The sequence below is a fragment of the Lytechinus pictus genome, chromosome 6, assembly GCF_037042905.1.
Source record: "Lytechinus pictus isolate F3 Inbred chromosome 6, Lp3.0, whole genome shotgun sequence".
NCBI classification, from domain to species: domain Eukaryota; kingdom Metazoa; phylum Echinodermata; class Echinoidea; order Temnopleuroida; family Toxopneustidae; genus Lytechinus; species Lytechinus pictus.
Window position 1 is genome coordinate 6,990,687 of NC_087250.1, and position 288,358 is coordinate 7,279,044.

The following is a 288,358-nucleotide window of genomic DNA, read 5'->3' on the forward strand; positions in this document are numbered from 1 at the left end:
TACTATGATATTATTGTTGTTGATGTTGTTTTTGTTGTTGTTATTATCATTATCATTATTGTTAATTAACATTACTATTTATTATTATCATTATTATTACGACTTGAGGTTTAATCCTATAAAATTTTCTTCACAGCCTAAGTCGGTGTTTTGTATACTGATTGTGTGTTTTCCTGAATAAATTGAACAATGAACTTATATACTCGACTCACATTTCAAGTCTTATATTGCTACATAAAAATTGTTGTGAATTCAATAAAAATGGTAAATAAAAATAAGATTGTGATGAGTGAAGATACTTTGTACAAAATTTTACTTAATGGTGGTCTTGTGTGAACACAGCTTTCAAGTACATCAGTTTTACATTCCTCATAAAAGCCACTCATGTTGAGACTTGATCATATAACTGTTATTAGACTCCCTCCCTGGGAATGACTAATTCTCTTACACTGGGTCTTGGGGCATATTTGTCCTGAAAATGGCGCCAAAGCCCTGGAAGACAAAAGGAGCCCAAAAATTAAAACTGGGTCGAAGTAAACTCTAAACAATGCAACGAATTCTGGTTGAATGAACTTGAAAGGCACACCAAGAAAAAAAATTGTCACTGCCTCCTCTGGACTCTTTTGCATAAGACTTCCACAGATCAAATTTTGTCATACATCACCATAAAAATCCGGATTCTTTTGGGCTCAGGAACAATCATCTGCAATTGTAGATCTATGCATATTCAATAACTGAAAAATCTTGTCATTTTCAAAAAAGTGGTATCTGTGAGAACTGGTAGTACTTTGGGACTTACATGATATTTTGATCTGATTGTAAGGATGGAAGTATGGAGGTACATGAACATGTATTCCAATTGAAATCAGACATGGAATATTAAAAGGAACAAAAATGAGCTGAAAAATAAAATCATTTTCAATGTTGCTGAGTTGCTGTTGAAACAAGCTTGGTTATTTGTCATTGAAATTCCATTATCAGCCATTTGACTCGTCATAACATGGATCCAATTTTCATGATGTATTAACTTTTTTTTTTCAATATGAAACTGGATAGAAAATTAAGAATGAACATTTGCCACTTTGATGAGAAAAACATATATTTAAAAGTCTTCACCTAATGCTCTCTGTTTTAGTTTAATCTGTCGATATGCATAGACATCAGGGGGGCATTTCACAAAACAAATAGTCATTTTCACTGACATTTGTTACAAGCTTTCCTTGCATCTGATTGGCTCAGAGCAAATTTGTCAGTGGATAATCACTGAAAAGAAAATTCATGAAACACTACCCTGATGTCATCTCCAGACCTGACAACCTTCTACAACAACAACAAAGTATTCTTAGAAGGAAAAAAAGTATTTTTTGACAAAAATAGAGTATTTTCAAAAATTTGTCTTGAGCAAACGAACAATCGCCAGCCTGTTGTAGTGAGATCGGTGACAGAACATGTGAAATGACTCTACAGTTTGAAAACTTGATAATTCACCCTTTTAAACATGAGCTCGTAGGCAAGAACTTACTTGTTCCTTTCATGCAACAAGTTACTGGCCCGACAGTGATTTTTACCAGTCTAGGACTGTCGGACCGGCGCTAGTGTCACGCGCTGTGTATGATACATACTCCCTGATCGGAAATCTTTTTAAAACGTAACAAATCATACAAAAAAGTATCGGTGTATTCATATCAATAAAGAGGAACAAATACTCTAAAAAGGGAACGGTTGGCATGTCTGCATCTGTCTGACTCAAAATCAAGATTTGATCTGTAAACATTAGATAAGTAGATCCTCTTCTAAAGAATTTAATCTCTTGTTTCTGTTTGCAGAACAAGAGATAATCTATCGATACTGTACTTTGGGAAATAGGGAGTTTTGCAATTATAAGAACATTGATCTACAAATCAAAAAAAGGAAAAAAGATGACTTTTGAAATTATATAGTCTTGTTAACAAAACCATTTTTAAAATCTTGATGAGTATTACCCGGTATTCATTGTAGGTGTCTGCAGTTTAGAATACACATCTAGTTCAATATTATGGTTCATAAAAAAGAGGGAATTAACATTTAAACGGGACTTTTCATGAGTAAATCTATCATTGAAGACATTCCTCCTTATAGAAGATAAATTACGGCTGGCTCATTAAACGAGCTTTCTTTTCTTCGCACTATTAATTTCTTCTTTCAAACCATCTAAAGTGCATGTAGGCACTTGATAGTATCATTTTCATAATACCAGAATAGTTATTGTGCATTTCCTTTTTGGCGAGTTGATAAGAAAATAGCACGTAGTCAACATTCACGCGTTTTAATTAGCACAGCCTCTGTAGAAACATGATTGTGTTTATTTCTTTATCTTCAAAATGGTTTTAAAATTAAAGTTAACAAAATGATACCAAGTCTTGAAAACACATTAACAGGTAAACTGCCGATTTGTCTATTGCCAACTCGTCTGCTCATTAAAAGGTATACCTTCATTTAGTCTAATGCCATTCTGTCCATCAATAATTCATCTAACAACCATTCCAATAACCATTTGGTCCAATAATCACTTTGTCTAATCACCAGTTCATCCATGACCATTTCTTCTAATAACCAGTTGGTCTTTTCTTTTCATTCATTTCACCCAATTAACACTTATCCAATTAGACCAAATGGTTCATGGACTAAATGGATATTGGACCAACTGGTTATTAGACGAAAAGGTGAGTGGATGAAATGGCAATTAGACCAAGTGGATAGTGAACGAATTGATAATAGACCAAATTATAGTAGACGAGTTGGTAATTAGACGAATTGGCATTAGACCAATTGGAAATAAACCTGTGTACTAGGCTTGCTATGATATATGTGTGCAGGTACACCTATGATTTTATACACATCATGTTCATGTAGCTGTCTTATCTGGCAAGGTTTGGCACATGTATACTTTTTATTTCAAATGGAACCACTATCTTGTCCAGTTCAAGATGAATTCGATAGGATGGTTTATAGTTCATTAGTTTGTACACTGATCATTGAATATGATTCCATATAATATAACCCAGTTTCTTGATACACTGGAGAATCCTTAGGAAAATATTCAATATCAATAACTGACACTTGAGAGATTAGCTGAATTACAATGTTACTCTATAATTAGCAGAGAATATAAGCCATTTGTTTGTAGTTGTGAATCCTCCACAACCCTAAAGAATACATCTTACACTAGACCCCTCTTCCCTATATATGGTTACTACTTTACCCAAATATCCGACCTTTCACTATTACAACTGGGCACCAGACGGCAAAGGGAACTAGGTCAGATTGTAGTACAAAAACAGTGTATATTTGAAATGGGGAGGATTTAGCCTACAACACACATTTTATTACTTACATTAAAAACGCGTCATTGTATCAGATTTCTGACCTTTGACCTTCATGCTCGTCCGAGGAGGCGGTTCCAAGGCCTCGTCTTTGCCATCCAAGGATACATTCCCAGTGCTTCCATGGCCGGAATTCAGCGATGACTGCGACTTGCCACGTAGGACCCTGGGAGGTGCAGAAGGTCTGGATGGCTTGTGGCTCTGAGCGGGGGATTCCCCGTCGCTGTTTGGCATGGTGTCCAGCGGGGGTGGGCGTGGCGGCTTGGTACCAGTTGGTGTCCCCGGGGTGTCGGGTTGATCAACACTCTTTTGCCTGTCTCTGGGTTTCTTGGCGGACTTGTCAATGGTGCTGTAGACCGGTTCTGCGGTAGGAGGTGGTGGCGGCTTCTGATCGGGGCGTGGGCTTGCCACTGGCACGTTTGTCATCGATTCCGTAGGCAAGGGTTTGATGTCGATGGACTCGTAATCGAGAGAATGATCATCCTCCTTGTGATCGTTATACTCCTCAGCTGTTGGGAAATTATCATCATACGATGGAACCTTCTGACTTTGTGAGAATTCTTTAGATACCTTCTTGTCTTTGACCTTTGCGTATGCAACGTCAACCGCAACATGGGTTGGTTCGTCGCTAGAAGAACCGAGTCTAAGGTACCCATCCTCATCCACAGTGAGCTTGCTCAAAGAGCTTTTGGGAAGCACTACATCCTGAACAAACCTCCGCTGCCTAATAAATTCATCAAAACACCCAGTCACAAGGACTTCATATGCGCTGTTCTGTCTCGTGTATACAAGTGCATGAATGAATTCGGGAAAGGAATACCTTGTGATGCACAGGTCTATGAAATTCTTATTGCTGGGGTCCCTGCTTTGCAGTAGTTTTTTATAGTCCTTTCCCTCGGTCTCTTCTGCAGCGTTGTCCTTGTCCTTGGACTTTATCCACAGCGAGCAGACTTTACATGCAATGTCTTCGCGGATCTGCATTGTCATCACACTATCGCTTGTCAACTCGAAGACACTGACACGTGAAACACCGTTCTCATCATTCTGCGGGTTCTCTGCTATGATGTTGTGTAGGGTTTCAATGTTCATGGTATACACATGGATCGGTGCTGCTTTCAAAGGCATCAGGGCATATACCTTGGTGCCTTTCTTTAGCGTCTTGTATTTTATATCGATAAGATCGATACCAACGGCCTTTAGTGTCTGGGGATCCAAACCTCCCTCGCACCCTTTGATGAAGTCCTGAAAATGCAAGGCCTTTCTGCTGTTGAGTTCCTCGAGAATTTTCTTAAAGTCTTCGGCTGCCATTGTGACGACCTCAACTGACCCACTGATGGTATCTGTCAATAAATGGAAAGTTGACATAAAACAAATGAAGTTGGCCAAGAAGGACCAGGGGAGGATTTGCAGCAAGAGCTGTATCACAGTCATTTCCATAGGGTTCATTTTCATGAGAAAGAACTTAGAGTCACAGATTGATGATAGAATCATAGATATTTTGAAAAGTAAAGAATCGATGACATTAAAGGGATGGTCCGGGCTGAATATATTTTTATCTCAATGTATAGAGTAAAATTCATAGAGCAAAATGCAGAAAATTTCATCAAAATTTTGAAGTTTATCTTGTGAAAACAGTCATAAGCACATCATCATGAATATTCATTAGGTAGGCTGATGTCATATAATAAACTTTCCCTTTTCTTATCTTATTTATACATGAAATCATAATTGTTTAATTTGTTCATACTGTACATGTGTAAATAATCTGTCTCCATTATGATGAAATAAATTGCATCAATAAATGACTGATGCAAGTTATCAGGTGTCAATCGAATTGTTTTAGTTCTTGGTAGAAAAAATTTGAATAAACCTAATTTCATATAATAAAATTTTAAGAACAAGTACCAGTAGGGATATGACATGATCAGCCCACTTAATGAATATTCATGAAGACATGCCTAGAACTGTTTAACCGGAATAATGCAAATCTTAAAAATTCAATAACTTTGTTATTTGTTATCCGATTTTGATCAAATTTTCAGCATTTTGTTCTGTGAATTTCATTCTATTTTATTGAGATTAAATATTTCCAGCCTTTTGTTTTACTTTAACAACTTAAATCATAGATTAGGAGTAAAATCAGAGACATTTCCTTGGGAGCCTTCATCATGTTTTTTTTTTAAATAAAGCCTCCATTTCTAGATTGCAAAATTTTGCCCCCAAGTCATTGAAACATGATAAATGACCATGGACCCAGACAGCCCGTCGACTCCAAGACGGCCTGGGGCCCCGTTTCATGAAAATTTATTATTAACAAATTTGCAAGAACACTGGCCTTATCATCAGTAGAGGCGCACGGCCAATATGGGAGACTCTCTCCAATGTGGGAGACAATCTCCCACATTGGAGACTTGCTTTGCAAAAGGACAAAAGAAACAACACCAACAAAAGCATGATTTTTTCCACCCAAAATTTTGTCTCACTGAGGTCAGAAGCCCATTTGTTTTGTGTGTGATTGACAACAAAAATCCTTAAATCAAAACAAAAGTAGATGGTGAATTTTTAAAGTAGACGGTGAAAAGGGGTAATTTTTCATGAGAAATCTGCTTATCACATTTTTATTTGCCGCCAAGGTAATCCTTTTGCAGCAAATGTAAACAAAGGAAATTGGTCTCCAAAACTGGAGACTGTCTCTGAAATTGGATACCCAAATTCTTTACAAAAGTCTCTGATATTGGAGATAATCTCGGTATAATCTCCCACATTGGAGACAGTCTCCAATATTGGCCGTGCGCCTCTACTGATCATGAAATTAGTCACCTCTCTTCTCGTGTGTGCACTCGTTGTGTACAAAGTCAATGGGAGTTGAAAGAAGTCACCAGCGCTGACGAAATAAACGGCAGTGAATGGACTGTTTACTTCAACCAGGATAATGCCATATACACTAACAGTTTTAAGCTACTGAAATTATTTGATTTGATTGGCTGATAGAGTGAACTTGTTACAGAATTTGTGCAATTGTTGTTAAATTGGAACAAGTCGCTATGAAACGGGACCCAGACCATGGTCATGGTTATGGAGCCGAGCCCAGTGTAATAACAAGGCAACTTCTCAGTCTTGGAGTTGGACTGAAATTTAGGGGGTGTGCAAGAACTGAACTATCAAGACAAGACTTAGATCTAGTTAGATTATATTTGGACTCAGGTAGGGGCATCACAAAGCAAAGCTTTTTTGTCATTCAGCTATCTTAAGAGTATAGATCAAGTAGCTAGAAATATAGACCAAAAGCTTCCCCTGAACTCTGTTGGCTCCACTCACCAATTACAGAGACCGAAGTTCTAACTCAATCTGTAGAGGGACTCAATGGCCATATGTTTGTAGGCCTATAATAAGTTCGGATAAACCAGGGAGTGGGAGACTTTGCGCGACAGCCGAAGTCACTGTTTTTTTCCTATTGTGCATTTCAGGCCATAACGGAATAATAATCTTGATTTTGGGTCCAGTTCTTTTTGATATATATTTTCATGAAATAAAGAAAAAAATTGATGAGCCCCGTCGGGGGATCATTTTGCACAATCACGAGCCGTCGACTACGTCTACGAGGAGAAATAAACATTAAAAATGTTTAAAAACTCCTCGAAACAAACGGCTGCCAGCTGTCTACTAGAAATATAGATTAACACAGTTTGATTTTTGTACTTGATTTGGGCATTGCCCGTATAGTAGCAACAGGACAGTACAGTCTACGGAAACCCTCATGCATGTCCACTCACACGTATTGCGAGGTTAGTATTAGTATATGTCCGCCGAAACTCTGCCGGTCAAGTTGATCTCTCACCCCGAGTCACACTAAAAATACTAGTAGTAAAGGAAGCAAGTGCAATTGCAAAGTGGCCAGAATATTACGCCACGATTGCAATTAGCAGATACACACGGTGGCCGGAGGTGATCATTCGACGCGAAGATCATTACCGTACTACTGTCAAACTTTCACTGAATTAAAGTAGAAATTCACTCACCAAATTAATTCCCGGGATAAATTCTCAGTGGCCAGATAGGTTTTCTAAGTTACTCGTCCAACGGTACGTGTCCTTGGCAATGCGCTAGTTGAGTTCTCTGTTTGCGGAAGTAGATTGCGAGATAAATCCAACGTGGGCATCCCCCACATGCACAGTGCGTGTGATATATGTGTACAAATTCACATACATGTTGCATGTTGTTGTATGTGATCAAAGGTGGTGCGATGATTTGATATGCCACGCCCCCTTTTCTTTGTAATGTGTGTAATGTATAACTTCTCTGGATGGGGCGGCGGTGATGGAGGGGGGGGGGGGAACGGAACGGGGTTGAACCCATATAGACCAAATAAGTCTCTCCCTACCAAACGTGCAAATCTGTATTCAAAAGACACAAACTTGTTTTATTTGAAAGAAGATCTATAAGATAGATCTAGACCCATGGCCCTTGCATGTACTCTTTCCCAAAAGGGACAATAAAAATTCCAGAAGATTTCTAATATTTTTTTGTAGGCCGTTACTTGTTTCAGTAAATCTACCCCCCCCCCTTTTTTTTTCCTCGATCCCCTTCTCATTAATAGTCTGTGGCTGCCTTTATTCTGAAGTCGGACCATATCACTCTCTTGAAATTATAGGAAACCAACAGTTTCAAGATTGCATTTACAGTACACATTACATATTTCCTATCTTTAATACATTGACCGTTTCCTATCTTACATTGACCCTTTCCTCATGGTTTAATAATGGAGGGAACGTACCATTTGAGTAATTATTCCCAGACAGTTATGAATCATGTTCGAGTGTCAAATTAGCTGACAAATCAAACTTTTACATTTACAGATACCTGACAGTCACAAATTGGCTTTCCATAGATAAACAGCAACTGCAGACCAGAGTTTGAATTAAACCAGAGTTCAAAATACAGGCCTTAGACCAAACCCAAACAATTATCCTGCATCGACCATGCTCAAAAGGTTCAAAGTGAAAACGTATGTAGTATACTTTTGGTTTGCCAGCTGCACCTTTTTTTTGTCAGTACTTGTGCACCAGACACAAGAGGGCAGTGGAAATACAATAGGCTGTTTTGGAGGCTTTGAATCAGAGTACATATCTTGGACTTGTGTTTTTTCAGAGTCTTGCCTCAATTTTTAATCTTAAAAAAATTCTTTGAAAATCATTCTAGGCAAGACTCGAACTTCAATCCATGAACTCGACTGCATGCAACATTGGCTTACCGATTGAGTCACACAAATCGAGCTGCTCGATGGATCGGATATCGTGTCACCATTGAATATTCGTGTGGCGTAGGCTGATTAAATAAATACTATTATTTCATCATTCCCAGTTACCACAGCGTTCTTGCGCCAAGTGCACAAGTAGTCAAGTACTGACAAATAAAAATAATAATAAATCCTATTATTTCATCATTCCCAGTTCCCACAGCGTTCTTGCGCCAAGTGCACAAGTAGTCGAGTACCGACAAATAAAAAAAAGGCCTGGCTGGTTGGTCAGGATGATTTCATACAATACTTCTCCCCTAGACCCATTCTCCTCAGAAGTGGAACTTGGGGCAATAAACCATTGCACTTGGCATAGATTATTCTTGTATCAAACCTACACAAAGGACGGCCTCCTTCCCCATGACTTCTCATATTTTTCAACTTAAAACTAAATATTCTGAAGTCAGGTTTCATTTAACCTTTGGTATAAAATTGTGGTTTAACTATGGAGAGCCAATAGTTGCATACATCCTCAACAGTAGAGTTTCAATGTATTAGATAATTTGAATGTCATATCAGTCGTAACTGTTTGTGAAAGATACATAAAGCAGTTGTCTTCACCATCAAAGAATTAGGAAAGTGCACAGTAAACAAAAACCTGTGTAAATAAACTTTGGACATATTTGGCTTCCCATGATTTTAGAACAGAGTTAAGTTAAACCCGACTTCAGAATATATAATAAACCACCACGAACTGAACGAGTCTGGTTTAAACGTGTTGTTTTTTATTATACCATAATACACCTGGCAAAGTAGCTTAATCAAGTAACACATAAACCATATACAGCAACAAAAAAACATGATTCTATTATGAACTACAATTACAATGTACATACATATATATGGGACTACCACGGTCTACGTAGACATGCTAGTCTAAAAACTACTCACATATTGCCCACAAAAAAAATGAGAAATAAAGAGAATGAGATAGTATTTACAGGATTATAAATACGTTAAAATTCAAATGAAATGAACACATTGACATATTTGGAGAGTAAAAAAATGTCAAAATAAACAAGCATTTGAACATGTACTGATCAGTGTATTATAGGATGTCAGGGGAGAATTTTGTATAACAGAAAGTGATTTTCACTATTTGTTATAAGCTATTGAAATCCTTGCATATGATTGGATAAGAGCAAAATTGTTTTCTCAAAGTGAACAAAGTCTCATTCCCGATAGACCTTGAAGAAAGCATCACAATATAAAAAAGAGGAATACATACTTCACTTTCTTCACTTTTCTGGGATAGACATGAATAGAAATAACTTTTTTAACATCATGAAATCAGGGGGGGTGTTTCACAAAAATTTTAATTGGACTGAAATTGAAAATCACAAATTAATCCATTTGGTGTAAAATGCATCACCGCACAAGTCAGATCATGGTCAAAGGACGCACTACAGAGCACTTTAATCAATGAGTACATTCTGTTTCTGTTTATGGTAACTCCCATAAGAACTCGACAGGACAGTGTTTTGCTGGTAAACGCCAAGCCGGTATATAACCAATTACCTAAGAAAAATTTTACGTCTAGGTTAATCAGTCATAGTGGCTGACCTTATAGACAGATATTACTCTTGGGCCTTTTTATCAAAGTGGAGACAATGGCAGAGTAGGGATTCGAACTCACATCCTTGCGATTATGAGTCCAATGCTCTAACCACTGGACCATACAAACCACGTTGTGTGTGCGTTAGAACATAAAGCATGAATCTTAGATTGATTCTTTGTGAACCTCCCCCAAGCATTTAATTTTCTACCAAAAAATTATAAACGACAACAAAAGGGAATACCCGGGATGTCAGCTTTCTTAATTCAGGGGTCTGTTTCACAAAATTATTTACTCTACAAACAATTGCTACATGAAGAGTCATAAGAAATATACCAATATGTTTCATGAAAGTTGGACTGTGTTTTGAAAAAATGAATTTTTCATTAAAGCATTGTTAAAAGTAAGGATTTTATTGTTTAATAGCTCATAATGACTATTTCCATGTCCCCCACAAGCATTGTTCATCTTTTTAAAGATACCAATGTTCATCTAGATTCATTATACTCAGACTTTTAGAGGGGACGCAATTTAAAACAATTGAGAATAACAATCTGCATGCCATACTTTTCTCAGGGAGCATTCACAATCCTACGTAATACATGTTTGTCTACCTTAATATATATTCCAATGACAGCCTGGGGAGCATTTCAATCCACAAGTTGTCAGATCTGGGCCCCATCTTTAAGAGTTACGATTGATCCAATCAGTCTCAACTCGATGGAAATCCATCAGTGTCATAATTTTTTCTGCAGAAAATTTGCAAAATGTACTTTGTAAACAAAGGAGAACGCACCAAATTGTCAAGAAATCAATGAATTTATGGACATACATTCATATCTAGATATTCTTTTGAACAAACATGCATGTTATATGTAGACTTTGATGGCTTTCCATAGTTGCGATTGATCGGATCAACCGCAACTCTTTGTAAGATGGGCCCCTGACATCTTTCCCTGATTCTGATTGGCTGAGAGGCACTGTTCCTATGGTAACTGTTGGACAAAATGGGACTTGTCGGCATGTGCTTTCATGAAACGCCCCCCCCCCCCTGATCTTCAAAGTATACTGAAATATACACTCTCAAAAACACTTTGGTCATTTGAACCATGCAGAAGTCAACTATGCACATTCGGCGCATGTTTTGAAACTCAAAGCAAGGATTATAAGATACCGCTAAGCAGAAAATCATTTTTATGTAGACAAATGCAATCCTCAGCTTCGTGGACACTTGGCCTTGCAAGATCACAAGTTTCTTGCAGTGCCCCATAAGGATCTATCTATATGAAGATAGAAAATTGATGTCCTGTACTGTGTATGCTTTTCATATCACAGTTTCTTAACCCCAGACTATCCTTAACCCCTACTATCTTTTTTTTTTTTAGGGGGGGGGGTTCAGCCTGTCTTTCTCAATGCCTTAATCCAGGACTGCAAAGCTCATGAATATTGATGATTTTGCCACACAGCACGCAATTAACGTGAAATTTTGACTTCTGTGATTGGCTAAAGCTTAGTCCCGCTTCTCCTATGAAGCCAGGTTTGGTTTCAGACTACTGCTCTTAGCACCGTAAATGCCCGGCTAGCAAGGCAATAAGCCAGCTATCCCTGTTTTTGAGCTGAACCGGGTAGTACATACTATTTACTGTGCTAGCCCACTTTGTACAATGTAGTCTAAAACCATAATAGATCACCGAAGTTACGAACCAGGCCAATAATACATTGACTTCAATGTGGCTAAGTATGTATTCATGAGGTAATTAATATCTAAGGCCCCCATGGACCGATTCTCACCAAATTTTGGAAGTGGGGGTTTTATAAAAAATGCTGAAATGCAAAATAAGTTTTTTGTGACGTCATCACTTCGGTACTCTATAGGCTAAGCTTACACATGGAATATTTGTGGGACTAAGCTTCCCCTCTTAGCCTCACCTATTTCCTGGGATTAGGGAAATGTAGTCTGAAAAGCGTAACAGAGTACCATCATCAAAAACATTCCGTTCACATTATGATTAAGTGGATCTATCAAGCATTCGAATGAACACAACCCAATTATATTTTCTTGAACCAAGTACTATGGCAATGTGAACTAGCTTAATGATGCCGAAAACGGTTTATGCATAGCCCATCAATGATTTCAACATCTATTAATTCTGGTCAACAGGTGAGACAAATATACATATACAGAATATTTGAATACAGAATACATTTAAAAATAAACAAAGAAATTTTTAAAATCCATACTTTTGATCCATTTCCATGAGAAAATCAACACTCAAATATAACAAGAATATTCCATCAATCATAAAGGATTGTATTGGATAGTACTACGGTATTGACGAAGATAAAACAAGCAAAAAAGTGTCGTACAAGGAATGTTTACACTGTTGCTTCAAGAATAGAAAACAGGAATATTTCAAAAGAACACAGGTCCATCCACAGGAAAACTCAATAAACCATGTTCAGTGTTCTGTAGAAGAACGTATCACTATTAGTCACAGAATAATATTTGGATGATTAATTGTACACATATGTACGATCATTCACCAAGCCTTGTGCTAACTGGCCCTGGTTGGGAGATTGAACAATGGAAAATGTACGATTATATATATTTTGGATTCACCCAAATATTCACATTTAAATTCTACTGTGCATTGAGTCACATGCACAGCAGACACAGATATGCATGGTGTGGGACTGAACACAAATCTTCAGCCCTAATATTTCAGCTGTATTTTGTCACCTAGAACTGGAGGACATCAAAAGGGCAATTCTTTACTGCAGCATTTACCCCATAAAATATACCTGTTTTACAAACTGAAAAGAATATTCAAGCTCACAATATTTTTTTATTTTTTAAGGGGGGGGGGGGATTTCCCTTAACAAGGCTTCTATAAATTTTTGGTCCAGCATTAAGTGAGTGAGACCCCTGCCATTTTTTTTTGTCCAATAGTAAAACTAATAAAGGACAATGATTTAATTTGAGCCCGTTAACGAAGATTAACCATCAATAGATTGTCTCAAATACACACTCTAAAAAAACAGAAGAAAATTGCATTTGCAAGAGAAGCTTAAAAACATATCAGCCAAATACCTAACATTTATCACTGTGAAATATTGATTTTGCTCATAATTAGGATAGAAACACTTTTTTTTCAGAAAAATGTGTAAAAAAAGTCATAAGAAATTGAGAATTCATAAAACACAGAGCTCTGAAAAGTCAAAATTCACAAATTTGCATTCTCTTGATTCATGTGAAAAGCTGAAGCAGAGGTTTCATTATTAGAATAATTATAATTGCTTATAAAATACACAGCGTCCCACAAAAAAGGAACCTGTTTTCAGAGATAAATTTCATGATTATTAAATATTTTTTTTACTATAAGACCCCATCACACTTATTCGGAATTAGCAGGAATCGAGCAGAAGCTGGAACGAAAAAAATATTCAAAAAATCTAGAAATTTTTGGAACTTATGAATTCACCAAACTGGAGATGTAATTCAGTAAATTTATCAGGTGAATCATCATACACTATTCAAAATGAACCGCAATGGAATCAGATTGATAATTCGTGCTACATTCTTGGACATTCTAGGCGCATTCTAAATATTCTGACTGCATTTGAAATATTTTTGTCAAATGTTTCTTTTGGCCGTCCCGAAGGTTTTGGTCATGTTCAAAACATTCAAGGGTTATTTTCGAACGGTGTTCGAAGTAGATTTAAATGACCAACTGGTGGTCAAATAGTCCTTTCATTCCGGCCAATTCTGCTTGATTCGAAATAAGTGTGATGGGGGCTATAAATCTGATACTTATGGTAAGAGTGGGATCTCATCTTCAAATTGAGACCAACAGCTTAGCAAGTCATTCACCCATGGCAGGTTACAAACAATAAATATTAAGGCCTATCAGAAACGATTTGCGCAGGAATTCACATAAGAATCTGAATAGACTTTCATTTCAGGGATCAGCGAGAGAAACTTCACAAAGAATACAAAAGAAATGCTGATGAGTCAATCGTCGAATAAGCACGGTTGTCGTACCACAAACCAATCTTGTCCAATTTGTCTGCGCAACCTCGTTTTGACATTAAAATTTCAGACTCGTCTTGCTCATTAATGCGTGAAGTGTTTGTCTCAAATTAGGTATCCAAATAAATAGGAATAATTGAATTATATGATGATATAAATGCAACATCATGATTAATTTGCCTTTGAAGAAAAAAGATGTGGGAAATCCGGTTTCCTTTTTTCTGGGACGCACTGTATTGCGCTGATCACTTGCTCATTAAAAGTCTCTACAGGCTCTACAATAATGCAGTATACTTACCTTGGCATTAGCAGAGCAGTTGGTACCCACATCTGCAGTGGCGGACTGTGACCCGGAGGAGATAATGCATTGGAGGGGCGCATCTTTGTTCTCAAACAATACAGTGCCCCTCCAATCATCAATTCTTCCGGGTCACGTTCCGCCACTGCACATCTGTGCTTTTAAAAAATAACTTCTGCCAGGCCCCTATTTACTTCACCTGGCTTTAGTGCCGCAAAATGTGAATGAATTCTTGATGAAGGATGATGCCATGGCTGGGATTTGAACCCACATCTCTCTGAGTAAAAGAGAGTCAGAACCATAAAACCACAACGCTCCCACTATAACATGAATTGTACTGGAGAACCGCTATCATTTAAACATTGAGAGCTCTGGGGGGCATTTCATGAAAATTTTTGTCAATTTTTTTACTGAAAGATGTTACAAGCTACTGAAAATCCTTACATCCGATTGGCCAAGAGCAAAGTAGTCGATGAAAATCAATGACAAAACTTTTCATGAAAAGTTCCCCCGAACTGCAAGTTGGTCCATGGACATAAAATAGGCATAAGTAACCTTGTTATAAAAAACATTTTCAAGAATACCTCTTCAATTGAATTAAAACATTTTTAAACAATTCACAACTATTTTGTAATGAACAAATGAGGAACTTTTTTGAAGGACAAATAAACTTCAAGACCATGTTTATAAAAAAAACGACAAGCACAGTGTAAACATCCCTTTTAAACACATTTTCTACAACAGTCAAAACAGCCTTCTTATGTACTTATGTAACACATATAACATATTTACAGGATTCTCTTTCTCTATACACGATTAGCCATTTTCACAAAATGTATTTACATTGGCATTTTACGATAACGTAGGGCATGATCAAAGTCAATGCAATCTTGTCATTTTTTACAGGTAAATTCACAGAGTAAAATCAAATCATTACAAATTGAATGCAAAAAGTAGACATTATTCAAAATAATTTGACACACAGAATTCTTTGTACTCCACTAGCAGATTTGTCCATTATTCGCTATATTGCATCACATACATGTACAACAGAAATGGCTTCTGCATCTGCATGGGTTGCTTTTTCTCCAACACACGTATACGCGGCAAAGCGCTAAACGCAGTCGCGCACCTTACACCTCAGTCACATTTGCTCTACAGCGGCCGTACGGCGAGTCGAAATCAGCCGTTTCATTCCTTTATATTCAAACCAGGTACTTGTTGGCCACTACAAAAAATGTTAGCACTGCTGTTTTTGACTTGCCGTACGGCTGCCGTAGAGCAAATGTAATTGAGGTATTACTTACATTACAGGCAAGATACGAGATAGGTCCCAATGTAATGTAACACATAAACACATTTTTTTTCTTAAAAAAAAAATAACATCCAACACAAAAAGAACAAATGAATAAATTTAGACTAATTTCTCAAGAGGTAGGGAGTTCACAATACTTTCCTATACGGGATACATATACACAATATAATACATTACTCGTCGTACATGATTTTGCTTTTGGCTCTGTAACACAAAAGGCTTGGGACTGATTGCAAATTTGAAAGAGGAATTCTCATTGGATACTGATCAAATGTTATCACAAAATGTGTATGAAGCAATGAACTTAATTGGCCATCATGAATTTGAGTTTGAGGGCAAACCATTACGTAACCTTGCCTGGTTTTTTAGATAGCAGCATGTATGAATACAACTGATAAGCCCACAAGTTCACAGAGGATACAAATCTGTTCATCGCATTTTCTAACCTTTGTTTAGGATTTCTGGGAGCATTCTTCGACATCACACAATGATGTAAAATCTGTCAGCTTTCCTTGGTTTTGATTGGTGGAGAGCAGATGTGTCAGATGTGTAACTATGGTAACTGTAGGATAATAACACCTCTCACGCAATAGTCACCAGGACACCATTTTATGATTGGATGAAGGCGGCTCAACTATGGATGGCCAGCAATGCCAAGTATATGAGAGCATAGTAATCAAAAGGTGATACAGACTGAAGACGTATGCTTCCTCGATTAACTAGATTGATTTTACATTACGAGGAGTGTGCGATTGATTTGTAGATTGAAATCATGGTGTTGCTGGCTTTCAATGGGTGGGACTGAATGGAGTCAATACACTGCTTAGCCCATGATTGGGCACAATAGGAACTCACTTCCTGGTACAAGGGTTTCTGGGAAACTGCACCGAGGTCAGGACAACAGAGATGACAATGGGTTTTACAACAAAGAACTTGCATGAACTTGAAGACATGGTAGTAGGTTTCTTCTGAAAGAAGTGTGAATGCTGCTTCACCTATGACAGTAGGTGAAAGGCTATATGACTGTAACGGGTGCAGCCTAACGGTTCCGGTATATGAAACACCTTGCCTGGGTTCGGTGACAAGGTAGTTCCCAACAGTGTCTTGGATGCTGCTGTTTCTGGTGGCACAAGACTAGTTGTCAGGCCAGGAGTTGCGTAGTACAATCTACTCTCAATGAAACAATATTACAAACGATCTTGCCGGATTTTGTAACCAGGTAACTCCTGACGAAGTCTTTGATGTTGCTATTTCCGATGGCACAAGACCAGTCCTCTGGACAAAAGCTGCAGAATGGAACCTACTCTCAACGTAAAAGTGCTTTTTACAAAAGACTTTGCCTAGATTTTACGCCAAGGTAGTTCCTATTCGTGTCTCGGATGCCTCTCTGTTTCCGATAGCACAAGACTTGTAATCTGGCCATGAGCTACACAGATATGAACCTAAAAATGAGAGAAAAAATGGTGCTATTACAAAAGACCTTGCATGGATTTGATGACAAGGTAATTCCTAATAAGTCTTTCGCATTGCTGTTCCCGATGGCACAAGACGAGGCGTCTGGACAAAAGCTGCAGATGAAACCTACTCTCAACGGAAAAGTGCTTTCTACAAAAGACCTTGCCTGGATTTGGTGACAAGGTAATTCCTAATGAAGTCCTTGACGTTGCTCCACGTCCGATGTCCCAGGACAGGCTGCCGCGCCAGAAGCTGTTGAATGGGACCCTTGCCAGGGAGTTTGTTCTGCAGGATCTCATGTTGGAACATCTCAAAGACTGCCGCCTTCTCGTCGGGTGTCCAGGGGCGCTTCTGAGGCTTCTTGCGAGGGCTGTCAGATGACGAGGAGGACTTCGCCCGACTCTTCTTTGAACCTGGTTGGAAAAAGAATGAAACGGATGTTAAAGTTTTGATCATCGACTCAAATTTACCTCTTGGCAGAGTGCTTGAATTCCATCCCACAATGCATTGCCTTTAAGAACTATGAAGGTAAAGTCCCCAGTTTCTGTGATACTGAACACAGAAAAATCCCACTGAATTTCTAAGAACATGGAATTAACACAATTTCAAGGAAAATGCCTTCTATCCGGCCAAAATAGTTAAATTTGGAAATTCACATTTAAAAAAGGTTGCAGTTTTTATTTGCATACTGTAATATGTAAAATTATCTAAACCTCCAATTTCTATATTTGTAACAGCTTTATCATTATTTGTATTTGTCACTTAAGAAAAAAAATTATGTACAGGAAAACTGGGGGCTTTCCTACCTACCAACCCTGACTGCCGAGAAAATTACTAAGCAATCCCCAGATACAGACGCATTCTTACATTTCATTCAATACAACATTAAAAATATAACAAAAATAGGGAAACATGGGTTAAAATTGCAATTTTCTTTTCCCTGAAATAGGAATGATCCAATTGGAAAACTTCGCAGACATGGGCTATAGTATGGTAAAGTCCCCAAAGTCTGTTTAGTGCCCCTAGTCTGCGTATGCGCCATTCTTATAAAAGACACACAACAACTAAACTCGACACCTGCAACACATAGACAGATAATCAATAAAAAAATCTGACTCAAAATGGTGCGGAAAAAAAAAATCGAATTTGTGACGACCTCAAAATGCAGCCTTTTCTCGTCAAAATCTCAGACTTTGGAGTAAAGCGAATGGGTGCGCAGACATGGGGCACGGTTTTTTTTCTTCAATTTGAAGATGACTGGCCGAGGCTTTTTTACAAGAAAATATTATGCCTTTCAAATTATCATGAGATGTTTGGCACACTTACTCATAAGATTATAAAGAACATATCGAGTGATTTTTTTTGTGTAATACAAATACTCGTGTTTCATCTGAATCTAAATTCTTAGGTGTGCAGACAGGCCCCCCCCCCCCCCCCCACCATCCCCTTCATACATAAAGTCAGCTACTCTCCGCTGGCTACCGCTGTAATCTCTGAACATAAAAGATTTTCAGTTTGTTAAACGTCTGTACCGTATCAATAGTTCAAATTACTCTTGTCAGTCTACAATACACTAAATAACTGGCTCTAGAGTACTTGAATAACTGTGCAACTTAGCATAATAATACTAATAACAATATAAATAGACATTTATATAGCACCATCTATCTAGAAATATTCTATTCAGTAGAGAACTGTGGTCAGTCTCCAAATAGTGAGAATATGTTTGGTCACATGATGCTACAGGAAAACATTTTTTTTTTTTCCCCCAAATAATAATAATAATAATTAGACTTATATCGTGCCAAATCCACTCTGTAGAGAGCTCAAGGCTCTTTTTAGGTAATTATAATAAAGGAAATTAAGAAGAATTGAAGAGAAATGTGTTAAGGTATTGTTTGAAAGTTTCTGAGGTCAAGCACTGTTTAATGTTTCCAGGGAGGCTATTCCATAACTTGTAGGATGAGTGAACAAATGATCTTTTACCCAGGTTTTGGAAACTTTGGGGGTAACGAGAGAATTGGAAGAGGAACGTAAGGATCTTGAAGGGGTATAACTTTTGATCAGTGAAATGAGGTACACTGGGAGAAGATGGGAATGATCTACTATAATTGGAAAACTTTGCAGATATGGGCTAGCCAGAGTCACCTCCTCTGGCTAGCAAGAAGCGGATACAGACCTGCCAACCTCTGGGAATGAAAAACTGTATTCTGTGATAAAAAACCCTGTATTTTTCCCCAAAAAAGTTTATTTCATAATAAAATGCGTGGCGCACTCGCTCATGCAAGCTAAAATGCGCACTGCTCTTGCGAATGAAAAAAAACCAACATTGAAACATGTATGTATCTCACCCTGGCTTTAGCGAAACGATTGAAAAAAAAAACAAGCTACTTGAAATTACATTGATCTAATTACCATATTTGTGTAAGTTTTATGAAATAGAGACATATAGAGATGATTTTCCTCAATAAATTACGATTTTGTAAAAAAATATTTAAAAATATATATATATTTTTACAAAAACATATTTTTTAAAAGAGAAAACGTACTGACGAATTTTGGTTGCAAAAACGTACTGGTTGGCAGGTCTGCCGATAGACTCACCTTTACTCTGTTTGGTGGAGTTAGATGAAGCTGAGGATGATTTATGCTTCTTCTTATGAGATTTCTTCTGTGACGACGACGATCGTCTCCTACTGCTGCTGCTGCTGCTCTGGACTGGTGAGATTCCAACCTGTGTCTCCAGGATCCCATCCTCCATGAAGTTATACTCAACTGTGATCTCTGGACATAAAAATACAATCAATAATGAAATCAACTAGATGAACACATTCATATAAAACTGTATTCTCTGGAGAAAAAAATCAATTATGAAAATGACTTCAACCGGATGCACACATTGACATATACATGTGTACTAAACTGTATTTTCTGGAAATAAAAAAAAATCATGAAATGAAATCAACCAGATCTGTGATCTCTGAACATAGAAAACAATCAATTATAAAAATGACTTCAACCAGATGAATGTATTTACATATTTTTTACTTAATTGTATTCTCTGGAGATGAACACAATCTAGATATGAAATCAACCAGATGAAAACATTCACATATTTCTGCTTAACTGTATTCCCTGGAAATAATAACCAATCACTAAATCACTAATGAAATCAAATCAATCAGATCAGTACATTAAAATATATTATGCTTCACAGTAATATCTAGAAATGGGTAAATGAAACCTTTTCATAACATCAGGGTCTCAACAGAAATCTCTGGAAATAAAAAAAAAAGGAATATGAAATGAAATGAACCAGATGAATGCATTCACAAGTGTCTTATACTCCACTCTAAAGTTGTTCATATCGTCAGGACCATGGAAGAAAAAACAAATCGATTATTATTAAAATCATATGAACCAGATGATTAGTAACAAGTCCCTCAAGGCCTGGCTTTGCCTAAAAAAAAATAATATGACCTTTGACTAGTCTAAGGTAGCTCTTATAGAAAAAGCAGGGGCGAGACTAGGAGATATTGCAGAAATAATAAGATAATCTATTTTTCATGTCAAATGATGATAATGATGATCCACGGCATTTATATTCCGCCATATTTCTGTTATAAATATTCATAGGCGCAAATCATTTCAATAATCTTGTAATCCTCATGTCCAAACTCTGATAGTCTAGCCACATCCTTGATTTTGTGGGCTTGTGCACAACACTTTATCTCATGCTCTACAGCAATCTCTGGAAAAAAAAAAATGTTGTAACATCTAAACCATGTAAAATGGGGGGATGAATCATTTTGCGGGTACTTATACCCACATAAAAAAAAATTTCCAATTACTTTTGAGAGAGATTTTTACACATGATCGTACAGGTGCATCATTTCTCTTGAAATCCATTGACCTACAAAACACAAAAACTTCAAAAAGTGGGGCACACTTTTCCTCACTGTAGTGCATTCCGCATACAACGTTGATGTCACGTCATATACATTGACAAATAATAAATCTTGAATCTTTTCACAGTGAATCAATATTTTGGGGGTGGAATAATTGGCACACCCTTATTGCACTGGCAAATCAGAAACATCTTGTTTAGACTGCATTATACAGCAGTTTGATAGAGTGTATCTGCGGTCTTACCCTCATCTCTGAATAGGGGGATGTCATCTAGTGACTGGGCAACGAGTCTAGTCCGGTCTCCATTCTCTATTGATATCAGCACCTTGCAAAGTTTGATCACCTGTACCACGAAACAAAAAGAAAAAATGTAAAGCGGAGATAAGAAAAGAAGATACGGAGCAGAGACGACGTAAAGGAAAATTACAAATAGGAGGAAGTAAACAAAGAGATAAGGAAGGGGAGATGGTACTGTATATTCAGAGGAGCCAGAAAATAAAACGGGGGAAAAAGAGCATGAAGAGAGAGAGACAGAGGGTGACAATAAGAGACGGAACAACAAAGATGTGATTAGAAAGAGTAAATGAGAAGAAAAACTAGCACATCACTGATGTGGAGCTCATCCGGCATCTCGCAAAGAAATTTAACACAATTTTTAATTTCAGCCCAGTTGACACTGTAGTGAATTATATCGTTGACATAAATTAAGGAAACAGAATAGAAATTGATGAATGACAGAGAAGAAGCATTTTTGTGATTTAAGAATAAATTTTGTATAGACAAGCATAAATAATGTTCTAGTCATTTCTAAATTCTGTGTAGAACCTTGGTGGACCTCATGTACATGTAGCTCTCAGATGGAACAAAAAAAATCAAAATCTGTCAAAAAATAAATTAGAAGCATTTTAAAAAAAATACTAGAGATGAAGACGGGGGAAGATGGCAAGGAGTTCAGGAGGGAGAGAGAGAGGACAGAGGGTGACAATAAGAAGAGATGGAATAACAAGCATGTGATTAGAAAAGTAAAGAAGAAAAGACAAGATGAGAAAGAGGAGCATTTAGTTGTAACCCTAGATCAGAATGACTTGTAATAAAATTAAAAACTTTATCTAATACCGTGTGTTTACACGCTGCTTCAGAATTGAGAGCCGATGCAAAATCAGCCTTTTTTATGCATGTAAATGCGATCAACTTGCATCGGCTCTCGGTGCAGACACGGCAATTTTGCACCACCAAAACAGTTAGATCAGAACCGCGAGCCGTTGCAGACAGTAATTTTTCTATGTGTAAACACGAAGCTGAGTCTGCACCGGCAATAGCTGATTGCTCACCTCTTCGCTTATTATGACGTCAATGTGAATGGCGTAAAATATGCGCAGATAGAATCCACTGATTTGTGTTTTTGCCCCATGAGCAGATTCTACCCTGCGAGCTGGGACAGCGTGTAAAATGTTGTTTTTTCCAAAACACAGAATATCATCTCTAGTATTTCTTACCTGCTTCTTGTCTTCTTTCTCACTGACCTTTACCAAGAGACCTCAGTAAAGGCCATGATAAGTGCATTTTTTAAATTTTAAAAACCATTTATACGCAAAACATGTGGATTACTGTAGTGTAAAGAACACCCATCAATTTTAGATCAACGCTCTGTAACATAAAGCTTGCAATCAATCGCTGAATGCTATAAATGACCAATCAAGATCATCAATGTAAGCACATTTTCTTTTGAACACTGACCAGGATCCAATCAGAATGGATCTTTCATAATTTGCAATCCATTGCAATTCTTACATTACAGGATCTAGATTGGTGACACTGGGGGTGAGAACTCACCTGCAGCATAGCATCGGGACCAATCATAAGCATAGCATGCTAATGACCCAACGTTCTCGCTACCACGCGTCACGGTTGGCGGGCGCCGCCAAGCCTGAAAATTTTCAGGGCAAATCCGCCAACCCTGAACTTCACCGACAACCGTGGCCGACAACTGTAAAGCAGGCCTAGATCTACACAAAAACTGAATAATATATAAAAAATAATCTGCTTTTCAGATCCTAAAATAAACTTGTCGATTATTTCGTCCACGATTTCTTCCCGGGATTTCTTTGACTCACTCACTACTACTAGTGCGCTATATACGATACGACCTCGACTCGAGGCCCAATCTCTTTTGTGGGAAGCGCGAAGATGTTTACCTCGCATTTGCGTATCGCATTGCTCACATTATTTACGTCTTTAAAATGGTAGTAAATACGCTCAAAAACAAGTGAGGGGAGAGGGGTATCGTGGGTTATTACTGGCTTGGGCAATGTAATTTAGATTATTACGAATTTCAGTTGATATTGTCACTTATTATGTCAAAAATAAAGTGTGTCAAAATTACTATCAAAATTCGATCGAAATATAGTTTCATCTCGTCCCAGGCCCCAGCCTTTATAGCTACATCTACATGAATTCATTGAATGCATTTCTGATGACACTGCCGTAGAGCGAATTGAGAAAAACTATTCAAAGATCACGTTAATAATGACAAAGCCAATGGAATGGATTGATATAATGTCCAACTCATTTACTTACATCAAAATGATTTATTCACATTTAAATTCCGATTTTACTCCATTATTTCCAAAGTCTCTACGTGGATCTTTTGAAACTGTTGATTAATTTCGCGACGGTGTGTCTACCAAGTTCTGTGCCACTGCACTCGCGCTCGCAACGGTCACATTCATAATACAAATCGCACATGGCATCAAAATCCTTGATCCAGGGATCCGATAGTCTTCCAAAATAAGATGGGATCCAAAACTAATTTAATTTGATTTTTTTCATATATTCATTGAATCTGTTATAATTTCATAATTAATAATCTTTATTAATATTATTCACACTTTTTATCATATTACGACTCATTTTTTAATGTGAGTTATACATATGTACAGTGTATTTTCATTTCATTGTTCTTTATTACTCTTTGCCTGCCAATTAAAATAATGAGCGCACCTGTCGCGGGCCTGAGAAATGTTTTTAGTCATCACAGTGAATGCTTTATGAATTTGTTGTACAATTGCTTAACTACGATTTAAAACAAAATATCATTTGAAATTAATTTGTGTAAAGGAAAAAAGGAGAATGGGGGGTGGCCGTGGGCAATGTAGATGAAAATGATGGGATGTTTGTGACTTTGTGGGGAGGCGATTAAGTTCGTAGCGAATGAAATTAATATTCATTTATGGATGTGTCTACTGTGATTGTGGCTGCATAATCTTTATGGCGATTGAAAAATCCACCTTGGGTCGGGAGAGGTACGTGATTCAATAGATTTCGATAGAAGTACACATTCAACAAAGTGGAATTGGCAATTCATTCACAGATATTCGTTTCAAGTACGAATTATTGAAGTTGATATGTGTGAAAGTTTTTGAGATATCGGATATGTATATCGTTTTTTCACGCCCACAACCACAATGAGTTGCTAGTATAATTTGAATATCGTTGGATGAATTTTTCAAGTTCACTTATGTCTTTATGTTTCATATCGGAATTGTGCTTTTAATATATAAGTTATATCTTGGCAACGTCGTTAGCCTAATTATACTGCGAGTGGATGATATTTATGAAATGAGTTGGAATGTGAACGAGACGCCCCAAAGCCGATGGCACGTGATCTAATTAGTATTCACTTTCTGGGTCGAGCCAATCATTGTGCTTGAAAACGGGTTTCCCCGAATTCCCGCCCTTGGAATGTGTCCCACGTGTGTGACCTGTTAACCTGTTGTTTGAGTGCGAATCAGCTGATTTCTTGACCTCAAAAACTCTTCATGGTGTTTACGCTGCATGGATGGGGGCTATAAAATTAAGAAGATCTTTCTCTTTTATTCATTTTTAATAAACTGTTCGTGATTTTCAAACTACACCTATAGTGATATTGTGATGCAATTTATTGAATCACGTACCTCGATCATCCCACTCATGGTGCAAGAAAATATTTTTTAAATTCACCAAAATATACATGTAAGAAAGATTATTCGGCCGTCATCATCGGTAGAAGTATAGACAAGTCTATAAAAATGTATTCGCTTCGAATATTGACTTCTTCACCAATCCCACACACAAGATCTCAACATCCCCTTGTCATTGTCCACGCCACGACCCCTCCCCTATCGCTCTCTCCCTTCGACCATCCTACAACCCCACCCCTCTTCCTCTCTTTCACACACGCTGTATTTGTAGGCCTACATAATGTATTATGTAAAAATAGAAATCTTATTTCCTGTCAATTAACCTATACTTTCAAAACATTTTAAATCGCAGTTAAGAAAAACAAATTCGTAATATTAGAGTATAATGAATGACTAAAAATATTTCTCATGCTCGTGATGAGCACAGCACATTCATTATTTTATAGGTGAGTAACGAACAATACAAAGGAACACAGCAATAATTGACAGTGATAAAAGAATCTCGATTGGAAATTATTAGTATAAACATCATCAACAGAAGTCTTATGAGAGTTATAGTTTCAGTGAGTATCGAATAAACCAAACAAAAAACCAAGCAAATTGTATAAGTTGGGGACCCCGTCTCATGAATACCGATGCCCATTATTTGGAAGCCTCGGAAGAAAACCTCGGTCACATTTGCTCTACGGCGAGTCGAAAACAGCCGTTTTATTCATTTGTATTCAAACCACGGTAACCACCTATATTCAGCTGGTACAAAAAATGTTAAAACGGCTGTTTTCGACTCGCCGTACGGCCGCCGTAGAACAAATGTGACCGAGGTATAAAGTCGAAACAATCTTTGGATTTAGTAAGGGCGTGACGCAGCGCAAGCTCAAAGGGCTTCGCATGCGGTCCGTAGATGCAGTCGGTCATTGACATAAGAAACAACACGCATTCACAAAATTAATCGCACTTTCTAAGGATGTAGCGATATCGATCTGAACATTGGAAAGTATGGAGTTAATTTATCGATGTAAATAGTCTATAAACTGTAAGTATAAAATGAGATTGACTTCAATTTTTAAGTTATCAGTAATTGCCTTTCTGCTTCAATCGCAATTTGCGCAACCGTTACGGCTGTGTGGCCGGAGAGGCATTAAATAGACATAAAATGTGGTGCATTTAGCAGCAATCTAAGCTCGTCGATATTGATATTTTCGATAGCTACCGCGCTTTGCGAGGGAGGGGGGACACCCCCCTCCCGAACCCTCCCCCCGTGCGTGCTTCGCACGCACCGAGGCCGCTGCGCGGCTTGCGTCGCTTCGCGCCGCCAAGCGTCAGAGTGAACCTGGCGAGAACGTTGTAATGACCAATCAACATCATCGTTGCATGCACATTCTTTTTAAACACTGACCAGGATCCAATCAGAATGGATCTTTCATAATTTACAATCCATTGCAATTCTTATCTTACAAGGTCTAGATTGGTGACACAGGGGGTGAGAACTCACCTGCAGCATAGCATCGGGACCAACCATAAGCATAGCATGCTAATGACCAATCAACATCATCGTTGCATGCACATTTTTTTTAAACACTGACCAGGATCCAATCAGAATGGATCTTTTATAATTTGCAATCCATTGCAATTCTTACATTGGTGACACAGGGGGTGAGAACTCACCTGCAGCATAGCATCAGGACCGTGTATCCTGACGTCATGTCCCGTCAGTCGAGCCACAATGCACAACTCATTGTCCTTCAGATTCAAGATCTGACTTAGTGTAGCAATGTGGTTCTTCAGCTGCTTGCACTGAAGGTTCTCCGGACTGCTGGCCCCGCACTCAAAGGCAAACCGCTGCAGACACTCCAGACCTCTTACCGTGTTGGACACCCGAGAATCGGGCTGAATCATCGGGAAGAGGTACTCATTGGTATCCGGGATGCCTACATCGTGGCGCTTCGCGACCAGGATATCGATCCAGAGCTTGATCTCGTCGGTCAGGAGTACAGGTACGACCTTGCCTTTCTTTCCGATGACCTCGATGCGCGTGAGCTTCTTGCAAAGTTCCTTCTCGAAGAGACTCATGGCGTCGTAGACGACGTGAACGTCCGGGTGAAGCGGTTGGTGCTTGCGCGCATAGTCACTGAGCTTCATTTTGGCGATGCTTCCAAGCCGCCGTCGGTTAAAGAGTATGACTTGTGTGAGGGCAATCTCGCTGAGATTGAGCCATGCATCATAGATATCTTCATTGGTGTGAAGCATTCGCATTTGTTCATGAGCTATCCTCTTGAGGTACGATGTCAGGCAAGCTACATCCTGCGCTAGCGATAACCACTTAGGGTTCCCTCGACCTTCGTCTAAAATGCTTCCAAAGTGCGGCAAGGTGGTTTCTTCATGGAACTGGAATTCGAGCATGTCATGGAATTCTGAAGCCCGCTTGTAAGCGAGTGTGTCCCCAAGGGTCGACGCCTTGGCCTGTAAGATGTATGTGCATTTCTTGAGCGAGTACCCAACATTGGTGTTAAGACTCGGCGAGGAGTTGTTGTATCTCCGATGGTTAAACCCTGCTAAGCGCCTCGCAGCAATCACAACATTTTGAAACTTGGCAGGGTCAATGAAGGTGTGTAACGTCGCTAGAGGATCTCCACTCACAAACCTGAGCTCTAACAACAGTCTACCCAACTCACGGAGTCTTAGCTTTATAGAGACCGCCTCCTCGCGATCATGATTCAACTTCAGACACTCTTTCTGCGCAATCTCCAATATGAGCGGATCGTAACTGATACAGTGCGACACGTCATCCATTTTGTTGATTCCGAGCACGTCCCCGCGTAACTCCTCCAACGTGCACTCCCGGTGCGCGACGGAAAGCACGCCCTCATCAGACGAAACTGATCCTTTTTGTTTGGTCTTTTCGCGAAGTCCATTAAGAGGGCACTCGTGCTTCCAGAGATCCCGCTTGACATAGTATGCATAGCAGTAGGAGCATGGAATGTATTCGCGAGGGTCTGCTCCCAACGTCGGTCGTTTCTTCACGATCAGACTTCCCTTGCCTTTCTGTAGGACGTGCATGTTGTGTCTATGATTACCTGCAAATGAAGAGGAAAAAAAAACATAGCTAAAGGATCATCACCTCAAACACATAGGTGTAACAAAGTCAATTCAAGACTAGACATGATAGATCTGGGGCCCGTTTCATTAAGGACTTGCAACTGTTGTAATGTTGCCACTATGTCAACTACCATGGTAACAGGGCTCAGCAGACAATCAGAATCAAGGTTGCCATGGTAGTTGCCATAATGGCAAAGTTACAACAGTTGTAACTCTTTATGAAATGGGTCCCTAAAGTGGCCTAGTTACAATGGTCACAGTTCGTGAAGGTGCCCTAGCAAAGTGGTCTAAGGCGCCTGACTAGACATTTGCAAGTCCTGGGGGGCGTTTCATGAAAGGACTTGTCGGACGTTTTATCCGACAAGTCCCATTTTATCCGACAGTTACCATAGTAACAGTACCTCTCAGCCAATCAACATCAGAGAAAGATGTCAGATCTGACAACTTGTCGGATGAAAATGTTGATGAAACACTCCCCTGGGCTCGATCCCCGGCCACGGCACCTATGCCCGTGAGCAAGGCATCTAATCAACAATGCTCTTTTCTCCTAAAATCAAATAAATGGAACTGATACACGCATTCTTGATGATTGCTTTTAAAAAATTCAAAATCAATAACATTACAATGGCCATAAAATAAACATTTTGTCTATATTATATTACCCATATCAGACATCTGAGCTGGCCATTTATCAAAACGTGTTGCCCTAGATTTTAAGAATATCGGAAGGAAATCGGAATAGGCATATTATTTGTATTTTGCTTGGTACCTACGCGCATACCGACTATTTCCCATCAAACTCACCGAGATTTCTTAACTTTGCCAGCTTGGCATCCTTGAGAATGGGATCTTTCTCATGCACAAAGTCAATGACTGCCGCCTCTGTGTAGTGGAGTTTGACCAGATGGCGCGGGATCTTGGAGACGGATTTCTCACAGTACAGGCAGAAATATTTCTTGTCAAACTTTCTCCTCCCGTCCTCGTAGTTGTTCGTTGACATGACGATAACGTTCTGAAGATCTGGGATCGGACATGGGGGCAAAGGAAGAAAGAAGAAATAAAAAACTTGACATTGACGTTTCGGAGCAAGTAATAAATAAATCCTCAAAAATCATTCCTTTAAGTTATCATTCAGTAACGAGACACCTCCATATTTCACTACTTGGTCATCTAAAAAAAAAAAATCTATATATTGATGTTGATCCTAAATATCATGCAATGTTTTGCAGTGTAACCAGAGTCAATTATGCAATCAATCCAAAACAAAGTTCTACTATGATTGCTATGCTTTTTGTCACAGGTACCAAGTTATACTCACTGTTTTTAGATTTAGGAATGATGACGGCTTCATGATCGTCGTCCAGAGAATTCTCATCTACCGCCTTCACCGTATTGTTAGCCTGTGCCTAAAAACAAATATTTTACAGATAAATAACAATTGGAGTACTGTAATGATCTTAAAGGTGACAGAAAGTAGTTGCAGCAAACAATAATTTCATGAGAATGTCTTTAAAATCAAGGTTTAAATGCTACCATATTATCATAGATCTAGTGTATTTTGAGTGTATTAATATTGTTTGGAAAAATACCCGACATATTAAGGAATTCCGTGCTTATTTTGCTCATTTCTCAGCAATTACACATTTTTTTACAGAGCCATTTGGCACCTACTTTTCATTCATACATACAAACACTTGGGTGGTCACTTTATTGGATTCTGTTTCGAACTCATTTTGAGATCATTACCACAACTGGTATTTATCTTTAAACAGAATCCAATAAAAAAACAACCTAAGTATTTGTAATTAGAAATGGAAATACGTGCCAAATCACTCTCATAAAAAAAGAGAATTTTATTTCTAAAACGTTCCACGTTGCTCTTTGATGTAATACCTTGATCAGATAAAATGACTTGGGCATAACAAACTTCTGTTTCTTTAATGAAATGCTCAAATTTAGACAATTTACCAAGCGAAGATGTTTTCACTAGTTGCTTTTCACATTTTCTAACCAATCCAGCAAGAACTTATTTTTTCACTAGACTCAGAAGAGGTATATAACCGCAACTATGGAAAGCCAGCAATGTCAACATTTAAATGCATGTTTGTTCAAAAATGTTTTCCAGACAGGATATCGTCGTCTTGACAATTCAGCGTGCTTCTCCTCATTTACATAAAGGACATTGTGCAAATTTCCTGAAGAAAAAATAATGACATTGTTGGATTTCCATACAGTTAAGGTTGATCGGATCAATCGTACATGTAGCTCTTTGTAAGACGAGGCCCAGATCTTCTCTGTTCATTATCAAGATTAACAATCCCTGCACCCCTCCTCACCTGTAGATAAGCAGTCTCGTATACCAGAGGATCGATCGTAACGGTCGTGGTCCCTCCTATGTTGTTCCTGGCCGTGTTGACCCACTGGACATCGGCCATTACCTGGGCAGTTGCTTGCTTGACCGGTTGCTGCTGCTGATACCCGGTGGTCACTGCTTGGTAGAAGACCTGCGGCTGGACCTGGGCTTGGGTCTGGATTTGGACCTACATGTGATTTTGATGGTCAATTAAGAATTAGGATAATATTATTTAACTAGTTATCTATAACAACAGGGGTGTGAGTGGTCACAAATATAAAGATCTGAAAAAAGCTGAAGAGTATTGAGGAAGTTTGAAATAGATAGAGCTCCCATCCTTTTTGTACCGAGAAGAGCCAAAAATAGGCTGAAATTAAACTGAAAATAAAAATAAAATAATCTGAAATCAGCTAAAAATCTGAACTCTCACACCCCTGAACAAATATTAAATTCTCAGATGAATATGCTTATAACCAATCTAATTCATTTTATATCATTACAAGGGATTTGTCTATAATTTGCACATTCCCTAGTAGAATGCAAACCAGAAAGAGAAGAAAAGAAAAGATTGAGAAGTAGGCAAGATGAAAGGCTCGAGTAGAAGGCTGGCTTGAGTTGGAGAGTGGAGGTGTAGAGCACGGGTGGATGAGAAGACTTGGCATTTCTGGCAGGTTGACTGTCCGTCTTCAGAAGATTGATACATAGTATGTCAGGCAAAGTAAGTCAAGTTTGAGCATGCTCAATGTCTAAAATTTCTTCAGCCACTGGCTTTATATGTGCCACCCATTGCCCCAACTATTATGATGTAAGTTCGAGTTTTGGTAAAGATATTCGATTCTGAAAGGAAATAGTTGATGCAATCCTGAAATGTTCATAAGCCAGAATGCTTATTTAGAAGAACAAGGTTTGATTAAAATCACTTAGGCTTGCTTAGAATTACATTCATTTCATGACCACATACTTTTACTGATGTAGCTAACACAAGAATCAACAGGTGGGACCACACTATAAACGGACAGGCATTTTTCCATAGTTTTTCTGATCTTCATTTGAGCACTACTCAGTAATTATACATTTTCCCAAATTATTGTTCGGCAGATATCATTTATGATCCTGTGAAAGTTTTGTTCATTTCTGTGAACATGTAATTTTCTGTCGTTCCCCATACATGTACCAGAGTTGATCTTTGACCTCTCACCTGTTGTATCGGAGTTTGCTGTTGAAGAGTTCCATTATTATCCCAGACGCCGCCTTCAGATTCTTCTTTGATAATGATAGCATCTACTAGTCCCAAGCAAGGGACATTGGCACCTGTACTTGCAGCTTCTGGGAGTGACTTTGCCTCGGCTTGCACAGCGGACTGCTCCATGTCCTGTTTTGATTGGATACAACGAAATGAAGGAGAATACAATCATGTATCCAATCAAAAATGCAATCATACATGTACATGCCATCAAATACTAGTTGACAGCCAAAGACAGGAAAAACCTGCTCCTGTACTCAAAGCATTAAGGGTGACTTTGCCTTGGGTGTGCACAGCAAACTGCTGTGTCCTGGTAGGGGACATTTCATGCAATCATACATGAAATCAAACACGTAATCAAACATGCCATCAAATACAAGTTCACAGTCTAAGACATGGAATACTTCTTTATCCCTGTACTTCCAGGCCAGCTTCTGAAAGTGACTTTGACTCGGCTGGCACAGTGGACTGCTCCATGTCCTGTGTAAAAGAAACATACAATCATAAATGCAATTAAAAAAAATAAAAGTTCACAGTCCAAGACAGGAAACACTTGCTCTTGTATTTGCAGCTTGTGGACGTTTTTTGCCTTGACAGCAAACCGCTCTGTGACAAAAACAATTGTGAACATTTAAATGTAATCATTAAATGCAATCAAAGAAACATGCAATTATGATTTGATGTTCCTCAACAAAAAATACTTAATTTCATATAAAATAAGGTGAAAACCTTTTAGGCAATCAAATATAAGCAATGGACCTAGAAATCTAAGAGGGCAAAATTCAAATCAAGCAATTCAATCCAGTTTCCATTAAGCTTAAGACCAAGCTGGAAAATAACAAACATTTGGAAATTTACTGTACTTGTAAATCATGCAGCTTAGGAACTGCAAATTAATCCTCCTGGTATGATAGATAAAAATTTATTTATGTATCAACAATAAAACACGCAATCATCATACCCAAAGGTCAGAAACACTTGTCACTGCATAATTTGCATCATAACAACAAACTGCTTTATACCGCCATCTATTACACTGTAGATCTATAAAGAAATTATATCTCATTAATTAATGCATAATACTTAATAGATCATTCATTCGATCAATCAAAGATGCCATCCACAGACAATTCAATCCAAAATGCATTCATTCATTCATTCAGGCAATCATTTAAGCAAGCATGCAATTGCAAATTTGCAATCAAACTGAATTAAGTAAATTCAGGCAAGGAACACTGATATCTTAGGGAGTGATACATACAGTACGTGCAATCAAAATTAAGTTCAAGTTCAAGTTCAATTCATTTCCAAATACAATCAACAGCACTGGCGGATCCAGGGGGGGCACAGCCAGCCCGTGCCCCCCTCCTTTTTGAGAAACAAAATTTAAATTTGTAATGTAAAATGCCGTTGAAACAGAAGTGTGCCCCCCCCCCCTTTGAAAATGAAGACTTTCTTTTTTTTCTTTTTTTTTTGCTTGTTAAATTTTTCCTCGGAAATATGTACCCCCCCCCCCTTTTGAAAAATCCTGGATCCGCCCCTGGAACAGAGCAATGCAATCAAACATACAATTAAACAAACGTATGCAATCAAAAGTTAATTCATTTTAAAGTCCCAGGCACAAAACACTTGCCCCTGTACTTGCAGCTTTAGGAAGTTGCTTAGTCTTGGTTTGTACAGCAGACTGCTCCATGTCCTAACAAAGATAGTGAAGGCCATAAATGTGCAAGTTTTTGGAAACCTTGACATTTCTACATATGTAGTTATCCAAGAGTACCGTAAGTAACGGTGTATTAACCGCACCTTTTTCTCGGCGGGACAGAATCAAAAGTCGGGGGTGCGGTTTATACACGGTGACAGGTCTGAGCCAAGCCAATCTCAGCCCGATACCACTACCAGTTTTCAACTCGCGTCGGGTGGCCGAGCGTAGCCGCTTGGGGCAATCCCGTTTAGAGGGGTATGAGCCGCGGGTATAAAAGGGAAGCAACTATGACTACCGGTATCTGCCGTAAATGTCCCTCAAAGTTATATCACGGTAACAAACGCACCTACCTTCATGAAACTGACTTTTTTTAATGGTGTGACTCTGTCTTTGTTGTCATTTTTTAGTCATCGCGGCAAAGTTCAGACGCCAATCGATCGCACAGCGCGGTGCAGCTAGCCGAATAAGACATGCATGTGTAATGTTTATCGCAACGTCAACGTAAGCTGGCGCTTTACCTTTCCGTGGAAGTTATTTTGTTTGACAAATTATTGGTATTATTTGACAATTAATTTCTTTCATTTGCCTTTCCTTCATTTCTCTCTATCATCCATCATCTCAAAATCAATCTTCAATCCCCATCTTCACTCCTTCCGACTTTTTATTTTTAATTATTATTCACTTTATTCCCGCCCAGAGCTCCCATTGAAAATACGGTATACCGGTACTAGCATTTTTTTTCCTATTTTGCTGTCTGTAAGATACCGCCACACACGTACTGAGAACTACCAGTAGTGGTTCAAAGCAGACAAGAAAAACACCTGAACAAAATCGCAAATTTCTCGTATCTTGAACCTTCCCGTATTCCCTTGTCTAAAATTCATGTCAAGACATTGAATGCTAGACAGAATTCTGAAAGCAAAAGTGGGGCTGTGATGCAGGAAATATGATATGAACGATCTTCTCGTATGGGTGAGCCCCCATGTTGATGCTGGTATCGGTACTTGCAATGAACACCAGTACCATATGTGTGTGTGTGAGGTGACTCGCAGTGTGGAAGTGGCCAATAATATCGGCAACTTGCAGATAAGTGACGAAGCGCTGATTTCCCATCATTTTTTACCAGTAATTCTTCGATATTTTTTGGTTCTTGACTCTTTTTTTTTTTTTTTTTTTTTCCATCCGAAAATGGGGGGTGCGGTTAATACACCGTTACTTACGGTATGTATACTGCACTACCAGTCATAAGTCTTTAAATCACTATTGCACTATGAAAGCAGAAAACAACAGGTTCAGTGAAGATGAGTGAACCGATTCTATGTGGTTTATTTCCAATTCGTCTCATGCCAATTCTTCCCATTGCCAACTCGTATACATGTACTATCATTTGGTCCGCTCACCACATGGTCTACTTTCATTTAGTCTAATGCCATTCCGTCTAATAACCAGTTGGTCCAAGAGCCATTTACTCCATATACCATTTGGTCTAATTTGACTAAGTGTTAAATTGTGCAAAATGAATGAAAATGAAATGGATATTAGACCAACTGGTTATGAGACGAAATGGTCATAGACGAAATGGTGATTAGACAAAGTGATGATTGGACCAACTAGTTGGTACATGTAGACGAAATGCTGATGGACGGAATGGCATTAAAATGAAAGTAGACAATGAGGTGATTGGACGAGCTGGCAGTAGACGAATTGGCAATTTACCTTCTACAGTATGTAATGGCAAGATTAAAAGAATATCTTTGCCTCTGCAATTGTTGTGTAAGGAGTCATTGCACTGTATTCCCATTGATTTTTTGTTGCTGTGGACAGTAAAAACTATATGAATTCATTAGTTCTACACTGCACTCACTTTACAAGGCATGGGTTCAAACTTCAAAACCCACTCTTCTTCGTTGATTCTTTATCTGTTAAAACATGTATGAATTCATAACAGTATCATACATTCTGTTGGAAATCAGGCCAATTATTAAAGGGGAATGAAACCTTTGGAACAAGTAGGCTTGTGTCAAAACAGAAAAATAAAAGAATAAGAACAAAGAAAGTTTGAGAAAAATCGGACAAATAATGAGAAAGTTATGAGCATTTGAATATTGCAATCGCTATAAATGCCCAGATCCTCCTATTGGCAATGCGACAAGGATGTATGATGTCACATGTGAACAACTTTCCCTTTGATGGACTATAAAATACCCCCAAAATTTCTCTTTTTGCTTTTTCTTATGGTGAAACAAACTCTTTATCCATGATGTATTCTTTAAAAATCTGTATTGTATTACATGCCCTCCTGTTGAAAGAACACATGGATCTATCCCTTCTTTCTGGACCCTGAAACTTCATTTTCAGTTGATGTCACTTTAGATCAACTAACATAAATGTCTACAAAATATTAAAAACTCGGGCAAAACAAATATTATCATTCCATTAATAGACCTAAACTTACAATTATTTTGTGCTGATGGATAAGACAAGGATAAAGGATCTCTGAATCATTGATATTGAACTATTTATTCCTTTGGGGTCCTTTTCTCTATTTGAAAAAAAAAATTGTATCACTCAATAAACAATCAAGACAGAATCACAATACAATGAGGCTATAAATGAATTTTTGCTTTACTCATTAAAATGCATACATTACAAATCCATCTTAAAGGTGATACCATTTCTTTTTAAGTCGAGAAAAGGCCTCCAAAGGTATAAATCAGGTCAATATTGAGTGGTACAAAACAAAAGTTTTGGTTGATTTTGGGAATGACGATAATTGATTTGCCCGAATTTCACACTGTGTTCCGACATGCAGAAATTCCAAACATTAATTTTAGTCGATCTAGTGTGACATCAACTGAAAACAATGTTTCAGGGTCAAGAAAGAAGGGAATATTCTTCATTTTCTTGACAGTTTCCACGGCCAAGTAAATAAAACTATTTCAAAGAAATGTGGAAAACTGATGGCCATTTCACAGATGAAAAAATGTGAAATTTCATCAACTGTGGGGTATTTTTTTTCTATTATTAAATAATCCCCTCAAACAGTTGTCAAAATAGGAAACCTTTATTCTTTTATTAATGGTCATTTGAACAGCGTTTTCACATTTTGACTCAGCCCTAGTCTTGTTTTAAAAATTCTCAACATTATCTTATTTACAATCAGACCTCAGCAGTCAACAGGCATTCGGGATAGCAGCTTGGAATCGAAACAAAATCAAAATTTGACAAAATGCAAATTCCCTTCAGCTTCAAAATCAAATAGCCTACAGACGCACTTGCTCACTGCAACCATCCTGCCTGTGGGGAATCTACAGGTAGGACAATGGTACTGTATGCCAATGCAGTACACAGCACACGCTTTTAAAAAAATCATTAAAATATTACTTTTATGACTTTATGACAAAGAAATACTACTTTCTATACAGTTGCAATTTATTTTTCATTGGCATTTTGGGAATAATTTTTGTATTCACCAGAACGCTCAAAAACTTAAAATTTGGGCATATTTTTGCATACGCCCTCTTTAAGTGGAAAGTAAAATGGCAAAAAAAAATTCATTTTTCAATCTCTATTTTTAATTAAGAAAAAAATAATTCAAAGAATCTAATTCATTTAGGAGCAAAGTTATATAATGAATAGCTGTAATACTAATAATATGGAAACTGAGTGTCAAAAAATCAAGCATTTGTCCCAAAGTCCCCAAAGAAAAAGATAAAATTAGTCAAACATTGCCAACCTTATTTTGCCACACATGGAGTAGTAACAGAGAACAAGGTTATCATATAGATCTAACCTTCATGACCTTGTTCATTGAATGAGTGTATAGACGTAGACTTCTAAATTGATTTTACCAAAAAAAAAATGCTCATCCCTTATCCCTTTCACTTCCTGTCCTCATCGTGAAATAAGTCGCCTCTCTCTTCTCGCATGTGCCATCAGCCTCGCATTGTGTAGATCTACAAGAGTAAGGCGTAAGTCCACAACAAAGTCTAATACCCCTTTCATAAACCCATCCTCCAATTATCCGCCTAAGAGTAATGCGGATAATTCAATAAAAATTGCATTCACAAACTCCGAAAATAATCCGCACTATTTTTTACGAGCGCCCGACCTGAAAAAGGCGGATAATTGTCACCTGTACACATCCCCCTCCCATGGGGTTGTGTTGGAAAAGGGTGACCTTGTGACCGCACCATGGCGATTATCCGCATTACTTTGGAAATGCGTTTATTAGGGTGTCTGGAGAAAAAAAATATTTTTCTTATTTCAAGGAAATATCGCATTTTCTTTGTGAATTTGAAGAGAAAAAACCTTCAGACTGACAGAAATATAATATTTTTTGAAAAAATCCAATTATTGGCTGCAAAAAAGAAGAATGAAATTAGGTCAATTTTCAGCATTTTCCTGCCATAGACTGTGTAGTTAAGAAATGGACACACACAAATCCTAATTTTTAGCTTCCGAGAGCTGTCATAAATTTATTATTAATGCCAAAAACTTGTCCATAAAGTGTCTAATAGGAATTTTTATGCTCTTTCCGATGGTATGATTTTTATAAAGATTTGGAAACCAGATCACAATGAAAAATTGCGACAAAAGTTAAAAAATTTGTGCAAAACAGAAATTTCATTTTCCCATAGAAAACGTATTGGGGAAATAACAATCTCAACACACACACAAATAAGGGTTTGCAATTTATCTCTAAATCCTTATTTCAAATAATCCTATAAACTTGTCCTTACTGTCAAAAGAAGCCCCTTAATTTTCTCTTTCCATACATGCCAAACAAAAGTTAATAATCCATTCAGATCACATTTTTTAGCAGCCTGAATTTCCCGAAAAAAGTGTGCCATATTTTCCCCAAAATCAGCCTGTTTTATGCTGACACTTTTCAGTGTGGCTTCAGACACCCTACGTTTATAAAGTCAAAATCTGGTCCCGATGCCGCTATTATGCGGATAATTGCAGCATCGAAATAATGCGGATAACTCTGGTCCCGCTCCGATTTTACGACCAAATTATGCGGATATTATCCGCATAATGGGGTCTATGAAAGGGGTATAATTTACAGGCCTAACGACATTAGACCCAAAGTTACCGAACGTTACAAATGTGTCACCAGCTAGCAGTAGCAGCACTGCAAATTAAAATTAAAAACGGCAGTGAACACGGTGAAAAATGGACTGGCGACTTATTTCATGATAATGCCCACTTCCTTTACTAAGGACAAGGAAAGTGGGACATTAATTAAATATAAGTGTGTATTTTAAATTCCAAATGGCAAGGTCTTGATTTAGGTCAATCTTGTTCAGTTTCTCATTCAGTCCCACGCACTCAAATTCAAGCGTCACCTTCACAATGAAAGCAATTTGCCCTTGCACCTGCACAATGCGCGCACGTATTGACCGACGCATGCATGCTGAACTGTCAGATGTCCACACTCACATCACGATCTTAATGCGATCCAACACCACAAAATATTCAGATCACCTCATTTAAAAATCTTGTAATGTTAGTTGAACTGGTAACAGGCAAAATATACAAATACTATCAAGATTCAGGAATAAAAATGAGAATATTTACCGTCATCTACTCGTGTACGGAACAAAGCATTCGGCTGCCGTCTTCAATTATTATTTTTCTTGGTAGGTCTGCTGCCCTCTACGAAATGTTATAACGGTGTACACAAAATTGAAGATTGACAAAGAATTATAAAAGAAAAAACTATGTGAATTAAAAATGCCCATTACAAAAATACAGCATCAACAAAATCGATTTGACAGTTAGTGACGAAAAGTGAAAAGAAAAAAGAGACTAAAAAGAGAGTCAGGAAGAAGATAATAAAAAAGTGTATGTCGTGTAACTGTAAATTAATTCAATAGAAAAAAAATTTGCTTTTATTTCATCTTCCACAGATGCAGTGGAGTAGATGGATGGAACATTCTTTATACGTATTTATAAGAAAGAGTAATTAAATTAAGGCATATGGATCAAATATTAGCATTGATATTAACCTGTGTGCTAAAATAATTCTTTTTGATAAAATTTTAATCCTAATGATAATAATTATCAAATTATCATCGATCTAAAGTTGAGTGCTAAAATTATTTTTAATAATGTATTTTTAGACAACTGTCACAAAAAAGAGCGTTTGTGATTTTTAGCATAATGTTTATCCCAATAAATGGGCAAATATTTGGCCCTGCTTCCATTCTGGTCCCAAATTCACCCTCAAACTACAGGGCCCTGTAAAAAAATTATCGGGGAGACAGGGCAACTGGTGGGGGACATGGTTTGATAATCAAACTCTAAAGACATTGATATCAAAATCAATTTCCAGGTATAGGCCCTATTGTTTATCACAAAATTATAAATTTCCATCTTTTCCAAAAAGGCGTGCAGTGGCGTAAATGAGCAAAAAAAATGAGGGGGCCCGACATGACTGAAACAGAATATCTCTAAGGCCATGAGAAAGCGAAGCGCGCTAGCAAAATTTAGAAATAATGAAATACACAGTATAAATGCTATTTATTTTGTAGTATACAAAGTGCCAAAACACTTAAGTCTTTAATATCTCAAGCAACAAAGTTTAAAGTTCGAGCTCAAAGTATTTATAGCTCAATAAATATAATAAAATTCACTGATCAAAATGCCGAAAATTTCATCAAAATCGGATAACAAATAACAAAGTTATTGAATTTTAAAGTTTAGCAATAAGTGTAAAAACAGTCGTCATGAATAATTACTATAAGTGGGCTTATGATGTCACATCTCCACTTGTTCTTTTGTATTTTATTATATGAAATTAGGTTTATTCATATTTTTTCCTCCAAGAACTAGAAAAATTTGATTGACAACTGATTTAGTGCATTAGATATTTATTGCTGCAACTTATTTCATTGTAAGGGAGACATATCATTCACACAAGTATGAAATAATGAAAAAAATATGATTTTATCTAATAACATAAGAAAACGAAAAGTGGAGCTGCAACTTATTTCATTATAAGGGAGACATATTATTCACACAAGTATGAAATAATGAAAAAAATATGATTTTATCTAATAACAAAAGAAAACGGAAAGTGGAGATGTGACATCATCAGCCCACCTAATGAATATTCATGACGACTGTTTTCACAAAATATTGCTAAACTTTAAACTTCAATAACTTTATTATTTGTCATCCAATTTTGGTGAAATTTTTGTCATTTTGCTCAGTGTATTCTACTCCATGTATTAAGATATAAATATTTTCAGCCCGGACTTTTGACTCTCGAATAATCTAAAAAAATCAAACATGGCTGTTTTTAGTAAAGAACGATATACAGGTTGTATATATTTTTTAACAGTGTTTTCACAAATAATAATGTGACAGACTTTAATAGTGCATGACATGATATTCAGAAAATGATATCACGGTTCGTCGTTTTCTTGTTTCTCATATTGCTCAGTTCACTGTTAATACTCCCATACAGTTTAAGTACACCAGTGCTAAATTAGGACTTAGGCCAATAGCTATAAATCTCGGTATACTGTTAACAAAATTAGTCTTAAGCCCCCATCACACTTATTCGGAATCAGCAGGAATCAAGTAGAAGCTGGAACGAAAAAATAATTCAAAAAATCAAGAATTTGGGGGGAGGAACTTATGAATACACCAAACTGGAGTTGAAATTCAGTAAATTGACCAGGTGAATCATCATACACTAGTCAAAATGAACCGCAATGGAGTCAGATTGATATTTCATGCTACATGAATCTTGGACATTCAAGGCGCATTCTAAATACTCTGACTGCATTCTGAGTGCATTCGAAATATTTTTGTCATTTCTTTTGGCCGTCCCGAAGGTTTTGGTCATGTTCAAAACATTCGAGGGGTATTTTCGAATGGTGTTCGAAGTAGATTTAAATGACCAACTGGTGGTCGAACAATAGTTCTTTCATTCTGGCCAATTCTGCTTGATTCGGAATAAGTGTGATGGGGGCTTTAGATAATTTGTTCCACTCTCAATTTTATTCTTTATATCGTAATTCAATTAAAAAATCCGACTAGCATCTTAATAAAGTTTTTTTTTTATGTAACTCCCTGAAACATCTAACTTTGGATTTTTTAATAGTCCAGTGGGGCCTGTTTTCTGAACATTTATTCCGTTTTAAAAACAAAATTGAGCAACATGCATACTATTTCATGGCCCCTGTAGCACCCCCAAGATTTTCCTGGGGGTGTATGTATTATTCTCCATAGGCAGCACCCCCCAGGATTTTGGTATGTGTGACGAAATGGAGAAATGAAACGAAAATGATTTTCATTTTGTAGCGAAACCTCTTTTTTTTTTTTTTTTTTTTTTGGGGGGGGGGGGCTTGTAAAATGATTGACATTATAGCACCCCCTGTAAAACAATAATGTTCCCAAAGCATTGTACACTACTTTACTCCAATATTTAAACAAAATTTTCTAAAAATCAACAACAATGATAAACTTTTTATATTTTATACAGCATGTAGGCTATTCAGTAAACCAAAATCGTTTTGACTGTGGGATGGAGGCAAATAAATAATTGGCACAGAAATAAAGAAAAATCACCCTCTCCGTGAAATGCGGAACTTCCTGGTATTTATTTGAAAGAAGAAAAAAAAGTTTTGTACCCTTATTGATTTGTGTTTCCATGTTCGACTATGGCAACACTCGCTGCATACATGGCCATACTTTTTTAATTCATTTATTTTATAACGATGAGGAAAGACAATAAAGTAAGTTTATATAGAAAGCAAAATTTATGTTGGCTTATATTCAGTCAGAGATTGGGGAGAGATCGAATTATTAAAGAAAAATCTTAAGCTTTATTTTCACATTTTCTTTGTTTACTTTCAATTTCTTTTCCACCTCTCCCCCCTCCATTAATTTGAGGCGCCCCCGGGGCCGCTTTGCTATACTAGTTAGCCGATCATTACAACTCACTCGGTGCCTTTTCAAATATCTTTAAACTCATTAAAATCGGATCATGAGAAAGTTATGACATTTTTTTTAGTTTTGCTTATTTTCACAAAACAGTTTTATGCATGAGCACAATCAATCAATAACTGAGCAAGATGATGTCACATAAAGGGTCTACTCACTATTTCTTTTGTATTTATTTCGTTTTACTTTACATAAAACTTTTGATTTTTGGAGATATGAAAATATCGAAATTCTTCGAGTCTCACAAGCTGCTATTGCTTCAAGCACCTCGATATGTGCTTAATCTTACTTATGATAGCTGGCCCCTGTATTTTACCGAACTCACTACTGTATATCACATCTTATGCATGGTTTAATTATCAGTCTTTTCTGTATTATTTACAATGTATCTCTTCAATTGTCACATTTAAATTGTATTCATTTATATATGTTTGGTATTATGTGAACATGTTAATATATCATTGATTTATGAATAAAATGCAGAAACTCCTGCAAAAAACAAACAAACAAACAAAAAACCAATGCAAGTGTCACATCATTTCAGCCGGGCATTTCAGGGGGGGGGGGGATTTTTTTTTTTTACATTATATGAGGAAAAAATCCAACAATCCATAGGCCTAAAAAATGTAATAAAAATAGTGAGAGTCGGATCAGTTTCCTTAGTTATAGTATCCAAGACGTGCATAGGCCCATACATATTTTGTGAAAGTAAGCGAAATTTAATAATATCATAGCTTTCTCATTTTACTTCCGATTAGATGAAAAAAATTTCACTATTATGTTTTTTTTTTACCTAGTTTATTCAAATCGACCTCCATTTCAGTAAGATAAGAGTGAGATTTTCGATGAGATACTAATTTTAATCGAAGAGATATGATGAATTAATAGTCCCGCCAGTAGTATAGTAGTCAGTTACGTATTATTTTGGTTTTTTTTTAAGAAAATCACTGGACTAGAAACAATACAACAAGTTCAAGAATGTGAATAACGAATAAAATTATATTACGAAAATAAAATGAGAATAGCCCTGTGGTGAGTCCAGGGGTGGGGTGCACAATGGACGTCTATATTCTTACAAAATTCATTTCTTTTTAATTGTCACCTTTTTCAATAAAAAGATCATAACTTTTTTCTTACTAGGCATTATCAATGTTATTTCGAGCGCCACCATGGTCGATAAGCTGCTTATTCAAAATGGCGACGCCCACAGCCCACCGGAAGCCGTCAATCTTGTCCATTATCAAAGGCGTTTCTGCCTTTGTAATGTACAGATTTCCATTTCTTTCTGCATTAGCACTAGCAATGCTTTGTTCTGAAAGGGAGCAAGAGCACAGGTATGTTTTAATGACAAATTAAAGCAGCATAGTTGATGAATAGTTCACGTCTGTTAGTGTTATTCCTGACCTTAGCCCCTTAGCCTTAGCCCCACATGCTTGATTTCGTGTCTTGACCAACAAGGTTGTGGAAATTACAGTTCGACTAGTCTAGGAAACGCTTGTTCATTGCCACCATCCTGCCTTTTGGGAATCTCCGAATCTACATGTAGATCTATGGTCATGATCTAGAATTGCATCGGTCCAGGCGGTTGATAGGGCGTACAATCCAATAGAGCTCCCTATTTTCCTCACTTTTTCTCATATTTTCATTTTCTTTTCGCAATTAGGCCTATATGATTTTATTTGCTCATAGTTTATTTTGCTTTCATTTGGATCCATGAACTTACTCTTTTTGTTGGATATTCACATCACCATTTTCATTCACAAAATACGCGGGAAGCTCAGTCAGATTCTACACTGTCCCACCTGTGGATATCCATGTCAGCTCTGTTCACATCTAGGCCTACTGCCCCTGCATGGTAACGCCGGTCGCCCAAGCCAAGGCTAGCAAAGGCCAAAGCATCGGTCAGCATTGACACATACACTGGGCCTTTTTACAAGCTCATTTGCAGTTGGACTTGGAGGCATCATCATACTATGGTCTTCTCTCTATCCTGAGCTGATGGTATTGTATAGAATTTGCGTAATAATTGTGTTGTTACATCAGTCATCAGTCCTGTACTGTACAGTGCATGCAATTGTGTCAGTGAGTCAGCTATAATTTCTACTGTTACTACCTGTCTGTCAGTGTCAATGTTTTGACTCTGTTAAATTGTATGTAACTATAAAGTAAGACAGAATTACTACTGTGCTGTTAATGTTAGCTGTACCCTACCTGTGATCCTGTGTCTGTATTTGGAGCCCCTTGATCGATGTAGTGACTCTGTTTGTGAAGTAAAAAGCATCAATGACCTTTTGTACCCCTGCATGCTACATGTTCTTCCCTGCTTCGTCACCCTGTGCACTGTGATGTATATCTACATGTAATGTTAATGTTATTATTGTGACACTGTGTGCTACCGGATCAGAGTATTAAATTTTATAAACTGTGCTACATGTATATAGACATCTTCCTATATTATTTATTCTGTGGAGCCCTTCAATCCCTTGTTGCCTGCTACATGTCTTTCCGTACATGTCGTCTCCCTGTGAATGTGATGTACATGTGAAGTCCAGTAGTACCTGTTGTGTGATACTGAAACTAATAACTGATGAACTGCTAGATCAATGTCATTCAGTATCTCTGTCTTTCGCCCGTCTATGCCAGAATTTTTTTGTGCAGCAGAAGCAAATTTCAGACTGACATAGACTGTGTATTAACTTTTCTTCACTTCAGTACTATAGCTGCTTTTTTGTGTGCAACAGGACATCAGTAACCTGGGAGTTACTACTCACACTACCTCTCATTTCATTCCTTACAAGCACTAGCCAGTTATTACCTGTCATTCATTTGCCTGAGCTACTTGTAGGTGTGCATCTGTGTATCAATAAACCAGGAAATCTCGGACCTTTATTTACGTAAGCTATATCCACATACGTACATGTAAAGCAGATGCTTTGAGGTCACCATTGTCAGAGGCTCCGAGATAAACATTCTGTGTGCTACTGTATACATCTCGAGTATACTTTTATAAATAATCATGGCTTCACTAACAAGTACTATTTCTGCCTGCTCATCCCCATGTCTGGATTCAACTGTGGGTGTGAGTGAAGATGTTGCGACTACTCGAAATTACTCTCTCAATGAGACAAAAGCCATCAGGAAAAAGATGGATTCATGTCATAAGGAAACAATATTCCAACTTAAAGACAATGGAAAACAGTTAGTTGTCACATGTAGCACAGCAATGTATGAAGCTCTTAAACTTTGTATGTTCACTTATTTTAAGGATCTAGAAGGCAGAAATACACAAATAGCAGTTGAGATAAAAGATATCAAAGACAAGAAAGGCTTTCAAGTGGAGCACACTATTCGCATCACTAATCGGCTTGCTAGAACAGGAAACCCTGGTCTGCGCACCAAGTATGTGATCAACCTTTATAATACTTCAAGTCGTATCCTTGCTAATGGAGGTTGCCTTAGTCTATTTCTCAAAGACCATCTCCCTCATATCCTGAAGGAGATTGCTGATAAGGGCAACCGCTCTATTTCTGAGGAGAACGCACATCTTCATGAACTTCTTCAAAAGGCAGTTGCTTCCTCAGGACATAGTGAGTCAAAGATTCCACTGAGGGCAATATCGGCTTCTTCGTCAAAAAGTAGGGTGTCCTCCAATAGTGCTGGGATAGATGTTACAAAGACAAAGGAAAGGAACCCAGATGAGACAAGAGCGTCCACTTTAGATGTTGAAGAGGAATGTCCTTGCTTGGAAGATGACCGTAAGCTTCTCTGTCCGGCCTGCCTGACACATTCCTGCCTAGATACTATTGAGTGTGAACTCTGTAACTCCTGGTATCATTTCCAATGTTCACATCTCTCTGAAACTGAGTTAGCCAAGCATTCTGCCAACAAATCATTATCCTATGTCTGTTCAGCTTGCTCTAATCTGGACCAAAATCCTACTCTTGGAAAGGTATCCCGGAGCTCCTCACCTCCTCCTGTTGTACATGTATGTGACTCTCCAAGTGGGAACTCTGACAATGTCAGCTCTGTTATTAATATAAGTGATTCGGTCTCTAATTCCAAGGAGTCCACTTTTCAAGATAGCAGTGCCACTGTGTGTCAGTCACCCAAAGACCCAAAGGTAACAATTATGCAGGTTTTAAGGACTTTGGAAGAAGCTTCTACTCCTGGAACATGTAAGTCCTGTATTGTTGGACCTTCCTCAACCTTGGGTAGCCTGTCTGAGCATAAGTCCACACAAACAACCTCAAACATAATGGAAAGATCCCCTAGACTACATGTAGCTGATGCGTTTACGCAGGTACATGTATCTTCAAATTTAAAGGATAGGTGTGTACTGGTGGATGCATCCACTCAGTCTTCTTCTCCTCCCCCTGCCTGTAGAGTGTGCCCTAAACTGGAAGGTATTGCCAACAACCGGCAACAAGAAATTAAGGTGATTCGAACTGTCAATGAGAACTTGCAGAAAGATAATGAAGCTTTGTTGAGCTCTGTTAAGTTTTTAAAGAAGGAGCTAGCTCAGGCAGAGGATAATCTAACCACAGTTAGGCGTCAGCTGAGTCAGCTCAGTGAAGGTAATCGGGCTCTTATCCATAGTAATCAGCAACTGAGACTTACCTCAGAATCTCTTCAATGTCGTTGTGACCATCTGACTGCTTTGTGCCTTAACAATGGCCTTGAGGTACTTGGTGAAGAACAGACTACAGCAGATCCGTATGTAAAGAAGACTTACGACAAATACTCAGTTCCCACTACCACAAGTAATAGGTTTGGAGCCCTCTGGGATGAAGCTTCTGATCTCTCTGGTGATGACTGTAATGCGGAGCCGACTCAGACGAGGAGCCAAAGAACTGGTGCAAAACGAAGGCGTAGAAAATCCCATGAAGGGGGTTACCCCTCTCCGCCACAACCAACAAGGAAGTGTACTACACCAAAGAACCAAAGAACTCGGTTGAATACTCCAAGACCCACAGGTTCAGGAGCCCATTTAAGAGTTACACCTCCATCTAGACCTGGTCATCACAACCCCCAGAACAACAGAAACAGGACCTCGCATTCGTTAAGACCAGAAATATCAAGATCACAACCCTCATTCGCATCACAGCAGCCCTCACCTCCAACCCAGACCAACAGGAACAGGACGTCACATACAGTACAGGAAAAAAGACCAGAGGTGCCAAGACCGCAACCCTCATTGGCACCAGAGCAGCCCTCACCTTCGACTATTTCACAGGAACACTACCCCCTCTACTCAACCGTGTTGAACAGGAACAAGGTATACTCTAATCACTCCATACCCACACAAAGGAGAGATAGCAGTGTAATTGGCAACAAGTTTTGTGCAGATGATAACTCAATGTCTCCTCCATCGAACCAGGTTTTTCGGCACGGTCGGAACACTCAAATAGCTGCACCGATAATTCTCCGAGCAGCGTCAGCTGCCCTAAATCTTGTCCTGTCAGACCCAACTATTCCACAAGTCAACAGCCTCCTTATACAGAGTCACCTACAGGTCATTCTACATCATGCCCTTCTTCTGAATCAAGAATCTCGCCCCACCAGTCTCACAACACCCCCCCAGCAGCCATCAACACAATCCCCTCCACGTATAAGAATTTTGTCGTTCAACATGAGAGGTTTTGAACCAAATAAGTTCTACCTTTTTAAACTATTAGAATCAGTTGATATTGTAGCAGTACAGGAGCATTGGCTGCAGAGCTTCTCAGAACACAAACTTACTGAGCTTAAAGACACCCATATTGTTTATGCCAAATCTTTTGATAACGGATTGTCCAGCCCATCACTCACTCGTCGTGGAAAAGGTGGTGTAGCCCTTTTCCTTCATCGCCGTTTTCAAGCAGCCTGTGCCATTGTAGATACCACATCCAACAGATTGCTGTGTGCACATATTTGTGATAAGGACTGTTCTGGGAGTTTACTATTTGTGAATGTATATATGCCCTCTGGAAGTAGTGCAGCTGACCATGCTGAATATGCTGATATCCTGACAGAAATTTCGTCCCTAATTGGTCAGTACCCTAGTGCTAAAGTAATACTTATGGGAGACTTTAATGCTGATATCACAGGACTGCCTTCTTCTTGGAACAGGAAAGCCCAACTATTGCAGCATTATCTCACAGAGAATAGTTTGGTTAGTATGATGACGATCTATCAAAATTCCAGTGATTACACCTACATGAGTGATGACGGATCAAAGAAATCCTACATTGACCACATCATTACTCACTCTGCTAATGTAGGCTCATTCTTCGAGTACATGGTGGTTCCTGAAGACCCTCTCAATACCTCAGATCACCTGCCAATACAAGCTTCATTCATGTCCCACTTGCACCCATGTAAGGAGGCGAGACAGGAGATTAACATGACAAACCACAAGTATAACCATATTCGTATTAAGTGGAACCAGGCCTCTTCGCAAGAGATTCAGGAGGTATACTCAACAGCTATTGACGACATCTGTGACCAGCTTTTGTCCAGCCTACCTGATGAAGCCTCCTTGACAGGAAAACATGCTGAGTACATGCTTAATACATTATCTCAAGCGATGTTGAATGTGAGCATGAGAAATCTGCCATATGCCTCTGGTAAGAAGCGTAAGCGTCAGAAACCTGAATGGAGCACATCAGTTGACTCAACATACAAGGCCATGAAACTCTCTTGGAAGAAGTGGAAGCTAGGTGGCAAAAATAGATCACAAGCAAACCCTTTGTGGATAAGATATAGATCGGACAAGGCAGCTTTTCGTAAGCAGCTCAGGAAACAAAGGCATAACCTAGAGAGCAGCCGGCTTCTACAAATTGAGAGAGCCAAGAAAGGGGACGACAGGCTGTTTTATAAGTTAATCAAGGAAAGAAGATCTCGTGCAGATGCCTCTCCTGTGGACACACTCATAGTCAATGGTAAGAGCTACACAGGAAAGGCTACCATTCAAGGTTTTGAAGAGTACTTCAAGATGCTATCCATGCCCAACCCTGGTAATAATTATCAATCAACCATTACTGATACAGTGGAGAAACTGGCTAATGTAATCAGTACATGTACTCCGAACCAAAGACCTTTCACAAGAACGGACTTAGATAAAGCCATAGGACAGCTTAAGAAGAACAAGGCTGCTGGAGCTGACCAGATATCGGCTGAGCATGTGCTCTTTGGTGGTGAAAAGGCAAGAAATCTTCTCTTAGTCATTATGAACACCTTTGTTGCTCACAGCTTCATTCCAGATGCCTTTAAATATGGAATAATTCTACCACTACACAAGGGGAATGGTAAACCTCTCACTGATCCCTCTTGTTACAGAGGAATAACCCTGTCATCTACTTTCTGCAAAGTATTGGAGTTGCTTATAAAACCCAAACTTCTAGAACAGCTTCATCAAAGAGGGATCCCTGATGAGCTACAGAGTGGTTTCCAAGAAGAGCACTCCTGTTCCTTAACAGCAGCCTCTCTCAACCTCATCATCGAAGCTAATACTAAAAATGGTAGAACAACGTATGCATCATTCCTCGACGCTGCCAAGGCATTTGACACAGTGTGGCACGATGGTCTTCTTTACAAGCTCTATCATGATGGGGTGACAGGTTATCTGTGGAACATCCTTTTTCAGCTGTATCAAGGTCTTCTTGGAGCTGTTGCATGGAAGGACAGACAGAGCAACTGGTTTCCTATCCGACAAGGTGTACGTCAAGGAGGAATCCTCTCTCCCCTTCTTTATTTGATCTACATCGATGGACTCATACAGAAGCTGAGGAAGAGTGGCATAGGCTGTAAAGTACTTTCCAGATACACAGGAACTCTTGTGCTTGCCGATGACGTAGTACTCCTCGCCAACCTCCCTGAAGATCTACAGCGTATGCTTGATATTGTCTTGGAGTACACCAAACAGTGGCACTACACCATCAATCCCTCCAAAAGTGCTGTAGTGATTTTCAACCTAGGACGTAACTCTGCAGATTTCCAATGGCACTTTGGTTCAGACATCATTCCTGTTCAGGCCTGCCATCCTCACCTTGGTGTCTTGCGCTCCTCTAATAAACTGAATCGCACCCATGAGATCTTTCAAAAGGGTAATAAGGCCCTGTACAGCTTGACAGGTACTGGTGCTTACCGGAGTGGTTTGTCCCCTGTCATTGTTTCCTCACTGTGGAAAACATTCTGTACGCCCAGAATGTTGTACGGAACTGAGGCTCTTAACCTACCGGATAGAGATAAGAGGGCCTTGGATGTGATGCAGAGCCACCTTTTCAAAAAGCTACTTGGTCTTCCAAGGACAACTGCACAGGAGGCTGTTCCTTTGCTTACAGGGATTCCCCTTCTATCTGACTCAATTAATCTCCTACATCTGCGTCTTTTGGGAAAGATTATCTCTCTACCTCAGGATAGAATTGAGCACAGGATCTTTTCGAGTGTTGTCTGCCAGGAGCCTACTATACCTACCATCAAAGTCCTCAAGGTTCTTCTAGAGAAGTACAATCTTCCATCTCTACCGGATCTCCTGCAGCAAGGTTGCTCGTATCTGACATGGAAGAAGAGAGTAACAAATGCAGTGGAAAGTAAAGTCCTTGCATCCCTCTCCGAAGAAACCTCCCTTAAGTCGTCCCTTCTTCTGTTCCATGATATTGACTTGGTGCTTCCCTATCATGTATTCCCGTCCGTCATTCACCCTGCACATCTCCGGATAGCCATCAATATGAAAGCTCAGCTTCTTACCAGCACCTATCTCACCCAAAGTCGACTGTGCAAGATCTCCAGACTAGTTTCCGACCCAAGTTGTCCTGCTTGCCATGCACCTGTGGAAACTGTCTTTCACTTTGTTAGTGAATGCATAGCCTATACCCATCTTAGAAATAATCTTCTGAATCATTTTCAAGAGGATGCCATTAAAGTGCTCTCAAGCTTTTCAAATACAGACTCCTATCTTCATGTTGCAAGAACCAGACTTATCCTCCTTGGTGTCATTGGCAATGTCTCGTATCAGTTTCCTGACTTTCATCCTGTTACTCTTCAATTTGTGTTTGATATACATTTCTCAAGACAGCGCCTTGTTGATCAAGCGGCTGCAAACAGTGACTAATAGCTCATTATTTTTACCATGCTGTACTGCAACTAAAGGCTTGCAGTTCTCCGGTGAACGGAGGAATTCAACACAGAAGAAGAAGAAGAAGATAGATCTATGCCAAGTGCGGCAGACAGCACCAGCATGACCAGGGTCCAGGCACGGCCAGATTTCACAAAATGAGATATGGATTAGGCCTATGGGACAATCGACAGAGCCTCAGACTGAGGCACTCCTAGTACCAATGAGGTCCAACATTACATGTATGGACCTCATAGGCGACATCAGTAGTATTTTTGGTTAGAAATCTCTGAGAACAGGATATTTATATATTATATCACAAGTGCAAGCTATATTCCTTTCTCTTATTTAAATTATAATTTTATAGTGTAAATGCATCGTTAGCAACAACAAAAAATGAAAGAAATGAAGGGGAACTTACATTTTCACGGCTTTTTCCTGATTTTCTGGGCAGCTGCTCTTCTCTTCTGACTCGCGATCGAAGCTGATATGAAGATCACGTGATTCGCGTTCTCGTCAGCTGATCGGTTGGTTATTCTTTTCGTCAGACGTTAATAATATATATTTTATAATGCTAGCATTCATCGCTAATTTAGGTGAAAGAGATTGAAGTTAAACAGCGCCAGGTCGGAATCATAATTATTTTGGAAGAGTGTATTTATACACTCGATCTCATACCTGACGTAGACGGCGCTATTCAACAAATGCACAATCTTCAATATAAAAAATAAAACAGAAAGAACGCCTTGAACACAGGCCAAAATGCCTAACGATTTCTCCGCGGCATTAACAACTATCGTAAAGGGCGCTCCATTTATCAATAAAGATGGATGCTAAGCTGTCTATGGCGACAAAATTTGCCGCAAATATTTACGAAGAATTGTGAGAAATGGTCTGAAAATGCAACAAAAGAACCGGTGAGTACCGATTAAACATTATCAATTTATTTAATAGAACATATTAAATGACTACAATGTAACAATTTCTAGATAATATTGCTTAGTTCTAAGCTAGGGCGGCCCAAATGCGCGTGAGTGGAGTCCCAGTTTATTAGCACGGGTAAGTATTGGGGTGTCGCCTAGAGTGGACTGAGGCTTAGATTTTTTAGAGATAATTTTAGTATACAAATAATGCATGCAGCCGAGTGCGTTAGTGGAAATGCAGAGCACGCGAGGTTTCTTTACTTAGATAGGTGCCGCACTGTGCACGAGCCGCTGGCACTCCTAGTACCAATGAGGTCCAACATTACATGTATGGACCTCATAGGCGACATCAGTAGTATTTTTGGTTAGAAATCTCTGAGAACAGGATATTTATATATTATATCACAAGTACAAGCTATATTCCTTTCTCTTATTTAAATTATAATTTTATAGTGTAAATGCATCATTAGCAACAACAAAAAATGAAAGAAATGAAGGGGAACTTACATTTTCACGGCTTTTTCCTGATTTTCTGGGCAGCTGCTCTTCTCTTCTGACTCGCGATCGAAGCTGATATGAAGATCACGTGATTCGCGTTCTCGTCAGCTGATCGGTTGGTTATTCTTTTCGTCAGACGTTAATAATATATATTTTATAATGCTAGCATTCATCGCTAATTTAGGTGAAAGAGATTGAAGTTAAACAGCGCCAGGTCGGAATCATAATTATTTTGGAAGAGTGTATTTATACACTCGATCTCATACCTGACGTAGACGGCGCTATTCAACAAATGCACAATCTTCAATGTAAAAAATAAAACAGAAAGAACGCCTTGAACACAGGCCAAAATGCCTAACGATTTCTCCGCGGCATTAACAACTATCGTAAAGGGCGCTCCATTTATCAATAAAGATGGATGCTAAGCTGTCTATGGCGACAAAATTTGCCGCAAATATTTACGAAGAATTGTGAGAAATGGTCTGAAAATGCAACAAAAGAACCGGTGAGTACCGATTAAACATTATCAATTTATTTAATAGAACATATTTAATGACTACAATGTAACAATTTCTAGATAATATTGCTTAGTTCTAAGCTAGGGCGGCCCAAATGCGCGTGAGTGGAGTCCCAGTTTATTAGCACGGGTAAGTATTGGGGTGTCGCCTAGAGTGGACTGAGGCTTAGATTTTTTAGAGATAATTTTAGTATACAAATAATGCATGCAGCCGAGTGCGTTAGTGGAAATGCAGAGCACGCGAGGTTTCTTTACTTAGATAGGTGCCGCACTGTGCACGAGCCGCTGGCACTCCTAGTACCAATGAGGTCCAACATTACATGTATGGACCTCATAGGCGACATCAGTAGTATTTTTGGTTAGAAATCTCTGAGAACAGGATATTTATATATTATATCACAAGTACAAGCTATATTCCTTTCTCTTATTTAAATTATAATTTTATAGTGTAAATGCATCATTAGCAACAACAAAAAATGAAAGAAATGAAGGGGAACTTACATTTTCACGGCTTTTTCCTGATTTTCTGGGCAGCTGCTCTTCTCTTCTGACTCGCGATCGAAGCTGATATGAAGATCACGTGATTCGCGTTCTCGTCAGCTGATCGGTTGGTTATTCTTTTCGTCAGACGTTAATAATATATATTTTATAATGCTAGCATTCATCGCTAATTTAGGTGAAAGAGATTGAAGTTAAACAGCGCCAGGTCGGAATCATAATTATTTTGGAAGAGTGTATTTATACACTCGATCTCATACCTGACGTAGACGGCGCTATTCAACAAATGCACAATCTTCAATATAAAAAATAAAACAGAAAGAACGCCTTGAACACAGGCCAAAATGCCTAACGATTTCTCCGCGGCATTAACAACTATCGTAAAGGGCGCTCCATTTATCAATAAAGATGGATGCTAAGCTGTCTATGGCGACAAAATTTGCCGCAAATATTTACGAAGAATTGTGAGAAATGGTCTGAAAATGCAACAAAAGAACCGGTGAGTACCGATTAAACATTTCAATTTATTTAATAGAACATATTAAATGACTACAATGTAACAATTTCTAGATAATATTGCTTAGTTCTAAGCTAGGGCGGCCCAAATGCGCGTGAGTGGAGTCCCAGTTTATTAGCACGGGTAAGTATTGGGGTGTCGCCTAGAGTGGCCGCTGGCGGCGAGTGCCCAGTGTGCACCATCTGAACTGAAGAAACCGAGCTTTCTCTGCATTTACTTTTACGCACGACAGAGCAAGTGCATTATTTGTTTTATAAAATAGCAACACAGAAACAAATTCTAGAAAAAATACAGTACAGTTTTGTTGGACTTCTCCCGGGACTTCTACCGCACTGGTTTGCTTGAGCGTGCAATGTCAATTTTCGTTGCGCACCTTTTGCACTGCCAGTGCCATGCAGTGCACCAAAAAAGTTGGATGTCGTGACGCGTATTGGCCAATCGCGATGCTTGAAATAATACACCTATTTTATAAAAGTTATTAAGTATGATTCACGAGTGGATCGACCAATCCAGGTCTGACTTAATAAAACAATCAACAAATAAGGCTACACAGTGTTAGATTTGCACAAAAAATACAAAGTAGAGGAAGGGAGGGTGAAGGAGAGAAAGAAAAGAGATGAATTGAGAGGAAAGAAAGAAGAAAATGAAGGGGAAAATGAAGTAAAGAAAATTAAGGAAACAAGAAAAAATAGAAAGAAAGTTAGAATAAGAGAAGGATGATAGAATTAAAAAGAATAAAAGAAAGAGAAAAGGTTTCCTTCATTTAAAAGGAAGAAAGGGAATTAATGTGTGAAAGAAAATAAAGGAAAGAAAGGAAAAAGGAGGAAGAAAGAATTAAAGAATGAAGGAAAGAAAATGTTTCCTTCATTCTTTGAAAGAAAGAAGAAAACAGGAAGGGAGGAAGGAAAGACGGGAAAGAAAGAAAGAATAAGGGGAAAGATTTGGAAGGAAAAAATGAAATCAAGAACGAAAGAAAGGATAAAATAAAATTGAGGGAAAAAAGAATTAAGGGATAAGAGAATGAAAAAAGAGAGAAAATAATGGAAGGGGAGAAAGATATAGAAAAAGGAGAGGAAGGCGGAGAAGGAAGCAAAGAAAAGTTTAAGGAAAGAAAGAATGAAGGAAATAAAAACAAGGAAATTCAAAAAAGAAGGAAAGAAAGAAAAAAACAAACAGAGAGAGAAAGGATCAGAAAAAGAATGATTGGAAATACAGATACAAACTGTAGATGGAACAAACAAATAAGGCAAGCAGGAAGGATAGAAGGATGAAGAAAGAAAGATAGAAAAGAAAGAAAAAAAAAGAATGAGGAAAAAGATCAAACTTACAAAGTTACAGCATACAAAAAAATTTAAATTATTTTAACAAAAATCTATCATGAGGTTGTTTTTTTTTAAATATATTTCAGAAATGAATAAAATTCAAAATTAAACATTGTCAAACTTCACAGCATCACACACAGGCATCTCTCATCCCATTACAAGTTTGCACCGATCACAACAAGACTCAAAACAAAAGCTGAAACAACTAGATCTAGTTATGAAAACCGAACAACTTTCTTCTCCGATTACATCACCCAATCAGTAATCTGAGAATCCATATAATTATAAAAATTTCCTGCTGATTTTGTGATTATTTTGATGGAAAACTGTTTATCATATGAGATTTTTTTCACCATTGAGAAAAAACTACTCCGATCCTACACGCCTAGCTATAGTCATGATTGTAGCCTGCCACTCACAGTCAGGAGGCCAGTTCGTTTGCATGTATTGGGAAGCAAGAAAATCACTGCAGAACTTGCAAAAGTTAACAGTTATTGATTTTATTGTTATCTCTGTTCGTCATCTGTTGGTTATTTGATGAAAATTCTTTACTTTTCCATGTATTACTTATACTTTGTTCAATATTCTGAAATACGGGACAGAATATGTCGCTCGCATTTATTGGCCAGGATATTGAAAATTCTAATCGGAAAGCCTTGATAAAACCCTAACTCAACGAACGTAGAGGGCAGCAACACACTGCTGCCAGTTTTTCCTCTCCGGCAGAAAATTTAAAAAAAAAAGGAATAAATCATCGTTAACGTATATTTTCGAAATTTTATTTGAAAAGGCGTTGTATCAAAAGAAAGATTAGAGTCGAACAAAAATAGTGGGCCATCGTTCAAGATAATATAATGTCATTTAGGCCTTTAAAAAGGTTAATTCTAGACAAAACACTATCGGCCCGAATTGGGAGAACTGATTACACATGAGGGCTCGTACTACCGTCGGTGAATGGGGATGATAGTAAAATGTCAGAAATTGTTAACTTAAATAAATCCCCCAAAACGACGGTTATTCCTGTCTAGGTTAGGCTATATTTTGGGTTACAAAAATAGTGATACTTTTTTGGGCTTAAGCCTACTTGCTCACTGCAACCATCCTGCCTGTGGGGAAACTACAGGTAGGACTATGGTATGCTAATGCTGTAGACAGCACACATTTTTTAAAAATCATTAAAATATCACTTTTATGATAAATAAATACTAATTTCCATACAGTTGCAATTTATTTGTCATTAGTAACTTGGAGTAATTTTTGTATTCACCAGAGCCCTCAAAAACTTGAATTTTGGAAATATTTTTGTCTACGTCCTCTATTGATGGAAAGTAGTAATTGCAAGAAAATTTTCATTTTTCAATCTCTATTTTTAATTAAGAAAAATAATTAAAAGAATGAAATTTACTTAAGAGCCAAGTTATATGATGAATAGCTGTAATGGAAACTGACAGTGTAAAAAAATCAAGCATTTTTCCCAAAGAAAAATAGGAAATAAACCAAACAGTGCCAACTTTATTTCGCCACACATGGAGTAGTAATTGAGAGAACAAGGTTATATCATAACCTTGTACATTGAATGAGTGCCTAAGCCTAGCTGCCGGCCAGCGGCTAGCCTACACTACACTACCTCAAGTGATGTTCGTGTAGGCTCCAATCCACTTCACTACCGCTACACCTACCCGAACATCAAGGTGATGAACTCGCTCTGATACTCTGAGTGACAAAGGTGGGATTTTATGGGGGGAGCTATAAAACTCATGCACCAACACGATGTTAAGAAGAATAAAAAACTTATCTTCCTACTTTTCATTCTAATTTCACTCCATATCCATCCTACGGTTAGTCTCAAAATGTGTGATTTAGAGCCAGTATCGGGTTCCTCACACGTATTAATTCACTGCCGATTCCACCATGGCTGGGAATCGAAACCATGTCCCCCTCATCGAAAGACGAGGGTCTTAATCACCAGACCATGATGCCCCACAAATGATACTTTATTGATACTCAAATGGCACTCAAACGACAGCTCTTCTCTACTTCATTATCTAGATCGGAAGGATTCCCGCTGGTTTACATTTACATTCACATCTTTGTCCTGTTCACGTCTGGGACGATGATGTCATTCGGGTCACAGAGGTCACTTTGGGCCATCGTCACGGCTGTTTCCATGGCAATCTTCACCACGATCACCCAGAGTCAGCAGCCAAAGACCAAGATGTGGCTCGTGGTAAGATCTTTCACTCATTTAACTTTTTGCCTGTTGGAACTGGGTATATTCCTTGTACAAAGTCTATGGAAATAACTGAATTCGTTAGTCAACAGGTTAACTTAAAGGTAAAAGACAGTAGTTGCAAGCAAACAATTATTTTGTGAGAAAGTCGTTTTAATCAAGGTTAATTGTCAAAATATTATCATACATCTAGATCTGGTACATTAATGTCAACTTATATTTGTAAAATCATGAATTCTTATCTCAAATTGATAACTCTGATGATCACTAACACAGAAAAGCATATGTGGGACAGTGTATTAATATTGCTTCGAAAAATACCTGACATTTGATGGAATTCCATGCTTATCTGGCACATATTTTTCAATTTTAAACATTTTGGTGGTAATTTCACTTGAATTTGTTCGAATTCATTTTGAGATCATTACTACAGCTGGTACTTATCTTTAACACATTTTCTACTGCAACAGGGTGAACTCTGTACAAATTCTATGGGAATTAGAGAATTCATTAGTCAAAAGGCTTAACACATTGGCCCGTATTCTGAACTTGGGTTTAAATTAAAATCGTGGTTTAAAGTTGTGGTTTAACTATGGATAGTCAATTGCAGCACAATTCTCTATTAATATGCATTCAATTCATTAGCTCACTCGACACTCAAATCATTCATAACTGCTGGGAATGATAACTGAAGTAGTTTTCTTCGTTATGAAAGCAGCTGGAAACGAAACAGTACACATATGAAATATACAATGTAAACAGAAGTTTTGAGTTTTTGGCTCCCCATGATTCTAGCAGAGAGTTAGACCGTGGTCTAAGTTAAACCAAACTTCAGATATGGGCCCCTGTGTATAAACATTATAATGATTTCAGATAATTATATACTTAATCACACATCGCAGACGGTCTCATCAGGCACGCAATGTCTGCTCAAAAGGGTTCACAGTGTGTTCATAGTGTGTTCAAAGTGTGTTCATAGTGTGTTCATAGTGTGTTCAAAGTGTGTTCAAAGTGTGTTCAAAGTGTGTTCATAGTGTGTTCATAGTGTGTTCATAGTGTGTTCATAGTGTGTTCAAAGTGTGTTCAAAGTGTGTTCAAAGTGTGTTCATAGTGTGTTCATAGTATGTTCATAGTGTGTTCAAAGTGTGTTCATAGTGTGTTCATAGTGTGTTCATAGTGTGTTCATAGTGTGTTCATAGTGTGTTCAAAGTGTGTTCAAAGTGTGTTCATAGTGTGTTCATAGTGTGTTCAAAGTGTGTTCATAGTGTGTTCACATAGCCTTCTGGCACTGAGTGGTTCCTGGGGAAAGACTGTCAGAAATCTGCAACAATGTCCATTTTGGCATCACTTGGGTACCTTTTACCATTTTAGTATCTTTTCATCATTTGAGAATCATTCTCTTTTTCCCTTCTATCCTCACCTCACCAGGCAAGGATCGCATCTCACGAACTGGGTAGTCCTTGTACAAAATCTGTGGAAATATTTGAATTCGGTAGTCAACAGGTTAACACATTGCCTACTGCAACAGGGTGAACTCTGTACAAAGTCTACGGGAATTAGATAATTCAAGAGTTAACAAGTCAACCTATTACCATCAGGAACTTGGTGGCTCTTGTTCAAAGCCTATGGGTTGTAGAGAATTCATTGTCAAAAGGTTGCCTTCTGGAACTGAGTAGTTCATGTGCAAAGACTGTCAGAAATATGCAACATTGTGAATTTTAGAATCATTTGGGTACCTTGTTCAGTACCATTTTAGTATATCTTCGTCATCGTTCGAGAATCATTCTCTCTTTCCCTTCTCTCCTCCCTCCAAACAACTTTTTATCTCACCAGGCACGGATCGCATCTCACGATATCGGAGTCATCGGAGTATTCCTCATCCTCGCCAGCCGCGTCGGAGAAGACCTCGGCAAGAAATACCGCCTCCACTTCCTCTTCCCCTACGGCAAGAACCTCATCTCCATCTTCTGCATCATCAACTCCGTCCAGCTCTACCGGACGCCCGAGGAACGCCGTGCCTTCCTCTCGACGCTCCCCCACGGCGAGACGGCCATGGTCCTCCTGGGCGTGGCCCTGCTCATGGGCGGGTTCCTCTTCTCCTCCGAGTTCCAGACTAAACGCATCAGTGCATTTTTAGCCGTCGCTCTGTTGTTTTTTATCCTGACCATAGAAGGTAACCTTCATTATTGGCACATGAAAGCGAGATTAGAATACTGGATGCAAATGAATATGGTTCTGAATAGTGTCACTGTTCTGTGTAGCTTGATCTTCATGGCAACATGATAGTAGTTTGATTCAGGGGACAGTTTCATTGAGCTCATTGTAAGTCATGCACAACTTTACATAAGAAACTAAATCTGTTTTGGCAAGTTTTTGTAGATATTTGGGAGAAAAGTCAACTTGAACAGTTTCACCAAAAATCAGCATTCTACTTGCTATTCAAAGTGAGTTAAAGAAAAACAAATGCATAACTGATTACTTAAATATTTCAGAAATCAATCTTTTCACTATACAGTCTTGTGGTGATCACATGATCTGAAGTTGAGATCAGGGGGGGGGGGGGCGTTTCATGAAAGGACTTGTCGGACGTTTTAGCCAATCAACATCAGAGAAAGATGTCAGATCTGACAACTTGTCGGATGAAAATGTTGATGAAACACTCCCCGGGGAGCGTTTCATCAACATTTTTGTCCGACAAGTTGTCAGATCTTACAATTTTCCCTGATTCTGATTGGGCGAGAGGTACTGTTACTATGGTAATTGTCGGATAAAACAGGACTTGTCGGATAAAATCCTTTCATGAAACGCTCCCCTGATAAGGTTGTAAAAGCCTGGTCTGAAATAAAGCAGAAAAAATAGGGTTAACCCTAATCAAATTTTGACAAATTCAAACCTTGGCTTCAGATGTTAAAATGTTAACTACACAAATTTTGATGTATAAACATTGGGTTTCAAGTTGAGTGGATTAGATTGAGATTCAAATTGAATTAAATTGAATTGAATTGGACTGACCTGAATTGAATTTATTAAGCTGAATTGAATTAACTTGAATTGAATTGAACTGTTCTGAATTGAATTGAATTTAACACCCCATAACAGGTTACCAGTTGTGTGTAAAATTATGCGTCACTTCCGACAGCTTTATGAAAAACCTCTCAGAATTATAAGCTTTACTTAAGCATTAATTATTTTGTGGCATGCCACTTAGGAATGCCTCTCTCTGCCCAGGTGAGAAATGGCTGACCAAAAAGAAGCAAGCATGGAAGTAGTTTGCTCTGAGTCATTCTGATGGTAACTGGTTTACATTGCTCCAAAGGGAGTGGAGAAAGTATTAAAGCAATAATCTTATAGGGGAAGGGAATTAAAGGGGAAGTTTATACCCTGATGAAAAGTTTGTTGTAAATATAGTGGAAAAAATGATTAAAAATATTGGTGAAGATTTGAGGAAAATCCACTATAGATTGAGAAAGCTATTAGAAGTTTAAGTTTAGGATTTGTGACATCATAAGTGAGCAGCTGCTACATTATGTAACATAAAATGCATAAATATCAATTTTAAAATGGTTCTTCTGTTTAGGAACGGGTGTGAAATGATTTGTCTATTACTGAAGGTACAGGAATAAACATTTTCAATTTTCTGAGAAAATGACATTTCATTGATTTTTTACCAGTATGATGTATAGAAAAGATGATTGCATAATATGACGTCACAAATCAAATAATTAGAATTCTGTAAGTTTTTTATTCTTTGATACATTTTACTCAAACCTTCACCATTGTTCTTTTAAATTAATTTTTTCTATTTTACTATCAAATTTTTGTCAGGGTAAACTTCCCCTTTAATAAATGTGACTCAACATTTTCCCTTATTACATTCTCCTAGTTACACAGTTGTATTCATATATTTGATAGATATACCTACATGTAATATACGGATTCATTTCATGTAAGGTTTTGAGTACGATCATGATTGCAAAAGTTATTATCAATTTACAAAATTTTGACTATTTTTCAATGACGTATGCAATTAAATCTGTTTAAATGTTAAATATCGGAGCACTGAAATGTTTTAATAAGAAAAGGTTTGACTTTAAAGAGGCTAATAACATGTTTTACATGATAATAAAACAAGGAATGGAATGGATGATGTGGGCTGAAAAAATGTTTGACTGGTGTATACAGTGTGTCTCAAAAAAAAATATATATATATATACGCTTTTGAAATGACTGCCAAGTAAACGGATAACACTATTGGGGGAAGGTATATGTAGAAATCCGATAACTTTTTGAGACACACTGTAGAGATACAGTGTCTCCCTTATGCATTTTTTGTCTCGCCTGAACAAAGTTTTTTTTGCTTGAACGAAGTTTGGTAGAGACCTAGTGATCATTTTTCCTGTTAGTCTTTTACAAAAATGTTAAGTTTTTGTTTAATTTACTCTGATTTCTTTATTACTTTATATGTTTGTCATTTTGCCTCCGACGAAGATTCTGCTAGGATCGAAAGCTTAGGCCCCTTTTGACTTTCTTCTTTATTACTGCATCAATTATGATCCCACTTGGTACAAATGATCTTTGGGTAACACCACATGTGTGTCAAGGAGGATGATGGGGTCAAAGGTCATCTAGGGGTGAAAAGGTCAAGTTTTTGTTAAACCTGCTTTCATTTCTTTATTTCCACATCAATTGTGTTTACACTTGGTACATGTGTGTTCACAAGGATCATTAGGTCAAAGGTCATCTAGGGGTCAAATGATCATATTGCATATTTTATTGATCAAGAAATCAGGCGAGACTTGTGGACGTGAACCATCTTGTCTTTATATTGAATGCTAGTATTCGTATACGGGATATAATTAGAAAGACAAATTAACAATTATTGTCAACTTGAGAAAGAAAAGCAGATTAATCTGAAAAATGAAGAAAAAAAATTATATTAAAAATTATAATGAACAAAAATCATGATCTTCTGTTTCATGTAATTATTTAGTGGAAAATATGATGTAAATTGCCACTTTATTTTCTGCATGGTCACATTTGAAATTAGACTATATGGCTTTAGACCAAAAAAGCGTATTCTTACTGTCGATATTTGAAGCTTTGAATTTGAATAAAACACAAGATACATGTCCAAGAGTTTCGTTAGCATCATTTTTAGGGAACCGCTTGGAAGTTTCACCAAGATTGCACAGTATACACATCTCATACTTCGGTGAACCCTGAACTTCAAACCTTATTTTCTCCTTATTTTTGAAGCTTTCACTGAATTTCTTCTGCATTCAATCAAGTATTTGTTTGGGTTATTGTTTATCAAGTTATAGATCATTCAAACCTTAAGATGTGCTTTCTCAAGCTTAATAAAAATGTCAACATTCATGTTGGGTGACCTATAGTATTGTTGGTCTGGGGGTGGCAGATAACATGGAAAATTGCCAGTTTGTCTACTACCAGCTCGTTCACTCACCACATGGTATAACCTTCATTTAGTCTAATGCCATTCCGTCCATCAACATTTCGTCTAACAACCATTTGTTCCAATAACCATTTGGTCCAATCATCACTTCATCTAATCGCCAGTTTGTCTATGACCATTTTGTCTCATAACCATTTGGTCTAATATTTGTTTTATTTTCATTCATTTTGCCCAATTAACACTTAGTCTTATTAGACCAAATGGTATATGGACTAAATGGCTATTGGACCAACTGGTTATTAGACGAAATGGTGTGTGGACGAAATGGCAGTGGCATTTAGACTATGTGGATATTAGACGAACTTATAGTTGACCAAATGATAGTGGACGAGTTGGCAATTGGACGAATTGGCATTGGACCAAATGAAAATAAACAATGAACATATTTGTATGTGAGGGATTATAAAGGCAAGCTTATAATTCAGTTTTTATCATACATATAACTTTTTTGTGTCGGTGCAAGAATGCCCTTAGCAAACATTTTCATGCACTGCTTTGGTGCAGAAACACCCTTACGCAATGCACTTATGCGCACTGCTAAGTGCGTTTTTGCACACACGCAATGCATGAAAGTGTTGTGTTATCGTGTTCTGGCATTGACACAGCATTTTGTTTTCATCTACATGTTAATGAAAAAATTTCAAAAGCCAAAGGAGAGATGAAATATGTACAATGTCATGTATGCCTTTTTATCAACCTAAAAAACTCTAAAACCAACAAAAAAATTAAAAGAAATGCTTTTGATATGTTATAATCGAAGATTTTGTGTAATTTCTATCATGCTGATAATAATAGAACACATAAGTCTATGTGATGAAATGAAGATGGTGTTTCCGGTCACTTTATATTTCACTTTTTAGAAGCACTACTGTTAATAATGATTTTCTGACGCAATTTGTTTTTTCTATATTCAGAAGAGAAAGTGCACCAAAAGTCTTGAGACCAAGAATTTGAAGGAAAAAACAGTTTCCCATTTGAAATTACAACAAATGGTGTCCCGTGACTGCGCAAAGCAGGGCACCCAATTCTTAGGTGCCTAAGGATGCAATACCCGAAATCTCAACATTTATCACCATTTTGAGTCAGATTTTTAAAACATCTGTCGCTATATTGAAAATGTAAATTTATTGGTTCGGTAGTTGGATTTCTTTTATTATATTAGAATTGGGCAGACACCGGTACACATATTTCAGACATAGGGCACCACATATATATATACAGGTGCAAGAACAATGTCACAAATACATGTATTGCATAGTTTACATGTATATCAAATTTGAAATATTGAGAGGTGACTGTTTTGAAAAATATATGGTGGATTTAGAACAAAAAAAAATAATCAATGATTCATCTGAATATAATAAATACTATAGATAATTGTATAGCTTATTGTCTTTTATCTGGTATAGTCTAGACAATTACTCATTCATGCACGAGTGAGTAAATTTATTTGAAGAAAAAAGACACTGAAATCATTTGGCAGATAGTACCTGAAAGAAAATCATGTCTATTAATTTCCTTGTCTGTTCCTGAAATGCGATTCCTCAATTATTCTCAAGAGTCGCGACTTCTAATCCTGCCACGGCCTACATGTACTTCTACGACGATACTCGGCAGGATCCATAAGTCAGGATGTAGTGCTAAGGAAATATCTTGGGTGCTCATCTGCAGTGCATACTTGTCGATGCTACCTTCATGAATGTTGTGTACATGCAGAATCCTATTTTGAAGTACCCTTTTATCATTTGTAACACAGAACAGAAACAGTTTATCAATGGACGGAAAATAATTTTTTTTAAACACACTACATTGCATAAAATACAAATATCTCTTTATAATACTTCGGCAAATATGCTTGGACGGAACAAGGAAGTCTTCTGTGTCACTGCAAAACTACAAAATGAATTTCATTCATATATACATGGCACATTTCTCATAAAGTCACTCTTACATCAGGGGCCCATTTCATAAAGAGGCACAACTGTTGTAACTTTGTCATTATGGCAACTTCCATAGAAGCCTTGATTATGATTGGCTGCTGAGCCCGGTTACCATGATTGATAATTCTGATGATCACTAACACGGAAAAGCATATGTGGGACGGTGTATTAATATTGCTTTGAAAAAATACCCGACATTTGATGGAATTCCGTGCTTATTTTGCTCATTTCTCAGCAATAGCGCATTTTCTTCCAGAGCTATTTGGCACATACTTTTTATTCATACATACAAATACTTTGAGGGTAATTTCATTGGATTCTGTTTGAACTCATTTTGAGATCGTTACCACAACTGGTATTTACCTTTAAGTTGAAATGCACACAAAGTTGGCAGCAAGGATAATTTGATAGAGAGCTAGGGGGAGGGGGCAAGTCATTTTTTCTCTCTTTCAATTGGATAGGGGTAATACAGACTTGGATGATCCCTATTTGTTACTCTTCTTTTTCTTCCTCTTTCTCTTCTTTTCCTGTCTTAATTTACAATCATTACTTGAAATACCACAGGGTAGTAATGTCCCCTGACCCCTGTAGTATCACCCGAATGAACTTGCATGTAATTTCATTAATAATAACAATGATAATTATAATAAACAGCTCTTGTACAGTTTGTCCCAGAAAAAAAGGAAACCGGGATTCCCACATCTTATTTCCTCAAAGGCAAACTCTCACTGACCCTGGAATGAGATGGATTCAGATAAGCATGTGAGTTTCTGCGCAAATCGTTTCTGATAGACCTCAATATTTATTGTCTGTAATCTGCCATGAATGATTTTCTGACGCAATTTGGTGGCAGCGGTGGGATTCGAACCCATGCCATCAAAATATATTTCGAGTGTTAGGACAGAGTCTTTGATTGAGACAAGGATATAATAAGCCAGTTCACGGCTAGCTCATGATCAACTTTTCTCAAATGACCTTTGTGATTTTTCATTAGGATAAGCACTATCATTTTCAAATGTAGATGTTGCGTAAGCTTTACCGGCAGAGTATTCAAATTCTAAGAACAAAAGGCATTGTATAGACCAGGTGACTTGAATAGTACATCAGGGATAAAGTTTGGAAATCTGTTTTATTGTCTGCCTTTGGCACATTTGACTATTGTTTAGGCTCCTGTCAAATACCAGTGATTATGAAGGCTCTATTTATTACTCTTCAGCTTGGATGTGATAAAATAGTTTGAAAGGAATACATGAATAATCATCAAATCACAAATGCCTATGACAGTGAATTTGAAAGCCACCTTCATGGTTTATCTCAAATGACCTTTTTCTGCTCGTGCGCAGTTTACAACCGTGAACAGGCTTATTCATTATTGTAACATATCACAGACACAGTTGACAAGTTGGACCTCGCAGCTCAGATTTTTTACAAGTCAAATCGATGTTAGCCGATGCCTTCAAATGACTCAAAGTCACACAAGACACTATTCAAGCGTTCATGTCCACTGAAATGGTTTTCATTTTAATACAAAATTGGAGGGAAAATATCTTGTTTTTTGTCTAATGAGATATTTAAATAGATTACAACTTTGGAAAGCACAAGTGATCTTGATTAAATATTCATATAATTACATGTACATCAAGTAATTGGTAAAAAATAAATAATTTCAGTTTTGACAAAATTATCTGTACAAATTGATAATATATAAATATACGTATGTATTTGAATTGATATAATTATAAAATGTAACACCACTGCAAATCAATTAATCTACTGAAGTTGATGAATTTTTACACAAATTAAAAACATGAAATGCTCATTATGTTTACAGAAAGACTTAGGGTTATGTTCAAATAATTGTATGTACTTAATAAATAATACATGTACATGATTGGAATATCTGCGCTCTGTTGGCTAAAACATCTGGACCTTGTTGCATAAAAGTTACCATTATGGTAACTTTGCAATCCAATGGTAACTACCATTGTAACGCTGATCAACAGCCAGTAAAAATCAAGGATTTCATGCAAGTTACCATTGGATAACTTTTATGCAACGGGGCCCTGATATAATAGAATACAAGCATCTGATTTTCATAATTTAATATCTCAATGATAAAACCAAAATATGTTCATAGCAACACTATTTACATGTGTCTTGACTTTCATGCATTATTTTACATCAATTGAAATTTTCAAGACCTGATGGAATTCAATGTAAAAAAATAGGTCTGCAATAGCCTCTCACCCTCTACAGATTCTACAATAATAGGGTTGATCACCATAACATTTTACACAAACATTAAAATGATGTGTAGCATTGGTTTGTATTTATCATATTCAGGGGCCAACAAACGGTTTTGGAAGTGGGGGTGCTGACCTTGCAAAATATCACAATCAGAAGGCCATTTTTGTCTCACCTGCATAGCAGAGTGAGACTATAGGCGCCGCTTTTCCGACGGCGGCGGCGACGGCGGCGTCAACACCAAATCTTAACCTGAGGTTAAGTTTTTGAAATGACAGCATAACTTAGAAAGTATATGGACCTAGTTCATGAAACTTGGCCATAAGGTTAATCAAGTATTACTGAACATCCTGCCTGAGTTTCATGTCACATGACCATGCAAGGTCAAAGGTCATTTAGGGTCAATGAACTTAGACCATGTTGGGGGAATCAACATCAAAATCTTAACCTAAGGTTAAGTTTTTGAAATGTCATAACTTAGAAAATATATGGACCTAGTTCATGAAACTTATACATAAGGTTAATCAAGTATCAATGAACATCCTGCTTGAGTTTCACATCACATGACCAAGGTCAAAGGTCATTTAGGGTCAATGAACTTTGGCCGAATTGGGGGTATCTGTTGAATTACCATCATAACTTTGAAAGTTTATGGATCTGATTCATGAAACTTGGACATAATAGTAATCAAGTATTACTGAACATCCTGTGCAAGTTTCAGGTCACATGATCAAGGTCAAAGGTCATTTAGGGTCAATGAACTTTGGCCAAATTGGGGTATTTGTTGAATTACAGCCATAAATTTGAAAGTGTGTTGGTCTAGTTCATAAAACTTGGACATAATAGTAATCAAGTATCACTGAACATCCTGTGCAAGTTTCAGGTCACATGATCAAGGTCAAAGGTCATGTTAAGGTCAAAGAACTTTGGCCACGTTGGGGGTATTTGTTGAATTGCCATCATATCTCTATAAGTGTATTGGTCTAGTTCATAAAACGTGGAAATAAGAGTAACCAAGTATCACTGAACATCTTGTGCGAGTTATAGTAGTTTTCAAAATCAGCACTGCTGCTATATTGAATCGCGTGATGCAGGTGAGACGGCCAGAGGCATTCCACTTGTTATGTTTTTGTATACAGTTTTTGAAAAGGGGGGGGGGGGCTGAAGCACACCCAGCCCCAGCAACCTCCCCCCCCCCCTTCCTTCACGGCCCCTGATATTAAACTATAAAATAAGATGGAAAGAGGGCAAAATGGAGAAATGCTGTGAAGGGGGCCCATTTTTTGCGCAGCTAAAATTCGACTGAAATATTTTTAAATTTTACAAAAGCTTCATTCAGAATTTTTATTTTTTCTATATTTAGAAGAGAAAGTGTGCCAAAAATCTTGTTTAAGTAAGAAGAATTTGATTGAAAAAAAAAAACAGTTTTCAATTTGTAATTACACAAAAAATGGTGGCCCATGACTGCGCACAACATTGTGCCTGATTCTTACGTGCCTCAGGATGAAATACCTCAAATCTTAACATTTTTCACCATTTTGACTAAGAATTTTTCAATATCTGTCTCTACATTGAAAATGAAAATTTGTTTGTTTGGTAGTTGGTTTCCTTTTCTTATATTAGAATTGGGCAGATACCAGTATACATATGTGCAGACATAATACTTATTGCATAGTTTATATCAAATTCGAAATATTGAGAAATCACTGTTTTGGGGAAATATATGGTGAAATAAAATAAACAAAAACGAGAATTATCAATGATTTATCTGAACCTACTCACAAATACTATAAATGACCTATTAATTTTAAAACTAAGAATAATGTCTTTTATCTGGCAGTCTAGACAATTCCTCATTCATGCACGAGTGAGTAAATTTATTTGAAGAAAAAAGACACACTGAAATCATTTGGCAGATAGTACCTGAAAGAAAATCATGTCTATTAATTTCCATGTCTGTTCCTGAAATGCGATTCCTCAATTATTCTCAAGAGTCGCGACTTCTAATCCTGCCACGGCCTACATGTACTTCTACGACGATACTCGGCAGGATCCATAAGTCAGGATGTAGGTGTCACGCGCGTAAAACATTCCCCATAGACTTGTGTGTTAAAATGGCACTTAAGAAAAATTCATAACAAATAAATGTGAAATTAGAGGGTCGAATGTTTACTACCTTTGGATAGGATATATATCTGACATTCCATATCTGACCAGAGAAGGGTATCGTAGCCAGCTCATTTTAAAAATAAATCGCCATTTATGAAGATAACTATGATGGGATCAAATTCATCAACTGAAACAGTAAAATAGCCCCAATTCTTCCGGCAGTCAAAAAATAGTTCCAAATCATTGATATATCTTCCCAATTTGGGCAAAGGAAGTTCAGTAGTTACCATTTCTAGAATCAGTGTTAGATTTTGAATCACATTCATACACTTTTGTCGAATCAGCAATATCAAATTTAAAAAATTCGAATGGGTTGGGTCGAACGAATATCTTTAGCCCTCCTGATGTAATTAGGCTCATGGCACCTGTAGTGCTAAGGAAATATCTTGGGTGCTCATCTGCAGTGCATACTTGTCGATGCTACCTTCATGAATGTTGTGTACATGCAGAATCATATTTTGAAGTACCCTTTTATCATTTGTAACATAGAACACAAACAGTTTATTAATGGACGGAAAATAATTTTTTTTAAACACACTACATTGCATAAAATACAAAAATCTCTTCATAATGCTTCGGCAAATACACTTGGACGGAATATGGAAGTCTTCTCTGTGTCACTGCAAAACTACTAAATGAATTTCATTCATATATACATGGCACATTTCTCATAAAGTCACTCTTACATCAGGGGCCCATTTCATAAAGAGGTACAACTGTTGTAACTTTGTCATAACGGCAACTTCCATAGAAGCCTTGATTATGATTGGCTGCTGAGCCCTGTTACCATGATTGATAATTCTGATGATCACTAACACGGAAAAGCATATGTGGGACGGTGTATTACTATTGCTTCGAAAAAATACCCGACATTTGATGGAATTCCTTTCTTATTTTGCTCATTTCTCAGCAATAGCGCATTTTCTTCCAGAGCTATTTGGCACATACTTTTATTCATACATACAAATACTTTGAGGGTAATTTCATTGGATTCTGTTTGAACTCATTTTGAAATCGTTACCACAACTGGTATTTATCTGCAGTAGTGGCAGCAAGGGTAATTCAATGGAGAGAGAGGGGGGTGGGAGGCAAGAAGACAACCGAAAGGTAAAGTCATTTTTTATTTTTCTTAATTGGATAAGGGTAATACAGACTTGGATGATCCCTGTTTGTTACTCTTCTTTTTCTTCCTCTTTCTCTTCTTTTCCTGTCTTTACAGTCATTACTTGAAATACCACAGGGTAGTAATGTCCCCTGACCCCTGTAGTATCACCCGAATGATCATTTAATTTTATTAATGATGAAAATAATGATAATTATAATAAACAGTTCTTGCACAGTGTGTCCCAGAAAAAAAGGAAACCGGGATTCCCACATCTTATTTCTTCAAAGGCAAACTCTCTCACTGACCCTGGAATGAGGTGGATTCAGATAAGCATGTGAGTTTCTGCGCAAATCGTTTCTGATAGACCTCAATATTAATTGTCTGTAATCTGCCATGAATGATTTGCAAAGCTGTTGGTCTCAAATTAAAGATGAGTTTCCACTCTTATCATAAGTATAAAATTCATAGAAAAACAGGTTTACTAAATTGTGAAATCAATCTCTGATCACGGGTTTCCTTTTTTGTGGGGCACACTGTATAGCGTATATCACATTATGATTATAATATCTCTATAGATGCGCTTCCAAAGGATTTGGATATTATAAACCTGGGGCCGTATTCTGAAAATTGTCTTAAGAGAAATATTCTTGTATCTTTAGAGTTACAATAAAATCGGTATTCTGAAAATTCTTGTATCTTTTCTAGTAAATTTTCTTGTAACTTTCGCTGAGCGCGTATGATGTCAGAGCTAGAATTATGTGTAGAGTTAAAAACGGCGCCTAAATATCCCTTTGCACAAGATAACATCGAGATAAAAGGTATTCTGAAAATTCTCTTATCTTTGCGTTCTGTTAACTTCCTTGCAAAATACAAGAAAATTTACAAGAGGTAGGGGGCTATTGTAACGTATTGTTGCATGCGATATTTGTCCGTCTGTAATAATCATTTCTTGCTGCATCCCGCAAGAACATCTTGTTTTACAAAAGGAGACATTCCAAAGACATTATAACGACGGATTGGTAGACTTAAATTGGTGTTCGAGACGATGAATCTTTTCAGAGAAAATATATCTTTGAGAAGAGCTACGTGTATTTTTAGCACAGAAGCGCACAAGCATAGGCGTCGGGGGCGCAAGGAAATTACGCATCATATCAACAATGCGCTTCATTATTTTTCAGAAGAGACGCTTCTATTGGTTGACCTAAGCATATAACGACAAGCTTAATGATTGGTTGATGATGAAATATTGGACGTGTCAGAGGTGAAATAGGGGACGTCCTTACAGAGATAAGTCAATTTTCAGAATACCAATTTAAGAGAATTTTAGTGAGCTGTTACATTGCTGACTTACAAGAAAAGTTACAAGAAAAGTTAAGACAATTTTCAGAATACCAATTCAAGAGAATTTTAGTGAGCTGTTATATTGCTGACTTACAAGAAAAGTTAAGACAATTTTCAGAATACCACCCCAGGTTGAAGCTTGGTGGCAGTGATTCCTTACAGCACACACATATTTCAAGGGTCTAATTTCTACCAGATACCCAGGGATACTGTACCTCACCTGGGTCAAGTGCAGCACAATAGGGATAAATTTATTGCTGAAGGAACCATTGAACTACGCCATGGCTGGGATTTGAACCCGCAACCCTCTGTTTCAAACTGAAGACTAATCCACTTGGCCAGAATGCTCCACATCAATATTACATTTTTATCATTATTAAGTTTGTCATAAGTTCAATATAAAGCAATAATGCTCAGTACAAAATGTCTGGGTTATCTTTGGCATACAAGACATTCCAGTTTGTAAAAATCATGTATATGTTTGTGTACATCATCTAAGAATAGAACAGACACCTGAAACCATTTCTTTGTCTAGATTTGGACGGTATAGCCTCAATGTACTTCAACAAGAAACATCAAAGCTCTTCTTTGTCTCAGAGTTCATTCAATATCTACAGTTCACATTCAATATAAATGTTTTATACATATCTTATCAAATAAGAAAGGTTTGGGCATTGCATTTAAAAATAAATAAAAAAAATATAAGTATTTTTCAGTCCCTCTGACAGCTTAGTACACTCGGTACAAATTATGGATCTATTTTCTTCATATTGCCTGTTCATTAATCCATACATGTACAAAGTCTTTTTGATCATGCATGCTTGAACTACTCAAGTCATTAAAAAAACTGAGCAATGAAAAGAAGTTCTCTCCTTTTTCGATAGGTACGATCGTATATCTGTATGTCTATTGACATTCCTCCTCCTTCTCGAGTCTGGATAGGTTACTTCAAAACTACCAGAATATAGTGTACTCTGTACAAATACTTGACCTAATCCATTTTTCAAACTGCCTTAGCAATTAAATGAGTTCACTCCACTTTCGATAGTATTGATCATAGTTCCGTATATCTATCAATACTTCTCTTTCGTTTTGAGTCTGCATAACTTCAAACCTACCTGCGTCCAGTTTACTTGGTATCAATGCTTGATCTACTGAAGTCATATAAAACACTGAGGAATGAAAACAGATCTCTCCACTTTCGATAGGTTTGATCATAATTCTGTATGTCTGTCAATACTTCTTCTTCTTTGTCTCGAGTCTAGACAGGTTATTCCCAACCTACCAACGTTAAATGTACTTGATACAAATCCTGTACTTGATCTAATCCATGTATAAAGCTGCTTGTGCATTAAGATGAGTTCTTTCAGCATTTGTTAGTTTTGATCATAATTCTATATGTCTATCGATACTCCTTCTTCTTGAGTCAGGGTAAGTCACCTCAAACCTTCCACTGTACAGCGTGCTTGATACAAATCCTGTACTTGATCTTATCAATGTATAAAACTGCTTGTGCATTAGTTAATTCAGCATTTATTAGCTTTGATCATAATTCTGTATGTCTATCAATACTCCTCCTTCTTCTCCTTCGTCTTGAGTCAGGGTAAGTCACTTCAAACCTTCCAGCGTCCAGCGTACTTGGTATAAACGTTGCGTCTCCCATAATCATTCCATGATTGTCGTACAGTGAATCATCAACCAGCATGGTGGATCCTACAAAACAATGAAAAGGTGAAATTTCATGATATAACCTGCAGATTTGCTATGAAATCATCTGAGGAAGTTGGGATGTACTCATGTGATGATTAACAACAACGAAATATAATGTTTAGTGTTTCATCATTTTCTTTATTTAAAATCACTTTAGTTAATTTAACACTAAGCCAACTTAGATCACACTTTTAAGGAGTGCCGTTTGCCACCTAGCTATGTCATCACCATTATCACCACCATCATTGTCATCACCAACATCATTGTCATCACCAACATCATCCTTATCATCTTCACCAACATCATCATCATAATCATTATCATCACCACCATCTCTATCTTTCTCATTACAACCATTATCAGCAACATCATAGTCATGCCATCATCATTATCATCATCATCCTAACCATAGTCATCCCCATCACCACCACCAACATTAACATCTTCATCATTACCACCACCCCCACCTTCGACATCATCATCACAATCATCATCATCACCACCACCACAATCATCGATCATCATCATTACCACCATCATCATCATCATTACCACCACCGACATCACCACCCCCGACTCATACTACTCACCATCACTCTCAGTGTCCATAGTATAATGACCATCCAGTAGTTTCTTGTGTTTCTGCCAGTCCAGACCAGCTAGCTGCATGTGCTCCTCAATCTCAGAGTCTAATAGAGCTAGCCCCCATATTCTAACCTCATCCATAGTTCCTTCAAACAGATTGCTGCTATTATCAGCTCCAAGATACAGATCCACATCAGAGTTCTAGACAACAACATAAAGATATCAAGGAAAAGGTGTTTGAAAATTTAGGATATCATGAAATTTGATCTGCCAATAATCTCTCCTGACAATAAAGGACAGCGATACATGTACAAGCATTTTATTAGGATTAGGTTAATCTGTTTTCTCTCCAAAAATTGACAACAAGAATTCATTCCCAGATTACATGGATTGAACAGATCGTCGCTTCATTTCATAACTTTTATTTTTCAGTTCATTACTCTTTTCTTTCAAGTCTTGCGCAACTCTCGAGACTAAATTTGTGACGTTTACTCATGCTGTTCTGAAAATATGCAATATTTTTTTAAGTGCTTTCCAAATGTTGTTTTCTAGCCAAAAAATCATATATCGATAATAGACGGTCCTTACTTTTAATGATTATTTTACTTATTCTGTTTTCCATTTCATTTATTCCATGTTTTTATGATTGAAATATTTCACCCTTGAAGCATTGATCTCAATACCAATGAAGACAGTTTATAAGATTGGATGTTTATAAGATTGGATTACAGTTTACAGATTACTAAATTTGTGAAGTTTACTCATGCTGTTCTGAAAATACGCAATATTTTGTAAGTGCTTTCCAAATGTTGTTTTCTGGCAAAAAAAAAAATATATCTATAACAGACAGTCCTTTCTTTTAATGATTAAAAGCAACTTATTCCATTTTTTATGATTGAAATATTTCACCCTTGACGCATTGGTTTATAAGATTGGATGTTCATTACATACCCACGTCAGACCAGGTACGCTAGTAGTATCATCCTCTAATGTTCCATTCACAAATAAGGACAAGATGCAATCTACATGAATCAATAGAAAAGCAGCTCTAGTCATTAGGGTCTAAATTTTATACAGTGAATATGCAATCAAGTCAATTCAAAATGCAATCAAAGTAAGTATAAGAAGATGCAATCAAATCAATTCCAAGAAAATGCAATCAATTCAATGAATTGAGAATGCAATCAAATCAATTCATTCAAAAGTAGTATCAAATCAATTCATTGAAAGTGATATCATATCAATTCCTTGAAGTTGCATTAATTAATTGAAAATGAAATGAAATGAATATATTTTAGATGCAATTAAATCAATTAATTGAAAATTGTATCAAATCAATTATTGAAAATTAACCCATCACTAAAAATGCAATCAAATTAATTCATTGAAAATGCAACACAATCAATTAATTGAACATGCAATCAAATCAATTCCATGGAAATACAATCAAAACTAATTGACAATCAAATCCACTGGAAATACATACACATATTAACCTGACATAAACTTTCCTGAAAACAAAACATTGTTTACTGAACATACTTCTGCACAACTTGATAGGATAATGAATGCCTTTTTTATTCAATATATCATTGTGGGGGTGTTGTTGCCCTCTAGAATAAACATTATGGCCAGTATTCTGAAGTCAGGTTTAACTTAGACCATGGTCTAACTCTGTACTAAAATTATGGAAAGCCAAAAGTGTCAAAATTTTTATTAATTTGTATGTTTCTTATACATGTATTTACTGTGCTCTTTCCTGATTCTTCAATTGTGAAGACAATCATATATTTATACTTCCTAGACAATTATTAATGATTTGAGAGCCAAATGGGCTTAAATATGATATCTCTACTGTTACTGATTTATGTAACAATTGGCTATCCATACTTAAACTACAACTTTAAACCTGAGTTTAAGTTAAACCCGACTTCAGAATACAGGCCTATACCTTGTGCATCTAGTCTGAGAGCTACATGGTTCCAGGCATCTTCTACAAGTGGACTGCTTGTAGCATTCACATAAAAGCTCCCATATTTCCCATAGACATAGCTGCAACAATAGAAAAGAATCCAAAATAAAACAAGAAATCGATAAAAGAATAAATGGTAGTCATCATCATTCTTTAAACCCTTGTCATCCTGTATTTCTTTTCCCCTCTATCATTCCTCTTATCATATAATTATCAAAACCAGGAACCTAAATTACAATGAACTGTGATTATTCTAATCATTCACAACTATGGAAAGCCAGCAATAAATTGTATAGTCAGGGCTTCACACCAACCTGCTCCTGTCGGACCAGTAGATATACCCAGTTTTTCAATGAGAATTAGAAAGACTATCATTCGCTGCCCAAAACACTGGTAGTAGGCCGGGAACCAAGATCCACCATCTCTAGTTATTACCAAGCTTCAAATGTAAACCTCTCATTATCATATTACCATTCTTCTATGACGAGAGACTATTATCAGCTGCCCAAAACAGCAGTAGCTTAGGACGAGGATACTCCGTCTCTAGGTAACACTATACTTCTAATGTAAATCTTATAAACTACCCATCTTCTATGATGAGAGAAAGACTATCATCAGCTGCCCCAAACCCGGTAGCATGGACCAAAGAGACCCTATCTCAAAGTAACACCAAACTTCTAATGTAAATCTAATCATCCTACCCATCTTCTATGATAAGAGAAAGACTATCATCAGCCGCTCCAAACACTGGTAGCGTGGAACTTAGAGATCCTGTCTCTAGGTAACACCAAGCTTCTAATGTAAAGCTCTCATCGATATCAAGCGACTGGATACCGGGTAGTATCACATAATCATCGTCCCCATCGAATTGGAGAGCTTGGTTTAATCTGATAAAGTAAGAAGAAAAATAAAATAATTATATTGCATAACAGTTTGTTTGAACTTTTATGGTATAAATGTCGGAGTTGGTTTCTAATCCAGACCCTTTGACGGGTTCAAATTGAAATGAATAGAGAAAGACACGGCAATTTCATACCATCAGTGCATTCAGTGATGCGATAACACATTACCTACTATATTTAATCGTTTCAAAAGTAGGTTTCGGTTTAAGAACTTAGGTTTTTAAACTCAAAGAACTCTAAGTTGAAAGACTATTCCTAAACGAATGCATATTCAAACTTGTAAATATATACCTTGTAACTTGTAAATGTCTTGACAAACTGCATAACTGAGATACCTCTACACAAAAACATGATTATCAAATGACCTCAACTGGTATAATACACGTGTATGGTTTAGGCCACAAGGGGACTGATGGCTTATCATCCTTTCCAAGGGACACTGATGTGCTAATTTTCAAATAGCACTTGATGCATAAAGACGAATCGTTCTACCATTGAATGAATGTACCTCTATACTAACTAGACATTTTAGAACACACATATGACCAAAACTGATTTAAGAGTTGAAATTCTTACCTATCAGCACATTCATATTTCATATGGGAGAAGGTGACATCGGGCTGGTCATAAACAAAGACACCAAGACGACCTCCGAGAAAGGTCGTGTCGTAAAGGTCACCAGAATCCGTCAAAGTTACATCTCCAGATTTGATTGTGACCCTGCAGAGATGGAGGAAAAAAATTATAGCTGTCACCAGGCTTGAAAGAAAAACTAGAATTAATGATTGTATTTGCCATTTTAGGCATGTCATCACTATCATCCCCATCAGGGCTATTCTACTCTTCCTCCTCCTCAACATCATCATTATTATCAGTTTCACCCTCATCCACCTCTTTCTCATCATCACTTTCAATATCATGATCATCACCATCATCATCATTAATATTACAATCATTATCATTATGAACCTCATCCCTCTCCTCCTCCTCATTGTAATCACCATCAATATCATCATCATCATCACCACAATCACCATCACCATCAACCATCATCACTATCATAATCACCATCATCATCATGGCTATCATCTTTATTATTATCACCATCATAATTATCACCCCACCATCAGCATTATCATTATTGTCATTATCATAATCATCATCATCATCACCACCATCATCATCATCATCACCATCGACACGACAACCACCACTACTATCACCAAAATCACAGTCATTCTTTCCATAACTTTCACCATCACAATCATCATCATTATTATTACCACCATCATAGTCACCATTATCTTCCTCCTCCTCCTCATCATCATCGTCATCATCACAACCATCACCATCATTATCATCTTCACCATCATCACCACCTCCATATTTTCATCATCATCACCTATGGCACCATGACCACCACCACTCTCACCAAAATCAGTCATTCTTTCCATAACTTTCACCACTACAATCGTCATCATCATCACCATCACTATCATCACCATCATCACTATAATTACTATCATCATCATCATCACCATTTTCATTGTTATTATTATCATCATCATTATCACCATCACCATCGCCATGATCGTCACCATCATCACTATTATCGCAAAAATTATCAACATTACCATCATCACCACAACCACCAACACTATCACCAAATCATCATTGTTTCCATAACTTTCACCATCACAATAATAATCATCATCACCACTACCATGACCATTATCAACATCATCATCACCATTGTCATTATCATCATCATCCTCCTCATTATCACCAATATCATCATCATCATCAAAACCATCAATAACACCATCTTTCTCTTCCCCCATCACCATCACAGTGCATACCTCATAATCCCAATAGATGGTCTATATGTTAGATCATACCTCATAATCCCAATAGAAGGCCTATACGTAAGTCTCCATAGATATGCTGTCCTGTGCTGCCACCCCTGCATCAGGGGGTCATGCCACATCAGTTCTACTTCATTTGATGTGGTGTACGAGTGCCACAGAGCGTTGGCTAACGTGGTCCCTGGGCCTGTTGTAGAGTGCACCTTCTGCATATCAATGAACACATTTCACAATAGGTGGTTTCAGACCGCCTCGAAGTTCGTCAGTTCCAGGTATTCTCCGATCGGGAAATTTACCCCGATCAGAAAATACCAGGTATTTTGGTAATGTGAAAGCAAACTACGCGTAATTTCCCCGAAAGAAAATACCCGCTAAATAGTAGGTACTTGGCGAAATTACGAGAACTTTCGCGGGGATTTTTCCAAGGTCGTAGGTATTTTGGCGATGTGAAAGCAAATTACGGGAACTTTTAGCCCAGCGTGTCGTTGTGTGCGGCGCCGTGGGTGGCTGCTGGGATAGGGATTTTGAATCTCGCGCCTTGCCTGCTTATCAGACCATACTGCGCATGCTCGTAACTTCAGGAACTTATCCCGAAGGGTCTGTTTCAGGGCGGTGTGAATGCAGGAATAATTAATGGGTATTTTTTCAGCCTAAAAAAGTTCTCGTAATTTAACGGGGATTCTTGTGATCGAGGCGGTTTGAAACCACCTAATGAGTGATTTCAAGCTCAGTGAAATATGAACCAGTAATCTTGCATATCACCAAGTTGCTGCAAGCCCTCAACCATTCATATTTGGTTTTTATTTATTTATTGTATTTATTCATTCAGTATAAAACAAAAATACAGGATAGAAAGGTCCAAGGACCAAAATGAACACGTTTACAGAAATTGCAACACAATAGTAAACAAAATGAACAGTAACAACCAATATAATTACATCCATACAAAAATATTCAAGGTTTATAATGATAATCATATCATTTCAAATACTAATTCCATTTATGTGATTTTCTTCATAATTCTATTTCAGGTAGATATATGTTTGTTGCATAACAATACTATAAAAATATAGGAAATTGCAATCAGTTCCTTCAGACGATTTCAATTCCTACATTACCATCAGATTAAATAAAAGTGTGAACACGACTTGCCTTGATCTGTAATCCCTTTAATCCAGCATATTGGGTATCCTTGTTCAAGTTGGTGTGTTTCCACATCGCTACATAGAACTTCCTATTGCTCTGATAGCCATAGACGAAGCCCATGTAGTTGCCCCCGTCGTCACCATTCACGTACATGGTGCAGCGGAAGTCTACCGGTCCTAAGGTATCATAGCCGATCAACATCACAGGGGAAGAGATGAAGGAGGAGTTGAAGAGGTGAACTTCTTTACCCTGAAGAAAAAAGGGGGGAGGGGTGTTAATAAAAATTTAAAAAAATTATATAATTTTTTCGTTTTTGTCTGAAAGAAAAGGTGGGAGCAGTACAAACAAAGAGTTTAATGCATCTCATACAAAATCCAGTGCTTAGAAACATTTATATCATCACCACCATCATCACCCTTAGTAGTACTATTTTTATCATTATCATTATCATTATTATTATTATTATTATTATTGTTATTATAGTCATTATTATTATGACTATTGATACTATTATTGTTATTATAGTCATTATTATCATCATTATTTTATCAGTATCATTATTGCTATTACTGTTATCATCATCATCATCATCATAATCATCTTTATGATTATTATTATTATCATTACCATCATAACTACTATCATTTTTTTAATCATTATCATTATGAATACCATTTATTCACAGTAAAGATAGCCCCTATACAAACAGTATGATTTCTGCTGTCTATACACTAACATCCATATATGGGTTCATACATGGGCGGAAATCCCAGGGGGGACAGGGGGGACGTGTCCCCCCTACTCAAAATAGTAGGGGGACACAATATCAAATGTCCCCCCTACTATTTGTGGTCTTTTATGATGGTAAGAAATACATCATTCAAAATCGAAATAAAACATGTATTTTAAAGACGAGATGACATTAATTATGGGATGATAACCTTTTTTTTCTGCTTGTCAAATTTTCCAGCCCCTTGTCCCCCCTACATGTACATTTTTGGAGAAATTTCCGCCCCTGGGTTCATATGTAAAAAAAAAAAGGTTGATCATATTACAGAATTTTCCAAAAGCGTTGATCTAGAATAACTTACTGAATCTGTCAAATACCATGATGGCGGATCGTCCACCGTCTCGAGATTCACCGACATAAATGGGTCAAAGTTCGTCACATGGTAGCGGTTACTCTTCGGACAATTATCATCATCGTCTGTCACACCGTCTCCATCGTAATCTGTCTCGCAAACATCTCCTATGAGGTTACCTAGAGCATGACATAAAAATAAACACATGGGACTGGTAAGGGGTCAAAGGTCATAGGAACATTAATTTTCAAGTTAGATAAAGGTGGCAAAGATTGTCACATGGTATCTGTTATTCCTAGGACAGTTTGGCACCTATCGCACTGTCTCCATCGTAGCTGTCTCTCCTTTGACATTATACCCAGAGCATTACATGATAATAAATACATTGGACTAGCAAGGGGTCAAAGGTCATAGGAACACTAATTTCAGGTAACTAATAGGGTGACATATCCCTCATTTCTCTCAAAGCATTATGAAACATAAGATTCGAAAACAGTGAAGTAGATTGGAGAAAGTGTGTTGGGCCTACATGTATATGCTAACTAGATAAAGAAGTGTAAAAATAGAAAGTGATGTAATACCATTGTCATCTGTCTGTCCAGCGTTAGGATATAGAGGGCAGTTGTCAGAGCTGTTTGGGACCCCATCACCGTCTTTATCATCATCACATTCATCACCTGAAAAAAAAATGTCGAAAAGAAAGGACTTACATTGGGTGACAAATTCATGAAAGTTATCCGCACTGACAAGTTGTAATTATCAAAGTTACTGTAGAAACAGTCAGCAACTAAAAACCAAGGAAAGTTGTCAGGGTGGTGGCGTTTCATAAAGCTGTTTGTAAATTAATGGACGACTTTAGGCACGACTGGAACATGATCTCAGGTCTTAAGTCAGCTACTTAGGGATATATCTTTTAGCACAAGACAGGGTCTCCAGTCGTGCGCAAGTCATTCGTGACTTCTATGAAACAGCCTCCTAGGGCCCGTTTCATAAAGGACTTGCAACTGTTGTAACTTTGTTATAATGGCAACTACCATGGTAACAGGGCTCAGCAACCAATCAGAATCAAGGTTTCCATGGTAGTTGCCATAATGGCAAAGTTATGATGGTGGTCCCAAGTCTGCGCATCTAACAATTTGAGTTAAGATTTAACATGAATTTCTTTTTATTTCACAAAATCTTTCAGTTAATAATGTTCCTTATATTACTATTATGAGTAAGTGTACCAAATATCTCCCAAAATTTGAAAGAAATTATAGTAATTTCTTCAAATAGTGATTAAATGCCCTACTGGTGAGTCCATAAATTTGATGTGTAGAAATATTTCAAGGAAAAGCCATATGCAACAGGGTCAATAAGGGGAAAACAGGAAGTACTCTGCGAAATTATGAATGAATTCAATATTAAATTTAAAACAACATCCTCTAACATGTGGACAAATTTTCAATTACGACTTTATATACTATTTTCATATCTAATGAAGATTTATGAGAACCTGTGTAAGAGGGCACTATCAATATTATAACATGGTTTTAATAGTGGCAGCGGTGGGATGTGCAATATGTCATAATATTAGTCAGCAAAATCCATTCTCATGTTCTTCCTAATACCCTATCAAAGCATTGTTTGTTTATTTATTTATTAATTTATCTAATTTCATTTGTTTATTTATTATTACTTAGACCAAATCGACAGTTTCTATCTATTTGGCCTCCTAACAGGCCAATTAGATAGAAACCTAATATGCAGCACTCTAATCTGAGATTAAGTATGACATTGGTTTTTAGTTTAACACATATATATAAGCCAGTTCACGGTTAGTTCATGGTCAACTTTTCTCAAATGACCTTTGTGATTTTTCATTAGGATAAGCACTATCATTTTCAAATGTAGATGTTGCGTAAGCTTTACCAGTAGAGTATTCAAATTCTAAGAACAAAAGGCATTGTATAGACCAGTGACTAGAATAGTACATCAGGGATAAAGTTTGGAAATCTGTTTTATTTTCTGCCTTTGGCACATTTGACTATTGTTTAGGCTACTGTCAAATACCAGTGATTATGAAGGCTCTATTTATTACTCTTCAGCTTGGATGTGATAAAATGAATATTTTGAAAGGAATACATGAATAATCATCAAATCACAAATGCCTTTGTCAGTGAATTTGAAAGCCACCTTCATGGTTTATCTCAAATGACCCTTTTCTGCTCGTGCGCAGTTTACAACCGTGAACAGGCTTATTCTAGCAGTATTTGAAGTATCTTTTTTTTTCTTTCCTTGATGGGATACATGTATTCATGTATGTAGAATTGATGATGAAAACAGTAATAAGTAAAAAAAGACAAGTCTACTGATCATTAAAAAACCTTTTAAAGAATGACAATTATCAAACACAACTCACCAACTCCATCACTATCCGTGTCTGTTTGATCAGCATTTGGTATAACCAAGCAGTTGTCAGCGATATCAATAATACCATCACCATCACTGTAAGATAAACATTACATTAAGAGAACATTCCAAAGTAGAGAATGAGAACAAAAAATCAGAACATCCTAGGGTACTGTAGCATCAAGATATGCCTGATTTTCATGATAGATTGTACATTATTGTCATGCAATAAATTGTAAAAAAAATGTTCTACGCTGAGTGCTAGGCTTTTTTGTACGGGGCCCCAGGATACAAGAACTGCGTCATTATCATTTTTATTATTATCTACCCATCTGAAGCAGATCTACAAGGGTGTTGAGCATTTGTTAAGAATTTGAAAAAGCATCTTACCGATCTATATTGGTGCCATCATAATCATCGCAAGTATCGCCATAGCCGTTTTGATCAGTATCGGTCTGCGCAGAGTTCGAGTTGTCAGGACAGTTGTCACACACATCACCTATCCCATCGCCATCCGTATCCGTCTGGTCTGTGCTATTGAACAGCGGACAGTTATCAGAGCTGTCAGCGATTCCTGGAGGTCAAAGGTCAAAGAATTAATAGGGTTAGATCTGTTGTATCAATCATCTACCATCTACTCTACTCTCGTGGTCTGATGGTTACGACTCAGTGACACGTCTTTCAATCAGATGGACGTGGGTTCGAATCCCAGCCATGGTGTGTTTTCCTTCAGCAAGAAATTTACCCACATTGTGCTGCACTCGACCCAGGTGAGGTGAATGGGTACCCGGTAGGATTTATTCCTTGAATGCTTTAGAGCCTATATGGCGGCTCAGCTACAGCTGGGGTAATAACAAGATACCAAGTATCAAGCGCAGTAGAGTATATGCAATTATAGTAGCTGCGCTATATAAATGGAACATATTATTATAATAATTATATTCAGTCTGGTTTGTGATATTGAACAGGTAATCATTATCGACACTGTCAGTTATTCCTGGGGAAAGGTCAAAGGTTATAGAATTAATATGGTTGTATCCATAATCATCAATCATCACAACTACTCTTTAACCCTTTGCGTGCGGGCCCGCGAAACCGGATACCTCTCCCTGCGGCAGAGCCCTTTTTGTACATTGCTGGTATTTGGATCTGTGGCAGTGTTTTCCTATATTACTAATTGCGCCAAACTGAAGTATTTTCTGGATTTTTAGTAAATGTAAAGATGAAAGATCAGACATTTTTCTTTCGAGAACTAAAGGTCTCGCTTCTCAAATCAACAGAATAGTTCAGAAATTTACGAGGAAAAAGTCCTGTTATTTTGTCAAATCTTTGCTTTTTCCCCAAGTCAATAGGCACTGTGTACAAAAATGCGTAAGGGCAATCAGCACGCGCGGACAAGTCGGGTTCGATCGATACCGCTGTGTTGTCTGCTCTGGTGCTTTTTTTAATTGCCTATTGTCACGCTACTCATGAATGGTCTCTTTACCCCCTTGTATACAGATCATTTGCAAAGTGTATAATTACGACGATAATCCGTTTTGGGTGAAATCACAGCATACCAAATACCTTTATTTTCCAGAATGAATAAAAAAGGGTGAATATTCCCTTGCAAGTACAATGATGATGCTGCGCAACGAAAGTCCGAAACTATTTTTGGCTTCTGGGCTTTAAGACGGTGGCCTCAATGTTTCACTAAAAATCGCTTTTGGTTTCTTCTTTTCATGAATTATAGTTTGTAATAAAAAAATTATTTTGTTCCTGAAGATTGCATACCAGTCTTCGATTTGTTTTCCTGTTGCAATTTCAAAGAGCGAAGGGGGTAAATTTGACTCAAATAGTGGATCTGAAATCATACCTCCCAACGCTCTCCTCGTCTTGTTCTACGTTTCATTTTTCTATCTCCCTTTTCCCTCCAAAATAACCATGCTACCGATTACTGTTCGTCACAATGAGAGAAAGTAAATTATTTTTATCTATTGAAATTGTAGCATCTAAATTAAATTTAATCTTTTTCAAATATTTGGGTGTTGATTCTCACCAGGGTTAGCGCTCCCCCCCCCCCCCAAAAAAAAAAAAGTCAACCTGTCTTTTTTTTTCTTTAAATGGATCCTTTTCTGCTACGCTGTTGACCAGAAAAACAAAAGAAAAAAAAGAAGAAAGAAACTGGCGAAAAAAATTAATAACATTTTTAGGGGGAGGGTTAGGTGTAAGATTGAGAGAGGTTTGTCGGGACACGTCAAACAAAACATGTTTTTTTTTTTAGGTGGATGCCTCAACGTAAATTCTTATTTTATTTCCTCAATTTCCGGCGAGGAAACTTTTAGTTCATTGTTAGTTTTAGCGTTTGAACTGATTATGCTTTTGTCGAATTTTCAATGCAAAAAAATTCACCTGGGAGAGAAAGAGAGAATGAGATGTAGAGCTTCCAAAACCTATCATGACAAATTCAATCTATAAAATGGCATGAGTTACAAAATTGAGGTGAGGGACTAGTATTCTATAATTCTTTATAAGTAAATATTCATGCAATAGCAAAAGCGCACATTATGGTTTACATTATACCTTTTTGGTCCATTTCCTCTTTTTTCCCTTCCATCCTTTCTGTCGTTTTATCATTCTCCTATACATGTATCTCGATTTGCATTTTCTATTCTTTTTTAAAATCTCACTTGCATCTTCTTCCATCCCTCTATGTATCATCACCCAGGGGAAATTGTATTTTTTTGTGAAGAAAGCACTGTCATGCTCAAGAAGAAAATGTTCTTGCCATGTCTTAAGCGCCTGCCATGTTTTGTCAATAAATGAGTAAACATTTACTTTTTTGAATGTTACTGTCCTAATATGAATAGCAGTAAGAGCTTTTTGTATTGCTAAATACGAGAAGCATTCAGTAGGTCATCCTGACGAAATATACTAATCTTCCTTTTATTCAGGGCGTTGGCTATTTGTCCCCTGCTCTTTTTATAAGGAATTTGTTGAGCGTCCGCCATGACTTTCTTTTTGTTTGGGGAGTGCCGAGACCAAGAACTGCATGGACGTTTTCATTTTCAAAAGAGCAGAGGATAAACGGTGTTCTAAATTCCTTTATTTTCTGTTTGTTTCCTTTGAAATAGAAGACAAAAATAAGAGCAATATCGGATGAGAGAACGAGAGAAAGTGGAGGGGGGGGGTTCAAAAATTAACCAGGGGCCCGTTTTATATAAAATTTGTTTACACATTTTCAATAACACTTGAAAGCTACTGAAATCCTTCTATTTGACTGGCGGATGGTAAATTTGTTTAAATTATTGCGCATTTGTCAATATAAAATGTACATGTATAATGTATTTATAAAACGGTGCCAATTAGGGATTTCCTCGTTTTCCCTTTCTCTGGTTTCTAACCTGTAACCGAATGTATTATCTACAGCTTTAATTCCCTTATATCTATCTTCTTTCTATATCCCCTCCCTTCTACACCTTTTTTTCTCTGAGTTCTTCTCATTTAAATTATATCTGTATCGTCTTCCTTCTTCCCGATTTGGATTACGAGGTATATACCCGCCCCCATCCCCCTCAATCCTTTCTGATTTTTTCTTCTCAGTACCTGTCATTTTACATTACATCTAACGTCTCCCCCCTCTCTTTCTCTCTTCATCGGAAAAGGTTCCGAGAGAATGCCTCGTTTTTGCCAACTTGTATCGGAGATGGTTGGATTTGTAGGCCTCTCGTTCTATTGCATCGTGGTTATCATGTCGAAAATTTATCATGTCATAAATTATATGTCTCATTTAATTTGATTTTCCACGCAGCTACTAGTATTATAATGATAAAATCATTTTGTTCCTGAAGTTTGCGCACCGGTATTCGATTTGTAATATCCTGAAATTATTTCAAATTGTTAAACGAATAAAAGTGACTAAAATTGTAAGTCTGAAATCATACCTCCCAACTCTCTTCTTGTCACTTTCTACGTTTCTTTCTTTATCTTACTATTCCCTCAAAAAGAGCCATGATAGCAATTACTGAAAGTAAGAGAAAGTAATTTTTTCTTGAATAAATTATAGCATCCGTAATCATGTTCTTTCGTTTTGTTCGATTATCTCCTTCGTTTTGTTATATTGTCTCCTTGATTTCACAGCCGAAAAAACAAAGTAATAAATAAATCATTAAAAAACATTCACAATAGTTAGAATTCATTTTTGTCTCTATCGTTTTAATCGTTCAATCTCATAGTACAGAGGCAACGGAGTTGGTAGGAAGTTTCAGTCCTCACCCCTTTCAGCAAACATGTACAAAAAATCCGAAGTCTATATAAATTTATGATTTTTTGGGCCGGTCCACTCCCTCCCACATTCAGCTCAACCCCTCCATTATCAAAAAACGCTCAGTGGCCCTTGTTTTATATTTTAAAAAATCAGATATTTTGGTTTTGATGCTAACCAGGGTAAGCGCCCCAAATGTTTTTTTGCAGTAACAGAAACAATTTGTTTTCCTCTATGAATCTTTTCTACCACGCTATTCGCCGGTAAAAAAAAAAAGAAGCAAGAAATTGGCGAAAAAGTAGGAAAATCAATAAAATTTGGGTCGGTATCAACATTTTTTTTTTTGGGGGGGGGGGTGTAGGTCACACATGAATAAAAGTTTGTAGGATTGAGAGGGTTCTATCGGGTGACACGCCAGACAAACAAATTATCATCCTGTATCATTCTATTTCCTCCATTTCGCGCGAGGAAACTTTTAGTTCATTATTGGTTTTATCATTTGAAGTGATTATATGTTTCCGGCAACTTTTCAATGCAAAAGTTTTCATCTGGGAGAGAAAAGGAAACAAGATGAAGAGCTTCTAAAACCTAACCTATTATAAATTCATTCTGTAAAATGACATGAATTAACAAATTGTGATTTTTTTTAGCCGCTTCACCCCCGTCCCACAGCTCAACCCCTGCACCATAAAAAACATTGCTGTCCCTGTATAACATCTTTTTCCAAATATTTTGGTTTAGATGCTAACCATGGTAAGCGCCCAAATGCAATTTTTTTTTTTGGTCGTGACGGGGAAAAAAAGTGGCCAGGACGGTCTTTATTCTTATCTTTTCTACCGCGTTACTCGCAATTAAAAACAGAAAATCGGAGAGAGGAGACAAGCAAGCAATTTTAGAGTGTAGGTCAGAACATTTCCATCTTGGGAGGGGGCAAGGTCAAACAAGAATAATGATAAAAAGTCATCAGTATGGCAAGGGTCTGGGGACCGAGTTGTGAAAAAAACAAACGTTGTGGGATTTTTTAAAAGTAATCTAACCAAAAAATAAAGTCATGTTGTTATTCGTTTAAGTAGATATTCACGGAATTTTAGCAAAAGCGCACTTGTCTATTCCCCCTTTTATCTCTGTCTCTCATTCTCTCTCGTTCTCCGTGACATCTGAACATATTTTTTCTATAAATTCCCTAAATGATTCTTCTTTCATCCTTATATGCATCATCACCCAGGGGTAGCCCTTATATGCAATATGAATCACTGACGGATGTCATAAGCATCTGCGTTGTCGGTAAATGAGACAATTTTTTTCTTTTTAGATACGGTTTGTTGGTCGAAAAAAAAGTATTCATAAAAGTTTTTGTATTGCTAAGTACGAAAAGCATTTAATGGGTCATCCTGCCGATAAATACTAATCTTCCTTTTGTTCGGGGCGTTGACCATCTGTATCCTGCTCTTTTCGGAAGGAATTTGATTGAGTGGCCGCCCAGACATTCTTTTGTTCGGGTAGTGCCGATATCATAACTACATGGACGTTTCCCTTTTGAAAAGAGCAGAAGATGAATGGTGTGCTTAACTGCTTTCTTTTCTTTTTTTTTCAGAATAGTAGACAAAAATAATAAGAAGGGGGATAATGGGGAGGGAAAAAGTTCAAAAGTGCACCGAGATCAGCTCAAAGTACTAAGACATTACAAGCTTTTTGTTTTTTTCTGAAAATACAATCGATCGATGAAACCAAGGAGATATCATTCTATCTAGAGTGATATCTCCTTGATGAAACAAATAAGACGAAAATGGTGAATCAACGCGTAGCTTATTACGTGACGATCTTGCAGAAAAGATAGCGTGTATCTATCAGAACAACGATATAGATCAAATCACGTGATCAGGCCTTGTGCGCGCGCGTACGTGCTCGTCACAAAATTTATCCTCCCCGTCAGACTCCAACGAGAAAATCGGGTAAAGTTGAAATGATTTCCTATTTTCGGGATTTTTCCCCACGTAGCTGTATATTTTTGTCAATCTATTATCGAAATAGGTTTATAAAGGAAATAGTGGCAGAGGTTTTAGTACATAACAATTACGAAAAAGCTGAAAAACTTCATTGAATTAAACCAAACATATCTCGGCTTCTGTAGAAGCCCGTCGTAGCTAAGTGAACGACTCGCTGGGCTTCTGTGGAAGCCCGTCGCACGCAAAGGGTTAATCATTATATTCAGTCTCGTGTGTGCTGTTAAACAGAGAATAGTTAGTAGCACTGTCAGAGATTCCTAGGGATAAAAAGTCAAAGGTCATAGAATTAATTGGGTTCCATCCATAATCATCAATCATCACACCTACTGTATAATGATAACAATAATAATGATATGTGAAGCTTTATATAGTGCTTATATTAAAACAAATCTCTAAGCACTTTACATAAATCAGGTAAGTATACTAATTATAATGACATAACGTTGAACAGGTAATCAGCATTGTCAGCAATTCCCGGAGGTCAAAGGTCAAAGAATTAATAGGGGGAAATCCATTGTATCAATCATCTACCATCTACTCTATAATCGTTGGATTCAGTCTGGATTGTGATATTGAACAGGTAATGGTTATAAGCACTGTCAGAGATTCCTAGGGATAAAAGGCCAAAGGTCATAGAATTAATTGGGTTACATCCATAATCATCAATTGTCACACCTATTGTATAATCATTAGATCCGCTTTGGTTTGTGATATTAAACAGGGAATAGTATTCAGCACTATCAGCGATTCCTGTGTGTCAAGGGTCAGGGATGAATTAATTACTAAAGGTCAGAGGTTAGGAGTTCTACTTATTTATCACCTATCAAAGCAATATCACAAATATTCTGTTCTGTGCTTTTAATCAGATGACGGTTATTGACAATGTCATAGATCCTTTATGTTTGGATTTGAAATCAATAAAAATAAACTTGAAACTTAGATTCTTGAAGTGAGATGAGAGCTCGAAAAGCTAATTAGGTTCATATAGTGGCGGATCCAGTGAGGACATCCTGCCTGTGCCCCCACCCCCTTTTGAGAGCCATAATAAAAAAAATTATTTAAATATGCCGTTCTTACACAAGAGTGTCCCCTTTGGGAAGTCACAGCATATATTCAAATGGGAAAATGTTGTTCACTAACAAGTGAGGACCTTCAATTTTAGGTTCATAGGTCACTTGTTTCAAACATCTCTCTATCAACATGCCATCTTATTCCGTTTGGTCTGTGCTATCGAATAACAAATGGATAATTTGAAATTCAGCTCATATAGTTAGCTAATTTTGTCATCCCACATATAAACCCAACATGTATTCTCTACCCCTCTAAAAAGAGATTCAGTCTTGTAAGAGCTATTGGAGAGAAAATAGAACATCAGAGTTAAGATATGTAAGAAACATGAAAATCAAAGGATTACTATAAAAAACTTACAGCCAAGGATTTGTTCTTGTACTAAAAATGATAATAATAATAATAATAGTGATATCTTATTGAGCGCACACACTGTCCAGAGACGCTCATGGCGCTAGCGCAGTAACAGTTCCTTTGGATACAAATATTTTATACACATATACATTATAAACAACTACAAATATATATATAAATAGAAATCTTAAATCACTATTAGTACCATCCTGCATCATCACCACTGAAATTCCCAGCTACATCCTGGTAAGAACGTAGAACATTCAGGGGTCCAACAAGCACTGCACACACTTATTATCCTTTAGACATGTATAAGCTGATTACACTGTGTAGCTTACAATCCTGGAAAGTGCATTGCACTGTGGACTATCTGGTATGAAAGTTCACTACACCGTGTACTATCGTGAGCATACAACTATTCCTCTTACCATCTCCATCGTCATCGTTATCACACTCATCTCCAACCCCGTCACCATCGGTATCAAACTGGTTGGGGTCAAAGGTCGAAGGGCAGACATCACAGGCATCACCATAACCATCTCCATCAGTATCGGCTTGATCTCGATTGGCTACGTACTGGCAATTATCCTGAAAAATGAAAATAAATCATCATTACAATCTTCATGCTCATACAGAGACTCTTGAAAAGGACAATAAATCATCATCACAAACTGTGTGTAAATACAGTGGAGCGTTGTGCCCAGTGGATTAGTATCCGGACTTTGAAACAGAGGGTCATGGGTTCAAAACCCAGCCATGGCGTAGTTTCCTTCATCAAGAAATTAATCCACATTGTGCTGCAATCAACCCAGGTCAGGTGAATGGGTACCTGGCAGGAATTTATTCCTTGAAATGCCAAGCGCGTAAAAGCTGCTTGAGCTACAGCCAGGGTAATAATATCCAAGTCCTTTGGAAGCGCATAGAGACATTATTCATAATGTTATATGCACTATACAAGAACTGACAATTATTATTACAGAGGCTCCTGAAAATTACAAATCAGCACAAGCTTCATGTTCATAACAGAGAATCCAAATTCAATCCAGCTGATTCAAGAGGATGCGAGGGAATTTCTTTAATTTTTCCCTTATGTGTGAACACAGCATACTTTGTTGGCTATTATGTATAAACAGGTTTAGCGTAATTTGCACTTCGGTTGGTGACAAAAATGCATGCTTATTCATGCTGATTACAGAGGATCCTATATAAACATGCTGAATGACAGCAAGGATTAATAGCACTGCACGATATCACATATTTGAATGTTCAGTTGTCACAAGCTGTAATGACCATGATATGGTAATATGTCATCCTAAATGAACAATTGTCAACCATGTCAGGGAATATCGCCTGGGAGTCACACCAAAGACATCTCAAATTAGACCTTCAGTCTTCTTGTCAGGCACTCAACATTTTAGAATGAAGAAAGGAGGCGCAATAGCTCAGTGGGTAGAGCGGGGGTTTCAGATTCCGGTGACCCACTTGGTACGGAAGTGCCATTTGGTAAGGTATTTAAATCCTCATAACCAGGTCCCTCGAAGAGCCATTGGTCCTCTGGTTGCTTGCTTACAAGCAGTCATGCTTTCTTAGCAATCAGGTAAAAAAAATCACCACCAATACCATAATGAGATTATAGTTCACAAGGCACACTGGGAGGAGGGTTTACACAAAATCCAGTCATTACCCTAGCAAATCAGAATTATTGTATAAATATTATCATACATAGTTTTTCAGCTGGAACAAATAAAGGAACCCCCCTCCTCTTGGAGCATATTGACCTTACTCCTAGGCTCCACACTAACTTTTTTTCTTGGTGGCCCGAACAGTCTACCAAAATCATAAATTTCATATTTTTGGTGGCCCTAAAACAATAGAAAACATTACAATTTATCACAACTTTGGTAGCCCAACCGGGCCACCAAGTGTTGGCTTCTACAAAATGTTGATGGCCCGACTCTCATTTTTGGTTGCCCCGGGCCACCAGGCCCCTGCTAGTGTCGAGCCCTGCCTCACCCACCTGGTCATCATAGATGCTATCATTATCGTCATCTCGGTCGCATTCGTCTCCGATCTGATCATTGTCGGCGTCCTCTTGTCCGCTGTTTGCCGCAACCTCACAGTTGTCTGCCTTGCATTCATTGCTAGAGCCATCGTTGCATTCCAGGGATGCTACCGGTCGGCCGTCCATGTCAATATCCAAGCCGCAGAATTCCCCGTTGCCAGCGTAGCCATCGTTGCACTGAAAAGAGAAATCAATGACACAAAAAATAGTAAAAATACTACTAATAATAACAACAATAATAATATTCCACAGCAATGATTACATTGAAACAATGTCTCTTAGTGCATATTACAGGTTACCCCGGACATCGGATCCTGGCTTGCCCGCAAACAGTGCATGCACTTCCTCTACTCCCTGTGGAGCATTCCAACATGTGTTTCAAAATAGATTGCAAGGCATACAACTCATGCTTTAACATCCTACTGGCTACCCATTTAACACCTGGGTGGAGAGTGGCAAAGTGTGGATTGATGACTTGCCAAATGATGCTAGGCCACAGTGGGGTTCAAACACACGACCCTCGTTACAATACAAGAGTCAGAACTGCTACACCACGGCACTGCCACAATGCATAATTACTCAGGTGATGGTAAGTTACTTCATAATTATGATTCATAATGAATACTGCCCAACTTTGGCAAAAGGAAGCAAGTGACAAATTAGTCAAATTTGAGATATTGTTGTTTCACTCTTTGTATGTTGCACGTTTAGGCAAAATTTGGGGAAGAAACCATCATTCTTTGGAAAGATATTGAAGAAAATATGCTGTACAATTGCATTGACGCCTATGTAAATGACGAACACACATTGCGCATTTACAACAAATGATACTTTTGTAACTTGCTTCCTTTTGCCAAAGTACGGCAGAATACTTTGTTGGGTTTGTTTTAATTGGTAGATTTATCCTGACTTATTTCCAGCTGATTGTAATTATGATCTCAATATTTTATATATCATTTGAACTATTAAGTCAACTTTTTCTGTTTCTGGCATATATTGGATGCACTATTAGATTTATCCTTCATGCTTTCAATTCATTTGCCAAAGAATAATCACAATAATAATAAAAATACTGACATCAGTAACAATAATAATGATAACAATAATGATAATCATAATATTTTTAGAATATAATAAAGATGTTGATAATACAAATATTAACAATAGTAATAATAATAATTACTGTTGGTGAACTGATTGAACAAAATATCCTTTCCAAGCAGATCTGGATGTAGACATCTTTTCAAATCATATGGCGGAATTCGCGCAGAAAGTTTCAGGACAAAAACAGAGTTTTTCGCAATCACTACCCAGGGGAGCGTTTCATGAAGGGACTTTGTCCGACAAGTTCTCTTTTATCCGACAATTACCATAGTAACAGTACCTCTCAGCCAATCAGAATCAAGGAAAGATGTCAGATCTGACAACTTGTCGGACAAAAATGTTGATGAAACGCTCCCCAGAAGCTTTCTGGAACATTGAGAATCTATTTTAAGCTCTGAAGTCATAACAAAGCAGCCTTTGTCGAATATAGGTGAATGAAAACAGCAGTGTAATCCTGAACTCTTGACAAACAACATAGTTGTCATTTTTCGTCACCTCTGAATCTTAGGACGATCTGCTGTCTCGGTTCACCAATATTCGACCTCTAATAAGGAGTTCATTAAGATTTGACAAGCATTTCAATAGATTCTCGACGTTCCAGAAAGTGTCTGCGTAGAGGTTTGTGAAAACTCACTATTATCTTCAAGATGATTTGGTGGCTATCTTTCAAAATCATATGACCAAGTTAGAGCAGAGCAAGGAAATTTGATTTCTCCTGGGTGCGCACTTAGTTGCTTGTAGCGTACACATGTGTGTGCTTTAATCACACAAAAGTGGGTGATGCACACTTGTTTCCCATCATTTCAGAGAATAATTGAGAATAGTGTAAAAACAATTTACCTCGCAAGTAAAAGTCCCCGCTCCTGTTGACGTGCATGTTGCGTTGTCATGGCAATTATCGAGATTCAGTGCGCAGTAGTCTCCTGGGGTACACCCGACTATAGTGTTACCAAGGTAGCCAGGAGGGCACGTACCACAGGAGTAGCTTCCCTGTAAAGATAGTCAGGAGATAACATCAGCTGAAACATTGGTTATGGAAACCAGTGGATGTAACTTCTGAAGGTTTCCATGAAAAAGAAGAAGGGTGTAGCTTTCAAGGTAAACCATGTATCTTTATTTGGCAGGTGTAGTTGAAACATAAGAAATAACTTTGAGGGATGATGATAATAATAATAATAATAATAATAATAATAATAATAGTAATAATAATAATAATGATAATTATAGTAGTTATTTTACCTGCTTACATTTACTTTATCAGACGTCTCAAAGCACACTAAAGTAATACAACATTATTACTCTGGTTTTCAGCCCACTCCACGCTTCGGAATAGGTTTAATATCTAAAAGATAAAAATGTGCAAATATTTTATTTTGAATGGGCACCCACAATTTGCAGTGATTTACCAAAGAGCTTAAAAAGCTAAGGCTTTTAGAAAGAGATCAGTGATGTATGTACAAATTTTGGCAAGAGAAGGGCCAAAGAATAGACCAAAGGATAATTAATCATATTTGGATTAAACCAATCAGAAAGAAGGATTCTTAACAAATTTAATATGACAATCTATATTTCTAAAGCACCTTTTCCGCGAGATTCAAAGTGCATTAAGATGCGATGCCCTGGTCAGCACAGGGATAAAATGTATACGTATGACCAGGCAGTGACAGTATTGTTCTCTGCTTGCATGCGGGACCAGGATATTAGAAATGTAACAAAGAATAACTTACCACTGAATTAATGCATTCTACATCAGGGTCACACCCGCCATTGTCTACATCGCATTCATTGACGTCAGAACACACCTATAAGATCAAGAAAGAAAAATCAAGAAAACGCCATCTGATCAGATCAGGATGAATTAATGCTAAGAAAATCCTGGAAAGAAAATCATGAAGACACCACAATTAAGGTATGAGATAATCACACTTCTTCAGACAGTTATTTTTTTCATTTTGGCTTTTGTGCTATTATCAAATTTACTGAGGTAATTGTATACAGTATCTCATTTCCACCCGGGGGGGCCACTTACATTGACGAGTGGATACCATGCGCGACCCCAAAAACATGTAAAAAGGATGTCTTTTTCAAGACAGGGCACGTTACATACGTAACGTGATAAGGGTGTCATAAACACAAACATAATGAAAAAAGGGTATCTATTTCGCTATGAAAGGTACGTGTTTAGGGTCAAATTTTCGGGGATGATAAAACAAAATTAAAATGTTTTATAAAGGATGTCCTTTTTTCCCCAACACTACATGTTTAGGGTGGAGCCGTAGGCCTACTTAAACCAAATGGTGCATGTGTAAAGGTAATTAAAACCGACGACCGACAGACCCATGACAAAACAATAAAATATCGCTGTACTTGCTTAGGGGTTCATTTCAGGGAATACTTGTCATCAGTATTGTTTTGCTTCCAATACTTGATAAGGGTAGGGTTTCAGACGCCAATACTTGTTAAGGGGTGCATTTTCAGAATATGAAAAATACGTGTTTAGGGTGCTTTTCGAGACCCCATGGTCGCGCATGGTATCCACTTGTCAATGGAAGTGGCCCCCCCCGGTCATTTCCAATATGTTTTGGATGCACATCAGGCTTATTATAAGTGTACATTTTCTACATTTTTTTTGTATTTTCCTCGTGATCGGGGATTTATTAATGAAAAAAACTCAAATCATTCAGCGATACAAAATATACAAATCAAAGCAGCATCCTCGACGGATCATAATAGCTTATACAATGTTATATCAGATGACTGATTGTTTACATTCAGTAATAAGTTCTCTTGACAATCCATGTATTATATAAAAATACTTCAAATGTAGTAAAATAGTCTTCTTGGTAGCATATTGTCTACTTTTTGCATCTTTTCATTAAATAAAATTTTTCCTGTTATCTCTCTTTTAAACACATATAAGACCACTTTCTCTTCTATTATATTATTGAATTTCTTTCCAGAATAAATTTATAAACACACCATAGCGCTACTACTAAAACGATGTATAAATCCTCATGTTCTAGAATGAATAAACAACTTATGTCGATTTCTATTTCCTAACATTTTTTTTATATAATCTATATTCATGTACAGAAGCATACAAAATTCTAGTACACTTCAGGTTCAGTATAATACATTAAGTTCAGGATAATTACTTTCACCCTAATTATCTTTTTCTTAATGCACTAACATGTAATGAATTTTAAAATGAATAGTCATGCAGTCATTCTTCATTAGAAAACAAACTACAAGATTATCTCTTTGAAGATACCATACCTGTGGATTGGCGTTAGCATAAGCTAGTCCGATACCATGAGGTGTATCTCCCTCGTAACCTAGAGGGCAGGCTCCGCATTCAAATCCGGGTTCAAAGTTCACGCAGGCGCTGGTGTTAAAACATGGATTCGCTTCTACACACTGGGAAAGAGAATAGAAATAAAACAAACAAGTTTTGGGCATGAATATCATAAAAACCTTACTTGATTTTCTTACTTACAAGATAACTGGATGTATCTGCCTGAGTCCCTTCTATAGGGTTCCCAGCTTTTCAAGAAAACAAAATTCCCTGATTTTTCCCTATGGAGAGATTTTTCCCTGATGAAGTTTGAAAATTCCCTGATTCCCAGTTTCGCATGTTTATCAAGTTGTTGCAGTGAATTACATGTATTTTCAGTATAAAAACAATAATGTAAAACTTATTAGTAAACACTACAAAACCACCATAATCAGTCATTCAATGGATGTTGTTTTGATATGCAACAAAATATAATAGAGTCTGACTATCGTGCTTTAGACTTTTGGGCCGATCAAAATTCCCTGATTTTTTTTTCCTCATTTGAGGCATTTTCCCCTGATTTAAGGGGGGTTTTTTAATCAAATTCCCGGATTTTTCAGACTGGAAAAAAGTAAATAATTTCCCCTAATTTCCCTGATGGGTTGGAACCCTGCTTCTTTCCGACCCTTGCCTTGAGTTGCACCATGATTCAGCACTGTGACAAATTGAGGAATAGAAATGGTGCCCACCTTGTGCATAGGTTCTTGGTAGAAACTGCATATGTGTCACCAGGAGATGGCGCTATTGGGCAAGAATTTGTATTCTATTTTTCGCCAGCGCAAGTTACTAAAGTTAACCAGCATTTCATGAAGGCAGATGCATCTAATTATCATTGACCCTGATGCCAAAATTTTGTCTAATCATTTTGTTGTCTAATTCCCTCCCCTTCAACTACTTTTTCCCATTTCCCAAAACGCTGTCCTTGCCCTCTACCCCTTTGTATCAATATCTGTCCTCTCCTCTCCACTCAATTTATATATTTTCTCTTTATCCAAAATATTTTAAGTCTCTATTTGGACAAGGACTGATGCATAAATCTAAAGCATCTGTACATCTGTAGGCCTATATATCTTTTGGCATTGATACATGTCACACCTTTCATCAATATCTAAAAACATTGGTTTCCTCCCTCTCTGACCACACTATCTAACTACCCCATTCCTATCCTTCCATAACATACCCCTTTCCTCCCTTTCTTTTCTTTCTAACCACACCTCTTTGCTCCCTTTCAAAGCACACCCATTCCCCCATTTCAAAGTAGCCCCCTCTATTTATAACCATACCCTATTCTCCATTTTTAACCACACTCCTTTCCTCTCTTTCTAACCATAACCTTCACTACCATTCTGACCACATGCCTTCCCTCTCTTTTTGACAAACCCCTTCACTCTCTTTCAAACCATATCTCTCTCTCCCCTTTCTTACCACACCACTTCCATCCCTTTTTAACCACATCCTTACCTCCCATTCTTACCACTCCCCTTCCATCCTTTTTACCACACCCCTTAAATCCCTTTCAAGCCACACTAAATCCCTCCCTTTCTAACCACACCCCTTACCTCCATTTCTAAGTTCACGCCTTCTATCCCTTTCAAACCACACCCCTTACCTCCCTTTCAAACCACACCACATCCCTACCTTTCAAACCACACCCCTTACATCCCTTTCAAACCACACCCCTTAACTCCCTTTCAAACCACATCACATCCCTACCTTTCAAACCACACCCCTTACCTCCCTTTCAAACCACACCCCTTACCTCCCTTTCAAACCACACCACATCCCTCCCTTCTAACCACAACCATTCTCACGCATACTACACACCTTTCCTTCATTTTTAATTGCATTATCCCTCCTCTTCTTACCAAACCTCTTTATACTCCCTTTCCAACAAAATCCTCCCTTCCTTTCTAACTACACCTTTTGTTCCCTATCAAACCACACCATTCCTTCCCTTCCTTCCTAACCAAATCTATTCCCTCCCTTTCTAACCAGAATCCTTCCTTCTCCCCTAAATATTCTAGCTCCTTTCCTAACAACAAACCTTCCCCCTAACTACACTCCCTCCCACCCTAACGACGCCCCTCCCTTGTGACTCATTTAATTACTAATTTTTGTTATTATTTCATGGGCATCCAAACAATTGTCACCAGTGCTAGTAATATCCCTTAGGGAAATAAAGACAGTGGTATATCCCATCTCTGCAGGTATACACACAAAGCACACCCTCCCTCCTTCTCTAACTGCCCCCCCCTCCTCTCTAGTAAACCCATGTCTTACCTCATTTATATCCACACAATTATCACCAGTACCGGTATATCCCTTTGGGCAATCAAGACAACGGAATGTCCCATCTCCACCGGTATTCACACACACCACACCCTCAGTGCACGGTCCTGTACTGGAAAAGCATGGACCTAGATCCAAAAAGAGAATATCAATCATTCCAATTTTCTTTAAAAACAAATAACATACAAGTTAAATAGGAAGAATCAAATTACACTTCATACAAGTAAAGGAAATACATAAACAAGATGAGAATCAGCATAAGTGGGGGGAGGAGGCAGCATAAGGCAATGGCCTTTCAAAGACTAGGCTCCAAGGATCATTACATAACAAGAATAATTATTGTAGGAGAGAGACTGAAGGTGGTAAAAAACAGTTTTGGTGGGTCAGTTAGCTCAGTCGGTAAAGTGTCTGCCTGTCAAACCAAAAGATCGTAGGTTCAAGTCCGACCCAAGCGGATGACTGAAGCCAGTGCATTGTGTGTAAAGGTCTCTCCCCTGTTCCATAGATGAAGGCCATGTTACAGTGGAAAACACTCCATCCCTCGGATAGGACATTAAATGGAGGCCCCATGTCGAGGAGAGTCACCACCTTTGCACGTTAGGAACCCACAGCACTATTTGTATAAGAATACGGGAAAAACCCTGTGTAGTGGTCCACCTGCACTCCCCCCAATCAGTTATATCTGGAGACCTGTGGGTCAGTAATTCAGTTCCCTTTTTGCCTCCTAGGCACAGGTGACGCCAAACAAATAATAATATTAATGATAATACTTATAATATATGTGAAACAACATATCCAGTACTCCTGTGACATTTGCCCCTGGGGAACGTTACATGAAAGGACTTGTCAAACATTTTATCTGACAAGTACTGTTTCATCCAACAGTTACTATGGTAACTCTCCGCCAATCATAATCAAGGAAAGTTGTCAGATCTAATACATGTTGGATGGAAATTTTAATGAAACCCTCCCCTGGTTTGAATATCTCAGAGGGCACGTGGTTTGAGTTAGGATTATAATGGGAGTTATTGGTTCAAAATAATGTAAAGATTAGGATTTGGGTTTATTTACTTGGGGGTTAGGTTTCATGTTTTGCTTAAAGGGATCATTTAACTTTGTGAGCAGTTGATTTAAAAAATTCTCAAACTGAGACGAAACATGTGTATGAGTGCCTGTATTTGTCCTCAAAAACCCTGAAACAGACTTCAATATAGGATGAAAAACTGTAATTTAGATACAAGTAGCAATTTATTAGCTTGATTTTGAGAACCGTCTAGTAGACAGGCTCAGCTTGTTACCAGTTTTCTCCAATTCAAAAAGCCCGTTGGCTATGTTGACTGCCTTCTGCTGTGTGTATCTCCTATACACACGCTATTAGCTGCACTGTACATTCAGTGTATACCTTGTACACACTGTATGTAGGTCATGTTGTGTTCATATAGAGTTAATGTGTTGTGTTGCACAGATTCGCTCTATACACATAGTCATTGAAACCAACTCCCAATTATTTTCAAACTTTGGTTTACATCTCCAATGTTTTAAATTGATCCTGTAGATATAATACTTTGAAACTTTTGAGATGGTATTTTTACACTATAAGCCTAATGTTTAGCCCATTTTCAAGAACCAAAATGAGAATTTTTTAAATCAGAACAAAGTGAAATGATCACTTTAACATGCAGATTTTCCATCGAATTGTCGCCAGAGCAAATGTCATGGAACTGATAAGACATATTCCTCATAATATTTCAGAGTTTATGGGCATAAATAAGATATTTCAAAACTTTTTTACAATCATTATTATTTACATCAATCATAATTCACAACTGTATTGACATTAATATCATAATTGCTAATAACATTTTCAATACTTTTATTATTATTATTATTATATTTTTACTTATATTTTCAAATATCATATAACTTAGGTATTAGGTTTGTGTATCATTTTGAAAATGCTAAGATATTCTGTACGAAGTCTTTATATGTAAGTTGCATGTTTGTAGAAATGATCAAATTTCAGCCTTTGGCTGTGATTATCTTTTCATAAACCATTTTATCTATCAATCAATCTATCTAGTTAGCTACATGTAGTTAGCTATTTATCTACCTATCTATCTATCAACCCATCCAACCTCCCATCTACCTTCATATCTATCTGTCTAAATCAAAATCTATCTAGTTAGCTATCTATCTACCTATCTATCTACCTATCTATCTAGTTAGCTATCTACCCGTCTATCTGTCTACATCTAAATCTATCTACCTATCTATCTATCGATCTATCTATCTAGCTAGTTAGCTATCTACCTACCTCTATCTATCTAGCAAGCTAGCTAGTTAGCTATCTATCTACCTATCTATCTAGCTAGTTAACTATCTACCCATCTATCTATCTAGCTATCTATCTATCAATCCATCCAACCTCCCATCTACCTTCATATCTATCTGTCTAAATCAAAATCTAGCTAGTTAGCTAGCTAGTTAGCTATCTATCTACCTATCTATCTATCTATCTTTCTATCTATCTACCTCTACCTATCTATCTAGCTAGCTAGCTAGTTAGCTATCTATCTACCTATCTATCTATCTAGCTAGTTAGCTATCTACCCATCTATCTATCTATCTATATATCTATGTCGCTAGTTAGATATCTATCTACCTATTTATCTATCTTTCTATCTATCTACCTCTATCTATCTATCTAGCTAGCTAGCTAGTTAGCTATCTATGTACCTATCTGTCTATCTAGCTAGCTAGCTATCTACCCATCTATCTGTCTAGCTAGCTAGTTAGCTATCTATCTACCTATTGATCTACCTCTATCTATCTTGCTAGCTAGCTAGTTAGCTAGTTACCCTACCTATCTACCTATCTATCTAGCTAGTTAGCTATCTACCCGTCTATCTATCTATCTGTCTATCTAGCTAGCTAGCTAGCTATCTACCTATCTATCTATCCATCCAACCTCCCATCTACCTTTATATCTATCTGTCTACATCAAAATCTATCTATCTACCTCTATCTATCTCAGCTAGCTAGCTAGTTAGTTATCTATTTACCTATCTATCTAGCTTGTTAGCTATCTACCCATCTATCTATCTAGCTAGCTAGTTAGCTATCTATCTAGCTAGCTAGCTAGTTAGCTATCTATCCATCTATCTAGCTAGCTATCTATCTATCTATATATCTATGTAGCTAGTTAGCTATCTACCCATCTGTCTATCTAGCTAGCTAGCTATCTACCCATCTATCTGTCTAGCTAGTTAGCTATCTATCTACATATCGATCTACCTCTATCTATCTTGCTAGCTGGTGAGCTACCTATCTACATATCTAGCTAGTTAGCTTTCTTCCCATCTATCTATCTATCTATCTATCTATCTATCTGTCTATCTATCTAGCTAGTTAGCTATCTATCTACCTACCTATCTATCCATCCAACCTCCCATCTACCTTCATATCTATCTGTCTACATCTAATCTATCTATCTACCTCTATCTATCAATCTATCTATCTAGCTAGTTAGCTATCTACCTATCTATCTATCGAACTACCTCTATCTATCTAGCTAGCTAGTTAGCTACCTATCTACCTATAAATCTATCGATCTTTCTAGCTAGTTAGCTATCTACCCATCTATCTATCTATCGATATATCTGTCTATCTATCAATCTAGCTATTAGCTATCTACCTTTCTATCTATCTATCTATCTATCTACCTCTATCTATCTATCTAGCTAGCTAGCTAGTTAGCTATATATCTACTTATCTATCTATATATCCATCTATCTATCTATCTACCTACCCATCCATCCATCCATCCATCTATCTATCTATCTATCAAGTTATCTATATCAATCATCAGTATTGCAATGACACCAAAAACATTAGTTATACTTGGAACACTGCTTGGCGGTTCTGAGGACTATACTCACAGTCAGTCTCCGACAGACACGTCTTGCAGAGGTCGCAGCTTCCTTCTGAGTATTCGCTAATCTGGCAGGGGGCGCACTCCGTCTTGCCCTCGGTGCTACTGAACCCACTATCACAGCATGTGCATTCAGACTGCTCGGTCTGGTTGTTGTATGAGCCCGGGGCACACGCTTTGCAGAACTCTGCATATTACACAAATAAATCACACAATAATTACTTTCTTGAACAAGAAAAACGTTCTTTATTATACAATCACAGAAATGGCTGTTAAATTAACCAGGTAAATTGTGTAATAAAGAACGTACGTAACCTCATGTCTTTACACCAAGATGAACCGCTTCATTAATAAGTTCTTAAACATAAATATTTTTACTAACAAAACCTAATTTCATAATTTTCTCATGTCTACACACCAATCAGATGAACCATTTTAGTGATACTTTCTTAAACTTATATATTTTCACTAACAGAATCTAATTTCATAATGTTCTCTCTTCTCATACGTAGATATTTCCCTTTTTGTCCTTATCCAACACCCATCTCTCTCTCTCTCTCTCCCACTCTCTCTCCCACTTTCTCTTGCTTCAGTTTAACGGCTGGCATTCTTAGACTTAAATGCCCAGGCGCTCCTGGAATTTTGTGTTTTCTTTTCATATTTGTTGAATTTTTAAAGTTTATTGTAAGATTATATGCTGTTTTAAGAGCACTTAGGTGGGTTTGAGTACTAATGGTCCCCAAGTTATATCTGAATCACACTTACAGATGTTTGAAGATGCCTCATTGATCAACAAATTACATTTAAAATTCACTTTTGTTCAATTTTTCTTGGTAAATTCATGTTTATTGTTGAACTCTGCTTTTGATGTAAACTGGATTTTTCAGTCTTCATACTGTTATTCTCTTTTTATTTCTTGTCCAATAAATACCTCGCTCCCACTTTTTACTACTACTACTACTACTACTAGAACTGTTGCTGCCACTACTACTGCTACAGCTACGACTACTACTGCTACAGCTACGACTACTACTGCTGCTACTATTACTGCTTCTTCTACTACTACTACTACTACTACTACCATAACTACTACTACTATTAATACAACTGCTACTACTACTACTACTACTCCTCGTACTACTACTACTCCTCCTCCTCCTACTACTACTCCTCCTACTACTATTACTACTACTACTACTACTACTACGTCTACTATTACTACTTCTACTACTACTACTACTACTACTACTACTACTACTTCTACTACTACTACTACTACTACTACTACTACTGCTGCTACTACTAATACATGTATTGCTTCTACTACCACTTCTTCTACTACTTATACTACTACTACCACTACTACTACTACTACTACTACTACTACTACTACTACTATGCTACCACTACTACTACTACTACTACTACTACTGCAATTACTACTCTCCCTCATTCCCACTCTTTTTTTTATTTCCCTAACTCACAATTTTCTATTTTTCAGGCATAATTATATTCACCTGTATCATAACCCAATGAGAATGTTCCAGTTCCACATATTGACTTAATCCCATCGAAGCATGCTGATCCAGACTCACAGGTTGTACATTCACTGGGGCAATACTACAAAAAAGGTAGGGGAGAAAACACACAAATATAAGTATTATTTCTAACCTCTCAATACTAATGTTCAGGAATAAAACTTTGGGGGGTTTTATTGATTGATTGATTCAAACAGTGTATTACAGAATACAGTACAATATATGCATATGAATATTCCAATGCATAAATGAAATATAGACTACACGAAACAATAAACCAAAATCTAAACAATACTTAAATCAGACAAGAAGAGAAACAGTATATGTAAATGTGGGGGTCATTTAAAAAGTTAAAAACTTATAACATCATCCCAATTTTGTCAATAAAAGTTTGAGTTTTGCAGAGAAAGACTAGGGGGGAAATGTAATTAAGGTAATTAGTCTAAGGAATTTCACAGGACAATGCGGAGAAAATTAAAATGAGTCATATTTCATGTAATGAAATACAAAAGAAATAGTGAGTGAATGATGTCATCATTACCCTCATTTGCATACAACCAGGATGTCAGGATGTGCATTAAAGTGATTGGTTAACATTGGTTTGACTTTTAAAAAATCTGAGCTAGAAGGTCACACTTGTCACCTGTGTCTGTGATATGTTACAAAAATGAAGCCCAGAAAAAATTGCGTTCAAAAATAATTATTTAGTGCTTCAAATATTGAAATATAAAGTGACCGAAAACACCATCTTAATTTCATCCCATACACTTACGTGTACTATTTAGGCGTCTATAAGACGCCTATTTACAAAATCGGGGTTTGCCTTGTAGTTTTAGCTTTTCATTCTCAATAATGGTTGTTTTCAGGGTTTATTAGTTCTAATACATGCACTTGTACACATGTTTCATCTTGGTTTGAGAATTTTTTTAATCAGCTGCTCACAAAGTTAAACAATAATAATAATAATAATAATAGCGGTATATCTACCCAGGGTAGTCGCTTCAGTTCCGAAAACTGTTCTCCCAGCGGGCCCTGCTATTATTACCCCGGCTTAAACAATACCTTTAAACTGTTTTTTTTACTAAACAAAACTTTAAAAATGTCCAACTTTCTCATTTACATCTGATTTTGATGAAATTTTCAGCATTAGACTCATATGATTTGTCTCTATTGAGTCAAATCAATATTTTTCTTGGGTGGACTTGACCTTTAACAAACAAACTAATTTGTGCCCCTATGTCATCACTGTTAAATAAAATGTACTCACCGTTGTATTACATGTTGCATATCTATAAGTTGGACAATGGGTTGCATAGCCGTCTTCACAGAGCTGTCAAAATAAAAAATATATATATATTTTTATAGGTAAATGTGATTGCGATTGCCTTCTGTTTTTTTCACAATATACATTGAGTAAAAAATAATTGCTAACATTCTATATTGGCTATTGAAATATGTATTAAACACATCTTCTGTCTTTGAAATCTAGAATACAGTTTTGGTGTTTTTAATCAGATTATTCTGCTACAGTTTCCCATTAGACGTACAAAAATTATCAAGAAAAATGTGAAACTCATACTAAACGAGACCAAGGGATAATCAATAGTCATACACATTTCTTAAAATTCTGAATAGATGAATGATTTATGATTGATCTAATAGAGTTACAATTAATCAAATTAATCTAAAGAGAAATTCCAGTAGTTGCAGTAAACACTGATTTCATGAGAAAGTCTGTAAAACCAGGCTTAATTGTCAGTATATCATCGAGGATCTAGATCTGGTACAGTTACATAAACTGAACTTTGTGAAATCTTGAAATCTACGCTGAAAAATTTTCAGACTGAACTTCCCCAACACAGATAAGCGCACGTGGGACTGTGTATAATTATTGCTTTCAGCGTCGGGCCCGACGCTCTACCCGAATCCTGTGCTTATTTGCTGATTTCTCAGCAATTACACAATTTCTTCCAGAATCCTTTGGCACATGCGTTTTATTTATACAAACAGACACTTTGGTGGTCATTTCATTGGATTCTGTACGAACTCATTTTGATATCGTTACCAAAACTAGAATTTACCTTTAATCTAAACTAAGGAGAACAAGCAATGCCAGCATTTAGAATGCATTATATCAGTTCACTTTGATTTGTAACGACGATATACAGTGGTGCTCAAAAGATAGTGAACCCCACCTGAATATGAACATATTTCAAGTGTTCTGCCATGTCATATTTATTTCATTGTGAAGATAGGTGATAAAACATAATGTTCATTAGAGTTTGTTTCTCTGGGCATGCAGAACATTGTAGAGTTACTGTCTGCATTCAACACCCGGCTTGAATTATTTTATGGTGGGGTTCACTCACTTCCGAGCACAACTGTATACTCGAGTGTGCATCATAATTCTTGACAAATCTGTGTTCTCCTGTGTCCAAAAAGGCTCTTGCATTTATAACGAAAGACACTGGTGAATTTCCATAGTTACAATTGATTGGATCTATCACAATCCTTTGTGAACCTCACCCATCCTACAGGACATGTAGTGCACTCTGAAGCATGACCGAAGGAATGTTCAGTGGGAGATCGATCGCAATCATCAGAAGGAGGATCACACCGACCACAAGGACGCTGGAGACCGTCTCCTATACAATAATTGGTCGTCTCACATCGCTCACATTGAGATAAATCTACAAGCATGAAAAACAACAGTAATAATTATAATACCTTGAATTATATAGCACTTTTTGCCTGAGGATATTAAGTGCTATTATTTACCCCCGGCTTTAGCTCCAGATACCAATTTTTCAACGGCACTCAGTGCATTCATAGAATTCATCCTGCAATAAGGTACCCATTCACCTCACCTGGGTCGAGTGCAGCAAAGTGGGGATAAATTTCTTTCTGAAGGAAAATAGGCCTAGGATGCGAACCCATGTATTGCTTAGGTTACCCTACCAAAGAACAGATATCTCATGATATTTTGTTACATGGTCTTTAAAAGGTCCTGGTTTATTACATTCTTTAGTTCTTCAGTGATTTTATTCATCAATTTAAAGTAAATATAACATGCATATATCTTCAAGAAACCCCCCATCTCAAACTTCATTTTTGTAGCAGATCCTACGGTGACACTGCATTTGCTCCTGTGAAATTTTCGCCTGTCTTAATATCTAGACTAAGAACTAAGATGCATTGCAAAAAGTCCTTCTCCTACAGTGCCCCCATTCTTTGAAATTCCCTCCCCAGTACTCTCCGATCACAAAATAATCCTGGACTTTTCAAATCCCAACTTAAAACATTTCTCTTTAATGAAGCATTCAATTGGATCATTCCTTATACTTACGCCATATGTAATTGATATTGATGCTGTGCTATTGTAAGTAATTTATTATATTGTATAATTATATTTCTGAAAAGCGCATTGAGAGTCCTAACAAGTCTGAAATGCACTATATAAGAACTTCGTTATTATTATCATTATCTCAGAGGGCATAGGGTTAGAATTAGGATTGCAACACTTTTTGGTTTAGAATTATGCAAAGATAAGGATCAGGGTTTATTTAGTTAAGGATGTTAAGTTTTATGTTTGCCTTAACGTGCCCATTTTCAATCAGAGCAACTGAAGCCAGAGAAAATTTCATGGAACCGATCCTACTAACTCTCATCTAAAAGTAGCCATACTCACGTCTAAACCTTCTTTCCGGAGTACAGCCAAGCAGCTCTAGTCTGAGAGCAATCTCATCATTCCACGACTGAGGATATATTCTGATATAACGAGCATAGACCTCATCAAAGATGTTCCTTTTCACTGTGTCCTGGTCAGAGTTCCCTGTAAAAGTCTGGAGGAGATAGATGTTAATTATTCAATAAAATAATCTTTGTTACATATATCTTGTAGTATGGTTCTAGGCTTCTGACTGGTTAGAGTTGCAGTCATGGAATGCACTACTGACTACCAGGTGATATAGCAAAAACTATTGACTTGATATAATTATAGTACCTGCATCTACAATAGGTGTGACAGTCACTATGACAAATGCTGCATGTAGCAAGTAGATCTAGTCAGACGAGTTATAGCTAGTTTAGCTAGTTGTTGGTACCTCTTGTGAGTGCATCTAAATCTAAGCATAGTCAAAAAAAGTTATAGCCATTCTTCAAATGAGATTTTTCAGACTTTTATTACATTCAATGCCATAATCAAGTCCAAAATTGACCATTCGATGTTGTGTCAGCACAGCACCAACAGCACCATACATGAAATGAATCAGGTCCTGGGGCAAACCTGTCTATACAGTGCATCCCACAAAAAACGAAACCGAGATTTATCGATGATTTATCATAACTTAATCACAAATACAATAGACAAATGACCTACCATTGTAAAGCTTAGAATCTCCTCTTTCATCTGAAATTACTAAGATTATTTCTCATTCACGCATGAGTGAGCAAAAACAATTTGAAGAGGGGATACCAAAATGTCATTTGGCGGGCTGTATCTGGGTTTCATAAAGAAAACCACATTTTTAGAAAGTTCAATATCTGCTCTTTAATTTGATACCTCAATTACAGAAAATGGTCAAGAAATAACAAAGTTCTGGTTATTTGAAATAAGGCTTGAATTTCAATAATTTCATAAAATTAAGAGATTCTACAGGCTAGCGTTCAAACTCACTCGACACTCCGTTTTTTGACGATCAGCCATGCATTAAGTCTTTTGTTAACCATGCGAAAGTTTCTGTGGGAAACCGGTGAAAACACGTTTATTTAATGAAATTATGGAAATACAAGCATTGTTTCGAGGGAACATAACTTTTTTACTTCCTGACCATTTTTGTGATTAAGGTATCAAATAAAAGAGCAGATATTGAACTTTTTAGGCATGTGATTTTTTTTTTTTTATTCAGATACCCCCGCCAAATGAGTTTTTGGTATCCTTTCTTCAAATTGTTTTTGCTCACTCATGCGTGAATGGGGAATAATCTAAGTAATATCAGATGAAAGAGGAGATTCTAAGCTTTACATTGGTAGGTCATTTGTCTATTGTATTTGTGATTAAGTTATGATAAATCATCGCTTCATCTCTGTTTAGTGAGCTATAAATTATATGATTTGGCTAATCTTTGTAATCTTAGATCAATTATGAAGCTAAGGAAGGTAATCTTAATCGTATATCCAACACAAACACCATAATCAGCACATACCTTGACATCCCCCTATGTATCAACAGACAAACCAAGGAAAAGATGAAAAGTAAGAGAGGGGACACATAATAACCCTGCTAGACCTCCACAATTAATAACCGGCGGCCAAACGTTGTTTGTAAGTTATGAATGACTACACACGACTGGAGATCCTTCCTTGTGCTGATTGATATATCACTATGCCTTTTCACCTAAGAACATGTTCCAGTTGTGTGGAAAGTCATGCATATCCTTACATACATCTTCATAAAATACCATCCAGGACTGAATGTCTATCTCTAAGACTTTTGATAACATACCTTTGCAAAAAAAAAAAAAAAAAAAAAAAACATACCTTTGCACTGAGGAATAAAAGAGGGGACATACAATAACCCTGCTAGACCCCCACAATTACCGCCCGGCCCGACTGGCACTCTCTAAACCTTTTAATATCATACCTTTGTACTGCCATCCTCCATGATGTAAGACCAGCTGGAGGTATCGTTGCTAACGGCAACCTCAAATGTCTCCACCCAGTATTCTAAGTCATTGCTTCCTTGGGTTAATATGCCTGAGAAGATTGTTATTTCTTCCATATCAATCTGAATCCATTGATTTGTATCTGATGATGCAGGTACCCAACCTAAGGAATGAATAATAAAGCATATTTTGTTGCGCGGCTGGCAGAAGGGCGTTAATGCGCACGAGCCCTGGAAAGTACCCTTTTACAACACGTGATTATGTCATTGTAGGCAATTACAGCTATACTACATGTAAATGAAAGAACTATCAAAACTATGTCACACAGCACTGAAAATCAAAAATCAATTTTTCTGTAAAAAAATCGCGCTAACGCCCTTCTGCCAGCCATGCGACGATTTATTACCAGTGGTGTAATGAAGAAAGTAATGATATTACTTGCATGCGTGGATTTATGTGGGGGGCGTCTTGGTCTAGTGGTTAAGACTCATCTTTCAATCTGAAGGACATGGGTTCGATTCCAAGCCATGGCGGTTTTCCTTCAGCAAGGAATTTACCCACATTGTGCTGCACTCAACCCAGGTGAGGTAAATGGGTACTGGCAGGAAGTAATTCCTGAAAAAGCTGTGAGCACTAGAATCGGTAGACTAGCTTAGCCGGGGTAATACAGGAGCGCCTTGAGCACCTAGCAAGGAGTATAAGGGTGCTATACAAATCCTATATTATATATTCATTAATTTATTTGGTTTTAAAGTTGTGCCTTGCTTTATCAGGATTAAACCACTCATCGACAGGTAAACTTTCATGATTGTGGAAAAAGGTTTTATCGATATCACCCCTATGACATCATCTTTCTGCAGCTACTGTATCAATTCTAAACACCACCATCACCACCACAAACAATCATTAGAGTATCACCTGATAAAAGGGGTATACATGTACCATGACTTGGACTTGAACCTTGCATTATCAGGATAAAATCTATTATCGTCATTATCATCATAACCGTCCAATGCCCAGCAATCTTCAACATCACCATCCTCACCACCAAACAATCGCAATTACCTGATCAAAATGGTATATCAGGATTTGATCATCACTTGAGCCTCATCCAATCTGGATGGTAATAATGATCATTAGGCCCTACAAGCTATTCACTATACCAATCACCAACATAACTGTCATTTACATCACTATCATTAACATCACCACAAACTCCGCTAAAATCAATGTTACACTGAACCTTAATGGTGACATACCTGATCCAGCTGGGATATCAGAATCTGGTTTGAGGTCGAGCCTTGCCCTGTCAGGATCGTATTTGTTATTGGTGTTGCTCGAAGAGGAGAGCTGAGCTTCTTGAATCACACCGTTGGCCATACCTCGGGCGTCCCGACAATCTAGGAGACAGAAAAATATTGAAACATTTACACAGGGAGAATGGGTGGGTGTTTCATAAGGCTGTTCATAAGTGACTAATGACTTGATGCACAACTGGGGACACCTTCTTATTCCTGGGTAGCCATCCTAGCCCCAGAAAAAACCCAACATGGAGGATAGAAGAGAGGGAAGAGGATCAGTGATAAATCCCTGAAAGCACTTTCAATAAAGTTGTTCATAAGTTAAGCATGACTTTAAGAAAGGACTGGTATTTGTTCTTGAGCTTTACCATCTGACCAAGCATCACAGCCACATCTTTCCCACAGAAATCCTGCACGTTTTAATCCCTTAACATCACTGTTTCATCATAGACAAGACTATTGGGAATGTGGAAAACTGCTGTAAAAGATGCTGTGTCTTTATGAGAGTTAACTTCACCAACATTTACAGTTTTGCCTCAGATCAACAGATCAATATTGCCCTCATCCTTAGCTCGAGCGATATGAGACAAATTAAAACAACAATCAGATACTTCTCCCTCAAGTCTTGTCAATATGACTTACCACATTCAATTAGGTAATACTTGGAAACCCCTAGGAAGTCACCAGTATAGGTAGATATTTTCAGCTATTTAACACTCATGATGCCTTACCATATTCAAAGAGGTAATACTTGGGCACCCTTAGGAAGAGACCACCTGTGGTTTCATTGGTGTAGATGATAGTTTCTATCGGTGCTCCTAATACATCATAGAGGCAGGTCTCACTGATAGTCAGGTTGACATTAGCAACGTCCCCTCGGACAGGGACACCACCATCTACTACTGCGACGATCATCTCAACTTGGTAGAAAGAGGAGTTCCCAATGCGTCTAGGAAGAGGAAAAAATACATTCATTAGGGTAAATGCACTATGAATATGCATGCAACAATATAAGTTTATTGTACATGGATCAAGATGTAGAAGGATCTTGATGGATCGAGGCACATCAAGTAATATTACATGCATTTTGCATTTGATTATATAATTTTGGAGAAATATTGAATAGAGAAGTACTTTTCAAATAAGACATGTAGACATGTAGAACACTCAAGCATCTAAATTTCAAATTATCTATGTCTTTCCCTTTATTGTCAAAGTATCAGATATAATTATAAGCTATTAAGATGACAATACAAGAATAAAAGTAGGTCACAGAATACAAATAAATGGAGTGCCTCTGGCAGTCTCGTCTGCATTACGGTACTCAACATAGCAATGCTGACTTTGAAATAAGTACGATGAATGGTTATTTACAAAAAGCCATTCACAAGATAATGAAATTTTTAGTTTATTGACCTTAAATGACCTTTGACATTGATCATGTGACCTGAAACTCGCTGTTAGGAAAGCATCTCGCATAGCTATGCAGGCAAGAGAAAAAAAATGGTACCTTCTGCTTTGTCAGGCGCTCTATGAGAATTAGAACATGTTATGTTGTGCAGGGCCCACTGGAAGAACAGCTGATAGCTGAAGTGGCTTTCCAGGGAAATACAAGTTATCATTATTATTATCACTGGGTCACGCTCGACTCTATACTCACTCTTCTGATAGTGTATTGGAGAGATATGTAAGTTCCGCATTAATCCCAGAGTCTTGATCGGTGGCATTAACGACAGCTAACTCAGCGTTGTTCAGGACAGGGAGAGGGAAGAACTCAAAGCTGTCATTGCCATTGAAGATTGGACAGTTATCATTGATATCATCGACATAGATCTGAAAGAAAGAAGATTTGCATACAACAAAGGATTGAAAGTACATTTGTGTGTCATTCATAAATTAGCACATTCATGATTCATTGAAATTATTATTTTTGTTTGTAAATGACTATACAGTTTTGTTGATTATGTAATATGTGACTTTCAGGGTTTGACTTCTTCGCCAGACTTGATTGATGGCTAGTCTGCTGTGCAAACCCTTCACTCGAGTTCAGAGTCTGAATGAGCAACCTAATCATGTCTTGTGTACTGAAGGCCCTCTCACTCATGCCATCGAGTTTTGTGCTAGTCTTTGCGTGGAGACACACTTGTTGATCAAAGTTTCAATCAGGGTCTGTGCCTGCAGATAAGTTCATGGCCAGGATGAATTCTAGCTTACCCCCCCCCCCCATCCCCGGCTGTGAGATGGGTCTACATGACCCAGTCTCTATTCCACTACAAGCAGATTACAGTGAATTCTGCCCCTCCCTATCCCTGGCTGTTCGATGGGGGTCCAAATAACCCAGCTCCATTCAACTATAAGTGGATTAGAGTGGATTCTGTCCCACGTACCTAGCTTTGAGATGGCACCAAATAACCCAGGTGGGTATTTTATGGAGCTTTTCGAAAGTTACCACCACCTTTAAGAATGACTGGTGATCCCATCTGGCGGTAAATGATACACAGTAGATTTCCAATGGTGCTGATGTATTTCCAAAGAAAGGATCACCAGCCAATGTAAAGTCGCTCATAACTAACAAATAGCTTTATGAAACACACACCTCCTCTATTAGATTCAATACACTTAATAATCCTCACTGAGTTTCAGCATCCACCCTCTTCATGTTCCACATTCACTCTCACTGGCTATGGGGTTGAATGAAGCATAGTGAAATCGATATCATGATAGACTGGGAGATCATTTGCGTAAGCGATTCCAATCCATACCCTACATGTAGATATTCAACATTTTTCTTAAGTTGTGCTTATTTTGTCTACAACTGGTGAACGTATGATTTTAAGTAAACTAAAATCTTTGTGAAACACCTCTCCCCAGCTGAAAGCTTACCTGAACGGCTATTTCTCCTGATCGAGGCGGAGATGAGTTATTATCTTCCACGCTGATGATGAGGAGGTAATCGTAGGCGACCTCGTAGTCGACTTCATTCTCAATGGTGAGGAGAACCTGATCGGTGTAGATGTCGTACTCCTGGATGCCAGCTTCATCAGGCTCAGGAACTAGGTGAGAATAAATATGGATTTTATTCAACTTTGTGAAAAGATGTATTTGAGTGGGCTCTCAATGATGTCACCATGAGCTTTGTAACTATTATTTTTCTAAAGACATCTCTACTCCAATATCATGATCACCATCATCACAGTCACCCTTATTCCCATGATCATCGAGAGCATTATCTCCTTCATCACTATCACCATCATTATCATCATCACTATCATCATCATCACCATCATCACCACCATCACCACCATCATCATCATCACACTCATCACCATCAACATCACCCTCATCAATATCATTACCATCATTATCACAACCATAATCAAAATCTTTAATGTCACAATCATTGCAATTATCGCCATCATCATCAACATTACCATCAATATTTCTATCGCAATCAACATCACCACTACCACCATTATGGACACTATAAGCATCATCATAATAATTGCATCCACAGAAATCATTGTGATCTATTTGGATCATAATCGTTATGATCCAAATGATTCAAATGAAAAAAAGGAGTCCTGGGCCCCGTCTTACAAAGAGTAACGATTGATCTGATCAACCTCATGTATATGGAAATCCATCAACGTCATATTTTTTTCTTCAGAAAATTAGCACAACATCCTTTGTAAACAAAGAGGAACACGCTGAATTGTCAATAAAACTATGAATGTATGAATATACATCATATGTAGAAAATATTTTTAACAACCAAGCGTTCTAGATGTTTACGTTGCTGGCTTTCCATAGTTGTGGTCGATTGGATCAATCGCAACTCTTTGTAAGACAGGGCCCTGATCACGTGGTGCAAATTTTTCGTCTCGATGTCAGGTGTGTCTCCCTCACTTTTCTTTTTTTTTAAATCAAGACATGTTTAGCATTCTTATATTTAAACATTGAGAAACTACATGATTTGAAAAACTATATTACTCTTACACCTATACCCCACCTCACAAATACACATGGGCTATTTTTTTAATCTTAACTCCTGGAAAAAAAAGGAGTAGTTGATAGGCCTGCAAGAGGTTGATAATAAAAATGTGACATTGAAAATAATAGTATGATCGTGTTTTCCAACAATTCTTACTTTCGCTGATGTGGTTTACGGTACACCATGTGAAGTGTTATAGAAACAGTGGATAGAAGAAGAGAAGAAATGGATAGGCGAGAAAGTGGAGATTTGAGAGTAGAGTATTCTTTCTTGAAAGTAGTCCTGAAAAGGACTGTAAACCAGGAAAGATTCACACTCCTGAAGACGGACAGTCAACCTGCCCGAAACGTCGAGTCTCTCTACTACTCATCATCTCTACTCGCCGACTCAAGCCAGCATCTCCTCATTAGCTCTACTACTCAAGCTGTTCTCAACTCATCAATCTTTCCTGGTTTACAGTCCTTTTCAGGACTACTTTCAAGAAAGAATACTCTACTTTCTCGCCTATCCATTTCTTCTCTTCTTCTATCCACTGTTTCTATAACACTTCACAAGGTGTACCGTAAACCACATCAGCCATTGTACATACCACCATGCAAACCTTCAAACAAATTCTTACTTTGTACAGGTGTGAATGCACAGGTGACAAAGGATGTTCCATTAATGGTGTAGGTAGGGGTAGGTTCCACCGTGGAGGGGATGATCCCAGCATTAATATTCTCTGTTGTGTAGTTCTTAATCGTGAAATGCCTCGCCTCATTACCTGCAGTTCAAATGAATACATGACTCAATTTAATATCCGCATCCTGCAAAATTCACCAGTGGGGGGGGGGGTGTTTCACAAAGATTTCAGTATGGATTCAGTCACACTTAAATGCCGACGCGTACACCAAATGCAACGCTCCATCTTGTTGATCAATACGCAGTAGTGCGCATCCTCTTGGCATGATCTGACCAATGCGGTTATGCTTTTTATACTGTGCGCAACTAGTTATTTAAGTGCGACTCTGAGTAATACTTAAATCTTTGTGAAACACCCCCAAGATAGTTCTCAGTAATAGCCAAAATAGTAAATTGGTCTTCAAAAAGCCCAAAATGAATAATTAGCTTATCTGAAGTAGTATTTCTCCTTTATGCTGTACAAAATTCCAAATAGTAAAGTTGATTAGAAGACAAGATACAAGCCTTTGCTTGACACAAGTTTTTTGTGGACTGCTTGGAAGTTTCTATAAAATTGCAGTGTGCACATCTCATGCTTGAGTGAACATAATCTTCAAACATTGTTTCTCCGTATTTTCTGAAGCTCTCACTTCGAGTCCTCTGCATTCAATCAAGTATTTCAGTTGGTAATTGTTGATCAATTTCGACAATTTATATATCATTTCAAAGCTACGGCTGTGCGTTTTCAAAATAAATTAAAATCTTAAAATTCATTTTGGGCGACTTATTGTTGGTCTGGATTGGCTGGTCACATTTAGACCTAGGGCCCAATGCAACTGAAAAAAAATCAAGAGCAAGTCCTGAATACCTGCATATGATTGGCTCAAAATCATGTCACAACTTATTTTTAGAGTTGAGTTTGATTGCATACTTTTCAATGCACAGGGTCCCATTTCACACGAAAGATCAAAACGGAAATATTATAGTGCGAACCAGGGAAGTAGAGAAAAAGTCGGCTCCCGAAAAAGTCAACAATGTTGTTAACTCTTTGTGCGCTGGACCATGAACCCATCTGTACTGAATTATTTTCAGGGAGGGAAACAATGCATTGTTTGTTGAGTGTGAAATGTGAAGTTCGCACGGCACCGAGTGTGCATTGGTGCGAAGTACGCGTGGAAAGGGTTAATACCCAATTTAATGTAATTATCCAAAAGATCACTATTAATATGAGTATATTTAGTGGCAGTTTGTCCCATGAAAACAATATAAATATCTCACCACTGACAATGGAAACATTATAATTTGGACCAGTAGAGAAATAGTCGGCTACCGAGAGAGTCTGGACGATGCCGTCTACACTCAAACCTTCGTTGATATGAACGGAATGATCGATGATTCTCTCATCCTCTTCCATGACATTAAAACGCTTGAGCTCTAAGAAGAAATCTGATTTGCACATCTGCCTTTCGGTGTGGAAGATATCAAACCTATAGGCATCGCCAACCTATGGATAATAAAACAATATATAGATAAAAATATATATACATATGAAATAAGAACAGATGATAAAGTAGTCTGAAGCACATATCCACCTTTCAGTGTGAAAGATATCAAATCTATAGCCATCGACAACCTATGGATAAATAAATAAATTAATAAATTATATTATATATATATATATATATATATATATATGTGTAAATAAATAAATTAATAAATTATATTATATATATATATATATATATATATATATATATATATGTATATACATCACCAACTTCTGGATATTCAAAAGAAGTAATATGAACGAAGATGATACCGATGTATGCAAGGAAAGGCATAAACGTACAGAAACTTTAAAATGCCATCAACTTAATGAGATGGCGATAAATTTTATCTTTCCATGTTGACTTATTTGCAACAGGGGGTGTAAACTGATTTACTACAGCTAGAAATGATCCAACACTTGTAAAATTACAACATATATTTTTGGCTGAATGCATAATTTTTGCAATTCATTTGCAATAAATTTGAAATCGATTACAAATATTTGCCGGCAATATTCTCCCTGTTTAGTCAAAGCTATGAAATATTTCTTACCACAAGATCAAGTGTCACAGCCTCTGCAGGAACACTCCCGGTAATAACACATTCTCCATCTACAATACTGCCCTCTTCTGGTGTGATTGTACCACCTCCTAAATTAAAAAACAAACAACCTTTCTGTTATGTTTACATTAATCAAATACAATTTAGATGCAAAAAACCTTTTCTCGTTCATGATCATACTCTATTCAAGGTAAGATGGGAGACTAGTCCTACTTGAGTAAGATTCACATCGTTTGATACTGGTTATAACCTCTTTTTCTGACTGAAAAATGTGTAAAAATAAAGATGCACAGTGTACTCCAGTAGGAGCTAAAATGCACACTATAAGGATGTACAGTTGACTCAAGGAGTTATTTGAACTCAATAAATATTAATGTTCACTCTACAAGAAGTTATAATGCACTCTATAGCAGTCAGTTGGCAAGCCCCTGTGTTAATGAGCAAGATTTATCCAAGTCCTCTCGTGGCTGAATTCATGTCCCTGCAAAATCTCGTGAATTGTGAGACTTTCTTTCTCAAAGAATTTAACCACTTTCTCCTTGAGTAATATTGATTATTTTGTACCATGGGCAAGAGTAAATGATACTCTTTTATATTGGTCATTTCTTTTGAATGAAATATTTTGATAAATAAGTGAAATTTTTAACCTGAAAAGATGCATCACACAGAATTTTCTTCCTCTGTTTTCACTTGCAAATTGTGCAACATTTTGTGTTGTAGGCACCAACATTATTTATATCATCAGAAAGCTCAAACTCTATACTTTCTTACAATGTCACTCTTGATATGTGGCATCTTTTAGATGGGTCAGCAGCCAGCTTTTTCCATCAAGATGCAAGACAAGATTTCTGAAATTTCTGAGTAACATAAAATCCAGAGTTCTGATTGGCTGAATAATGTTTTCAACACAACAGGCGCGAGTAATTTGAAGAGATTACCACATGGTGAGTGTGACCTTGCAGAGGCCCAGTGAGGGGAACATTGGAATTTGCGTGGGTATGTGGTCTCTATGACCAATCAGAGCGCAGTATTCTTGTTTTTTAGCTGCTAAATGTACTTGGCCTATGAAAAGCTTGCTGCTGACCCATCTAAAATACATCTTCTTATAAAAATTATATGATATTAAAGCTTAGATATTCAGCTTTATCATGATTAAAAAATCATTTGTGCTCAAACAGAAATTAAGTGTGAAAACAACAACTTTTGTTGCATGAAAAAATTATTTTGTTTCATGTTTTAGATCAAAAGTTTTTCCTATATTACAACATCCTTTTAAAAATCCAAACACATGACCTGAAAGAATGATTCTCCTTCTTTACAAAGATACCAAAAACATGAAATTTGGTCAATATTTAGAGCAGCAATGGCCGAATAAAAAGAGGTGTTTTGGTTCGCACTAAGCTCATTAACTATGCAAAAACCCTCTAGTCATGAATATCACTTGGATAAAAGAAGCTACTTTTTCAGGGCTTGCCAACTGACTGATAGGCATTACAGTCCACTCCAGAGTGTTATAATGCACTCTATAAGTATTACAGCTCACTCAAAAAGGGGTTAAAATGCACTGTATGGGTGTACAGGAATTCATTCTGAGAGGAGTGTGATTAGGAAGTAGAAGAGCTCTTTTGCTTTTAAAGAGTAGTAGGGCAATCCCTCAAACAATCAAACTTCATTCATGAAACCCAATTTTTCTCCATTCTTACTTCTTTCCATGAACTTACTACTTATCCTGCTTAATCCAAGATAATTTAAGAGCATTAAGACCTTGTTGTATGCGACAGCAACTTACAAGAAAATTGTGTTTAACCCTCAAAATACCCTCTAATTTTGCATTTAAGACAGAAGGGTAATTGAAGCCAAAGTATACGCATACTGCACACAGTTTGTGGAATAGCGTGCCCAACATGCGTAAAGATCGCTTCTCGGAGGACCATTGTGTCCTCAGATATGCTTAAACTAGTTTGATAATGAGGCAAAGCAGTGACTCTTGAAAACAACATCGCAAGGTGGTTTTCCAAACACGTTTGGAAGGTTTGGAAGATCGATTCCATGACCGCTTTGAGCATTCCAATTACGCGTTAAACTGTCTACTTTCCACTAAACTACGTGTAGTTGTAGGACTTTAATGAGAATGGGGTCTCCATCACTTTCTTAACTCTTAATGTGACATTCACTGTAACCAGCGAGTGCCACTTTTTTCAAAGATTCTATATTTAAATGTTTTATTTACCAAAAAAAGAAAATCACTCATGAGACAATAATGTTAAACCTCTTGACCATAAGCTGAACTGAACAATGGAATCACTCATGCATGCAATGCACTCCTCAAAATGCAATAGGCATAACAATAGCCGTGTGACCATTGCCCAAAAATGTGTTCGTGGCAGTCCAGTGGATGCACAGATATGTGTTCATGGCACGTTAAGGGTTAATGTCACTTCCTCAGCAGATGAACTACACTGCCTTGGACTTTTTCTTTACTCTGGCTGAACATTAGGCTCTGGTGTTTAGTAGTGAAAGTCAAATCAAGGTTTTTTTTTGTTTACAAAACATCCTTAAATTGAAAGTCAGTGGGGCATTGGCTCTCATAGGGAATGGATAATCATTTGCTGACCCCAGACTTAGTGAAATGCATTGGAAATACCTGTTACAGTACATCTCTGCAGGAAAGCAAACTCGGTAGACTAAGCCTAATAAACCTCAGGTAACAGTCAGGCCACAGAAAGTGGTATATTGACTTAACCGGATTGTATTTTCCAAGGAGGCGCGATAGCTCAGTCGGTAGAGCGGGGGACTCGTATTCCGGTGACCCGGGTTCGATTCCCACTTGGTGCGCTGGTGCCCTTTGGTAAGGCATTAATCCTCAGTACCAGGTCCTTCGGAGAGGACCTTAAGCCGTCGGTCCTCTGGTTGCTTGCTTACAAGCATTCATGCTTTCTTAGCAATCATGTAAAAAATCACCACCAATACCAATGGCATTACATAACGTCTGCCAGTAATAAATCTAACCATGGTTTGTCCATATGTGATTGATATCCGAATGGTGTCACATTAACAATGACAGCTGACGGACCACTGACTCTAAAACTTGATGGCAGAGTAGGAAGAGGCAACTTACCATCAGCATTTGCTAAACTAACTTTCTTGCATTTAGTGACTGATTGGTATTCTCTCTGAGATTGTAGAACAAGTATCTTATTGACGTAAACAAAAATCTCTTCGCCTCCTCCCACCGTAATCTCCTCACTGCCATTAAAATGTATCCCGGTTCGGACTGCACTTGTAAATCTGAAAGGAGAGGGCAGAATAAATATTATAACTTTCATTTTAAAACAGGTATTACTCTTAACCCTAACTAGGCCGGGCTTTTTTGGCTGTTCTGTGGCCGGGGGGGGGGGGGGTTGATTCAACCCCCGCCTGAGATCTCGGCCGCCGAATATTGAGATTTTATTTTATATGAATTAATTATGCTCATTTATGCATAAATCATACTTTTTGCTAAAATTCACCAAAATTTCCTAGAATGCTAATTTTTGGCAAAAATATTCTTTGTAGCATTCTTAACAATCGCAATTGAAAAAAAAATCGATTTGGAAATCAATTTCTAATGTATTTTATTGTTTTATGAATTTCTTATGTATTTTCTTTGTTTTTCAACCTTTTGTTTTTCTTAGTTTTTTTCACCAGATTTATTGCACAACCTTTTTGAAGCATAATTATGCTAAAATCAATTGATTTCAGCAGTTTAAAGCAAAAATAATCATATCTTTATGAATAAGATGAGAAAACTCAATTTGCATTGACTTTGTACACAAAATCACGTTTTGGAACAATTTTTGGTCTGACATGCACTTATGAAATGTTGCGTAATTTCGGAACCGCGTACCCAGGCGTCACAAATTTGGTCTCAAAAGATGCGCGAGACTTGAAAGTATAAACTCTGTGAGTGGCGCGGTAAAAAAAATGTGCACCGCGAAATGATCGCAGAAAATGTTGAGGGGGGGTTGATTCAACCCCCCCCCCCCCCGGTCAGTTTAGGGTTAAGATTATTGACAATACAACAAAACTAAGTATCCATTTATGTGTTCTTCTTCCATTTCCCTCTGTCTTTCCCTTTTACTTTTCCTTTTCTTTTTTCTTTTTCCTAATCTCTCTCTCCTCCTTCTTTTATTTCTTCTTCCAGTAGTAAGAAAAAAATTTGAAGGAGCACCATTTGAGTAGAGTTCGTTATTGGGATCCTCTATTCCTCTGAACGCCAGGGTAGTAGCAATTCCAATTTTTTAATATCTTTTGATCTGATGTGGCCAGGGCTTGAACTCCCGACCTCCAAGTTGGGAGACAGATGCTCTACCAACTCTACTTACAACCGTGATAGTTACCAAATCGTTTCTATTGTACTCAACCATCTCGTTTAAAGTCATTACCCCCTCTGTTGTTATTTTTGGTTTTCTTACTGTAATCCTTCTGTTCTGTACTCTTTGTTACCCGTTATTTACTTTGTTGTTATTACGATTTTATTTGTATGGTTTTGTTCTATTTTGTTTGTTTTAATACATAAAAGCCTGATGAAGGCCCTACTGGCCCAAAGCTAGCATTAAATGAGATACCTTGACAGCTACAGTACGTCTAGCGTCAATGCCTGGATTATTTTATGCCTATATACATATTTGGGGGGTACTTTTCACGAAGGACTGCCTAAAGCTGCAATATTTGATAAGCTTTACATTGCAATGAACTGGGATTTTCCAGGGATAAACTGAGCATTTCGGGGGCGAAACCACCTTGAGCCCCCATGTTTCTGCAATACAAACTTACCCAAAGTTATGAAGAACATATGAACAATCTCTCTGGTCTTCAGCTGTATACCCAAGTCCATCCAAAGGAAAATAAGAAGGGGACCAGTATCTGGAGAAAGAATATCAGTGGATTAGTCTTCAGACTTTGAAACAGAGGGTCATGGGTTCAAATCCCAGCCATGGCATAATTTCCTTCAGCGAGAAATTGATCCACATTATGCTGCACTCAACCCAGGTGAGGAAAAAGGGTAGGCCTACCCGATAGGAATTAATTCCTTGAAATGCATATGCATTGCAATTACACCTGCCAAGCTAAAGCCGGGGAAATGATATTCAAGTCCTTTGTTTGGATCATAAATTTATCACAGAATAATAATAATAATAGTAATATGGGCATATTTACCCAGGGAAGCCACTTCAGTTCTGAAAACTGTTCTACCAGCGGGCCCTGCTATTGTTATATCAACAAATCAACAATATCAACAAAAAGAGCTAATTGACCACCCAATCAAATAAATACAGTCCGTCCTACAAAAAAGAAACCCATCTTGAGAGATTCAAATTCCTTGCTATTGACCAATTTACTGTGGTCTAAGTCTCATGAAAGCCACTGAATATAGCAATAATTCTCATAATTCACATAAAGTCCTACAGTAATGGCATCAATGTGCAATAATAGACAACCGGTATAACCTAGCATATTTCACAGTTTTCGTGATGTAATATTGATTCGACATGATGAACTCCAACAAGCAGTTCATCATCTTAAACAAGACACAGTGTAGGAATATATTGTGAATTAGTAACTTTGCCAAGTAAAGGGTACTCTGCATAAGTGATTTTTCTTAGGACAGACATCTATTTGACTAAGGCAAAATTTGACTAATAGAGGATGAAAATATTGCATGTTTGACATATTCTGGGCTCCGTAACACAAAGGTTTGCAATCAATCGCTAAATATCAATGACCAATCAAGATCATTGTTGTATGCGCGCTCTGTTTAAAATACTGACCGGGAACCAATCAGTGTGGTTCTTTCATATTTGAAATTAATGACAAACCTTTGTGTTACAGAGCCATGGTCTCAAATAATGCTTTGAGTTGGGCGATTATTCATCGTGAGAAAGGCTGACATACACAGAGTTTACTGTATAATACCAAAAACTGTACCTATTTATAGGGTCATATATAGACGAGGTATTCAACCAAGGGATAACAATGTTGGTCTCAAAGACATAATTGTTATCAACATTCCTGAACCAATCAGAGAATGTATCGCTGGTCGGGTCATCTGATTCCCTCAACCAGGCAGGAAAGGGACTATCAACATAGGTGGGTGATATCTTCAAAGTCTTGGTGGATGAATCAAAATCATCCTCAGTGGCACTGTAGATAGAATGAAAAATAAAGTTGGTGAGATGATGTATCCCTGAGGGACACCGCATGTAATTCCTTTTAACCCAGACTATCATTATAGATTTGTGATGTCTTCAACATCTTGTTAAAAGAATTGAAATAATCTTCAGTGGCAGTTTACACTGCATGATACACGTCATGTTTAGATTGATCAAAAAAGAGAGGTCCTAAAAAGGAGCCTTGAGGGATACTTCATGTTACTGCAAGTGTTAAATTCAGATTAGCAAGATAGGTAGGTGATCCCTTCAATGTCTAGGTAGATAAATGAAAATCATCTTCCGCCCTTCCTTAGAAAAATAATGAGAGTGAACAAGGCATTATACAAACCTGAAATCATAATACAGGATCTGAAGTGAAATGTCCAATCCCCCAGACTCTGTCAGGTTTGTGGATGCTGGGGAGGAAATAAAATATCATCAAGAAAATCAGATACAAATTTCAAAAGGGTTCTCAAAGTCCAAGGAGCTCTTACAAACAGTAGATCTTTTGCCTTATTAGGACCATGTGCTTCAGGTCAAATGCCAGTTGTGGTTTCCCATGACAGTAGTGTTTACTGCAACTACTTCCATTAATCTTTAATGATACACATACCCAATCATAAGAAATATAATGTGAATTTTGATTTAAATGAAGATGTTGATTTTATCTTAGAAAGAGTTACAATTGATCAGATCAACCTCAACTATTATAGAAATCCATCAATGTCATAATTTCTTCTACAGGAAATTCACACAATGTACTTTGTGAACAAAGATAAGCACAATGATTTGTTCAGAAAACAATGAATGTGTGAGTTCATCATATATAGAAAGTATTTTGAATAAACATGCATTTTCGATGTTGATGTTGCTGGCTTTCCATAAATGTGGTTGATTGAATCCATTGCAATTTTTTGTAAAACGAGGCCCAGTACTCCAACATATTGTGACATGAAAAAAATTGAACTTTATCATTCATTTTGCTGACACTGAACCATTTGCAAGAAACTTCCAATCAATAGCAAGGAGATTGGGTTCTTCAAATTTATCATACATCTTACAAGTAAAAGACCTTTAAATATGACAACATAATCCCACAGCGCCCTCCTTCAGAGGATATAGGAATACATGTAAACAGAGTTGTCAGAGATGCGCTAGCTGCAGATAACCAACACATGCAAGGCAATGGCTTCAGCCTCTAAGATGGCGGCGCAATGACATCACTGTATAAGGTCTAATGCCAATTTGTGATTGAATGCTGATATGCTTTCTGCACCGAGGAGGAATAGATTACCTGCTAAAATTGATCTTATCAATACAGTTATTGTTAAATTGCAATTAAAATTTCACATGAAATTGCAACTACCAGAATGTTTTTTGCAACACCTCCTTAGACTATACCAATATGGAAGGATTAACTTACCAACATTTTCCAGTGTTGTTATAGGAATACTCTGCCCCTCCACACTCGTATTACCCCCGTATGTGAGTCTGAGTGTACACGTGTAGTCTGTCCCATACTGCACCCCATCACCAGATTTAAATAGGATACTAAGATCGGTGGTGTTACCGACCAATCCAGTCACAGCAGGTGCATTATCACTGGTGCAGTTGATCACATAAAACCTGGGATAGGAAAATAAACATTTTGTGAGTCTAGTAGTCTGTCCTATAGGATTTAAATAGGATACTAAGGACAGTGACAGTAGGGCCATTGACACTGGTGCAGTTGATCACATAAGACCTGGGGTAGGAAAATAAGATTATATGATGCTATTAGTCTGTCCTACACTGAACCCAATTATTTGATTTACATAGGAAACTAAGATCAGTGACAGTGGATGCATTGGCACATAAGACTTACAATATGTAAGTAACATTGTGTGAGTCTAGTAGTCTGTCCTATACTGAACTCCATTATTATTAGATTTTATAGAGGATACTAAGATCAGTGACAGTGGATGTATTAACACATACATGTAAGACCAATGGTATATAAGTATCATTGTGTGAGTCTAGTCGTCTGTCCTATACCGAAACCCATTATCAGATTTAAATAGGGTACTAAGAACAGTGACAGTGGATGCATTAACACATAAGACCTATGGTATATACAGTGTAAGTAACATTGTGTGAGTCGAGTAGTCTGTCCTATACTGAACCCCATTATCATATTTAAATAGGATACCTAGATCAGTGATAGTGGATGTATTATGGGGTCGTCGTGGTCTAGTGGTTCTGACTCTCGCCTTTCAAACAGAGGGTCGTGAGTTCGAATCTTAGCCATGGTGTGTTTTCCTTCAGGAAGAAATTTATCCACACCGTGCTGCACTCTACCCAGGTGAGGTAAATGGATACCGGCAGGAAGTAATTCCTCCAAAAGCTGTGCGCATCAGAATCGGAAGACTAGCTTAGCCGGGTAATATAGGAGCACCTTGAGCACCTAGCAAGGTGGATACGTGCGCTATACAGATCTTATATTATTATTTATTTATTTATTTAACACATAAGACCTATGGTATAAATAACAATGCGTGAGTCTATTAGTCCATCCTAAACTGAAACCCATTACCAGATTTAAATAGGATACTAAGATCAGTGTTAGTGGATGCACTGACACATAAGACCTACAGTATCTAAGCGACATTGCGTGAGTCTAGTAGTATGTCTTATACTGAGCCCCATTATCAGATTTTAATAAGAAAGATCAGTAACAGTGGATATATTGCCAGTGTAATTGATCACATAACACTTAGGGTATGAAAATAAGATTTTGTGAGTCTAGTAGTATGTCTTATACTGATTTTAATAAGAAAGATCAGTAACAGTGGATATATTGCCAGTGTAATTGATCACATAACACTTAGGGTATGAAAATAAGATTTTGTGAGTCTAGTAGTATGTCTTATACTGAGCCCCATTATCAGATTTAAATAAGAAAGATCAGTAACAGTGGATATTTTGCCAGTGTAATTGATCACATAACACTTAGGGTATGAAAATAAGATTTTGTGAGTCTAGTAGTATGTCTTATACTGAGCCCCATTATCAGATTTAAATAAGAAAGATCAGTAACAGTGGATATATTGCCAGTGTAATTGATCACATAACACTTAGGGTATGAAAATAAGATTTTGTGAGTCCAGTAGTCTGTCCAAAACTGAACCTCATTATCAGATTTAAATAGGATACTAAGATAAGTGACAGTGGATGCATTGCCGGTGTAAAAGATCACAGAAGACCTAAGAAAATAAGATTTGGTGAGTTTTGCAGTCTGACCTATATTGAACCCCATTATCAGATTTACATAAGACATGAAAATCAGTGACAATGGATGAATTGCAGGTAACAGATCACAGAGGGTAAGAAAACAAGATTTGGTGAGTCCTATATTAAAATGTAGTGGGTGCATTGTCATTGTAATTGATTGCAAAAGACCAAAGGTACGAAAATAAGATGTGAGTCTAGCAATTTGTTTGAAACTGCAACCCATTATCAGATTAAAATAGGATACTCCGATTAGTGACAGTGCATAAGTGCATTATCAATACGTGCACTGATGGGAACATAAGTTTCAAATTTGTAAGTTGGGGAAAGAGGTCTGGATCCAATAATCATTTCAAAATTTCCAATGACCTTTGTATTACATGACCTTCATGATAACTGAAGGTCATTGTCAATAATGATAAACAATTAGCACTGATGGGTGAAGGTCATTGTCAATGGCACTCACCAATATATGCTATCGGGGTACACTGTGTGTACCCCGATGTGTACTGATGGGAACACAAGTTTCATATTTGTACGTTGGGAGAGAGGTCTGGATCCAACAATCTTTTTTTTTCAAATTTCATATGACCTTTGTATTGCATGACCTTCATGATAACTGAAGGTCATTGTCAATGATGATAAACAATTTGCACCGCTGGGATCATCAGTTCCCACGGGTAAGTAGGGAAAATATGTCTTGTTCCATCAATTTAACGATCATTTCGAATTTCCTGCGACCTTGGTATTAGATGACCTTCATGATAACTGAAGGTCATTGTCAATGACAATCAACAATTTGCACTGATGAGTGAAGGTCAATTGTCAATGGCACTTACCAATATGTGCTATTGGGGTACATTGTCTCATTTGTGTAAGGAGGGTATAAGACATCTGGTTCAAACCATTCGACCAAGATCTGCTCAAACGCTGGTGCCGTCACATTGATATCAGTCGGTGCTGCAAGAAAAACATAGCAAGAAGTGTAGGGAAGGTCATCATGGTTAATACACATAATCTACAAGGAATTTTAGAGTAAAGTATCATGTATGTGTTCCCTTCAATATTTAGATGCTTATTTGCATAATATGTTAATTACACTTCAGATATTAAGCTGATTTATTAATGTATTGGCCATTCTTAGTGATCACATCATATTGATCTAGACTGAAATGTTGTCATAACTGTTTTTATGAGAAAAATCAAAATTTCTGGATTTTTTCCAAATAAGGATGCTCATTTATATGCAAATGAGGTAGATTCATTTACGATTTTTCATTTTAAAAATAAATAAATTTGTAAAACTTATGCTTTCTGCACTTGATTTCCAATATTTGGATTGTTTTCCTTATTTGTAACTTATTATTGCTAATATGCATAAAATGCAAATTTCATGATTTTCATATATGCTTGTATATTTAAGGACTTTTAATATGGTGTTTAGGAAACCTTCCTGTAAGGTATTGCCATATTCCAATTTCAATAGATACATGTAATCTACTTACAATTTTTGAGGGATATATCACCAGTGTGTTTTCTTGAATATTTACAACGTGTAAAGGCGACCGCACACCTTACGATTGGTCTGCGACCCGATTTCAGAATAAAATGTAGTAGAATTTTATGCTTATATTGAGACTTGGAATATCTTACTGTGTAGTGTTCTAAATCATCATACGAATACCTATGTTCAAATCTGTGACTATGCTATCTTCCTTCTTAGAATAAAAGCAAATTTAATATCTAGTCGTAATGACGTCATAGCAGTCATACAATCGGCTACGATTTGAAACTAATTTGGCCTTTACTCCAAAATAAAGGCTTGCAATCTTTCAAAATGCTATATGTGTATTCTTTCGATTGATTTTAACCTCAAATAAAATTATATGTTCCAGTCACATTTTCAGAAAATGAGCAAAATGTGATTTGTTCCAAAATCGGATCGCCAACAGTCGTAAGGTGTGCGGTGGCCTTAAGAGATATGGTATTACAAGATCATCAGGACCCTGCACCAGAAATGTTATCAATCGCTAAATGAAGTGGCCTATCACGACCATCGTTGCATGCCCATTTTGCTCAGTAGACTGACTAGGAACCAATCAAATTTGTGTCATGGGGCAATGGACTTGCAAAAGCATTCTTAAATTTTATTAACAACCCATCAAAGTTGGAAACCAATCAGCTGCATAATGCATAAAAAGGAAATCGAATAAGAGGTGATGCATTCGCAGGAGACATTTTTTTTTTCTTACATGTAAAAAGCAATAAAACTTTTAAAAGCTTTCTTGAGTTACACTCAAATACATTCAGCTCTGTAATCTAAACTCGGATCGATTTTAAACACTGGTCAAAAGTTTTGGTTTGACTATGGATAGCAAAACGTGACACAAATATCTTACAGAAGGCCTATAAGTTCAATTGATCAGCTCTATTGACCATCAAATCACCAAAAACTGTCTGGATGTCAACTAAAATAGTTTTCTTGACCAATAAACGCTAAGTGGAAACAGCAAAGTAAACATAATATTAACAAAATTCTGACATGTACATGTATAGCTTATACCAGTGTGTTGGTAAAGCGTCCATCTCACAACTGGGAGGTCGGGAGTTCAAACCCCGGCAGCGTTAAACCAAAAGACGTTAAAAGATGAGAGTTGCTGCTATCCTAGTAGTTGGCATTCAACGATGAAAGGGACAGAGCCTCATCGATCTGGCGCTGCACAGCAGCTGCCGGGCTCACAATCAATTGGGTAAAGCAAATTTTCAGAGTGTTTCATTTCATGTCTATTTCAAGCAACAATGGATTTTCACTTTCACATAATTTCAGAACAGAGCTAGACCATGGCTAAAGTTTGCTTGTTAGTTTTCATTACTACATTCATCATTCATACATATGTGTTTACATATGCAATATACAAAAATAATCCTTGATATAAGCAATATAGTCATAATGCATAATAAACACAAACTAAAAAAGTAGCAGCGACTTCAGAATAAAGGCTTCAGAGTTTAACTGTATGAATTGAGATAAATGGAGTGATTTGTTGCACATGTACCTAAAACACAACTTAGATGATCCTGAGGAATTCAAAATAGATATACTTACTGCAGTAGAAGAGGTAGTTTTCTTGATTAAGGAAGTAGTTGAGAGACGAAGACTGCGACGATGCAAAGAGAGTACCAGTCAAACTATCAGGTGAAGAACATTCTCCTCCCGTCACCTGGGATAGGACGTCGTAGACCGAGAACCAGATGTTACAGCTGCAAGCAAGGTTGTTATTTGCAAGGTTCCTGTATAAAGGTGATGTTCAAAGATAGTACCAAGTGCAATGATCTTTCATCTATATAATTACATATTGCATCAATCTGGATGTTATAGACTCAGAACCATATATTACAGCTGCAAGCAAGGTTGTTACTTGCTAGATTCCGGTACAAAGGAAATATTCAAGTACACAGTTCAATGAACTTTGAGCAATAATAGTGCTCAGTGCAATGCACTTTCATCCATAATAGTATGCATTGCATCAAACTGGATGTCATATACTGAGGACCGGATGTTACAGCTGCAAGCAAGAATGTTAGTTGCTACTAAGATTCCTGTGTAAGAGATTTTCAAAAATAGAACACAGTGCCATGCACATTCACCCATGATAGTACGAAGTGCACGTTTTCTTCTACAGTTAGTATGATCAAAAATACAATCAGGTGATCAGGTTTTAACAAATCGATATTTATGGTCAGTCAGATTCATATTTTCTGGAATAGAAAGAAGGTGGCTTTTCAAGTATGTACATGTAGTGATAGTGAATAGGTTGATTAGTTGGTGCGCTAGCAAAAGATCAAAGGGGAATCATCTTTACAGTCATGAAAGTAGAGGGAAATTCCCCTCTGCAATTCATCAACTATCATCAGTTTCATCACCTTCATCAAAACTACCTCCATCACCATCACCACCATCGTCTTCATCACTATCATCATCACCATCACCACTATCATCGCCACCACCATCATCATCCTCACCGGCACCATCATCATCTTCATCTTCATCATCACCACTATCATCATCATCATCCCCATCACGACTATTGCCACCATTATCATCATCATTATCCACATCCTAAGTCATACTTACACCGATGATACACTCTCGAGCAGACTGAAAGCATTCTCCCCAAGTGTCCTGATCTGATTATTGGATAAGTCTCTGTGAAATAAAAACATAATATGAAACATGAAATATAATATTAAACTCACATGAAAAGATGCACAAGTCCTCATAATTTCATCACAATAAGTTCATTTGTGATTCCTATCCTTGCTTTTACTATGCAAGCTCTCATCCTGATGCTCCCTCAGGCACACAAGCAGTAGACATACACATGTGCAGAGACAAACCAAGTGGGTGTTTCATAAAGCTTTTCCTATGCACGACTTTACGCACAAATGGAATCTGTTCTTAGGTGCTGACTGACTTGCTGACTAAGGTACATAGGACAGTGTGTCCCTTCGCTCTCATACTGATAATCCTATTCCATTCAGTTCTACCCTGGGCTAGGTCTACAGCAGCATCCAGTAGAGGGAGTCCCACATCACTTCTGGAAGGGGGACGTCCTGGCGGTCTCCTCATTTCAAAATCATTTCTGTATGCCTGGACAGGAAAGCTATTTTGTGGCATATGACAAATGTGCCCAAAACACCTCAGGTGTATTTTGTAGCTTCCTCACCTATCGTATTTTTATATGTACCGGTAATCTCCTGCTAATGTCTGCATCTCATCCTAATCTCCTTCTAATGTCCGCGGACTTAAGTACCAGTTCAGGGATATATCATTGAGCACAAGAAAGGGTCGCCAGTTATGCATGTAGTCATTGTGAACAGGTTTATGAAACACCCAACAGTACCTATCAAAATATCCTCATTTATCAATGACTCACCTTAGATATCAAGCTGGTACAATTACAAGATTATTCTATATGATTTAAATGATTTCAAAATATGATTGAAGAACAAAAGAAAAATTCCAACTTACATCGTTGTAAGGTCTTCTAAAGCAGTGAAGGCAGGAAAGTGTTCGATGCGATTGTTGCTCAGATAGCTGCAATGTAGAAGATAGAAATGAGGGAAGGAGAACATATACGTTATCAAATCTCTCAGTTAAAAAAGGAATACTTTCAATGTAAAATTACAGTGCAGAACAGAGCACTATTATAATCAATTGGAAAATGAAGCATTCATTATTACTGAAAATTAATTTTTCAGAAAGGAAAACCTCTCTAGTTAAAAGTGTACCCCTTAATACTTTGTAGGACACAAGATTCATAAACAATCCCTTCTTGTAATGATAATATTAATACATTCAAATAGTATACAAATGATGCATGCACATGAGTTCATTAGGCGATCTGTCCTCACGCGAGTTGAGGCTCTGTTCAATCCATTGCACGAAGCCGTTAGGCTGAGTGCAATGGGGTGAACACAGCCTCAACGAGAGTGGATAGGTCGCATAATGGACGAATGAAGGCATGCATCATTTGGTTTATACGACAAATTTTCTAGATTTTGTAATTTGACAATAGATAAGAAAAAAAAAAAAAAAGCAAATGGAATTAAGACATATTTTGCCTTTGTCTGACACTTCCTTTTCTCTGAAAATATTTTTGTTTTCCTGTTTTATAAAAGCAGTTAATTGTTTGTGTTCTTTTGTGACGCACTTTGATTCATGAATCTCAGTGCGCACAGTAGGCCAGCCTTGTTGATGCGCTTGCTTCAATGCGCGCAGACACACACATACAAAATGTACGTATACACACATGCTTAGTGGTACGCACTCAAGGAGAAAGCTCAACCGTGCAATGGAAAAATAAAAAATACACGGTCGCCGTGCAATGGAAAATAAAATTTGCATGCAGCACAAAATGTATCAAATATTGAATGGCTTTCAACCAATCAAATTACAAGAAACTTTGTAGGAGTTGTATAATGCTTAATGGTTTGCATTTTTAGTACTTTACATGTACTTATTATTACCTCAGTAAACAAACAAGAAAGGCTATGAATAGTCTGCTGTGCAAAACCTTAAGTTCACTTGAGTTTATAAGGGTCTGAATGTGGAGCCTAATAATGCATTGTGTACTGAAGGCCCTCTCACTCAGGATTGAAACAGCAAGTTTTTTATGTGCTAGCTAGTTTTTGCGCAGAGACACACTTCTTGATCACAGTTTCAATCAGGGTCTGTGCCTGCAGACCCTGCTGTGAAGGGATCCTGTGTATTTCCTTTCTCCACTCCTTGGGAAACAGAGTCAGAACTGCTACACCACAACGCGTCCACACAAATTAATAAGTTTCAGAAAATTATTTCTTTATTTTCCATCTCTCTACTTTTTTCTCTCTTTCTCTTTCTTTCACTTGTTCTTACCGTTTCTCTTTCTTTATATCTCTCTGTCTCAATATCATTCTCTCCCTATCTATCGATCTGTGTATAGCTCTATTTCTTTCAATCTCAGAATAAGATTTTCAATATCTATCAATATCTACCGTTTTATATATATTCCCTCCCCACCCCCCCCCCCCCCCTTGTCCCTCTCTCTCTTTTACTCTGTCATAGATTCTTTTTCTCTCAACCTCTTTCTCTCTCTGTCTTTTTTTCTATATCTCACCTCTCCCCTCATCTTTCCAAAACACAGCTCATTTTTACAGAGATGCATCACCAAATGGAACAACCTTGTCCCTTAAGATGTGGTCGAGAGCCCAAATGTTAGCAGCTTCAAATCCAGTTTCTTAAAATATAGGAACTCCAGAAAAGAGAGATTTGACCCAATTGAAAATTTTGTTTGTCCATGTTCAAATGTTGCACAGCGCCATTAAAATAGTGTTCCGGAATTTTTCAAGTGAAGTCAACAAGTGAGAAACAAGTTTTTTAACTTTAAATGCCACAGTATAACACTGTACTTACATTTTAATAAGGTTATCCAGCCCATCAAAGGCACCATCTCCAACTGATGTTATGTTGTTGTTACACATGTGCCTGTTCAAAAAACACATAAAAGGTCATCAATATACAGTCCCCGAAACTCATCAATAGTGATTTCAACAGCATAAATATGAAAAGACTTCTAAAACATGTGTTACATCACTACAAAGTTGCCATTTAGTCCTTGAGCTGTTTTACGCACATTTAAGTGTGACTTACTGTTACAATTCACTTACTAGTTGGGTGTGGTATTAAGTGCATTACCACACTGGTTAGGCGAGGCGTCAAAACCCCAAATGCGTTCCAACGCGTGCATAGCCATTGTTCCATAATGAGAGTGTGCAAAGGAGTTCCAAGAGATTAGTACGAAGTACCGTTATATTCTACATTAAAGCTAATTTGCATAATCCGTACACGCTGGGGAACGGGGCAATTATTATCTCGATCGCTATTGGCTAATCCGCCGGAGCGTCGCACGAGAATACACTGAATAGTGCAGGTTCACATACACACACACACACACACACACAGCGCGCCAGCGTACACTTCACGTAAAATGAGGTCAGTGTTCGGCGTGCACGTCGGATCAACATTTGCAGCGAAGCTTTGCAGCGAATGCAGCGCGTGAGGTGCGGGCGGATCTACGAGAGGGGGGAATAGGGGTTGCCTGGGGCTAGCTTCCTGTACAAAGTACCAATTTAAAAAAAAAAATCCGTGTTTACGAGAGTCGCGCAACCAAAACGGTGGCGGATTAGGACATGCTTTTAAATTGTTTTGAGGGGCGAACGAGTGAAAATATACTTTGTATACCTTTCGTTATGAACTCCCGTTCTCCATGACGAAATATAATTGACGAAAGGAAAGTAAAACAGAAAAGAAGTCACAAACATCTCAGAATAGTTTGCAATCTATCAGGACATGCTTTATAATTGATTTTAGGTGTCAACAAGTTAAAATATATTTGATATACCTTTCGTTGTGATCCCTTGTTCTCCGTTAAGAAATATTAAATACGTCTTTTATCGACGATGTTGGAAACGTAAATAAAACAGAATAGAAGTCACAAACATCTCAGATGGGTGTGCGATCTATCACAACATGTTTTAAAGCTGTTTTTAGGGGTTAACAAGTTAAAATAGATTTGATATACCTTCCGTTATGATCCCCTGTTCTCCGTAAAGAAATATTAAAGACGCATTTTCTCGACGATGTTGGAAACGTAAATAAAACAGAATAGAAGTCACAAACATCTCAAATGGGTGTGCGATCTATCAGGACATGTTTTAAAATTGTTTTTAGGGGTCAACAAGTTAAAATAGATTTGATATACCTTTCGTTATGATCCCCTGTTATCCGTTAAGAAATATTAAAGATGCATTTTCTCGACAAAGTTGGAAACGTCAATAAAACAAAATAGAAGTTGGTAGCATCTCATATTTATTGGTGATACATATTTTTCGAGGGGTCAACAAGTTAAAATATATTTGATATACCTTTCGTTTTGATCCCTTGTTGTCCGTTAAGAAATATTAAATACGTCTTTTCTCGACGATGTTGGAAACGTAAATAAAACAGAATAGAAGTCACAAACATCTCAGATGGGTGTGCGATCTATCAGGACATGTTTTAAAATTGTTTTTAGGTGTCAACAAGTTAAATCATATTTGATATACCTTTCGTTGTGATCCCTTGTTCTCCGTTAAGAGATATTAAATGCGTATTTTGTCGACGATGTTGGAAACGTAGATAAAACAAAATAGAAGTCACAAACATCTCAGATGGGTGTGCGATCTATCAGGACATGTTTTAAAATTGTTTTTATGTGTCAACAAGTTAAATAGATTTGATATACCTTTCGTTATGATCCCTTGTTCTCCGTTAAGAAATATTAAATACGTCTTTTCTCGACGATGTTGGAAACGTAAATAAAACAGAATAGAAGTCACAAACATCTCAAATTGGTGTGCGATCTATCAGGACATGTTTTAAAATTGTTTTTAGGTGTCAACAAGTTAAAATAGATTTGATATACCTTTCGTTATGATCCCTTGTTCTCCGTTAAGAAATATTAAATACGTCTTTTCTCGACGATGTTGGAAACGTAAATAAAACAGAATAGAAGTCACAAACATCACAGATGGGTGTGCGATCTATCAGGACATGTTTTAAAATTGTTTTTATGTGTCAACAAGTTAAAATAGATTTGATATACCTTTCGTTATGATCCCTTGTTCTCCGTTAAGAAATATTAAATACGTCTTTTCTCGACGATGTTGGAAACGTAAATAAAACAGAATAGAAGTCACAAACATCTCAAATTGGTGTGCGATCTATCAGGACATGTTTTAAAATTGTTTTTAGGTGTCAACAAGTTAAAATAGATTTGATATACCTTTCGTTATGATCCCTTGTTCTCCGTTAAGAAATATTAAATACGTCTTTTCTCGACGATGTTGGAAACGTAAATAAAACAGAATAGAAGTCACAAACATCTCAAATTGGTGTGCGATCTATCAGGACATGTTTTAAAATTGTTTTTAGGTGTCAACAAGTTAAAATAGATTTGATATACCTTTCGTTGTGATCCCTTGTTCTCCGTTAAGAGATATTAAATGCGTATTTTGTCGACGATGTTGGAAACGTAGATAAAACAAAATAGAAGTCACAAACATCTCAGATGGGTGTGCGATCTATCAGGACATGTTTTAAAATTGTTTTTAGGTGTCAACAAGTTAAAATAGATTTGATATACCTTTCGTTATGATCCCTTGTTCTCCGTTAAGAAATATTAAATACGTCTTTTCTCGACGATGTTGGAAACGTAAATAAAACAAAATAAGTCACAAACATCTCAGATGGGTGTGCGATCTATCAGGGCATGATTGAACAATTTTCGAGGGGTCAACGAGTTAAAATAGATTTGATATACCTTTCGTTATGATCCCTTGTTCTCCGTTAAGAAATATTAAAGATGCATTTTCTCGACGATGTTGGAAACGTAGATAAAACAAAATAGAAGTCACAAACATCTCAGATGGGTGTGCGATCTATCAAGACATGTTTTAAAATTGTTTTTAGGTGTCAACAAGTTAAAATAGATTTGATATACCTTTCGTTATGATCCCTTGTTCTCCGTTAAGAAATATTAAATACGTCTTTTCTTGACGATGTTGGAAACGTAGATAAAACAAAATAGAAGTCACAACATCTCAGATGGGTGTGCGATCTATCAGGACATGTTTAAAAAATTGTTTTTAGGGGTCAACAAGACAAAATAGATTTGATATGCCTTTCGTTATGATCCCTTAATTGTTCTCCGTTAAGAAATATTAAAGATGCATTTTCTCGACAAGTTGGAAACGTAAATAAGACAAAATAGAAGTCAGTTGGTAGCCTTTCATATTTGCGATCTATCAGGACATCTTTTAAGATTGTTTGAAGGTGTCAACAGGTTAAAATATATTCTATATGCATTTCGTTATGATACCTTGTTTTCCGTAAAGCATAGGCGGTTCGGGGCGCGAGTGACTCCCCCCCCCCCCTTGGACGAGCAAAAAAAGATAGAAAAAAGGGAAAAGAGGAGGGAAAAGAGAGGAGAAAAAAGAAGAGGAAGACGAGTGAATAAAATAAGATGAGGGAAAGACTTGGGGAAAAAAATCTTTCATGTCACTCTATACAATTTTCGCTCGCGCTTCGCCCTCGCATTGCCTGTTAGGTGATTTTCATATCTTGTTTAATGAGTTTAGATATCAAGTTTGAAAGTTAATTTACAAAACACATTTCACCTCGGAAATTCAACTTCATTATTTTGTGTGATTTACAAATTGATTTTTGAAAAGTGCTCTGTAAACATGTCAGTTTTATGGTCTGAATATTAATATTTTCTGTTCGTGCTGCGCACTCGCGAATTTTGATTGGTACCTATTATTCTCGTGCATTCCATAAATTTTCAAAATATCCCTTTTTGGGTCTGATTGTCAAATCGTATCAAGGTTATACCGAGGTTGTTTTACCTGACTGCTAAGAAAGCACGAATGCCTGTGAGCAAGCAACCAGGGGACGAACGGCTTAAGGTCCTCCCCGAGGGACCTGGTAATGAGGATAAATGCCTTACCAAAGGGCACTAGCGCACCACTTGGGAATCGAACCCGGTTCACCGGAATCCGAAACCCCCGCTCTACCGACTGAGCTATCGCGCCTCAGCTAGCGCTGCACGCTTGCATTTTGATTGGCGAGTTATGTATGTCTCAATATTGATTATACAACAAACTACTTGAAATCCCCTTTTCATGACGGTTTATCAAAAAAATTGGCTCACGGTTTGCGTTCGCATTAATGGTTAAATATATTAACTTGATGCATCATATTTATAGTTACAAAGGTGCTTGAAATGTCCACATTTCAGGCCATAATATCATCAGATTTCGCGCCCTCATTATGCATTCATGAATATTTAAGATATTTCGGGTGATTTCATGCAACGGTCTAGAGTGGGCCATAATGTGCCTGCACTGTACATCTATAGGTCCTTGGTTGAAGCAGATCCTATATAGCTATAACGACCCCTTGAACCTGAATTGGGTCAATTACGCCGTCTAGCACGTTTTGAGAACAATGGATGAAGGTGTGAAAATCACAAAGCAGCTAACAATAGGAAAAATCCGTTTCAATTGAAGTTATGCTATAGATTGCGTATAGCGGTTTGAATTTGAAACCCTGAACATGCTGAATGCCTCATTGTCTGTATGTTACTACTGTGTACTAGTAGGTCCATGGTTATAGACTCTATTATAGTTGCGTGCATGTCTTCTCCAAGCCGATTCATAGCTTGTCGGTGGCTTTAATGCACGTAAAATACAAATATACATGTAACTCTAGGTCCCATTATAGGGCATTTTTAACGGAATCGCCGATGAGATAATTTTGACAAAACAAAAATGAATCACACTAATTATGCAGCAGCTATGTTTCTAAACATTAAATGATCAAAGAAAAGACACAGGATGATATTTATTAAATTTGTTAATGGCGGCTGGTCTTTATGATAAAAACATAGGTCTATTTTATCTTTAAGACATGAGAAAACAAATAAATCAATTATATAATTAATGTGTGTGTTTTACTTTTTACAAACGTGTATCAATCGAACATGCTGACTACATGAAGAGTGCTGAGGTCCATTACATGATTTATTGGTATTTACACCGAGTTCTCAAATAATGGTACAAGATTTTAGAAAAGAAGTTTTGAGTGTCATCTCGTGTACATCAAATCTTAGCAAATGTTAAAAAGTTTCTGAAATGTCAATACTGTGAAAGTGTATGCACTTCATTAAACGTGGACATCCCGGAGATTTCTTCCAAAAGAGCGACCCATTTCAGCGGCACATCCCCGTATACCTTATTTCGTAAGGCCCCCCCCCCCTTTCCTGGCTCTAATTGTATTCAAAATTTTCTGAACTCTAAGATATTTGACTTGCACGTAATTAATTTCCTCGTAATTTTTCTCTTATGGCTCGACCGTATTGATCTTTTATTTTCACTTTGCCGATACCATAATAAGACTCGTGACGTGAAACGAAAATGTGTAGATTACCGTTGACCTATTATCTAAAAGTCAGATCCGACTTGAAGAGAAGCGATTATCACATAAAGGGTCGTAATCAGTCATGCATTAAAGTTTTATATCTACCGGTATTAGAAATATGTATTTGTACCCGACTTTGTTACATTTCTCTTAATGCTGGCTTCCAATCGTAAAATTGTGAGTGGAATTGTTTTGCACCAAGTCCGGCTGCCTCCGACTGCACAAGCTTTGACCCCCGTTGACTACCGGTAGATCCACGGCCAACCGTCGCGACGCGTCGTCTCGACTCTACTGGGTATTGGAGAAGTACCAGGCCAGGGTCGAGTCACTTGTACAAGAGCAAGTTCTGCATTTGCCGGACTTTTGAAGAGCCTCTATTTTGAGGCTCGGGTTGTGGAGTATGAATTTTTCGTTTGTTTGGTTCTCTGGTTATTTTATAATTTTTTTCTTTTACGGGCATTATCCCTTCTACTACCACAGTGCGCCCCCACAAAAAAACTATACACTTTTGAAATGGCTGCCAAATAAAAAATATATCACTTTGGGGGGGAATACTTACATGTTATGGAAGCCATTAAAATCAACTTTCATATGACACCAAAAAGTTGAAATACTATCACGATTGAGCGAACACTGCCTACTGAAACAAACGGTATGATAATTATGCTGGGCTGGAATTAGCCTTCCATTTTTTGTCAGTTTTTGAGGGGCAAATCATTTGGCTTTGGAACTTGCAATGTTAAGGGCGTTGTGATAAATTATTGATCAACCAGTTATGAATGTTTAAGCAAGTTTCATGAATTATTAAATTGAACAAAAATTACACATAAATTACACAAAATTACACATCTTGGGCAACATTTCAACATTATCATGTGGCTCTCAGCAATGTGTTCATTGGAGTCAGGAAAATAGGGGGTGAGATTTGACGTAAGTGGGAGAAGTAGGTTGATGGAAAAAGGGTCAACAGAACATTTTAGCCCCCTCCCTGTCTCTCGCCCTCCCCTTCTGTTGAGTGACTGATTTTTATTGTCATGTACGCGTGAAGTCCAGAGCAGAATGTTAATTTAATTATAATGATAATTGGGGCATCAACTTTTCCTATCAATCAACAATTTATCAATAAATCAACTATTTCAATGGGCAATGTAATCAATCAAACATTCAGTTTTTCAATAAAGTATTTCATAAATTATAATCAAGTCAATTTCTTGGTAATCATTCAATAAAAAGGAAAAAAAATGACTATCAGCCACTGGTCACTTCAGTGGCAAATAAGTTTTGAATAGGCTTCCATCCAGGAAGTGAGAGGGGTCTGGGAAATTGAGGGGGGGGTGGAGATACATACGAATTTTATTTGTAAAATGACAAAAAGATGATGAATGCCATTTCAACCAAGTCTTACCATATCTCGCCCTCTCGCTTGTAACAGGTACCATCACATTACTCCGACTCACAAAACACACTGCTTAGGTCTACAAGATGAATAGGCTACACTAAATTTACAATTCCTGTTCACTCAACCATCATTCTTACAAGATTAAAAAATCATATTTGTTGGGGAAAATCCAGCATAAGTGTTACCTTCCCCTTAAAAATCCCAAACTTAGGATTTTTTTAAAGAAGTCACCATGCAATCAAATTTTGCCTCATTGTGATGTCAACCATACGATAAATAGACATAAGGAGAAAAATTCGTCCATAATTGACATCGTATACCATTATGTTACCTGGTTATTGATCATTCGTTCTCTGTATATGAGGTTCATGGGTCGAATCTCGAACCAACTAAAGAGAGTTACAGCTCCGTAATTAGCTTCAAGTAGAAGTTCGCCTTGGTGAGAAACACTCATGAAACTGTTCAGTCTAGGACCTACCTTTAATTTTCAAATGAAATTCAATCTCGACAAGCATGCCCCTTCCCCCACTGTCATGCCATCACAATCGCCATAATCATAATCATTGTAATCATCAAAACTAGGATTATTATCATAATTAATCTCAGCACCTTCATCACTGTCATTATCCCCGTCATCATCATAAAACATTAATAAATTCATCATAAAACATTAATAAATCATCACCGCGGGCGGCGGAGCAGAGGATATATCCTTTGTTCATAGGGTGCATCATTATTGTCCCCCACAGCAAAATATTATCCTCTGATCATCACTATATTGCTACCATAATCATCAATCTTGTCGTAATAAATATTCTCGTGATCAATTACGATCATTATTACCATCACCATTATAACAACATTATAATTATTATTATCACCATTCTTGTCATTGCCATCATCGTTGGGATTACAATCATAATCATCACCATTATCATAATCAGCCATCATTACCTTTCTTTTCGATGTCATCATCACGATCATAATGTCTTTTTTTATTCACACATCATTATGTTTATAGATTAAAAAAAAAAAAAAAATTATTATCTTCATCATCATTACCACCGCTTTCATCCTCATCCTCCTTATCCTTCTTCATTATCACCAACATCATTATTACCATCACCATTATATCATCCTCGATCATCATTCCGTTTTCACAAATGCTGACTACTTGTAGTAGTTCCGTCATTGGACAATGTGGTTTGGGAGGATTCATTGGGGTCAAGAAAGCACAATTAGAGATTATCAGAGATCGTTGCGTAACTTCAGTTGAAACGGATTCTTCCTATTGTTAGTTGTTAATTGTAATTTTCACACCTTCTTTGTTCGCAACACGTGCGAGACGGTGTAGTTAATCGAACCCATTCAAGTCAATCCGGGGCATTCACTTCAAAGGGACTTTAAGAGTTATCTTTCCTAAAACGAAGTAACTCAAGTGCATTGGGGTCTTGAGAATAATTTAAACAAATTCTTGACCACTACGAACTACTCAAAGAACGAATAACAAAGGAGATTAAGAACTGAACATGACTGGGAAATGGGAATGGATGAGGATTTCAATAAGTTGTATGCATAAATACGAATGCTAGTACCCATGATGAGCATTGGAGGACGCAGGGGGGGGGGGGGCACAGTCGGTCCATGCCCCCCATTTGAGAAGCAAAATAAAAATTTGTAATGTAAAAATGCAAGTCAATCTTTATCATTTCATAATTTCAAATCAATACTCGTTTCTTCATCATTTTGAGTTATTTTATGAAATATACAAGTAATTTGCTCAGCCATTTCATGATATTAAGAGAAGTCATAACAAATATTGAATAATGAACATTGCTTTATCCAAGTTTCCATCCTCATGATTTTGCGTTCCTAATGCCTCGGTCATATTTGCTCTACGGCGGCCGTACGGTGAGTCGGAAACACCTGTTTTATCCATTTTTATTCAGACCACGTGTTTGTAGCTATTACAAAAAAAATGTTAAAACGGTTGTTTTTTACTCGCCGCACGGCCGTCATAGAGCAAAAATGACCGAGGTAAGGTCAGGGAATGTTGCAGGAGTTCACCCCCCCTCCACTTAGATAAAAAAAAATTTGCTTGTAATTTTTTTTGTTATGAAAAGACCTAATGGGGGGGGGGGGGAGTGAAAACCTCTGTCAAATTTTCATTGAACTCGAACTCTACCTTTCAAAAATTCTGCGTACGCTACTGCAAAAGCTAGAGCTATTGGAGCTATACGTAGCGTAAAGAGAATTTTGTTTCATAGCGGCAAAGCTCTGCCTCAAGTACCTTGTATTGTGTATGCTTGCGCGCACATGGTATCTATTAAACTGATTTTAAGCGTGCGGGTATACTGCAAGAACGATACTGAGTCGTGACTAAACTTTTCTGAGGACTAATTCGGAGGAATCACGTACCAGTGACAATGCGGCCGTATTTGTCAGCGCTTTTGGAATTATTATAGGCACGGTTGTAGTCACATCTTCAGGAGCGAACAGAGCTCTGCAAGCTGATTCAGTGGGTCCAGCGCCTGTAGACGTTGTGCGCAGTCGCCGCGGTTGATCGAACGCTTTGACGGATCGCATTTTACTTCCGCTGGTAGCCAAAACAAAATTCATTTCCCTTTCCATCTTTGTCAGGAATTTACGGGAATTATATACATATTTTTGGAAGCTCACATCATCAGGTACTAATACCTTGGTCACATTTGCTCTAGGGCGGCCGTACGGCGAGTCAAATGCAGCCGTTTTATTCATTTTTATACAAACCACATTATGTAGCTCGTACATAAAATGTTAAAACGGCTGTTATTGACTCGCCGTACGGCCGCCCTAGAGCAAATGTGACGAAGGTGTAAGCATGAATAAGCGATTCGCCGGAGCAAAATGTTTGCGTCCAGGTTCTTGTCCCTTTGAATACTTGTCACGCCTTCCAACCAATTAGTTACGGCACACATCGTCATTCATTATACTAGTAGTTGCACCCTCACAACATTTCACGGCAAACAATTGAGGTAAGGAACTTCTCTACACGCGCCAATAAATTCCTCTAGGCTTGCCAGCCCAATGCCCGGGAACAATAGAAGTGCCAGAACGCGACTGCACGGGCTCGTTATGTCACTCCGCGATGATCGCAAGGGTGCTCTATTGATATGCAAATTCAACCTCATTAACTTCGTGGCGTGCAAGCCCGTGCATGAAAAGTAATGAGGGCGTGCAAACGCGTTTGCACACCCCTCCCGGATATTGACGTCCCGCCTTAAATATTAATCACTGATATTGCAAGTTGAATATCACTTGCATGTCAACACTTAAGTCACACTTAAAGGACAAGTCCACCCTAACAAAAACTTGATTTGAATAAAAAGAGAAAAATTCAACAAGCATAACACTGAAAATTTCATCAAAATCGGATGTAAAATAAGAAAGTTATGACATTTTAAAGTTTCACTTAATTTCACAAAACAGTTCTATGCACATCTCGGTCGGTATGCAAATGAGGGAACTGATGACATCACTCACTCACTATTTCTTATGTATTTTATTATATGAAATATGAAATATTTTGATTTTCTCGTCATTGTCATGTGAAATGAAGTTTCATTCCTCCCTGAAAACATGGAATTCCATTATTTTAACATTTTGTGCTTCAGGCAAGGAGGTCCTAATCATCAAATTCGTAAAAATTGAAATATTGTATAATTCAAACAATGAAAAACAAAAGAAATAGTGAGTGAGTGACATCATCAACTCTCTCATTTGGATGTAACTGGCTCGTTTGTATAACTATTTTGTTAAAAATAAGCGAAACTTTGAAATGTCATAACTTTTTTATTTTACATCCGATTTTGATGAAATTTTCAGCATTGTGCTTGTCTGATTTTTTTCTATTGATTCAAATCAACATTTTTCTGAGGTGGACTCGACCTTAAATTCTTTGTAAAACACTTCCCAGATCAGGAGGCATGCAAAATATCTCAAATATGCCTTTGAGTACGATAGCAGTATCTTAAATTCAAGAAAACATTTGCAACCAACGCTAAATACTATCCTGTTTTTCCTTTGTATCAACTCTTTCATTAGCTCTGCAGTGGCAGATCATGTCATGGGTTGGCTTCAGCCTTCCATGCTGGAAAGTTCAGTATCACACAGTGTTATTTACAGTGTGTTCACCATGTGTTCACTGTGTGTTTACAGTGTGTTCACAGTGTATTCACAGTGTGTTGTCAGTGTGTTCAGTGTGTTCAAAGCACGTTCACAGCGTGTTCACAGTTTGTTCACAGTGTGTTCAAAATTAGTTCACAATGTGTAACTATCGTGTTCACAGTGTATAGTGTGTTCATTGTATGTTCAGTGTATTTACAGTTTGTTTACAATGTGTTCTAAGTTTATCAACAGTGTGTTCACACTCTGTTCACAGTGTATTACCAGTGTGTTCAGGGTATGTTCACAGTGTGTTCAATGTGTTCACAGTGTGTTTACGGTGTAGTAACCTGACTGTAAGTGACACTCAACTTTTTGTGAAACATTTACCTGATCGGTTGGCATTAACAAAAATCTAAAATAGTGGTATTTTTGAGCCCAGAATACATCTGCAACAAGCACTGATTTTATCCTGTTTTTCCCTCTGAATCATTCCTTTCATTAGCTTTGCAGTGGCAGATCATATTATCGGTTGGCTTCAGTCTTCCATGCGGGAAAGAGCACAATGTCCCATTGTTTGTTTGCATCGTGTTCACAGTGTGTTCCCAATGCATTCACAGTGTATTCACAGTGTGTTCCCAATGTGTTCACAGTGTGTTTACATAGTGTTAACAGTGATCATATTATCAGTTGGCTTCCACCTTTCATGCTGGAAAGAGCACAATGTCCCATTGTTTGTTTGCATCGTGTTCACAGTGTGTTCCCAATGTGTTCACAGTGTATTCACAGTGTGTTCCCAATGCATTCACAGTGTATTCACAGTGTGTTCCCAATGCACTCACAGTGTATTCACAGTGTGTTCCCAATGTGTTCACAGTGTGTTTACATAGTGTTAACAGTGATCATATTATCTGTTGGCTTCCACCTTTCATGCTGGAAAGAGCAGTGTTCCACAGCTTTGCATTGTGTCCACAATGTGTTTACATTGTGTACACAGTGTGTTCCCAATGCATTCAGTGTATTTACAGTGTGTTGTCAATGTGTTCATAGTGTGTTCACAATGTGTTCACAGTGTGCTTACATAGTGTTAACAGTGGCGTTCACAGTGTTATATACATAGTCCACTGTGAAAACACACTGAGAACACTCACACTGTATAGGTGTCCAGTGTGAAGTTTTCTTAATATTTTAAGTTTGAGCATTAAAACAGTGTGATTCAAATTTTTACTCAGTCAACTACGTAAACAAACTGTGAACACCCACACTGTAGAGTTGTTCACAATGTGAAATTTCTGAAATTATCTTCACAATGTAAAATCTTACAATTTTACGCGTGAATCGCATCTTTACATACATGTAGTCCACCATGTGGACACACTGCAAACTACCACACTGTATAGGTGCCCACAGTGTGAAATTTCTGAAATTATCTTCCCATTGTTAAAATTCAGCATTTTAGGTGTGAATCTTTTCTTCACATAGTCCATCATGGGCAATCCCATAAAATATGTACGTCCGACCCCTATATGTCGGACCATCAAGAAATTTTTTGTCTGATTTTTTGTTCTTATGAAGTCTGCAATGTTGTCAAAGGACCATGACTTGGTCAGTTTATAAGGTGAAGGCTTGAGACTTGACGTACAGAAAGGTTGATTATTTTATGGAATTGCCCTCATGTCAACATACTGTAGAGGTGTCCACAGTGTAAAATTATTTCACATTGCTACCTTTGGTCATTTTAAGTGTAACATCTCAAGCACATAGTCCACCTTGTGCACACCTTCCCATTTTAACAGTGTGAGTCACTTTCCCACATAGTAAACTACATGTATTAAAGTGAATACACCGTGACATTCACACATTAAGCCCCCATCACACTTACTTCGAATCAAGCAGAATTGGCCAGAATGAAAGGACTATTGATCGACCACCAGTTGGTCATTTAAATCTACTTCGATCACCGTACAAAAATACTCCTCAATTGTTTTGAACATGACCAAAACCTTCGGGACGGCCAAAAGAAATGACAAAAATATTTCAAATGCAGTCAGAATATTTAGAATGCGCCTAGAATGACCAAGAATGTAGCACAAATTATCAATCTGACTCCATTGCGGTTCATTTTGACTAGTGTATGATGATTCACCTGGTCAATTTACTGAATTTCAACTCCAGTTTGGTGAATTCATAAGTTCCTCCCAAAAATTTCTAGATTTTTTAAATAACTGAATACAATGGTGAGGGTACGCTAACACACAACGCTATGGCATCAGACTTTTTTGTTAGACGCATTTCAGCATGAGCGGGACTTGAACCCCTCACATTGAGATCTACGATCTTATTCAAAACATGCGATCTAACCGAAAGAGCTACGCTGCCTCCCTCATCAATTTGGAATATATAAACAAATTTTTTTGAAAATCATTTATATTAGTTTGTGCGACATACATTTCAACAACCAATCAACCAAGTTAGATATCAAATGTGACTCTCTTTTGCTTCAGAAAATTGATAATCAGTTACTTACAATTCCTTAAGGTTATTTAAGGGACTCAGTAAAGATGACGTTATCTCAAGAATCTGATTGTTCTGAAGGTAGCTGCAAAGAAAAAATGTACAAAAAGGGAAATCAATACAACATTAAATTCACAAATAATTTCATTCTAATGTAGTATTAGTGAAATATAAAGTAATGAACAAAGGAATAAATCTGCTGATCCATATAAATAAATGTACATGCATAAGAATATTTGCATGGAATATACAGGTATATAAGAGTGTGCAGATATGTCACTTGGTAAAGTTTTGATTCATCTCCATCATTACACAAAATGTATTTCTAAGAGGAGCTTAAACCTTTGGTCCTCTGGTTGTTTTCTTTCAAGCATTCATGCATTCTTGGCAATCAGGTGAAAATCAACACCATTAAACATTGACCATACATAATGTTTAAATGATAAGAATACATTTGTACATGGAATGCTCAATTGAAGAACTGCAAGATGCCATGTGCATATACCAACATAAAGACACGTTATTCCAAATAATTTTTCAACAAATACTATTTCAGGTCAAAAGCCAAAGAGATTAATACCAATACTACTACTAATAATATTTATAATGATGATGATTATAATGAAAATAATATAATAATGATAACAATAATAATAATAATGAAAATAATGACAAAAATGACATTTATACTGATTATAATAAGAAATATAATAATAATAATGAAAAACAATGATGAAAATTAGAATAAAAATACTTAATAATAATAATAATGGTAAAAATAATGATACTCACATGTATTGCGTACTTGTAAGTGATGTAAATGCACTAGATGGTATGGTACTGATCAAGTTATCAGATAAATCAAGCCAATTCATAGACTGTGTTGAGAGAGCAGCAGCTGGGAATTCAGTTAACCTGTTGCTAGTAAGGTAGCTTTGATAAATAAAATATAAAAGGAAAATCATGCCATTTCACACAAATATATCATCAACCATAAGTGTAATTTGTATGTTTTAAATCATTGTAAATATTTATCATATTAAGAAGAGTGAAATGATGATGATGATGATGGGTTCTTGTATAGCGCTGGTATTCGCCTCAGCTGGGCGCTCATGGCGCTTGCTCAAAAATAGGAAATATCTCACAAATTTCAATGTCTTCAAACAATGCTTAGGATCACCATTCAGTTCAAGTACTGTCCTAGTAATGCTAGAATTGAGTTATTCTTGCAATAATGTTGGAGTGGGGAACAGAAAGGTCTTCAGGTAAGAGTCAAAAAGTAAAATAAAACTAATTATACTCAAAACAACCACAAATTTTGCAACATCTAGCAGTTAGATGAAGAAAAGAAATCAACAATATATTTTTTTCATTTCATGTCATTAGAAATTAATGAAGAAATTCATGATTGTGAATTTCAGAATAAAAAAAAACAATGTTGTTCAACTTTTGAACAAGACTGATATTTAATATCTTTAATCATGCCATTTGTATCTGACAATTTATTTCCAAGGTTGGCTGTTAGCTCTTTACGTTCCTTTGTAGTTTCAATCCTATACCAAACCAAAATAACAAACATTATATATCATAAAGGTTTATAGATGTTAGGAGTATTTTTTACATTGTATACACTATTCATGAGGCAGAAACCACCCCCTCAACCCTTGAAGGGTGAAAGAAAGCTTTTATTTGAAAAAGTCCTTTTTGAAGAGAAAAAAAATAAAGAGACAATAAAACAAACACAATAAATATAAGATATCTAAAATGAGTCAAGTGGACTTACATTCTATTTTCAGAGCCAATAACAGGGCAATACAACAGAGTTACAAATTTAAAATTCAGGAAAACGGACTTACATCCTTTTTGCAGAGCCAATAACAGGGCAATACAACAGAGTTACAAATTTAAAATTCAGGAAAACGGACTTACATCCTTTTTGCAGAGCCAATAACAAGGCAAAACAACAGAAGTTTACAATTTTGAATTCATGAAAATGGACTTACATCCTATTGGCAGAGACATCCTCAAAGACATTGGTAGGTAGCGATGCTATCAAGTTATTATTTAGATATCTGATAAAAGGAGAAAATACACACAAGGACACAAAAACATAAAGCAATGGATCAAAAAGAATATTGTAGGAACATGATCCCTGGTGCTGTTGGAGGATTTTGGATGCGCCGCCATTTACAAAGATCACCAACATAATTTGCATGCAGCTGTGAATCACCCATAGAGATGTATACTAATAACGCTAGAGGGCGTACTTCGTCAAATCGCTGTGATTACGCGGAGACCGGCCGCCATTACTCGATAGGTCTTCGCAGCCTGCCATGCGCGTACAGTACCTATGGGGCATTTACAGTGATAGCACAGAAACGGAACAAAATGATGACATATGAGCTCGAAAGCAAATGGAAAAGCAAAATTGTAAATCGCACTGGATTAAAGTTCAAATTAACAAATAATCTATCAAAACTGAGGACAAAACTGCCTATAATAATCCACAATAATAGACCTATCTATAGGGCATATCCTACAAATAATACAGTCCAACGATAATATACATCCCCAATCGTTTTTGCTTTGGTCATAACATTTCGATGTATCATATATATGACTTCTATTTTCTGATGATTTGGAAGGGATGAATATTAAAAATAACATGCAGCTAGGCCTAGGCATATCGTTCTATGTCCTGCAAATTTAACATGATCTGGTGTTCAAGTTGACGTCAGAAATTTCATAGGCCCTTTCACAGTGTCTGATGCATCCGATCGAGACACAAGGTATCGAAAAAAACACGATTGCATTTTTTTTTCAAGTATAGTTTCCTAATTACTATGATGCTGATTGCTGATAATTTATTTCTTTACTTTTGATAATTTTTATAATTTATTTTCCATATAGATTTACACTTAGAAATCATATATAGAATAGGGCCTAACTCCTTTCCCCATCGTTTTAAACGTCGATGTAACCAACATCACAATAACTTGTGAGTCATAAAATGACTTTTATTGATAATATTTGAAAATTATTTATGCATTGGTCCAGTTAATTGATATTAAGTTTATGATTTAAATTTCCAATGCTGTCAACCATCCGGTCATATTGATTTCTTATATACGTGCGAGCAATTTAAAAATGTTTGTTGACAGCAAAATTTGCATATCAATTGCGCGCATGCAGCAGTACAATTTTGCAATGTACAAGAGGCCATGGGGTAAAGTGTAGGATGTTTACAGTGTATTATTGACTTGCAAACATTTCAATATTTCGGAGAGTAAACAAATTACAATGCGTGTTTAACGCAACATAGAACAATTTTACTTTGATTTTCTGGAAAGTCTTAATTTGATTCACTCCGGCTGAAATACTATGCAGATCGGCAAACCGGCTGAAATATTCTGTTGATATATAATTATGGCCGGCGTTTGTGATCCTATAATGATTGGACCAATATTATGTGAACAAATCAAGGATAGAATAATAAGAAGGAGATGAATAAGGAGGAGGAGAAGTCCGAGAAGAGAAGAAAAAGGGCGGGAAGACTGAGGATTATACTACAAAGATTATTATTACTAAAACTGAGTGTATAAAACCAGTAGATAACAATATCATGAAAGAGATTCATAAATGCAAACTTAATAAACTTATCATAGAAAAACGGTTGCAAAATTGTGAGTACTAAAACCAAACATACTTTATTATTTGAATATTGCAAAACTGAAAATACTTGGAATAAGATGTTATACAAATTGTCAGCTGTTGAGTGATCATCATAATTACCTGTCTTGAAATATTGTGTTAATTAACTGTGCAGTCAGTCCGCAGCCCGTCCGAAAGTGCTCTATTTTATTCAGCGGTATGCATAGCCGTCCGTGGTTATGCATACGTAATGAGCTGTGAAGACGAACTTTCCGATCGGTGTTTTTTGCTCTTAGAATCGTTTATTCCTCACAAAATTGGTCTTATTTTATAGATAAAACTTTGAAATTTCTGATCAGCTAAATAAAATGCACATTTAATGTATTTTGAAGACCGATATTTAGCTTAGAAAAAATGATTTTTTTCAAGAAATATATGTGAATAAACAGAGCGCATTTTTGCACCGAAATTACACTTGCGTCAAATTGATATTATAATCAATATAAAGCGTAGACATTCTTCTTTACGACTGAAAAAGAATTATGAAATTTTATGATGTAGCAAAGTCAGGAACCACAAAAAACCACGGCAATGTCCATCGCAAAATGATTGGAATTGCAGTAGAATTGCCGACGCGTTCTGATTGGTCAACAGCGGCGCACAGACTTGCAACATTTCATATAGCTTAAAAAACCCGTAATTAGTATGGAAGAGATCGGTGGCGAATTGCGTAAGCGCATTGTTTTGGCGTGTGCAAGGACCCTGGTTCGAACCCGCCGGACTGTGTTTTTTTTTTTTTTTTTTTTTTTTTTGGGGGGGGGGGGGGTGATGGGGATATGTTTATGCTTTTTCTTTAAATCATATTCCTTCATCGTTCCTACCCAGCTTTATTCTCTTTTTACTTTCATGTGAAGTTCTATTTAGGCCTGTATTTATTAAATCATGGAGCTATTAATAGCTCTATGATTAATTCTTACTTCTTCTTAATCACTGCTTTTGATTTTCAAGTTCTTGATTACACTTATTTGGGCAGAGGTGGGAAGGGAAGTGAGTTAAAGGTAAAGTGCACATCAACAAAAAATTATTTGAATAAATACAGAAATTTCCCTTTTTTAACACAAAACAGTTATATACACAAAACAATGGTATGCAAATAGAGTTGATTATGTCACTCACATCACATTACTTTTTAAATTTTTGTTGCATTTTTATTATATAAATTTTAGCAAATTTGATCTAAAAAATCTTCCTCGAATCACAATAGGTTACATTTATGGAAACTACGAATGTTAATGGAGGAATTAAAATCCCTCTCAAAATTTGTTAATGAAAATTAAAATAAAATATACATGTCATGTACATGTATCAAACAAAAAAATACACAAGAAATTAGAGTGCTTGTGACATAATCGGGTCTGTAATTTGCACATTGACCAAGATGAGCATATAATTGTTTTATAAAATTAGGCAAATTTCTCAATGTCAAAATAGTAATTTTTTTAATTTTGAATCATAGTTTTTATGAAATTTTCTGCAACACTTTATTTTTCTTTAAATTCAAATTAATTTTTTGGTGGGGTGGACTTCTCCTTTACTCTTTGCTTGGAATAGGGAATGCACATTAATATTTATCCACGAACAAAATTGTCTAAACATATGCAAATCCGTAATTGGACACATGCTCACTTTCCTTTCATCCAGGCCACTCCCTCACATCCACCAGGTTTACAGTCTTATAACAAAAATGATGAATTAATTATAATACCATCACACCATAGCTCCATGATCACACAACATTCATACAGTGCTTCACAACAAATATTTCACTTCTGTTCATATATGCAATAATTACTGTGGAAAACAAAAACAAGGCGTAACCACATTCAAATACCGTTTAAAAGGACAAATATATTATACCTTCGAAAAAAAAAAATTGTGAACATACATGGCACTTAACCTTCAGCACATTAGATAACATATAACAGAGTTGCTTGAGAACAAAATATGATTATGGGGCATTGCAAGAAACTTATGTTCAATTTCAATTGCAAATCAACTACATGTTTGTGTTTAATCAAAGGACTTACCCTTAATTTTGGAATGTGTGATTGAGTAGAAAGTTTCTTGCAATGCACTATTAGTAACATTAAAAATGTTCTTTGGTTTTGAATTGTGAATTTTTATTTTTTTCAAGCTGTATTCCTGTCCAAGTCAGTATTCTTAGTCCTCCCCAAAACTGTGCTCTAATTTTTTAGTTTCCAATATCGATAAAGATAAATTTTCTGTTGTATCAGTCCAAAATTTGCAAACGAAATAAGGGCTTTGTCGAAATCATAGTCTGACCATTATAGTACATGATGGACTCTCCCAGAATGAAGTAGCAAGCAGAGACCAGAGTCAGCAAGTATGCAGATCTGTGTGTAGAAGAGACAAAAAAAGAGAGAAATAGTCTAAATTACTAAATAACCATTCAAAGTATGAATTATGTTACATGTACGTCAATTAAGAGACTAACTAAGTTAAGTCTAAGTACTGTCTGTGACAGCCACAATTTTTTTATTTGAACAAAATGGTTTATAAATACTACTGAGTACGGTAGTACCAGACTTTTTAGTTTGACTTTAAACTGTTTATAGTCTCTAGAGTAGACTGTCTGAGCTAATCATCATTTAATTCTTAACCGCAGCCTGGGCTGGGGCAAAAATCATCATGGGGCTCAACTTCGACTAATTAAGAAAAAAGGTTAACAATTTTCAACATAAATCAAGAAATGTCTCAATCTATAATAAAAACTTGATGGAATTCGGAAACCTGATAATCATTGAATAAAACTTTAGAAGGGATCTACTTATTAAGCTTCGTTTATATTGAGTCTTAATTTTTTAAAAACAAGTCCACCGTCCACAGACACATTATAATGCGAGCCATCTGCCATCATTACAGAAGTTTCAACGTATGGGACCAAAGGCGAAATTCTACCAACCCGCGACGAACGTAATTTTGGCATTATTTCGCGCCATCGTGGAGTGAACGAGAAAGTTACTTCCGGGTAAAACGTAAATTTCTCGATTTTTAGGCTATCATTTTCTCTAAAATAAAAATATAAGGTGAGTTTGCGTCAAGTTGGTTCTGACATATTTTGAACAGTGACTTTTCTTCTTTCTAAAAAATCCTGATCGAAACAATTTGGTTATGTAGCAAAGTCAGGAACCAAAAGTGAAATTCCGACTACAAAATCGCAGTTAAAATATTACTAAAATAAGCATCAATTAAAGAGGTAAAAATGGTAGGTTGAAAATGTCGAAATATGGAAAATTATATACCAAACTGTAGATGAAGGTCTTGAGAATAACTTACCACAATTCGTTTCGACGTAAACTGAAGTTAGCGACCAGTACAGAGCTATAACTTCAGCCCCTCCAATTCAGTGGGAAAATCAAGCCAAATTGATCGCACGTTTTCCTTCGGAGACCGCTAGAGGGCCGCTGAATAAATTTCTGTGAATATGCTCATTATCGCGCGAGCTGCGGTCTGACTGTGTGTCTGTGTTAACTTTATGGCAAAGATTTCCAAACACTGGCATGCACTGGCCTATATGTCATAAACGGGTAAACACGCGTTTTGCATATTCAGTTTTGTTTGTCATTTTAAAAGTATGACTAATTTGATCTTCTAATTTTCTTCTTTTAATTTCATTGGCTAGCCTATGGACCTGAGTTTGATTATTCAGGTTTGTATTATAATAAGGTTTTCACGGATGAACAAAATTATAATATCATTTACATACGGGGCCGCAGAATGATTTTGAAACAGGGGGTGCATAAAATCACAATCATTTATTTTGTCATGTTCATTTTCACTTTAGGGAGGGATCCATGCAGTCGCGCCCCTTGTATTTTATTTTGATCAGTGTGTCAAAGTAATTTTGATTGGGTGCGTATGACACTTTAATTACACCCACCCCTTAAAAAGTGAATAAAAATTAGATTCTAACTTAAAGTGAAGGGAATTAAAAAGCAAATAGTTATTGGGAAGTCATTCTCTACATTTTTATAATCAATATTTCATTTTCGGTGCCATATAGACCTGCAGATTTTGGGAATTATTATGTTCCTATGAGAAAAAAAAATCAACACGTACACTCTGAATTCCATGGATTTAAAATAAATCCATGCAGATCTGCTGTAAATTGTAACTAGCCAAATTTTTGTTATATTTTAATCTGTAGGATTAACTTTTAAATCTCAAATGATTTAAATTCAATCTTTTAACTTTATATGTTTAAATCCTATATGGTTTAAATCTTAATCTAATATTCGGCTGGTCACTATATTCACAGCCGATCTGGATTTATTGTAAAACCTCGGAATTTAGAATGTACACTGCATGGTGTACAGTAATGACATACTACTTGCTATTATAATAGTGCATAATCAAAGATCAAAACACTAACTTATACAAATTATTGTTAATGATATATTTCTTACAAATTAAAGCAAGTTACATTATTAGGCCTATATAGAAATTAAAATATTATATCCAACATAAACAAAGTGGTCATGAGAACATCAAGTGATGTGAATGAAGGAGATGTGGAAAAGGACGAGGCAGTTAAAGGTAGGGATATCCAGCGGAGAAGATGGGCTAATTCGCTGTCTTTTGAATTAATTGTCAATCTTTCCATTAATGTACGTTGTATATTTTTATTTTTATCTGAAATAATAAATATTGTTACCCATTATTATCTAAAATAGGCCTATAAACAGAGAGGTAAATGCAAAAATTATATAAGAGAATTTCATCCCGAGAAGTCAGGTATAAATGCCAAATTCGCAGCATAATCCCCATGTAATCACACTAATAGTTAATTGAGATGCAATTTGTCATTAATATTTTCGATTGTAATGAGGTTTGATTCTTTTCTTCAAGAAAAAAGGCCGGAGACAGCATCCCTTTTTCACAGCGTTACAACGCACGAGCTATGTGTACATCCGGGTACTTCTGCAAATCTAGACCTATCGAGCAATGGCCGACCACGCTCCGCGCAATCACAGACGTTAAGTACGCGCGCCTATGGCGACTCCGCACTCTAGCATTATTAGTATACATCTCTATGCAATCACCAGACAATTATGTAACATGGACACATGAACAGTAAGTGGATCCATACTTTGACACCACTTTCATACAAATCAATTAATGACCATGGACCTGTTTCACATAACATATTATCATAACAAAGTTTCAAGAACAGTTAAAAGCTACTGAAATCATCCAATTTGATTGGCCGACAGTAGACTCGTTATAAAAATTGTACATTTGGAATTCATTTATTGTCCCAAGTCTTCATGAAACAGGGAACCTTTCATACTCACATTCTATCAGCCGTACTGGATCCACCAAACATCTTCCCTTCTATCGTATCAATTACGTTATTCTCAAGGAACCTGAAATATAATGCAATATACGTGCTCATCAAACATATGCATGACCAGAGACCCGTCTTACAAAGAGTGGTGATTGATCTGATCAAACACAAACTATAAAAAACTAGCAACATCAACATCTAAAATGCATATTTGTTCATAATAAATATTTTCTAGATATGGTGTATATTTATAAATTCATTTTTTTTTAATTTAGTGTGCTTCCCTTTGTATATTTAGGACATTGTGCAAATTTTCTGTCGAAAAAATTATAACATTAATGGATTTCTTACAATTGAGGTTGATTGAATAGATATATTTCTCATCTGGGTAGCAAAGTCTATGTTATATCTATTTCACATTAAGCTGCCCTGTAAGAGCCGGACATATAGTCAAGTCCTGTGGTCTATTACACTTTATTGTGTTAATAAATGTAAATACTTGTAACTACTTCTCCTTTTTCCTTTATTGCTACTTTTTTTAAAGGTCAAGTCCACCCCAGAGAAATGTTGACTTTAATAAAATAAATAGAGAAAAATCAAACAAGCATAATGCTGAAGATTTTATCAAACTCGGATGTAAAATAAGAAAGTTATGACATTTTTAAAGTTTCGCTTATTTTTCACAAAACAGTTATATGCACAACTCAGTGGCATGCAAATGATAGGGTCGATGATGTCCATCACTCACTATTTCTTTGTTTTTTTATTGTTTGATTTATACAATATTTCAATTTTTACCAATTTGACATCAAGGACCAACTTAACCATAAAATGTTATAACAATGGTAATGCCACAAGTTCAGGGAGGAACAAAACTTTGTTTCACGGGACAATGGGGAGAAAAATAGAATATTTCATATTTTATATGATAAAATACAAAAGAAATAGTGAGTGAGTGATGTCATCAGCCCCCTCATTTGCATACCGACCAGGATGTGCATAAAACTGTTTTGTGAAATTAAGCGAAATTTTAAAATGTCATAACTTTCTTATTTTACATCCGATTTTGATGAAATTTTCAGTGTTATGCTAGTTGGATTTTTCTCTTTTTATTCAGATCAACTTTTGGTTGGGGTGGACTAGTCCTTTAAAAAGGTGATACAAAACAACATATAGCAGCATTATTACCTGTAGAACATTTATACTTACAAGTCATATGAGCCAGTAACATCATAAAATGCCTCATTGCCAATAAAACTTATCTGGTTGTTATCCAAGTAACTGCAATATATAATATACAAAAAGAAACATCAGTATGTGAATGGTGACTCCATTACATAGCCTAGTACGTAAACAGTTGGTATATGTCATATAGTCATCTTCAATTACTTCTAGTCTTAAAACAAATCAGTCAAATTGACTTCATCAGTAGTCAGCTGGGTAAAACTGATGATGTCTAGTCACATTTCTGGCATATATTCTAGTCAGAAATATCTCTGTTCTAGTAAAATATGACTAGAAAATTGGCAAATATGACTAGAATAACAGTTGCACCCATTTTGGAGTTATTTCTTTTTAGAGTGTACTAGTATCCCCCCCCCCTCCCTCTCTCTCTTTCACTTTTTCTCTCTCTTTTGCTTCCTATTGCATATGCCCAACTTGTGTCCTCTTCTTGCACTAAATCTAGCCGGAGTGACATTCCTTTAACCCTATTCTCAAAAATTATGATAATTAAAATATGAAACTGAAAATAAAAATAAAAATTAAAAAAGACAAAACAATTTTGAAATAGAAATCAGAAATAAATCGATATTGTTAAATTAGTACAATGAAACACAAATGAAATGTTGCATATCTCTGCGTTTTGTGAAAAATAAGCAACAGTTTCAAATGTCGTAACTTTTTAATTTTTTTTAAATTCATTTTGATGAAATTTTGTAGATATATGCTTTAGTGATGAATCTCTATTTATTCAAATTGACTAGCTGTTGGCATGGGACTGAACTTTAATAAAAGGATTTTAATCTACAAAGATCACATGGCACCTTTAGCTGATGATACTTAAAGAAATTGGCATCCAAAACTCATCACCAATCCCACACAAAATTCTACATGACTTACAAACAGTTTTGTGTAAATGGCCCCCTAAATATTGGTCCCGTAACACAAAGGTTAGTGATTGATCGTACGATTTATTTTTATGATTAATTGTACATTATAGTCAATACAATCAATGGTTTTAAAAAATGTACTACGATGATTGCTAAGCTCTGCGTTATGGGCCTCGGATCATACTTACAAATATCTTGAGACACTCAAGCCAGAAAATACATGCGTGGGTAAAGAAGTTAACTGCATATCACCCAGATGCCTACAATGAAAAGGAAGAAATAACAGTAAGGTAAATAAATCATAATTCACGGAGGTCCAAATATGGAGTATAATATTTCTGTTTCTATTTCTATTTGTGGTAACTCAGTCCCGTACGTAAGAACTCAGCAGGACAGCTTTTTGCTGGTATAACGCCAAGCCGTCATACATAGGAAACGTTTAACGTCTAAGTTAAGGAGGCAAAGTGGCTGATGACCTCATATAGACGGCAGATAATTACTCTTGAGTCTTTTTATCAAAGTGGGTACAATGGCAGAACGGGAATTCAAACTCATAACCTTACGATTATGAGTCCAATGCTCTAACCACTAGACCACACGACCCTTTATACAGTATAACAACATAGTACAAATGACCCGAGGATTACAGTGATAAACACATTTAAATATTAATAAAATTAAAAACGGTATATAAACTCCTCAAAAAAAGTTTGGAAATCTGACATTGTTCAATAATCCCTCCTCGGTTTTAGTGAATATCAATGTGTGATGTGTACCAATGAATAGATCATTTAATTCTCTTTAAAATGATACCCAACATGATATGATTATGGTTCACATGAAGGTGAAGTGCTTTGAAATGTGGGGCAAGGTCAAAATTCATAAGTTGCCAAATGACACAATATTGAAGGTCACTGTTCTTTTTTCTGTGGTGATGGGTGAGTTTTTCAGCGGTTTCGTTTGTTTTCATGCACCTTAACATCAACATTAACATGGAATCAAACACACTTCTGAACAAGCAAACATATAACAACAAACAAATATGCATGGGTATTTCAAACCATGTTATCTCACAGAACCATCACTACATAAATTACAACAAAACATCAAAAATGAAGAAGCAAGGGCTTGATTTGAATGGATTTTCATCTCTATTGACACTGACAAAAGAATCATGTTCTTTATTGACCCTTCATGACCATTTCTGCTCGTTTTGCAGCTTTTCAATTCAGACCTCATCCAACAATTTTGAATTGTACTCTTTTCGTAAATGGCATGATCATAACAAGCAAGGTATCATTTTAGAGAAAATTAAATTATCTTTTGAATAATATCAAATATGCATTGTGTAAAATTGGGAGTTGGGAGAAACTAATGACCAAACTCAGACTTTCAAACTTTTTTTAGGGGTTTATTTATCAAGGTTGATTCACAGCATGTACTGATTTGTATAAACCTTTTACAGATAAACGTGAATATAAAGCACACCATGAAGTAAAATAATGAGGGTGTAATATTGCGCTTGTGTTTTATGAAACACACAAACCGCACCTTTCAAGGCCATGTTCATACTTACAGTTCTGTAGCAGAGGTATCCAGGAAGGATTCAGTCTGGAGGTGTTTCAATGGATTCGCATTGATGTAAAAATAGCTTCAGTGTGAACAGAACAAGAGGTTAAAGGTGTGTTAACATTATCAACCCTTAAAGACAGTCATAGTAAATTTGTAAAGGGGGGGGGGGGGTGTTTCACAAAGATTAAAAGGTGATTAAGAGTGGCACTTAACCCTATCTAGACCGGGGTATTTTGGGAGTTCATATGGCCTAGGAGGGGCCTCCCAGGCCCCCCTTGAGATCTCGGCCGTCGACCGCGCGATCGCGCTGAAAATTGGCACGCAGGTTGTCTGGGATATAATCTACAAAATTCCATAGTAACTTATTTCATGCGAATTGTTATTAAGTAATTATGCTAATTTAGGCATAATTAGTATGTGAAATCATTCTTTTTCCTCTAACTCCATAAACAAAACTCCAACTGTTCTAATTTTTTGCATAGAAACTCTTTGTGATGTTCTTAGCAAGTGTACAAGAAAAAAATGTGATATCAGATCAATTTCTTATGTATTATGTTGTTTTTTGCAATTTCTTATGTATTTCTCTGTTTTTTGGACCCTTTGGTTTTCATTTTTTTTTCAATGAAATTCGTTGGGGACTCTTCTGAGATCATAAACAGCATAAAATACATACATTTAGACCAGCAAAACTAAATATAATCGTACATTTATGATTTTTGGTTGAAAACACAATTTACATTGACTTTGTACACGAAATCACGTTTTGAGCAATTTTTGGTCTGACATGCACTTACATAACGTTGCGTAATTTCGAAACCGCGTACCCGGGTGACGCAAAATTGGTCTCAAAAGTTGCGCAAGACTTGAAAATAAAAATTCAGCGAGCAGCGCGGCAAAAAATATCGCGAGACTCGTTAAGGGGGGCCTCGGAAGCCCCCCCCCCCCCCCGGCCTAGATAGGGTTAAATATCCAGTTGAATGCTGCATAACATACATCACTGCATTGGTCAAATGATCAAATCATACTAAGATGACTTAATCAATAAGATTGTGTGTTACAAAACATGTGCATGTAGGGTTTAAAGAGTGACTCTAATGTGCTTTTCACACTGCATTTCCTTAACCCCATACTATCCTTACCCCTGGACTATCCTTAAAGGAGAATGAAACCCTTGAAACCAGCTGAATCCATATCAAAGAGAAAAATCAAAGAAACATATTGTTGAAAGTTTGAGCAAGATTGAATGAATAATAAGAAAGTTATGAGCATTTGAATATTGAGATCACTAATGCCATGTAGATCCTCCCATTGGCAATGCGACCAAGATCTGTGATGTCACACACGTACAACTCCCTCATTACTTTAGTACTTATTTCACTTATATTCTCACTTTTATAGAGTCTATCACAAGGTAAGGTGTTCTCTTTATGAGAGGACAAGTACAGAGGTTTCACAACATTATATCATTGATGAATCGTTTGTCATATGATTAGAATGAGCAAAAAGAGATTTTTGGGGGTATATTTTCAGTGTCCAAAAGGGAGAGTTGTTCATCTGTGACATCATAGATCTTGGTCGCATTGCCAATTGGAGGATCTCCATAGCATTAGTGATCTCGACATTCAAATGCTCATAACTCTTCTATTGCTAGTCCTATTTTACTCAAACTTTTGTTGATCTTATTCTTTGATTTTCTGCTTTTACAAAAGCTAACTTGCTCCAAGAGTTTCATTCTCCTTTAACCCCATACTATCTTTTTCTGGTTTCACACTGTCTTTCTTAACCCCATACTATTTGCTGAGCCGGGGTTAACGCCTTACTCCAGGACTATCGCACAGCTCATGAATATTGATGATTTTGCCACAAAGAGCATGGTTAATGTGCAATTTGACTTCTGTTATTAGCTAATGCCCACTTTTCCTTAGCCCGGTTTCGTTTCACACTGCGTCTCTTAGCACCGCAATTGTGGTGCTAGTACAGCAAGAAGCCAGCTAACCCTGCTTATTTGCAGGGCCAGGTAGCACCATACTCTTTACCGTGCTAGCCCACTTTGCTAAAAAGTAGTGTGAAAACAAAGTGGGCTAAGCTTAACCCCGGGAAATATGTGCAGTAAGAAAAGCATATTAGTGACACTTTCCTCCTTGTGAAACATTCCCCAGGATTCAAAACCAGTCCCTGATACAGGTGCTGAATCTATGATAATTAAAATCCTATTAGAGAGTCATGACCACAGCTTTATATGCAATGTGGTCGGTTATTCATGATTAATATCTGCAATGTTCTTGGCCGTATGCAGCAGGGAGGGGGGGGGCAGGGGCACAGTTGCCCCCCCCCCCCCCCCCCCCGAAATTAGATATCAAATCCCATCTCATCGGGGGTGTTGCAAAAATATATATATATTTGCAATCAATTGCAAAATTTGGTTGCAAATTTACAATTGATAGATCGATTTTAACTAAAGCAAATCAATTCATATTCGTTCATACAAGAGGCAGACCAGCAATCAATTGTAAATTTGCAATTAATTAAAAGACTTAAGAGTGATAAAGGGACCAAAATTTGATTTGCGATCGATTGCAAGTTTTCTTGTAACACTCCATTAGTCATTTCTGCCGTAATTTGGCAAAAGGAAGCAAGTTACAAAAGTATCATTTGTTGTATATGAGCAATGTGTGTTCGTCATTTACATAATTTAACATCATATTTTCTTAAAAATCTTTCCATAGAACGATCATTTCTTCCCCAAATTTTGCCTGAACGTGCAACATACAAAGAGTGTTTCAGAAACAACAAAAACTCCAATCTGAGTGATGTGTCACTTGCTTCCTTTTGCCAAAGTTGGGCAGAAGCGCTGCATACTTACGTACTACTGACTCCTTCAAATGCTCGGGTTTCTATCGTGTTGATATCGTTGTCATTCAGATTGCTGTAATATAATGAGATATTATCATCTAGGGTCATTACAGTGTAGGTGGTATTCTGAGAGGCATGGTTTAGTTAAACATGGGTTAACTTTGACCACACTTCTATGGAGTGCTACTTGACTTTTATGGAGTGCCACTTAATTGTTCACCTATCTATTAGTTAAAATGTATTCTTATCATGCTACAAACGGTTGTCAAAAATTAATGAAGTCATGAAATGAGAATAGGGAAATAAAAGAATGCCATTAGCCTAATTATAATTGCCACGAATATGATAGAAATAATATGAAAACCTGGGGTCCCGTTTCATAAAGCTGTTCGTAAGTTAAGAGCAACTTTAAGAATGACTGGCAGAGCTGCCAACATTGGGATGATAGAATCCAGAAGATTTCGCGGAGGTATGATTTTGTGAGGGAGCGCGCGGCGAAATGTCCCACGGACGGGAGTTTTGGGTAGCAAAACTCATTAAGAAACAACATTTGATAGTATCCAACAGCTGTCTAAACCATCAAAACTTTTGGCACATAGATTAAATGCACATTAGAGAGATTTCATGAAATGATGAATTGTCTGTCATTGACTAAAAAAATAAGTTCAAGCTTCAGGCAAGACAGTAGAACATAAAATGATTCACAAAAGAATGCATTCAACAAGAAAATACCTTTATTGTCCAGAGGGGGAAAGGGCTGCAGTAGTGGAAGATGAGCTTGCCTGGCCCTGTAAAGACTTATATGTGGCCTGTTTAAAGTCTCTGAGGGCCGAGGGATTCCTGTGAAAATTGCCTTTTTGTAGCAAGCACGCACAGCCAGCCAGCGCCAGGCTAGCTCACTCACGAAAGAGAAAATGTTCGAATCCGATCAACCCAAGAAAAAGTAGGCTAAAAAAATCTCCACTTTGCTTCTGTTCTTCAGGATTGTCAATAAAATTATTCCTAAAAGTCAGGGTGTAATTATAATAGTAACCCATCGTTGATCCACAGTTTCAGCTCGAATAAAGCGCACACAAGCTTCCGAAAAATGCATCGGACTTTCCTTCTCGCATAGCCTCCTGCCGCGGCGCAGTCTGCCGGAGACCAGGCAGTGCCGCGCCGGGGCGCGTCGGGGGGCATAGGCATGGAGTGCCGCTAAAGTGTTTCCATCACGCACATGCACATATTGCAGAACCAGAAGGAAAAAAATTGCTTGTTAGACTAATTCACCAGTCGTTCGGTAAAATTATCTTCATTTACATTGGAAATCAATGTACGATTATACAAAAACTGGTAAAAGTAACTGGGTAAAATGAAAATGTGATAAGGAGTTTCCATGTGGGTGTAAAGGGAGTTGAACATGCTAGACTCGTAAAACAGTCGTTTGTATGAATTTTACAATTTAACAGCTAAAAATCACAATTATCCGGGAGATTTTGGCATGGGGTCGGGAGAACGGGAGATTGGATCGAAATCCAGTATTCTCCCGCAGGATCCGGGAGACTTGGAAGCTCTGGACTGGTGTTCCTTTTTACCCTCTAAACCATCGCCAATGAATCTACCCTTTACCAAAAGAAAGGATCACCAGTACTCCATAGAAGGGAGGTATAAAAGTCAAGTTTGGACTAGGGTTAAATTCTAATCTAATTTTGTACAGATTTGACAATAAGGACCAACTTGACTGAACCATATAGTATTAACTCTTAATGTGCCATTCACTGTAATCAGTGAGTGCCACTTTTTTCAAAGAGTCTATATTTAAATGTTTTATTTATAAAAAAAAAGAGAATCACTCCTGAGACAATAATGTTAAACCTCTTGACCATTTGCTGAACTGAACAATGGAATCACTCATGCATGCAATGCACTCCTCGAAATGCAGTAGACATAACAATGTAGCTGTATGACCATTGCACAAAAATGTGTTTGTGGCACTCTAGTGGAAGCACAGATATGTGTTCATGGCACGTTAAGGGTTAAACAAATCTTATTCCACATGTCCAGGGAGAAATTAATCATTGGTTCACTTGAAAATGAGGAAAAATTAGAAAAATTCATATTTCATATAACAAAATACGAAAGAAATAGTGAGTGGATGACGTAATTAGCTGTCTTTCTATTTGCATACCAAGTAGGATGTGCATATAACTGTTTTGTGAATCAAATGAAACTTGAAAATGTAAGAACATTATTAACATCTGATTTTGATGAAATTTTCAGTGTTATGCTTGTTGGATATTTCTCTTTTTATTAAAATCAACTTTTTGTTAGAGTGGACTTGTCCTTTAATCATAATACCACCCTCTATCACAAAAAATATAAGATAAAAACAAAAAACAGTCTTGAATAAAGATTGATTATAATGAAAATGAAAATGAAAATCCATAATTTATTGTTCGAAAATAGACATGAAATGAAATACTCCGAAAATTTGCTTTGCCCAATTGATCGTGGGCCCGGCAGCCACTGTGCAGCGCCAGATCGACGAGGCTCTATCCCTTTAATCGTTGAACGCCAAACAGGGTAGCAGCAACTCCCATCTTTTAACGTCTTTTGGTCTGACGCGGCCGGGGTTTGAACCCCCGACCTCCCGGTTGTGAGACGAACGCTCTACCAACTGAGCCAACACACCGGCTACTATGGATCTGCATCAATTTTGGGGGATACAATTCAAGTGAGAATAAGCATCATGAAAACTTTACTAACTCCATAAAATAATGAAATCTCGACTCTCGACTGAAAAGTGAAGACATAAGTAAGTACTTAGAAAGTGTGTATCATTTCATGTACTAAAAGTACCCCATCTCACAGCCAGAGGGGCAGATTCCGCTCACCCCCCCCCACCAGATCTCGCCCACTAATCGCACGAGTGTGCCACAAAAATTTGCACAGGGGTAGTGTGCAATGAAATCTACAAGGCTGTATGGATAATTTTTTTTCAAAATAGTAAGATTAATGTACAAATTAATTATTATGCTAAATTATGTGTAAATCAAAAACTTGCTTGAATTAACTAAATACAGCAACCAAATACCTAATTTCTTAATCAATAGGCTCTTTGCAGGGTTCTGATATGAATGTGCTTTACAGAAAAATTTTGTATCACAATTGTTTTTCTTATTCCATTGTTTTTTTAACTTCTTATGTACACTTTTGTGTTTTGTTTGTTGTTAGTTTTTTATGGAAATCATTGCAGATTTCTGATTATAAATAAGACAAAATTAACTAATCATTAAAAGCAGAAATGAATTTTGGCTAAAAACACAATTAGCATGGACATAAACTTGTGTTTTTGAGCAATTTTGAACCTGACGAGCACTTACATAATGTGCATTGAATGTGCGTAATATCCTTGATTCTGTTTAACATTTAAAATCACTGGCTTTCCTTATTTCAGTTATTTTGCTGTACTTACAAGTTTGATGAAACAAAATTCCAGAATGCCCTTGTCTTCACTGAGGTGATCCGATTATTGTTAAAATAGCTACAAGTAAGAAACAAAAATCAAAGATATACATAAATTATTTCCTTTATTAACTCAATCACTAGTATTGCAATATTCATGCAATGAACAGATTAATAATCACATATATATATTCACAAAGCCATATAAGATGATGATGATAATGCTGATAATGATGATGATGATGATGATTGTGATCATAATAATAATAATATAGGTATATTTACTCAGGGTGGGCACTTCAGTTCATAAAACTGTTCTCCCTGCTATCATTATTACCCCAACATTAGCTGAGCTGCCTAGGTGCTCAAGCATTCAAGGAATTTCTTCCTACTGGGTACCAATTCACCTCACCTGGGTTGGTTGATGATGATGATGATGACGATTATGATGATGATGAACATCAAGGCGCCAATACATTAATCTGCTTATTCGAAAGGACTGATTGGTTTCTGTCATTACAAAACACTCTTTATTCATATCCATTTCATTTGGTTCTTCTTTCAAAAATGTCTGCCAGGTAGCCAAATGCCCGGGGGGGGGGGGATCCAGTCAAATATATTGCTGTACACACGTGTGATAAAAAAACTTGCTTAAAGGGGTGTTTTTTCAGGTTTGGACGCAGGCCGCGCATACACTCATTAAGGGTATCAAAAACACCAATTTAAAAAAAAAGGGTAGTTTTAAAACACTGGTCAATGGTCAATTGCAAGGTCAAACGTATTTCAGGTATGATTTTTTGCAAAGCTTTTTTTTAAGACTAGCCAAACGTGTTTAGGGTATGTTTTTTCCCCCAAGCTTTTTCCCCAGGGTCATATTCTGGCGAAAACTTGTTAAGGGGCCAAAATGTGTTAAAGCCTGTGAAAGACTTGCTTAGGGGGTTATTTTGCACACAGAGAAAAACTCGATTAGGGGATGTTTGGAAGTCATTTGGCCATGCGTGTGTACAGCAATAGATTTGACTGCCCCAGGCCAAACGCCTCACTTCGCTACACTAATCTACCTTTTGACTTAAGCTCCTTGAATGACTTTCAAATCACAGTATGACAATGGAATACAAATTTCATTTCAATAAGAAACTTACGCACAAGACATCATCTTATTCACAAACTCACCGTCACCTGGTACATCAGTAAACTAATTGTTTTTACAGAATAATTAATCAGCTCATCCACTCTTTGACAAAACTAATTCTTGAATGATTTCCAAACAAAAGTACAACAAAGAAACTAAAATTTGATTTTGATAAGAAACTTATTCTCATGGGTCATTGCCATATTCACAAATTCTCAGTCAACTGGAATATCAGTGAAATAATTGTTGTAAAAAGTAGTACATTAGCTGATCTACTTCTTGACAGAGGCTACTTGAATGATTTTCAAACAGAAGTACAACAATAACAATTACAATAGGATTTGTATAGTGCACGTATCCACCTTGCAAGGTGCTCTAGGCGCTCCTATATTAACCGCTGCCACCATGTTTCAAGTTATATTATGAGTCAGAATCAAACAGAATAACACAGCTTCTGTATAGTCGAGAGAGAAGCATTTAATAAGTACGAAAGGTTTGTAGTGCCCTCTTTTGGCAGGATCATTACATACTCCTCAAATCTCATAAACATGCAGATATTGTAACACCGGCTAAGCTAGTCTACTGATTCTGGTGCGCACAGCTTTTTGAGGAATTATTTCCTGCCGGTACCCATTTACCTCACCTGGGTCGAGTGCAGCACAGTGTTGGTAAATTTCTTGCTGAAGGAAAACACACCATGGCTAGGATTTGAACCCATGACCCTCTGTTTGAAAGGCGAGAGTCAGAACCACTAGATCACAAAGCGCCAACGTTGTGGTCTAATAACTGACTAAAACTTATTTTGATAAGAAATTAAGCCCTTGTCAAAATCCTGGTCAACTGGTACATCAGTGAAGGAATTGTTTTGCAAAAGGGTGAATTAGCTGGTCTTCTTTTTGACAGAATTAATACTTCAATGATTACCAAACAGAAGTACAAGAAAGAAAACTAAAATTCATTTTGATAAGAAACTTACGCACGAGACATTGTCTTATTCACAAAGTCGCCGCCCATCGGGATATCAGTGAGCTCGTTGTACTGGAGGTAGAAGGAACTGGTGCCTGTGATATGAGCGAATGTTCCATCTTCTATGTAAGCAATCTCATTATAACTGAGAGATATCTGAGAGGTCAGCGGGTTATCCTCAAAATGAGTGATCATGATACGACCGATTTTATTACTGCTAAGATCCCTGGGAAATGAAAAGCGTGAGAAGTTGAAATAAAAGTGCATATAGGAAGAAAATTCTGACTGTAAATAAGAAGACATGGTACCATATCTCCCAATAGTTGGAGTCATATCTTCCTTGCAAAGCTTGAACGTCAAAATGAGATGAAAATGAGAGAGCATCGATTTTAAATAAAATGCACATACATATAAACACATATGCATGTACATACATATACACATATTCAAATACATGTATATCACTATATTATATTTTAATAAATCATATATTATATATTATATTACACAAATTATTTTATTGAATGTAAGTGTAAAAATCAGGACTTAAAGTTTTTTGAGGGCTCATTACCTCTAAATATAATTTCCATGATATATGATGCTACTTTTTAACATATACACAAGAAACTTTATGGATTATTGTATATTCATGGGTAACTTGCAGTCTGATTAGAGCGTTACACCCATCGAAGGCTGTATCTGATATCTTATCAATGCCATTACTTGACAGAGATAGGGTAACAATCTACTTACAGACTAGTAAGACTGGTACACCCATCAAAGGCTGTATCCGGTATCTTATCAATGATGTGACTTGAAAGAGATAGGGTAACAATCTACTTACAGACTAGTTAGACTGGTACACCCATCAAAGGCTGTATCCGGTATCTTATCAATGTTGTTACCAGACAGAGATAGGGTAACAATCTACTTACAGACTAGTAAGACTGGTACACCCATCAAAGGCTGTATCCGGTATCTTATCAATGTTGTTACTTGACAGAGATAGGGTAACAATCTACTTACAGACTAGTAAGACTGGTACACCCATCAAAGGCTGTATCTGGTATCTTATCAATGTTGTTACTTGACAGAGATAAGGTAACAATCTACTTACAGACTAGTTAGACTGGTACACCCATCAAAGACTGTATCTGGGATCTTATCAATGTTGTTACTTGACAGAGATAGGGTAACAATCTACTTACAGACTAGTTAGACTGGTACACCCATCAAAGGCTGTATCTGGGATCTTATCAATGTTGTTACCAGACAGAGATAGGGTAGAAAGCTGTGAATGGTTGGTAAACATATTCTCATGTAGGAAATGAAACTGGTTACTATTCAGGTATCTATGGAAAGAAAGAAAATAATACAAGATATTCAAACAACCAAATCACGATATTCAATCAATGGTCACATAGTACATAGGTAAACTACTAATCTAATATCAATTAATCTGTTCTAACTAATTAAATTGGCAACAATTATATATATATATATATATATATACAAATATTTACCCCAGTTACATAGTTTGAATGAAAATAAAATATGGACATATCTTAGTATAAATTGCACAAATATATGGATATAAAATTAAAAAGTTGCCAATTTGTATTTTTAAAAGGTGCCAGAAGCCAATACTATGAATCCAACGCCAAAGATAATGTCAAGGCCACAGCCGCCAAGGCAACATAAGCGTTGTGCTCCTCGAGGAGCAAAACACTTGAGAGTATGCAGGTTCTCTGGGATCATTAAAGAAGCTTTGAGCGATCAAATAGGATACACAACAGTTAGCGACAATATTTCAAACATATATGGGAATTTCGAACTAAATCCAATGAAATTACCACTTGGCATAATTGCTTGAATTCATGAGCCAAATGATTGTATAAAATATATAACTAAGAAATAGACAAAATTAATATGGAATTCTAGCCAGATGTGTTTTTTTTGGAAATTCATAATAATAATAATTATACACTATCAAACATGTGCTTAACCGTGATGGTGATCTTCATTTTGATCACTTTCTGATTTATAGATGTTATGAATCACAGAAATTTTTTTTCAAAGAAAGTCTTTGTTCAATATTTCTCACACAGGGAATAATTTTGCTTTACACATTTGAATAGTATTTTTTATAAGAGAAAGCTCTCAACTAAGTAATGTACAGTCCTATGTAAAATATGCTATACAAATGACTTTATGCATCGCAGTCTTTCAAAAATGTGGAGCAAATTGCGATGCGATATTAGGGAAATAATTCCGTCACAAATCATGTAATCAAATATAAAACTGTATGTAATACATTACATACAATATTGTACCAGAGCTGCCAACATTGGGAAGATAGAATCCAGTAGATTTCGCGGAGGTATGGTTTTGTGAGGGAGCGGCGGAACGTTGTCCCACGGATGGGAGTTTTGGGGAGCAAAAACACATTAAGAAAAAAAAAAAACATTTGATTTTTTAAATAATTCATTAAAAAATGGATTCAACAAGAAAATACCTTTAATTGTCCAGAGGGGGAAGGGGCTGCAGTAGTGCCAGTGGTAAACATACATGGTAAATGAGCTTGCCTGGCCCTGCAAAGACTTATAAACTCTTTGTGGCCTGTTTAAAGTCTCTTAGGGATTCCTGTGAAAATTGTCACACAGTCCCATTCCGCTTGAAAATTATCTTTATATTTCGAAAAGTATTTTGTCGTCTTGGTCATGGATGACTCGATCTCCATGGTCACTGACAATGCGATTGTAGTGTGGATGAATCAGGACAGGGCATGCTTCGCACAGGCACAGCTCAGCCAGCCAGCAAGCGCCAGGCTAGCTCACTCCCGAAAGAGAAAATGTTCGAATCCGATCAACCCAAGTGAAAGTAGGGGAAAAAATCTCCACTTTGCTTCTGTTCTTCAGGATTGTCAATAAAATTATTCCTGAAAGTAATCCACTTGTTAATCCCATGATTGATCCACAGTTTCAGCTCGAATAAGGCGCACACAAGCTTACGAAAAACGCCTCGCAGCGCTCGTGGACTTCCCTTCTCCTGGCGCGCGCGTGGAGGCCAGGCAGGGCCGGCTGCGCCGGGGAGCATCGGGGGAGCATGTGCATGGAGTGCCGCTGAAGTGTTTCCGTCGCACACATTGCAAAACCCGGAAATAAATGACTTGTTAGACTAGTTCACCAGTCGTTCAGTAAAATTATCTTCATTTACATTGGAAATCAATGTACGATTATACAAAAACTGGTAAAAGCTACTGGGTAAAATGAAAATGTGATAAGGAGTTTCCACGTGGGTGTTAGGGAGTTGAACATGCTAGACTCGTAAAACAGTCGTTTGTATGAATTTTACAATTTAACAGCTAAAAATCCTGATTATCTGGGAGATTTTGGCATGGGGTCGGGAGAACGGGAGATTGGATCGCAATCCAGTATTCTCCCGCAAGATCCGGGAGACTTGGAAGCTCTGTTGTACATGTGAAGGCCCGTATTCTGAAGTTGGGTTTCACTTGGACCACGGTCTAACTCTGTGCTAAAACAATGGGTGCCAACATTTCAAAAATTCTGTTTATACTGTATATTTCTTATGTTTACTATTTTGTTTCCTTATGCTTTCATTATGAAGAAAAATACTTAAGTTATTATTCCCGGACAATTTGGGTGTCATACGAGTTAATAAATTGGATGTGTACTGTTAGGGATTTGTGCCCCAATTGGCTCTCCATAGTTAAACCACAACTTTAAACCTGGGTTTGATTTAAACCCGAGTTCAGAATACGGGCCAGAGCGTTGAATCAGACCTGGATCTACAATGATATGGTGACATTTGATCTCATTCAAAAGCACTTTTCAATGAAATCATTGTTTTCTGCAAGCCTCCAACTACATTTTTAAAACTAACTTTGGGGGAGGAAAGACATATACTTACAGAGACACTATATCATCAGGGAACGCTCCGTCCTCAATAGAGATTATATCATTTGAGCTGAGTGTCAAAGTGCGCAATGTTGTGAGGTTGGAGAAAGCTCCATCTAACAGGAATGTTATCTGATTGCTGGAGAGATACCTGATAGGTAAAGACACAAAATAATAAGGAAAAAATCATCAATATCAAGAATGAAAATCCATATTTTATTGTTCAAAATAAAAATCTGTGAATAGATATTTTTAGAAAATTCATTTTGCCCCACTGATTGTAGACCACTGTGCCAAACCAAATCAACAAGGCTCTATCCCTTAACCTGGTAGCAGCAACTCACATCTTTTTACGTCTTTGGTCTGACACGGCCAGGGTTTGGACTCTCGACTCTATACCAACTGAGCCAACACACCACTTCAATCTAGCTGGTTCCCAAGCTAGACGGCTGACTGATTTAGTCTCTCGCCTTGTCATCATAGGCTGTGTGTCACTCGCAATTGATGGTCAAGTCAAGTGTAGGTCAAAATATCTCTTGAAATTCATGCATTTCATTACAAATATGCAATTGATTTATGGTCTGCTTCTTGCATCAACAAGTATAAACTGATTTACTTTAGTTAAAATTGATCTATCACTTGTAAATGTGTATCTGAAATTTGCAATTGATTACAAATATTTTCTTGCAGTACCCCCTTAGTGTCCTAAGGCAAGGCACCAATCCACACTGTGCCACTCTCCACCTAGGTGTTGAATGGGTACCCGGTAGGATGTGAAACTCTAAAAAACATTTCTAGCGATTGAATTCTGGAACTCTTGTTGGAATGCTCCGACAGGAATGGAAAATGTCCTTGTGTGCATGCATGCCAGGATCCAATAACCAGGGTTCTTAACATATCTAAACATGAGTGTCGCTAGGGCGAGCACATAATACGCCCACCTGTAATGCGGAAAATTGAGATATTGGTCAAGCAAGAAAAGTGGAAGGTGGTGACTTCACCTTTGACCTTCTGACCTCAAAATCAAAAGGCTTCCTAGGATCCATGCTAGTATCATACACACCAAATTATATGAGCCTAGTTTAAGTTAAACTGAAGTTATCACGTTTACAAGGACTGCAGAAGGGTAATATGAAAACATGTCACCGTAACCTTGACCTTTTGACCTCAAAATCAATAGGCTTCCTGAGATCAATGCTAGTATCATACACACCAAATTATATGAGCCTAGTTGTCATGTCATGACATAAATGTTTGCTGCAAATACTTTCTTTTACCTTTAATATTTTTATTCTATTTTTTATTTCTATTATTATTACTATTATCATTATTATTATTATCATCATTATTATACTCACAGAGTGGTTATAGACATCAGTCTCTCTTGGTATCGCAGACCCTCTGGGACATAGTTGAAGTTGTTCGAGTCAAGATTCCTGACAACATAAATAAATTTTAAAAAATTCAATTAAGCTCTAGCTAGCTCATCATGCTCTCATCATAATAGGATACCCCCATTATTGCTAAGCTGTGGAATAACCTTACGAAATGTTGCATAATTGCGATAATTGCAAAATATGTCAAGAATCAGCCCACCCCCTACCCTTCTCTTATTCGGGTTAATCCTTGCATTTGTAGAGAATAGATATAGAAAATACATAATAGGTAGAGCGGAGGTTTCGGATTCCGGTGACCCGGGTTCGATTCCCAAATGGTGCGCTAGTGCCCTTTGGTAAGGCATTTATCCTCATTACCAGGTCCCTCGGAGAGGACCTTAAGCCGTTGGTCCCCTGGTTGCTTGCTCACAGGCATTCGTGCTTTCTTAGCAGTCAGGTAAAAAACCTCGGTATAATAAACATCCAATTTACATAAATTAATATATCGAAATGTCCATATCACCACTATGAATTTCATCCAAGGTGTGTGTAAGCCCGTCTCACACTATGCGATTCTTTAAGATCCGAATTTCAAATTAATTGTGATAACATTTGATACGGATATTCCAACTAATAAAATATTATGGATCAGAGTTCGAAATAGTGGTAGGACTACTGAAATCGAAATTCAGTCCAGTTAGAGCCTCCCTGAATGAATTTAAAAAAAAATCAAATTCCAAATCGTAATGACGTCATCATCGGCTGCGACTTGAAGCCAATTTGGATTTTACTCCGACCATAGGGCTTGCTGCAAAGTGAATGATTTTAGTTTTCCTAACAGCATGCCAAACTTTAAATAAAATAATTTACTTCTTGGAACTTTCATCTTCAATGAAAAATGAGATTTCTTGAAAAAATTTGTCGCACCGGATCATATAGTGTGAGACGGGCTTAATGTACTGAATTAAAATAACTACCCCTATCTGGCTGGTTCCAGGGACAAGCAAACAAATATTTAAACACAAAATTACCGGTAATCAATAATCATATGATCATAGGGAATATATACTTATTTGGACTTGCTCATGCACAATATATATGTTGACTTTTGTTCTACATACACACATGTATTTCAGTATGTCTGTGTGTATGTCCTGCAGGTTGCTTGTCTCTTTGAACATATTTTCTTCCTTGTTTAATACTTTTTCATTGTTTGTATTTATTATATGTATGTATTTGTTACTTGTATGCAGGGCCCCCAAGAAAAACAGTGCTTAGTCCACTGATGGGGTTACCCTGGGTAAACAAAATGAAATAAATAAATAAATAAAATGTACTCACAATTCATTTAGTACTGTTAGACAATCAAATGTGTGTGGATCCAATGTGGTCTCATCAATGTTGTTGCTTTGTAGTTCTAGCAGGTTCATATAAGGCATCTCACATAGATCGCCCTCGTTGAGTCCTGTGATTGCATTAATGCTAAGGTATCTGTCAGATACACAGAAAAGGAAAAAATCAATGTTCAAGCAATTTTACTTTGTGATTGCATTGCTACTGATAAAGTATCTGTTAGAAACACATAACAGAAAAATCAAAGTAACTGCAATATCACTTTGTGATTGCATTACTAATTAGTCAGCTGCCATAAATAGATTAAAAGTAAACGATCAGGCTATTGAAATTTCTTCTTTTAGATATTTAATGTGATCGCATTACTGCTATGATATCTGTCAGAAACACATTACAGGCAAAAAAATCGAGCAATTTCTACTTTTATAAGATTATGTAATGTGACTGCACTACAAGGTATCTGCCATAAATAGACAAAAAGAAAAAAATATATAAAGATACTCTAATGTCTTATAATAAAAGATGGGTCCATCCCAACAAGATTGGATTTGATTAAATAAAGAAAAATAATCCAACAAGCGTACTGCTGAATTTCATCAAAATTTGATGTATAGGTCTATCTTTCAAAGAAAATTGTAAAAATTAATGTCACGTACTCTACTACTCGGTGTCAACAATGTGTGACATTTCCTGTTGCTTCATGGACACCTTGACAATTTTCAAATTTTCTTTCAAAAATAAAACTATGCATTGAAAATCTGAGGTATTTAGCTACCAGACTTAACAAGTAAATGTGCAAAACACATTGTATCAAGTTTTGGTCAACTTATTTGCAATATTGTTTGACTTTCACTACCAAATGTAAATATCCCAAAGCTACATGGACAGCATTATACACTGTCTAGCTCAATAATTTCATTAAAAATGAATCTGAATAGCCCACATTTTTCAGTTAAATGTATGGTCTTGATACAAATATGAAACCTACAAACAATAAATAAATCATATAATTAGTATTCATTTATGCTGACATGTCAAAATTTGTGCCCAATCTTCACGGAATGACCTGTGTGTATCAGAGACATCGCAGTCTACCGGCCCCACAGTTTATCTAGCATAGACCAGGGCCCTGTCTTACAAAGAGTTGCGATTGATCCGATCAATCACAACTATGGAAAGCCAGCAAAGCCAACATATAAAATACATGTTTGTTCAAAATTTGTTCTAGTATTGAATGTATAACCACAAATTCATTGATTTCTTGACAATTTGGTGTGTTCTCCTTTGTTTCCAAAGGACATTTACAAATTTCCTGTAGAAAAAATTATGACACTGATGGATTTCAATAAAGTTACGACTGATTGGATCGATCGTTACTCTTTGTAAGACGGGGCCCTGATATACTTATACATGTACTTACACTTCATTGACATTGGGTAGGGTAGTGAAAGGAACGTGTGAATCTTTCATCCGCAGATAAATCTCATACGTTCCACCATTATAAGCATCATCCGAATAGAAGGTGATGTTCGTAATCAGGTTATTATCAGCATGCCTGAAAATAAAGAAATTCCACCCCGACATGTAAATGGAATGGTCTGAAATATGTATCATGATATGCATTATCAGTGTGGAGGACATATGTGAGGGTCACTTCATTATCCCTATGGGGCTCCTCACTTCTTAATTTGAAAAATAAACAGGGAGAAAAAAATTCATCACTATATTGTAAGCCACTTCTGGAACCAGTTTCATAAAACCTGTGAAATAAAGAATTTGGAATAGCAGTTAAAAGCTACTGAAACCCTTCAATCTGATTGGCTGATAGTACATTTGTTATAGAAATTGCGGATTTGTTATAAAAGCAAGTCTTTATGGAACGAGGCCCCAGAATATGGTTACGGGTCACTCCATTAGCACTGGGAAATCATCTTCCTCTTTCTTCTAAAAGAAATTCCCCCTGCATACATGAATGGAAAGCTCTACGAAATGGATCATAAAATGCTAATGGATAACAGACAAGAAATTTTCTATTTTCCCTTGGGGGATATCAAAATTTAATTATTCAAAATGAGCAGACATGGATTTCTTGGAATGGGGTACATTCTGGCTGAATAGCCTAAGATCGTATATCATAAAAATTGCTCAGTGCTCACAGTGTGCGCTGTGCAGTCGACCAAATTTTGAAGAAAAAATAATAATTTCCTGTTCCCCTACAATAATTCTGACAGAAAATATGGATCAACTACTATACATAAGGAAAGGTTTGTGTCTTTTTTAAACAGACAAATTATAGATGTCACCTACATGGTTTATTGTGGATGAATATTCATGATAATTTATGATACACTATCAGGCATTCAAGCCATTTCACAGTTAAAAGCTACTGAAATCATTCAATCTGATTGGCTGATAGTAAACATGTTATAGAAGTTGTGCATTCGTAATCGTGGAAAGTCGTTACGAAATAGAGACCAGTACTTCCAAAGTTAATGAAAACATAATACATTAGTATTATTGAGGGATAACCTAGATGACAGCTCTCAGACATGCCAAGTCTCGCACACGATGCACGGGAATCCCGCATATAGGGACTCTTGCTCATCCTCTCAAATCTCTTTCCCACGCAAGATAGTTTTTCAAAGAATATTCTGTGTCATATATACTTAATAAAGTGTGGTTTCTATTTGGATTATAAGAAAATGTGCTTGATTGGGACGGTTGCCGGATGTATGTTTGCATTGTTGAAGATTTTGATTATGTCATTCTGTTGATTTTTTTTCTGTCACTGTATGTGGTCTCTCGTTGAATCACAGGAAATCTCATGCATAGCTGGGCCCCGTCTTACAAAGAGTTGCGATTGATCCAATCAATCGCAACTACGGAAAGCCAGCAAAGTCAACCTATAAAATTCTTTTTTTTTTTTTGAAGTTCTAGATATAAATGTATATCCATAAATTAATTGGTTTCTTGACGATTTGGTGTGTTCTTTGTTTACAACAAATTATGACACTGATGGATTTCCATAGTGTAAAACGGGGCCCTGGACTTTGAACTTGGTATCTCTGAGCTCTATGATCAATTACTAGATGCATGGAAATTGCACATGATTCTTGAGCAGTACTCACAGATATAGAAGACTTTCATACGTCTCCCTCGAGAGGGCAGCATGCGGAAAGTTGGCGAGACGATTATCACTGATGAACCTATGTCAAAACAATGAGATCAAATATAAAGAGATACATTTAATGTTAACAATTAGATTGTAACTTTTGTACACTGTTTGTAATGGACCTAGAGTTACATGCATGATTAATGATACAATTGATTGTATATTTTGTGCAACAGGGCCCAGTTGTGGAAACAATCTAAAAATGAGTTCAAACACATTCCAAAAATGAACACACAAGTATTTAAATGCTAGATGATTACCACTGGTGGGCCTAAATCAAAACAATCAGACTAAAAATAATAAGATAAGCTTAATGTCTATAACTCATCTTCAGAAAGACTCAATAAGATAAATTATTTTAAATAAATAATTTTCAATAAATTGCTTTATTTACTTTTTTTACGATAAATTACTTAATTATGCTTAATGTCTATAACTGACTGTAACAAAAACATTGTTCCTTTAATGCAGTGGTTTATAAAAAAAGATAAGGGTCCCATTTCATAAAGACTTGTTCTATTAAGAAATGCACAATTTCTATAACAGGTTTAAAATATGCCAATCGAATTAAAGGATTTCAGTAGCTTTTAACTGTTATTGCAAATTTATTATTGTAACAATTTTTATGAAACAGGCCATAGATTTTATGAAGGTACATACAATGTGGTGAGATTTCCATTGATCCCTTGAAATGCATCATAAGAGATTGTAGCCATCTCATAGCCTGCCTTCTGAGAATGAAGACGTCTGAAGATAAAAACATAACAGAGAGTTGTTTCATACTAGAAAACTGGATCCAAAAATACATAAAAAAACACAAGAGATATTGGGAATTCTTGTTATGTACGAATGCATATGACAACGAAGAGTCGGACTCGTGTAGTTGTCAGTGCCTATAGTAGACATTTCAAAAGCCTGCCATCTGAGAATGAAGACGTCTGAAGATAAAAACATAACAGAGAGTTGTTTCATACTTTTCTAGTAACTAGAAAACTGGATCCAAAAATACATAAATAAACACAGAGATATTGGGAATACTTGTAATTTCCAAATGCATATGACATGGAAAAGTCAGACACGTGTAGTTGTCACTGACCATAGTAGACATTTCAAAAGCCTGCCATCTGAGGATGAAGACGTCTGAAGATAAAACATAACAGAGAGTTGTTTCATACTAGAAAACTGGATCCAAAAATACATTAAAAAACACAGATATTGGGAATTCTTGTAATTTCCTAATGAAAATGACATGGAAAAGTCAGACACGTGTAGTTGTCACTGCCCATAGTGGACATTTCAAAAGCCTGTCATCTGAGAATGAAGACGTCTGAAGATAAAGACATAACAGAGAGTAGTTTCATACTAGAAAACTGGATCCAAAAATACATAAAAAAACACAGATATTGGGAATTCTTGTAATTTCCGAATGAAAATGACATGGAAAAGTCAGACACGTGTAGTTGTCACTGCCCATAGTAGACATTTCAAAAGCCTGCCATCTGAGAATGAAGACATATAAAGATAAAACAAAACAGAGAGGAGTCATAACAGGGTACCAAAATTGCATAAAAACAAAGAGATATTTGGAATTCTTGTTATGTATGAATAAGACATGGAATTGTCAGACTCATGAAGTTGTCACTGCCTCGAGTGTACACAGTTTAGAAGCTGCTTTCGATAGATACTTTAATAATGGGCCATTAACTGTAAGCATATAACTATGAAAGTCCTGTTTCTTGAAGAGAACCAGCCATTTTGAAGAGGATGAAATTAAAAATGTCAATAGATCAGATGGACCTGGGTTCAAATCAATAATTTTCTTCAGGTATCCATAGGTATAAACTTCAGCTTAGGTTGCATACAACATTAGACTCGACTGATGACCTATTCTTCATTCAAATCAGCAAAAGTTGAAAACGGTTTTTTTATTTTGATTAAATTTGTGTTGTTAATTCTTCACATTCCAGATGAATTGCATCAGTATGGGATTGATGTGTATCATTTGGTGATGATCCACAACAGTGGCATGTTAATACGTAACACTGGAATGAAAATTGGTATTATTTCTCAATATAAGCCAGTTCATAGTTCCATGCTGCACATGATCAGAAGATTCTGCTCAGAAAAAGGTCATTGGTACTAAAGTGACACGGTGTTTAATATTTAATAGGATAAGCACCAACTTTGATATCTTGATTATTCATATATTCTTTTGAACTGTGTTCTTCATTCAATCCACAAAAAACAACAGTACGTCCACTAGCGACTGGAATTTCACACATTGTCAAGTACATTGTTATATAAACAACATGCTAATGCATTCAATGTAGAAATGCAAATTAATACCTTCGTAGTGTTCATTGGTGTGCTATTCTAGTCACATGGTCCATTCAATTTCTTCATCCTGCTATGTAAGGCATGCTTATGTAATATCTTGCTTTGAAATTTGCCTATCATACTGATAGAAATGAGAGGTTATTTGTGGCCCAGTGGATTAGTCTTCTGACTTTGAAACAGAGGGTCATGGTTCAAATCCCAGCCATGGCGTAATTTCCTTCAGAAAGAAATGTATCAACATTGTGCTGCACTCAACCTAGGTGAGGTGAATTGGTACCCAGCAAGATTAATTCCTTGAATGCACTAAGCACTGAAAGGCAGCTCAAGCTAAAGCCAGGGTAATAATAACAATGAGCCTTGGAATAGAATATTTCTAGATAAATGGCACTATATAAATGCTTATTATTATTATCATTATTATTGAATGTGGTGTTGCAAAAACTTTTCTAATCAAATACTTCCCCTAAAGGATGAAATAACTTGGAATACTTACAGAGTTCTCAGAGAGGGCAGATTGGTGAATGAATTTGTACCCAGAGAGGTCAGCTGATTGTTGTTCAGATCACTAGGTGAAAAACAAAAAAATAGTAATATTACTTGCCATGTGCATATCTCTATTAAAGGCCCATATTCTGAACTCGGGTTCAATTTAAACTCTGGTTTAATCTTGAGGTTTAACTATGGAAAGCCAATGGTGACATAAATATTTAAGAGTAGAGGTTCAATGTATCAGCTCATTTGACTCTCAAGTCATTCTTAGCTTTCCTAGAAGGATAAATAAGATTGATGTCTTTACCACTAAAGAATTGGGGAAAGATCACAGTAAACATAGAAGTATACAATTAAAATAAAATTGTGACATTTTTAGCTTTCCATAATTCTAGCACAGAGTTATACTGCTTTCAAACCAAGGTACCGTTGCAAAGACCGTACCCGGCGACCGATTGGACGTGCTTTCACACACCGCCTTCAAAATTTGGCCAGGCCCAGGGTCATTGAATTTTGATCGGTCGCTGAGCACGATGTGCTTTCACATCAAGCTTGCATCGCTCGCTGAAGTACCTCTTAGGTCGGACTCGTTTTTAACCAAACTGATCGGTCGCTGAGTACGATGAAATGCTTTCACATCATGGTTTTATTGGTCGCTGGGTACGGTCGCTGCAACCGTACATTGGTGTGAAAGCAGTATTAGACCATAGTTAAACTTGAGTTCAGAATATGGGCCTATAAGTCAGTGGCCGATCATTGTTAGAGGTAGGACGAAGCACTGAAGCATGCAAGGACATGACGGGAATGGGTAAAGGTGAATCCAGCCAAATCCCATTAACATGGACAAAATCAGGTTTAACCATGGCCTACTGACTGACCTTTTGTGCACATGGTCACAATATATGTCAAAACTTGCTTACTGACTAGAACACTGATTGACTTAATTGTTTTAAGAATGATAAAATGAGAGGATTATTTTTACTTACATATGTAATAAGGATGGAACATCATCAAATATCTTGGGTTGGATAGAAGAGAGGGAGTTCTGGTGAAGCTCGCTAGAAATATGAAAATAATCAATATAATCTTTATTTCATTTTTTCAATATTAATAAGGAGATGCTCATTTATTGAATGAAACGAAAAATGCTTGTAAACACACTGACTGACCAACAATCTTCACTTTGCGGGGAAAAATCAATCAAAGAAATCAAATCAATCAAATAAAATCATATTATATCGAATCAAATCAAGTCAAGCATATACTTAAATCAAATCAAATAATGCCATATAACAAAACAGATCAACTGATATCAAAGTTGAATCAAATTTAGTAAATAAAATCAGTCAAATCAACTAAACCAAACTAAATCACATCACCTTATATACTAGTATGACATTAATTCAGATCATATCAAATTAAATGGAATCAAATAAATTAAATCAATGCAAATTAAATCAAATCAATTAAAATCAAATCAATTAAAATCAAATCAATTAAAATCAAATCAATGCAATTCAATTCAATTCAAATCATAATCAATTCAATTAAAATCAAATGAAATCAAATAAACCAAGTCAAACCAAATCAAATCAATACAATTAAAATCAAATAATTTCAACTCAAATAAATTAAAACAACTCAACTCAACTGAAATCAAATCAAATCAATCCAATTCAATTCAATTCAATTCCAATCAAATAAACTCAAATCAAATCAATTCACATCAAATCACAGGTACTCACAGGATCTTAAGTTCCCTGAGTTGAGCAAGAGCCCTTGGAGCCAAGTAGGTGATCACATTGTTACTCAGGTTCCTATTTCAATATAGAAAAAATAATAGTTTTATTTTAGAAAAATTTGATTTTGGTGAATTATCGATTATTTAGTAGATTTTCCATATAATTCCTATATATAAATATGAGCCAAGATTGAAGGATATCAAGCTACAGTGTACCAGTGGCATCACGGTGCTACATAAGCACTTGCCCGATTGCCCGGGGCAAGTGAAAGTTAGAGTCGGGCAAGTGTTTTGGAGTAAAGACCAAAACTACTTGCCCGAATTGGGCAAGCAAAATTTTCACAGTAGAATTACCAAAATTAGGGTCGATATGATATATTGACCCTAATTTTGGTCATGGCGGGCACGATAAAAATCACTTTGGAAAAAGAAATGCAATAACAAAGAAGATCTGTTCATGTCAAAAGAGAGAAAAAGGTAAATGGTTTATATAGCCGCAAAACTTTCTTTTGAAGAGGTAAAACTTTTTTTTCAATGATTTTTGGGGGCAAGTGAAATAGATTTTGGGCAAGTATATTCCAACTATTGAAAAATTTACTTGCCCGACTGGGTAAGTGCTTCTAAAAGGTTATGTAGCACCCTGAGTGGCAAACAGGTGGAAGGGCGATGGGGAGGGGCTCTTGGCCCACCAAATGTTTCACACCAAAGAAAAAAAACAAGAGAAAAGGAAAGAAAAAGAAAGAGAAAAGGGTGAAATAAGATGTTTTATGAATATCATGTCAACATCTATCACAAAATTAGATTTTTGCAATAAAAATATCGAAATTTGTGCTCGTTCGCTTCACTCGCTCGCAACTTTTAATATATTTTACCCGATATGCCATATCTAGCCCCCTCAAAATTTTTTGCCATGTATATAGTTATCACAAGAAGTAAAAACAAAAAAGGACACTCAAAAGACAACAAATATAAAAAGTATAATAATAGAGACAATAAAGAAAATTACCACTTTGAGCGATCTGCAGAGGGGCTATAAGCACTTTCATTATTATTGTCATTATTTCTTTTCAGCAACTGTTTGCAAACCTATGTGCTATGGTGCCAATGAAATACAAAGAACAAAGGATGAGTTTTGGAGGATATTTAGTGTAACTTACAGGTGTATTAGAGGACTGTCTTTGAAGACCTCAAGATTTCTCTTGGAGACCGAGGAGATTTCATTACCATCTACAGACAGGAAGGTCAGGTTATACATCCTCTTCAAGGAATCAGATGGGAAGGTTGAAATCTGATTCATGCTCAGTCCTCTGAAATACAAGAACAAAAGAATCATCAAAATGGTAGGTATATACAGTGGTGCTGAAAAGCTAATGAACCCCACTAGAAAATGCACTCCTTCATGCTGAGTGTGGAATGGAGACGTCACTACAATGTTCGGCGAGCCCAGAGAAACAAACTTTATTGAAAGTAATATTTTATTACCTGACTTCACAATTAAATATCTCAAACATGGCAGAATTTGAACACTTGAAATATGTTCATTTTCTGGTGGGGTTCACTAACATTTTAGCATCACTGAAAATGTATAAAGTTCATGAATAGCATGTTATATGATGTAATATACAAATAATGCAGTTGTGAGTGTGTCATAACAATGTGGGACAAGCATGAGGTGTTTGTGCTGAGTGATATTTTGAGTACCCGAGATGGCTTCTTCGCCATTCAATGCTACTCATCATTTGTTTAATAAAATGGGTAGCAGAACAAAAATTCAATGAACCCCTCTACACCAAGACCAAAGACTGTTGAGATACTAAGCAAATTTGTTTTAAACATGGGTGCTGAACTTGCACTGTAAATAAAACACCAGAATAAAATGACTGGTGGTCCCTTGTGTGAACCGGTTAAAGCCCAGCGTACACTATATGATCGAACGTGACACAATTTTTTTATAAATCACATTTTGCATTAAATGTGAAAGTTCCAAGAAGTAAGATTATTTAAGTTTGGCATAATGTTAGAAATAATAAAATCATAATTTGGCTTTGTGGCAAGCCCTGTTGCCGGAGTAAAGTCCAAATCAGCTTCAAGTCACAGCGGATGATGACATCATTACAATTTGGAATTAAATTTGCTTCTATTCCTACAGGGAGGCTCGAACTAGACTGAATTTCAATTTCAGTAGTCCTACCACTGTTCCGAATTCTGATCACTAAGATTTTATTGGTTGGAATGTCCATATCAAATGTTATTACCATTTCTTTGAAATTCGGATCACAACAAATCGCATGTGCGCCAGACCTAACACCACAGTTTTTGCTGTGTTGAAAGGTTTATGAGAGTTGAGGTTGATCGGATCAATCGTAACTCTTTGTAAGATGGGGCCCAGATTAAATGACTGGTGTGGTCCTCTATTTACATCGGCTAATACCATAGTTTTTTCTCTACAATAAGGTGTATGAGAGTAGTACTTACAGATATTCGATGTTTGTTCCTGAGAAGAGCCCTGGTGGAACCCAATCGATGTTGTTCTCCATGACACTCCTATGAGATATGAAATAAAGATAAAACAGCAGAATTCAATTAAAGGTATTGTTTAACTTTGTGAGCTGCCGATTTAAAAAATTCTCAAACCAAGATGAAACATGTGTACAAGTGCGTGTATTAGAACTAATAAACCCTGAAAACAACCATTATTGAGAATGAAAAGCTAAAACTACAAGGCAAACCCCGATTTTGTAAATAGGCGTCTTGTAGACGCCTAAATAGTACACATAAGTGTATGAGATGAAATTAAGATAGTGTTTTCGGTCACTTTATATTTCAATTTTTGAAGCACTAAATAATTATTTTCGAACGCAATTTGTTCTGGGCTTCATTTTTGTAACATATCACAGACACAGGTGACAAGTGTGACCTTCTCGCTCAGATTTTTAAAAAGTCAAACCAATGTTAACCAATCACTTTAACAATCTCATCCCAAAACAGGTGCTGGAATAAAAAAATTTAAAAAAACATGATATCCTCATAAAAACACAAAGGCCAATATTCTGAAGTCAGGTTTAATTCAAACTCTAGTTTGAAGTTGTGCTTTAACTATGAATAGCCAATTTTGTTATAAATCTATAACAGTAGAATTTCAATGCATCTGCTCATTCTTCTCTCAAATCATTCTTAACTGGTTTGGAAGGGTAAATAGGATAGCTTTCTTCACCATTCATGAGTTAGGAAAGAGCAAAGTAATCACGAGAAACATACAATACAAAGCAATGTGGCTTTCCATAATTTTAGCACAGAGTTAGACCATGGTCTACGTTAAACCTGTCTTCAGAATATGAGCCAAAGTGTCAAATAACAAGAAAATTACCACAGTACACAAAAAGGTAAAGTCCTGTTAATACATAGAAAATAAATCAATATGCTTAGAACTATGCAATATTCTCCCAAAGCGAATTCTCAAAAGAAAGTCAACAAAAAGAAGCATTAATTAACCCATTTGCGATGTCTTTGTTTTTTTCTAAATGTGAAAACAAAATGGTGAAAATTGCCTTTCATAAATTTGTCTGTTTGTCAACCTTTTCCCACTGCAATCACACATTCAAATCCAATCCCTTTTTCAAACCACCAAAACATTGCACATCCACAGGTGATGTAAATAAACAAGAAGATTTATCTCAGGAAAAAAATACATCTTTACTCGATGTAGTTATTTGTGTATATATGGTGGAGTTTTGATGAATTTAAAGAAAATTTGATACGATCGAAGACATGAAAAAGTGTTCAGTTATAGGATACACCTCTATACTTACACTTCTTTGAGGGATGAAGGAAATGTCAGTGGCGAATAAGTGTAGACATCAAAATTTATATTATTCTTAGTAACATCTCTGTCGTGAAAAAAAGAAAGAAAGAATGAGTTGCAAAAAATATATGAAATTAGGATGGATGAAACTGACCCATAGTATGTGTTCACAGTGTGGAACAAAGAGTGAAATAACCTTTCCACAGTGAACAAGAAAAACAATAAAAGGAGAAAAGGAAGGACAGTGAAAGAGAAAGAAGGTGAAAAGGGAGAATGGAAAGAAAAAAGGAGAAAATGTTAAAAAGGGATAGAAAAAGAAGAAAGGGAAATAAAGGGAAAGAAAAGGGGAGGGATGGAAAAAGATGAATAAGAAGAAAAGGAGAGACAGAGAAAGAAAGAATAAAATAAAGAGAGAGAGAGTGAGAAGGAAGGAAGGAATGAAGGGGTGAAATATTTCCCCTTAAAATCATATTTATTTATCACTCAATTAGATTTTTGCTTCATCACTTTATTCTCTTGTGACTTTAAAAAAAAAATTTAGCCCCGTATGCCATGTTGGATCCTCTCAAAAACCACTTTATTCGATCAAAATGGTTACACTAAACTTCTCCCCTGAACTAGTCTACAACAAAGACCCTAATTGACACTTGAATCAAGAAGTTGTTATCGATCAAAATCGAATGCAAATTCTAACTTCCGTGGTTTAGATGAGTTGCTGTGAATAATTCCATTCAGCCCCAGTATTGTAAAAAAATTAAGACCTCTTTAGCGTTTTTCAACAAAACAATAATCTGCAGATTTTTCACATGAACAAATTGGATGATGGACACATGATTAGAGTGCAAGATTTCCCAACTTTCTTGATAAAAATTAATCAATCATTCTGATTTTGAAAATAAATTATAAATGCACCCCAATGCCCAGATCGAGCTTATCGTAGGACTCCTATAACAAAAGGATTAACTTACAGTTTTTCCAAGCTTGTACACATAGAAACATCAGGAAACGTTGTGATGGGAGTATTGTGTATGGTTCTGTAGAAAAAGATTGATAAAAACAATCACGAGAGAAATAAATTGATTCTGTATCAAAATATTGATTCAGAAAACTGCCTAAATTTATCACGAAAGAGATGTATATGTATATGAGAATATCAAAGCAAAGCACATAAATATTATCACACCACTAACAATTTTTCATTAATGCAATTGTTCGATCAATTCATTGGTTCACAACTGTTTGGAACCAGGCAAATTTACACAGATTTTAATGGAAGTAGATATCCATACAGCTACATTTTGGGCCCCCGTGGACAGAAATTTTATTAGGTTGTGGTTGATTTCAATCATGTCCTGCTGGGTTATGGTGTAAAAGACACTATATAAGTCTTTGATATGACTTAGCCGGGGATCGAACCCACGACCTCCTGTTCATGAGGCAGGCGCTCTACCACTGAGCCACCATGCCTGGTTACTCTATAGATTTTTCATAATTAATTCTAATTTTTGATAATTAATTTTTAACTAGGGGCTTTGTGTGTAACATAACAAAAGAAAACAATGTATGCCTTGACATAGCAATTCACCTGGCTCATTGCATGAGCCATTGAAAGTGGTTTTAGACACTGTTCTCATTAATAATAATAATAAAAAACATTTATAGGGCGCTTAATACGGGCGTTTCTAAGCGCACTGTGTTCTGAATTTAACTTTACATGGGATACAAAATTCAATTGGCATAATAACACAAAGTGTGACATTACCGTCCAAAAACTAGTTTACTGGAAACTAGTTAGTGGAAACTAGTTTAACGTGTAGTGAGAACGGTCGAAGCGATCTTGGAAGCGATCTTCCAAACCATGCAGTTCATAAAACCTCCTCGCGATGTAGTTTTGAAGATCGCTTGCCTCGTTAAACTGGTCTTAGCATAAGTGAGGACACAAACGTTCTTTGGGAAGCGATCTTCGCATATTTTGAGCGCGCTACTCCACACACTGTGTGTAGAATGCCTATGCTGCGGTTTCGAATTTTGCGCGAAATGTGACACCCCACTGATAGCGTCTCCATAGCAACAAGATCGCTTTACGTGAAGTGATTTTGAAAACCACTTTCAGGTGATCAAATGGGAACGCTAGCAAAGCGATCTTCCAAATTGGATTCCTGAACTGGTCTCTAGTAAAATTTAGAAAGCATAACGAGAACGGTGTCTCATTCTTCTTTGTAAGCCCCCCAGTTATGGCTACCATAAGTTGCGGTGATCTGCACTCGGATGGATCAGTAGAATTGATTCATGTTCCTTACCCCCCCAAAAAAAAACCCTTGAGTGATAAATACTTACAATGATGTTAACTTGGTGAGGTTGTGGAAGGTATCGGCAGCAATCCTCTCTAAACTTCCTCCCAGAATAGTACTGGATGATAATATAAATGATAACACAAATAGGATAAATGGTAAAGTAATTTTAACTAAGTCTACACCCACTTTATGTACTTAACATTAGGTCTCATCCCACATGGTCTAATGCTAAGGAAAAGTTGAACTTTTGCTCTCAACACATAAACAGAAAAAAATCTGAAAAATTACCTCCAAATTTTTGGCTGCTAATGGTCAAATCCTAGCTGGTCCAAAACCAGTTCATCTACTAAACATTTCATCTAATGACCATCTAGCCCACTTACTAATTTGACTTATTTCCAGTTGGGCTATACCCACTTCGTCTAATATCCACTTGGTCGAAACATGGACCTACTATAGGTCCATGGTCTTACTGATATGGGGGGTGTTTCACAAAGATTTAAGTATGACTTAGAGTCGCACTTAAATACCGAGTTGCGTACGGTATGAAAGGCTGATCGTGTCATGAGGACGCGCACTAATGCGTGTCTATCAATAAGATCGCGTGTTGCATATCATGTACGCGTCGGCATTTAAGTGCGACTTCAGTCACACTTAAATCTTTGTGAAACAACCCCCAGATGTACTTTTTATAAACAAAATTTCTATGAGACAAAATGTAATATAGTTGGTGGACTAAGTGGCAAATAGACCATCTGATCTGAGCATTGGACTAAATGGCAGTTAGACCAAGTGAGTATTAGACCTGGGGGTGTTTAACACAAAGATTTAAGTATGACTTAGAGTCCCACTTAAATGCCTAGTTGCATGCAGAATAAATAACCGCATTGGTCAGAACATGCAAAGAGGACACGCACTACTGCGTATTGATCAATTAGATTGCGCGTTATATTTAAAGTTAAATTAGACAGGAATAACCGTCGTTTCTGGGGATTTATTTACCAATATCTGACATTTTACTATAATATGTATTGGTGACAAATCTAATTGTGAAACACCCCCCAGGTGATGGTTTGACTAGGTGGAAATTATACTATGGAACTATTTGTTGATAGCTCCATGATTATACTAATTGATAGAAGACCAAGTGCGCTTAGCCATGATGGTGTAAGACGAAGAATTGGACCATCTGCTAGTAGACCAAGTGGACACAAACTGAATGTAATGTAATGAAAGGAATTCCTGCATGCACTTGCCTATTCACCCAAAGCTTAGGTTTGTTTGAGTCACCAGTCATTTTAATGGCTTGAATCTATCCCAATGCTGCCACCATTCAAGAGATGAATAATTATAACCAAATAAGGGATAAGACTTTGATGACGATCTCAGGTTTGTTGAGTAACGAAAAGCATATTACCCATGACACTTGACACCAGATGGCACTACACATTTATAAAAACCTTATCAATGGCATCAGTTGCAAGCTTAAATGGAAAAAAATGCCCCATGCACCTCTCTTGAATGGAAAAAATGGAAAAGTAAATTTTCCAAAATGAAAATCATGATCAAAGACGCAATCGGCATCTTTGATATCTTGATTCTGATTTGCTACTAAAAAAAATATACCTTTTCCAGTACAGTAATGCAATTCTTGAAAAAAAATACTGTTTACATAGAGCAAATCATACACACTCTCAACTGGCAACATACAGAAATCAGTGAAATCAATGATACAATGAAATTACTGTTTACAACGGAATTACTCTTTATAACAAGATTACTCATCATAACTAAAAATAGCAATCCTTAAATTAAATCTGGGAATGGTTATATTAAATCTTGCATTTTTTTTACAATTTTTATCTCATCTTCTATCCAAAATTGACTTTTTTTAAACTGTGTAACTGCCTAACTGAAATCATGATCAGTGTTGCCAATTTGAGAATTGAGAGCATATTAATCCAAAAATGAGTGTACCTCTATGGGATAAGGGCAAATAAGCCTCACTTACATTTCTTCAACATCTTTTGAGAAGGTGGACGACGTCAGATTCGCAAAGTTGTAGTTCTTGACAAATCTGTGAAAATAATCAAAGTATATACAAATATTAGGAATTCTCAATTGGATTTCTTTCAATATATATATATAGGCCTAAAGGGATACTCCGACTGAAAAAAAATTATATCTAAATAATTATATCATATTATAAGAATTTTAGAAAATGACAATGACAGAAGAATGACAATATAGAAGAATTTTTAAAAAGTTTTATAATACTGGAGGACAGAGGCGTCGATCATGGGGGGGCAGGGGGGGCAACCGCCCCACCAATGAAAATATTGGGGGGGCAAACCTATCGTTTTGCCCCCCCAATAATTCCGCATGTGCAAAAAATAAAATAAGATTGTAATGTTACACAGAAATCAGCAAGCGAGATTGAGATACACAACTCGTTCTTCATCTAAAATGTCCGGTTTTCAGATTAGAATATGAAAAAAATTCAGCTCGCGCTTCGCGCTCGCATCATTTCTGTAGCAAAAACCCATACTTTTCATGATTGAATAGGTGAACAGAATGTCCCGTTTTCAGTTCTATACCTCAAAAGAACTCCCACTTCGATTTGCAATAATCTTTTGTTGGATATATTTCTTGTTCTTTGTTATAAACGTCAATTAAACTCTTTTTTTAAAGATCAAAATATCAAAATTTTCAGCTCGCGTTTCGCACTCGCATCTATTATTTTTCAAATTTTTTTAAATTTAATTTGTTGGTGAGATGTGTGTGTGTGTGTGTATATATATATATATATATATATATATATATATATAATCACAAAAGGGTTAAAAAGATAAAAGATTATATATATATATATATATATATAGATATAATCTATATATATATATACATATAGGCATATGTGTGTGTGTGTTTGAGTCTGTTTGTTTTGTGTGATCGAGCGCCTTTGGAAAGTTGATTCATGATTTTGCCCCCCCAATCTGAAAAATGGATCGATGCCCCTGCTGGAGGAAATAAAACAATCACTGTTTAAATTTCCAGTGTCCTGCAGTTTTGCTGGGGTTTTTTTCTCTTAAAATCAACTTTTCATTGGGGTAGACATGACCTTAAAGAATGATACTAAATTTACATAAAAATCTAAAAACAAAATGAAAATCTTACACTGTTGTTGCTGAAGAGCAGTCTATGGTCAGTTCATTTTCATCTATAGTACACCCAGTATTACTTCGACCATTGTAATCACCATTAGCTCTTCCATAGCCGCCAGAGCCGCCATTGATCGCAGTTGTTGCTGACCAAATGCCGTTGAAGCGGTCATTTCCAGCTATTATGAGAAAGGTAAGTGACGGTTGTGTAATTTATAGCGTAGTAGAGTACTAATAACATAATATATTTGGGTGTAAAATATAAAGCCATGTAGTAGTAATAGTAGTAATAGTAGTAGTAGTAGCATTAGTAGTGTAGTTGCAGTAGTAGTTGTAGAAGTATAGTAGCAGTAATAGCAGTAGTAGTAGTAGTAGTAGTAGTAGTAGTAGTACTGTAGTAGTAGCATTGTAGAAGTAGTAGTAGTAGAAGTAGTAGTAGTAGTAGTAGTAGTAGTAGAAGTAGTAGTAGTAGAGTAGTAATAATAGTATTAGTAGTAGCAGTAGCAGTCATAGTAGAAGTAGTAGTAGTAGTAGTAGTAGTAGTAGTAGTAGTAGTAGTAGTAGTAGTAGTAGTAGTAGTAGTAGTAGTAGTAGTAGTAATAGTAGTAGTTGTAGTAGAAGTAGTAGAAGTAGCAGCAGTAGTAGCAGTAGTAGTAGTAGTAGCAGTAGTAGTAGTAGTATTTGTAGTAGTAATAGTAGTAGTAGTAGTAGTAGTAGTAGTAATGTAGAAGTAGTAGTAGTAGTAGCAGTAGCAGTAGTAGTAGTAGTAGTCGTAGTAGTAGTCGAGGTAGTAGTAGTAGTAGTAGTAGTAGTAGTAGTAGTAGAAGTAGTAGTAGTAGTAGTAGTAGTAGTAGTAGTAGTAGTAGTAGTAGTAGTAGTAGTAGTAGTAGTAGTAGTAGTAGTAGTAGTAGTAGTAGTAGTAGTAGTAGTAACAATAATAAAACTACATTATCATCATAAAAAACATCACCATCATCATCTTCTTCATCACCATGCATCACCACCATAATCATCATCACTATTTAACTATTATCATTATAACAAATAAAATGACAATTAATCATAAGCCCATTGATACACCATCCATCTTTGAATGCAACATAAGTCAGATGTAAAATATGAAAGTTATGGCATTCTTTATCTCCACAAACTGACAGTAACATGCACATCCTGGTCAGTATTCAAAATAAGGAAACCATTCATCATGTCCCAAACTTGCTATACACATTTTGTATCATATTATTATTAGCCTGGCGTACCCTTTCAAAGTTACCAGTTCTAATTGCATATCATCATCAGTGTCACTCAGCACCAGGGGCCCGTAACACAAAGCTTAGCAATGATTGTAGAACATTTTTCTACAATCGATTCCATTGACTACAATGTACAATCAATCGTGGAAATCAAGCGTACGATTCATTGCTAACCTCTGTGTTACGGGACCCATGAGTTTAAAAATTGAGAGCAATAATGACAGGTTGGGGAAAAATATGATAACTATGATTTTTTTTTCTTCATGTTCAAAATTTCAAGGGGACAACTGGGAAGGTGGGCAACAGTTCCAACTGGGAAGGGGGGCAATCCCCCCCCCCCATCATCTTGGTGCCGCCACTGTTCATCTTAACTACATGTATTCTTGACAGTCTACTTACTGGCATAATCGATTCCATAGTCCTCATATCGCTGGTTCCAATAATCAGGTCCGTACCAATAAGCACTGGTCACAGAGAAGAACAGGAGTAGAACGTAAAGGAACACCGAGTAATGTACAGTTTTACCCATCTTCATCATCATGCTATTTCAGATGCTACCTCATCAGAAAATCTGGAGAGAAAGGACAGAGATCTATAAGAGTGAAAATGAGTTTGTTGGTTGGTTAGATACATAAGAAATACACTTGACATTTCAAATCAATTAGTAATTTGTAACAGAAAGTACAACAAATAATATAATTAGGAAAATTAAATTAAATAATGGTGATAACTTGCTTCATATTATCTACACAAATTCGATGTATTCTCCAAAATTCAATTCAAAATAACATTGCTTCTTTTAATTCTACAGTTTGCTACCATTATCCTGAGGGGCCATGTTCACAATAATACTACGATGCAAGAAAGAAACTACACGTATTAATGTTATACCATGGACCTATTACGAATGGACATTCAACGAATCCCCTCCTTTGACACAGAGACCGTCGCCGCTAATCCTTTTATAAACAGAGCGCTGGCAGCTGACACCCATCAAGCCGGTCGTAAAAAACGCTCTCACCATGCTCTCACTGATGGACAGCGGAAATCAATTGTACGCTGCTCCTACACATTGCGATGTTGTTCGTTCACTTTATCAACAGCAACGCACAGCAGCGAACGTTAGCGCTATGAAAATGATAGCAGAAACAAGAAAACAGGCGTGCATAAACGTATTTTTTACGTACATCGCTAACAACCGGAAATGAAATGCATTGACATCACCTTGCAGATCCGTATATCTATGGCAAAAAAGCACTTGAAATTCGACGAAAAAATCTGCGGAAAAACGTTAAAATTTCATCTTTTTCGGACAGTATTGATGTCGATAGTAGCGCTTACCTTCGGTCAGAAGTTGATTTTCATTTGGGCATAAAATTCCACAGGATTGATGAATTTAACAGGATTTTTTTTTGATGGACAGACGACAATCGCACATTATAGACAGCCTAAAATAATGTACTGAAAAACCGGATATGAATTGCGCATTGCATTCTAGGTAATGTAGGGACTTTCCCTTTTGGCAATCTGGGCTAAAACATGACCGCCTTTGGTCGAAAGAGGGCCAGTGATCGATCGGTGACGATCAGTGGGCGAAAGGAGCTTGTGTAAACAATCGCCCCGGGCGGTGGTCGTAAAAACCGCGTAAAGAGAAAGTTAAGGGTTAGACAGCGATTTTGACAGCTGGAAACAGGTGGTGGTCATAAAATACTCTCGTTGAATGTCCATTCGTAATAGGTCCATGGTTATACAAACAATCAAACATGCGTACATAAATAATAACATTTTATTTTGTCAGAAATATTGGATAGGGATGTCATACAATGTAGGGTAGGCCAAAACATATTTGCACCCAGTCTTAAAGTGGGTCAAAAAAAGATATTACTTTATTAAATTTCATGAATGTAGAAAGCATTGAAATTGGCTTCGCGGTCTGCATTATAGGGTTGAAGGGGGATTTACAATGTACCTTGTCAACGTATCCTGAAGAAAAAAAATATGTGTGAATGCCCAAGGTTCACTTATCTTTAGATGCACCCATTAAATGTTTGTTAGACCCCCCTTGATGCTATTTTCACCATTTATATTAAGCTTAGAAATTGCCCATGCATGGCTTCTCTTTGTGATAAATCTATACAATGTCAACAAAAGACCCCATTCGCACTGTAGACTATACACAAAGCATAGAAATGAAGGAGTCTTTTACACTGGAAAAACTATGGGTACTCATGAAAAACAGCCACGTGTAAAATAATCACATGCATGAGTGCATGCATGATCTTTCATACATTGTAAACTTATCTCCATTCATACCATACATTACCGGTATACAAAAAACACAGAAATAGAGAAATTATTTACACTACAAAAACAATATGCATACTCATAAAAAACAGCATGTGCATGTCAAATTATTAAATGCATGAGAGAATGATCTTTCGAATTCAAACGGACTCTAATCCTTCACAATACATGTGTTGTTCATTTTAACAATGTGCACAGGAAAGTGCCTGTATCAAACCATGAAATCGTCATGCATGGTTATTGGCATTTATCATTGATCATCAATTTACAAATTAAATGGACGACTAAACTTCCAAATTCTTCCAATAATAAAAATAAAATTCTGCTTTTATGTCTGAACCACACAACTTCGAACTTTAACGGTTAGTTCAATGCATGTACTTTTTCCACTCCCTAGGGAGCATTCCGACAAACATTTGAAAAATAAATTGCTAAGGCTTAGAATACTTAGCCTAACACATTTAATCAGGAACCTGAATCTCAGTGTCACCCCAGAAGGGCCGTCTGCACCATCCCGAGTTTTCAAATTAGCGCGCTATTTCTGATCCGGCAAATTATCCCGATCTGAAAAATCTCGAGATAGTTGGCGGTGCAGACGCAATTATCGCGCTAGTTCGTAGGATTAATCTCGAGATTGCAATCCCAAGTCAACTCGGGTTTATTTGCAAAATAGCGCGCTATTTTACGAATTATCCCGCTAATTCGTCGGTGCAGACGCACTCGAGATTGGACTCGGGGTAATTTATTCATGACGTCAGTCCATAATGCAATTCGCGTTCCACTTCCGCCTTGGTCAAAACAAAAACACGTGCGAAAGTCAACTTTATACATGCGAATAGCGTTCATAAGCAACGATGGTGTCCCACCAGTGAATGGATTTGGGAGAGACCAGACCGAAGGGGGAGGCGCTCATCGACGATGGTCATATTCAATAACAACACTGACAGCAGTGTTGTCTTATTCCTTCGCAAAATGTGAGCAAATAGCATTTCTTTCCTCCTTCTCTCCCTCTCTCCCCCTCTGTCGTTGCCTCCTACTCCGCCATCATATTTAACGAAGAATACATCACTTCTTCACTCGCTGAGCTGAGAGGATTGTTGCATAACACCGGTTGAATTCGGCGAAAGTGCTAGTGAAAGGAGTACATTGCTTGCATATCGCGGGAAGTTATTCAAAAGCGCGGGCCGTTGAAACTCCAAGATCCGAAAGTGCGCATGCTCGTAATATCGGGCTTGTTGCCTCGCTCGAGCAGATATAGCTCTTCGTGGGATGGTGCAGACGGGGTTTCTTGAATCTCGAGATTAATCGCGAAGAGGGCTGATCGGGCTAAAATCTCGAGATTGAGCAAACTCGGGATGGTGCAGCACCGCCTACTGAGATTGTTCCCATAGCAACAAGATCGCTTTACGTGAAGTGATTTTGAAAACCACTTTCAGGTGACCAAATGGGAATGCTAGCAAAGCGATCTTCCAAACTGGTTTCCTGAACCAGTTTCCAGTAAACTAGTTTTAGAAAAATAACAGGGTCTTAGACACTTATGACAGAAGTTTGATATCATGAAAAAGATTGTAGGCCCAATAGTAATTCACTTAGTTTTTTTTTTTACCTCTAGTGTAAATGCTCCAATCTGACCACAGGTGGATATTTTAGGGGGTTTCCCCTATTTAGCTCAAAAAGGTCACAAATCTAATTGATCCTGTATGGAAACCTTAGGTAGGAGATAATCCGAAGGCCCTTACACAAAAAAAACTATTGAAATTTAAAAAGGGATTTTCAAACTAATCCTTCCTCATTGCCAATGAGGAAGCTGGGTTGGGAGTATTAGGGTCTAAGCTGGTATCTGATGGAGATTGACACTAAAAACCATTAAATCAAATTTTGAACAATATTTAAAAAAATCCTGAATTGAATGTATAGTCAATAGGGCCGTCTGCACCAGCCAGAGTTTTCGAATTAGTGCACTATTTCTGATCCGGCAAATCATCCCGATCTGAACAATCTCTGGATTATTTGTAATGGAGACGCAATTATCGCGCTAGTTCACTGGATTATAATCTCGAGATTATTTGCAAAATATCGCGCTATTTTACAAATTATCCCGCTAATTCCAAGTGCAGACGCACTCGGTTAATTTATTCACGGCGTCGGAATATAATGCATCGATGCCTCGCTCGAGCAAGAATTGCGATGGTGGAGACGGGTTTTTTTTTAATCTCTAGATTAATCGCAAAGAGGGCCGATCGGGCTAAAATCTCGAGATTGAGCAAACTCGGTCTGGTGCAGCACCGCCTAATGATTAACAAGTATCGCGAACGTATTCTTTCTCAATAAACCACCACCCCCGTCTCTCTCTCTCTCTATCTCCCCCCCCACCCTCTCTCTCTACCTACTTTTCTTACTCCCCCCCCCATCACATTCACTTAATTTGTTATTAAAAAATATTACAACTATCAACATTCCACTGTCATACTCTCAAATAAATTTTGAATAAATCCAGTGATAATTTATATCTAGACTGGATTGAAAATTGCAATTCATTGATTTTCAACTGTATGTTAAACAAGCTCCCTCTCTGAAAAGTAGCTTCAATTGAAATCAATTCAAATTCAGTTTATTACACTACAAAACAGGGAATATTGGTACAAGTTAATGTATGCTTGTTGGATTCGCACATTAGTGGTGAATAGCAAACATTTATCAAACACTCTGTCTTAAAATACAAGATAGATTCCTCTCCCTTTTAACACTGGAGAGGTCCAAGATACAACACATCTATTCAAATATTGACCATTATACATTGATCTATTTACCTCCTTAAGAAACCAGTAGGGGTGCGTGTGTGCCCCCCCCCCCCCAACCTCTTAAGACTCTGAGCAAGTAGAACATCTCTCACCTTTCATCTTCTTCCAAAGTATCACTCTTGTAGAGCATATTAAGCATAACTTTTGGACATCACTTCTGAAAATTCATCCTTTGGTGTTTTTCATGTTGCCTTGTGCAATAGTCTCTTTCTCTCCTCTTTCTTTCTCAGCCCCCCCCCCCCCCTTGCCTCCCTCCCTTTCTCCCTCTCTCTCCCTCTCAACCCCTCTCTCCCTCGCAATGTATTACTTTGTTCTGCAGAAAACTTTTTTTTCTTTGTTTCATCACGTTTACGTTCTGAAAGACATTTATTTCTACGACCAACAAAATATTGCTTGAGAGAGCCAGTGTGGTTTGAACTAAACATCTTAAATGTTTCTTAGACAAAAAGGTGTCCATCAAACCCAGCCGATAAATTTCTAACAACTATCACTTGTTTGCACCAAGCTCTTAAAAATACAAAGCGTTTGCTACAAGTATTTGCCGATAAGATTTGTTACTGAAGCATTCAGGGGTTGAATAAATATACTTGTCAAACTTTTTTCCTAATGGAGGTAGGAGAGAAGAATAATTTCAGTATCCTAGCTATACCTGTATTGGAAGGAATAAATTTTGGCTTTAAACTCATATATTAGAGATCTGAGCACTTTAGGATTTGAAAATTATCTGCTTTCAGTTTCACACCTAAAATTCAGTGGCCGCGGAAGCGGGGGATGGGCTGGGGGGCTTCAGCCCCCCCCCCCACACTTTTTCCCAAAACCATGTACAAAAACGTAAAAATGACCATATGATTGTGATTTTTTGCATGGTCAGCCCCCCCCCACTTTGTAAACCGTTCCGCGGCCCCTGAAATTGGCATAGATATTTACATGCACTTTCTTACAGTTTGAAAGAATCAAATATAGATCCTAAAAAGTCAAGTTAACAGAAATAGACAAATTTTCATGGGAAAATAGTGATTCAATGTTTATATCACTCTGTCTGAAATCTTAAGAGTGAATGTTTAAAATGCTTTTTATTCAGGAATGACACAATATGTTGCACTATATGCAGTGCTGTCAGGCGCGGATCCAGGGGGGCACAGGGCGCATGTGTCCCCCATTTTGAGAAGCAAAATTACACTTCGTAAACTTTGAAGACCTTTTTTTTTGTTTTTTTCTTTTTTTTTGCCTGTTAAATTTGCCCCCCCCCTTTTTATAAATAAGGGTGAAATACAATGATTATCATACAGTCTAAAACTGTCGCAGAATTATATTTTCTTAAGGTGAACATTTTTACTTGCTCACAAAGACATATTTCTATCTCTATCTCTCTCTCTCTATATATATTTCATATTTATATTTATTCATATACTTGATTAGTAACTTTGTGTCTCACTGTAATTGTCCATATATAGTGTTTGTTTGTAAAATTGAGAATGATCCAATATGTGTGGATTTTGATCAATAAATTTTGAAACTAGACATTTTGCGCAAAACGCCATGTTCTGCCCCATCATTTTTTTTTTACACTGCGACAAATCTTTTTACCCCCCACTATTTCTTCTTAGAGCACAATGAATCCTTGATCATGATTATTATTGTGCAGTTCACAATTGACGGACCAACAGCATGATTTAAGTTCCTTATAAATGTTCTAATGGCATAATGACTCTTTTTGTATAGTGCACAATAGACATGACTGAACGGTTTGAAGAGTTGAAGTTTCTTCTTATGGCAAAAATATGAATCTGTTAGTCTTGTGTAGTGATCCATATTACAACCAAAAACGTGACTGAACAATAATTTAAGTTTCTTCAATGGCTTAAAATCTTTTAATGTGTAGTGCACAATAGACCAACTTTATGACTGAATGATTGAAGTTCCTTATGAATAGCTTAAGGCGACCGCACACCTTACGATTGGTCTCCGACCCGATTTCAGAATAAAATGTATAGAATTTGATGCTAATATTGAGACTTGGAATATCCTACTGTGTAATGTTCTAAATCATCGTACGAATACCTATATTCAAATCTGTGACTATGCTATCATCCTTCTTAGAATAAAAGCGAATTTAATATCTAGTCGTAATGACGTCATAGCAGTCGTACGATTGGCTACGATTTGAAACTTATTTGGCCTTTACTCCAAAATAAAGGTTTGCAATCTTTCAAAATGGTTATATTAGTATTCTTTCAATTAATTCTAACCTAAAATAAAATGATATGTTCCATTCACATTTTTAGAAAATGAGCAAAATGCGATTTTTTCCAAAATCGGATCGCGAACAGTCGTAAGGTGTGCGGTGGCCTTTAGAGTTCTAATGAATCTTTTTTTTTTTTGTAGAGTGCACGGTAGACCAAATATAGTGAATGATTGAAGTTTCTTCGTATAATATAATGATTTTTTTTTTATTGTGTATGGTGCACAATAGACCAAACACATGACTGAGTGGTTAAAGTTGAATCTTTTATATCACATGTGTAGTGTAGTCTGCAAACACAGACTCACATTTGACACTTCAACCAATAACAGGTCTAGAGTGAAGACTACATTAGACTCCAAAGACTCTGTCTGTGTAGCTCCAGCCAGGGGCGGATCCAGGATTTCCCAAAAGGGGGGGGGCAAATTTTTAGGAGGCTATTTCAGAAACAATTTGACAAGCAAAAAAAAAAAGGTCTTCAAGTTCAAAAGAGGGGGCACAGCTGTGTTTTCATGGCATTTTTACATTACAAATTTTTAATTTTGCTTCTCAAAAGGGGGGCACGTGCCCCCTGTGGCCCCCCCCCCCCTGGATCCGCGCCTGGCTCCAGCCACAGTACATAGTGAATCTATATGTAGTCTCACTACTTCAGACTCTGCAGTATGCAGTAAGCGAAAACCAAAGGTCTGTGCCCGCAGACTATGTGTAGTGCATGATAGACTAAATACATTGAAGATTTGCAGTTTCTTCTCTTGGCAAATGATAGCATAATGCATCTTTTTATTGTCTAGCACACAATAGTCAAGAGCATGGCTGCAATGTTGTTCGTATCCAGGGGGCTGTTACACAAACAGTCGCAATCGAACACAACTTGGTTGTCAACCAATCACAAAGCTTGCATTTGGGACTTGCATGTGATTTTACCAGTTAATATGATTGTGGGATGGATTGTTGTGTGTATCCAAGTAACAGGCTTCTGGTATGTTGACTTAATATGACAGCGACCCGTCAATTATTAACTTTGAAACTTGATCCCGACCTTTGGATTCTAGTCTGTCTAAATGTTAAACACCGTATTGCAAGCGCAATAGCACACAACTTACTTGTGGGCGACAGGGGAATTCACCCTCATGATAGCCAATTTGCAAACTGGAATGCATTGGGGCAAACATTTTTTTTCTGAAGTTGCCCCAAAACAATATTCAAGTACATGTACATTTAGAAAATCAATATTAAACAAGAAAATCAAAATACAGTAGAATACTTTATTTCAGCATAATTCCTCATTGAGCATAAAAAGGTATTCTTGTAATATAGCAAGAAACAGCAACTAAAATTCAAAATCCCCCCCTCAATAAAGCAAGTAATAATAGCCCCTAAAAATTGAAATTGATTTTTAACCTGAATCTTTCGGTGTATGGGTATTAAAACATGCAAGCTGGGTGGGGTAAAGCAGAATTTTACAGGGAAGTTCACCCTGACAAAAAGTTTATTTCAAAAATAGCAGAAAAGATCATTTAAAATATTGGTGAAGGTTTGACGGAAATCCATTAAAAAATTTATTTTTTTTATTAGTGACGTCATATGCGAGCAGCTTTTCCACATATCGAATGGTAAAAAATTAATGAAATTGACCATTTTCTCAGAAAAGTAATACAGTGTACAATATCTGTGCGCCTGAACACGATTGGGGTTTCTAATGAACTCTGTATAATGATGCACTACTCTTTCAGAATTCACGTAATATCAATCAGTCATGGCCAATGAACCAAACCATTTTACAATGTAAAGTGCATTTAGAATAGTTAGGCCTATTGCCAAAAATAGTCTATTTTAACCTTGGTTAATAACAGTTGCCTGTCTGTTGCCATAAGGATGGCCTTCAACAATCAATTCAACTACAGTTGAACAGGTAGTTGGGATAAGATGAAAATGATTTCTGTGCGGAAATGAAAAATTTCCATCCGATCCATCAGCAATTGTTCATTTATGAGCAGGTTTGATCAACTATTCATCCGCCCTATTGTGTAACTTATGAGCCCAAAAAATTTGAGGACATGGTGAATCATGGGGCAATATTTATAAGCTGCGAGTGAGCAAAGCACGCAAGCAAACATTTTGAAATTTTCTTATAGTTTCATTTTGATAGATTTTGATTTAGTAAATTCAGTATCAATAAGTATCATATTTCACCCTTTTCCTTTTCATTCTTTTCCTTATTTTTTTTCTTTGACATGAGAATGTGGATCTAAATCATTTCCATCTTTTTATGCACATGAACAGTTTCCAGTGTATATATATATCCCAAATTGGTTAATGCTTTTCGGCAACTACATTTGGGAATTATCAAAAACAAAATTGTCACAGCAACCCCCTAAAATTCAATGCCGCCGGAGAGAAGTAAGCCAGAGTCCTGTTTCTTAAAGACTAGATATGTTACAATAAATGCTCAAGTTTTGTAACAAGTTTATACTATCAGCCAATCAGATTGAAGGATTTCAGTAGCTTTTAACTGTTATTGTGAAATTGTAAATCATAACAAGTTTTATGAAACACGACCCACATATTGTCCTGCCTTCATGACATACATATGCCAATGAGGGATTATATAATGAACGATGAGTGACAAGATCTCTTGCAACATAAGAGATTAATAAAAAAATCCTTTGTTAAGTTTCTTCCCCATTGATTTCCTTCTTGAAGTAGGGAATTGTTACGCAACACTTACTACACAAAGGCCAGCACTGTGTAAGTGGAGAGAAAATATTTACGAGTTTCATTTGCCATGGTGTAGTCTTTTTTTTTCTTGTATGTTTTTTAAATATTTTTATATGTTGTACAGTCCTACCTTACCTTGTCTAGGATTACATGCATGTTTGATATTGATTTATGTTTTCTTTTATATATATGTATTGTTTTTACTATTGTATGTTTGTATTTTTTAAACGTGTCCACTGGACCCATCAGAAGGACAACCTGTGGCTGAAGAGGGCGATCCAGCCCACGAGTGGAAAATAAATGAATGAATAAATAAATAATATTAATAGATAAACAAATAAATAAATAAATAGTGAAATAAATGAATAAATAAATAATTAAATAAATGAATAAATTAATAAATAAATGAATGAATGAATGAATGAATGAATGAATGAATGAATGAATGAATGAATGAATGAATGAATGAATGAATCAATCAATCAATCAATCAATCAATCAATGAATCAATGAATGAATCAATACATAAATGAATAAAATAATCTGCAATTCTGCATCCAGTGTGCTATCTAAATTACAAGTTCTCAGTGCAATATTGCTAATACTATCATTATCCCTGCAAACTAAAAGGATTACATTCCATATTCAATCTCAGAGTAAAAGTCAAATCATGAGGCGTTCAATATAAGTTTTCTTTTCCACAAAAGAGCAAAGGATTAAGGAAATTTCATGATTCCATTACAACTAACGACTTAGCATTAATTCATTACATGTTTGGTTATAATTAGAAGGCAATTTTACTATAAAGTTGGGGAAAATATCCCTTCTTCTGCATATCTGTAACATCAAATTGAACTATAGGCCTATACATGAAGTTGATGAACATTCTTTGCTACAGTACAGCTATTGTAGCAAATGAAAATCCCTACAGGGCAAAATAACACAACCGGATATATCTACCAGGCTAAAATTTATTGCTAGATCATTTCTTCAAATGAAGAGTGATAATTTGTTTTTGCTGTTTTTGTAGACTACATGTATACTGAAAAATGAGAGTTTCAAATTTGAACCTTTTCAATGTTCAGTATTTAATTTTGCACCATTTATGGTGCAGACGAGCATTTCTTGGTACAAATAATAATAAAAAGGTGCATTTTAGCACCATTTTCTCAACTTAGGTGTAAGATTGCACCCTAAAAGGTTGCATTTATGGTTAAAACTAAAAAATATTTCTTAGTGTGTATTATGATAGCAGGTCAAGTCTTTCCATACAATTCATCTCATTCAAGATTAAATGGCATCATGGATAGAATGATCATTTCACGGGTGCACATCCTTCATTTGAGCATGTGGTGTTCATCTCTGCAACACACAAACAATCTCATTTTCTGTCTCTAATACCCCTTTCATAAACCCAATCAAACCCAATTATGCGGCTAATAGCAGCATAATTTGGTCGTAAAATCAGAGGAGGACAAGAGTTATCCGCATTATTCTGATGCTGCTATTATCCGCATAATAGCGGCATCGGGACAAGATTTTGAGTTTATGAACGTATTTCCAAATAATGCGGATAACTGCCATGGTGCGGTCACAAGGTCACCCTTTTCCAACACAACCCCATCGGAGGGGGCGTGTGCAGTATCCGCCTTTTTCAGGTCGGGCGCTCTTAAAAAAATAGTGCGGATTATTTTCGGAGTTTGTGAATGCAATTTTTATTAAATTATCCGCATTACTCTAAAGGCGGATAATTTGAGGATGGGTTTGTGAAAGGGGTATTAGTGTGCATGGTGTGTATTATGATAGCAGGTCAAGTCTTTCTTTACAATTCATCTCATTCAAGATTAAATGGCATGGGTAGAATGATCATTCCACGGGTGCACAACATTTTGAGCATGTGGTGTTTATCTCTGCAACACACAAACAATCACAGGCATGAAAAATATCAGACCATTTTCTAATTTTCTGTCTCTAAAATATATGCATAGGAGCCTCTCAGTCGATGCCTGTCATTTCATACTCATACTCATAAGAGGTTTGATTGATACTGACTTAGAGAAAAAAAATGATTTTGTCTATATAGGACTGTACCATGATATCTAAACATATCATTACAAACAATTTTCATAATCATTCTTTCTTCCTTACGTTTAGTCTGCCAAGATAGGCTATTCTGATAGACAATATCAGGCCTACGTCTGTGACATTCAACTCCCGGGGGGGGCACTCGACCAAAAAAGTGGTAGGGGTGTGCCGCGGGCGAGACAAAAAACGGGGGCCTTGGAGCGGGCTTATTGTAAGAAGGAGGGTCCTCGGAACGGGCTTCGGAACTACAAATGTTTGTGAAAACGGGGGTCCTTGGAACGGGTCGCCTACGTGCGAGTGCGTATGCATCCCTATGGAACGTACTTGCAGCTAGCCCGGCGGCACGACTGACGGGCGCGCCAGCGCAGAGGCGATGGTCGGACAGTGAGCTGCGGCCGCTTTTCACCAAAATTGCGACCGGAACGGCGTAACGGAAAATATGTGAAGCCCTGGAGCGGATTTTTTTCTTCTTTTTTCTCGAGAAGAAGAAAATGCTATGCTCTGGAGCGGCTTTCTTTGTTCTTTTTCTCAATAAGACAAAAATGCTATGCCTCGGAACGGAAATTTGAGTGTAAAAATGGGGGTCCCCTCCGCGGCACATACCCACTATGCATTATATACTGAGTGCCCCCCCCCGGGATTCAACTCAACTTTGTAAGAATTTTCTTTATTACTTGTGTTTTAATCCTTGGACCCCGTGGAAGAACAGTACTGTGTATGGATGGGCAGAGCTGAACTGGGTGTCCTTCCAAATTCACTTTTCTCATGTCTCTTTGATATTGTTGTTTCTTTGTATATGTCTGTCTAGCTAACTTGTTATTTTTTATATCTTGCTTTTATATGTTCATTTGTATACTTGTGTTTTTATTGTGAATTTCGGAAAATAAATAAATACAAAATACAGACAGATGGTCACAACTCAGGATACAGTAGAGATCGTGTTAATCTTCCTATTCATTGAGTTTATGATGCCAAGAAAGAATCCCCCCTCCCCACTCAAGATGTAAAAAGAAAACCACACTCAGCAGCCCAGCTGGCAGCCCAGCTGGCAGCTCAGCGGTATCGATCTGACCACCACCTAATTTACCCCATCTTACCCCCTGCCGTTTCCCCTGGAAGTGTTCCCAAGGCCAAGCAGGCACAGAAACGAGATGTAACAAAAAATCTTACCTGTTCTTATTTGGTTCGGTGTTTCTCTCTAGTTTCGCACTGTCCTACTATAACCAATTTAAATTCCACCACATTCCAGTGCTGTTATTATCCAACTTAATTCCTCTTTTAGATTATTATTCCACCTCCACAAATCCAAAGGACAGAGAAACTTGCGGGATCATATACGTCACAAAACATTCACGGACGGACGTACGTGCAGCGAAAAAAGATCCAACTTCTTCCAAAATTGTCCCGCCAGGCACCACGGCCACGGGTCGACCCACTACGAATTCCACCAAACTCTTCTTTCGAACGATGATTCGAAATGAACGATTAATATGGCACAAATCGCAAAAATAAAGTAACTTCTAAGTCAACATTTCAATGTCCTGTAAATCATGAGCTCAGTTTAGTCCGGATCGATAAATTTATTGAGGTGTATCTTTTACACGGATCATCGAACTAATTCAGTCCACCTGTGTTCTGTCGGGTTGAAGAACTCCAGCTTGTCAAAAATTGTGACGTCATTGACGTTCGGCTTCACGTTCCTATGGTGATGGTCGGCTGAAGAGAATTAGGAAACTTTGATCCCAAGATTCGGGCTGTTTTGTTTTCACAGAATCCGGGTTGGGGTTTGTACCTACATGTATGTTTGTAAAACTGTATCTGCAATATATCTCTTGCGCAGACTTTGTATTAAATTTTGTGAAGGTGGGGCAAGTCATGGCCGGCCATGGAAAAGGGGATATACGCTAGCACTAGCACCTCAAAGATTTTTGCTGGGGGTACTGCGAATAAACACCATTGGCAGCAACCCTGAAAACCATATTGGTATGCTAAATAATATTGAAATTAGACGAAAATCAACTAAATTTTGTAGCGAGATTTTTTTCTATACTTGTCACTTTTTTTTCCAAACCAGCACCCCCCCCCCCCCCATCCCTATTCAAAACTCGTTCCCAGGGCCCTGAGACAGATAGGTTGGTGTGGTGGATGTGGTGGTGAGGAGATGATTGTGGAGGGTCATTGAAAATTTTGTTCATCGAGGGTTCACCGTTCTGCCGCTGAAACCATTGCCTACCCATTTTGAGGGATATTTGGGGGGGGGGTGTGAAGGGATACCCCCCCCCCCGCAACTGCTCACCCAAAGTATAAACGTTTACAACGTTTCAAAATTTATTTATTGAAAATCCACACATCTTGGATCATTGTCAATATTACAAATAAACACTTTTATGGACAGTTACATTGTAACACAAAGTTACAAATCAATTACGTAAATAAAAATAAGTATGATTACTGTGGTACAAATTTGAGTCAGATCACGGGGGGGGGGGTTCAAGTCGGACCTCGTGTATGAAACTGGAAAGAGGTTTTTCATGCGAATTGTGATATTGGGAGAGGAGGGTGAGTATAGAAGGGTCCAATCAAAACTGAGGGATTGGTGTCGTGTTTGGGTGCTCAAGCATGCAAACAGGGTTTTATCGATATATTTACATGTATGTATTATTTGATGTTTTTATAGTTTGTGATTGATTATTCTTTGTTCCTATGCCCTTTTTGTTAGTAAAGGACATGTCCACCCCAACAAAAAGTTGATTTGAATAAAAAAAGAAAAATCCAACGTGCATAACACTGAAAATTTCATCAAAATCGGATGTAAAATAAGAAAGTTTTGACATTTTAAAATTTTCCTTAATTTCACATAATAGTTTAATTACAGGGGCCGCGGAACCGGGGGGCTGGGGGCTTCAGCCCCCCCCCCCCCCCCCACTTTTTTCCAAAACCGTGTACAAAAACGTAAAAATTACCATATGATTGTGATTTTTAGCATGGTCAGCCCCCCCCCCCCCCCCCCCCACTTTGAAAACCGTTCCGCGGCCCCTGAGTTAAGGAAGAAAAGGACAGAGAAAAGGGTGCTGACATGTGATATCGCTCTATGAATATTGTGTTAGAAATTATTACAAAATCATATTTCAATTACAAAAAGGACATTTTTTTCTCTCGCTCGCTTGCAAATTTATATTCATATGAATTCATATTTCCAATTCGTCCAATTTCCAACCCCTCCTTGGTCAGGGAACTTTGGGGTCCAGTACCCTCAAGCCCCCCCCCCCCCCCCCCTCGATCCCCTCCTCTCCCACCTATACATATACGCCAGTGCTGATAATAGTAAAGGGATATGAGCAAGGCTTCGGAAGATAGTCTTTTAAGTGGGAGGATTAGTGTTAGATCTCGTGCTAAAATTAGCAGTTCCCCCAAGGCGCGTTAAGCTGAGCAACACATAACGGGAAAATGGTTTAGAAATAGAACGTATCAAATCCCATTATGTCGTGGTTTTGATAGACTTCCCGCTCAAGGGCTTACTAAGTATTTACTTTAAACAGTTACCTGGGGTTTGCTTGCACAGCTTGGAATGGAAAAGGAAGATAGAAAGAAAAGAAAGGAAGGAAGGAAGATAGAGAGAGGGGGAGAAATAAAATGTGGAAGGACGGAAGAAAGAAAGAATGTAAGAAAGAAAGAAAGAAAGAAAGAAAGAAAGAAAGAAAGAAAGAAAGAAAGAAAGAAAGAAAGAAAGAAAGAAAGAAAGAAAGAAAGAAAGAAAGAAAGAAAGAAAGAAAGAAAGAAAGAAAGAAAGAAAGAAAGAAAGAAAGAAAGAAAGAAAGAAAGAAAGAAAGAAAGAAAGAAAGAAAGAAAGAAAGAAAGAAAGAAAGAAAGAAAGAAAGAAAGACTTTTTTTTTTTACTTTTCAAATGAAGACTTTATTTACAAATTATAATCACAAAAGTCAGGTATATAATAAAAGAATAGTTTGACATAAACATTCAAATGAGATCAGGTTGATTACAAGCACAGAGTTATAAAACCAAATGTTAAATGAGCCATGCAATGCTGCCCTCGTTAATTGTAAAAAGTAATCTATTCATACACCATTTACGTAAAAAGGCATCAATATTAGAACATAATTTGTAATAAGTAAATTCATAGAGTATTCTGTTTTTGAGACGATGTAACCAAATAATAAGTGGATCGGTGAAATTTGAGGTACGGTACATAAAATAAATGGTACTTTTTAAACTAATAATAAGAAAATTAGCAAGGCGGATAACCTTTCTGTCACGCCCTCTGGCATGCGGAATGAGTGCCCAGTATAGGTCAAAATTAAGTTTGAGAGAGGGGAGGAGATTGTTCAACAGTCTATGAAGAAGATTGAGAGAAGGTTGGATTCCTTTACATTCGATGAACAGATGTTGAATGGTTCCTGGTTCTCCGCACCATCCGCAAAAAGAAGAAATGTCTGTATTAAGATGATGGAGTATAGTGAGCGACGGTAAAATATTGTGAAGGAGTCTGTATTGAATATCAGCCTCTTTTTTAGGTGTTGGTAATTGATAGATAGATAGCCAGTTCACTTTTGTAGATGGATCGAGAAATCCAGTATCATGCCAATGTGAGCTTGATAAGATTGTCGTATTATCTAGTTCTTTCCTGTAGATTCTGTAGATAGCTTTAGAAGAAGCAATAAGTCCATTTTCGGAAGAAGCCATAGTGAAGTTGATCGGAGTAACTGGAGCAGACAATAGATCAGAGTATTTGTGTTGACAGCCTGAGTCATTAAAATATGTAGGGAAAACTTTAGAAAGTGCAGTTCGAATGAGTAATGTTTCACGTTCGATGAGACGCGATGATGGTTGTCGAAGTCCCCTTGGAAAGTTCTTTTGGAGACAGCTACTCTCAATCCAAAGACCAGTTGAGTGGTTTATCAAATGGCGAACTAGTTTCACTCCGCATGCCATCAGGCGCGTCGGAAAAAAATTATCAACATCAATTGCATCAATAATATGAAAACTATTTAAGGGCATGTTAATTGCATGGCTGAAAGAGAGGGATTGTGTCACAATTCGAGCTCCAGATGTCAACCAAGCTCGCAGAACTTCACTATAGTAAACTGGAAGACTTGTGTAGAACTTAGGATCAATTCTTGTAAAGAACAATTGGTAATCAAATCCTAATTTACAATACTGTCTCAGAAAATGAGCCATAAAGTCGTTTACTGGATGAGAATTTAAGGAAAGAAACCGTTGAATAATCGAAAATCTGTAAGTTAGAACACGAGCTTGGAGACAAGCTAGCCCCAGCCCTTATTAAGTCTTTCTTTACATTTAATCCAGTTTTGTTTAGAATAATTAAACGTGTTCCCTAAATGAACTCCTAAAAAGGGGAGACCTTCACTATTCCAAGAAAAGTTGAGGGGTTTATCATTCCGACCTTTCCAACGGCCGACCCAAAGGCCTTGTGATTTTTTTTGTATTTAAACATGCAGCAGATGCCAGACTGAACATATTGTAAGTTTGTTCAACTAATTCAAAGCCAGCATCGGCTGTGACAAATATCGATACATCGTCTGCATATGCAGATACTACACAAGGTTTGTTAATAGCAGGGATATTTAATGCATGATTATGTGAGTTCAGGAGAGGCTCAATGGCGAGAGTATATAGCAACCCTGATAGAGGGCATCCCTGTCGTATTCCTTTCTCAAAGGGGAAAGGAGCTGTCAGGGATCCACACACTTTAATGAGGCTTTCAGCCCCTTCATACAAAATTCGTATATAGGATATAAAATGACTTCCAAAGCCCATGCGTTTCATAACATTGAATAAATAAACGTGATCTACATTATCAAATGCCTTTTTCTGGTCCAAGTTCAATACAGCCAAAGAAATATTATCAGTGTTTGCATAGAACAAAATATCTCTAATGAGATTAATGTTGTCATAAATAGAACGACCGGGGATACAATAACTTTGGTCTCTTCCAATAACATGATCAATGCATGATTTTAGCCTACTGGCAAGCAGCTTAGCAAAAATTTTATAGTCTGTGTTGAGGAGGGAGACGGGACGCCAATTTGAAATATCAGCGAGGTCTCCTTTTTTGGGGAGTAAAGTAATGACCGCCCTCCTAAAGGAGTATGGTAAAAATCCAGATTCAAGAGAGGAGGTAAGAACTTCGAGAAAATCATCTTTGAGCATGGGCCAAAAGACATGATAAAATTCAGAGGTAAGTCCATCGATACCAGGAGACTTATTTTTACCTAGCTGCTTGACAGCATTATCAAGTTCTTCTACAGATATTGGATTCTCAAGGTCCTTTGATAAGGACGGATCAAGCGTTTTGATATTTACAAGTAAACTATTGATGGCGCTTTTGTCAGTTGGCTTTCGAGTGTAAAGAGATTCATAAAAATCCCGAACATGATTTTTTATCTCAGAAGGGTTCTCCGAAATACGTCCCGAAGCGAGCCGAATGCGGGATATACTTTTTGATAAGGAATTCGTTTTTTCTAAGTTGAAGAAAAAATTGGAGCATGAGTCTGTTTCATTTGTGTATTTAAAGCGAGACCTCACAAGAGCTCCGCGTGCTTCATTTTTCAGTAACGAGTTTAATGCATTTCTATGCTCGTCGAGAGTATATTTATCTTGTGGGCTAGATTCTTTTGCGCTCTGAAGTTTATCAATCTCCTTGTTAATTTCTATGAGAGCTTGCCTTTTCCTTTGTACTATTTTTTTACTATACATTTGAGTAATTGATTTTATATGAACCTTTCCGAAATCCCACCAAGATGCAAGATTCGGGAAGTCATTTCTTTCTTTTTGCCAATCTGACCAAAAAAGACGAATAATATCAATGTAACTTTCGTCTTCCAAAAGGGTGTTATTGAAAATCCAATATGCACTTTTTCCTTTAGCCCGTATTGGGAATTTCAAAGTAAGAGAAACTGCAGAGTGGTCAGATAAGGAACAAGGTATAATTTCACACGTATGAATAGAAGAAACTAGACACGATGGTACATAAAATCGATCTAATCTAGACTTTGAAAAGCCATGTGCACTGGCTGGATTGTGCCGTTGCCAGGTAAATTTCTTTTCATTTGGATTTAGAAAACGCCATGCATCGCAAAGAGAAGATTTATTCAAAACATTTTGCAAAGCCGTAACAAGTTTAGGTCTGCGTTCTGTGAGCGTGCACAAACGATCAATGGCAGGATTTTCAGTGCAATTAAAATCACCCACAATCACAATATTATCTTCGCAACAGGTGGAGATATGACAATTAAGGGCATTAATAGCTTTAATTGCCATTTCATCAGATTGAGGAATGAGTGTGTTGTATACATGATAAATACAGTTATTATGGGAGAGCTTGTTATACAATATATATAGCCATCAAAAACAATAAAAGTAGATAAAATATCGACTTGAGAATTATTGACCAAAGTTGTCACTCCTGACCCTCGAGTAATACCGGGTGAGCAAAAAGGTTTATGGGACCAGTTGCTCCAGCAAGGATTGCTATCTTTAAGGTGGTAAGTTTCCTGTAAAAATACAACGAGCGGGTTGCATGCAATTTGCTCAACATAAACTCGGAAGGTGGCGTTTTGAGTTTGGGAGGAGCATCCTCCGGTGTTGAGGGTCAGCATTGACAGTGCCATTATGGCTATAGCAACTTGAGCGTACGTAATGAATGGAGAGAAGGTAAAAAGGAATTAGCTCTCCAGAGTGCTGATCAATTTGTATATCCTCTGCTGCATGTTACGTTTTACTAGGGGGCTGTTTTTCAGGGGCTTTAATTGTTTAACTAGCCCTGGAATATTTGATGTATGTTTCCGTGCAATCTGGGCAGGCTTTTTCCGCCCTTTCACGTTTGATAGAAATTTCACAATTTGGCCTTGGGAGAGGGGGCCTTGAGTCAATGGGAGTGCATCTTCCTTCGGGATATCTTCATCCGTTTGGGCATCTTCCCAAGTCATGGAGTCAGTGTCTGTAGATGAATCTCCAACTGTGGAGGATGGGGTAGGAGGGATATTGGGGGTTTGGGAGTCAAGGACTTGTGTTAGGGTTGGAGAGTCTACGGTTTCGGTTTGGGAGGAGGGAGCTTTCCTGGCCACTTTCCGAAGAGGAGAGGGGGCCTTCAGTGTAGTAAGAGTAGTATTGTTTTCGTTTGATTCGGTTGTTAGTTGCTTACGTTTTGAAACAACTTCAGAGAAAGTTCGGACAGGTGATGGGGGAGTTTTCCACACAGGCGAAGGGCACGCAGAAATAGATTTGGGGGGAGGGGACTTGGAGGACACGACTATGGGCGTGGTAGTTGAATTGCTGGACGGTTGAGCAGGTGATGTCAGAGGTATGTGCAGTGGGGAGGATTGAGGCTTCCTAATGCGCGAGGGGGTGGCTGAGGTTGAAAGGGGCCCACGATCACGAGGTGGTAAACTAGGGAAATCAGAGGAGGTGGGTACAGGTGGGGGCATTGTAGTTGCCGCCAAGGGGGGAGGTGATGGTGGCATGGGGTCCGAAACCGTAGTGAGAGGCGGGGAGGATCCGCGCTGGCGCACTCTCGTGTCATTTGAAACTGGGGCAGCGTTTGTCTTTGACTGATTAGTATTTGTGCTTGTTTGAGGTTTCTTACAATTGCGGGAAATATGACCAAATTCACCACAGTTAAAACATCTAACTGACTCAGTTGAAATAAAAACACGATATTTCATACCTGAAAACACGAAATTAATGTTATCTGGAAGTGTTGTGTTAGGTTTCACTAATTAACACTTGAACGTGCCTTCTAAAACTCATAATATGGTTTAGACGTTTGTCTTTAAATCCTAGAGGTATTGGTTTGCAGTCGGACACAACTTTGCAAAAAGGTGCTAGATTTTCAGTCAAGACAGAATTCGGTAGTTCTGGGTATAAAATGACTCGAGTAGTGGGCCGTACAAGGGGGGTTAGTTCAAGAAAGGCCCCCTCATACTCAAGGCCTTGTTGTACAGCATTGATAACAGCTTCTTTGGATTTTAGATACACAGCTATGCGACCATTAGAGATGCGAGAGGCAGATATTACGTCATTAGCGGGTATAGTTGTAGTAAAGATATTGATATAAGATTGTATCGTTACATTTTCAATAGCTTGAAAGCTTACACCATTGTGACGGGTGACATTTTTAAAATGTCCTACATTGTTTAACTCTTACTATGCCATGCCCAATACCCCTATAGTGCCAGGGATATTCGAGGGAATCCTAAATTGACCGAAACGTAAGCAGAGACCGATTTTAAAACGGTCATATCTCTTTACCCGTACGTTGTATAATGAAACCTTCTACATATGAAATGATGCATGGTTCATGAACTTTATGATCATGTTATGACCTTTCATATTTGCAATCGGAAAAATTGAGAAAAGATGAAATATTTTACATAGTTTTTTTTCAATAAGTAAAACCTAGAAAATTACGGTTTCATGAACATTTCAAAGAGTAAATAACCTGAGTAATTGTAGAGATACCAAAAAATTAAGAGGATAAAATTAAAGTTCAATGTTTACCCTTTCAAATGACGTATCTATTGATGAAATTGAGCAAACAGAAATATGAAAAATAATGCTCTTTTTAATGAAATACTATTTTGCTATTCAAGTTATTTCCTCTGAAATGTGAGAGGGTTTATACACACGAAATAGAAACCGACCTTTCCAAAAAAGGGCATTGTCGTCGATCAAGTGACCAATCACAACACAGCTGCGATCCCCACGCAAACACACACAATAATATATTAGAGCCATGTATCTTCACAGTGCAGCCAACCGTACCCTTACATTCGTGTAGTCTTCAAAACAAGACCCTGTAATTTTTCAGAATGCGCGGTATTCCGAAACAACCGCTATGGGGGAAACAAAATTATTAGCGCAGTGTAAATTTTATGTCATTTCAATTCTTGTCAATATTGTCGTAATGCAAAACATGTTTTTAGAAAAATCGTAACCTGGATACGATTTGTGGTGTGCGATGCACTCAACTATATACTGTTTTGGATAATGTAGGCGATTTCTATCCAGTGTCGGCAACAGACATTTGCGACCCTCTCAACTATCGATCAAAAGCATGAATCAGTGTAAAGTTTGGCCATATTTTGTCAGGGTCGATTCGTCGTACATACTATACGGGCTTTCGTACTGTAACAAAGTTATTGCCAGTCAGAAGGAGACAAAATATAGAAAACTAAAGATGATATATTGAAATATAGATAAAGAGGGATCGGACAGATTCAATACTAACGGGTTTGGGGTGTAAAATCCCACAAAATAATATGGGCGTTTTTGGCAAAGTACACAGAACTAAGAAAAAATGTTTATTTTTCGTGAATCAAGAAGAGGAAATACAGATCAGTTACAAACTAAAAATAAATTCAATACAAATTTTCAAAAAGAAATTTTAGTTCTATTTGTTCTGTATTTGTGGTCTGACCCCCCCCCCTCGCCTTACAAAAAAGTGAGGTCAGGTGGAAATGTTTATGTTGATTTTTAGCCCTTTACAAAATTAAATGTATTTATTACAAAACATAATTCTAGCATAATATTCATACGTTATCATTATTACGTAAATAACTGATCTCACATCTCTCTTTCTCTCTCTCTCTCTTTCCATCTATCTATCTATCCATCTCTCGTAATCTCTGATCTCTCTCTCCTTTCTTTTTCATGCCGTGTTTTTTTTTCACTTTTATTTTACTTTTATATCTTTGCATAGATTCTGTGCTTAAATGATAAACGATAATTTACAGTGAGCTAATGAATTATAATGAGAGTAACAAAACTACTACTACTACTACTACTACTACACTACAACTACTTTTTACAGCAGTACAAAAACTGGGTGTCCTGGTCGGACAAATGAATCGCTTAAAATATTATGAACGTTGATATTTGTGAACACTCATTCTTAAACTGTCAAAAAATGTTAAGGTTGATCCGTTTTGAAGTAAGAGACCCCCCCCCCCCCCGGCTTCCAGGGTAACCAAAATTAAGATAAATATAATGAATAATTACGCAATTAGAATTTTGTGATTACAGTCATTATAAGACTGGTATTCTGACAATTTACAGACTGTAATCTGGGCCAACTATGCATCTCGTACATGCCAAGGAATGGACAATACATGCCGGATATTCTTTTTCGTGTGGATAATATCATGCAATATGAATATGAAAATATAATGGCAATTTTAGACAAGAAAAGGGCCCCATTGCATATTATGTCTTTGAATAATTGATTATTTTCAAACTTTAGGCTTCATTCATTCCGCAAGCGAGCAAAGTAGCCACCTGTCTGATAGCGACTGCATTTTTATTGTTCATGCCACCAAGTCATGAACAATAGATGCCCAGACTCCCTTTCACGAGGAATGTCTAATCCGCACTCCCTCCTGACCTATTATCGAGGAGAGCAATTTAGCACAGGATGTTCATAGAAATCGGGCCACGCGCGCGTCTTTTGATTTGAATACTTTCAAAGGTTCCGATACGCACAATAGCTTTTCTCTCCGTTGAGATCAAGATTAAGATTCCTCCGTCTCTTTCCCCAACACCTTCCATTGACTTATTGCCATTAAAGTACATAATTTTTATTCAAATATTTGTTTCGACTTTAAGACATTTAGCATCGACAATATACGTCAAATTTCCTGTAATCTAAATGATGATGATGATAATGATAGGGATGATGGTAAAGATGGCATGGATAATGTCGAGAATGAGAACAAGAAATCACGGGGAAACAGCACACCTTGTAGCTGAAGCCTATTTTGCATATTTAGAAATAAAGGATAAAGATAAGATTTATGATTGAAGAAATGTATAGGCTATATAATCCTTGACAAATCAAAAATACAGGAAATTGAAAGATAAAAGATGGAACATAAATAACGAAGCAATGGGGTTTGAAGGTAGAAATTACTAACAATTTGGAGAAATTTAGATCTTTATAATTTGTTGAACCTTACGATTGTTTATTCAAATAATATGTTTGTAATGGATCATCTATCAGAAAAGTAAGATATTGCTTTCGACAATATCAGAAATTATATTTTCTACACCTCTTTATTTGTGATATTTATAATTACCCCGTCATTAAAAATATCAATCTAGTAAGGATTAATTTTACTTCCCCTTCCCTGAAATAAAAATTAAATGGACATTATTTACTGGTCAAATGATATATAAGTGACACCACTAAGTTTCTTTATACCGTGCATTGTCAATATTCATGCAGTAGGACTTATGCACAATCAACATACTCGATATGTTAGTACAATTTACATTTCCAATTATTAAATTTGCTTGATATATTATTTTTTTTCCATTTAGTAGTAATCCAGTTTATGCTTCCCGATTTGCCATATGAGCTCAGCGTGTAGGGGAATATACCCATTATATTTTTGCTGGCAAAAAGGGAGAAACAAAAGAAAGTGGAACATCGGAAGAAATTATGCATTGATTGATATAAATTATTTCTCGCTAATAAAACAAATGAGGAAGAATAAAAAGAAAACGCATTACGGAAAATGCATGACATTCACAGAATTTTGTAAATAAAAGATTATGAAAAGTGCGTTTACTCGCTTGATTCGCTCACTCACACTTTTCTTTTTTTTTAAATCTTCCTTACACCCATCATATTTTTATTTCACCCTTGTCACATTGACAACATATATTTTGTTGATGATCAAAATAATATTTAGGTTTCTTACCGTAACCGATGCAAATTTGATGTTTATTTTTTCCACCAAAATTGGTACGTAATTTGGTGTTGTTATCAAATTTTACTGATCCATTTTTTTTTTTCATTTAGTAGTATATGATATCAGATTTGACATATGAGCTCAGCGTGTAGGGGAATTTACCCATCATCGTTTTGCTGGCAAAAAGGGAGAAACAAAAGAAAGCGGATCATCGGAAGAAATGATACATTGATTAATATAAATTATATCCCGCTAATAAAACAAATGATGAAGAATGGGGGAAAAAACGCATTGCGGAAAATGCATGACATTCACAGAATTTTGTAAATAAAAGATCATGAAAAGTGCGTTTACTCGCTTGATTTGCTCACTCCCATTTTCTCTTTTTTTTCTTCCTTACACACATCATACTTTTTATTTCGCCCTTGCCACATTGACATCATATATTTTGTTGATGATCAAAATAATATTTAGGTTTCTTTCCGTAACCGATGCAAATTTGATGCTTATTTTTTCCACCAAACTTGGTACATTATTTGGTGTTGTTATCAATTTTGCTTGATTCATTTTTTTCGTTTAGTAGTATATGATATCACATTTGACATAAGAGCTCAGCGTGTAGGGGAATTTACCCATCATCTTTTTGCTGGCATTGATTGCCCTTACACATTTTGTACACATTGCCTATTGACTTGGGGAAAAGCGAAGATTTTACAAAATAACACGACTTTTTCCTCGTAAATTTCTTAACTATTCTGTTGATTTGAGAAGCGATACCTTTGTTTCTAGAAAGAAAAAATGTCTGCTCTTTCATATTTACATTTACTAAAAATCCTGAAAACACTTCAGTTTGGCGCAATTAGCAATTGATTCGGAAAACACCGCCACAGATCCAAATACCAGCAATGTACCAAAACGGCTCCGCCGCAGGGAGAGGTTAATTATCACTTTTTTTTGCTTCGTCCTATTTTATTCGAGGAGAAAATTGAACAATTCATATTTTTGTGAGAAGTTTGAATATGATATTAATAAGCGTAACAATATCAATAATTCTTTTTTTATAATGGTAGGGCTATAAAAACACAAACGAATATGAACCATTATTTACCTGATCTTAAGTTTATAAAGAGAGAGTTTTGCTGCAGGAGAAATGCAATTAATATGATTACAATCATTTTTATGACATAATATGTAATTATAATATTTATGACTGTTTTCACAAAATATTACTAAACTTTGAAATTCAATAACTTTGTTATTTGTTATCCGATTTTGATGAAATTTTCGGTATTTTGCTCAGTGAATTCTGCTTTGTATATAAAACTATAAATACTTTCAGCCGGGACCATCCCTTTTATACTAAAAAAGAAGGTGAAAGAGAAGAATAATGATAATAATAATTATAATAACAATAACAATAACAATAATGATAATAATAATTATAATAATAGTAATACTAATAATGATAATATTAATAACAATAAGAAACGAATAAATAAATAATGAGTGTGATGATTGCAGTGCGCAGACGAGAGTTGGAAATGACAGGCTTCTTTACTCATATATTTATAACGAGAACAATTTTGTGACAATGCTAAAAACAATGTATAAGACCTTTCCCCCGCCCCCCCCCCCAAAAAAAAAATCCCCAAACAGTGCACATTTGCAGGCAGAAAAAAGCCTTGACACAAGAATACTACCATACTGGCCTGCAAAAGACCCGATCGATAGCTCATGAATATTCATGTAACAATAGCGAATGGGCGAGTAGTGTTGGGTGAGGAACATCGTACCGCTCGGTCATTGGTCAATTCCGAGCTGAATGTCTTCACACATTCGCCGTTGCTCTGCCCATAGAAGTACGTGTATTGCTACACACAACCGTTATATCACACGTGTCAATAGGGGAAATCTTGATTCAGATCGCGGCAATATCCGAAATCAACTCTTGAAAATAATGATGCAAAAATACAATTTTACTCAAAAAATGTCTATGTAAACCACTATTTTTTATATGATAAAATGAATGGTGAATTCCTGGCCAGTATAACAACATAAAAAACAGAAAATATGGTGTTGATTTTCTGGCTGTAAAATTGGTTTAAAAAAAAAAGTTCTCTGGGCACGCATACGTGCCAATGGCATTAGAGGGCTAAGGGCACGTATAGCTGCCAACGGCATTTAAAGAGTTAACAAAGGGCCAGCTGCACTTGTGGTACGCTGGCCCTGTACACTACGTTGGTTTGCTTGACTGGCCATGTACGAACCAGTCTAGAAACCTTACAAAAAATAACAGAAAATGTGTTTAAAAAACACTAAAATTGGTAAACCTGACGAAGGAGGATCGAGTCTATATCAATCTATAACCCAACACAATTGTTATGGTACAAAAATCAAGGACCAAATGGTCATATAAATCAGTGAAAAACCAGAAAAACCGGAGCTCGAAAAAAAACACAACTACCTCACGAAAGAAAGAAAGAAAGAAAGAAAGAAAGAAAGAAAGAAAGAAAGAAAGAAAGAAAGAAAGAAAGAAAGAAAGAAAGGAAAGAAAATTGGAACGACGGGGGAATGGAAAGAGGAAAGATAAAAAGAAGAAAGAAAGAAAGAAAGAAAGAAAGAAAGAAAGAAAGAAAGAAAGAAAGGAGGAAATAAAATTGGAACGAAGGAGGAATGGAAAGAAGAAAGCTAAAAAGAAGGAAGAAAGTAAGAAAGAAAGGAAGAAAGAAAGAAAGAAAAAAAAATTAAGCAGCACCCCCTATAAAAAAAATCGTTTCCAGGGCCCTGATCCCCTAACATTTTTCATTTGCCCTCTATTTGATCCACACTATAAAAAAAAAAAAAAAAAAAACTTAGTGTTACCACTGACAGCTGGGTTCCAATAATTTGAGCACAGCGATTGTTATGGACTTATTACACATAGGCGCCGACCGATAGGAGCTATGAAATATATTCAACTTTCAAGACAAACAAAATGATACACAGGGGCCGCGGAACCGGGGGGGGGGCTGGGGGGGGGCTTCAGCCCCCCCCCCCCCCCACTTTTTTCCAAAACCGCGTACATAAACGTAAAATTTACCATATGATTGTGATTTTTAGCATGGTCAGCCCCCCCCACACTTTTGGCTCAGCCCCCCCCCCCCCCCCATTTTGAAAACCGTTCTGATACAGACATGTGTTTTGTTTTTGTTTTTTAAATATTACTGGGGAACGTTTTTCTTGGACGGACTGGTCGGATGTTTTATCCGGCGGTTACCACAGAAACAGTGCTTACTAATGAAAATTTTCAGATTTACAATTTACAATTTATTTACAATTTATCGGATTACAAAATGTTGAAACGTTCGCCAGATGTAAAAAAGGAAAGAATAACCCAGGGTCCATTGCATAATAAAAGTTAGTATTGTGGTAACTTTGCCAACCAATGGTAACTACCATGGTAACGCTGATCATCATCCAATCAAAATCAAGGATTCCATGCAAGTTTGATTGCATGGCAAACTTTTATGCAACGGGGCCCAAGACCTTCAGGGCCACCATACAGACCTTCTCTCATAATACAAGGTCGATTAATTATTATGACTCGTCTGTCTTGTTGAGAGCTGGTAGAATGAGAAAACGTTTGTCACTGGCCGGATTGCAACGTAGATGGCGCGTTTCATCAACCTATAACATGGTCAAGAAACAATATGCAGATTTTTTTCAATAAAAGAGGTTACATTTAGAACCGACAATATTTGGGAGGAATGACCCAAAATTTTGAAGGCTTTTTTTTTCAGATATGCCGTATCGAGCGAAAGTTTGTAAAAAAAAATGCGATAAAATTTGACATAATATTTATTAAATAATTTCATATTTCACCCTTCTCTCGGTTTAATTTCTTCTAGATTTTCGGATTTTTTTTTTTTTTTTTTTTTGGGGGGTCCATAGCCCCCAACACCCCCCCCCCCATCTGTAAGCCAGAGACGTTGAGATAGGAGATAGATAACCAGCGACAAAAAAGGCTGATGGGGGGATAAGAGATACCATCCCCAAGCTCGCTTGATGGCCCCTATATTTATTGCCATTATGAATGAACTAATAATTTATGAATATAAGTAATTTGCAAAACTTTGCAAAGTCGTGGGAAGCGACCGAGCCAAAAAATAGGTCCGAATTCTTACAGGGCTAGGGGGTCCATGCACACTCTACAAGGATTTTCTTGTAGTGGATCCCTCCATTTTCTCAGATCTGTAAAATTTTTATGATAATTTGCCACTCCCCCCCCCCCCCCCCGGTGTTAAATGGGTACCCGGTAGGATGCGAAAGCCTATGTAGTATGCCTAGCAATTGAGTCTTAGAACTCTTGTTGGAATGCTCCCCAGGGAGTGGAGAAGGTGCATACATTGTATGCGGGCATGCAAGGATCCGATGACCGGGGTAATAATATATCTGTAAAGCGCTTAGAGACGTCGTTCCGATGTGTTAAGCGCTATATAAATGCGGAATATTATTATTATTATACTATATACTTTGTTTTGAATACCTGTGGAAAAAAATATGATACATTGTACATACCTCAATTTATATTGTATGTATACATTTTATTTGCAAATGTCATTGTAATTACTTTCGACCACTTTACTTTGTTCTGTTGAAAATAAAATAAAAACAACTTGAAATTGAAAGCCCATGCATGGGCTAACTTGGCCTACCTTCGAGAAATGCAAACGTCCGTGGGCAGAGGCGTCGATCCTGGGGGGGGGGGGGCAAGGGGGCGATCGCCCCACCAATGAAAAGATTGGGGAGCAAACATATCGTTTTGCCCCCCCCCCTCCCCCAATAATTCCGCATGTGCAACTAAAAAATAAAATAAGATTGTAATGCTACACTGAAATCAGCAAGCAAGATTAAGATACCAACTCGATTATGATTTAAAATCGTGCTCAAAATGTCTGCTTTTCAGATTGGAACTTGATATAAAAATTTTCAGCTCGCGCTTCGCGCTCGCATCATTTCTGTGAAACCCATACTTTTCATGATTAAATAGGTAAATAGAATGTCCCGTTTTCAGTTCTAAACCTCAAAAGAACTCTTGCTTCGATTTGCAATAATCTTTTTTTGGATGTATATCTTGTTCTTTATTAAAAGCGTCCATTAAACTGTCTTTTTTTTTCCAGATCGAAATATCAAAATTTTCAGCTCGCGCTTCGCGATCGCATCTATTGTTCTTCTAGATACTCATCTTAATCATTGGTACCAAAAATGCTTAGAATATTAAGCTTTCAGGTCAGAATATAAAGAAATTTCAGCTCGCTCGTTAGTGAGATACATGTATCTATCCTCCTCATGAGTTACTACAAACAAACATAAACAGGTACATTTTTCCTGTTTTCATGTCATACTAAAAAATCTCAGCTCGCGCTTCGCGCTCGCATTGTTGGTGAGGGTGAGATATGTGTCTCTTTTTCATGAGTCATATATGTATATATATTATGTCTTCTTCATTTATATCATTATTATTTTAATTGAATTAATTATTTATTATTCATTAATTTATTATCTGTTCATTCATTAATGTGCAAAACAAACTTGAATGTTGTATCTCCTTATATTTTTCAGACGCTTCTGACGAAGTCTCAATTAAAAGACGAAAGCTAAAGCAAATAATGGTGTCCTGCGTCATCTGTTGAGTTGGCCTCGCCTCATCTCATTATATATATATATATATATATATATATATATATATATATATATGTATATAATGAGATGCATATATATATAATATAGGCCTATGTGCGTGTGGGGGTGTAGGGGTGTGTGTGGGTGAGTTTGTTCGTTTTGTGTGATCGAGCGCCTTTGGAACGTTGATTCATGATTTTGCCCCCCCCCCCATCTGAAAAATGGATCGACGCCCCTGTCCGTGGGCCAATGACATCAATATTAATGACGCGTTTTAGCCCATTAGCTAAGTTCCACCTTCGAGAATTCAGGCCAAGATGTGCAAACTTCTTTATCTTTCTTTAAGGAAAATCGGTTTCAAAGAAAAGAAAGACATGATTTATAAAGAAGGGCTCTCGATGATGTCCCGTGCAGTAAACGTGGGGAAGTGGACTCATCTGGAGTCGCCCATGGTTGCATGACAATTTTTTTCCCAAAGAACCACAGAGATACCCCCGGGGCTGAAAATAATATAATCTAAATAGATAAAATAAAATCAGAAAGACAAAACAATGAAAACCTCATCAAAATTGTACAAATGATAACAAAGTTATGACATTTTTAAGTTTGGCATTATTTCCGTGAAAGAGTTAAAATGCACGTTCTCATGAATATGCAATGAGCAAGCTGATATTGTCAAATCCCCACTTATTCATCTTTTCTATTTTAGTATTTTTTATTTCTTCAATTTGTCCTCCGATCAAGAATTTAAAAAAACGGGGAACGACTCACTGCAACTTTTTTTAAAGGGAGATATATACACACGTGCATGAAAATATGAAATATTTTTTTTGCGTTAGAATCAGATCTGACTTGTAACTCCCCCTTTTCTATCTGTTGCTGGAATTTATTGTAGCGGGGCTTTCCTCGAGGTATCCCCTTCTCTCTCTTTTTTTTTGTTCGACAAAATGGTTTATGTCAGTTTTTCTTTCTGCCTCATTTTTCAAATCACTGTTTATCATATCTGGGGTTGCCACGCAGTCAAGCTTAGCTTTTAGTGGCAACCCCTGCAACCTTTTTAAAATCGATATGTGTTAATAGAAAATGCAATTTTGTTCCAAGTTTTGCTTGTTAGTTTACGTATATTGCATTTTCTTTGCTAATGTGTTTTATGAAAAAGTGTTGCAGAAACTAAAAAATGAAAATGAAAATATTTTATAAGCATTGCCTTTAATTACTCGTATCATTTTTTATGTTGTACTTATTTTGAATCAGTCCAATTTTTTTATTATGTAGTTATGTTGATTTGTTTTGATAAAACATAAAAAAATGAAATGCTTTTATGTCATGTTATTACATAAGAAAAGAGTAAAAGGAGATATAACTTCATCAGTCTACCTGTTGTATATTTTCTTGACGATGTGCAAACTGCTTTCACAAAATATTGCTTCACTTTAGAATTGAATGCATGTTAGATCACAAATTAAAAACTTAAAAAATCTTCAACTATGTTACTCTTTAATAGATTTTTGTAAAACCTGCATTGATATTTTTCCCGGGTATTTCGTTATTTTTCTGTTTTTATTAACGAACTGCAAAAGAGTGAATTTTTTTAATCTGTCGGGAATTTGCAGTGAAAAGAGTGCCATCTCCAGTCCAAGTATAGTACACGTCGTCTTCAGGCGACTCCAAAGTTTTTAAGGTGTACTGAAACTTATTCTGTTTAGAGGGACAAAATAGATAGTTAATTCCTTTTATAATTATGCTTGGTAAATTTCCAATAAATGTTTATGGAGTCCTTGCAGGAATAATTTTGTTGTTGAAATCTGCTATATTTTTGTCAATGAACAAAGATATTCATCCCTCTTTATAGAATTTGTCTTACTGCCCCTATAAATTAGTGTACGTGACCATAAACAGAATACCAAAATGGCGATCTTGTGAGAAGCGTTTCGTATCTAAGGAGACTGAAATGGTCAAAATTTCTGCTGAAATGGAGGTAAAGTTGACGATAATCCTCATATTTCGGAAGTTTAGTATTTGTGCATTTAAGTTAGCTTAATGATTCATCAATATATGTTAGATATATTTGAGATAACTTATATTTTACCTTTCAATGTGCAGCAGAGATTTTTATTTAATTTGCCCATTTTCGATGATCAGCACTGCGTTGCGCCTGCGGGGTGTTTAGCGTGTACATGGACAGTACGCGAGCGACCGGGTGAGTCACTGCAGCTAAAGCCGGCTAGCCAAGCCAAGGCAAAGCCGAGGACGGGTCCAGCTAGCTAACCAGCTTGAGCGGCGCAGAGCTGAGCCAAGGAAGGCCAACCTAGTCCTAACATAGTCATAGAAAGCTGGCAGCCGCGCCGTCTGTTTCAAGTAGTTTTTATTAAAAAAAAAAATCTCGTACACAGACGGTCGTGCAGCTGCCATAAATTATTATTGAACTGTGACCGAAAGGGTTGTTTATTTTGTACAATCACTACTCTGGTGTGGAACTTTTATTGCTGTTTTGGGGCTCTCCAGCTCGGTTTTTGGTGTGATATTATGAGCTAATGATATTATGAGCTAAAAATCAGCTAAATCTACATAGATAGACAGTACATGTACTGTACTATACTATATATCTACTACTACTACTAGTTTTACGGCTTAGCTTCTACAGGGATTCTGAATTACGAATTGACCCCTTGAGTTTTAGAGCTTATCATGCCTAGAGAAAAGAAAGCTACACCATCCGAGCTTGCACAAGATGTTATTGTAGAACTTCTGAAAAATGAGGAATTCAAAAGTTACCTAAAAACAACAGTGAAAGAAGCCATCAAAGAACAAATAGTGCTAGATGCATTGGTGAAAACAGTTGAAGAACAAGAAGGAAAGATTATGGATCTAGAGGCTAAGGTTGAATCCAAATCTAATGAGATTGAAAATTTGAAGAAAACCATTGCTTCTGCTACTAACAACGTTTCTTTGACCGATCGTAAGCTAAACACTCTTGAACAGTACACAAGGAGAAATAGTATTCGTGTTCATGGAATCCAGGAAACACCTAATGAAGATACAGATGCCCTTATCATCGAACTTGCTCAGAAGAAGCTAGGAGTTAACTTAAAGATGGACGAAATTGATCGTTGCCATAGAGTTTCTTCCCCAACTGCTGCTAAGAGTGACCCTAATGACAGAGGAGCTGCGCGTAACACACGGAATCTCCCCCGTCCAATTATTGTCAAGCTCGCTACATATCGCATTCGCTCAAAACTCATCGCAGCTCGGAAGAATCTGAAAGGAACAGGAATTTTCGTTAATGAAGACTTAACTAGATCGAACGAGTCACTATACCACAAGGTTCGAAAACACAAGAAGGTCTCGCGCTATTGGACATTGGATGGAAGAATTTTTGCCGGTGTTCCTACATCATCTGGCAACATCGTGAAGAAGCTCATCACATGCGATGAAGATTTAGCGAGACTGTGACTGTGATTCGACTTTGCTTTGTTCCTCCTGTTTCGACATCTTTTAACTTCTATACCTATGTACTGAGTCTGTATTACTCAATGTACATTGTGTGCATGTGCGGAGTTTATATTGCTCTCTGCTCTGCTCTCCATTTGTACATGTACTTGTACAGTACCAGTCACACATCTTTGATGCCTGTTTGCCTGGCTCAGCCAGAAATCAGTGAATTACATGTATCTATTGTTCTCCGGTTTGAGGCAGGTAGGCAGTGTCGGGGATGTGTGACTGGTGGTGTTATTTAATTGCACCTGGCAAGACTTTATTAAGCTTTTTTTATTCTGTCAAACTAGTCTTAAGCATTAAAAAAATCTAATATCACTTTTTTTTGTTCTTTTTTTTTGTATTCTTTTCTTTTGAATAATATATAAGTGTAATTTTTGTATGTATAATCTTGAGAGCCAATATCTGAATGATATTACAAGATTAAATAGATTTTTATCACCTGATGTTGATACCGAAGATGCTACTTTTAACTTATCTATTAATGTTTTTTCTATTTCTAAATTCAATACCAAATTGAGGGATTGTGTGTCAAATAATAATTGTATAAATGATAAACATTTTTCATGTATACATATAAACTGTCGAAGTCTTTCTAAGAACCATGAGAATTTGATTTCATTCTTAAGCTGTTTAGATATCAAACCTACAATCATAGGCCTAACAGAGACTTGGATTTCCGAATCCACACCAAGTGCAATATTTAATATCGATGACTATAAATTTGTTGGTTTAGAACGTAAGAATAAAAGAGGTGGAGGAGTTGGTTTTTACATTCGTAATGATGTTGAATACTCCCATGTAACAGAGTTTGATATCAATGAATGCCACGTAGAAGGTATATTCTTGGAATTGAAACTTTGTAATAATTCTATATATGTCGCATCTATTTACAGACCACCTGGTCAGCCCATTAGTTTATTTGTTAATTCATTATGTGCAATACTGGATAAAATAAATATATCTTGTAAAAAACTGTATTTACTAGGGGATTATAATATTGACTTGTTAAAAGTGAATAGGAATTATGAGGTTAATATTTTTTTAGACACTTTGATATCTTATTCCCTGAACACTTTAATTCGTTATCCAACCAGAGTCACTGATCACTCTGCGACTCTGTTGGATAACATCTTCACCAATGACGAAAATGTTTTTTTGTCAGGTGCATTGTTTTCCGACATAAGTGATCACTTTCCTGTTTTTTGTTTAAGTAACACCATTCTTAACTGTAATAAAAATAATAATATATCTGGGAAGCGGCGTAACATCACAGATCAAAACATTGCTAAATTCATTCTTGAATTAAATAAAGTTGTTTGGAATGTTGATCATGAAGATCCTAATAAGTCTTATGATAAGTTTTTAGACAAATTTTTACATGCATACAATGTATGCTTTCCATATTCCTCTTTTTCCATAACCAATAAGAATAGGAGCTATAAGCCATGGATGACAAAAGAAATACAAAAGTTAACTAAAAGAAAATGTAAGATGTATAAGAAATTTATTAAGAATCCATCTGAATATAGGAAATGTGTTTATAAGAAATCAAGAAATAAACTCACAAATTTAATTAAAAAAACAAAAAAAGAATATTTTCGATTACAGTTCCAAAATGCCTCTGGTGATATGAAACAAACATGGAAAGTGATTAACAAAACACTTGGTCGTTCTCAAAAGAAAGCTGGTCTTGATAAAATTACATACCAGGATCAGGTCTTAACAGATAATAAAGTGATATTAGGAGTGGGCTATAAATGGGTGATTTTTGGTTTTACTGTGGTAACAGTTTTTTTGTGTTCCTTTTACCTTATCTCAACATGAAATGACAATATTTTTTGTCTCGGGTCCGAGAAAAAAGTGTGCCGGGCCAAAATCCAAAATGGCCGCCAAAGCCCCCCAAAATCACAGTTTTGGCCACAACTTGTTTATTTGGTCGTCATTTTCTCTGGTTTTGGTGTCTATTCATATGTTTTTGGGGGCAGGCAATTTGTTTTTCCTATAATTAGTACTTTTAAACCATTATTTGTAGAGTTAAAAGGTAATTATACCTAAATTTTCCAATTTTTGTAGCCTTTTTTCAGCCAAAAAGTGGGTTTTATCATCCTGGGTTTCTGGGATATTAGATGGTACGAAGTCAACAATAGCAAGCAGCTTCATGTAGCTATATTGCTTTTATTCCTCCACTTTGGGTTTTACGGATATTTGTGAAATATATCAAATAAAAGAAAATGTCATTTATCCATAGGGGCTATACGGTGTACAATGCACTGTACATACTACACTGCATATATCCATGCATTGACCACCATGACATATGACAAGGCCTGTATATAAACTAGTGTCATAGAATGAGCTTTAAAGGTTTAGAATTAGATTGTGAATTTGATTCCTTGTCAGCTGATGTACATGGTGAAACCAGCAACGTAAATTACCGTCACTTACATGTAAATATCACATACATGTATATATACGTACATCACATTTTTAGCCATATCTTCTTCATTTGGAGGCTTTTTTTAACCTGGTTCTGGTGTCTAACTGGCCTATGTTTATGGGGTCAGGTAACTACTAGTATCATGGTAATGCTGATCAACAGCCAATCAGAATAAAGGATTGCATGCAAGTTACCATTAAGTTAAGTTAACATAATGGTAAATTTTTATGCAACGGGCCCCAGAATAGCTACAGTGTAAATTACCTCTCTCCGCCCCCTGAATTAGCATATTGGACAAAACATGTCCTCAATTTCTGAGACAAAACATATCTTCAATTTCTGAGGCATCTAATTCTAAACCTGAGAGCTCATTTCTATGACACTATAGTTTATACAAGCCTTGTTATCTGTCATGGTGGCCAATGCATTTATGCAGTGCAGTATGTATGTACAGTATATTGTACATATGTATACTGTATAGCCCCAATGGATAATTGACATTTTCTAATTTAATAAGATATATTTCACAAATATCCGTAAAACCCAAAGTGGAGGAATAAAAGCAATATAGCTATATGAAGCTGCTTGCTATTGTTGACCTCGTACCATCTAATATCCCAGAACCCCAGGATGATAAAACCTACTTTTTGGCTGAAAAAAGGCTATAAAAATGGGAAAATTTAGGTATAATTACCTTTTAACTCTACAAATAATGGTTTAAAAGTACTAATTATAGGAAGAACAAATTGCCTGTCCCCCAAAACATATGAATAGACACCAAAACCAGAGAAATTGACCACCAAATGAAAAAGTTGTGGCCAAAACTGTGATTATGGGGGGTTTTGGCGGCCATTTTGGATTTTGGCCCGGCACACTTTTTTCTCGGACCCGAGACAAAAAATATTGTCATTTCATGTTGAGATACATTACAAGGAATAAAAAAAAACTGTTGTCATATTGAAATTACAAAAAAAGTATTTTTGACCCATGTATAGCCCACTCCTAGTGATATGTAATACAATAAACAAATACTTTGTTAACATTGGTCCGAAGTTACATTCTGAATTTACATCTAATATAAATACTCAATCTGATTTATTAAAGTATATTACTAAAAATGACAAATCTTTATTTTTGTCCCCAATAACTCCTAAAGAAATATTGGATATTGTAACTGGTTTTAAAAATAATGTCAGTGCTGGTTTTGATGGTATTGATGTCAAGGTTGTAAAGAAGTCAATACATGTAATTGCTAAATTATTATGTGATATATTCAATTCTTCTTTTGTTACTGGGATTTTCCCAGACCAGCTTAAGATTGCAAGAGTGGTCCCTGTTTTTAAATCTGGTTCTCCTGACATTATTTCAAATTATCGTCCAATTTCCGTTTTATCCATTTTTTCAAAAATATTAGAAAGATGTATTTATTCTCGTTTACATAGTTTCATTTCTCAGTGCAATATTCTTAACAATAATCAGTTTGGTTTTAGAAAGGGGCACTCCACATCTTCGGCCTTAGCAGAATTTGTATATAAAGTCACAAGTGCATTAGATAAACAGGAAACAATGATTGGTCTTTTTATTGATTTAAGCAAAGCTTTTGACTCACTTGATCATGATTTATTATTACGTAAATTAAGTTATTATGGAATTAGGGGGGTTGCACTCAGTTTATTTGACAATTATTTTCAAAATCGTAAACAGTTTGTTTCGATTGATAATTTTTCTTCCTCGATGCAAGGTATAAGATGTGGAGTGCCTCAAGGGTCGATCCTCGGCCCACTTCTGTTTATAATTTACATTAACGATTTAAGTAATGTCTCCAAAATTGTGGACTCTATATTATATGCAGATGACACCAGCTTGTTCATGTCCCATAAAAATGTACAAACTTTACAAACTATTTTCAATAAGGAACTGAAATATGTATCTAACTGGCTTACTGTTAATAAATTAACCTTAAATGTTAAGAAATCAAATTTTTTGGTTTTTACAAATAAAAATAGATCACAATTCAAATTTGAGGTTTGTTTAAATGATAAGCCAGTTAATGAAGTAACATTTACTACCTTTCTAGGTGTTAATGTCGATAATAAGTTAACTTGGAATGAACATGCTGGTGTCATCTGCAATAAAGTTGCCAAAATCGTTGGTGTTATGTATAAACTCCACACATTGCCGAAGAATATTCTTCTTTTATTGTATAATACCTTGATTTTACCATATTTGAATTATTGCAATATAGCCTGGGGTAATGCCTTCCAAACACATATTAACAGAATATTTCTTTTGCAGAAAAAGGCCATGAGAATTATAACTCACTCTTCTTATCTCTCCCATTCTGGACCATTGTTTACATCTTTGAAAATTTTGAATATAATGGATTTGAATAGAATGAATATTGCACTTTTCATGTTTTTCTATAAAAAGGATCTCTTGCCTAATTCACTTAAGAATTATTTTTTATTAAACACATCTGTACATACTTATTCAACAAGAAATGCTCAAAATATCCATATTCCACAGTGCAGTACTTCCATCTTCAAAAACAGTATATTTTATCAAGGACCAGTTATTTGGAACTCAATCCCTTCTGACATTCAATCAAGCCCTTCGGTATCTGTTTTTAAAAGGAAATACAAAACATTTTTATTGTCTAAGTCTTAGATTTATTTTTGGTTCTCCCCCCCCCCCATTCTCATTTGGTTAAGGTTTAGTCAGGTGTTTGTTTGTTATGTTTTTTTGTTTGTTTTTTTCTCATTGAATTTGTGATTATATGATGTTTTTAATATTTCTTTAACTTTAAGTACAATTTTTGTTATTGGGTTGGCCTCACACAAGGTTTCTTCCTTTTTGGTCATTACCTTCCTCACTTTCTTTAAATTTGATGTATATTGTGTTTACATTGTCTATTTTTTATGTATTTTTATCTTGATCTCTTGAGGAGAAATAAATGAAACTTGAAACTTGAAACTTGAATTAAACTTAAAAAGTTAAAGGGGGTTCACAATCATGACAATGCAAAAATCCTCCTGACGGGGCTCATTGATTCTTGAGACTTTATTTCAGTTTTCATAAAAATATTATAAAAGAACTGGAACAAAATACAGATTATTATTCCGTTTTGGCCTGAAATGCACCAAAACGGAAAAATAAACTTACTGCGGCTGTCGCTTTGTCGCGCAACTCCCACTTCCCTGATTTATCTGAAATCAAGACAATACTAGTACCAGGTACCGTACTACATAATTCATATTCATAAACATTTTTTTGCCATTGATGTACACTCACACGTATTGCGAGGTTAGTATTAGTATACTATAGTATACTAATACTAACCACGAACCGCGTTTGGCAGTGGATTTCTAACTAGTGGGTCGCGCGTGCTGGGATCTCACTTCTTGGGTCCACAACACACGACTTCTATGGCTTGAATTTTCTGTGCGCGGCGGCATGTAATGAACCCTTGCATTTGGGACTTGCGATTGATTTTTTGACTTGCGTTTAAACGCAACTCTTTCTGCAACGGACCCCAGATCAAGTTAGAACTTCTGTCTCTGCAATTCATTGGAGAGTGGAGCCAACAGAGTTCAGCGGAACAACCAATATAACAGAGACCGGGGCTTTTGGTCTAGGGCCATTCCAAGGCAAAGTTTTGGAACTAAATGATCAACTGGTGGAAGAATTAGGGCTATTTTACTGTTTTTACCTGATATGGTCATGAGATGTTGCCATTACAAGTTAGGCCTACGTGTATAGTCTTTACTCTAGGAAGGGTGGGTTCAACTTCTAACTTTATAAAGAGAAATGCCAGTGCAGTAGTTCAGTAAACACTGATTTCATGAGAAAGTCTGTAAACCAGGCTTAATTGTCAGTATATCATCGAGGATCTAGATCTGGTACAGTTACATAAACTGCACTTTGTGAAATCTACGCTGAAAAATGTTCACACTGAAGATCACCAACACAGATAAGCGCATGTGGGACAGTATTATTATTGCCTTGAATGTCGGCCCGACGCTTGACCCGAATCCTGTGCTTATTTGCTGATTTCTCAGCAATTACACAATTCCTTCCAGAATTCTTTGGCACATATGTTTTATTTATACAAACAGACACGTCTTTGGTGGTCATTTCATTGGAATCTGTACGAACTCATTTTGATATTGTTACCACAACTGGCATTTACCTTTAAGTCCAACTTCAAATGATTTTCAAATTAACAACAGGCCATGACATGTACAGTGGAGGCCCTATTTCATATTTGAGTTTACCAGCAACATAATCATGATTGAAAACTCAATTAACAAACAACAGTTAGGCTAACGAGTTAGACATGATTAGATTCAGGGCCTTCAAAAGGCAGAATAATAATAATAATAATAGGCATTTATATAGCGCCATCTATCTAGAAATATTCTATTCCAAGGCGCGTTGTAATTATTATCATTATTACCCCGGCTTTAGCTCGAGCTGCCTTTCAGCGCTAATGCATTCAAGGAATCAATCCTACCGGGTACCCATTTACCTCACCTGGGTTGAGTGCAGCACAATGTGGATAAATTTCTTGCTGAAGGAAATTACGCCATGGCAGGGATTCGAACCCACGACCCGATGTTTCAAAGTCAGAAGACTTATCCACTGGGCCACAACGCTCCACACAAACACGATCAGCGGTGAACTGTTCAGTAACAAAAATATACAATGTACATGTAGGCCCCCTAAAGCTGATTATTTGTCTATCGTCTTCAAATTTCCTGCTTTTGTACAGCTTAATTGCACAGTTTGACCCATGACAAGAAAGGTCAATTCTGGCACCTGCTCGTCAGCCTTGTGTAGGCTTGCACTGCGAGAGCTAATTTAAAGACGTTTCAAAACTAAATCGTGTTTCATGTCGCATTCACGATTCTGAAGTTCGTAAAATCTGAGGTGATTGCATAATTTACAAACACATCTCTTTCGACGTATGAATTATTTTCTGAATCTTGTTTTGAAAGACGTTTCCTTTTACGACTGGAAATGGAGGACATTGAACACACCCTTTGTTTCTCATTGTATCTGTGTTTTGTAATCACGTTTTCAATCATGATTCATGTTGCCGTTTAGATTTGGAAACCGACATTGAACACATCTAACGAAATAGCCCTTTGCTACCTCTGAAAACCAGATATCAATTTTTTTTATATTGGTTGTAATTGGTTGCTTTGTTTGAGTTGTCATCAAAATGTGTGTTGTTTGTGAGTACATACTGTATGAACCACCCAAGTTTGCAATGAACCCATCGTGCGTTTAATTCCACTTTGAACTGCCTGAAATGAGTGAAAACTGACCAAAATAGTCCTTGGACTATAAATGATTATTTTGTTTTTCTTGATTTGCTGTAAATAAACGATGGTGGACTTGAGTCATATTCAGAGCTGCCAACCAGTACGTTTTTGGCGTATTTAGTACGTTTTTTGCAACCAAAATATGATGGTACGTTTTTCTTTAAAAAATACGATTTTGTAAAAAAAAAATTATCAGTGAGATATACACATGTTTCAATGTTATTTTTTTATTTGCAAGAGCAGTGCGCAATTTATTATGAAATACATTTTTTTTGGTGGAAAAATACATTTTTTTAAATCACAGAATACACTTTTTCATTCCCAGGGGTTGACAGGTCTGCATATTATTATTCATATTCATTACAAGATTGTGAATGCATCATCAAATTTAACCCCCAATTGCTCCCCATAGTATGTACATGTAGACTGTTACTGTTGGTTGTATTGGGAAGAGCGCTTTTGTATCAGCCAAATTTGGAGCAACGCTGGTGAGGAGGCAGTGTTTTGCCTGGTTACCATGGTTACTATAGAAATATGAAAGAATTGTTGAGGAGAAGCAGGTGTTTCTTGTATTGTTATGGAATATTATCGGTGAATAATATTCTTGTCATGGCATTGCAATTCAATATTTGTGTGTCTGCTATATAGAGGGACTGTATTAAAAGTAATCTTTTCCCGCAATTATATTTGAAAAGTATAATTTTATTATTTTCTGTATCCGAATCCAAGCCTTTTAATACTACATCATGTCATTCTAATTTGTAGATGTTTCTTTCCCAGGAATATACAATGTATATACATCTACACTACCATGGTATTAATTTAACCTATAGCACATGAAAGGTGTGTAAGCCTTCACTAGTTGAAATCTGTTTTGCATAATTGTTGCCATGTCTGGCAAGCCTCTGGCAATTTGTGAGTTTTAATGATGAACCACCTTTCTATACTACATTTCTACTCTGGTTGCACTTGCAATGAACACCAAAACAAACTTTAAAAAATGTGCACCCTGTACATGTATGTGTTTGTGTGTTGGGGGGGGGGGAGGGGTTGGGAATGATTCATGTAGACTGCACAGATTCTAATTATCTATTTTATTGACTACTGGATAAACTCTTTCTTTGTCACCATTCATGATTTGTGATAATGACCATGATCCCAAACATTGGATCTATTAACAGCTACTTGTAGACTAGAGTAAGTAGAGTCTAGTCTAATCCCTTAATCCCCTTTGTCTAAGCTCACTGCTGGCTTAATACAATAATAGCTATCCCAGCAGACTGTTCAGCCGTACATTGTGGATCTTAAAGTCTTTAATTCGTTTGAGATGGTTAAGTGCATGTAGATAAAATGCTATGTATTATTTGAAGAATATGAACATTTTGTAAAAAGTATGGCATTTCATTACCCACTTGTTAATTTGCCCTATTCCGAACTCAGGTTTTTAATGTGAAACTTTGGTGCGTACCCATGGAATGGATGTTGGATCATAGCCAATTTTCACACGGACTGATTAGTGTGAGAAATTAATTCTTACTACTAAATAGCAATGTCTCCCTGGAGACCACTATTGACCTGTATATCTAAAATAAATGTAGACTCATCAATTGATACATCATAAAATTCTGTTGTATCAGACCGTGGACCTATAATACTTAGGTCCATGATCAGACTATCAATAAAAACAGAAGTGTTGTTTGTATGCACTATGCATTGACCTAGCTGTTAGTCTCAACTTCAGGCACACCTTGTATATGTTCATTGTACACATATGAGGAAATATATTGTATTGCTACATGTAATCCATGATTCTATTTCAGAAAAATAAGAGTAGATGAGCAAAAAAAAAAACTGATTTGCCAAAATTATAAAATAAATATTTATTTTCAGCCATTTGTTATTATGTACATGTAATAGAGGAAGGGGGGAATTTTGCAAAGATACACTGTACTGTTCAATATCAGTCATTGCCTAGTAAATCAATAAATACTTCATAAACCCCTTGGAGTAATCTTTTAATTGTACATGTAATTCAACATGTATTAAACAAACTTGTGACTACACTTTAGTTCTACTATAGATGAAGCCCCCCCCCCTCCCAAGCATCGAGGACAAGTTGATTGAATTTTATGTGTTTTTTATTATTAAGGTCTGAAAACATAAGACTAACTTGTGTAAAAATGCCCTTGCTGAATTTTTGTATACTTCATTAAAGGCTTGTATACTCAAAGTAAATAATAAATACACAGGATATACCAGCCCATTTGTGTTTGTGTTTACCCACACATTTGTGTGTGTTGGGGGGGGGGTATAGTGTAAAAATCAAGGCTTTTGTTCACTCAGTTCATGAACACTTACAAGTTCAGGGTCTTAAAAAGAACCAACCTTTTTATTCTGATCAGCAAAAAAAAAAGCATGTTTGCCCACAGGTTCAGGACCATTTAGCAATCTGTACTCCATCATCATTTCTGATTTGGAAACCAGATGATAGACTTGCTTCTGAGGTTCTTGTGTTAACCTCAAAGTGATACAGTACTTTTTTTGTGGGTGATTTTGCCCCTTTCTTGGGTGCAGCTCTAGGAAAATTGGAACTCCTGTGGAATATCTTTTGTGTGTGGACTATTTGTTTCATTCGTTGATAATTTTGTAAGTAACTTTTAATACAGCTGCCCGGGGGGGCCACTTACATTGACGAGTGGATACCATGCGCGACCAAAAAAACACGTAAAAAGGATGTCCTTTTCACGATAGGGCACGTTACGTACGTAACGTGATAAGGGTGTCAAAAACACAAAAATGATGAAAAAAGGGTGTCTATTTCGCTAGGAAAATTACGTGTTTAGGGTCGAATTTGCGGGAATGATAAAACAAAATTAAAATGTTTTATAAAGGATGTCCATTTTGCCCCAACACTACGTGTTTAGAGTCCGATTTGCGCGAGGTTTAAAAGGTGGGGTCGTACTAAACCAAATAAGGTAAAGCCGACGACCGAAGGACCCGTAACAATAAAACATTCCTGTACTTGTTTAGGGGTTCATTTCAGGGAATATTTGCCAAGAGTATCGTTTTGTTTACAATACTTGTTAAGGGTAGAGTTTCACACGCCAATACTGTTAAGGGGTGCATTTTCAGAATATGGAAATTACGTGTTTAGGGTGCTTTTCGAGACCCCATGGTCGCGCATGGTATCCACTCGTAAATGGAAGTGGCCCCCCCGGGTACAGCTGATAAGTCTGTACACTGTGCATGCAGTCGAGTAGAACGTAGACTAACAGTCATTGTTTTCACAGACCCACTTGAGTTTAATATTAGGCATGTATTTTTCTTTATATATGGAGAAGGGGCTTTGCTGTCTCTTTGTTCTTCTTTTATTAAACATAGATTTTTACATTATTTTTTCTTTCATCATCATGCAAAGAGTGTAAGGTACGTTGCATGTAGATGTAATCATTAATATCAATTCAAGTTATACATGTATTTTGTCATGGTTAATTATTGATCATATTTTATAATTGTTATCCACAAAATTGCACACCAAGTTACCTCAAGTACAGTACATTTATATGCTTGGTTGAGTTTTTGTATTCTTTGAATCTGCAGTACTTATTAAAAGACGAGTTCATTGAATGCATTTTTAGGCTTTTTAAAACCTACATGTACCGGTACATGTAGGTGTGTACATTTTTTTTTATTTTTTTAAACATTTTTTTTCAGGGTGGGGGTTATCAAAAACTTCAGGGAGTCTTAATTGTTAAAAAGAATTAGAATTCAATATTACTACCTGCAAGAATGTAGAATCAGGAAGAATATTGTTTGGGGAAATGAAAGAAGAGGAAATACAAGATCAAAGGGAAGGGGGCAGATTTAAATCTTGAACAAAGACCTAATGTTGTTCTACAATGGACATGATAATGATATCATGAAACTTTACAATTTCTCTCATCTCATCTCATCTCTTTTTCTGGGGGGGGGGGCAGGCTGCATGTATATCCTTTGTGGTGATTGTATTTTATGCCCATAATGAACATTTACATTTCTCATCATAATCATTCCATTTTATTGATGTAATATGAAGAGAAAAACCTAAATAGAACTTAGAATATTGTGTCTGAATTTGTAGACTACACAAGGAAGTACTCTGATTGGCTCTGTTACCCTTCTATAAAGCATATTAACACCTATTCTCACCCCCATGTTGTTTCTTTAAAGTACATGTAATGCCCAATTTAGCTGGGCCATTTTATCAAAGGAGTACCTGGCTGAACTTTAGGGGTAATATTATAATAATTTTAATCAAGCTACACTGTACCTTCAGCATTACAAGTCATCTCTGAAAAGTTTATCACTGCACAATAATAGCAATTTCTATTTTTTTTTTTTGGGGGGGGGGGGGGTGCTGTAGCCTTTATTTACATTGACATGTATTACAGGCATTGTTTAAAAAAAATGTGTTTCACTCTGTCTACTGTCTACTATGATTTCTTATCAACCTAAAATATGATTATCTTGGAAAGAAGATGTGTCCGCATGATATGTAGTATACAAATTATAGCGAATAGGCGTGAGTGCGATTCTATTTGTGTTGTACAACGCCTCTGAAGCTAATGTTTATACTTTACATGTAAAGGGGTATATTATGGCTTTATATGCCATGGGTGTCACATTCTGGTTGGCCAGAAAGAGAGAAACTTTGAGCCACAATCACTAGCATCATAAATTGTAAGAGGGGTGGGGGATGCGATTTTTAAGCACCTGCCCCTGTTTCAAAATTTGAAAGGGTTCTGCACTTGCCGGAGGCAATGTTTCCCCTTCAGCGATCTTGTGATATTTGAAATTGAAAAACATTAATCGTCTGTGGTTGCTAGTATAGTAGTTCATGTACATCTGTGTTAATGAATTATTTTGTTGCCTCGCAACAATTCAGGGGATGGGACAATTGTGAGAATATCAATTCAATTCAATTCAATTCTTTAATCCATTTCCATTCAAAACATAATACAAAGTAATATAAAGTAATACAAATCAAATACAATTTCACAGACGAGCATTCTTTGTAAAACAAAAAACAGTATGATATTGAGCATAAATGGAAATGAGGGGGGTCCACTAAAAAGCAAAGCTTGTAAAGTGTGGATCCCCCTTGGAAAGGAAGAAAATATAATCGACTTATTCATACATGCGTTTATATACAGGAAAGAAAAAAGAGAAGGAACAAAAAGGTCGAAATCATATTGATGTAAGCATATCCCAACAATGCTTTCAGAAACCAAGCATGCGAGAACTACATTATCACTCGATACAAGTCATTTGTACTCTACATACATGTACATTTTAAATAACTCAAATGAATTGCAGCCATGTTCCCCTGAAAAAAAAATCCTGTGAAAGTTCATGCGCACTGTAAAGATAACAAATTTGCCAAAACAATGTTGATTTTCAATATTTAATTTAGACATACGTGTATATATACCCTGTACATGTACAAACATTATTATCAGGCTCTGTGGAAATGCTTGTAATTTGTTGATTTTCAATATTTAATTTATCCATACATGTACATTTGAATATGTACATACATGTACAAACATTATTATCAGGCACTGTGGGAAGTATTTTGTTTATATGTCAAGCCTATATGAAGTGTATCTAGGTCTGAAATACTAGACTACCATTGAGCAGTCGTCATTATTTAAATGAGATGGTGATATCTTTTGTCCATCTGTCTATAGATAACAGTGATCACTCACCAGATCAATGTTGATTGCTTCCTCCTACTGTAGCATAATATTGCTCCTCCCTCTCTTTCTCTCCCCCTCATTCTTTCTCCCACCCCACCCTCTGAAGTCTAGTCTATCTGGGTCTGGAATAGGAGACTGTCATTGAGCATTCATCTATGCTAATGGGATGGTGATATATCTTTTGTCCATCTGTCTATAGATAAAAGTGATCACTCACTAGATCAATGCTGATTGCTCCACTCCTACTGTAGCATAATATTGCTCGTCCCTCTCTTTCTCTATCCCTCATTCTTTCTCCCACCCCCCCCCCCTCTGAAGTCTAGTATATCTGGGTCTGGAATACTAGACTATCATCATCGAGCATTCATCTATGCTAATGAGATGAATAGCCCATTGTCCATCTGTCTCTCAGTGATCACTCACCAGATGTTCATTGCTTCCTCAATATTGCTCCTCTCTCTCCATCTCTGTCTCGTTATCTCCCCCCACTCCCCCCCCCTCTCCTCTCCATGTATCTCTCCTATTCTAACCCACACATGCTAGTGAATATAACAGGCGACAGAAGCGCATTAGCCCAATTATGTTTCCTGCATATAGCTCTGCTTCATCTACCCCTCCCCCTCTCTCCCCCTCTCTTCTCTCTCTCTGTCGTGAAGCCCATGTGCATAGCGTAGCCCCACGTGTCTTTGTTTGGGAGCTCTGGACCGGGTCAGTTATGAATTGATTTGGAAATGTTTGCCATTCTCTGGATCTATAGGCCCTACCAGTACCGAACTATTTGGCTTTGACTTTGTCCTTAAATCTGTTTGGGGTGCAGCTTTCAAAGCACTTTATTGCAACCAGCAAGATTTTGACCACAGATGTACATGCTTTTCTTTTCCATAAACGCAAGTTCCTGCTTATTATTGTACCTCGAAAATGTACATGTAGTCGTTTTCTTCAAATTTCTCTACCCAGGAATACTCAGAATAGTCAGCTTTACAAAATATACATGTACGCGTATATACAGGAGTGTATTTTTTTCTCTAAAATTCATCATATAAAACAAAAATAGGGCAACTACAGTGTAAAGCTCATCTCTTGGAGGAGTGATATAAAATATTTTGTTACCCCTGGAACTGCTGAAACCTGGAGATACATGTACATGTAGTCAAGGAAAGTGGCTTTTTATATATTTTTTTGTGTGTGGAGATCGTAAATACTGTAAAGGAGCATCACTGAATCGTTATACATGGTATGTTGGAAGAGACATTTTCCTTTTTAATAATACATGTATCTTCTGAAAAATGATTCATGTATTGGCGCATACCCCTGACCTGGATGGTGTTTTACAAAGCTGCTTGTTTATTTTGCAATCTGAATAATGCTCAACTGATGATCTCTGCGCTGAATTATATTGAGCTACATGTACCCCAAACATTATAAATAATGTTATTCATTGTCTGATTTTGGGGAAATTTTTCAGGGATTTGTTTGTCTGAATAAAATGCACCTATTGGAATCATATCCATTTTCATCGTGGAGTTCCCCTTTAATTACACTGGTTATTTTCCTTTAAATAAAGGACCCCCCAAGTTGGTTTTAAATATAGGGTGTTTACAGGAGACACATAACAGACATTTTTATGAGTGGCATACATGTACAAAGAACAACAGAGTTATATTGATTTTTGTTTTCAGTACAGATTTTTTTAGCAATTTCGCCATTTACATACATGTACATGCATGTATTAAATGCTCAAACTCTCCCTTTTTAATTCCTCAAATGACTGAAAATATTGTTTTGAAAAACATACCGTAATCATAGTATATATGAAATTAATTCAAATTATATGTCTGTAGGTACATGTACATATATGCATTGGTAGTCATTTTCATTTTTTCATTTAAGTTTAATATAGCAAGCTGTTCACATTTGACTTCTCATAATGAAATATAAAGAGACAATGTTTATTTATTTATATATATGAAATAATAATGTAATTTTCATTAAAAAAACCCACTATTCAATGGAAAGCTGTTTGCATAAAATTGCATGTGACATCCCATAATGAAAAAAAAAAAGTTTCTCCTGCTTTACTTGGTATCAGGATGAACTGTCCCTTTAAAATGATCTTTCTGTACTCTCTGCAGGAGATCATATCTGATATCAAATATTCCTGAAATCTGAGAAGTCCCTACTGCAGACTGTATTTTATACTGTCCATGATGAATTGTAGATGTTTTTATTGAATATTGCAAAGTTCTTCAAATTTGATATTTTTTGTTTTGTTTCAGAAGGGAATTGTTTTATGTGTCTAGCAGACATACATGTTTATCTGTGCATGATATCCATCCATATTTGTGAAGTTTTGCACCAAGAATGTAATATAGATCTACATTGTATGCGCTGAGCTTGCAGAGCCCGCGGTTACTTGCATTAATATTAAAGCTACCGTGCTCAGCGGAACGCAAATAATAGTGCCTGCGCGGATGCATCACATATCACAGGACTTGCGCGGGAGAGACAGCTCACTGACCGGTGCGCCCGAGAGATTAATTAACCAATGTCCAGTGACATCAGAATATTATTGAGGTCTGATCAAGGAGTGATATCTCCTTGGTCTGATGTCACACAGCATCATACATACATGTACAATGTAGTTAGAATATGGTCACATACATGTATTTGAACCAAGAAAAAAAGAATATATTTATGGATTAATCAACATGTACATGTACATGTATGTAGGATATAATATCAAATGGCACACTGATATATTAAAAAAAAAAAGAACAAAAAATATGGCTACAACGTATAGTGCAGACAGTATACGGTATATGTACAGTGTGTAAATTATGCAGAGTGATATGCGAACATGCTTTTAAAGACTTGGTGTTAATTTTTAAAGGGACATCAACAGTCTAATGTAAACAGTCCATGGATCCAAATGTTTGCATTATCTATACAGACTTTAAAGGTATTGTTTACACCAATCATGAACCTCCCAGGCTTTTCCCTGAACAGGGACATTAGTGCGATTTAGCTCTAGTCTGTGTGCACAGACCCTAATCAGTATTACATGGACATGTGAACTCATTGTCAGGAGAGCTGATTTTCATATTTTCTTTTCACATTGACCCTTTTGTACATGTATGTATGTTGGGAAAGTTCAAAGGTCAATATTGAATTGAACGAAATCAATGTGTAGGTAGCTAAATGTAGCAGGTTTTACTCAGGTCAGTTTCCGGGTCAGTGTAAAACAAAGTTGTGGAATATTTTCGCGGGTCTGGGGTTAAGAAAGACAGTGTGAATACAAAAACAGATATTATGGGGTTAATGATAGTCCGGGATTAAGGATAGTATGGGGTTAAGAAAATGCAGTGTGAAAAGCATAATAAAGTTGAAGGTGGATGAAGCTTGAATTTGTGTGGATTGTAAGGTATTGAAGCAGGCTACCCCTTACTTGCTCTCAATAGGTGGTTTCAAACCGCCTCGATCACAAGAATCCCCGTTAAATTACGAGAACTTTTTTAGGCTGAAAAATACCCATTAATTATTCCTGCATTCACACCGCCCTGAAACATACCCTTCGGGATAAGTTCCTGAAGTTACGAGCATGCGCAGTATGGTCTGATAAGCAGCAAGGCGCGAAATTCAAAATCACTAGCCCAGCAGCAACCCATGCACGGCGCCGCACCCAACGACACGCTGGGCTAAAAGTTCCCGTAATTTGCTTTCAGACCGCCAAAATACCCACGACCTTGGAAAAATCCCCGCGAAAGTTCTCGTAATTTCGCCAAGTACCTACTATTTATCGGGTATTTTCTTTCGGGGATATTACGCGTACATGTAGTTTGCTTTCAGACCGCCAAAATACCTGGTATTTTCTGATCGGGGTAAATTTCCCGATCAGAGAATACCTGGAACTGGCGAACTTCGAGGCGGTCTGAAACCACCTAAGGTCTTTGTTTATTAGCAATCATTGAATGAGGTTTAGGATACACTCATACTCTATTGTCATTTAAATGAGCTTACACACTGGGGATTTAGTCATCTTTTGTTATACATGTAACTGAGACCCTTCCCTTCCTTTTGTCATTGTAGTCTCATCTTCTCAGACTGTGCCCAAACAAAATTGGTAGGCCATGTCTTGTTTAATAAGCCTGTTCACGTTGTAAACTGCGCACAAGCAGAAAAAGGTCATTGGAGACAACCATGAAGGTGGCTTTCAAATTCATTGACATTTATAGGCATTTGTGATTTGATGATTATTCATGTATTCCTTTCAAAATATTCATCACATCCAAGCTGAAGAGTAATAAATAGAGCCTTCATAATCACTGGTATTTGACAGTAGCCTAAACAAAAGTCAAATGTGCCAAAGGCAGACAATAAAACAGATTTCCAAACTTTATCCCTGATGTACTATTCAAGTCACCTGGTCTATACAATGCCTTTTGTTCTTAGAATTTGAATACTCTACGCAACATCTACATTTGAAAATGATAGTGCTTATCCTAATGAAAAATCACAAAGGTCATTTGAGAAAAGTTGATCATGAGCTAACCGTGAACTGGCTTATAGTTTGCTCAATTGGTTAAAAAAAAAAATCTTTAGACCCCCCGGGGGGCCACTTTCATTGACGAGTGGAAACCATGCGTGACCATGGGGTCTCGAAAAGCACCATGAACAGTACACGTATTTTCCATATTCTGAAAATGCACCCCTTAACAAGTATTGGCGTGTGAAACCCTACCCTTAACAAGTTTTGGAAACAAAAAGATACTCTTGGCAAGTATTCCCTGAAATGAACATCTAAACAAGTACAGCGATATTTTATTGTTATGTCACGGGTCTGTCGGTCGTCGGTTTTTCCTTTACACATCGTTTGGTTTAGTACGGCCCCACCTTCCCCCTTCCACAGCTCGCGCCAATCGGACTCTAAACACGTAGTGTTGTGGCAAAAAGGATATCCTTTATAAAACATTTTAATTTTGTTTTATCATCCCCGCAAATTTGACCCTAAACACGTAACTTTCCTAGCGAAATAGATACCCTTTTTTCATTATTTTTTGTGTTCTTGAAGAAGACATCCGTTTTACGTGTTTTTTTGGTCGCTCATGGTATCCACTCGTCAATGTAAGTGGCCCCCCCCCCCCCCCCCCGGGATAGACCCACAATCCCATTACACCCTTTTCCCTCTTTCTTCCTCTCTCCCTCTCCGCTCTATGAAAAACTATGGCAAGAGTGTCATTTTGATATACACACATGACATTTGGTAAGGTATTTATCCCTATTATCAGGTCCCCTGGAGAGGAATTTAAACCTTCAGTCCTCTGCTTGCTTGCTTTCTTTTCTAGCATTCAGGTAAAAAATCAAAATCACCATCAAGTTCACTGTAAATTCACTTTTATTATTTTATAGCATTTTGTGAACCTTTGTGAATTTGTAATAGGGTCTGAATGGTAGGCAGACTCAGACTACTTTCAAGCAATAAGCAGACACAACTCAATATCATGAATAGCATTTAGCTCTTTAGGCTTATATAGGTCTATTCTTTAGCTTGATGAGTCAAAGGGTATGTTCTATTTTGTGAAGATCTATAATTAACAGCTGTATGCATGTTACTCTGTGCATCATGAACATTGTACTCCAAAGTGATAATAAAAAACAAACAAACCTGTCCTTCATGGCCATTATCATTATCATCAAAGTTTATAAAAGGGATTTTTTTTTGCAACCAAATTATGAAAAAATTAACATTAAAAACAAACAAACTAACATGTAGTCCTTTATTGCATTATCATTAACTTTTATATGGTTAGTTTTTTAATTCCAACCAAAATAATGAAAAAAGAAAAAACACAAACAAACAAATATATGTCCTCCATGGCCAGTTTCATTATTATTAATTTTGAAAATGGTTGGTTGAATAAACAATTACAAGTCCAATCAAATAATGAAAGAATAAACAACAAAAATAAACAAACCTATGCCCTTCATGGCCAGTTTCATTAATCACCATCAACTTTAGAAATGGTTGGTTGAATATAACAATTCTACCATTAAGTCAATTGCAAATAGAGAAGAAAAAAAAATATGTAAACAACAATAACAAACGTATGTCATTCATGGCCAGTTTCATCATTATCAGCTTGTAAAAAATGGATGGTTGAATATAAAATTGCATGTACAAGTCCAACCAAAAAAAAATAATGAAAGAAAATAAACAAACAGATCTCAAGTCCGACCAAATAATGAAACAATGAACAACAAAATCAAACAAACTCATGACTTTCCTTGCCAGTTCATTATTTAACTATGTACATGTAGAAGTAATCGGTTTGTGGACTCACAGTGTGCAATTCCAACCAAATATTGAAATCATATGATATTCTGTGTTGCAGATTGAAATTAATTTTTCATATTTTGATACATTTGTGTATATTTCATCTTTCATATATTTTACACAGCTCAGGTATGCCACATCAAATGAATATTATAGCTTCATGCACATACTGTACATGTATTTGCATTTGCAGTGTAATAAAAATAACAAGCCCCTTTTTTTCAAGATTAAAAAGACATGCATGCCATTTTAATGCCAGCTCTAAAGCAAGCAAATAGATGAAATTCCATAAATTTTTATGCAGTATCACATTACCATGGACACAGCATGCACTGCTGAGTAGAGCAGTAGATTGAGGATCTCTTCTTTCCCAGTCACATTTTTTTTTATGATTGAGAAATTGCCTGAATTTTTCATGATTTTCCGACATGTATGAATGTACAATATCACTTTCATACCTTGAGCAATTTGATAGCATTTTAGGCTATGTAGGCTTATAATATACTAGCTGAAATGAATGCCACAAATGCACCCTTTATTTTATTGTGTGCTTTATATTATTCATAACAAGCAGGGGCCGCGAAAGCGGGGGGCTTCAGCCCCCCACTTTTTTCCAAAACCATGTACAAAAACGTAAAAATTACCATATGATCATGATTTTTTGCATGGTCAGCCCCCCCCCCCTCTTTGAAAACCGTTCCGCGGCCCCTGACAAGTGAGTATGACTGAACAAGGCTTAATCTTTGCAAATATCTCATAATATTAGAAATCAATCAATTTTATTAATACTGGTATTTCACTTTAATAACAAAGACATAATAAAATTCCACACCTACATGTTCGTGTACGACTTTCCCATCTGTTCAGATGTGGTGTGGATGGTGCATATTAAAGCCTTAATATTAATTGTTCAGCGTCCTTGTAGTTGATTGCAAATATTTATGATGAGTATGTTACATTCTTTTGTTCCTCTGCAGGTGAAGAGCCTCCTGAGTGATCATCGATCACCATGGCAACGATAAACAGGGATAGTCTCCTTCAAGACTCCACCGATGTATTCCTACCGTCCGTCCTCCACCGCCATGGGGGCCACTGAGGTTATAAGACCGTCCTCAGGTGAGTGAAGGAATAAGAGATGGAGAGATATATAGATGCAAAGATGGGTAGAAAGATAAATAGATAGAGAGAGAGAAAGAGAGTGTGAGAGATGTAAATACATGTATTGAAATACCTGTAGATAGAAAGATAGATAGATGGATAGATAGATAAGTGGATTATAGATAGGTACATGTAGATGGAGATATATGGATGGATGGATTGGATAGATGATAGATAGATAGATAAGTGGATTATAGATAGGTAGGTACTTAACATGTATGTAGATGGAGATATGTGGATGGATGGATTGGAAAGATGGTAGATTTATAGATAGACAGATAGATAGATAGATAAGTGGGTTATAGATAGGTACATGTAGATGGAGATATAAGGATGGGTGGATTGGATAGATGATAGATAAATAGATAGATAGATAGATCGATCGATCTATATGCGGATTATAGATAGGTAGGTACTGTACATACATATATGGATGGGTGGATGGATAGATAGGATAGAAGATAGATAGATAGATATGAAGGTAGCTGGGTCGTTGGATGGATTGATAGAAAGAAATAAAGAAAGATGGAAATAAAGAAATAAAACGAACAAATAAAGAAAGAAAGGTAGGTAGATTGATGTACAGGTGTTGATATATGAGGGTTGACAGCTTGTTGATAAATAGATATAAAGAAAGGAGCCTGAATAACATCAAATAACTCTGTCGTATATTTACAGGTACCCAACCCCAGGGCCACCGGGCGAGAGTGTCTGGTTCAAGCCCCCTGTCCAGTGCAGGATCGACCGGCTCCCACCGCAACAAGAAGCTGCTGAAGTCCTACCACGACTTCACCATGCAGATCTTCAGCTCCGGACAGGGAGCGGGGGAGAATGATAACCTGTTCGTGGCAGCTGTACGGAGTGGAGATTACGAGAGGGTAGAGAATATACTGCAAAGGAGAAGCCATGAGGTAGGGAACATTTGTGGTGGTTGTGGTAGCAGTGGTTGTGGTTGTAGCGTTAGTGGTAGTGGTAGTGTTTGTGGCTGCTTTACGGAGTGGAGATTACGAGAGGGTAGAGAATATACTGCAAAGGAGAAGTCATGAGGTACATGTAGGGAACATTTGTGGTGGTTGTGGTAGCAGTGGTTGTGGTTGTAGCGTTGGTGGTAGTGGTAGTGTTTGTGGCTGCTTTACGGAGTGGAGATTATGAGAGAGTAGAGAATATACTACAAAGGAGAAGCCATGAGGTACATGTAGGGAACATTTGTGGTAGTGGTGGTAGCAGTGGTTGTGGTTGTAGCGTTGGTGGTAGTGGTAGTGTTTGTGGCTGCTTTACGGTGTGGGGATTATGAGAGGGTAGAGAATATACTACAAAGGAGAAGCCATGACGAGGTAGGGAACATTTATGGTAGTTGTGGTTGTAGCAGGGGTGGTAGTGTTTGTGACTGTTGTACGGAGTTGAGTTTATGAGAGGGTGGAGAATATACTGCAAAGAATAAGCCGTGAGGTAGGGAATATTAGTGGTGGTTGTGGTTATAGTAGTAGGAAGGCATGGGAAACACATGCTGAAAACTGAGAACAGGTGTGATGTGCAGATTTTTCACTTCATGCACAGTGTTGGTTATATTGGATTTTCTTACAATTTTCACGGTTTTTGTTGTGTTTTGTGATCCAAAATTTTTTGACCTAAAAAATTTAATTTTCTGCGATGAATTCAGTGATATTGTTTTTCCCAAAGAAAATCACAGAAATCTAGGGACTCCCCTTTATTCTATTATATTCCTAGTGATGTCATCATTAAGAAGTCTGTAGTCATAATCTGTTCGACCCATCTCACTTTTCTTCCAGGTCGTCAACGTCGATGCTCGAGACCGGGAAACAGGGAACACCGCCCTCATGTGGGCAGTCATCAAAGGTCACATCAAGTTGATCAGGCTCCTCCTCAAGTACGGGGCGGACGTGACGCTGCGCAACGCTGCCACGGCGTGCGTCCTGGACCTGACAGAGGATCGTCAGATCCGGAAGCTCCTCCTGGAGTCCGTCCTGAGGAAGGGGGTGTCTCCTAGGCATCTCCTGCAAGCAGCCTGGCAAGGGAACGCACAGGTCGTCAGGCAACTCTTGGTGAGTGGTAAATGTTTAGGAGGAGGGAGGGTCAAAGATGGCGAGGGGAAAAGTAGGAGGAAGGGGGTATCTGTTAGGCATCTCCTGCAACAGCCTGGCAAGGGAACATACAGGTTGTTAGACAACTCTTGGTCAGTGGTAAATGTTAAGGAGAAGGGAGGGTCAAAGATGGTGGGGGTAAAAGTAGGAGGAAGGGGGTATGTTAAGGCATCTCCTGCGAGCAGCCTGGCAATGGAACGTACAGGTTGTTAGACAACTCCTGGTGAGTGGTAATCCTTAGGAGAGAGGATGGGTAGGGCAGATGATGAAAATTATGAAAAGGATTCCTGTAAGTACCAATTCCATTCCAACTTGATAAATTTCATCCTTCCTTAACCTAACATCCAGTTCAGTTAATACATGAGATACAAACAATAAAATTAAATGAACAATTGATAGAATGTAAATTGGCAGCCAATGTTAAAAAAATATGTTTTTTCCTTTGGTGTTTTACTGAACATACATATCATTTGCATAATGAGTTAAAGTGCCATTTACCATCAATATAAGAATTTATATTCCTCAATATATTCTTAAATTTTAAATCTACATTATCCTAAATTTGTTTGTCCTTTTGCAGAATGAAAGTAAAATTTTGGACATCAATTGCAGGAATTCCGATGGATTCACACCGCTATTATTGGTTACTAGAGACGTAGATTTATTTGAATCAAGTAAGTATGATAATAATAATAATAACAGTATATTTACCCAGGATAGCCACTTCAGTTCCGAAAACTGTTATCCCAGTGGGCCCTGCTATTATTATTACCCGGCTAAGCTAGGCTACCTATTCAGGTGCATACAGCTTTTTTGAGGAATTACTTCCTGCCGGTACCCATTCACCTCACACGGGTCGAGTGCAGCACTCTGTAGGTGAATTCCTTGCTAAAGGAATTTATGCCATGGCTGGGATTTGAACCCACGACCCTCTGTTTTGAAGTCTGGAGACTAATCGACTGGGCCACAACGCTCCACACTCAAGAGAGGGAAGGAGGAAATAGAGGATGGGGGGGGGGGGTCAGAGTGAAACGGTAATGTTGCAGATAGATAAATACGGGTGGAAATGAGCAGGATGAACAAGTAGAAATGTGTAATCTGTACGGTAATAAAAGATCCTTTTTTTTCTATCTCCTCTTCTCTCGTTCTTCCTGCTTCATCTCTGTTTTCCTTCTTTCTCCTCCTTGTCCTGTTCCTTCACATCTGATTCATCCTCTCATCCACCTCATCCTTCTCTCTCTTTATCCCCCGTTCCTTCTCTTCTTCCTCCTCTTCCCCCTTCTCCATCCATCTTCCGCTTCTTCTTTCCTGTTTCTCCCCCTTCTCCTCCTTCTTTTTCTTCTTCTTCTTCTTCTTCTTCTCCTTCTCTTTCTCCCCCTTCTCCTCTTTCTCCTTTTCTCTCCTCCCCTTTGTCCCCATCTTCTTCCTCGCCGTCTCTTTTTCCTCTTCTTTCTCCTCAATTTCCTACTCCTTTTTCTCCTCCTTTCTCTTTCTCCTATCCCATTGACATGTTTTGTTCTTTCTCTCCCTTCTTTCCCCTATTAGTTGGATCAGCCCTCGAGTCCTACGACCCTCTCGCCGTCATTGAAGAACTCCTTCGCCACCGAGCAGACCCCATCGCCACCGACCGAGAGAGCCACACCGCCTTGCATTACGTCTCTTCTGGCAGCTCACAACTCACCGACGAACTAGCCATCAGGCTCATGGCCATTCCTTCCCTGGCCAACTCCTGCGATGGACGATCCGTTGCGCCGATCCACGTTGCCTCGAAGAGCGGGAGTGTTGATGTCGTGGTAGCGCTTCTAGACCATGGGGTTGATGTCAATACAAGAGGCTATGCTGGGTCAACGCCGCTTCATGTTTCGGTGAGTTTATGATTCCGGTGAATCTATATTTGACATCTTCGGCTTGGAGTCTGTTGCATAAAGAGTTGCAATTAAACGCAATTTACTCAACAACTAACTGACTTAGGGGGTGTTTCAAGAAAATTTTTGCAATCAATTGCAAATATTCTGTTGGAATTAATAGATCAATAACTGTCGCAAAGTAGTTAAAATTGCATGTTTGAAGAAGCAGCTTATCAATCAATCGCATATTCACAATTTATTTCAAAACTTGTGATTGATTTAGGGACCGATAATAAACTTGCAATTGATCGCAAGTTTCTTGCAATGCCCCATTACTGACTTAGGTGCAAAGGATGGTGTGTCCCTTCGCTCTCCTTCGGGTAATCCTTTTCCATTCGGTTCTACTTCAGTCTAGATCTTCAGCATCCAGTAGAGGGAGACCCACATCACGTCTGACTTGGTCCCTCCATCTGGAAATTGATAAAAATCAATTGAAACTTTAGTTTTAATCAATCGGAACCATTTTCATATTGGCTGTTTGACCTTTGCACTCAAGATAATTGAATTTCCTTTTAAGTCAATTTCAGGTTCAGAAATCAATCACAAATTTGTAATCGATTGCAAATTTACAACTGATAGTTGGTGTGCGTCTTGCAACTGAATGTATGACTTCTGAAGTTTAGATTCTTTGAATTTGACCCTTGACCTTTGAACTTTAACCTTTGTATGTGACCTCTTTGGTTTAATTTCATTCTGCTTCAAACTGGTCAAACTCAGGTTGCTAAACCATGAAGCTGATATCTTTATTGCAGATGTTGTTGGTTCATATTTGACATCCCTGAATTTGCATGAGACCTTTGATTAATTTCTTTTAGGCTCAAGCTGGTCAAACTCAAGTTGCTAACACCTTGCTAAACCGCAGAGATGATATTCTTATTGTAGATGTTGTTGTTCACCTTCGACATCCCTGAATTGACCCTTGACCTTTTAACCTTTGCACGTGACCTTTGACATTTGCAAGCGACCTTGATTAAATTCTTTCAGGCACAAGCTGGTCAAACTCAGGTCGCTAACACCCTGATAAACCAAGGAGTTGATATCCTTATTGTAGATGTTGTTGGTTCATATTTGACATTTAATCTTTGCATATTACCTCTGTGATAGCATTTCTTTCAGACTCAATTAAGCTGGTCAAACTAGGATCGCTAACACATTGTTAAACCGTATATATGACCATACTAGATGATAGTGGTTACAGATTTGACCTCATCGAATGGATTCTTGACCTTTAACCTCTGCATGTGACCTCTTTGGTTTCAAGCTGGTTAAACTTCAGTTGCTAACACCCTGCTAAACCACGGCACTGATATAACTATGGTAGATGTTATTGGATATATACTTGACCTAACTGTATTGACCCTTGACCATTGCACTTTAACCTGTGCATGTGACCTAATATGTTTCAATTCATTCAGGCTCAAGCTGGTCAAACTCAGGTCGCTAACACCTTGCTAAACCACGGCGCTGATATCACTATTGTGGATGACAGCGGTAACACGGCTGTAGATGTAGCTAAGACAAAGAGGATGAAATCTGTTTTAAGAGGTAAGAGCAATCAGATGGCTTATCAAATTTACAGATTTACTGCTTATCAAATTGTCCTGCGGTTGAATGACTTGAAACACTGCTGAAGATGTAACTAAAGCAAAGAGGATGAACTCGTGAGTTTCATGAAAGGTCTTGTCGGACATTTTTTCCAACAAGTACTGATTTGTCCGGCAGATTCAAGGGAAAATGTCAGATCTGACAAGTTGTCAGACAAAAAAATGTTGATGAAATGCTCCCCATGAGGCTAATTGTTCAATTAAAAAAAAAAGTTTACGTGTGATAAAAAAACGTATATTTAAAGAAAGTTCAGTGAGAGGATTCATCTGTGGGGTTGTCATGGTCTAGTGGTTATGACTCTCGTCTTTCAATCTGAAGGACTTGGTTTCGATTCTTTCTAAATTTAACTCACCTTGTGCTGCACTTGCCCCAGGTGAGGTGAATCGGTACCCGGTAGGAAGAAATTCCTTGAATGCTGCAGCACCTATATGGCAGCACATCTAGATCGGGGGTAATAATAGCAGTGCTTTGTATCCTCAGGCAAAAAGTGCTTGATAAATCCAGCTATTATCTCCATACCTTCTTTGCTTTGACCTTTGACCCTTTGACTTTTGACCTTTGACCCTACATAGATGCATGGATGGACGTAACCGACAACAAACAAGCTGAGGTGCTGAGTCCCGTCAAGCCACCGTCTCGTCTGGAAGATCGTAGTCCTAGACAGACTCGAGTTCATAGTCTTACGTCAACCTCGCCACCCACTGAGGGACATGGAAGTAAGTGACCCTATAAGACCTTGTGATGTCGCCCTCATCTGACCGACCGTAAAATGCACACAAAAAAACAGGGTCACTATTTTGTTCATTTAGGCCACCCCCCCCAAAAAAAAAAAAAATATTGAAAATATACAAATGCAATGTTTTTGTGAGAAAATTTCAGATTTGGGCGAAGAATTTGCTCAAATTTTTGTTAAATGGCTTTAAAAAGAACTCTGATATGTCTGACTGCATTATTGTGTAAATTGTCTCATGCGCAATTTAGTTTGTGCAGTGCTGTAGCGAAGTTATTAAAAAAAAAAGAATATAGAAAAATGAAAACCTACCAAATGACCCAACTTTCTGATATCGGGCCTATGAGGGCAATATAACAAAAAGAATTAAGGCCTTTTCTATGCAGGCCCAGTTTCTTGAAATGTGTCACCCCATAGAGGTAGTGTCTTGCATTTTTTCATTGTCATTAATGCTAGCAATTACATGTACAAATGGAACAATATTACTGCTATTATTATTATTGCTATTGTAATATTATTATTATTGTTATTATTTTTATCATTATTATAATTGTTATGATTAATATCATTGTTACTATTATTATCATTATCATCATCACCATCATAATTATCATCATCATCATTATCACCATTATCATCATCGTTATCACCACCATTATGATCATAATAATTGTTAGTAATTAATCTTATCCAAAGAAGATCCTAAATGTATCTTTCTCCATCCATCTTTTCTCTCATCTTAGATCGCATGATGCAGAAGTTTTCTGAGGCTCATAGAGCACTACAGGAAGAGGAACAACTTCTGAAGGACGTAGAAGCTGGTCGTTATACGCCTGGGTGAGTTCAGTAGAGATTGAAAAAAAGATAACGTTTGATATGATAGTGTGGGACATTTGTCCATTAAATTACAAAAATTGATAAAAATCTATAGCTGTTATTCTATTTGTTTCACCTTTGTATTTTTTAAAAATAATTACTGCTGAATGAATAATTATAATAACATTACGATTGTAATCTGCCAGAAACTTCACAAATGAGAACTCGGTCTCCTCTTTACCATGTCGTATAATGATAATAATCATGATAATAATAATGATAATGTAATAATAATGATTGTGATGATGATAATGATGGCAATGATGATGATGATAGTGATGATAAAAATGATAATGATGATGACATTGATAATGTTAGCAATGTTGATGATGTGGATGATGAAAATGATAATGAAAATCATAATGATGATAATGATAATAATGGTAAAGAAAATAATGATAATGCTAATAATAATAAAATTTCAATAATTCTCCCTCTGCAGACTTCACACAAAAACGCTGAATCTCCTTAGGACCCCTTCCCGCAACTCGCCCCTCCTAACCACCACCAACCGAGCCCCTGCCCCTCCCAAGACGCCCCGGGTCCTGGACCCTCTCTCAAGCCCCGCCTCCAAGACCAAATCCTCTGAAGGTCAAGGGTCGAAGAAGCCACGAAGGTCACTGACCTTCTCTGGTCGGGTCAACAGTACATCCAAGGAACAGAGGTCAAGAGGTCACAACAAGGTCAGCAAGACAAGATGTAAGTTATCATCTTCACCTTTACTGTTGGAATGTATAATGGTATCATTATTATCTTTATTTATTTATCCAGAGTAGCCTGTTCAGCTTTATACAAAAAATATGTCAAATTACGCAATATGTACAATTAAATGCTCATAAAAAATCACGGGTCTTCCACAGGGCTCTGCATTATTGTCTACATACATAAAACACATAATTCATAACATAAAGAAAACTAAAACATTTCATTATGTTCTTGTAACATCTCTAAATTTATTCTCAAAACCTCAATTTTCTTTATTGTTATATATTTGTATCAGAATTCTTACCATGTGTTGTATATTATCTTATTGTTTACACTACACAAGCTGAAACAGACCTTGCATTCGTCTAAGGCAACAACAAAAACAAGGCAACTTTGTTTTTGGTGCACTTTTAATCTACCGTACTGCTCTTGAAATTTCACCTGTTCCCAAAAAAGCAGTTTTTAGAAGAAAAATACTGTTCACTCTATTACTTTACATAAATTTTTATATTTCAGCAGATCCGACAAGTCTTCAGGTCAGTGGAGACGGATCCCAAGTACCTGTTACTGTAGTAGGCCTGGACCTAGATGACAATCTAAGGGATGTCAGGTAAGACTAAGCCCAGACTATATTCTATTCTATACATGATTAACCTCGACTGTAGTAGTCCTGGAACTAGATGATAGTCTAAGGGATGTAAGGTAAGAATAAGCCCAGATTATATTCTGTTCTATACATGATTAGTCCATACTGTAGTAGTCCTGGACCTAGATGACAATCTAAGGGATGTAACGGTAAGAACAAGCCCATACTATACTCTATTCTATACATGATTAACCTCGACTGTAGTAGTACTGGACCTAGATGACAGTCTAAGGGATGTAAGGTATAGAATAATCCCAGATTATATTCTATTCTATACATGATCAATGTCTTCTGTAGTAGGCCTGGACCTATAAACTGATTGGCTATCATTTGACCCTTTGCCAAATACCAAACATGATTGAATACTTTGTTGTTATTCTTTTAAATGGGATATGAAGCATATCGTGAAATAACATATGAGCAAATCATGTTCAGTTCAGTGATTTAGAAAGCACTATTTGGGTTGACAACCAATGACCTTCATCTGCTTTTGCACAAATTGTTATTACAAAGTGGCTCATTGCTAGAAATGGGATGGCTAAGCCAGGATAATAAAAACAGTCCAATGCACACTGCAGAGATTTCATGATAATAGTTACACCGATGTGTTGGCTCAGTTGGTAGAGCATCCGTCTCACAACTGGGAGGTCGAGAGTTCAAACCTTGGCTGCGTCAGACCAAAAAGGTGTCAAATGATGGGAGTTGCTTCTACCCTGTTTGGCGTACAACGATTAAAGGGATAGAGCCTTGTCGATCTGGCGCTGCACAGCGGCTGCCGGGCCCACGATCAATTGGGCAAAGCAAATTTACAGAGTATTTCATTTCATGTCTATTTCGAACAACGAAATATGGATTTGCATTTTCATTTTTTTTTTACATGTTTATTCACTCCTCAGGTTTCAGCGCATAATGCCCTCCGGTGCCAAACAACTCGATCGACACGCCTCAACCCAGAGCGACACATCCCTCCACAAACATAGAGGGGGATCTACCCTCCATCGTTTATCAGATCCAAGCCTAACTGATGTAGCCAAGGCCTACCATACATTCTGCAATAAGGATTTATCAACCAGCCCGGCATTGGCTCATGTTCCGCCGATACGCACGTCGCAACTCTTGAATCTTGGTAAGAATATATGAATTTCTGTAATTCCCTTCATGTTGAGATAAATCAATCATGCTTCAATTTGGTCGTAATCCTGGGGGCCGTTTCATAAAGCTGTTTGACAGTTAAGAGAGACTTCATGAATGACTGGTGATCCTTATGCGCTTAATAATCGCCAATGAACATTTTGGTGTATACCATTTACCACAAGAAATGATCACCAGTCATTCTTAATGTCGCTCTTAGCTTAGAAACAGCTTTATGAAACACTCACCAGTAATGATATCATTATGTACATGAATTTACTGGAATGCTTTTTCTTCCGGTATTCTTAGATGAGTCTTACATACATGTACATGCAGACCTGCCAACCAGTACGTTTTAGCCGTATTTAGTACGTTTTTGCAACCAAAATACGGCAGTACGTTTTTTCTTTGAAAAAAATAAATCGTAATTTATTGAGAAAAATAATCTCTATATGTCTCTATTTCATAAAACGTGCACAAATATGGTTATTAGATCAATGTAATTTCAGGTAACTTGTTTTTTTTTTCAATCATTTTGTTCAAACCAGAATGAAGATATACACATGTTTTAATGTTTTTTTTTCATCTGCAAGAGCAGTGCGCATTTTAGCTTGCATGCAGCTTGAGCGCCGCGATGAGCGAGTGCGCCAAGCATTTTATTATGAAATACACTTTTTTGGGGAAAAATACAGTTTTTTTAATCACAGAATACAGTTTTTCATTCCCAGAGGTTGGCAGGTCTGTACATGTAAGTCCAGAAAGTATGTATACCTGACCCTCTGTATGTGAAACCTTCCTGTAGTGATTGTTTTCTTTGTTTTTTAGTTCATATGAAAGGTTGTAGTGCTCTCAAAGTATAATGTCTTGATCAGTATACAAAGTGAAGTAAAAATAGGAAAAAATGGGGGTTGGACGTGCGTAAAGGGTTGTTACTTTAAGGACTTGCTCTAACTGAATTTAACACTGAGTAAAAAGCTATTATTAACTTCTAACTGGATCACTTTGATTTCTTTACAGAACAAATGCATTTGCGGCTGACCTCGCCGAGCCCGAACCCTGAGGCGTCAAGTCTGTACCCAAACTCTCGCAGTGTTCTTCCACACTCGCCAGGGAACTTTGGTGACAATCGCCACCTACAGGAAACCATCTTTGAGTTTGAGGATGAGGAAGGTGGTGATGGTGATGATAAGAATGAGATGCCAACAATGAGGCTGAACTTGGAAGAAGTCGTCGACGAGGAGAGCAGAGGTCATCAAGGTTCGCTCCAGAATCGCACCGTCATGTTCAACATCGAAGCTAGTCGTGTCAACCCCCTCAAAGATAGTTCTGATTCGGGTCAGGGATCATCCAGGTCGACGGTTAGCCACACCTCCTCTGCTGCGAGCCTTGTCATGTCAAGCCCAAGTCCGCAGCTTGAAGTCGACCGCAAGGAAGCTGCAAAGAATCGCTTGGGAATCAAGATGACGCCATCTGCCACCAAGGTTCCAGATGAGAGAATTGCACTTTTTCAAAGAGCACAGATGAAACTTCCAAGCCTTGGTCGGGCCTCGCCTGCCGTCAAACAGTCTCAAGGACAAAAGACAAAACGACAGACAAGTGAAGAGTGCCTTTCGGTGTTGTCCGTGTCCTCTATAAATGCTGTCATGTCTCCAGATGTTGGAGATGCCAAAGATACAGCAAATGAAGACATCCAGAGCAAATCCTTAGCGATTGGTAATGATCTCAATCGTCAGTTGCAGGGTCAACAGAATAGTTTAAATCGGCAGGGTGGGAAACGAAAGATATCTCTTGAGGACAATGCCATGTTGCTTGAAACAAGAAAGCGATCACTATCTTCCACCAGTGAATCAAAGACACTTACTCCAGCTGCTTCTAGTCAGTCCAGCCGTCCCTCGCCTCTGTCAGGTGGCAGTGGGACAGCAATGGTAAAAAAGGCTGACGAGCGATTATCTATCGACAGTATGGCTGATAACGCGTCAAAGAAAAACACTGCCCTTGTGACACCATTATGTGCCACCAAAGGTACAGCGACCCCTGCTTGCCCTTCCACCAAACGTTTGCCCCATCAGAAAACAGCACAAATCTTTTCTTGTAAGAATGCACAACCTTCAGCGAACACTGCAAAGAAAATGGCTGATAAGAACCCAAAGACTGAATCTTCCGTACCTGGGACACAAAATGGTACCAAGGGAGAGAAGAAATCAACGCTTGTCAGTGCCTCCAAACCGGTTGTTCGGACATTAGAAGTCTTGCCCGTTGCCAAAGTAGATAGCAAATCATCTGGAAAGTTATCTGAAAAGGACACCAACAAAGGTGATGATCAGGGAAGCTCAAAGCTTGATAAATCTGTTGTGAAAACAGAAGTGAAAACGCCGAAGGAAAAATCAATTACAAGCAGTGATACTGTCAAGCCAGACAAAACAGGGAAGTCAGAAAGTAAAGCAGTGATCAACAGCAAGGGAAAGACTGGACATGTTTCAAGTAGTATGAAAAGTAGTATGAAAAAGGAGGACCGTAGATCTGATCTTGTGAAGCCAGCCTCAGATCTTGCTAACAAAAAAGCATGTAATAAGACAGATAAAAAGACTGTTACTTCAAAATCACAGAGAGAACTTGGTGGAGGGCCTGAAGGGAAAAGTGCAATAAGTGTAAAGAAGGGTGCTGCAGCTCCAACTAACAAAGCCGCATGTAAAACGAAAAATGACCAGGGTAAAGTGAAAACGGGGAAAAAAGAAGAAGCTGAAAAGAAGTTGATCACTTGGAGAATATCATGTGATGATGATGATGATTCATCAGAATCAGACTTTGATAATGAGCAACAGCGATTTGTTGAAGAAGACATTCTTGTTCCAGGGAGAGATCGGAAAGAGCAGAAGGTCTTACGGAAAGGAAGTACAGTTCCTCCATGCACAAAGACAGACGACTTTGAGGACCTTGCAGAAAGTAGCGATGCTGAGGATGTTTTTGAGGAAGTGATCTTCAGTGATGAAGAGGACACACCTACAGACATCGGTAAAGCTAAGACAAAGCTTATCAAGGACCCATCTAAGATATCCTCAAAGCACCAAAAGCCACCTACATCACAGGGATCCAAGGCAGTTCAAAAGTCCACAGTTAAACCTCCAGTAGCAACAAAGAAACCAACACCTGGTACCCAACAGCAGAAGAGTGTTGTCAAGGAATCGGCTAAGGCAAAAGGAACCTTTGTAAAAAAGCCCCTGAAAACAGAAACGCAGAATGAGACAGTCAAAGGCAAGGTAGCCGTCAAAGGTATGTCTGTGACGAAGACACTGTCAAAGCAACCTAGTCCAACTGATAATACAAATACCCGCAAGGCTGCTGAGAAAAGCATCTTGAGTGTTTCACATCAGAAGCCTTTGAACACTTCAACCAGCAGCAAAGTCGAGAAAGAGATTAACAAGGAAAAGCAGCCTCCGGAGAAAAACAGCTCAAATGCTTTGAAGCAAAAGCCTTCCGAGGTTGTGAAAGATGGTAGAAGTGATGTTAAAGGAGTGGACAGCAAAGAAAAGACGGTACTTAAAACCGTACAGCAAAAGACAAATGTGAAGAATGCTGCGTCACCGGCGAAAGTTCAGAACAGTTCTGTAAGTTCAAAAGTAGAAAACAAGCAAGATGCTCCACAGGTGAAGTCTAGTGTTGCAATAGATAGCAGTAAGGAAGACCTGAAGGTCTCTGAGAGACTTGAAGGTGAAGCAATTGAATTTAAAGGTGTTGCTTCAACAGAAACAGGTGAAAGTTTAGAGGTCAATCCTGCCGGTCAGAATTACATTGACCCTGCTGTAAAGGTCATAACATCAGAACAAGGTGATGACATTCATCTGAACCCAATCAGTCCAAAAGAACCAAAACCTGGGAATAATTCCTTCAGGAAAGGGAAGTACAAGTCTCCAAACACCTCGCCTCGTGATTTTCCTGCTTCAGAGGCCGCAGTGCCGGAAAAGAAGCCTGTCCGTGACCCAATGGCTGCCAAACAGTCCCCGGTGATCATGGATATAGTGGAGATGTTTAAGTCGGCCAGTTCTGGAACATCCCCCGATGTCAAACTTGAGGTCTTGGGAAAGATCAAGGATCGTGTTGCTAGTGTAAAGGGTCCTGTGAAGAAGCTGGTGAAGAATGTTCCAAAGAAGGTCTCGGCTACTGTGCAAGCAAAAGGAAATAAGGGAAAGAGCAAGGACCGAATTGGCAGTGGTGGGAAGAGTAAAGGAAGAGTTGGAAGTGGAGGAAGTAGGAGCGGTGATGGGTCAAAGGTTATGAAAAAGACCAAGAAATCAAATGGAAGGACAAAGTCAAAGAAGAAGATGAAGGAAGTGAATTACAGCCTGTTGCCAGATTCAGAGCAAAACAACACTGCCTTCATCACAGGTCAGGGCTGGAGCATCAAGACCTCAAGGAATGAGAACGATGATGTTATCCTCCAGGAGAATAATCAGGACGATTCCTCAGACGATGATGTGGGAAATCTCGAGCTTCCTAACCTTGGTGAATCGCAGCTCAGTCCGCACAACTCCCTGAAATTGGATGAGTTGGTCGTGATGAGGTCAATATCTCTGGAAGAAAAGAAGAATTTGGTGAACATCTTGAGCCCGCTTGAGATGAATGCTCCTTACTTTATTCCAGACACCATGGGCACAATCAAGGAGTTTGTCGACTCTCTCAAAAGTGATTCTTCAGAGATCAGTGCGGTGAAAGCTGCGGTGAGGGACAATCATTCCGATTCTCAAACTCAAGGCAATGTGACTGAAAATGTAGATCCAAGAGAAGAAAGGTCTATGGCTCATGCGGAGACAGATTCGACTAATCTTGATCACGGAACGAATACTGATACTAAGAAGAGCCCTCCAGTTCCAGATGTAAGGGTTAGGAAAAGCAGCACCCATTCCCAGATGGATAATGCCATACATAATCCTGAACATGACAGTGGACACCTTGGTCTTACTGGAGAGCTGTCAAATTACGATACCAACCCTGAACTCCTCAAGGTTTTCCACATCAAGGATCACTATGAGACGGTGTCTTCTCAAGGGTCACGTCGAACTTCCATCGCTTCAGACGAGGAAGCAGTGCGGGAACATCTAAGTTTGATTCTGAACAAACCGGACAGCGGGAGTGATGCGAATGAAGACCAAGGTGGTAGCAACATGAGAGGACAGTCTGGTGAAGATTCACCAGGACAAAGAAGAGAGCCGAAGGGTAATGTCCTCAAGAAGAAGCCACCCTTACCAAAACTACTCCATCAGCATCAGATCCAGTCTTCCAGACGGCCCAGCCCAAGGCGAGCCAGTGAACCAAACTTACCACCTCCTGATGCTGACAGTACCTCCTTTTCTGTAACTCCCATCAAGAAACTTGAACAGAAGAGAGAAGAGAACAAGTCTCAAGTTTCAACAATAAAGAACAGTCTTCCAGATAAGAAGTTCAGCCCTCCGTCTTCTTCCACGAAGAAACAGCGTGGCAAATCCCTCGGAGACGTGCCTTCAGATGCCTCGAGCAAAGATCATGGTCCGAGTTCAAGTACCACCAGCCTTCCCATCAAGTCCTCGATCATTGAGGAAGATGGTCACCAAGATTCTGCTGATGAAGATTGGGTCGAGGAGGAAGAGCCTCTTGCCAGACACGTCCAGACGCTGACGGAGAAGACACTCCAGGAATTCGAAACCATTGCTCAATCTGTTGATACCGCCACAACCTCTGTTATCCACACCCGACCTCCATCATCAGCCGGTGGGCAGTCCATCCATACCGCCAGGAGCTCTATCAGGAGTGTCTCTCCTAGCCCTAGGGTGAGGGATGTCATCAATGTGCAAGGAGGTGACCAGGAAGAAAGAGAGTTCTTGAATCAGAGCATCGCGCTCTCTGAAACAAGCAGTGAGGTCTTCAGGGATTTCAACGATACCGGAGAGGTAGGTACAGACCCTGGGGCCATTTCAGATAGAGTTACAACTGTGGCAACCTTGCCCTTATTGTTACTCCCATGGAAACTTTGATTGCGATTTATTGCTGAACCCTGTTACCAATGTAGTTATTGTAGTGGCAAAGCAACAACAGTTGTAAGTCTTTTATGAAATGGGCCCCTGTATCTTAACTAATCTCTTAATAAGACTTTGAAACATAGAAATTGATATCTTCCAATGTAGCTTAATAATTATTGCTTTAGTAATTGAGTATATGAATTTTAAAAAGGCCCAAGTCCATAGGAGGTCATTTCGAGAAAAATTGAAAAAAAAATTGATATTTTTTTTAATTTGGGCAATTAAAGTATATTTGACCGAAAGAAAGACATCAGAGAACATATAAAACAAATTTAAGTGTACATTTTCATGAACATTAATATTTACGTTACTTGTGGGCGGGGCCTTTTGTCTGATGGACTTGGGTCATTCTTAGAATCATATGTACTTGGACCATTCTTACATTCATATACATGGTAGACTTCTGTAGTAAGTAGCAGAAATAATGAGAGAGGGCGCTATGATATGAATGTAAGAATAGCCCAAGTCCTAGATTACCAGATTTTCCTTCTTTAAGGCATTTCTGAGAACAATTTCCCATATTTAACTCAATTTCGCCAAAAATACTCAATTGTTAATAATACACTACAGTCACTGATGGTTCATTCAAGATTGCATCCTTGCAGATTTTTCTCTTGAAAGGATATTTTCTAACAGCATGTTTCAGACCTATCATACTATTTGTTTTAGGGCAGCATTGCTAGTCTTCAACAATTTATTTTGAAGTGCTTAGGTAGCCAAGAAAATCAACATTACTGATTGATTATACATTGTGTCACTAACATTTCAGTGTCAATCCACAGTGTTTCATAAAAAAGTTTGTATATTTCTAGAGTTTTTAAACAGCCAAAATGCATCAGTGTCTTAGTCTTATAGTGTAAAACTTTGGTTTTAAAAAATGAGTGTTTGTAACACCCAGGATTCATATTATCATTCAGTATTATAAGTACCATTTTTCATCTGAGCAAGAGCTCCACAGTATCAAACTAGAGTGTTTATATTATACAGAGTGTTTTGAACAGCCAAGAGCACCAATCATAGTTTTAGCGCTAACACCAGAACATCTACTTTGAGTGTTGTGTTTATGTTATACAGAGTGTTTCAAACAGCCAAGAGTGCCAATCATAGTTTTGGTGCTAACACCACAATGTCTACATTGAGTGTTGTCTTTCTGTTATACAGAGTGTTATAAACAGTCAGGATACATCGGTGTCATCCAGCATGATAAGTAGCACCGATCGTAGTCTTAGCGCTAACACCACAGTGTCAGAGTCTGAGGGGACTGAACTCCTCCATTGGAAGAAAGGCAACCTGCTCGGGAAAGGAGCATTTGGGACGGTGAGCCCAATTATTTTTTCTTTCTCATTCAATGCATGATTCATAATAAAACAGAAATGAGACAGAAAGAAAAAGAAATTATGTCTCATTTCTTACAACATGTGACCATTTATTTCAAATCACTTCTCTTTACCACTTCCAAACCAGTTTCTTCCAAGCCCAATCTTTCCATGAGCTCATTTAAGAACTTTTTTTTAGATATTTTAACCCTAGAAGGACTGGGGAGCATAATGGCCCCCCTCAGCGATAAAAAAAGATAGCACCTCAAAATTTTATGAGTTTTTTCCTTGAAGTCTCGTGCAACTTTGGAGACCAAATTTGTGACCTACAGCGATTGCATCACAATCTCACGTGCCTTTTTATGAGACAATGTCATGCTGAAAATGGCACATTTTTACACTATGTGTACAATGTCTCTGGGAGATGAAATTCATAAAAGGGTGATTATTTTTCATTCTAAATTAATTTAGGGTTTAAATTTTCATTCTAAATTAATTTAGGATTTAATTTTGTTTTTAAATGATCTGTAATAATTTCCATTGAAAAAAAACCTCAACATAACTCTTTTTGTAAGACGGGGCCCAGGTATCTGAGCCATATATTATTGCTGATCTGATGCAGGCCTTATAAACCTTGCCTTTTATTCTCATATTCTTGTAGGTATACTGTGGGCTAACAAACACCGGTCAGCTGTTAGCCGTGAAGCAGGTCGAGCTCAGCGAGAGAGATAAGGAGAAAGCCAAACAACAGTATCAGAAACTACAAGAAGAAGTACAACTTCTAAAGACGCTTTGTCACAAGAACATTGTTGGGTAAGTGGAAACAGGCCCCATATGATAAAGCAATACATTTGATTGGTTGTGTTTATACGACTGAAACTACCAGAAGTACCACTTCTAAAGACACTTTGTCACAAGAACATTGTTGGGTAATAAAAAACAGGCCCTATTTTCACGTGGTTAAACAAGTTTACATGTAGTTTTATGGTTGTGTTTATACTTCTGAAACTACAGGAAGAAGTATAACTTCTAGAAGTATAACTTCTTAAGACACTGTCACAAGAACTTTGTTGGGATAATGGAAACAGAATCTATTTTTGTGTAGTAAAGCAGATGCAGTTGAGTGGTTGTGTTTATACTCATGAAACTACAGGAAGAAGTATAACTTTTTAAGACACTTTTGTCACAAAATCATTGTTTGGTTAATGGAAATAGGCCCCATTTTCATGCGATAAAGAATATACAACTGAGTGGTTGTGTTTGTACTGTATTAGAATGCTATTTCTTTAGGTGGGCAAGGTATGTTGTCACAGGAGATATTAATGGTCACTTTGATATACAATACTTTTTAATGTTAAATTATGACGATGATGATGCTGGTGACAGCGATGATGATAATAATGGCAATGATGACGAAATAGTAATTTAATATGAAAATGATGGTGATGTTGATGATGATAATGATGATAATAAATGGTAATGATGATGATAATGATGCTGATGATGATCACAATGATGATAATGATGAAAATGCCAATTATGATAATGATGATGATGTTGATGCCAATGATGATGATGGTGATGATGATGATGACAATGATGATTATGATGTGAATGACAATTATTTTGATAAAAAAACTACGTGTATAGCAAAGATTGTGGTGATGGTGATGATGGCAATAACGACGATGAGGGTAATGACAATAATGTTGATAGTGATTTTCGTGTCAATGAGATAATATAATGACAAAGATTATGTAATTATATTATGACATCTATGCTATCAATGACGTATAAATTGATATATTTTCGTCAACCTAGCTTCCTGGGAGTGTCTTTAGAAGAGAACATGGTCAATATCTTCATGCAGTTCATCCCTGGAGGATCTATCGCATCACTTCTGGCTAGGTTTGGATCCCTAGATGAAACTGTCTTCTGTCGTTACACCAAACAGATCCTAGAAGGCACTCAGTACTTACATGAGAATGATGTCATACACAGGTTAGTATAGTATCTACAATGATACCACTTGCCATTTATTGCATTGAAAATGTACAGAGTAAGAAAAGTGGATAGTTTTCAATAGAAACCAGGTAATTGATCTCCTGGCTAGGTTGGATCCCTAGATGAAACTGTCTTCTGCCGTTACACCAAACAGATCCTAGAAGGCACTCAGTACTTATATGAGAATAATGTCATACATAGGTTTTACTATCATACTTCTTGTCAGTCATTGCATTGAGAATGTACAGAGCATGAAATGTGGATAATTTTCACAAGAAACCAGGCTGTTAATATCTTGGCTAGGTCTGGATCTCTCGATGAATTTGTCAGCTGCAACACTCGGACGTGCCTGACAGGGATGTTTCTCTGCTGAGCAAGTCCTGTGACGCGGGAGTAAAACATTTGTCAGATGTGATTGCGTTTATATGTTAGTCATTTTGCCTCCGACGAAGATTCTGCTATGATCGAAAGCTTAGGCCCCTTTTGACTTTCCAATCACAACTCTGTGTAAGTCGGGGCCCAGATCAATCTAGTCAGGAGGTACTCAAATCATTGTGAAGGACGCCTGAAAAGTGAAATTCGCGAAAGATAACGTCATCATGAAATATTTTCAAACACTATTCTATTTGCCTCTTGCTCTTCACAGGGACATCAAAGGAGCCAACATCATGTTGATGTCGACGGGGGTGATCAAGCTCATTGACTTTGGTTGTGCTAAGCGTCTATGTATCCAGATCAGTCGCAGTCAGAATGTACTCAAATCAATGCGAGGGACACCGTACTGGATGGCGCCCGAGGTCATCATGGAGACGGGACATGGGAAGAAATCAGATATATGGTGAGTATGTCCGTCTTAACCACTGAGATAAAAAAGCTGGATAGACCAACAACCTGCTCTTTTGAGACCACTTGAAACACTTAAAAGTACTCCAAAAGGTCAAGCGTGTACTAAGGTCCTTTTTTTTTTTGTGTGTGTGTGTGTGTGTTGTTTCTTTTGTGTTGGTATAGTCCCATATACTGTTAAAGGAGAATGAAACCCTTGAAACCAGCTGAATCCATATCAAAGAGAAAAATCAAAGAAACATATTGTTGAAAGTTTGAGGAAGATTGAATGAATAATAAGAAAGTTATGAGCATTTGAATATTGCAATCATTAATGCCATGTAGATCCTCCCATCGGCAATGCGACCAAGATCTGTGATATCACACACGTACAACTCCCTCATTACTTTAGTACTTATTTCACTTATATTCTCACTTTTATAGAATCTATCACAAGGTGAGGTGTTCTCTTTATGATATGACAAGTACAGAGGTTTCACAACATTATATCATTGATGAATCGTTTGTCATATGATTACAATGAGCAAAAATAGATGTTTTGGGGTATATTTTCAGTGTCCAAATGGGAGAGTTGTACGTGTGTGACATCACAGATCTTGGTCGCATTGCCAATGGGAGTATCTCCATAGCATTAGTGATCTCGACATTCAAATGCTCATAACTCTTTTATTGCTAGTCCTATTTTACTCAAAATTTTGTTGATCTTATTCTTTGATTTTTCTGCTTTCACAAAAGCTAACTTGCTCCAAGAGTTTCATTCTCCTTTAATTGTGTCATGGAGTACTTTTCCTTTAGCTTCAAGGTGTCATGTGCGGTAGCATACAATAAGCTCTATCCATTTTTTTCATATCTATGGTCTGAACCCACAGAGGTACATTGGTTGTACAGTATTTGAGATGTTCTTTGTGTGGTTTTTGAGTCATTACCCTTGTGATCAACTTCCGTGATTCTTTTCCTTTCTCTGTAGGTCCATTGGTTGTACAGTGTTTGAGATGGCGACCCGTAAGCCCCCTTGGTCTGACATGCCTCCCATGGCGGCCATCTTTGCCATCGGTTCCGGTGGCCCCGTTCCTCAGATGCCAGACAAGTTCTCTGAAGATGCGAAGACCTTTGTCAATGCTTGCCTAACAAGGTAAGACTGTTATAGTATAAGATGCAAATACCTTTTTTAATGCTTGCCTTACAAGATAACCATTACAGTATAAGATGTGAAGACCTTTGTCAATGCTTGAATTACAAGGTAAGACCGTTATAGTATAAGATCTGAAAACCTTTATCAATGCTTGCCTTACAAGGTAAGACCGTTATAGTATAAGATCTGAAAACCTTTGTCAATGCTTGCCTTACAAGGTAAGACCCATTACAGTATAAGATGCGAAGACATTTGTCAATGCTTGCCTTTCAAGATAAGACCCATTTCAGTATAAGATGCGAAGACATTTGTCAATGCTTGCTTTACAAGGTAAGACCGTTACAGTATAAGACGCAAATGCCTTTTTCAATGCTTGCCTTACAATATGACTATTACAGTATAAGATGCAAAGACCTCTGTCAATGCTTGCCTTACAAGGTAAGACCCATTACAGTTTGTGATGAAAATACCTTTTTGTAAGACCTGGAGGCCGTTTCATAAAGCTGATCGTAAGTTAAGAGCGACTTTAAGAACGACTGGTGATCCTTTCTTGTGGTAAGTGACGGTTCACCATTATGTTCATTAGTGATTATTTAGCGCATAAGAAAGGTTCACCAGTCGTTCTTAAAGTCGCTCTTAACTTACGAACAGCTTTATGAAACACCCACCAGAGGTTTGGCTCATTAATATGTATCTGGTTTTTTTTTTAGTTTGTAATTTCTTGATTGTGTTATTTTGCCAAATAAATTGAATTGAGATGAATGCTTGCCTTACAAGATACGTCCATTGTCGTATATGATGTAAAGACCTTTTGTATAGTTTGTATTACTAGATAAGGCTGTTATAGTATAAGATGTAAATACCTTTGTTAATGCTTGCCTTATAAGTGAAGACCATTATGATGTACCTGTGTTTCTAGCATCATCAATTCCTATCGATTCTTGATGATTAAAGTGAGAATTTATGCTGAGGTAAAGTCGGTTTTAATAATCAAAGCTGCAGCCAACCTGTAGCAATCAATTCTAATTAGGAGATATGTTATTGTCTTAGTGCTTAATGCTTCAAAACCTCTTCCAGCCTTCATCTCAGGTGTGAACTGCATCTGTTCTTTCTTTTTATTTCAGGTTGGTAAAAATGTGTTGATGTCTTTTGAGTATATGTATCACATTCTGTTCCAAGAAAAAGTCTTTGATCTCTAAACTTTGGTCCAAGACTTTTCCTTGTGATGTATTAAGTCTTGCTCTACCTATCTTGGCTTTTGGTTTATTATCAAGGAAAAGTCTTGAATACCACTGTGACACTGTCCATTATGAAGTTAGATACATTATTATTACACATCTTTACATTAATTTTGCAGGAATCAAGATGAACGAGCTACAGCCTCAGAACTCCTCAAGCACCCCTTTATAAAGAGAAGGAAAGAAAGAGGGAGGGAACACTATCAGAGCAGGATATCCTCAACATCTCTGGAAGACGGCCCAATCGTCTTCAGGGAACAACCTATCTCAAGGGACTCGGCAGAGAGCAAAGGAAGAAGGAACTATGCCATGCAGGATTTCCGCTGAACGAGCGATTGCTGCAGTAGAAGTGCTTGCGGAATCAGTCTCAGAGATAGTGATATTCTGGTAGTCACTTGAGATAAGTTTGTGTCGTTGCGCTCTACCTGTCAAGCAGAGGTAGAAGCACGCTGTGGGCAATTGCTGCAGGAAAAAGTGCTTGAGGAATACATCTCAGAGACATGTATTGTGTGGTCACCTGAGACAGGTCTGTGCTTCGGCATTCTTACACCACCAAGTGGAGCAAGAATTATGTTGAGTGTGAGTTTCGTTTGTGAAGCAATTGAATTGAGGCACAATGTTTTCAACATTCCTTATTATAACCAGAGTGTGAGGAACTGCATCTTTCTTGAGTTCCATTGATGAAGAGACCATAGGTCATTCAATGAGTTCTGGAAGATTTCTTTCATTCTGGGAAAGGATTGTACAGACAAATGTGCGAAGGACTTATCGGCACGTTCTTGTGGAAAGAGCTGTGCTGGAAACACCAATGTTAATTATGTATATGAATTTATGAAGTAAAGGAAGCGGGGTCGTTGCAGAAACCAAGGCTGAATTAAATTTTTCCCTGCAAGAAGTATGTTGGTAGAGCCATTGCTGCGTTGACAATCACCTGTAAGAATCACCCTGTCACAACTTAATAATTAAGGTGCAGCTGATGACAACAAAGGAGAAGACCAGTGCTTAGGGGAAATGCTTCTGGTAATTGAGACACCTATTCAAATTGTAGAACCTTTTCTTTGGAAGGGTATTGCTTCAAATTTCATCATGTTTAAATGAAAATGCACAGAAATTCAGAAACTCGTGGCAGTTTCAGAATCAATTTCTCCATTATGGTCATGAACCTATTACTGTAATGACATTTCACATGTACAATCATTGACAATGTTGATGAATTTTGTAGTTAAAGCATCTACCATTCCACATAAGTTTGAGGTTCAGCCCTTACCATATGTTGTCACTGAACCTGATATCTTTTCCTTTGTATTTCAAATAATCATGCTGTGGAAATCAAATGTATTCAGAACCTTGGTATATGCATGGACTTGTTTTATAAACTTTTCTGAGCTATGTGTAGTATTGGCTTCATCAAGGCTAGATTGCACATATTTCTGTATTGGAGAATATATATTTTCCTGTAAATGATGCATTTTCTAGCTCTTATCATGTATTCCAATTGCCTGGCTACTATTATATTCAAATCATTCGTGATTCATGTCAGTGGGCAACAGGATAGATAGATTGTCAGTAATGGGAACTTGTACCTCTAAACTTGGGGATGTTGCACAAAAGGTCAAGATTGACTTAAAATCATGCTTAAATGCGACATGCACATTATATGAAACACACAATCTTATTGATTACTATACAGTAGGGCATGTCCTCTGAGTTGACCAATGAGGCAATGTCTTCTATACCGCATGCAACTGGAAATTTAAGTGCGACTCTAAGTCAAGCTTATGTCTTTGTGAAACACCCCCCTGGACAGTGTGGTTGAGCACTTTGCCACCTGATTGAATCAATCTTATCTCATGTTATTAATTGAAGGATAACATCCTTGCTCTGCATTGCTACATGTACACTATCAACAAAGAAACTAATTTCTCGCCAAAAGTAGAGTTACAAGTTTCCAGATCAATCACCTACATAATGCCTTGATCGAAAACATAAACTAATTCAGACAGTATTCTATCGCAATAATCATGCCTTTTGTGATTTAACTTCTGGTATTTTCTGGAGTTTCCGTCCATTTTCTATTCCATTTTTTATGATGCCTTTGACGTTACGTACAACGATTTCCATCTGTGGTGACAATCATGTGAATTTTGCTAATATTTAATGTTCAATGTTACTTGCTTTTTCAATGCAGTGCTTACCCATCTACTAAAGTGAGTGTGAAATGGGTCCAAGTGATTGGGCTTTGTCAATAGGAAGCCTATTCCCATTTAAAGTTTTAAAATGATTTACATGTTGGTGTGACGATTTGGTTCTATTTTCGCACATTTCCGTCAATCCTATTTTGTGCCTTTTCGTGCTTTTAATGTTGAATGTCGCAATTGCGGATGTAGATGACATAGAAAAGTTACTTTCCACAAATGGCGGATGTAGATGACACAGAAAAGTTACTTTCCTTAATGTTCTGTAGTTCCTAATCTACAGGAATTTAGAATGGTAATGTACAAACTGCTATAAGTGTTTGCTTTCTATAGACAATAGACAATAGGTAGTTTTTCGCATTTACTACGGGGAAATTCTCTACAATGCATCGATTCCTTTAAAAATGCAATGAAAATCACATTGGAGAGCCGAGAGGCTTTCATCAAAAGTTGGAGGACTGGGACAGATAATCCAAAGATTTGCTCCGGAAGAGCAATCACTAATATGCCGTTGTCCCGAGTCAAGAGATTCCAATGCTGTCCCGGTCCACCAACTTTAGAAAAAAGCCTCTCAGCTCTATATTGTGATTTTATTTGCATTTTCAAAGGAATTGGTGTGTACATTGTAGATAGTTTCCTCCAAGGAAGTGCGAAAAGTCTGGATTAATTCATAAATATGGTTTAAAGGGAAACCCTACCCTAATAAATGATGATTTCATTTACAAAAAAAAACCAAAAGGTGAAATCCTAATAAGAATTGGATTAAACATTTACATTTGTTTATATGTTTCAATCACTATACATGTATTTATGAGGATTTCAAATTGGCCACATACAGTGTACATGTAGGTAATGATGTAGAGTAGCTCGTAGTGACAATTCTGAATTTTCTCCAGTCTGTAAACTGGCTAAAATATCATCTTTAACAAACAAACAAAAAATGTTCCACTGAGAATAATTTGTCTATCATATGATATCTATGTTTAATTCATATATTTTTGGTAACTGCCTGAACAGAAAAAAACAACAAGAGAAACCCACAATTTTCCTGATAATTGAGTACATGTCATAAGAGAGAGTACATGTAGTCCTAATACCTAAGTGCCAATTTGAGAATTACATAGTGTAATGGGGCTTTCTAAGAATCTGAAGTTGCATTTGGACTTTAGTTTCTGGCGATGCCCCTGTCATATACATGTAGTTATATTCCTGTTAAATCACCCATAACTTTCTCCTTCCTCGTGCAATTTTGTCTTGATTTTATAAACTTCCACAATTCTGGTTTTTAATTGTATTTTTTAAGTTCATTTCATGGGTTGGTTTTTCCTTAAAGTGTACCATTCTACGTAAACGAATCTCCGTCCATTGATTAGCATGCCTTCTGACAATCACAGAACAGATTGAAATAGTCTCATCTCATCTCAGATGCAAGCACTCTTCTTCCAAACCACGTTTGCACCAATTGTTGTCTTTCAATTTTCTACGATAATCCATTTTTCTACTCTCCTTTTTATGCAAATGTGTGATTTCTGCAAAAGCACTGGATTTTTTTACAAAAGGATATGCTCGTTTTCTGTATCATGTCCAACTCTCTGGAGGTATATGGCAAATTATGCATAAAATGAATATGTATCGTAAAGGCTCATGGAGCATATAGCTGAAATTATCAATGTTTAGATTTATTGTTTGCCTATTTTCGGAAAATTTGCATGAAATTTAATTCATCCATTTCCAGATTGATGAGTACTTTGCCTTTCACATGAGAATGGAAATGCATTATGGTAACTTTGCCATCCAATGCTAACTACCATGGTAGCATTGATCAACCAATCAAAATCAAGGATTCCATACAAGTTACCATTGGATGGCAAAGTTATAATCGTAACTTTTATGCAACATGGCCCTGAGCATTCCACATGCAGTATGATGTACTCTGAATCTGTTTAGAATGATTAAAGAAACTATCCAAATTATTATTTTTTCTTTAACACATATTAATGAATTCAAACATGTCTTTGGTGATCTAAAAAAAACAAATAAACTTTTTTTTCTTTAACACATCTATGAATTTAAACATGTCTTTGGTGATTTAAAAAAAAAGTACTTTTGTGATTAACCAGTATATTCACTGTCAAGATTAATATTTTGTCATGTCGTCTCAACAGGGCAGCAGATAGATTTTTTGGTCTTAGCATTCATTTTTATTGTAAGCTATATGATAATGCAAGTTACTATGTCTTTCAAGCAAAACTGATTTGAGCAGAAATGTCTTCTACTTAATCAATATGATACATGCAATCTTGTATCTTTTGATTTTAAACATTTGAAGAAAAAATGATATTGCAATTTCAGAACAATGTAATAAAGATTCTCTGTATTTTTGTTTTTTGGTAAACTTATGACACAAATTTGCATTGTCTCAAAGTATCCAAATGTCATTATTAAAATTGGCATGCTTTGATATCAATGTGAGATTGTGAGCAGGAGAGAACTTTTTCTTTTCTTTTTTGGGGACTACTTTTCACAACTTACTGCCTAAATCTGCAGCATCGGATACGCTTTAAGCTTGCTATGAATGGGGAATTTCCAGGGCTCCTTTTTTTGGTTTCCAGGGATCCTTTGAGCATTTTGGGGGCTAAATTGCCCCCAGGCCCCGTGTGATTTTTCCCCTGATTTTGAGTATCCTCCCCCAAAAATCTTAAAGAATGAGCTTTGTTTAATGAACACTAATGTTGTTATGGAAATGATACAATGATGGATGTGGAAGATCAATCTTAATCTGATTTCAGACTTTTAAATTTTGATTTTCAGCTTGCAGTAGCGTCTCCTTACATCTAAGTTGGTTTTCCACATGTCAAATAATCACGTATAAAGTCGAAGCATTTCTTCAGACCAGAATATGCAAATATTTATTATTTACATCTTATAAGTCAAATAAAACAGATTTTTGTGGTCTCAAAAGATTTGACTTTGGCAGTTTCACCCGTTACATTTTTTGATGAATTTCAGTTGTAGCTTTCTAGTTTAATGTCAAGTTTGTTTAAGTTTTGGAGCTCTCAAGTGTAAATCTAAGAAAGATCCCATCGCATCTATTCTGTATATAGCAAATGTAAGCTCTGAATTCATAATTTTTATGATTTTATTAATGAGTATCTTGCCTGTGGAATTTTCTAGTCTATATGTATTAAGAAAAATACATCATTCCATGTCCATATTGGGAATTTTCTTCATTTTTGAAGAAAATCCACTCTCATTATCATTCTTTTTCTTTTCAAGTTCATCCACTGTTTTAATGTGTAAGTGTTTAATTCATGTTGGTAATGTATAGTGTTATGGTAGATTTAATATATGAGTTTTTTTTTTTTTTAGATACCATACCTTTATGAATATGGATATAATATATTTCTTTTTTTCTTCTTTTTTTCTGCTAAAAGCAGATGTTAGGTCCAATAGCAATGAAAAGAGTTTTGATATGCTGCTCATGTATCTGTAAAATACTTTTTAATTTATGGTCTTGTTTTTAAATAATTTACTGAACATGTCTTCAAAGTTTGATCACATGGTATATGTCTTGTAATAGCCATGGCTAGCCATCAATTTCTTCCTTCTATTTAATTGCTTAAGTATATTTTTTTATACTGGTGGCAGATAGCTCATGGCCTGTATTCAAAAGAATACTTTGATGTAAAATGTATAAAGCAAACTTTCACTTAAAGTCATTTGGGTAAAGAAATTCACTAGAGGCGTTTTCAATTAAAAACTTGGCCTTTCATATTAGTACTCAAATAATTAAGTCAATACAAGGCATGTAATTTGTCTATTAGTCAAACAGTTGTAAGTAGATGTGCTGTGGGCTAGTGGTTATGTGTCTGGACTATGGATCACAAGCTTCAGGGTTCAATTCCTGCTTCTGCACCGACATCCTTTCGCAAGGCCTTGATCTACATGTACGTTTGCCTCCATCGACCCAGGTGAGGTAAATGGATACCCTGCATGAATTTATCTCTTGAAATGCTATCAAGAGCACATAATTTAGAGCTATGGTAAGCAGAGGCAGGGGGGAGTGGGATAATGAATGATGTATAAGAGCCCACTCTTGTAATTATCATTAATCGATATATGCTGATAGTGGTTATGTGTGCTATATAGAGATATGCTACATTATGTTGCCATTTGTTGCTGCAGGTCTTATAAGGTATAGTTGTAAAGTATATATTTTATTATTTTATTAGCATCATTTGTAGGGTCATCTGATCCAATTTAAAAAAAAAAGATGTATTCCATGAAGACATAGGTCAACTTTGTATTTTGGGGTGAATTGTCAATTGATGACAACATATCACTGTTGACTGTTTCCATAGAAAGAGTGGTTCTTGGCCAATGAAAAAGGATTCGGGCTGCAATTGTCATAACATCAGTGAATAATGGTATACTTTATGGAAAGGTCCCCAGTTAGATAGAACCATGCTAGTATTGCATACTTTGTATTTTGGGGTGAATTGTCAATTGATGACAACATATCATTGTTGACTGTTTCCATAGAAAGAGGGGTTTCTTGGCCAATGAAAAAGGATCTGGGCTGCAATTGTCATAACATCGGTGAATGATGGTAGACTTAATGGAAAGGTCCTCAGTTAGATAGAACCATGCCAATATGGCAGTCACACAACTGAAACTGACTTCACACTGATCAATGGTATGTCATTCAAGTTAACATTATAGCTTTGATTGGTATGGGGCCCGTAACACAAAGCTTAGCAATGATCATAGAACAGTTTCTATGATCGATTCTATTGGCTACAATATACAATCGATCTTCAAAATCAAGTGTATGATTAATTGCTAACTTCTGTGTTACGGGCTCCTGGGGAGCGTTTCATCAATATTTTCATCCGACAAGTTGTCAAATCTGACATCTTTCCATGATTTTGATTGGCAGAGAGGCACTGTTCCTATGGTAACTGTCAGATAAAATGGGACTTGTCGGATAAAACGTCCGACAAGTCCTTTCATGAAACGCTCCCCATGTGTTGGTTATATTTTGGTGTGACTGTCACCACACTATGGTTTGGTCTCTCCCTTTCTCTTCTCCCCCATGTCTCTCTCGCTCTCTTCACCCCCTCCCCCTCTTTGTCCTCTCTTTATATCGCTATCTCTTTCTCTCCCTCTCTCCCTCTCAATTCTTCCCATCTCTTTCTCCCCCTCTCTCCCCACCTCTCTCTCCCTCTCTTCCTGCTATACATGTGTCAAGGGACATGTAGAATATCTCAAATCATATTAAAAAAATGCCCCATTTGACTTTTGTTCATTATTTAGTAAAGAAAAATTGTGCATGATATAGATTGTATAGAAGTGTCACTCTTAACTGTTCTCAAAATGTATATAATTTACATTATGATTGTTCTTTTCATATAGGTATGTGTGGGGTTTTGTGCTAATTTGTATGTATTTTTTCTTTGTGATATTTGGTAAAGAAATTTTCTATTAATCTAGCAATATATGTGTACTTTTCTAATAATATATATCTCTGAAATTCTCTTTTATGATGACTGTGTACAAATCTTTTTCTACAATTACAATTGTTTGTAAATATATGTAAAAAATGGTGCACCTTTTTTTAAACATTTGTGTGTGTGTCTAAAAAAGCATGTTGATTAAATGGATGTGCTTCTAAAATTGAGAAAATAGCCGTCTTGATTGTTTTGTTTGTGTTAGAGGCTTATTAGAGAGTTTTTGCAACAGCTACGCAGACGCTTTCTGGAACATAAAGAATATATTGTTAAATGCACTTCATTGAAACTAAGTTTTTGTTGAGGGCTGTTGAATATAACCTGATGCATGGCAAAAACCCTGGTGTTGATTCAACACCAGCCTGGAATATATTATGTCCACACCAGAGAAGTGTTAAACGACACCAGTTTCGTTTTGGTCTAACACCAGAGAGGTGTTTATACAACACCAATTAGTATTAAAACAGCATCGGTTTGATTCCAAACTGGTGTTTCAATACTTCTCTGGTGTGGACATATATAGATTCCGGGCTGGTGTTAAATCAACACCGGATTTTGCAGTTTATACTGGCAATTATTCATCAGCTCTGAAACGTCGGATGAAACTGCTGTTCCGATTCACAGACCCTCGACAAAGACTTGTGATTTGACATGCATTATCAGTGCATTTGCTGCCACAGCATTGTAGGATTCATTCCCCGTTGCTGAGCGAAAACTTGCTATTGTGTGAGTGGAAACACCAAACACAACTTTGGGGTTATTTTTGTTTTTGTTTTAATTTGTTTCATATATTCTTTTTATTTGGGATGGGGGAGGGCAAGAAAACTTTTTAAAGGGGAAGTTAACCATGACGTCAAGATGGTGATGAAAAAAGGATCAGGGCCCCGTCTTACAAAGTGCTACGATTGATCCAATCAATCGTTACTCTATGGAAATCCATCAGTGTCATAGCTTTCTCTACAGGAAATTTGCAAAATGTCCTTTGTAAACAAAGGAGATCACACCAAATTGTCAAGGAATCAATGAATTTATGGATATACATTCATATCTAGAATTTTTTGTGAGCAAACATGCATTTTATATGTTGACTTTGCTGGCATTCCATAGTTGCGATTGATCGGATCAATCGCAACCCTTTGTAAGACAGGCCCCGGGTGTTATGACTGGGTGATGCAAGAACACAGTAAATTTATTGAAAATGCCCGTCGAATGACAAAGAACAGCTGGGAGGTCTTTGCCGGAAAAATTGGTCAATCAAAACAGCAGTTTCGTCCTTGACTCTGGACAAACGACAATTTTTTCTTTAGCTCAGAAACGTTCCTGCTCCCTATAACTTTCGACAAAGACCTCCAAGCTGGTCTTTGTCATTTACCCGGCATTTTTAATAGATTTATTGTGTTCTTGAATCCGTCATGTGTCATGGAGTGCAAACAAGTGAATAATACAATGAAGTAATGAACATTTTATGGGCTTTCTCTTTTATACCTCTTGTGGCTGTTTCATAAAGCTGTTCGTAAAGTTACGCACAACGTTACGCACGACTGGAACATGTTCTTAGGTTATAAATCTATTACATAGGGATATCCCATAGCACAAGAAAGGATCACCAATCATGCGTAAAGTCGTTCGTATCTTACAAACAGCTTTATGAAACACCCACCAGGGACCCGTTGCAGAAAGAGTTGCAATCAAACGCAACTCAAAAAATCTTGCTCAACTTTACAAATTTTAGAGTGACTTGTTCCAGGCACAATTGACCAGGCACAAATACCCCCCCCCCCCATGCCTGTGTGATTGACTGTGTGGTGTGGATGTGTTTGTTTTTGCTTCGTTACTCTGTTTAAACGCTTTTTTATCATCTTCTTTGTGTACACAATCTACTAAATTTTTGTTCCTGGGGGGAACATTTAACCCACAAGCTTCGCTTTTTAGTTCCCCCTTTTTCCTCATCTACTATATTATTGTACATGAATTATGAAATGCATTTTTTTTTCTGCTCTCTTTATGTATGTAAATATTTAATGACTAGAAATGCATTTATAATGTTATGTGTTGTAAATATGAATTTGATTTTTTACTGATATGGAAATAAAGACATTGAACTTGAACTTGATTTTCAGCCAATGAAGCACCCGTATTCGGGACTTAAGCTTGAAGGCAACTCTTTCTGTAACAGGCCCCAGGTGGGTGTTCAATTAAGCTACGCGTAAGTTACGAGCGATTTTACGAACGACTGGTGATCCTTTCTTAGGCATAATCAACCATTTTTGTGCACATAGTTTACCACAAGATAGGATACAGTCGTTCTTAAAGTCTCTCGTAAATTTAAAACAATTCTATGAAGCATACACCTGTTTTAACAAATATTTCTTGGCATAGGCGAAGAGAGGTTGTTTCATGTGTTCATATACGAACGGGGATGCGGCAGTGTCGCAAATAATTAAGTTTACAAAGGCTATATGTTACACACAATGTAATTTATTGAAGCGGATTAAATTATAATATTAAATATGGCTTTGTATAGCGCAGCTTTTATATGAATACATTCAGCTGCGCTAATTCAGAGATTTTTTTAAAACTTAATTCTGTGTGTACACAAACATTTCTTAATTAAAGAAATATGTTTTCAATTTCGATTTGAAGATAGTAAGTGATACATCAAAATTGATACATTTTCTCAATTTAGCCTCTAATTTTAGATACGATATCTAAAAATGATGAATTGATTGCCATTGAATAGTGCTGTTCATTTCTTTATTTTTAAAATCAAAATCACAACACAAATTATATAGTACTATATCATTTTCAAAGTTAATACAAAGCTCTTTTACAAAGAGGCCTACTGTTATTAAAACAATAAATCAATGAAACGAAATTACAAGAATGACAAATATGAATTAAGAAATCTTAATCCTTACACTCCATTCTTAATAGTTGATGAGTATAACTAAGATGATCTCTCGTAAAATGGACTAGAAAGTCCATTTTACAAAGTCGAGTCGTTACAATCAATCTTATTGAAACATATTTCAAATAGAGTAAACACACTCAAGACACTAGCATAAAAAAAACAAATTTTTTGTCTCGTCTGCATTGCAAAAGCGAGACATATAATAAGCGCCACTTTTCCGACGGCAAAAGCGTTGTCAACATTGAATTTGAACTTTGATCGAGGAGTTACCTATTTTGATTAAACCTTTACAGACGGTACCATACTAATTACTCTATAGTAGCGGTACCCTATTTCGCAATTTATTGTCACTCATCATTTGACAGGAAATTCGGAGAGCATTTCATGAAACTGTTAGCTATAGAAATCCTTTCATCTGATTGGCTCAGGACTAATTAGTTTATGATTATCAGTGACTATTTGCTTCATGAAACAGCCCCCTGGAAATCGCTAAATACCAATAACCAATCAAGATCATCGTTGCATGCGCACTCTGTTTAAAATACTGAGCGGGAACCAATCAGCGCGGTTCTTTCATATTTACAATTCATTGCAAACCTTTACGAAGCCCTGGTGGGTGTTCCATAAAGCTGTTCGTAAGTTAAGAGCATAGAGATATATACTAATAACGCGTAATTAGTATACATCTCTATGGTTAAGAGCGACTTTAAGAACGACTGGTGAACCTTTCTTCGCGCTTAACCATCGCCAATGAATATACCATTTACCACAAAAAAGGATCACCAGTCGTTCTTAAAGTCACTCTTAACTTACGAACAGCTTTATGAAACGGCCCCCTGGTTTCAAATTCAGAAATCACGTTGGGGGCAAGAATACATAAAATGCTTTTAAAAAATTAAGCGAGCGAACGAAGCAATTGAGTTTCTTCTGAGAGTATGTTTTTTTTTATTAAAAAATTCCACTAAAAGGTGCACCAGATCGTTCTATTTTTATTTATTAAATAAATAAAAATAGAACGACCTGGTGCACCTTTAAGTGGAATTTTATGGAAACTCTTTTTTTTCTTCACAAATTGTACTCGCTACGTATATGGCATTCAAAATTTCAGGTAAACAAACCTAGAGATTCTGTAGGATCGACATCAAAATCTAAACCAAAACACAAATTAAATATTTTGATATTCAGTTGACGATTTTATAAATATCATTACTAATTCCATAAAACTTGGATTGCACATAATTGAAATCAATTGTCAATGTTTAAATCAATTTCAGTTCAATTGATCAAGGTCAAAGGTTATTTCAGGTGGTCTTGGATAAACATAAATACGACATTTTCTCTAAAGTGAGGAAATCCAATGAAATTTGCAAAACTAAATGTCACACACGAAATGAATTAGACGTTACCAACAGTCGACATGGTCGATGCAAAATATTTTGTTGGTTATTAACTAAGGTTATTTATGTCATGAACTCTTCTCGTATTTTAAAAATACTTTTCATATTACATGAAAAATGTATGAGTATCCAATACAAAATAAATCAATGTGAAACAATATGATTTTAGTTCACAATTCCGAGGTCAGACGTCATAAAATTTTACCTATAATGCATGGTTGGTATTTTAAATCAAAAGTAAATCCATACAAATTTGGGCATGCAAATTCATCATACCCAGATCGCGATTTCTTCCGTCAGGACTTTTGCACCCGTGACGAGAGGACTGTTTCGGAAGCTTTTAGTAATCGAATTACAAATCTGGAAATTGTATTTTTTTTTTTCTTTGAAATGTCGTTCTAGGCGAGACTCGAGTCGGCGTCCATGAACTCGATTGTAGGATTGGCGTACTGATTGAGCAACACCAATCGAAGTGTTCGATTGATCGAAAATTACGCTACTATATCCTGACGTTTCATGTCGTCGTGAATATTCATGAGGCGTAGTCTGAATAAATAAACCTGTTATATCGTCACTCCCATAGACTTATTCATGAAAAGTTGCGGCTAGTGTTCCTGTATTAGGAACACTAGTTCCGGCTGCGGTATACTGCCCTCTCGCGTCGGGTGCACAAATACTGATGGGGATAAAATCGCCCCCGGGCGAATGCTTAATAAACAAAAAGGTTACAAAATGTTACTACATTTTACTGTCACCAATACCTCAGTCACATTTACCCTTAGGCCGCCGTACGGCGAGTCGAAAACAGCCGTAGAGGAAATGTGGCAGTGGTATGAACAAACACTAGTCTGCCGTCTCTATACGTGTTGAATTACATAATGCAGGCAAGACCATGTTACGTCACATTTGGGTAAATTACCCCAAAAAGGGGATTTACCAAAAATATGCCGTAACTATGTTCAAGATTTTGGTAACTGCACGTCCCCTGCCTTCTATCCATGGGCGGAGTTCACAGGGGGGGGGGGCGTGTCCCCCTACCAAAAATAGTAGGGGGACCCAATATCAAATTCCCCCCTACTATTTTTGGTCTTTTATTATGAAGAAAAATACACATCACTTCACAATAATAATACATGTATTTTGATATTTTTGACCTATCATTTTTCGGTGAAAACCATTTTTTTTTGCTTGTCAAAGTTTCCAGGCCCTGGTCCCCCTACCTTTGGGGACAGATTTCGGCCCATGCTTCTATCTAATCGTTTGTTGAATGAAACATGTAGTCATCTATGACAATGAAATATGAATTTTTTAATACATACAAAAGGTTTTAGCTGCATCTATACCTGGAAAGCAAAGTTATTATAATAAAATATAAAATCATTTCATTAAAACGGCACCGTTGCACATTCATATCTGTATGCCAGTGTGGCTAACTGATGGGTAAGAGGGCCGGGAGTCGTTGGTAAGGGGGGGGGGGGGTAGAGCTAAAAGAGGATATGGAAGATGAGAGGGGAGGAGAGGAGAGGAGAGGAGAGGGGAGGGAGGAGAGGGGAGGAGAGGAGAGTAGAGGGGAGGGGAGGAGAGGAAAAGAGGAGAGGAGGAGAGTAGAGGGGAGGGGAGTAGAGGAAAAGAGGAGATGAGGAGAGAGGAGAGGAGAGGGGAGAAGACTAGACGAGGAGAGGGGATGAGACTAGACGAGGGGAGGGAGGAGAAGGGAAGAGAGGAAATGAAAAGAAAGCATATTGGAGAGAAGGGGAGGAGAGGAGAGAAGGGGAGGAGAGGAGAGAAAAGGGGAGGGGGAGAGGAGAGGGGAGAAGACTAGACGAGGAGAAGGGATGAGACTAGACGAGGGGAGGGAGGAGAAGGGAAGAGAGGAAAGGAAAAGAAAGCATATTGGAGAGAAGGGGAGGAGAGAAAAGGGGAGGGGGAGAGGAGAGGAGAGAGAGAGAAGAGTTGGAGAGGAATACATGAGGGATGAGGAGAGAGAGGAATATACTATTTTCTATGCCTTCGCTGGGTATTCGACAGGGGTGATCGGCTGGCTGTAGACGTAGGTGGGAGGACCAGCAGGGTTAGGTTGCTGAGGATCCATCTGATTGGGCATTGGATGGGTTGGGGGCGGAGCTCCGGAGGTTGGAGGCGGTACCACGTAGAATCCCTGTCCCTGATTGGTGGTTGGAGGTGGTTGAAGAACAACGTTTGGATACTGTATGACGGTAGGCGGTCCCTGTTGCATGACGGGAGGAGGACCCTGCTGTACGATGTACAGTCCAGCTACATTATAAAAAAAAACACGAAATTTCAATAAGGCCTTATCTACTGAAAATAATAGGATAAAACATTAAAGTGATATGATAAGAAAATTCCGATTGACGCATATATTCTTTTTTTAATGTGAGCGCCGTTAAAAATCAATCAACAACAACAATATCAAATGAAATAATAATTTTCGACGTTTTCTTCACATGATAACCCATATCGCTTATATATTCGGTTAGTAAAAGAACTCAATATTTTTTAAAACAATTTAGATACATGTATGTACAAACTAAACTGTTCCGAAGAACTTAATTTATTTTTCATCGGATGTTTTGCTTCTAATCAGTCTTTTAAAACTCACAGATTTTTCATATCCTTCATTTTTCTTTCTTTTCTCATCTATTTTTGTCTTTTCTTGCTGTTATCATTATCATCATCGTCGTCCATCACCATTACAGTCGCTCTCATCTTCACTATCTTAATCACCATTATCATTATCATCATCAGTATCATCATCGTCGTCGTCACCGCCATTACCATTATCATTACAATCACTCTCATCTTCACTATCTTAATTACCGTCGTCGATCTTCACCATCATCATCACCACCGCCATCATAATCGCCATCATCATGATCATCTTCATTGTCCCCACGTTCAACATCATTAATGTCATAGTCATAATTATTATGATATGTCCAATATCACAAGCAAACACCACCACCACCATCACCACCACCGCCACCATCACCACCTTCATTTACTTATTCCAATTTCTAAAAATACATCGCTTCACAGATCATGATTATCGGTTACCATGGTAACCTTCATTTATCATCCAATAACCCATACCTTGTTGATGACCAGGTGTAGTAGTAAAAGCATTCCCCTGGGGTTGGAAGACAGCCTGTGGGAGGGGAGCAGAACGCAATATCATGGTATGAATCACACAGAGACAACGACATCTTCCGTGATGGTGTTTCACAAGGTAGGATAAGA

The 288,358-nt window shown here is 37.1% G+C and overlaps 6 protein-coding genes, 1 long non-coding RNA gene and 1 other non-coding gene across 11 annotated transcripts in view; 2 read left to right on the top strand and 6 right to left on the bottom strand.

Moving 5' to 3' along the window:
- Positions 1 to 409: 409 nt before the first annotated feature.
- LOC129263880 (uncharacterized) lies at positions 410 to 7,561 on the bottom strand. 2 transcript variants are annotated; one of them, XM_054901798.2, is made up of 2 exons: positions 7,382 to 7,561; positions 410 to 4,702 (listed from the first exon to the last, which is right to left on the bottom strand). In XM_054901798.2, the coding sequence occupies exon 2, from the start codon at positions 4,668 to 4,670 to the stop codon at positions 3,375 to 3,377; it is 1,296 nt and encodes a 431-aa protein (XP_054757773.2). In that variant the 5' UTR covers positions 4,671 to 4,702; positions 7,382 to 7,561; the 3' UTR covers positions 410 to 3,374. The 2 variants fall into 2 exon arrangements, with proteins under 2 accessions (XP_054757773.2, XP_063956856.1); XM_064100786.1 differs by lacking the exon at positions 7,382 to 7,561 and adding an exon at positions 7,136 to 7,288.
- An 8,351-nt stretch (positions 7,562 to 15,912) lies between these two features.
- Positions 15,913 to 39,235, bottom strand: LOC129263881 (uncharacterized). Its single transcript, XM_054901800.2, has 9 exons — positions 39,157 to 39,235; positions 31,827 to 32,000; positions 30,612 to 30,815; positions 29,594 to 29,681; positions 29,080 to 29,295; positions 26,845 to 28,253; positions 21,464 to 21,563; positions 19,916 to 20,095; positions 15,913 to 17,724 (listed from the first exon to the last, which is right to left on the bottom strand). The coding sequence occupies exons 1-9, from the start codon at positions 39,160 to 39,162 to the stop codon at positions 17,462 to 17,464; spliced, it is 2,640 nt and encodes an 879-aa protein (XP_054757775.1). The 5' UTR covers positions 39,163 to 39,235; the 3' UTR covers positions 15,913 to 17,461.
- Positions 39,236 to 57,935: 18,700 nt separating this feature from the next.
- LOC129263878 (transmembrane protein 101-like) lies at positions 57,936 to 64,922 on the top strand. 2 transcript variants are annotated; one of them, XR_010293858.1, is made up of 3 exons: positions 57,936 to 58,130; positions 59,967 to 60,737; positions 60,817 to 63,269. XR_010293858.1 is itself a non-coding variant. In XM_054901797.2 (2 exons), the coding sequence occupies exons 1-2, from the start codon at positions 58,017 to 58,019 to the stop codon at positions 60,414 to 60,416; spliced, it is 564 nt and encodes a 187-aa protein (XP_054757772.2). In that variant the 5' UTR covers positions 57,936 to 58,016; the 3' UTR covers positions 60,417 to 64,922. The 2 variants fall into 2 exon arrangements, 1 of the variants encoding a protein (XP_054757772.2); XM_054901797.2 differs by having other exon boundaries at positions 59,967 to 64,922.
- A 6,243-nt stretch (positions 64,923 to 71,165) lies between these two features.
- Positions 71,166 to 196,350, bottom strand: LOC129263455 (uncharacterized). The gene is made up of 69 exons (XM_064100693.1): positions 196,176 to 196,350; positions 194,540 to 194,702; positions 193,374 to 193,439; positions 191,406 to 191,477; positions 190,037 to 190,102; positions 189,076 to 189,153; positions 187,742 to 187,810; positions 186,424 to 186,573; positions 185,271 to 185,342; positions 184,512 to 184,583; positions 183,530 to 183,601; positions 181,360 to 181,446; positions 180,656 to 180,733; positions 178,948 to 179,082; positions 177,516 to 177,665; positions 176,157 to 176,234; positions 174,812 to 174,949; positions 172,090 to 172,233; positions 170,892 to 171,107; positions 168,794 to 168,862; positions 165,350 to 165,412; positions 162,491 to 162,565; positions 161,103 to 161,174; positions 160,013 to 160,084; positions 158,811 to 158,882; positions 151,788 to 151,856; positions 150,577 to 150,717; positions 149,798 to 149,869; positions 136,125 to 136,196; positions 134,202 to 134,267; positions 133,305 to 133,376; positions 132,276 to 132,460; positions 130,009 to 130,129; positions 127,326 to 127,528; positions 126,252 to 126,318; positions 125,679 to 125,894; positions 124,527 to 124,616; positions 122,830 to 122,999; positions 119,703 to 119,800; positions 118,881 to 119,106; positions 117,562 to 117,705; positions 115,835 to 116,004; positions 114,612 to 114,784; positions 113,683 to 113,900; positions 112,910 to 113,050; positions 111,629 to 111,813; positions 109,676 to 109,829; positions 108,514 to 108,677; positions 107,255 to 107,317; positions 105,967 to 106,069; positions 104,457 to 104,636; positions 100,510 to 100,646; positions 98,172 to 98,312; positions 96,623 to 96,697; positions 95,736 to 95,885; positions 93,747 to 93,968; positions 92,158 to 92,317; positions 84,449 to 84,632; positions 84,069 to 84,154; positions 82,249 to 82,344; positions 81,677 to 81,846; positions 80,592 to 80,834; positions 79,473 to 79,645; positions 78,151 to 78,294; positions 77,374 to 77,559; positions 76,652 to 76,752; positions 75,652 to 75,722; positions 74,706 to 74,901; positions 71,166 to 74,118 (listed from the first exon to the last, which is right to left on the bottom strand). The coding sequence occupies exons 1-69, from the start codon at positions 196,315 to 196,317 to the stop codon at positions 73,952 to 73,954; spliced, it is 8,736 nt and encodes a 2,911-aa protein (XP_063956763.1). The 5' UTR covers positions 196,318 to 196,350; the 3' UTR covers positions 71,166 to 73,951.
- Positions 190,464 to 190,535, bottom strand: TRNAM-CAU (transfer RNA methionine (anticodon CAU)). Its single transcript has one exon. It is a non-coding gene; the product is annotated as a tRNA-Met (tRNA).
- Positions 196,351 to 250,622: 54,272 nt separating the features above from the next.
- On the top strand, positions 250,623 to 277,249 carry LOC129263877 (uncharacterized). 2 transcript variants are annotated; one of them, XM_064100789.1, is made up of 18 exons: positions 250,623 to 250,760; positions 251,481 to 251,713; positions 252,593 to 252,865; positions 253,485 to 253,578; positions 254,450 to 254,769; positions 256,227 to 256,356; positions 256,989 to 257,132; positions 257,890 to 257,983; positions 258,465 to 258,721; positions 259,244 to 259,337; positions 260,270 to 260,499; positions 261,522 to 266,425; positions 267,716 to 267,871; positions 268,532 to 268,683; positions 269,692 to 269,871; positions 270,521 to 270,712; positions 271,685 to 271,849; positions 273,207 to 277,249. In XM_064100789.1, the coding sequence occupies exons 1-18, from the start codon at positions 250,697 to 250,699 to the stop codon at positions 273,412 to 273,414; spliced, it is 7,890 nt and encodes a 2,629-aa protein (XP_063956859.1). In that variant the 5' UTR covers positions 250,623 to 250,696; the 3' UTR covers positions 273,415 to 277,249. The 2 variants fall into 2 exon arrangements, with proteins under 2 accessions (XP_063956859.1, XP_063956860.1); XM_064100790.1 differs by having other exon boundaries at positions 259,247 to 259,337.
- On the bottom strand, positions 276,016 to 279,545 carry LOC135154515 (uncharacterized). The gene is made up of 2 exons (XR_010293859.1): positions 277,342 to 279,545; positions 276,016 to 277,264 (listed from the first exon to the last, which is right to left on the bottom strand). It is a non-coding gene; the product is annotated as an uncharacterized LOC135154515 (long non-coding RNA).
- Positions 279,546 to 285,487: 5,942 nt separating this feature from the next.
- LOC129263454 (uncharacterized) overlaps positions 285,488 to 288,358 on the bottom strand; it is a 21,670-nt gene continuing 18,799 nt past the window's right edge. The window contains exons 7-8 of the mRNA XM_054901362.2: positions 288,212 to 288,266; positions 285,488 to 287,374 (exon numbers count right to left, since the gene is read on the bottom strand). Of these exons, the coding sequence (XP_054757337.2) occupies positions 287,103 to 287,374; positions 288,212 to 288,266 (327 nt within the window). The 3' untranslated portion in view covers positions 285,488 to 287,102. The remainder of the gene's footprint in view (positions 287,375 to 288,211; positions 288,267 to 288,358) is intronic.

Coding starts and splice junctions, on each gene's coding strand:
- LOC129263880 (XM_054901798.2), bottom strand. CDS start 4,670: ATGGCAGCCGAAGACTTTAAGAAAATTCTCGAGGAACTCAACAGCAGA.
- LOC129263881 (XM_054901800.2), bottom strand. Junction 30,816..31,826: donor AGCAAACTCCGATACAACAG/GTGAGAGGTCAA, acceptor AATCACATGTAG/GTCCAAATCCAGACCCAAGC. Junction 21,564..26,844: donor GTCCTGATGCTATGCTGCAG/GTGAGTTCTCAC, acceptor TTCGTGGTACAG/GTGATCAAACTTTGCAAGGT.
- LOC129263878 (XM_054901797.2), top strand. CDS start 58,017: ATGATGTCATTCGGGTCACAGAGGTCACTTTGGGCCATCGTCACGGCT. Junction 58,131..59,966: donor AGACCAAGATGTGGCTCGTG/GTAAGATCTTTC, acceptor TTATCTCACCAG/GCACGGATCGCATCTCACGA.
- LOC129263455 (XM_064100693.1), bottom strand. CDS start 196,317: ATGATGATGAAGATGGGTAAAACTGTACATTACTCGGTGTTCCTTTAC. Junction 187,811..189,075: donor CCTTCATCCCTCAAAGAAGT/GTAAGTATAGAG, acceptor CATATCTCATAG/GAGTGTCATGGAGAACAACA. Junction 149,870..150,576: donor CTTACAAGTACGCAATACAT/GTGAGTATCATT, acceptor TTTTCTTTGCAG/CTACCTTCAGAACAATCAGA.
- LOC129263877 (XM_064100789.1), top strand. CDS start 250,697: ATGTATTCCTACCGTCCGTCCTCCACCGCCATGGGGGCCACTGAGGTT. Junction 256,357..256,988: donor GATGAAATCTGTTTTAAGAG/GTAAGAGCAATC, acceptor GACCCTACATAG/ATGCATGGATGGACGTAACC. Junction 258,722..259,243: donor CAAGGTCAGCAAGACAAGAT/GTAAGTTATCAT, acceptor TTTATATTTCAG/CAGATCCGACAAGTCTTCAG.